This window comes from Halichoerus grypus, chromosome 15, assembly GCF_964656455.1.
Source record: "Halichoerus grypus chromosome 15, mHalGry1.hap1.1, whole genome shotgun sequence".
NCBI classification, from domain to species: domain Eukaryota; kingdom Metazoa; phylum Chordata; class Mammalia; order Carnivora; family Phocidae; genus Halichoerus; species Halichoerus grypus.
The window spans coordinates 1,550,825-1,807,986 of record NC_135726.1 but is presented as its reverse complement, the minus strand read 5'-3'; the positions used below and the strand labels follow the sequence as shown (position 1 = coordinate 1,807,986).

At 55.0% G+C, this 257,162-nt stretch overlaps 3 protein-coding genes and 2 long non-coding RNA genes across 10 annotated transcripts; 3 read left to right on the top strand and 2 right to left on the bottom strand.

Annotated features, from left to right (window-relative positions):
* Positions 1 to 32,417: 32,417 nt before the first annotated feature.
* Positions 32,418 to 66,057, bottom strand: SLC7A5 (solute carrier family 7 member 5). The gene is made up of 10 exons (XM_036100920.2): positions 65,419 to 66,057; positions 51,979 to 52,104; positions 41,759 to 41,864; positions 40,923 to 40,967; positions 40,403 to 40,526; positions 39,402 to 39,505; positions 38,898 to 38,994; positions 38,335 to 38,484; positions 36,504 to 36,681; positions 32,418 to 34,661 (listed from the first exon to the last, which is right to left on the bottom strand). Exons 1-10 carry the CDS (start codon positions 65,960 to 65,962, stop codon positions 34,606 to 34,608), a joined length of 1,530 nt encoding a protein of 509 aa, XP_035956813.1. The 5' UTR covers positions 65,963 to 66,057; the 3' UTR covers positions 32,418 to 34,605.
* A 14,312-nt stretch (positions 66,058 to 80,369) lies between these two features.
* Positions 80,370 to 107,918, bottom strand: CA5A (carbonic anhydrase 5A). The gene is made up of 7 exons (XM_036100921.2): positions 107,392 to 107,918; positions 103,014 to 103,211; positions 90,313 to 90,431; positions 88,048 to 88,143; positions 87,861 to 87,923; positions 83,700 to 83,855; positions 80,370 to 81,327 (listed from the first exon to the last, which is right to left on the bottom strand). Exons 1-7 carry the CDS (start codon positions 107,627 to 107,629, stop codon positions 81,085 to 81,087), a joined length of 1,113 nt encoding a protein of 370 aa, XP_035956814.1. The 5' UTR covers positions 107,630 to 107,918; the 3' UTR covers positions 80,370 to 81,084.
* Positions 92,690 to 97,640, top strand: LOC118541321 (uncharacterized). The gene is made up of 3 exons (XR_004920054.2): positions 92,690 to 93,458; positions 94,289 to 94,617; positions 96,315 to 97,640. It is a non-coding gene; the product is annotated as an uncharacterized LOC118541321 (long non-coding RNA).
* A 12,615-nt stretch (positions 107,919 to 120,533) lies between the features above and the next one.
* BANP (BTG3 associated nuclear protein) lies at positions 120,534 to 253,202 on the top strand. Of its 6 annotated transcripts, none has more exons than XM_078062987.1 (13): positions 120,656 to 120,792; positions 147,482 to 147,620; positions 153,402 to 153,493; positions 154,537 to 154,736; positions 172,050 to 172,166; positions 173,806 to 173,981; positions 187,449 to 187,688; positions 195,975 to 196,142; positions 204,440 to 204,570; positions 206,127 to 206,198; positions 207,583 to 207,621; positions 230,195 to 230,338; positions 252,773 to 253,202. In XM_078062987.1, exons 1-13 carry the CDS (start codon positions 120,667 to 120,669, stop codon positions 252,824 to 252,826), a joined length of 1,698 nt encoding a protein of 565 aa, XP_077919113.1. In that variant the 5' UTR covers positions 120,656 to 120,666; the 3' UTR covers positions 252,827 to 253,202. The 6 variants fall into 6 exon arrangements, with proteins under 6 accessions (XP_077919114.1, XP_077919113.1, XP_077919112.1 ...); XM_078062986.1 differs by lacking the exon at positions 252,773 to 253,202 and adding an exon at positions 234,181 to 234,827 and having other exon boundaries at positions 206,136 to 206,198; XM_078062985.1 differs by lacking the exon at positions 252,773 to 253,202 and adding an exon at positions 234,181 to 234,827.
* Positions 120,805 to 126,792, top strand: LOC144380245 (uncharacterized). The gene is made up of 3 exons (XR_013444219.1): positions 120,805 to 121,385; positions 122,231 to 122,344; positions 124,805 to 126,792. It is a non-coding gene; the product is annotated as an uncharacterized LOC144380245 (long non-coding RNA).
* Positions 253,203 to 257,162: the final 3,960 nt, after the last annotated feature.

Genomic DNA, 257,162 nt, shown 5'->3' with positions numbered 1-257,162 from the left:
GCTTGGCGGGAAGCCTGCTTCTCCCTCTGCCCCCCCCCACCTCATGCGCGAGCGTTTGCGCGTTCTCTCTCAAATAAATAAATATAAAATAATAAAATAAAATAAAATAAAATTACCAGGGATTATGTGAACTGGGCATCCTTCCCCTGCCCCTGACCCCTCCCCATTTCTGCCCCTTGCCCCTGCCTGGTCCCCCCAGCGCCCACAGGGAAGTCACCGGGGTCTGCATTTCTTGTGCCAATGTTTTTGAGAGTAGAAGGTGGGGTGTCTCATTTCCTCTTGGCATTAGACCACTCTGGTCTGCGACCCGGGTGGCCACTGCCCAGAGACAACCTGATCCCGTTCTGGGCCAAGGACGTGGGCAAAAAGGGCCAAGGGAAGGGACGTCAGCGCAGATAGGACAGCAACAGCAGACAGAGCCTCCTTAGAGGTGACGAGCAGGCCGTGGTCCTAGGGGGCCACCAGCTCCCCCAGCCAGGCCCAGGGCTCTGGGACTGTGGACACAGTGCCCACGACAATGACAAAGGAGCTTGGGAAGTGGACATCCCACTACCCACACCCACACCTCACAACCCAGCAGCCTCTAAAGGCACTTGTGGGTGGCGGTGGCCGGGGTCACACGCGACTGGAGCCAGCCGGGCCCCAGTTGTCCCGGGCTCTGGCAGATGATGCAACACCGGTTCAAATTTGCTAATAAGTCCCGAGCATGCAACTCCACGGCTGGCCACCAGAGGGCAGCCCCGCGCCGCCGACTGCCGGCAGGGCCAGGGGCTGCAAACCTTGCATCACCTCCCCACGTGCTGTCCGGCCCAGCGACGGTGTCTAGCCATGGGAAACGCAGCCTTCCTGGGCGCAGATGCGACCTGCCCTGGCGCTCACGCCAGAGGTCCGTGGTGCGGACGGGGACCTCACCTGCAGGCTGGCCGGGAGGGGGCCCCCACCGGACACAGATGGGAAAAGTGGCTTTTCCCAGTTCACTCGGACCTCCCAGATGAACAATGTGTTAGAGACCGCATCTTTGTTTTCCTTTGTGTTTTGGGAGGGGCTTCAGTGCAGACTTAGCAATCATTTCACGGGATTAATTGAGGGAGGAAGTAGAACCTCCAGATCGTAGATGGGGGGGCCTGGCTGCAGCCTTGGGAACCGGGGAGAGTCTGGGGAAAAGGGCTCCAACCAGATCCCAGGATGTTTGCCGTCCCTGGCGTCACCTCACCCAGTGTCTATGGAAACCCGTCGATTACTGTTTGCTCAACCGTTCTCAGACAGTGCAGAGAGGATCCTGACAGGTGAGGAAGTGAAGGCCAAGGGCTCGACGCAGAGGCTGTTGGCGTCCTAGTGATCCTGACCATCAACATCAGCATCTCCTCATCAGAGTGCCCTGCTCGGAAGAGGCAGCTCCCAGCTTCCTGCCGACAACCACACGCCCTTCTCCACCGGCTTGGATCGGGCTTTCTGGCGCCTTCTGCCCTCTGCACACCTGCCTGCCCCCTCCCCTGGCCCCAGCCTCCCAGCACTTTCACCTGTGGCTCAACTGGGTTTTGTTGTTGTTGTTGTTGTTGTTGTTCATTTTTCATCAGATGCATGTGTTTTCTTTTGGAATAATTTTAGATTTCCCGAAAAGTTGCCGAGATAGTTCTGAGAGTTCTTGCGTGTTCATCTTCCATGACCATGGCGAGTTGGTCAACACAGGGAAACGCACACTGGGGCATGACTGTTAGCTGCACTCCAGACTTCATTTGGATTTTGCTGGCCCATCCACGAATGTCCTTTGTCTGGTCTCATTCAGGATCCCGTGCAGGATACGACACTGCATTTAGATACAGCTCACTTCTCAGAGGGCAGACCCTAACCCATCCCACCCAGTGTAGGTCCTGGGCCTGGAGGCTCCATTTGCTACTCTTGGGAGACAACCTACTCATGCGTGGGAATTCCCAGCGTCTCTTAGGTGCAGTTGGGCTACGGGTGAAGGTGGGCTGGGGGCATTCATTTACCGTTCTCCCTCCCCCTTCCCCCACCACGAACCTTCCTCCATCCTTTTAGGGAATCGCTGGCATCCTTATCACTCCAGTTGCCTTGCTCTCAAGATTCTAAGTATCAGTCATTCACTACTTAGTATAAACCACAGGCTGCAGTGCCGCACATTGCTGAGATGTGCAGCTGCAGAGTCCTGTGGGGTGGGAGTCATCTAGAATCTGGGGTAGAAGGAGGGATTAAAGCCTCTTTGAGAGTCTCCCCTCACTCCTTCTGTGACTGGGTCCCTTTCGGCCCCCCAGGATGCCTGCAGTAGCATTTCAAAGCATCTCCCTAGGAACCTATGTGCTAGTTGATGCCCACCCACCAGATGCTTCCCCAAACCTCGCAGCCAACGTGCTGACGCAGGACGTCATTGGAGACTCCCTTCCACGCCCCAGATAGAGACTAGCAGCGTGAGCTCTTCGCTCCAGAAAACGAAGGAGAATCTCTGTGTAAGAATATCTTACTGAGGCCAGACCCTCCTTAAGGCCAGTCTCCTAGCAACCCCAATGCCTTTGTCCAACTACCCCTAAATCATCGGGTTCAGCTCAAAACATCAAAACAAACCCATGGGTAAGAGGCGGAAACCAAAATGTCTCCCAGCGGCGCACCCAGGAGGGCGCCGAGCATTAGTTTCTCCTGCCCAGGGGCCCCTGGGCTCACGGGAGCCAGAACGTCCGCGATCTTGTTCACCAGATCGCTGTAGCTCATGGTGACAGTACAATGGGGCCAGAGCGTTTGGGGCTCTGAGCTGTGCCGGCGACCCGAGGAGACCGCTTCTCCGAATCAGTGACCACAGTAAAACCGACGGCCTGCGGGGCCATCCGTGGGCCACGCCAGAACTGTCCACCCGGCGTCGCCCCACCCTGCCGTCCCCAAGCGGAGAAACAGGACATTCTCCCGACCTGTCCTGTCCTTTCTGCCGTGTCCCCAGAACAGCACTGGGATGGGGAAGCATGGGATTCCTGCACCGGGGGCGCCAGGGTCAAGGGGTCGCCGAAGAGCCTGCGGATCTGAGAGCAGAGCTTGGGGCGGGCGACAAGGGTGAGGCGCTGCCCGGAGAGCCCAGCACAGGGTACGCGCGGCCAGTGTGAGCTCTCGCAGCCCTGACGGGGCACCAGGGTGATGGGGTCTGGCTTCCCCGTCCCTGTCCCCATCCCGGGCCCAGGCTAGGCCGGCTCCCTGCTCGCCTCCGCCGTCCTGTGGAGACACAGTTAATCCTAGACTGAGCTCCTTAGGTCTCCCTCCCCCACCCGCTGGGCTTCCAGAATACCCCCGCTTTATTTTGCAAATCAGGGGACGGAGCACAAAGAAAGGAAGCTCTGGCTTGTGGATGCAGCCAGCCAGCCAGAACCAGCGGTCAGCTGCCTCCTCCCAGCCCCCAGGCCGGACTTGCCGCCCGTGCGTAGGCTGCTGGGTCCCCCATCCGCCCGGGAAGATTCCATACCTGGACCCTGCACCCACTACCCCTCAGGCTCCCCCCGGCTAACCCTCTACATCCATCACAGCTCCATCCGCTCTGCACAAAGAGACCCGAAAAAACCCCGTCCTGCCACAGCAGAGGCATGAGAAGTTCAACACTCAACCGAGAGAGAATAAACCCACCCGTTCTTGGAAGCACACGGGCCCGGGGCGGGGGGGGGCTGCGCGACGGTGACATGTCCGTGTAGGCCCTGGCTGTAGCGGGTACCGGGGTGCGCAGGATCCGTGGGGGGAGGCCGTGGGCTGCGTGGGAAATCTCTGTACCTGCCGGTCCATTTTGCTGGGAACCTAGAACTGCTCCAAAAAAATAAAGTCTATAAAAAAAAACAAAGCATGCTTCTGATGCTATTCCCACTATGGGCTCTGGTTCCTGTGCCCTTGGGGCAAATGCCCCTCTCCCCACCTCCGTCCACCACAAGGCTTCCCTGGGCAGGTGACGTGGCTTATCTGCAGGGCAGACTGGGGTCCTGCAGCCCCCACGTGCAGACAGGGCCTATGCAGCCGTCGTCTGGGCCTTGAGCATCACCCCACGCCCTGCCCAATATTCGCTGCTCAGGCTGCCAAGGCCAAGCACACCCCACGGGCCCGGACCCACGGGCGCTCACTCTCTCCCAGGCCTGGAGGCTGGAAGGCTGAGGCCAAGCTGTGGGCGGGCTAGGGTTCCTCTGACAGGTCTCTCCTTGGCCTGCCCTCTCCCCGTGGCCTCACGGATTGTTCCTCGGTGACACCGTGAGATTTCAGGTTAGGGGCTCAGCTTAATGACATGGTAACCAATCCCCTCTGGAGAGGCCCTAGCTCCGAACACGGTGACTTGCTGAGGAACCGGGGCTTAGGGCTTCCATACATGAATTTTGTGAGAGACAAGTGACTCTGGTGGTCTCTCTCTCTCTCTCTCTCTCTCTCTGTGAGGCTGGGGCCAGTGACACTCAGTGCCTTCATGCACTCTTCACTAATCGTATCACTTTGTTTTCATCAAAAGATTTCCTCAAGCCCTGCGTTTTTGGTTTTTGGCGGGGAGTGAGAGGAGGAGTGGGCTGGGATCAAAAATGTGTCTTCAGACCTCGATCTAGGCTGTAGGGGCACCCAGTGCTCTTGGGGGGGTTTTCCTTGACTTCCTCCATATTACGTCTTCATCACTGGGAATCGTGGGTCTTGAGGACACCTGGGATGACAGAGTTAGACCGTCCGTGGTTGCCCATTAGCTTTGTCCACGCCGTGCACACGGTGGTCTCAGAACAGCGATGTCCATGCTACCAACGCACGTGGGACGGGGTGGCATTACCATCTCGTGCACATGACCCCCCCCCCCACGTCACCTGTATTCATTTGCACAATAGACACTGTGGGATCTCACGGCCACGGCATATTTTAGCACCCCTCCTTTAGCCCTCGGACTTCAAGCCCCTAGACAGCCCACGCTCGCCAGTGTCCTTCTAGCGTCCTTCTAGCCGTCCATCTCTAGAAGGCTCATGAGAACAGTGCATTCTTACATGGCGGCAGCCCTTCGTGTGCTTTGCATGGGAAGATCCATTTTGCTGGGTATAAAATCTCTGGCTCCGGTTTTGAGGCCCTTCAAGGTGTGACTCCACAGTCTTCTGGCATCAAGTGCTGGTGTGGAAACGTTGGATGATAATCTTGATTTCTGTCTCTTCTAAGCCAGTGCTGTTTTTTTACCTAGAGGCCCAAAGGATTTTTTTTTTCTTCTTTTTCTTCAAATACCAGTCATTTTGCTAAAATACGTCTTGGCATTGGTCATTCTGGGCTGGATTTCAGGCAACTTTCCTTGAAAAAATTTCTCAGGATTTGTTCTGCTGTCTTACCTTGGCACCTTCCTCAAAGAGCCTTGTTATTTGGTGTTGGATCTTTTTTGCCAATTTTCACAATTTCAAAGTTTCTTTCAAATCCTTTGAATTTGTTTTCTTTTGAATTTTAAACTGTCTCTCCTTTTGTTCTGCTCGTCCCCTGAAAGCATCGCTTCCTTGTGCGGCCTTCACTCTTGGGCTTCTTCTGTTTAGTCTACATTTATGAAATAATCGTTCCTTTATTTTTAATTCTTTGCTTGAGTGTCTCACCTCACTTCTGAGTTTTAAACATTAACTTGCGGTGCTGGCATTTTCTTCCCCCTATATTTTGTATCATTTTCTCAAACAGTTTTAGTTTACTCTGAAACAGCATGTTACAATTTTGATATTTCCTTTTTTTTGTCCTGTTTTGAGCACATGCTTCTGCAATGCTCTCTTCTCTGTAAGGAAGGTCATCCTGCGGCATATTCTCATTTTTCTTGCAGTAACTTTGTATGGGATTTGCCCTTGATGCTTTTCTGTTGCTTGATGTGAATTTAAGGCTCTTGAGCCTCTTGAAGAAGACCTGTTGCAGCTTTTCTCATTTCCTGGACGGCCCTCTCTTGTTGCTCTCCCAAGCAAACTGTGACTCCCGAGGCTTTAACAAACGTGGTCACTGGCCCTGCTCCCTCCCTGCTGTTGTCCACCGCTCTCCCTCGCTGGTCTCTGTTGTCCCTGTCCTGCTCGGTTTCAACCCAGCAGTATTCCCTCTGTGCGGGGCTCTGTCCTGAAAGGAGGTCCTGGCCACCAGGGGCTGGACCATCCATCCCTGTGAGACATTTCTTATTTTAAACACTTATTTATTAATTCATTTAAAACATTAATAACCATCCTATTACATGTTAACATAAACTACCTACTTTTAATGAAAAGCAACTATATCTCTTTTTAATAAAAAGTGACAACATTTCATGAAAAGATGAGTGTGATTTGATGTTTCTGCAGATGTCTCAAAGGCTGGCTTTACAGACAACAGATAGAATTCTTATATCTGCTTGTGCATTTAATCTGTTGGGCGATAACATGTCCCCTGGCCTCTGGAAAACTCCACTGTACGCTCATGAGAGTCCCTGGAAATTTTACTTTTCTTTTTAGTTGTACTATCTGTTTTTATGTGGGGCTTCGGAATATCTAAAAACCATGAGGCCACGGCCATCTCTCCAGAACCCTTCGTAGGCTTTTTGATGGGGGAAGGAGGTAAGAAATTGGTGAATCAACAGCATCCTCTCTTACCACATAGATTTAACATGGCAAAGGCAAGCTAGCCAGGCAAAAATGCAGGAAAAAACAAATAAAAGGCATAAGGTTTGAGAAAGAGGACTCTAAACTGTCATCACTCACACAGAACATAGTGTAAAAAAATCCAAAGGCATCTACCAATAATCTATTCAAATTAAGAGGTAAACTTAGCTAGGCTGCTGGATACAAGATCAACATACAAAAACTGGTTTTTGTTTTGCTTTGTTTTGTTTTATACCAGCAACAAATAAATGGAAAATAAAAAATCTTTAGAAGTGACCATTTATAAGAGCATCAAAACCATCAAATACCTAGGAATAGAGTGAGCAGGAGATGGACAAGACCTCTACACTGAGGACTACATTGCACCGTTGAGGAGAAACCTAAGCAGACCTACTATGTATGGAGAGAGATGTCTGAGAGATGAGAGGAGACTCACTACTAGAAAGGTTTCAATCTCCCCAAAATGACCTATAGATTCAACACCACTTCACCAAAATCCCGGGGGGCTCTCTGCATACATGTGCGTGTGCGTGCGCACTCACAAACTGACAAGGCGATTCTAAAATTTAAACGGAAATGCCAAGGACTGAGAAGGACAAGGCAACATGCGAAGCCGAATAAGCTATTGTTTGCCACTTTCACTTGAAAAAACAAATGACTGATGAATCTTTGGACCACAGAGCGATGTCAGGAGCTGCTGGTGTTCTTTGCTCAGGGGAGGTACTATTGAAAGGGCCCACAAGTCTGCATTTGGCAGTTGCCCTTCTTTCTGAACCAAGACTCATGCACGGCCTGAAATCTTTGGCAAACTATCGAAAAATGACAGGATGAACGAAAGGCCAGGACGAAAGTCAGGTTGGTGGGAAGCAGCTCCCCGGACTTGTTGGATCGTGTTAGGGACTCCATTAATCTGTTGGAGTAAGAGCCAGCAACTCTTGGGCCCCTCCAGCGGCTTCATTCCTTGGGAATTAACACACAGGATCCTGCAGGTTTCAACAAACAAATCCAGCAAAGGGGGTGGGGGCTGGATACGCCCCGAGCATCCGGGGCCACGGTCCCAGGGATGGCGCAAGGGAATGCTGCTCTGGACACATGAGGCCTGAGCTGCCGTGCCGGGTCCCTCCATCCACGAGATGGTCAGCAGTTGGTTTGGCTGTGCCTGTCACAGACCTGGCTTCACAGGGGTGCAGAAATTTGCCGGGCAGACCATGACACGGCACGGCTGCTGTGAGGGGCGCTGTGGGTGGGGAGGCTTCTGAGAATGTGCTCACCATGGCAGCCCCCATCCCATGGATGTAGTTGTAGAAGCTCCATGGGACCCTGTGGACACCTTGCACCCTTTCCCATAGAAAGCAGGCTGATGCCCCCTGCTTGGGTGTTTGCTTTTGGCCTCTTTGCTTTGCTCTTTGGGGGCCTCCAGGGTCTTCAGAGGTCTCTTCCCTGGGGGAGCAAATGGAAATAAACTCACGTTAGGCTTGCCATTTGTATTAATCCAGAGAAGACTCTTGCTTCATTGGCCTTCTTTCTACTTGGCTAGTGGACACATCTTTCCAGCCTTGGGCAAAATCATGCAACGCTCTAATTCTCCGGAGATAATTGTAGGTCTCTGTAATTAACAACCACACCAGAATGGAGTGAAGGACCCTGCTGCTCGGGGCAGGGACGGTGAATGTGCTGAGACTCGGCTGCGCTTCTTGCCTCCCGGGCTTGGCTGAGCATCAGCACCTTCCTGGTTCCCCCCAGGGCTCTCCTGCCTAGAAGGAACAAGCCATTTCCTGCTGCCAAGATGCAGGGCATCATTTATCTCGTGGTTACAAAGCTCAGTCAAGCGGAGGCACCCTGCCAATGAATACTATTCTTCGCTGCCGACAGCCAAGGCCAAACTCGGATTTGGAAGTGGCGGGTTGCAGAAGCAAGATTCCCAGATCACGCGTGGAGAAGACTGCAGAGGAGCATGGCTCCCTGATTCACTGGTCACTTCCTTACAGTCGGAGGGAAGTTCATCTGCTCAAGGAGCACAACGAGGGCCCAGAGCCCGGACACTCGGGCGTCCCCGCCACACACTGTGCCCTCTGTTTCCTCCAGCCGAGGCCAAGAGCGCTTTGTGCGTCTGAATCATTGGCCGGGAACTGGGTGACAAGCCCGTGCCAAGAAACAGACGACAGGGCTGGCTTTAACTCATGAGCCTCTGCAGGAATGCCTCGTTCATTCGACAAATATTTGTCGAGTGCCTGCCATGTCCTAGGCCTGCTCTGGGCTCCCTGGACCCTCGGCTGGGGAAGTCCGTTTCTGGAGGCCACACGGGTGGGAAACAAGTGAACGGAATCACAGATGGGTTTGGATAATGATCAGTGTGTGAATAAGTTAAACAGGACAGCACCGTATGGAGGAGGGGCTTCCTTCGGGGGAGGGCGGGAAGACTCTTGAGGACAGGCCCGGTGACAGAGTGATGTGGGCGTTGGGGGCTGCTAGGGTGTGGGTGAGGGTGGGTGGAGAGGCAGGGCCCCCTCCTCTGGGGTCGCCAGCATGGGGAGGGGTCTGGATTTTGTTCTAAGCACCACGGGAGCTGCTGGTGGGTAGTAAGCAGGGCAGTGACAGGAAGGGACCCACCCTTTAGAGAAAGAGCACTGTAACCCCTGTGCACTGAGGGGTGGACGGTGAGGGCAGCAGGGTCACCGCGTTCTGATCCCCAGGAGGACGCTGTGGATGTGTGACCTTGTGCGGGCAGGTGCAGAGGGGACTTTGCAGGTGGCAGTCAGCGGGGATCTTGAGCGGGGAGACCATCCCGGGCTGTCAGACTGGTCCCAGTGTCATCACTGGGGTCCTTACAACGGGAGGGGGGAGTCCGAGTCAGAGGGAGGTGGAAAGGCCCCCACGGCTGGCTCTGGACGTGGAGGGAGGCCACAGCTGAGGGTGTGGGTGGAGAGAACAGAGGAACCACCCCGCGGACACCTTGATTCTTGTTGGCCCCTAGAGACCCAGTTTGCACGTCTGACACCCAGAACGATAAGAGAATAAATATGTATGTTTTGAGACGCTAAATTGGTGGTGATTACAACAAAAGGAAACTAATACAGATGGCAAGAGGCCATTGGAGTGGCCCGGGTGAGAAAGGTGAGTGCCCAGGTGCCCAGCTGTGCCGACACGTTCACCTCGCAGCACACAAGAGAAGGGAGGTCGCCGATGGCCACCAGGGCAGGTGGGTGATGTGGCCGACTGGGATGGGAGGGGCTCAGGGTCTCTGCATCGGTGGCCCTTGGCCTCCTGCGCTTCAGGGATGTTCTGGGCTGGAGTCCATGACAGGTGGGGGAGGAGGCTGAGTGAGAGGCCGAGTGAGAGGCCCAGGCAGACAGCTAAGGCCCAGGAGGCGTGTGATGCACTCTCCTCCGCGTCCTCCCTCTGCCTTCACCGGCTCCGCTCTCCACTGATCTGTAGGTGCTTCTGTCCGTGTATGCAAATACTCAGAAAAGGTGATTCTGGTTCTTTTGGTCAAAAAGTCAGATACTTTCCTAATATCCTGATTTCGTGATAAATCAAGACAGAAACCGATGGTAAGGAAAATGTAGAACAAACAAGGTGGGTGCATAGCTTCAGTGTATTAGAAATAGGAACCAACAGGGTGTACAAGGGTCCTGGGGCCACCATAACAAACTGCCACAAAGTGGGAGGGGGTGCTGAAACACAGAAATCTATTGTCTCACAATTCTGGAGGCCAAACGTCCAAAATCAGGGTGCTGGTGGGGCTGTGCTCCCTCCGAAGGCTCTGGGAAGGATCTTCTCTCAACCCTGTGGCAGCCAGTGATCCCTGGTGATCCCTGGTGTTCCTAGGCCTGTGGCAGCTTCAGGCCAGGCTCTGCTTGTCTTCACATGGGTTTCTCTCTCTGTCTTCACATGTCTTCATACAAAGACACCAGTGGTTGGATTTAGGGCCACCTTCATCCAGGGTGAAGCAGTGAGTTGAAAAGCATCCCCCCAAAAGATATGTCCAAGTCCTAACCTCTGCTCCCTGGGGTGTGACCTCATTTGGAAATAGGGTCTTTCCAGATGTGATTAGTTTACAAAATCTTTGCTGAATCTCCTTGAAAGAGACAGGAGAGGGAGATCTGGGACATAGGGACACAGGGAGAGGCCATGTGAGAACAGAGGCAGAGAGTGGAGGGAGGTGGTCCACAAGCCCAGGGATCCCCGGAGCCACCAGACCCTAGAAGAGGCAAGAAGTGTGTGATGGATTTTATGTGTCAACTTGACTGGGTCACAGGGTGCCCTGATATTTGGTCAAACATTATTCTGAGTGTTTCTGTGAAGAGAGTTTTGGACGAGATTAATGGTAAAATCAGTAGACTGAGTAAAGCAAATTGTCCTTTGTCGTGACGGTGGGTCTCGTCTCATCAGCTGAAGGCCTGAGGAGATCCAAAGGCTGACCCTCCTCTGAGTAAGAGAGAATTCTTCCTGCTTGGAAGCCCTTTGTCCTGCCTTTGAATTCGAAGTGGCATGCTGGTTCTTCCCAGATCTCCGATTGCCTGCTCCCTTGCCCTCTTGGCTCTCGGCACCTCCATAACCACGTCAGCCGGTTTTTTACGATAGATCTCTTCCCATCTACGTACATGTCCTCCTACTTCTTGCCTGCAGAGAAGCCTGACTAGTCCAGAAGGATCTAGCCTGCAGCGCTGGGAGGGAGCGCGGCCCTGCCCACACCCGACTTCAGCCTCTGGCCTCCACATTCCTGTTGCTGGAATGCCCCAGGACACGCTCAAGAAACCCAACAAAATGCAGAGAGGCCACGCTCAGTTACTGGGAGACCTCTTTTCCAGAACCTCACTCTTCCTTTGAAACGCAGACTTACCCACGGGCACCGGTGACCCTCAGCGTGGAGGCGTCTCACCCCAGGGCCAGCCCTGCCCCTGCAGAAGGCCGGCTTCTGTGGGCTTGCCTGTCCCTGAGCTGCAGGGGGGATGCCAGGAGGGAGGGAGGGACGCAGTGGGCTCCCCTCCGGAACTCTCGCTTCCATCTCTATACTGTGCGTCTCCAACAGCCTCCAGCGGCCTCCAGGCGGGTTCTCGCACTTGCAGCTTTTAGGCCCAAAGGGAGGGAAGGCTCTGGGCCTGTCTCTTTGGCTTTCAAATGAGAGCTTTGACCGAGGAGCTCCCCCAGACTTCTGGCCCTTTCCATAGGTGTGACCCAGGAGTTCACACCTTAACGGAGTGTCCGGAGTGTCCGGAGTGTCCGGGTGTGGATCCCCCTCTCCTGGGGCCTGCATGGCTCCATGGGCAAGTCCCCAGGCCACCGGGACGAGAGCTGCCCCTGGCTAAGGCGCCGGTGCCCCCACCCCCCGGCGGCCTGGGGTCCCCTCAGGGACACCTGAACATCTAGCAGGACGGAAGTCTATACTCTCCTGGCTGTTTCAGTCTGAGAACGTTCCAGCACACAGAGCGCAACTGCCTGTTTGGGGTCACAGGCAGCGACGGGGGACAGTCCCCGGCGATGAATTGCTTACCCTGGATCTTGGGTCTCCCGCCTCCCCTGCTTGGGTCGGCGTCGATCCTTCGTTCTCCACCGCATCCGCCACTGTCACGTGCTGAGTGGCTCCTCGAGGCTCCAGCCAGGTCTGCTGCAAAGCCTCCCCTCCGTCCTGCACGCTCGGGAGGCGGCTCCTGAGCCGTGCCCTTGACTCGCCGGAAGGTGTGAGGTTCAGTCCCTCCCAGGTGACCACGCAGATGTGGGAAGCCTAGAGATAGGACAGACGCTTCATTTTCCCTGGGGTCCCCTCCCTGGGCCGCCAGGCCCTGCCCACGGTGCACCTCAGCTACCCCTCGGGGGTGACCGTGTCACCCCATGAACACTCACCTGCCCAACAAGGCTGGGGGCTCCCAGAAAGCAGGGGTGGGGTTTTACTCATTTAGGGGTCCCTCCAGCTCCGAGTACGAGGTCCTGCCTTGGGCTGCCCCCTGGTCTATACGGGGAGGTCTTGGACTGAAATTGGCTGGACAGAGGCTTTGGGCCTCCTTGCCTCCAGGGGTGGGGTCCACAACCCCGACGCTCTGCCGGTTCTGGGCTGGGCCTTGGGAGTCTGGCAGCTTCCACTTCTGGTCTCTCGGAACAGTGATTCCTGGGGCCCAGAATTCCCACCAAAGAACCACGGAGAGGCTGGCAGGCTGTGGGGCTCCCCGCACCGGTCCCACGGAGAGGCTGCAGGGAGACACACGTGCCCGACCAGGCCTTGCAGCTCCAGCCATCCCAGCCCAGGGGCCAGACGTGGGGACCAGGAGGCCGTGACCTGACTAGACCTAGCTGTCCTCTGACCCCGGCTGTACGTCAGACCCTGCAGGAGCGGTCCAGTTGGGCCGAACTGCCCGGAGCCATGAGCCTCATAATGAATTGTCTTAAGACACTAACTTTTGGGCTGATTTGTTACATGGCGATTGCTGGAGCAGATGGCTTGGCGAGAGCGGAAAAAAAGTCTTCCCCTCTGGGGTGACACTGTTCAAAAGTACTCCCTCTGGGTGGGCACAGTGGATGGCTTGGCTATTGGGGGGGATTCTGTGCAAAGAAGCAGATGCCCTGTGCTCGAGCTGCAGGAGGCCCAGGCGAGGTCACACAGGGTGCACACGGAGCACTGGCCAGTGCCATGTGCCTTTTGCAGTGTACAAACTGTGCAACTGTACGTGGCGCCCTGCGTAGAGGCCTCACTACCAACAGAGGGAGGTAGGAAGTGTCTGTTTCAGATGGGTGCTCCCTCACTGTTCCTCATCGCAGCTCCCTTGCTGTTCATCTCAGTCACAGCAGGCCCTTCCTTGAGCCGGCCACTTTTGGCGGCTGGGGAGCTCAGCCAAGTAGGGACCTGTAGGAATGCTTGCACAGAAGCAGGTCCAGGTGCCAGGAGGGCACAGAGGCGGTGCCGGGGAGTGCCAGCAAGGCTCTGCAGCTCTAAGATCGGGTCTTGACCCCACCTCCCAGGGCACGGTCTCTAGTCGCCGCTTGTCCAGCCCTGTGTATCCCAAAGAGCTCTTTTGAAGTCCGTTGCTGGGGAAGATCACAGGGGCCCTGATCCGGAACCGAGCACCCACCCCCAGCCCTCTAATCCCTGGCTGCCCCTGCTGGGGTGGATGTGGCTCTCCCACCTCTTCCCTGTGACCCCAGCCTGCCTGGAGCCACCTGGCCTCATAATCAGCCTGCTCTACCAGGGCCTGGAAGGACCTGAGCCGCCCTGCCTGAGGCTCCTCCAAGTCCTCCCTCTGCCTGCCCTCCCTCCGCCGTGTCCTCCCTTCTCCCTGTCCTCCCTCCGCCGTGTCCTCCCTCTGCCCTGCCCTCCCTCGGCCGTGCCCTCCCTCTGCGGTGGCCTCCATCCTGCACCTCGAGGCCTCTCTGGATGGGCAGCTCCCCGCTCTGGTGCCCACTGGCTGCCAGCAGGATTTGCCCAATGAGGATGGTACCGCAGGAGCCTGGAGCTGATGTTGGAGAGGCAGGGAGGCCAGGGAAGGATGTGTTCCAGGCCCTTCCTGCAGGGTGCGGCCGCATGCCCTCGGGGGGCACCTACCAGGCGGCCCCTCCCGCAGCCGCGAGAATCTCTGGGTGCTCCTGACCTGGGCAGTCCTGGCTCCTAGTCTTGCCAGCCCCCTGGCCATCATCTTGGTGACTAGCTCCTTGGCACCCCCATTGGGGGGCTGCCTGTCCCACTGGGACCCCGGCGGCGTGGAATTAAAGGGAAAACAAGCTGGCTTGAACAACCCGTGAGAAGGCCTCCATCCTTCCTCTGACTCAGAAAAACCCCAAAAGAAGGGGCCTCGGGAAGGCACCGCCCCCAAGACAGCTGTCCACTTCACCCCATGTCTTTGGGGTCGGATGGGGGCAGGGGCAGCATGTGCCGCAGAAAGGGAAAACCCGGCCCTCGCCCTCCCTCACCAGACTCCCACGTTTTGGGGTCACACATCCTCCCTGCGCCCCGTTCCTGCTGTGTGTGATAATAAGAGACTAGCAACACAATGTCCCCGGGCTTCGACAAAGACTCCTTGACCTGTGTCTAGTCAGGCTCCTCTGGGCACTTTTTCAGCTAGGCCTCATCAGCGGGCACGTCCTCAAGAGCCCCGTGTTAGCAGGAACCCTGCTACGTCGGTTTACCCAGAACCCTCACGCTGAATATCTGGTCGCCTGTTTAGCCAGAGCCTCCCTCGCCCCGATGTTCCTCTTCGCGATTCACCACTCCTGACCCCAGGGCCCCTTGGCTGTAAATCCCACTCGCCCCCAGCGTGCTGGGAACGTACATCTCTCTCCCCTCCGGCCGGTCCCCGCTGCTCTGGTCCCTACGCCCAGCACAAAGCCTGCCTCCCCGTCCCCCGCTGATGAGTGTGATGTGCGAAAGCCCCAGCATGGCGCCTGCCGGACGCTGCCCCTCTCCTCGGTGGATGAACCCCTCGACTTTTGACCTTCGAGAGGGGACCCTGTTCTGGATGCCTGAGCAGGTGCTTCTCCCCTGGTCTTAGGGCCTCTCAGCAGAACTCTGAAGGGACCAAGATGAAACCTGCAGCTTGGAAATTCTGTCTTCACCTCGGACGAGTGGGGTGGGGGCTTCCCTGCTCCTGTGGACGTGTTAGTGGGAGTCCTTCCCTGGAGCCCAATCCAGCAGAGGGTGACGGAAGTGGAGGCAGGGGTTGGCCAGGCTTCAAAGAGGCCAGGGCCAAGAAGGCCAAGGGACGGGGAGATGTGCCTGTGGTGGGTGGGTGGCAGAGCTGGGGCAGGAGGGACAGGACGTTCCGCTGAGCAGAGGAGGGAAGGACCGTTCCAGGGATTTGCTCAGCTCAGGGCCCCGGGGCTGGCACTCACCCAGGGGACACTTGGGATGTTTGCTGACATCTGTCAATACGGGGAGTGGGTGGGGACCGTGCCATGGCACCTGCTGGATGGGCCCGCCAGGGAAGCCGCTCGACATCCTGGATGCAAGGGACAGCCCCACCACGGAGCACTTCCAGCCCCAAATGTTTGTGGGGTGGGCGTGAAACCCGCGATGAAGGGCACAGCTGCCTGACTCCGGTCTGTCACCGTCCCCTCCTCCCCCCGGGGGTCATGACAGTGAGGAGATTTCCTGTGTCCCAGGCCCCCAGGCGCCTACTCAACAGAGAGCTAGGAGGCGTGGGTGCTGTGCAAACCCAGCTTCCAGGCCACCGTCCCCGCCACGCCGGCCCCTCTGTCAGCCGCCGGGTGCGGCCCGCGCCTCTCCCGGCTCCAGGGGCTCAGCGCCTCCCCGGAGTTCCGGGGCAGGACTCCCGCGGCCGGGTCCCGCTGAAGACTGGCGGGTCCCGCTGAAGACTGGCGACGCTGTTTCCGTCCTTCTCGGGGCCACAGGCCCTACCGCCAGCCCCCACCCCGGGCGCGCGGGCTCTGTGTGGGGAGACGCGTCCGTGGGCGCCCGTTTTCCTTTCCGCCGCCTGTGCCCCGAGCCTCCCGTTCCAGCTCCCCCTCGGCAGGGCCCCAGCAAGGCCCGTCGGACTCTGACTGCGGGCCACTCGCTTGCGGCGGCCCACGCGGCCCACGCGGCCCACGCGGCCGCCTCCCGCCTTCTGAGCGAGCGGCCGGCCGTTTGCGTTCACGCTTCCCCGCCGAGGGCAGTTCCGGGGAACAGAGCAATCCCGGGGCCTCTTGCATCAGCCGCCCTTTTGCATGAGGGGTGGGGTGAGGACAGAGAGGAGGCTGGAGCCGCCACCTGGCTCCTGGGCTCAGGGAGGAGTGGGAACGAGCGTGCCCCGGGGGTTTCTTTCCCAACAGAGCGCGCTCAGCCTTCTCCGTGCAGGCTGGTACTTGCGTCACGGGAGGCGACCGTTGTGGTCGGGCCACATGGTCCTCGCCGTTGCTCTGACACACGCCTGCCCTCACCTGGGTCTGTGAGTCACAGACCCCGCAAGGAAGCACCGGGGGCAGGGGTGCTGGGAGTGAGGGGCGGGGCAGGGGTGCTGGGAGTGAGGGGGCAGGGGTGCTGGGAGTGAGGGGGGCAGGGGTGCTGGGAGTGAGGGGCGGGGCAGGCGTGCTGGGAGTGAGGGGGGGCAGGCGTGCTGGGAGTGGGGGGGGCAGGGGTGCTGGGAGTGAGGGGGCAGGGGTGCTGGGAGTGAGGGGCGGGGCAGGCGTGCTGGGAGTGAGGGGGGGCAGGCGTGCTGGGAGTGAGGGGGGGCAGGCGTGCTGGGAGTGGGGGGGGCAGGGGTGCTGGGAGTGAGGGGCGGGGCAGGCGTGCTGGGAGTGAGGGGGGACAGGCGTGCTGGGAGTGAGGGGGGCAGGGGTGCTGGGAGTGAGGGGCGGGGCAGGCGTGCTGGGAGTGAGGGGCGGGGCAGGGGTGCTGGGAGTGAGGGGGGCAGGGGTGCTGGGAGCGAGGGGCAGCGTCTGCGTGTTGACATGAGGCATGAGTTCTGGAGGGGGTCACTGCTAGAGCAAGGATTCACGCACCAGGACACTCTGCATCTGGCAGGAGGGCAGAGAGGCTCCCCCAGGCCGACCCCGGTTGGCTGGGGCCCTGAGAGGCATGTGGTCTTAGTTCTCAAGCAGGGATGCCCAGTCAGCGGTGACTGGGGACAGCTTGGGGAAGGGGGTACCATGGGCCTCAAGTGCGTCCAGGCCAGAGATGCTGCTCCATGTCCTTCAATGCACAGACGGCCCCCCCCAACACACACATCCACAAAGAATGATCCGGCCCCAAACGTCCAGAGCCCCCAGGGAGAAAGTGGCCTGGAGAGAAAAGGAGCTGTATGGTCCGCTGCTTCTGTCGGCCCCTGGCACTGGGGAGGCGAGCGGTGAGGCTCTGCTGTTCCGTCCTGATCCCAGACCCACCTGGCAAGCTGTCCTGAACGAAGGCGGCTAATCCATTTCACCTCCTCCCCACTTCTCTCTGGGCCTTTCCCTCCCACAGCCTCTGTGCTGCCGGCCCGGGAGGGCCCCGGGGCACGGACAGATGCTCGACCCCGGCCCCTTGTTGCACAACCCAGGGTTTCCACAACCTGGTGGCCTTTTTGGATTGCTGTTTTCTCGGGGATGGCTCTTAGACGGGCGGGAGTTGGAATCTCAAAGGCCTCCAGGGCCCAGACCTGGAAGAGAATGAGTGGAAGGGGCAGGTGGAGGCCATGGTTCAATGCCCAGGCCCGCTGAGAAACTGGGCAGCCGCTGGGCCGCTCCAGGGGACCAGGAGCCCGAAACTGCTGGATTGCTGAAATTTTTTTTAAAGAGAGAAGTTAGAAATTTGTGAATGTGAAATTTTCCCATTTTTAAATTTGAACGCACATTGTTTGAAAATACCGTGTGTGGGGGGGCAGGGAATAGAGTCGGTGGTCCGCATCAGGCCCCCCCGCCCCCCCCGCCCCGTCCCGTGCGCAGCTTCTGTGGCTCGTCAGGCAGGGTCCAGCTCCCTAAGTCACAGTGACGTGCACCTGCCCAGGTGACAGCACCCCGCGAGCTCCGGGCCCACGACCGTGACGTCATTTTCCCCACCTGTCCAAGGACACACACTCAAGGGGCTTGGGCCAGAAGACGACACGGCGTGGGAGCGTGGAGGGACGGGACCCAGGAGCGAGTCCCTGCCTGGGCTTTCAGACCCAGCCCCAACCCAGCACCTTCCAACTGGCTTCCCCACGGCACCCTTCTGGGAACCCCTTAAACTACGGACCCCAGGGCTCTGCCCAAGCCTTGCCAGACCAGAATCCTGCAGGTTTGACCAGGAATCTGTTTTCCAAAAAACTTTTTTTTAAAAAGATGTATTTAGGGACGCCTGGGTGGCTCAGTCGGTTAAGGGTCTGCCTTCAGCTCAGGCCATGATCCCGGGGTCCTGGGATCGAGTCCTACGCCGGGCTCCCTGCTCAGTGGGGAGCCTGCTTCTCCCTCTGCTTGCTGCTCTGCCTACTTGTGCACGCGCTCTCTCTCAAATAAATAGACAAAAAATCTTTAAAAATAAAACAAAATAAAAAGATGTATTTATTTATCTGAGAGAGCGCAGCAGTGGGGGGGGGCGCAGAGGGAGAAGCAGACTCCCCGCTGAGCACGTCATGCGGCTCAATCCCATGTCCCTGAGATCATGACCTGAGCCGAAATCAAGAGTCAGACGCTCAACTGACTGAGCCACCCAGGTGCTCCCCCAAACAACTTTTTAGTAATGTTTTCTATCTTAATGGGGTGTTAGGTTCCCAAGTGTGTGTGTTTCGTTGGCCCAGTCTTCAAGCAGTGAGCTTCGTTGTGTGTAATTTTACAGAAAGAAGGAAATGAAGGAAGACAGAGAAAGGAAGAGAGAACTAAGGCAGTATTTGGATAGAAGTAGGGCCTACGTCCCCACTTCCTGGGGTCCCGGGGTGTCTCAAACCTCAGTCATCCCATGGTCTCCCCATCACTGTTCTCTTACCGTTTTTCTTTAAATGGACTCACTTAACGGGAAAACCAGCCATAAATACAAGGTAGGCCTAAACAAAGACAAGGAACAAAATGCTACGTTGGGGTCTCGCGGGTTTGACCGTTTGCCAAAGGATGGGAACGCTAGGTCTGCAGAAACAGAGAAGAACGATCGCAAGTGTGGAGAGAGGATGGAAGCCGACCAGCAGCTAAGTGGGACTGATGGGGGCAGAAGGTTCTGGAGACACGACTCAGCGCCATTCCACACAGGGTCTTTAGATCCCGAGTCACCTCTGGGGATCACCTCCGAGGCCCCGATCTGCGCTTCGAGGAAGGATGCCCTGCACCCCGCGGCCCGGCTGTGTGTGAGAGACGCCCCCTCCTCTCTAAGGAGGCGGCCAGGTGAGTGGGCCCTGAGAGTGGGGCTCAAACCTTCAGTCAGGGAAGACGGGTGACCCAGCGATTCTACTCCCCGGCATGAACCCCAAAGACAGGAAGCTTGGTGTTTGCATCGGCACCGGTCACAACAGCCAAGAGTGGAAACAGCACACATGTCCAGACAGCGCTGAATGCATGAGCAGCACGCAGTGAGTGGGACGCAGCCACAGGGAGGAGGAATGGGAGCTCTGGTTCGCCTTGCCGCATGGACCCACATCGATCACGTGATGCTCGGTGACAGAAGCTGGTCACAAAAGGCCACACAGGACATGATTCCATGCCTAGGATGTGTCTAGAACCAGTGAATCCATGGAGACAGAAACTCGATTGCTGGGGCGCCTGGGTGGCTCAGTCGTTGAGCGTCTGCCTTCAGCTCAGGTCATGATCCCAGGGTCCTGGGATCGAGTCCCGCATCGGGTTCCCTGCTCTACGGGGAGCCTGCTTCTCCCTCTCCCTCTGCCTACTTGTGTTCTCTATCTCTCTGTCAAATAAATAAATAAAATCAAATAAATAATAAATAAATAAATAAATAAATAAATAAATAAATAAATAAATAAATAAATAAAGTAGATGGCCAGGGGCGCCTGGGTGGCTCAGATGGTTAAGCATCTGCCTTCGGCTCAGGTCATGGTCCCAGGGTCCTGGGATCGAGCCCCGCATCGGGCTCCCTGCTCGGCAGGAGGCCTGCTTCTCCCTCTCCCACTCCCCCTGCTTGTGTTCCCTCTCTCGCTGTGTCTCTCTCTCTGTCAAATAAATAAATAAAATCTTAAAAAAAAAAAAGAAACTCGATTGCTGGTTGCTGAGGCTGGGGGAGGGGAGGGGCGCGGCGTGACTGCTCGCAGCTTCGGGGCTGGCTGTACGGGAGGGAAATGCTCTGGAACCCGGGAGAGTGGTGGGTGCTCACGGCTGTGAATTTACTAAATACCACTGAACTGGACCCTTTAAACTGCTCGACTTCATGGTGTGTGAATTATACTTCAATTTAAAAAACCCTTTAAAAATAGGGGTGCCTGGGTGACTCAGTTGGTTAAGCGACTGCCTTCGGCTCGAGTCATGATCTTGGAGTCCTGGGATCGAGCCCCATGTCGGGCTCCCTGATCAGCGGGGAGTCTGCGTCTCCGAGCTCTGACCCTCCCCTCTCTCGTGCTCTCTGTCTCTCATTCTCTCTCTCAAATACATAAATAAAATCTTAAAAAATAAAAATAAATAAAAAATCCCTTAAAAATAATTTTAAAAAAAGAAACTGGGGAAGAAGGGGCGGGGATGGCTTAGTGCGTGAAGCTGAGACTCTGAGCAGCAGGTGCCCCGACCCCCTCCTCGGACAAGCACAGTCCTTGCTGGGTGAAGGAGGACATGGGCGGTGCACGCCACCAGGAGAGTCCCCGACGCCCAGGGCTCTGCATTCGTGCAGAAGCCCCTCCTCCTCACATTTGCTCAGGTTCCGGGGACGCGGGGGAGGGCCCCCGGGGCCAGGCGATCTTTGCCACTTCCCACGCTTTCCTGCAAGCAGCAGCTCGTACGGAAGAACCGCGGGCAGAGGTCAGCACATCTCCAGCCAAAAGAGAGACATGTCTGAAATCATCCCCTCTCTGCAGACTCACGGACGCCTGCAGGTCACTGATATCCATGAAGTGACCAGCCCTCTGCTCTCTCATGCGTATCACAGGAGCTCGCTTAATCCTCCTGCCGGACAGAAGTATTATCCCCACTGGAAAAAGTCAGCCACATGGAAATGAGGAGAAGGCCAGGCCCCACGAGGTCAGGGGGCTGCCCCACGCCAACGCTGCACCCGGCAGGCTTGGCAGGGCTCACGATTGACTTGGCGCTCCCCAGCGAACAGTCGAGACCACCTACACCAGATATGCCAGGAGCTGGCTACACATGTGACTTGTAGCCCCCCGTTGTGGGTGACAGAGTGACCCCCCCACCTCAAAACGTATGTCCACCGGGAAGCTCAGATGCAATCTCATTTGGAGATAGGGTCTTGGCAGATATAATTAGTTAAGTTTAGATGAGGACATTCTGGATTAAGGCGGCCCTAAATCCAGTGACTGGGTTCATTACATTTGAGACACAGACACAGAGACTAGAGGGATGTGGTCACAGCAGGGGGACGCCTGGGGCCCCCAGGAGCTGGGAGCAGCAGGAAGGACCCTCCCCTGGAGACTTTGGAGGGAGCGCAGCCCTGTGACTCCTCGATTGTGGACTCTGGCCTCCAGAGCTGGGATAGGACAGATTTCTGTGGTTCTGCCCCCGCCTGTGGTCATCTTCTGCAGCAGCCCCGGGACACGGATGCCGCTCCCCCCCACCCTCTGGCCTCACAAGCATGTGGTCTCGGGGAAGGGTGTCCTTCCCAGACCTCTCTGCTGACACGAGGGCAGCTCCAGGCTCACCCAGAGCTTCCTCCAGCCCGGCTCTCACGCCCCCGTGGGAGCACCAGGTGCTGTCCCCACCCCACCCACCGCGGCCACAGCCCCACACCACCCCCGGTCCGCACCGAGCCGTGACTCACAGAGCCCAGCAACTACAAGAAATGTGGTCCTCATCCTCTTTCGTCTTGGAGGCTGCTGGAGCTTGCCCAAGGCCACCGTGTGGTGACCGGGACTGTGACGGGGACTCAGCGTTTGGGAACAGCCAAGACACCTCACAGGACACATGTGTGACGCAGTCAGATGGGCAGACAGGGCTCAGGGGAAGCACCTCCGATCAGCAGAACCTCCAGGACAAGGGGCAACCAGCTTTCCGGAACCTGGTGAGAACCGTCGCAGGAGTGTCCGGGCCACTGCAGCAAAGGACCATGGGAGGGGCAGCTCAGAGCAACAGAGACTTACTCTCTCCCAGTCTGGAGGCCGGAGTCCGAAATCCAGGTGTTGCAAGAAAATATTCACATCCAGCCAGAACCTCAGAATGTGACCTTTATTTGGAAAGAAGGACATCGCAGATGTAATTAAGGTAAGAATCTCAAGAGGAGATCATCCTGGATTCAGATGGACCCTGAATCCAAGGACGGTGTGCTAAGGGAGACAGGAAACACAGAGACACAGAACCACGGGACAGGCCACGTGAGGACGGTGGCCACAGTTGGAGGGATGCTCCACGGGGTGTGGAGCCCACCCAGCTGCCCATGGCAGGAAGGACCGCCCCGGAGCCTCCCAAGGGAGCATGGCGGCCCTGCGGACACCTCGATCTAGACCTCTCCTCCAGGGCCCAGGCAAGCGTGTGTCTGCGGCCGGGCGCTCTGTGTGGTCCTCTGTCACAGCAGCGCACCAGTACAGAGACCAATGGGGCCTCTACGCTTTCCCCACAGAGAGCAAACAAAGCATCTTATGTGGTCTTCGCGATGGGCCTGACCACGTAGGACAATCCTGGATGCAGCTCCTCACGGGAACGATCTCTCCTGTGGTCAAGGCTTCGTCTGCCCAGAGCCCCTCCCTGGAGGGCCCACAGCGTGCAGGGAAACGCGCCACCCCTCTCAGCCTCCCTTTCCAAGCAGAGCGTCTGTTTATACTGAATTCACTGGTCGGCATTTTCCAGCAGGTCACCTTCACCCATGGCTGTGCTGAGGGAGAGCCTGGACATCCTGGTTCAAGATGAGTCCAAGTCCCTGTTCCAGTAAAGAGAGTTATTTACAAGCAGGAGACACTGAATGTTCTCTCTCCGTCACATCAAACATTGCGTATCTTTACATCTTCTCTGAGGAAGTGTTTAAACACTGTGGTGGCTTAAATCCAAACTTACAGCACCATCCATGCCCCATCTCCGGGGGCTAACACTGCCCCTGAGTGTCCCTCTGCCCCACCTGGGGACCCCGCTGGGCAGCCGGCTGAGTGCTGACTCATCCATCCATGGAAGGCCGTCCACAGAAGGTCACGGGGCCAGCCGCTAACGGCTCCGTGGCCATGTTTCCCTGGACCCTGCCCAGAAGGATCACTTTGAGACCCAGTGCCGACCACCGGGAAAACGAGGGGGAAAGAGCTGAAGAATCCAAGAGGACGTTGTTTCCAGTGGGAGAGCTCCGCCCGTGAAGCCCTCGGTGCCCACACGGGCATCTCTCTGCCGAGGATCCTGGTTCTGCTCCTGCTCTGGCCCCTCCTTCCGTACCTGGGGGCGTCCGCCACACATCGTCGGGGTGGGAAACATCGAGTCCCTGATGAAACCCCAGACTTCAGCCATCTTGCTGTGGAAGGCACCAGGGCCAGAGAGTTTTCTGGAACTTGAGATCTTGAACAGCACCCTACCCTACCTACCCTACCCAGTTCAGACATCCACCCAAAACTCCCGGCTGTATCCAACATCTGAATCCGTTCTCTAACAAACCACCAGTCGCCATCCTGCATCCTGCTCTTAGAGCTCCTGGTGGCTCCGCCCTTTCAGTCTCCCACGGGGTGACATAGCCTCATCCCCCAGACCCACCCAGGGGCGGCTCAGGCGCAGCTCACCTGCCCAGACTCCCCTTCTCTCTCAGAGGCCCCAAGGTAGATAAGGGTTCGGCAGAATAACAGCCCCCAGGACGCCCGTGTCCTAATATCCTGAACCTGTGGATCAGCTACAGAGTGAAGGGGACGTTACGGGTGTGATTAAGTGCAGGACCCTGAGATGAGGAGACGGTCCTGGGGTCTCCACGTGGGCCCAGGGTCAGCGCACGTCCTTCTAAGAGACAGGCAGGAAGTCACAGAGGAGCCAAGGGGATAAACGTCAGTTGCTAAAGCCCCTGCTTGTGCTGATGCGTTACAGCAGCCCCAGGACCCTGGCACAATACCCCTACCACCTGCCACGCAGACTCACTGATCCTGCCCCAAGTTTCAGACTTTCTGGGACTAGGATCATGCAGTGGGCAGCTCACGGTGAAGGCTTCTCTCACCGGGCCGTGGTCTGTGGCACTCCTCCACGTGGCCGTGCCTAGCTACAGCCCATCAACCCTCACCAATGCTCATTGTCCCAACGCATGACCACAGTGTCTCCTTTCTGGGATTCACGATCTTGTGGGCAGTTCCCAGTTTGGGTCGCCGGGACCAGAATGGCTGCAAACAGTCTCGCACATGCCCTGGGGTGCAGGCGTACCCAGAAATGGGATTGCTGAGTCACAGGTGCGAACAAACACTGCTTAAACATGTCCGGAAGGCTTGCACTCATTTACACCCCTTCACAAAGCGAAGTAAGAAAATGAGGGACGCTGCTGATACTGGACACCGGCCGTCCTCTTGCCTGAAAGCAAGGACAGAAAGCAGAGTGGGGGAGGGCAGGGGTCAGGAAACACGGGGACTCAGGGGATATTTATCCAAATGGGGTTTTTGCCGCCTGCAGAGTTCTGAAAATTATGTACAGAGCTGGGCTAAAGCAGTCCAGATCGTCGGGATCGGAGAGTTTAGGTCCGCTTAGAAGAGCTAATCATGCCCGCTGTGCCCTGGCCCGCAAGCCATGCAGAAGGAATGTCAGGACGTCCGCAGAAGCGGGCTCTGTCCTCTGTGAGGTTCCCAGGGACGGTCCTGAGCACCCCGTGTTTGGTGAGAGATGCAGATTTTCCTCTGGAGCCAAAGAAAAGAAGCAGGAAGCAGTAGGTGGCAACAAAGCAAGGAAGCTGGACACAGCCTCTGGTGTCCGAGAGGCCAGGACTTCTTGGCGCCCTTGCTGTGCCCTGGGGTGGCATCGGGCACCCCATTTCATCAGCCCCCCGATTCCCTGGCTTTCCTCAGGCTTCTCATGTGCACAGGGTACCAGTGTTCCAGCGAAGACAGAGAGCAGGGTACAAGGTGGATCAGACCAACTTGCCCTTCTCCCGTGGTCGTGACCGTGGCCTGCGTGGCCCCTCTTGCGTGGGTTCCCAGGAGGCAGGCTCTGACACAGGGATGTGAGGTGAGGGCCTGCTGGGGTGGCCCCGCCGGGCAGAGGGAGACGCTGAGCTCTGGTCATGACAGAGGCCTCAGCCGACCCCACAGGACTCGGGGCTGGGAGGGCTGCAGGAATTGTCCCAAATTGGGGCAGAGGGGCCTCGTTACACGTCCAGCCACCAGCAGACGCAGGCTGCCTGCAGAGAGGCGAGCGGACCCTCCGGCCGAGGGCGAGTCCGGGAGGGCTGAGCGTGGCCAGCAGCCGCCCTGGGAAAGGCGAGACCCAGTCCTGACGCGACGTCTGGGCCGCACCAGACAGCGTCCACTCCAGCAGCCCGAACCAAGCTGGGGGCCAGCGCCGTCATCCCTGGGCAGCTCCCGGAGGTGGTGGGGCTTTCCCGGCCGTGGTGAAGGCTCCTACCTCAGGTCCTGGGCATGGCTCTTGTGCTCGAAGCCACACCAGGAGCCCTGGCTTCAGGACCCCGCAGTGTCCAGCAGGGAAGCCGCAGGAGCTCGTCTGGTCTCCACGGTAACCAGCGTCCAGAGGGAGGGGTGCCTCTGCTGACCGCACGCCCCCCCCGCGCCCCTTCTGCCCCTGTGGGCCCTGCCCTGCGTGCAGGTCGGCCTCCTGCTCATGCTGGGCTCGCCATGTCCCGAGGAAGGGGGCCTTCCCCAGAGGCCGCTGCACTTCTCCCTCAGAGTTCTCGCCCAACCACGCACCCTCCGCTCCCGAAGCAGGCCTGGGAAGTGGCCAATCTATCAGTGGCCTCAGGGTCCTGGAGGGGAAGGGGGAGGAAGGACGAGGCCTAGGCCGCTTGTCTTAACCCTTACCACCTAGGAGATCACAGGTGGGGAAACTGAGCCTGGGAAATGGGAGCCACGTGCTCAAAGTTGCATAGCTGGAGAGCGGTGCGCCAGGATCCTCTCAGATCCCGGGAGAACCACCTACTCTCTTCTATAGCTTCCATCTAAGCATCTCAAAGAATCTCCAGTATCCAAAATGTTCTTACACGTGAGCAACAAAAAGAATCCAAAAGGCAATTCACAACATCCCAATAAACCTGGAGGGGTGGAGAGAAGGCTCTGCGTCTAGGGAGCAGCTTGGAGGTGCTCAGGTGGGAGGAGAGCAGCACTTAGTGGGCGAGGCGGTGGGAAGAGCAGCTCAGTGTGGAAACAGCACGTACAAACGCCCTGAGGTGTGTCCCAGGCACAGAACGTTCCGGCAATGGAAGAAGGCCATCACGGCCTGGAATGCAGACGGAGGGTGAGGTGGTTCCACAATTTAGGAAAGTAGGCAGGTGGCCGACGTGTGAGGCCCTGAGCATTTAAGGAGCCGGATCTTTGTGTCAAAGGCAGTAGGCGCCGCATTAGGCACCTTCGTGTTTGCTCCTGACACCTTCCGCGTGTTCGCTGAGGCACGGGTAGAAGCGGGGGACAAACAGGGCTCAGGACAGAAACTGTGGCCTCCCTGCAGGCATCCCACACCCCACATGGCCTGAGAGTAACTCACCAGCTCCTCTGAGGACGGCAGTCCAGCCTGAGAAGTCCAGCCGCTGGTCTTCCTGTCTTTGGGGAACGAGGATCCATGAAACCAGCAGCCTGAATGCCTCCGCCCTACCTCATGGCTCCGGACCTGCCCATCTAGCAAGTCCCACCCCCTAGACCCCCCTGAAAATCCAGGTCTGGCCCTAGTGGTCAGATCGCCTCCTTCTGTAAGAGCTCACACATTGTCCTCCCATGAATCAGCTCTGGATGTTTCCCCAGCCTGAAAGACCCCACGGGGTGGTTTGTGCGCCTCCCCCTTCCCTTCGTAAGAACAGCTGTGGGGAGGGGGGCGGCTCTTCTCCTTCCAGCCTTCCACAGGTGAGCACACTTTCTAGTTCTTTCTGTCTGTACCCTAGGAGGTACCCGTCTAAGCCCACTGCTTAAGCTCATTGCCATCACTTCATTAGTGGCCCCTGTGTGCTCTGCGTCCTTCTGAATAGGCCGTAAGGACCCTGGAAGCCTGGGAAGAGAACCGGGGGGAGGGGGCCGGAAACCTGCTTTCAATACACACCTGAGGACCGTTGAGTTGTGCGCATTTGCATATATCAGCTGTTCAAAAATATGCAATTAGCGAAAGCAGTGAGATCATTGTGTTTGGCGGAGAGGATGAAATCCTAGCAGGGGTTCACACTCTTACCAGACCGAGGGCCTCCCACTCTCATGCTCTCTCGCTCGCTGTCTGCCTCAGTTTCTCCATCTGTAAAATGGTCTTGGTGCAGCCCTTTGACTTTCTGAGTTTGTGATTTTAACTCATGGTAGCCTGGGGATGTGGCCGGTTCCTTGAGCCATCTTCGTCATACTGCCAAGCCTGTCAAGTAGCAACGAGTCAGCCCTACAGAAGCAAGCCCGGTCAGGGCTGAGAGCCGCTCAGGGAGAAGGTGGAGGAGTCCCGGGTGGCTGCCCAGGACAGCGAGGTGGGGCCTCCTGGTGTGGAGCCCTGAAGGTCATCCCAGCCGGGGCTTCATAACCCTCTCCTGGGGCGCCACGAAGGTCCCCGAGAGGTCCTGACCCTCCCGGCCGAAGAAGCCTCATCAAGATAGAAGCAGAGGTATAGAATCAATGAGAGCGGGCTTGCTGATGTCTCAGGCATATCTGGTCCCTGATGGGCTCTCGGAGTCTCTATTGGAGGAGCCAAGCCTCAGAAGGCAGGGAAAGGGCTCAAGGTGGCAGGTGACTCCCAGGACCTGGGAAGGCCTGAATGCTGGCCCCATTTCCCACCAGCCTGGGAATCTGCCAACACAAATGAGCCCCTTGTCACTGCCCGCCCCTCCCCGCACCCATATCACTGGGGCCCCCCAGAGCCTCCTGTCTAGCTCCTGATGAGCGAGGAGTTCATGGCCAGGGCTGGAGAGGAAGGGATGCCAACGCCCCATCCTCACACGTGGGAGGGTGGATACTGCGGTCTGCGGGGCACATGGAGCACGCACAGCGAGATCAAGGCAGAGGCCAGGCAGCAACATGTCCAGTGCACACTTTAAAGACTGTGTAGAAAGGGCACAACCCTTCACAGCACAATTAATTTGCACCACTCAGATCACACACAGAACAGTGCTGGCGTCCCAGAGAGCCTGCTGATTTGTAAAAGCTCATTTAAAAATATTGTTTTCGTGAATGGGTGAATCATCCACGTGATTCCAGACCCACACAAGGCAAAAATCCCTTTTCCTGCCACATCCGCAGGACCTCCAGTTCCCTACCTGGAGGTTCCTGAGGTGGCTGATTTCCACAGACTCTCCCAGGGATCTTCCGACCTCAGAGAAACATATTTGTATACTCTTTCCACCTTTTCTTTTAAGATTTTATTTTATTTATTTGAGAGAGAGCACGAGCAGGGGGTGGAGAGGCAGAGGGAGAGGGAGAAGCAGACTCCCTGTAGAGCAGGGAGCCTGATGTGGGGCTCCATCCCAGGACCCTGGGATCATGACTTGAGCCCGAGGCAGACGCTTTACCGACTGAGCCACCCAGGCGCCCGTTTCCTCCTTTTTAATAAAAATGGTGGCACACTGGCCACCGTTCTGCACCTTGCTGGTTCCACGTGGTGACGTGCTCTGTCCACGGGCCGTGCCATCCAGCCACGAAGTGCACAATTCAGTGGTTTCTGGCACACTCGCCAGGTCGGGGTGAGGACGCGCTCGTCCCCACGGTCAGCTTTCGCAGCTGCGTCATACGCCACTGTGTGCTTGGACCCGTCCCGCACCAGCTTCCTATGGATCCACTGTCCTCGACACCCATTCCTACTTCCCTGTGGGGTGTGCACCTCTAATTTCAACCCCGATCGCTCATGAAGCCGGATGAACGTGTCTCCCCGACCCGATGGGAAGCTTGGCGGTGGCGAGAGCCCACTACGTCCACTCACAGAACCGTGTGCTCTGTGGCCAGCAGGAGCCCCTGAGAAGGGAGGAAAACATGGCTGGGATCGGCACGTGTGCGGCCCCATGAAGGGGGCCAGCAGTGGGGCCCAGTGACAGAGGCGACAGGTGGCCGGGGTGGGGGCAATGTGTCCAGGTGCAGACCACGACAGCCCCGTCCTCCTTTGCAGGCTGCTGAACCTCAGTGCGGTCTCCCACCCTGGAGGACAACTGGGGCTTACAAGCCCTCTCCTTTCGTGTTCTGGAAACAGCTCACCGCCAGGGACCCCCTCCCCCGATGACCAGAGGACACTCTCCGGTGACCAGGTCGGACAAAGGTCCTCAAACTCCCTCTGTGCCTCGGCAGTGATGACCCCACTGATCCACCGGAACAAAATGCTCGTTAACCAGACTGTGCTTTGGCCTCCCTTCCTCCCCAGACCCCTGACCCTGGTCCCCCTCAGGGCGAGCCAGCAGACGGCCTCCGGGTAGGGGGACAGCTGCTCTGCCCCGGCCCCTCCCGGCCACCCTCCAGAAGAGAAACCCTGGCCTGTCCCCCCGGCGCTGGCAAGCTCACAGTCCGAACCGCAACGGCCCAGCCCTTCCAAATAAAGTCTCTCCTTACTCAGTCCAGACAGTCCAGACCGTCCAGACGCAGGTTTTATTTGACAAATCCCTCCCTGTGGGAATCGCTGCTATCCGCAAGGGCCTGAGCCGAGCCCAGAAATCAAACAATAGCAGCTTCAGTGGAAGAAGTCTGGACGCAGCCTCCAAGCCCCAACGTGGCTCCTTGAGAGCGAGGCCGAGCCGTCCACGCGGGCGCCACAACCGGGAGAAAGGTCGCCAGAGCGAGAGGAACAGGACGGGGCAGCCGTCATGTCCAGGGACACCCTCCCACCGCCCTGGCTGCCCAGGAGGACACAGCTGGGCCCTCCAGGAAGGCCAGGCAAGTGCTCCCGGAAGACTGAAGTCAGCCGTGGGTTGTGTAATAGTTGGAGCGGCTCATCAAGACGAGGAGCGGCCCGGCTGACCTCGGGGTCGGGGATTGTCCACACGCTGCTTTCCCCACCTCCAGCCAGGGTCTGTCCAAGGGCTTTGGAGGGCGGCCTCCCCCAGGAGGGACGGGCGGGACCACAGGTGGGCAGGGATGGACCCACGCCTTGACTCTGGGCCCCGAGCCCCCCTTTGGGGGGAGAAGAGCCTCCCCGGGGCCCACGTGCCGCTCTCCAGACAGCTTGCACAGAGGCTGCTGAGCGAGAGGGATCTTCTGGAGCCTTCCACGCCCTCTCTGACCTGGACAGGATTTGCTCTCCAGGGGAACTGGTAGAGACTTGTTCTGTGAGTGATCCGCTCACCCGGACGCTGTGGGTGTGTGTGCTGTAAGCCTCCGACTTTAATCACACGGTGGGGCTCCTGTTGGCAGCATGGAGTCACCCTCCGGCTGGAAGAGAAGGGTCTGGGTCTTGCCTGAACTGGACCCCAAGAAGTACAGAGGGCAGCGCTCAGCGTGTTTGGAATGCAGGAATTTAGAACTTTCTGGCTGCAGAAAGTTCTGGGCCCCCAAGCGATACCTCTGGTGTGGGCACCCCGTGTGCGTGCAGGGGAGAGGGTCTGCCTGCTTTCACGGGAGACCGGACCAAAGGATGTGGGCTCAGGGCCCCTCCCACCCTCACCATCTCTGGAGGCTGTTCAGTGGTTGGGGGGGCAGAGTAAGGGTTTATGGGACTCTGGAGGCCACAGAAGGGTAGTGTATTTGGGATGCTCAGAAAGGGTCTTGTCTGGAAGCAGGCACACTCTCCCTCCCTGGGGTCCTTGTAACACCCCAAGGTTCCCGAGCTCTCCCACCTGGCCCGGGGGTCGCCCCACCCCCTCAGCTCAGAATCCCCGTTCCCCTTGCCGGACCCCTATTCCCACAGCCTGCAGAAACCCTACACTCACTGGGTTCTGGCTAATTCCACGGGCAACGGTCCCTGTCTTGCTGCTGCTGGCCTGACCCCTCTAAACCCCTCACCAGCTCTCCATACAGGCGCCCGGTGAATCTGGGGAGCCTGGCAGGATTTCCTAGGACCCAGGGGACCGCGAGAAGTCTCCCATAGCACCAGCGTTGCTCCCCGCCTCCCCACGGCTCCTCCAAACGCAACAGTCCTCCCCTTGCACACGGAGCAGCGGATGCAGGTTGTGGCATGGACGTGCCTAGTACCCCCGCCTCGTGGACCCCTCTCCCTACTCCCTCCCTTCCTCTCTGGTCTCCCTGCCTCCATGTCCCTCCCCCCGCCCCTCACGGGAAGAGTGGGACCTCGGTCCACTGTGGTTGGTCTGAGCACCGTCCTTTGCAGCGTCGAGACCCTATTTCATCGGCAATAGTGAAAGGACAGCTGTCCCTGGGCCGGGGCCGGGGCCACAGGTTTCCCACCTGCTTCCCTGGGAACGGATGTGGGATTTCTGCACGCAGCACGAGCTGTGAGTTTAGCGGGGCTCCCTGGAGCAGACAGGGGAGCGGCACGGTGCTTGGGCAGGAGTGTGGACCATCGTGGGCCCCTGGCCCCCAGGGGCAGAGTGGGAGGGCGTCCAGCGGGGGCAGCAGCTCCGGGCAGCCCCGCCCATGCAGCCCCCTACGCGCTCGGCTTTGGGGCTCAGTGTGCAGGGGTGCACAGGCGGGGTCAGGAGGCCCTGGTGTTGTCGGGTGGCAGGAGGCAGCACTCCCCCCCCACAAGCCCGTCTGAGGAACGGGACGGAAACCCCCTCACTGAGCACCCAGACCTGCAGACCCAAGGTTCAGGCCGTGGCCGCCCCACAAAGCCCTTCCCACCCTGGCAGACCCTTGCCCGCCCGTCCTTGAGGCCCCGTGCGAACGCTAACACTCAGATGCAGTGTGCCAGAGTTCCGCGTCGTCCGTGGAGGAGTGGTGTGGCCTGCAGCCCTGCTCCACCCCGGGGCTCAACGAGATACTCGGATGTCGTGGGAATGAGGGAAGGGCTTGGCCCTTCCTCCTGACTCCAAGCTGGTATGTGCCTCCCCTGCCCTCGGGGTGCCGGCCCGGCAGCAGTCCCCGCCGCCTGCAGGCCCGAGGCCACGCAACGCTCCCTCCGAGAGGCAGATCCGAACTCTCGCTCAGCCCCCGGCCTCCTTCCGGGCCTTCACCACCCATCCCGAGACGGGGGCTGTGGCCACCGTGGTGGGCTTCCCACGCTGCCGGCCTCTAGGAGGCCACGTCGGTGAATGAATGAGGTGGGCCAAGAGGTGCACAATCAACCCCCTCCATGGGGACAACACCCAGGGTCATTCCTACACCCAGAATCTGGCGCTGAACAAAAGACACAGAAGACCACCAGTAGTACTTAAGATTATTTTTCTTCAAAAACCAACGAAAAACCCCACACACAAAAACCCCAGACTCCCCACCCTGAACCAGCCGAGTCAACAGGTTAGCCATTGACGGGAAAAGAGAAAGAGCGTTAGGCCACCCACACACCATTCTGCAGCGGGCGTCCCGGCTGGGCTGCCGTGGCCGGGACACACGGGGACGCCAGGACAGCGGGAATACCACGCACCAGCAAGGGCGGCCGCCAACCCCGCAAATAAATACACATGGTGCCCACAGCATCCTTTAAGTTAGTGACACGTTAGGACAAGATAAAACAGCAGGCCCACGGGCAAACGCTTGCTGGTTACAACACGGTTTGCTTTAAAAAGAAATAAAATAAACGAAGCCCAACAGATACGCGTGCTCGGGACACCTGTCAGTACAGAGTGGTCAGAAAAAGCGGAGTCTCTGCCTTGCCCAGAACGCCACCATGGAAGTGTGCCTGGTGTCTGGGGCGCCATCGGAGGGGGCCCCTGGGCTGGGGGGGGGCGTGGCTCCAGGAACGGCAGCCTGGGCCGCCAGCAGGCCTGGGACCTGCCTGCGTGAGAGGAGACCCCGGCCCCCATCCATCCCCGCAGGCTGGGGGAGCAGGCCGCCACGGGCAGGCTGCCAGGGCCCCTTGGCTCCCCGCATCCCTCCCAGAGCCAGCACCGTGCCCAGGCACAGAGCAGGCAGGATGGACGACGGGCCGCCTTCCTGGCCTCCCGAGCTGCTTTCAGGTTGTTCTGGGTCCCGGCGGCTGGCTGGCCACGCCAAGCTCACGTGGCCCTGGGGGCTGAAGCAGCTCCTCCGGCCGCAGCCCAGTGCCCGAGGGCCCAGCTCGACCGCCACACTGGCCTCAGCAGCCGGCCCCGAGGAGAGCAGCACGGGCACCGCAAAGAGAAGAGCCCGAGGGGTCAGGACAGCCCCGGGAGCAGGTGCAGCGAGAGCCCAGCATCCCAGCAGCGGAGTCCGGCCTGGCGGGGGGGGGGGGGGGCTCCCCCACCAGGAAATGGAGCCAGCTCCAGGCGGCTCGCTGGGGTCAGTTCTTCAGGCCCAGAGAAGGGTTGTCTCGAGAGACTACCCGGCTGGGAGTCCTTGAGGACTCCCCATCACGGTGTCTGCCGTTCTTGCCCGGTTTGTTCTAGATTTTGAGTGTGAGTCCGCCAGGAACAACTCTCCGTCAGCCCCAGTACCGGATGCGGGACAGCCCGGAGGCCGCGCGACCCACAGCCCACACCCGAGTCATCCTGCCGTTGTGGCTCCGCTCATGCGGGCGTCCGGGGTGGGATGTACGAAGCCAGAAGCCCAGCGCGTCCCAGGTGGTGCACGCGGTTGGGAGCTCGGGGTGGTCTGGGTGCCCGTGACCTCTGCTCGGCCCCCCCCACCAGGCAGCAGACACCAGGTGCAGGAACCCGCCTTCCGCTGAGTCAGGGCCGGCGTCACTCTCTGAAAGCAGACCTTCTCTGCTCTCTTCTGGGGGGTCTGGGAGGGATCTACCCTTGGGTCTTTAAGGCAAAGAGACCTAAGTCCCGAGATTAGTTTTTGCTAAAATCACTACATCTACAACAACAAAAGAAAGCCAAGCGCGTGGTCTGGGCGGCCGTCTGTCAGTGCAACTCGGAGGTCCACACAGCGAGGCCTGAGTCTTGGTGGCTCTGCTCGTGGGACTGGAGTGTCTGGTGCTCAGAACCCCTCCCTTCCAGGGGGCCTGTGTCGGGCCAGGCTGGGCGCTGCGCGCCACAACACGACCTGGTCCCTCGGAGGCACATCGTGCTGCGGGGGCGGAGGGGAAAACTCTCCCCACTCCCCCTCATTGCTTTAGAAAATAATCATCTTGGTGGCGTCAACTTGACCCAAAATTTAAGTTAAAAAAATAATACAAATAAACCAAGGCTGAAAGGAGCACGGCCCAAGGTGGCAAACAGCCTGCGGAGGGTCAGGGGCCCGGCCTCTTCTCGGTGCTGCACTCACGGAGGTTAAGACAGAAGTTCGCTTTCTGGGGCTGAAGTCGTACCAGTTTTCACTGGGGCCCAGCCCCCTGACCCGCTGCAGGAACGGTGCGGGCGCTCAGCTGAGCTGCCTGGATGACAGGACTGGAGTCGTTTTTCAAGGTGATGAGATGTTTCAACACCACCTTTGTGTTTTCTTTCTGGCAGCTTCTTGGTCCTTCTCGCTTACGTCTCCTGGGGCACCACCTGCATGAGCTTCTGGCAGAGGACCGTCGTGGAAACTGGGGGGGGAGGGAACAGCTGGGTCAGCTTGGGGGGGTGGGCATCACCGGGCGGTATGGGCTGCAGCTCACGCCGTCCCCTGCAGCCGCACCTCCCAAAGCTACAAGAGTGGCTAGAAACCCAGCGTTCTCTCTGAAACCTCCCGACGCGTGTACATCTGCCCCGGGCCTGTGGGCCTCCCTGCTGCGGGGACCAGCCCGCAGGTCAGCTTAGAAGTGCCGAACGCTGTGCAAGCCGCCCAGCTGGTGTGGCCAAGGAACCTTAGCCCTCAGCCCGTGTCAGAGCCCGGGCTTCTCAGCAGCCACAGTGGGACGGAGGGTCCGGGCACACCCTCCTCAGGATGACCGCCGCTCGCAGGCGGGTGTCTACCAGGGGCCCGACCGACACCTGTCACCCATGGGTCTGCAAGCACTCATTCTGGGGGCTGATTTCCGCATGGAGGGGCTCCTGCTTCAGGCCCTCGGGTGGTGTGTTCTGAAAGATGACTGACAGGGAGCCTCTGGGCTGGGCTGGAAGCAAAGCTTCACCAAAATGACCGACAGGCGGGCACCAGTGAGAATGCAGATGGCCACCTGGCACACGGTGACTAAGGCGCAGGCCTGTGGACGCCCTGACTCTCCCAGAAGCCGGCCACATTCGACGTGGTTTCAGTCACGGGTCCTAAGCTTGGCTTGTGAACGGAGCCCAGGACGGCGGTCCCGGATCCCGCATTGTCCTTTCTGCCTTTCTAGGTCAGCCGGCTGTGTTTAAGCCGGCGACAGACGGTGGGATTTCATTACTTGGCAAAAGCAGCCTGGTTCTCTGGAATCCCTTGTTCTGAGATTAGCTGGTGCCAAGCTGAGCGTCTTATCCCTGAAATACGTGGGCCGGACGTCACTGCCAAACACGCCACAGCGCCCCAAACCTCGGTCGGCGCCGTGAACGCCTCACTGCCGGCCCCTCGGCCAGGGCCTCGCACACCTGTCGTCACCCCGGCTGACCCTGGAACCTGGGACAGTGGGTGCCCTGCTGCTCCCGGATCAGGGGGGTTAGACTGCAGCTGCAGACGGCCCTGCTCTGGGGTCCGGGGGGCGGCGCGAGGGGCTGGGGGGGTTAGACCAGAGCTGCAGACGGCCCTGCTCTGGGGTCTGGGAAGGGGGGGTCGAGGGGCCGGGGGGGTTAGACCAGAGCTGCAGACGGCCCTGCTCTGGGGTCTGGGAAGGGGGGGGGCACGAGGGGCTGGGGGGGTTAGACCAGAGCTGCAGACGGCTCTGCTCTGGGGTTGGGGGGGTGCCGGCTGAAGGGATGGGGGGGTTAGACCAGAGCTGCAGACGGCCCTGCTCTGGGGTCTGGGGGGGTGCCGGCTGAAGGGCTGGTGGGGTTAGACCAGAGCTGCAGACGGCCCTGCTCTGAGGTCTGGGGGGGTGCCGGCTGAAGGGATGGGGGGGTTAGACCAGAGCTGCAGACGGCCCTGCTCTGGGGTCTGGGGCGGGGCGGGGGCGAAGGGCTGGTGGGGTTAGACCAGAGCTGCAGACGGCCCTGCTCTGGGGCCTGGGGGGGTGCCGGCTGAAGGGATGGGGGGGTTAGACCAGAGCTGCAGACGGCCCTGCTCTGGGGGGGGGGGGCCTGAGGGACTCTGGGGGTTAGATCAGAGCTGCAGACGGCCCCACTCTGGGGTCTGGGGGTGGCCCCGAGGGGCTGGGGGAGGCCCGAGGGGCTGCGGGGGTTAGACCAGAGCTGCAGACGGCCCCCACTCTGGGGTCTGGGGGGATACCGATTGAAAGGATGGGGGGTTAGACCAGAGTTGCAGACGGCCCCGCTCTGGGGTGGGGGGGGCCCAGACTGTGGATAAAGGTACTCACAGATGCCCTGGAGGAGCCACTTGGGCTTGTTTTTCCACCAGACCCCGAAGAAGTAGACGGGCAGGCCGCTGAGGATGATGGTGAAGCCGATGCCACACTCCACAGGGGTCTTCCAGAAGGAGACGGCGATCAGGAAGACGCAGGCCAGGATGAAGAACACTGGGAGGGCCAAGTTCACCTGGGGACGGGGACGGGGATGGGGCTGATGCCCGGCAGCCTGTCGCCCGTCAGTCCCGTCCCACACCTCCCACGGCCTGCTGTCCGGAGTCCCGTCTGCCCTGCTGAACGCAGCGCGTCCCCCGTGCCCTCGGCACACCCTGCGCGCCCCGCTCCGAGCCAGTCCTCCGTCCCGGCCGAGCTCAGAACGGCTCTGACCTCCGGGGCCTGTTCTAGCCTCTACCGGCTCTGGCCTGAGGGGTTTTCTGAGTTGGCCTGGGCGAGGCGGCGGGGCTCCTGGCCACGGAGACCTCTACCGCCCTCAGCACGCCGGGCCGCGCAGCAACTAAGCACAGAGAGCGCTGACAGGCAAATGGAAACCACCAGGTTGGGCCCTTGAGGAGTCCCGAGGTCAGGGAAGGTCAGCCTCCGGCTTCCCTCACAGGGTGGCGACCTTGGCCCAGCACCTGATCCACTGTCTCCCAAAGGAGGGGCCCGGCGCTTCCGGGAAGACCGTGGCCACCCACTAATCACTAACCGCACAGCGGCACCCGCCTCCTCAGAGAGCCCTTTGTGCAGAGGCGGGGCCGCGGGCTGCACCCCACGGGCGCGCTGCCCACCCGCAGCGTTCAAAGTGGAGGAGCCGCGGACATGCCCACAGCCCGGCGCGCGGCTCCCCGCACCCCTGCCCGCTTCTGCCGGGCCGGCTCACCTACACACGGAATCGGCCGTCTGTCTACACACTGGCAGAAACCCCGGGGGGGTGAAGGACGAGCGAGGGTCCCTCTAGGTCAGCCCACACGGCATGCCCGCCCCCGCCGCCGGCCCCACTGGGACAGCACCCCCGACAAGCGAGGGCCGAGATGATCCCAGGCACTGAGGTTGCCTTGGTCCCCCCCCAAGGACCCGTCCCGGACCCCGCTGGCCTCTGCAAGGGTGCTTGGTGGGGAGCCAGGGAGGAGGCCCGCAGACAGGTGCCCACTGTGAGGCCCACATGCCAGCAGGGGCTGCACGAGGGACAGGAGCTGCCGGCCAGCGACTGCCTGCTGGCCAGGACGTGAGGGTGGAGAGATGCCTTCTTGGAGAGACAGGGTCACCTCTGGGAAGCTGGACCCCAGTCCCAGGCTGACAAGGGCCAGCACCCTGCTTTCTCCCGGGCAGGCCGAGGCCAGGGCGGGCGCAGCGGGCCCCTCCACCTACGGCCCAGCTGGTCTCCCCTCCTGCCCTGACACCTGCCCCTCCCCGGCCGTCTGGTTCACTGCTGCCCCGGGCCAGTCAGGGCCTCACCTGCCCACCTGCCCTGCGGCGCTCATCACCCCCCACCTGGCACGCGGGTTTCTTGCTCGCTTCTGCCCTCCTTAGAAGAGAAGCTCTAGGGGACTTAGGGCTCTAATTTGTTCTCTGATGAACCCCAGCACCTGGAATCACGTGGTCAGCACTCAAGAGGTTCCCAATCACGGCCATCACGTGAACTAGTTAACTCTCTGTCTAGTTTGGAAGCACGTTCACACAGATCTGGCTCGAGCCTTACCAGAAGGTTCCGGAGAGGGTACCCTGACCCCTCGCTGGCAGAGGGAAGATGGAGGGACAGGGGCTTGCCCGGCCACATGCCTGAAGGCACAGCGCCCGGGGCGGACCCTCAGGCCCTGTTTCTGAGGCGCGGGGCTCCGCTCACCTTGATGGGCCGCTCCAGCTCGGGCTTCCTGTAGCGGAGCCACAGCATCCCGGCGATGGCCAGGGCCACGCACAGCCAGTTGAAGAAGCTGAAGAAGTTGATGACGGAGAAGATGTCTCCGGAGAAGGCATACAGCAGGGTCATGACGCACTGCGGGCAGACACGGCACCTCGTGACAAAGGCGCACTCTGCGCACGTGCCCGCATGGCTCCCGCACGCGGCCCGCGCCCGGCCGTCTCCCCACAGCTCCCCTGCCCGCGCTTCCCGGTCTTCTGCTTTACGACCACTACGTGTAATTTTTGGAATTAAAAACTTAAAAAAAATCCGTGAAGCACGAGGTGAGGAGGTTACGTGTGTCTCAGTGTCGGCCTCGAGCGTCAGCCGGCGGACAGCAGGCGAGGCCGCGACAGGCTTCGTGTGGAGGACGCGCAGCCTCCCTCCCGCCGCCCGCCTCCGCGGGGAAGCCGCCCAGACGGGCCCGAGGGACACGCCAGTCCCCTGCTTCGGCCCGCCAGCCATCGCCCCAGGGACGGAGGACAGATGCTGCCGCACCGCCCGCTTACCGTAAAGATGAGGGACGGCATGGGTGTCAGGAGCTGGGGGTGGATCATGGACAGGATGGAGGGCAGGTGGCCCTCCCTGGCCCCCACGAAGAACAGCCTGTGGACAGAGCAGTGGGCATTCAGCCTCCTCCCCACGCGCCCCCAGGCAGGGCAGGGAGTGGAGCGGGCCCATCCCAAGGGCCGGGCTCCCTGCGTGGGCTTCCCGGCGTCCCTGAGGGGCTCAGCTGGCAAGGGGAAGACAGCCTTCCTCATCTCCAGTCCCCCTGGGCAGGGTTTCGAAACGAACCCGTGAGAGAGTCCGGAGGGACACAGTTGTCACCTCTGGGCAGGGGGCCGGGGGGCAGAGCAGAGTTCATGGTTCCCTTATTTCTGTATTCCTCAAACACGACAAGGCAAAACTTAGAGCACACGTCGGAAGGCGGTGTGCAGCGGGCCCCCCCCCAGCTGAGCCTCCTGCCTCTCCCCCAGAGCTGGGCGATGCGCGGGTGTCGGGTGCGGGCTCACCGAGAGGACGTGAAGAGGGACCCGTTGACGGAGCCGAAGCAGGACAGGCCCACGAAGACGGGGATGATCCAGGACATGACGCCCAGGTGATAGGTCCCGAAGTCCTAGGCACACAGTGAGCATGAGCCCCTCGGCCCCGGGCACCCCAGCACAGGGCTCCAGCCTCTCAGGCCGGACGACAGGCCGTCCTCACAGCCTGGCCCTGGCACACTTCTGCCTACACGGCTCCCCACATGCTCATCGTGAGTCTGTACTCGGAGTGACCCCCCCCGGGGTCTGGACTTCGGGGGGCAGCCCCAGGGACAGGACCTGGTTCAGCATGGGGCCCTGTGCCTCAGTCCCCTCCAGTCTCGGGCACTTGTCACCCCACATGATGCCAGGGGGGTCCTGTGCACAGTGTCCCCCCGTCAGCACAGCCCATCCGCTCAAGGGAGCGCAGCTGTCTCTGGCTGGGCCCCCAGTGTCCCCCGCACCCCCCCCCCAAGCAGGACTTGGTGTTTATTCAGAAGGTAGAGTGGGTGGGTGTTGCAAGAGCAGAGTCCCCTGGCTCTGGGGCCAGCCTGCTTGGTCTGGGGGTTGACAAGGCACTCAGCCAGCCACCTCGGCGCAGCCCGGACATGTCGCACCCTCCGCTGAACCCAGGGGCCGTGGTGCCCAGTACAGGAGACTCAGGATGCATCCGGGCTGCCGGTGGGGGAAGGACACCCAGCTGCACCACCCCGCGCTCAGGGCTGGAGGCCCCGCTTGCCTGGGACTCGCCCTTTCCCCAAACCCATACTCGGCTCGACAAATCGCTCCACGTGCTGCCCTACAGCTGGCCTGGGGGAGGCTGGGCACCGCTGCCGGAAAGCCCCGCGTCTCCCGTGAGCCCGGGCGAAGAGCCCGTGCCCTACTCCGTCTGGGGGGTGGCAAAGCACAGCTCGACCCCTCCGAGGAGGGTGTGGTTCGCGGCTGAGGGGCCTGGTCTGCTCGGCGTCAGGGGCTCAGAGGTGGCGTCTTACCACGGCCACAGCCTCCGACGTCAGCATCTGCTCCGTGGACAGTGTGGTGAAGTAGGCCAGGTTCGTCAGCACGTACACCAGGGTGACGATGGGGAGGGAGATGATGATGGCCAGGGGCAGGTTTCTGGAAGGAGGGGGAGGGGGACATCATCCAAGGGCAGCTGGGCACGGGGCCAGACTGGATGGTGGGGAGCGGGTGCCCCATCTGACACACAGGGGCCGGGCCGGAGCCCCACTGCGCGGGGAAGGCGGTGAGCGGCAAGGCGGCCACCAGCACGGGTAAGGGGCCGGAAGCTGGCAGGTGGACGGCTGTGCGAACCTGGGCCAGTGACTCAACTCCTCCAGCCCCGGGCCCCAGTCCCGCAGGGCAGCCTTGTTCCAGGTCACACGGCCACCCTGTGGACAGCGTGGGGCCAAAGCCAGCGCCCCGCCCCAGCGCCCCTCCTGCTCTCGTCTGAGACAGAACCAGGCTTCCTCCTCCTCTCACGTTAAAGTAACACGAGTCTGTGCATACTCGTACCTGTAGGGATTGATCATCTCCTCTGTGACAAAATTCAAGTAGTTCCTGGAAATGAGAGAGCAGAACTTAACTACACATCCCTCCCACAACACGGATCCCCCGGGAGCCCCCATCCACCTGCGGGGCCCCCCTTGGTGAGCAGCCGTCCTGAGGGAGGTCCGTGCTGCCACCCCCACGTGGCCTGTGCTCTGGTGCACTCTGTCCCCCCGGGCAGAGGCACAGCCCGGCCCGCAGCGGGGGCACCCTGGGCACCTCCCCCCTGCAAACCCGCTCCGTGTGCAGCTCTTCACGTCACTCGAGCACTCGAGGGCAGGCTCAGAGGCCACGTGGGGAAAGAGACCCGAAGGGCAGCCCTCACGGCTTCCGTGTCCCCGTGGAAGGTCTGCTGCACTAAGCACAAGGCATCCCTGTCTGCTGCCTGACCCTTTCCGGCATCTTCCGTGCCGCCGGCCTGCCCACCCACCGCAGCCACTCTTGTGGCTCGAGAGCAGGGGCCACGGCTGGGGACCCAGGGGACAGAAGGCGTCGGCTGGGGCTGTAGGCAGGCACCTTGCTCCTGGCGGGGAGAGGTCAAGAACCACCAAGCCCAGCACCTTGAGCCTAAAGGCTTTGAGCCCGTCAGCAAAGGTCTGCGTACAGGAACCAGGCTCGCGGCGAGCAGCAGCCACATCTGTGCCCGGGCACGGCTGCACTTTTCTGGGACGCGTGGGGCGAGCAGCAGCCCGAGAGCCCTGCCTGCGTTCCCCAGAACAGCCCGCGGATGGCCAAGAGGCCCGGATTTCTGGACCCTTGAGGGTCCACCCAAGGCCCAGAGACCGCGACATTCTAGAACGTACCATCCCCCATACGCAAAGAGGCCGCTGTACAATGCCAGCACAATGTTCCCCACGTCCAGCTTGGTGCCCTCGAACGAGAACGTAGGATCCAGATTGGACACGTCACCTGGCAAAGGCCAAACACACAGAAAGGAATGCCAGGTTAGAGATCACTGCAAAGAGGTCTCACCACAACTTCTGGAATGTTCCTGGAGCAAAATACAGTCACATTCAGAAATGCTGGGGTGAAGGCTCTCCGCTGCCAGAAATTCAATGCACCTGCTGAGCCACCTGGCCAGCGTCCCCACACTTACCTGGGGCCAGGAGCGAGCAGGCACGGGTGACCCGGGGAACCTGGCCCCAAAGATGCCCCTAGCCCACCCGTGAGGGGGAGGCAGCTCTGCAGACTCTTGGTCACTCTAAGTACCAGCGGACTATGTGCGCTGAAGGATGGGATGCCCAGATAGGTGGAGGCAGGGGCATGTGTGTGTCTACCCGCAATTCATTCCGGTCAGGAGGAGGGGCCGGTCGCCCCGGTCACCTCAGGGGACACCCCTGCAGAACCCCTCACCTGAGCCCTAGATCAGGGGCACCTAGGCTTGAGTCTCGGCTCCCCCTTAGTGCTGGGAATATCTCGGGCTGCTAACCCTAAACCCAGGTTCCTTGCCTGGGGGACAGAGCTCAGAGCATGACCTGTCAGCAAGTGTCAGCAGGAAATTTCTCAAAACAACTCAGATCTGTCCCTGGAACCTAGATGTGCCCGAGAGACTGCAGCGGCATGAGGTGATGGGGCCAGGCAGTGTGAGCACCTCCTAGACAGCCGTCCCTGGGGGCATCTTGGCCTCAGTCCTCCGCATGGACACATGACAGCAAGGCCTGGCAGAGCTGTGTCCACCTCTCTGCTGACCGTTTCCACCGGGAGCGGCCCAGGGGGCCCCAGTGTGCAGTCACACCACCCCAGTGTCTGCCCTTGTCCTCTCGTGGCTTCTCTGCTGTGTCTCCCCTCTGTCTTACCGGGACATGTGTCCCTGGGTTTAGGGCCCACCCTGATCCAGGATGGTCTCGTCTCAATCCTTCCCTCAAACACATCCGTGAAGACCCTTTCTCCACATAAGGGCACACTCTAGGTCCCAGGGGACACGGGTTTGGGTCCACCACCCAACCTGGCACACGTGACTAGAAATGGGGGTCTTGGGGGGACCCTGGCTACCGGGGCTCTTTCTTAGGCTCCGCCCGGTACCCTCGGGCCCAGAGTCACTTGCTCCGTAACGAGGGGCCAGCCTGCCAGCCGGCCCCATGGTTCTCCAGCTCCTGGCTCTGGGGACGGCTGCAACGGGGACATGGGACATGGCCGGTCACTCAGCCCACCCGTGGCGGCGGCCTGCCAGGCACACACAGCTGGAGGAGGGGCTGTACTCTTGGTCAGGTGTGGATTGCTCCTTAGTTTGGGGACATTTCTAACAGAGTCCTTGTGGCTCTGCATGTGAAGGCCTGTGTTGCATCCAGCTGAGAAGCCATGGGCCCAGGCACCGTGGGGCGAGGCAGGGATGTGACCCCGACCCACAGCCGGTGGGTCTTCAGGCCCCTGGGGAGCCCAAGGTTCCCCACACCCTCCCACAAGGGTGATGGCCTCAGTCACCCCAGGAACAGGACACAATGACAGCAGGTCAGGGGACTGCTGAAGGGAGATCCCGTCACACCTTATCTCCCCCAGTAGAAGCCTGCCCTTCAAAAGCAGCTCTGGACCTCCTACATGTTCTAGACTCCACCCTTGAGCTTGTTTGTCCTGACCCCACAGGTGTGCTGAGGCCTTTGATCTCAAACCTGAGCTGGAGGTGGATGTGGCCACGGTCTCGTGACAGACTGTTTGGCCCCGGGGTGGCTGGAACCTCACCCACTGCCCGCATGTGACCTGTCTTAGAGGCCCAGGTCCTGGGACTGCCTGGTCACAGGGTGGTCAGCAGGCTGGGTGGACGGGGGCCGTGCAGAGAGCGGGCTCAGGACAGCGCGCCCTTCATTCAACAGCACCCAGGAGCTCAGGACAGCGCGCCCTTCATTCAACAGCACCCAGGAGCAACAGCACCCCCTGGGCTCCCTCCTGGCGGCTCCCCCATGGAAATGGTCTGCAATGTGCATTCCACGTCTGCAGAGCTCCACCACACCCCATGGCCCTGTCCACGTGTTTCTGCTGTCCAGCAGCTGGGGACATGGAGGCTTGGGCCACCTGCCCTGGGGGTGGGGAACCACCAACACGCAGGGGGATCTAGGACCAGGATTGGGAACCTGTCCACACCACCTACACCACCTACACCTCCCAGAGGGCCCCAGCTGCTCCTAAGAGTCTGGGGGCGCCGCTGAGACCGCCCTCACTCCCCCAGACCTCCCGAGGACGCAGTCCCACAGCCGCTTCTGCAGCACGGAAGGCTCTCCCCAAGAACGGCCCCTCACACGTAGTGCACGCACGTCTGGAACCTACGATTTTCTCACGAACCTGCCCCATCTTCCTACTAGAATACACATCTATGTATCCTGTTTGTTCTTCAAATTTAACAATTTTCCCATTTGCTGTGATATACGTTTGGGGGCAGTTGTTAAAACTGGTCCCCCCTGAATTAGTGACAGCGTGTGTGCACGTGTGGGTTGGAGACATTCCATGCAGAGGTCACTTTTGGGGGCCACCACCCAGCCTGGTACAGGAAAGATGAAGTGTGGGTGCGCAGAAGGATCCTGGCTACTGCAGATAAAGGGCTGGGACAGGGATAAGATTCGAGGCGGGACCTGCCGCCTGCGGTTTCCAGCTAAGAACCAGATGCGTTCAGCCCTGCAAAGGCCCGCGCAGCCTCGATGTCCTCCTCAGGCGCCGCTCTCCCCGTGGCCACCAGCTCCGAGCCAGACACGTACACACAGCCGTCCGAGACGGTCACGCGGGGCGTGGTACTGCCGACGTACGACAGGATTTCCTGGGACTTACAGCCTGATTTCCTCCAAGGAAATACTAGCTGCTCTGACCAAACACAGAGGAAAGAATCTCACTGGGGGCCTCGGCCAGGCCCCTCCCAAACAGACTGCAAAGATTTCTATTCCTAGGACAAGTGTGGTTGGGCCACCTGCTGGGACCTCCCTTGGCCGTCTGCGACCTCACCCCCTGGCTGCAAAGCGCCCAGTCCCTCGGAGGAAAGCAGACATCCGGGCGCACAGAGGGACCGCGCCCCCAGACCCCGCAGCGGCCCCCAGACCCCGCAGCACCACGTGGGCCTGGCAGCCCTCCTGCTTCTCTCGTGGTGTGTGTTGGGGGGGTGGGGAGCAGGCAGAGCTCTCCCAAGGATTTGGCTGCTGCGTCTGGCTGCCGATCAACCCTCTGCCCAGTTCCTCTGGGCCGTCGCCCACCCCATCACCTCCCGGAGACGCAGCGTGCCTCACTGCACACCAGGGACAGAGGGAGGGGTCTGACAGTGACCCGTCCTGAGTGGGCAGCGTGCATGCGCCCCCGGCAGGGCTCCCGGCTTTGTTCAGACACAGACTGTCCTGGATGCCGGCCCAGAAGGGAAACCCGCAGCTTCTCCAGGCTCCTGACCAAATGCTGGCCAAGCACGCTGCCCCTCCTTCTCAACGGGCACCAAGGAGCGGGCACTGGGTCTGCTTGGCCTGTGCGGCCCTCGCTGTCCTGGGGTCCTGCTGGGGCTGGAGCCCTAACAGCAGGTGGTCTCCAGGGAGGTGTGGAGAGCTGGGGGGAGGGCCCGCCTGCCCGTCTCCACCCGCTCCCGCCAGAAGCGGGGGAGGCGGCCACACCTGGGCGTCGTGATGTGCATTAGCAGCTGCGCTGTGTGGCCACGGTGGTGGTGAGCAGGGGCGGGGCGCAGAGGAGACACGAGCCCTCCTGGGAGGAGGGCAGATTCTAGAAGACTCCACGTGCGGTCTCAACCACCCACCTGCCTTCTGCAGCCGGGGGACATATGGCGATATCTGGAGACACGCAGGCTTGACAGGGCGGGGGCGGGGGCCCGTCTGGTGGGTGGAGGCCGGCGGTGCCGCTCAAGAGGCTGGGATGCAGAGGGCGGCTGCCCCGGACGGCAACGACACAGGGCAGGACTCTGCTCGGGCGAGTAGTGGCCGATGCTGGGCCCGCGTGCACCGCTCCCACGGCTGGGGCAGACACGCTGACTGTGCTGGGCCCCAAAACGGGGTGCCTCAGACACGGATGAACGACAACAGCCCCCAGACGGCCACCGTGCTCTAAGCTACTCAGTCGGGCTCTCTCCGAACGGGGCCCCCGCCCCCCCAAGAGCAGGCCAGAGAATGATTGAGACAGACAGACACAGTGCAGGTCCTCCCGCGGGCTCCAAGAGCGGGGGCGTGGGCACCCTGGGACCCCACAGTTTAACGGGGTCCCGTGCCACCACCCCTTCTCTGGGGCTTCTCTGCACACCGCACTGCTGCCCAGAGAGAAGGCAGCATGCCGGCTGAGGCCGGGTCCCGGCCGTCGGCTCACCCGCGGTGCACGCGAGTCCCTGGAGCCCCCAGACCTTCACGTCTGCCTCTACGAGCCCGAACACGCAGCCCTCCCAGAAGGGCTGCTGGGAATGTGAACGCCAGCACACAGCCGGAAGCTGGGCCCGCCTCCCGCCCACGGGGACCCCTTGGGGACCGGGGTAATTGGGGTGGAAAGCTCCAAGGCCCAGGGAGTGCTGTCAGGGAAAGCCAGCCCGAATCCCCACGTCACACAGCCAGCCATAGGAACCAGCAGCTCTGTGCACACGGGGACAGGCGCGGTCCTTCCTCCCACCGGGCGAATGTGGCAGCCCTCCGGCTTCTGACCTGGGAGGACCAGGGCTCCCCCCACACCCGCGTCCCCTGAGACCTGGCCTCCGCGTGGCGGGGGAAGGCTGGGCAGATGCTCACCAGCGCTTCTCCAGGGCCCCGGGAGCCTGTCAACGCCACATGTGGGGCGGGGCCGCAGGGAATCCCAGAACCTTCGGGCTGGCGGGGCCCCACCCCACCCCCACCCCGTGCTTTCCCACAGGCAGAGCAGCCCTGGGGCACCCCTCCTGGGCTGGGGACACTGTGAGAAAGTCAGCCCCAAACTGGGGAACATCCACCAGGCTGGAAGCTTCTGCTTCTCGTCCCACTTTATCCCTCTGGGGTTCCATGGGATGGTCATTTACATCACGAAATGGGAAGAGGGTCCCCCCAGGAACTCCTATTAATCTGGAACCTCTGAATGTGACCTGGTTTGACGACGGAATGGAGGTGAGGATCTCAAGATGAGATCACGGATTAGGGTGGGCCCTGAACCCACGAGGGTCCTTGGAAGACACAGAGACACGGAAAGGGGCCGAGAGCTATAGCTACAAGCCCAGGGACCGCCGGAAGCTGGAACAGATAAGGAGGGACGCCCCACGAATTTCAGAGGGCTACAGCCCTGCGTTTGGACTTCTGTTCCCCAGAACCAGGAGGGGATGACGGGACCCGGTCTGCAGACAGACCAACGGGACTCACTCTGTCTGCACCAGACGCCCTGGTCTCCACTCCGTGCCTCAGGGACGTGGCTGGGACAAGTTGTGGCCTTGGATCCTGCTTAGCAATCAGTGGCCAAGCGAACAGCGTTTGGCCTCAGGCTCCTGCTCTGCAAGATGGGCTGTCACGTGTGGGGCCACCGGGCCTCCGCACTCTTGAGTCCCACCTGGTGAGGGAGCTCCGCGTGACCGGTGCCCTTAACGGGCCTGGGCAGAAAGCACCGCGATGGGTGTCCTGCTTCACCCAGAGACCAGCGTCCTGGGAGGGCATGCATCCTGCAGCTGGCTCATCGGGCTCCTCTTTCGCATTTCCCCGCCCTGGAGGGACGTGCCTGGCACGTGGTGCCTGTCCTGCCTCTGCCTGATGTCTGGGAACGGTGATGGGGCAAAAATCTGGGTGTGGGCAGGCTGACAGGAGGTTGGGGCTTGTTCACCTGGCCAGTGTCTGTCCCTGGGACCCTCTGTCTTTGAGACCCCCGGAGGAGCGGGCCCCTTGGCCTCAAGATCTGCTTTAAACCTCAAATCCCAGTTGCAAAGGGACCTCTCCCCACTGAGCAGGCTGGGAGAGACCCCTGAGAACCAACTGTGCCCAGCACAGGACTCTGTGCTGCCACGGCCCAGGGCCCAGGCGAGCTGAGGGCCTCAGTGGGAGAGAGCCCGACTTCCCCGACTTTGCTTTCATGCCGGAGGGCAGCACCAGCAACGCACGTGATTTCAAAGCTGTTAGGATTCTGGATGCTGCGTTAGCGCAGAGGCGTGCAGGCCCAAGGAAAAGGCCTCAATTAAAAATTATCAAAGAAAAGGAGCGCCTGGGTGGCTCAGCCTGTTGAGTACTGACTCGTGATTTTGGCTCAGGTCATGATCTCAGGGTCGTGGGATGGAGCCCCGTGTCAGGCACTTCGCTCAGTGGGGAGTCTGCTGGGAATTTTCCCTCTGCCCCTCCCCCGCTCACATTTCCTCTTTCTCTCAAATAAATCTTCAAAAAAAATTTATCAAAGAACATCCACAGGAAAAACCACCAAGCCTGCCTCGATGGCACGTTCAGTACAAGTCTTCCCCCAGGGCAGCCCTGCCCTGCCCCGGCCCCTGCCCTGCCCGGCCCCTTCCCTGCTCCTGGGACCCCGGTGACCAGAGGAGAACCACACCCCAGCCCTGCACAGCCCCCCGGTGCAGTGCCCTGCGGTCCCAGCAGGACCCCGAGCCCCTCTGAAATGGGCCCTGAAGTCCTGTCAGGGGAGGCCTGCAAGGGCTCGCCCCTTCCTGTCTGGGCTGTCTCCCACGTGTCCCCCATTCTGAGATACCCCTGTCATGTTGGGACAGCGCCCAGACGTACGAGATAATCAACACCGGGTTCAGGAGCCTCCGCTTGCCGTGCAGACCACACCCATGTCTCCCAGCATTTTGGGGCCAACATCTCGGCAGCGGGGTGAGTTTGTGTGAGCTGCTGCAAGCCTGGGGTGTAGGGGCAGGGGGCTGGGGGGCAGGACTGCTTGGCGCATGGAGACCTAGCCGCCACGACCTCCCTCGGCAGAGGATATCCTGCTCAGACTCGGCGTGGGAGGGAGGAGGCGCTCTATGGGCCCTTTACACCCGGACACCCGGGCAGTCCACGCTGTAACCGCTCTCCCGCCGGCGCTGCAGCGCGAGCAAAACCACACGGGTCCCACTGTGTGTCCTCCGGGACCGACCTGGGCAGAGGAACACGCCTTCTGCACCCCACTCCCATCTCTGGTCTGAGGAACGCCTGCCTGGCTTTGGGGACGGCCTGGCCTTAGGGCCGTGGCCCCCGTGGGGCGTCACACATAAGGGGTCCACAGACCAAAAGGGCAAAAGCAGGTGGCAAGCATGAGCCCCCAAGTGCCCTCCACCCACCCAGTCTGCCTGCTTCTCTGTGGCCTCCCCTGCCTTGTGCCACTGGATCCAAAATGCTGACCTGAGCTCTGTCTCCCCTCCTGAAAATGCTGGGAGCAAATCCAGACACCTCGCATGGCGCCAGGCACCACGGTGCCCTCCCACCCACAGCCACAGGGCAGCTGAGCAGCTCCCACACCAAGATCCCAGCCTGGGGCCGTGCAGAGCCGTCCCTTTGTCCCCTTAACTTTGTGCCTTCATCCAGCTGCCCCCCCGCCGCCCTCAGTCCTGGTCTGCGCTGGCGCCTCGTCTGCCTGTCTACAATTCTCCTGTTCATGCGCTGTCTGGTGTCCCCACCCCACAGCCGAGCCCTGGCCAGCAGGGCCAAGTCCTTGTCGGGGCTCAGCAGCCAGTCACACTCAGGGCCTCAGAAGGTTCCAGTGAAGGATAGTGGGAAGAACAAGGGTGGACTGCTCACGGGTCTCGAGGGAATGAGCCCAGCAGAGGCCTGGTGGCTGACCAATGGCCAGCTGAACTCAAACCCCCTCTGCAGCCCTCGGGCCCCCGTGGGTGCTTGGTGGGCTGGGGAGGAAGACTGACCACTCAGAGCCCGGGGGAGCAGGGCACCCGGGGTCTGTGCCATGATGCAGCCTGGCTGGGGACAGTCTGAGCACAATCGAGCCGAGCCCCGGCCCCAAGGATCCGGGCCCTCCCGCCTGCCATCAGCATGGGGACCCAGGGCGACGGGCAGGCTGCCCGAGGGAAGAGTCAGACCACGGACTCCGTGGGAGGAGAAGGGCGTCAATTTTGCAACCATATGTCCCCCAGAAGGGAAGGCATTCATCTGGGAACAACACAACTGTCTTGAAGAAAACCAGGAGGCAGAATTCTGCAGACGCCACACTGTATCCCGAGTTCAGAAAGGAACTGCTTCAGGGCAAGGGGGATGTGGGGGGGCAAGGGCGGGGGGATGTTTCCTACAGCAACAGCATCACAAACACATTAGGTATTCGAGCCGAACAAACGCTCTTTGCTATCCAACTGAATTTGTTTTTACAAAAGTCAGGTCACCCCCTCCACATTCCTCATCTGTCTGTAGCTAATCAGACCGGCCCAGCGAATACCTTCACCAGCAGATCTTCTATCAAATGACACACTTCCTGGCTGCACAAGGTCTGGTCCGCCAGGTCCCGCCCAGCTGACTGCTCCACGAGGCCGCACAGGGAAGCCCCGACCGGGGTCCTCAAGACTCGAGGACTAAGGCAGATGGTAAAGTCCTGTCTTCAAGGAGGTGCTAGACCCTGGAGCCCCGGGAAGGCTCTCGGAGTGCGGTGGGAGCCCCCGGAGCAGCGGCCCCTCCCAGCCCTGCCTGGTCAGCACACCCGAGGCTGGGTGGGGGGTAAGGATTTCCTGGCTGATCTGACACATGCTCCCAGGATGACGGCCGGCTCCCTTTCTTGCCCCAGAAAGCGGTCTGGAAATCAGGTGGGATTTCCCCCTCGATGCTGCTGATGATCGTAGCTCGTGGGTGCTGGAGTCTCATTAGGTCCCAGAGCCACGCTAGGAACCTTCACACACGTGAACGTACTCAATAAAGACGGTCTGCCCAAATTATCTGGGTTCTCACTTCCACGTTACTAGGCTGGTGTAGACCAGCATGTGGGCTTCTCTCTAGCCCCAGAGAGGGCCCATGTGCACCCAATTCTCCCAAATCATGAACGCCCCCCTGCACGGGCCCACGGCCTGCGGATGCTGAGTTCCTAGGATGCGTGAGGCCCTGTGTGGCCATTAGGGGAGGGGAGCATGAGAGCCCAGGAACCGAAGGAACGGATTTCTGGGTATCACGGGCAGAAGCCCGGAGGACACGGCAGATACGGGGCCATTACGGGCTTTCCACGCAGTCGATTCACAGCTAGGCAGCACGTGAAGAGGGTGGGCTAGGATGAAGACGCCCACAGAGGCCCACGGGTGCCCTGCTGGGGAAGCCTGCACACGCGGGGCATGAGCCCTGCGCTGGCACGCGATCCTGGACGACGCGGATCCAGCCCCAATCCCGGCTCTCCTGCTGCTAAGCCGGGGGACGGGTGCTGCCCTCCCGCACCCCAGGGCTCTGAGAGCACTCGGTCGTGGACAGAGGCCAACACAGAGGCTACGGGGCACCACTGTGCCTCCGCGTGTCGCCCGCACGTGGCTGTGCGCCCTCTTGGTGACCCTCTCTGAAGGGGCCCTCAGAAGCTGCCCTGCGCCAGCCCCTGGGGGATCGCTGGTCTGTGAGAGCCAAGCAGATGCCCACCCCACCAGGAGAAACGCGTACTTCCCTTCCCAGCACTGAGAGGACGCACTGCCACCAAGCGCCACGCCGTGGGTGACCCACATGGATAAGACAAAGTGGGAGACCATGGTGGGAGGGGTTGGCATGGCAAGATGCTGGGGCTGGTGGGGGGCTCCTACATCCTCCCTGGGGGCGGCCACCCTCCATCGAACAGGCACTGAGATGTGGGCCCCCGTGTGCGCGATCTGCCTCGGTAATGGTTCCATCCCACCTCGAGTTCCGTGTGCCGGGCGCAGCCCCGAGGTCCCTCTGCGAACTGCCATGTCCCCATCCTACCCCCGCCCTCACGTGTGGGTAGGAGAGGGGGGTTTGAGGGGACAGGGTTGGTCCATTTCTCCGCATCACTCGGGATTTAACTTTGCTGTTCAGTCTCTGTAACAACGTCAGTGCTTCTTGCCAGCCAGTGGGACCGGCTCAAAGGACACCGTGCGTCCTGGCGCGGCAGACCTTCGGGCCGGGGCATTCAGGGACGGGGACCACTCCCACCACAGGCACAGCAGGGCCTCGAAGGACACCTGGTGGGGGCGCCCGGAGCTTGCACTCACCCTTCCCGATCTGGATGAAGCCGAGCAGAATGATCAAGGCCAGCGCCAGGAGCTTGGCGGCGGCGAAGGCGTCCTGGACCCGGGTGGCGGCCTTCACGCTGTAGCAGTTCACGGCCGTGAGCAGCACTGCGGAGAGAGGGCAGCAGTGAGTCGCGCGGGACAGGCGGCCCCAGCGGACAGGGCAGCCCCAGAGAGGGGAGCCCAGCCCCTCTGGCGGCTCACACCTTCTGGGCCTTGTTCTGACTGACAGCTCTCCAGGCTCAAGGTCAGAGGCTGAGAAGCACACTTCTTGACTCTCAAAAAGCTACAATCCCACACACCCCTAGGCTATCATAAAGATTTTTTTAAAAGATTTTTATTTATTTGAGAGAGAGCGCGAGAGGGAACACGAGCAGGGGGAGTGGCAGGGAGAGGGAAAAGCAGGCTTCCCGCCAAGCAGGGAGCCGGACATGGGACTCGATGCCAGGACCCGGGGATCATGACCTGAGCCGAAGGCTGAGCCACCCAGGTGCCCTGTCATAAAGAACTTTTAATGAATGAATTTCAACCTCCTGCCAGACTCTGACCACAGCCCTGCCCCGCCCTGCCCACGGCCCGCCTGCTGCACGCCTGAGGCCTATCCTCAGAGCGCAGGTTACAAACACAAATGCACCTCTGCCACTGGAAGGAGCCTGTGCTCACCTGTGTGCACCCCTCCCCATTGCAGCCTAACTCAGGTGCCCACACAGCCCACCTAACTTCCCGAAGGTGGGAAACTCTTTTTGCAGAGAACCTTCTGGAATCCCACAGAGGAAACAGGTAAGTGAGGTACTGTTAGCATGAATCCACGTGACAAGCCAAGTGGTGGGACCACGGGGGGCAATTCTGACACATGAGATGGGGACTGAAGGCGAGGCCAAGCCCAAGGAGGGGGCGTCAGCCAGAGGCGACACTCAGCTGGGCCAGCTGGGGGCTTTAATAGTGTACGTTGAAAACTGGAAGTCCCACCAATCATAGCTGGTCCCGACCTGGAAGGCGGGGGGCCGTGGGGCTGGGCGGAGGGGGGCACAGGTGGGCCCCCAGGCCAGGCTCCACAAATGCGCCCGGACGCACACAAGCAGGCCCTGCCTGGCTTCCCGGGAGACCCCTGGCCCTGACCCGAGCTGGAGGCATCCGTGTGGTGACATAGTGGGTGTGCAGGGACCCCGGGAGCTGGCTGTTACCGCACCCACTTACAACGAAGCAAAACTACATTAAAACGAAGGCAACAGATCCTCAGCGCTCAGACCTTCCAGTCCACCGCTCCTCCGTCGTGTGTGCTCTCGGCCGCCGCGAGGGCGAGCTGGCCAGGCTGCGGCTCGGCTCTGCGCACGGTGCCCTCCCGGAGGCTCGCGCGACCAGCTGCCCACCCACAGCAGGGAATCCGCAAGGGCACAGAGCAGGGCCCTCCTTTCTCGGGGGCTGGTCCTCCGACTTTAACCCGCAGGGCCTGGACCTGGGAAGGGCCTCTGCACGAGCCCTCCACACCCGCTGCTTCTCCATGGGCTGCAGTTAAGGTAAGAAACGCTGGAGAGGTCTCACATCTTTTCTCTTTTCGACACAGAACTAACCCAGGACTGGCAGACCCCAAGGGGGGCTTCTTCCCCAGCTAAAGTCAATCAGTGAAATTTTACAATTTGAGCAGTAAGGCCCAAAAAATTAAATCTGCACTAATGAACTGGATAAGACCTGGCAGTTCAGGTAGAAGAAAAACATGAACTCTTCCGGCCCGCTGCACCCTGCCACCTGCTTATGGCTCCAGGAAATTAACTGACACCTTAGTAGCGCCCCTCCCCCACGGCCACGTTCCTCACTGCTCGGAGCCCCGGCTGAGGCAGGCAGGCCAAGACTGTGCTCCGCACTGAAAGTTCAGATTGAAAACTGCTCTCAAAGTCGTGACTTGTAGCTGCCACTCCGGAGTTGGAATACTCAGGAGTTCCCTGCGCTGGGTGGGGCAGCAAAGAGCAGTGGCCTTTGGGCCTGGCATGGGCCCCAGCCCAGTCCCTTGGGGCTCCTAGGCTGTCTGTTCCTGCACCTGCCAGGCCACATAGTAAAATGAGCTGCCGAGAGGAGGCGGGGCTCCAGACACAGTGTCCACACCGCAGGGCTGAAGGAGGAGCTGAGCCTGGCCGGGAAAGGCTCAAATGTGCATGGGGCAGACAGCCCCGGGGACCTTCAGTGTGGTCAGTCCAGGCCCTCAGAGTCAACGGGGAGATGGCTGTCCTTATCAGCCACGTCAGCGCTGTCATTCCCCGCACAGAGTGGCCCCCTGCCCCAAGATGGTAGGGGCAGACCCCAGACTGAGACCCAGGTCTCTGGGGTCTACCTGGCAGCCCCACGGTAATCACAGTGGAGGGCAGGGAGGGGAGAAGTAGCAGGATCCCCTTGTCCTAGGCTTCCAGGGGAATGCTTTCAGTCCGCTGCTCATCGATCCCACCGGCCACATGGCTGGGATCCGGGATGGAAGGGCCTTGGAGGGCAAGCCCACGCTCAGGGCCTGTTCCTTCCTGCCACCGGATCCCAGGGAGCCTGTGCACAGCAAGAGGGCGGCGCCGAGGTTTTCTGGGACAGCCTCACATTTCCTTACGGGGTGAGCGTGACGGTCATGGGGGCACAAATGCCTCTGGCCCCCGTCACCAGGCCCAAGTGGCTAGCATTCTGTAGGCAGATGCACTTCCGGCAGGAGGCCGGCCCACTGCATCACTCCCCCCATCCATGCCCCAGGGAGGCAGGGCGGGTGGGGGAGGTGCGGCCCAGCCGCACTGGGAGGCGGCTCTTCCCCGCCCGCTGGACACCCTGCCCAATGTGGCTTCTGGCAGGCTGGTCTCCTGGCAGAGGCGTGCGGGCACGGCTCCGGACACCCGAACAGCCGAACCGCCGCCTCTGCTCCGCCTGCTCCTCTGGGGTCTTCCCACCCCTCTCCCCACTTCGCAGAGGACAATTCAGGCTCCAGGAAGGGGAGCAGGCTTGCCCGGAGCTCCCAGCTCGTGGTCGGTCCTGCTGCGGTGCCCACTAATGCTGTGCTGGTCTTAGCGGTCACCGGGGCAGGACAGGGGCCCAGAGTCCCTCCTCTTCCACGCCGCTGCCCCTCCGTCGGGAACACGCGGCGCACAGCCCGCCCAGCCCAGGCCTGCCCCGCTGCCCCCGCTGGCGCATCTTGAGCCCTTCAGGGCTCTCTTCACAGCGACGCGGCTCGAGGTCACATGCACGGTAACCAGGTCATGGTCAGGCAAGGCCGGCTGCAGGCGGGAGGGGAAGGGACCTGCTCACAGGACAAAGGGGACCTTGTAACATCCATTTCTTTTATAAAAAGAATTGAAATACTTGATGAAACTTTAATGTTCACTGACTGGCTCACGAGTAAACAAACGCTTTAGCATTCTCCATGGGGTTTTTTAAAAAAGTTTCAAAACAAAATATAATCTTAAGTAAGCACATGCGTTCCTCAGGGACCCCCTGGCTTCTGCCCGTCACGAAAGCAGCTGGTCGTGCATCTCAGGGCCTTGCCGGCAGCTCTGGCACCTTGACCTTCAGAAGGGGGGCTGCCGCCGCGGGTCTGATGGGGACACTGGGGTCCGGGGTGTAAGGAGAGAAGGTGCTGAGGGTTATGGTGTGCTCCCTACGGACTCGCAGCCCTCCAGGGCCTGTGTCACACGAGTGGGCAGCGGGTAGCAGGCCGGCCGACAGGGGCAGAGGTGCCGTCGGGAAGGCTCCCCACACTCGCACCCCAGATAAGCAAGGCTGTGCCAGGAAGGTAAGCCAGCTCTGGGCGGCCGGTCCCGCACACTGGGAGCTTGTCCTTCAGGTCTGTGTCTGTCCCATCCTCGTCCTGCTACGACACGGGCCACATCACACCCAGCTCAACCTCAGCAAAGGAGCCAGGGTCTCGGGGCTCCCTCTGCACCTCGACGGTGGGCAGTGCTGCCCCGTGAGGGAAGGACGACCCCACAGCCTCACGGGACACCTGGTCCCAGGGAGAGCCTGGCTGCGAGCTCCGGCCCCGGCCCCAGGCTGACTGAGTAGGGACTTCCGTTGAGATTCCTGCCTACAGACCCAGGGCTGCACATCCCCAGAGAGCCACTCGGCCCTGGGCGCCGGCGCCGTCCCACCTGTCATTCTCAGGCTCCCCTCAGGGAGCACTCTGGGACGCTCCCCGACCCTGAGCGTGCGGTATCCTTGGGGAATTGCCATCGGTGGTGCTTGACGTGACCCGGGACCCCCCGCATGCTCTCTGCTTCCCCATCCCATGTGGGGCCCATGCTGTTGACGTCACAGAGGCATCGGGGTGGGGAGCACGGAAGGTGTCCCGAGCGGGGGGACGTACTCCCCACCAGCACACAGGTCACCAGCCTCCTCCTGGCAGTGGCCTCTGTCTCTGGGAAGGTGGTTATCTGAGCAGGACTCAAACGCTCCCTCCCCAGCCTGGCCCCACCTGACCTCTCATCCCCCAATGCCGCCAGGGACCCCAATCGCCCACCACAGCCCCGACTTCTCCTACACAGCAGCCTCGTGTTAAATGTACTCATTCGGCTGTTTCACCCAGAGGAGGGGCGTTGAAACTCAAGGGCAGCCTGTTTTCATTTAAAAACACCAAAACAAAAAAAAATTTTAAAGATAAAAGCAAGTAAAAAAATAAACAAACACACCCAAACAAAACACAAAAAACACATCAACTGAGGATAAAATGCTGACGCGCGCAGCCGACGCAGTAACCCGGCTGTGCTCTCTCACGACTGTGTGGACGCCGGTACCAAGGTCAGCAAGGATCTTGCGAAAGTGTGTGAGCACTCGATGCGGGCTCAGACTCACTCTGTCATTCGGTGCCCTCGGCGCACCCCGGTGGCAGGCCGACCCCACCCCCTCCGCTGACTTGGGGTCAAACACACCAGGGGAAGGTCACGAGTAAGCCCAAGAGAACCACCCGAAACCACAGCATCTGGGTCCTGGCTGGCACCTACTGATGAGGAAATCAGTCCAATGCCCCCCCCCCCAGGGGGCCGCAATGACGGAGCCCACCTCGTCCCTGGCCCAAGGCTCTGCAGGGACTGTCCACCCCCAGAGATGGAAGGCCCAGGGTCAGAGCCCCCTCGAACCTCACTGCCTGAGTCCCACCTAGGAGCCACAGGCGGGCTCCTCAAATGTGTCTCTCTAAAGAAAGTGCTTTCTGCATACGGTTTTCAGGCCCTGGACGCCAAGGGCCAACTTCCGACAGGGCGCCAGGCTGCTCCGCAGGCTCCTGTCCTGCCTTCGCCTTACTTATCCCAACCCACCCAGCACACGCAGGGGCCCAGAGCTTCGTGGGGGCTCATTTATCAGCACCTGCCCCCCTGGCCCCCGGAGGTGCACGTCCTCTGGGCTCACCGCGAGCCCCCCTCCCAACAGGCAGCCTGGTGGCCCTGATCACCTGGGCCTCCCCCACCGAGCACTTCTTCGTGTCCTGCCTTAACTTTGTCGGCCCTTCCAGAGACAGATAGGATCTCACACTCCCGGACGCCAGAGGCCCCTGAGGGCCTCTTGGGACAGTTGGTGGGGCCCCATCCCAGAGCTTCTGACTGGCAGGCCTGGGTGGGGCCGAGAGTCTGCATTCCTAACTCTCCCCAGGGACGCCAGGGCTGAGGGCCCAGAGATCCCACTTGGAGAACCGGAGGGCGATTTCACCTTTGCTAGGCTCCAAGAAAAGGAATGAGCATGACCCCAAACCACGTGACAAGGCCGACTCCCCTCTGGAACGTGCTAGAACACAGAGCCACAGTTCAGGTCTAGAGCTCTGCTCCAGACCCACCCAGGGCAGGGAGCTGTTCCGACAGGGCCCAAGGCTCCCTCAGCCAAGAGGCCACTGGCAGCTTGTGGAGAGGCCAATGTGACCTCCCCATGCAAGTGGGACACTGGCTCTCAAGCGGGAGCCCCCCCCCCCCGCCCGCCCCCATCTTGTCCATTCACTGCTTCTCCGTGTAAAGAAATTACCAACAGGCCAGTGTCCCATTTTCAAATTCCCCATGACCACCCCTGGAACATGCATCTCCACATTTCTTCCCATTTTTAACCTGACCCCGGGGTTCACCAGGTGTCAGGAATGGGGCCGGCACGTTCGTGTCAGAACACACCAGCAAGGGGCAGATTTAGTCAGCTCAGAGAGCTGCCAGCCCCCCCGGGGCCTGGGGCGAGCAGGAGACCCCCACAGACGGCGGCATCTCGCTTTACTGGGCTTTCCTGAGGCACAGTCCTGGAGAACAGGCAGGTCCCCAGGGGCCACCTGCCCCAAGAACAGCCAGGACAACCGGGAGGGAAGCCCTCCCTCGGCTCTGAAGTGACCCCCGAGTGCCGACATACTGTGTGACGCTGGGCAGGTTGCTCAGTGTGTCTGGTCTCCGCACGGCTGCTGGGGGTGGGGGTGAAGGAACATGCGAACTCACTGCCCAGCACCCCACCAATCGGTCACTGCCAACTGTGAAGATCTGCTCAGGACAGACCAGGCTGTTGCTCAGGAGGCTCGGTGCCCCGCGGTCTCCCTTGTGGCCTGGAAACCCCCAGTCCATCCCCCCTGCTCCTCCAGTCATTTTACTGAAGAAGAAAATGGAGGGAAACCTGCTGTGGTCACAGGCCGAGAGGACAGGGGGCATCTAGCTTCATCTGATGGTTGGGTAAATGGAGCTCAGAGAGCTTGTCCGGCTGCTGAAAGTCACACAGCCCAGGGAGCAGGGAGAGGACGCTCAGGTCTCCCAAGTCCCACTCCTGTGCTTTGGAGCTTTGGGGCTTCGACCCTGGCTCCCCCACCCCACACTGTGCCCCCACCTTGCTAGTTCTGGGGAGCCTGGGCATCAATCCCCCCAACCAGGTGATTCTAAAGCCTACCGATGGGGCAAATCCCCCAGGGACCCACCCCCCACGTGCACACGTGACGCCCGTGTACTGAGCACTGTCCAAAGGGAGGGGCTGGGTGAGTGGGGGGATGCTGGCCTGTGTGGGTTTAGGCCTGAGTCTGAAGCAGGCTGTCCCTCTGGTGTCTGCCGCTCTCTGGACAGAGGGTTCTCGTGCAGGCCATGCAGGGACCCTGCCCAGGACAGGGCCAGCCAAGGGCATCCTGGGAGGGTGCCCCCACGGCGTGCCCCCCACTAGGCAACAGGGCCTGACCGGAGCTAGAGAACGTGCCCACACACGTCTCCCTCCTCCCAGGTAAGGCTGCCCCAGGATGGGGCCCAGTCTGTGCCCCAGCCCTGACACGTCAGCACGGGGTCTTCACGTGGGCTGCAGGCTGCTGAACCTCAGTGCGGTCCCCCACCCTGGAGGACAACCGGGGCTCACAAGCCCTCTCCCTTCGTGTTCTGGAAACAGCTCATCGCCAGGGACCCCCTTCCCCGATGACCAGAGGACACTCTCCGGTGACCAGGTCGGACAAAGGTCCTCAAACGCCCTCTGTGCCTCGGCAGTGATGACCCCACTGATCCACCGGAACAAAATGCTCGTTAACCAGACTGTGCTTTGGCCTCCCTTCCTCCCCAGACCCCTGACCCTGGTCCCCCTCAGGGCAAGCCAGCAGACGGCCTCCACGTGGGGGGAGACCTGTTCTGCCTGGGACCCACCGGCCATCGCCCCCCCCACATCCATCCCAGGTCCTTGGGTCCTCTCCCTTAGCTCTGGGGGGTCTAAGATGATTGCAGGAGACACCCCCTACCGCGGGCCTGTAACACGAGGGTGCCCAGATTAGACATGGCTCCAGCCAGGCCCCGTCTCCACACATTGCTGCACCCGGGAGGGCCACAGCTCCTGGTCCCCAGCTCATCCGCTGTTCCCCCAACCAGGCACAAGTGCTCTGTCGTGTTCGATTTCCAGACAGTCCCTCTTGTCATCTGTCCCTGCAGTGAGGAGATGACTGACTCATATACCCTCTGCAGGCATGACCTACACACCCCTGCCCTGCTCTGAGACACAGGCCCAGAGAAGCTAAGCACCCAGCCCCAGGTCACACAGCCCAAGGGACTCACAGAAGTTGGGGGAGAGGGACAGGGCCTGGGCCAGTGTCCCCACAGGCCTTCTGCAGCAGCCCTAGATAACTCAGGCAGGACATGAATGTGTCTGGGCTGAGTGCTGAATCCCGTGCCAGCCCTAGGCAGCTCACACGGACACGGGCAAAGCACGAGGCTGGCCACAAGGTCACGGTGGGCTTCAGGCCCACGTTTCCCTGCAGTGGCCTCAGTTCTATATTGGCCACATTCTGAGTAACTCACAGACCATCGCGGACAATCAGTTGGGCCTCAGCAGTGACAGACGTCAGCCAGCAGCCAAGGTCAGGGCAACTGAGAGCAGGATCAGGTTGCGGGTACCGTGCTCCAAGGGCCCGATGGGAAGGTGGTGCCAACTCCTTACAGAGCGGAAGGGGTGCATGTGGCCCCGAAAATGCCCCTGCAGGGAGACAGGTCTGCCTGGACAGGCATGCGGGGGAAAAGATGCCTCCCACCCATGCTCTAAGCCTTCCTATGGCACACGGGTCCTGGAGGGCCTGCTGGGATGGCGCAGCATAGTCCTGTCAGCGGGATAAAGCCCAGCGGTGGGGACAAGTGCGCTCTGGGCAGCGCCCTAGGCCAGCGATCCAGAGAGGGCCCAGGAAGGTCACGCCCACTGGGGGGTGCAGAATCAGGCAGCCCCTGGTTCCCAGCACCCACAGGCTGTGGGTCACAGAAGGTGGACGGGGACTGGAGACGCACGTGGGCACGGGAAGGGGGCACGTGCTGGGGGGCAGCTGGGGGCCTACCCCACCCCAGAAGCTCCTCTGCAAGGTAAAGATCTGGATGGGAAGAAGAAGGAAAGATGAAAGGTTCCCTAGCCAGCTGTGCATATGGGGGGGTCAGGGACCCCAGTCAGGGGGACAAGCACTCCCCAAAGAGTCCGGGATGGGACAAACCTCAGATCCCCACGTCTCCTTACCCTGGCTGACCAGATGCCTGGACCTGGTGACCGACATCACCCCAGGACCCTGACATCTGCCATTCCCTCCCAAGATGCGGCCATGTGTCCCCACACACGCGAGGACAAAAGGTGGTTCAGCACGGGCAGTGAGCTCTCAGCCCACCACTGCCTCAGTTTCCCAACAAGAGGGATGACAACAATGGTTTCAGAGGCTGGGGCAGGAGCATGTGAGGAGAGGCGTGAGTCCAAGCGCATGGCAGCCAGGAGATGCCAGATCCATTTCTGCCCCCCCTTGGGGGGCAGGGGTGTGAGAACCCCATGACTATGCACACTTTGGAGTTAATACGCCTGGAACACATTTCTGGGCAGAGTCTGCACATTCCATTGGATTATCAAAGGGGTCCGTGACCCAGGAAGAAAAGGGTTAGAAATGCCCACCCAGCATCTCCCGCTTCCTTGAGGTCATGCGCTGTTGTGAAGGACCCCACGGGGCTGAGCTCCAGTCCCGTGACTCGGCGTGACTTGCTCCGGTGGCCGGAGCATGTTCGTGTCTGGCTGGGAAAGTCAGACTTCAGTGCTAATGACTGGGCTGTCGTCTGCACTGAGCTCACGGCTTGTGACTCTGGGGTCGCCAGCAACTTGGAAACACCCCGAAGCCTTTGCCTCGTGCAGAGACGGGCCCAGCCCCGGCAGCTGGCAGGTGCTCAGACACCCTGAACAGTGGTGGACACATCGTGTAGGCACCCCACACGCCCAGGAGTGGTCACCGCCTGGAGCTGATGGAGAAGAGCCGGTCAACTAGAAGACTGGGGGGTACAGCCATGGCCTCCCCTCCCCTCCCCCTCTGGTCATTACCCCAACTGACTTAGCCTCACATCGGCTAGCCCTGACCCACAGCCAGCCAAACCCGTTCCTGATCTGTGCCCCTCACCTACGGGACAGCCAATCTCCTGCCCCCAGGGTGGGAAGGGGCTGCTTCCTGTGGGACAGGCATGTCGCGGCTCACACCCCAGCCCGAGAGGGAGACAGCAGCATTCACCTCTGGCTCTTCCTGCCTTCTCGCCATTCTCTCTCCCTCCTGCTCTTTGCTGAACTGGAAAAGAACAAGTTCTAGGGCAGCTCAAGATGTGAAAGGTAACAGCAGACAGAGGGTGGTGTTGAGAATAAATTCCAGCTACCACGTGGCCGGGACCCCGTGCGCCGTGCTCGATGAACACGTCGTGGCCGAGAGTCCTCGCGTTTACCCAGGCAGAGCTGTGACCAGTTCCCACTCCACGGATGTGGGCACTGTGCTGAGAGGCCCAAGCGAATTTCTTGAAGCAGAACCCTGGTCTGTTCCCATGCAGAGCGCATGCTCTACCTGACACCAGGTGGAAAACATCTCAGGTCACAGGACCGCGGAGGAACACTGACCCCCACCTCATACGGATTTGCCCGAACCAGGGGCGTGGTGCGGGACTAACCCACTTGAGGGGAGCCTTGGCAACCCCGTGTGTCTCCCATGAGAAGGCAGAAGCAAGTGCCTTCCAGACCCCACGAAGGGCCACCACCCTGAAGGCGACCCTGAGTTCTGTAAGCACCTGGTGAGTCCAAGCCATGCTGTCCCAGTGGGCCCAGTCTCACCCCCTCCAACAGGGAGCGGGGAGAGGAGGGTGGGCCCCCAGCAGTCTGCAGCCCCTGGCCTGACACCTGTGTCGGGCAGGAGTGACCACGACGCAGCAGAGGGAGAAGCGGCCCTTTCAGACCCTTCTAAGAGCCCCTCCCATGACACAAAGGACCCAAGCAGGTTTCTGGACTTGGGCCAACTCGCACTTTGTTCTCCTAGCTTGGGCCTCTCCAGAGGCCGATGGACCCATTTTACAGAGAAAGCTGGCCCAGGAAGGTGGGGTACACTGCCCGAGGCAAACTGAGGCTGGCGAGAATCTCAACTCCAGTCCGAGTGACTTCCGCCCAAAAGTAAAAGCCAGCGTCATTGTAGTTTCAAGCAAACGCTACCAGGTTTTGGTTTAGCAATAACGTTAAGGCTGGTCTCACGCCAGATCCCACACGGCCATCAGGACTTACAGAGCGAGTTTCTCTCACCTTTACGAGCACGGAGAAACCCCAGAGCCACACTAGACAAGGGCCCCATAGTGGTCGTTTCGGTCAGACCTGTAAGAAAAGGGCTTTATTCCCATATATATTACTGGCAGGACCATACTAAGCACCAAAGGCGACCTGTTTCAGAACAGCCTTTTTTAGGAAGCAGAAACTGTGGTGGATTATGTCCAGGGCACTGAAAAGACCAACCAGCAAAACTGAGAACTTTGCTCAAGCACCCAGGACACACCACTGGAAGGAGCGGGCCACCGGGCCCTCCCAAGGGGCGCTGCGGAGCCGGGGGCTGCAGGGATGGGCTCGAGTCGGAGAGCAGAACAGAGCACCTTTCCTCTTCTTGGGGAGAAATTCTAGAACCCAGCCGTTGTGGGGTACCTGGAGGGCACTCAAACTGTCTGTGGCTCTTCATGGCCTTCTCGGATGCCCCTGCAAGGGCGGGCCTGCCTCCCTGGAAACCCATAACCGTTCTCCATGCTCAGTTCAGAGCAGCCTGCGCTGGGCAGCTCTGACTTCTGGGAGCCTGGGACCAGCCCTTGTCCCTTTCCAGACAGTGAGGCTCTAGACTAGTGCTCCTCCTGGCAGACAGGGAGTCCTTTTCTGTAATTGAAAATCCTCTTCCTCTCAGAGAAAGCCACCCACACCCAGGCACACGTAACACACTCCCAAGGAGGTTCAGGGAAGAAGAGCCACAAAGGCTGATCAGCACATGGAAAACATCACCCCCACTCACAACTCACACTGGCAGGGGCGCCTTCAACAGCACTCCTGGCCAGGCCCAGCAGTGCCACAGGGCCGTGGGGCAGGTGGGTGGGCCCACCGCAGTCCCTCTGCAATCTACTTAAACCTGAAAGTTTAAAAAGGTACTTACTTCTAAAGACTAGAGAGAGAACAGGCCTTTAAAGACATTATCTGGGCGCCTGCGTGGCTCAGTTGGTTGAGCATCTGCCTTCGGCTTGGGTTATGGTCTCAGAGTCCTGGGATCGAGCCCCACATGGACTCTCTGCTCAGCGGGGAGCCTGCTTCTCCCTCTCCCTCTGCCCCTACCCCTGCTTGTGCACGTGCTCTCTCTCACAAATAAATAAAGTCTTAAAAAAAAAAAGACATTATCTGTTTCACTACATAGTGGGCCCAAACGTTAAATCATGCGGTAACACGATTATTATAATTGTATCATAAAAAGTCCTTTTGCCTTTAGAGGGGCTTTTCCTTTCTCAGACCAATGTGTCGTCCCATAAAACCCTCATCTCAAAGCCCCACCAGAAACCACAGGTCTTCCTGTCCTCAAGCAGATCGACCTCCTACATTCAGACAAACGTTTTTTTTTTTAAGCTGAGATCCACATCCTGAGACCGCCCCAAAAAAGGCAAATAATGCTCCTTCACCGGCGTAGCTGCTCTGTTCAGGGTCTCGGGAAAGCGTGTGATGTCAGGCGGCCAAGCAGAGCTGCCCTGGGTTTTGCCTTCTGGACTCACCACTTTATGAAACGTGCCTGTCCCCACACTACAGTGTGGCTCGTGCAGGAAACTTGGTCCACACACTCCATGATCCCCACAGCACCAGCAGGGCACTGCCGATCAGAAGCCACTCCTAGTAACTGCACAGTCCCTGAGTTTCGAGGCCAGGACCCCAACCCTGAACGTAGCCCTGCTGGCTCTGGACCTATATGCACTATTAACATCCAGGCAAATCCTCACATCAGGTGGCAGCTCTGAAAACAGGACGCTTCCATCCTGCGAGGCTCCTTAGAAGTTGGCCAAGGGGTAGGTGTGAAAAGTGCCAACGGTCAAAAAAAGAGAAGAAAATCACATGATGTTTGGTACAAACGATTTTTTTCTGAAATCCCACCAGAAAACTGTTTTGGCAAAGCACTCATAGTTCACCAGGACTGTATCCACCAGCGTAACGCAGACCATGCCCATCGTTAGGAAGATGACCAGGGGCTGTTTTCCGGCACAACTTGGGATCCCCGAAACCCACCCTCCACCCCAACACACACACATTTAATTTGCAGCCAACCACCCCTCGGTAACTACCCTAGACACCGCTGCCCAAAGGGGCACCACAGGATTCTGTTGGTACTGGTTTTGCGTGAGCTAGCCTCTGCCGGTTTCGAGAGCAGAAATGAATGAATTTTTTTCTCTTTAACTACAATTTCTGTCTGAGCAGTCCGTACGGGGAACCTCAGACAGGAAATGCGCTTTTCAGACCCCGTACGGATGCTCAGCTCATGAATGGACGAGGTGAGGAAGTGGGACACACACCCACTCCGCCCTCCCCGAGAGCAGGGCAGGGGCCCTGCTGACTCACCGCCGAATTCCCAAGATGGGTGGCCGCGAATGAATGAGCCCCACGGGGGTTCTCCGGGGACGGGCCCGCCCGCGGCTCGGTGCCCACCCCCCGCCACCCCGGGTCGGTACTCACGCACGCAGAGGCAGGCCACGAGCTTGGCGGCCTCCTCGGGCACCGGGCAGCTGGGGAAGAGCGGCTTGAGCAGGTAGGTGGCGAAGACGAGCGCCACGATGTACTGGGAGGAGGGCCGGATGATGAGCAGCTCGATCCAGAGCTTGAGGAAGGCGGGCAGCGAGCCGTACACCTCGAGCATGTAGGCGTAGTCGCCCCCCGACTTGGTGATGGTGGTCCCCAGCTCCGCGTAGCAGAGCGCGCCCACGATGGAGAAGACCCCGCACACGGCCCACACCACCAGCGCCAGTCCGGGCGAGCCCGCCTCCTTGAGCACGCCGGTGGGCGTCACGAAGATGCCCGAGCCAATGATCGTGCCCACGATGATGGCCACACCGTTGAAGAGCGTGATGCTCCGCTGCAGGGTCACGCCCTCCGCGCCCTCCGCGCCCTCCCCGCCGTCCGCGCGCCGCGTCGCCAGCATGCGCTCCCGCGCCTGCCGCTCCTCCTCCTCGGCCGCCGCGGGGGCCGCGGACACGCGCCGCTTCGGGCCGGAGCCTGCCATGCCGCCGCCGGCCGGACCACACCACGAGGCGCGCGCCGCCGCCAGCCCGCCGCCGCTCCCCGCGCGCCCCGGCTCCGAGCGCGGCTGCCGGCCGCTGCGTCAGGCCGCACCGCGCCGCCGGCTTTATACGCCGCCTCAGGCCCCGCCCCGGCCCCGCCCCGCGACGCCGCTGACCCTCCTTTCGGCGGCGCCGGCTACGCCCCGCCCCGTCCGGCTCCGCGCGGCGCCCGCAAGCACCTGCTCGGCCCCGCGCCCGGGACCCAGGCTGGGAGCTGGGGCGCCTGCCCGCCTGGCCCGTGCCAGGGCGCTCGGGCCCGGTGGGGGCGCTGGGCGGGGGCGATCCCCCACCCCCGACCCGGTCTGCGCCTCCTGCCCACCTGGGAAGTCTCCAGGTTGGGCCTGGGGTACGGAGTCACAGTCTGAGGCCACAAGCTGAGTCCCTGTCTGGGCCGGTTACCATTTTATCCTACGGGGACTCTCCATGGCAGAGAGCAGAGTTCAGGGGCACGGCGCTAGAAGCAGCGACCCAGGCTTGGGGAAACCAGAAGTCTGCATAAGCTCACTTATATTGACTTCATGGGGGATGCCTGGAAGGAGCCCCCCGAGGACCCTGCCCCCAAATCCAGCAGGAGGTGGAAAGAAGGCCATCTCAGGATGGATTACGGTTTCTCAAGGAAGGCGATCACGTGGCAGCGTTCTAAGGCGAGGTCCCAACACCTCACCTGCACTCAGGCAGCAGACACCTGCAAGGGTGTGTCCCCCGGGGCGGGCACTGCCCGGCCTCCAGCACCTGAGCGGGAGGGCGTCCTCCAACAACAAAAGAGAGCAGATCGATAATCACACATGGAACTGTAATGAGCCAACGGGTGCTGCCACGACCTGGAATGCCTGGCGGGAGCAAAGAGACCCGTCTAGTTTAGCCTTCCCGGGGTGAGGATTAAAGAGGGAGGCAGAGGGCCCCGCACGTGCACAGGGCCGTGCACAGGGGACTCGAGCGCAGGGCTCCTGAGAAGATGCGGGAGACCCTCCTGAGCTGGGTGATAACACCCCAGGAGTGCTCTCAAGATGCCCCGGGGTCCCGGGGTCCCACTGTTACGCAACGCCGTCGATTGGTTTTCATCTGATAATGTCCTCAATTTCCTCTTGCAAGTCTGCCCCGGACATATTTGTATCTCAGAGTTCTCTGTGGCAAGCTGAACCCTCTTAAGAAATACCCAATATCCAACTCTCAAGTATCAGCAAAGAGTGCCATCTACTGGTGGCGTCCTCAAGGAGCTGTTTGTCCTACAGATGGAAGGCGGCCGCTCACGGGCAGCTTTTCAGCGCCAACCAGCGCTAGTTTCTAATTTATTAAAAGCTGTGACCTTTATTTTCACGAGGGCTGGTGGGGAGAATATCTTGGACATTTTTGTATAGAGGGAAAGTTCTCCGGAGTTTCTGCCAAAAGCCTTAAAGTGTGATGCCCTCTACCTAGTTATCCCGCTTCTGGGAATTTCTCTAAGGGGGTAAGGAGTGAGCTGTATTTTGGCTACATGGTTGTTTACTATAGCTTTAAAACGTAATGGCCAGTACTGGAAATAAACCAAAGAGCCGACGGACTTGCTTTGGTAAATGTGGCTGTATCCAGACCGTCGGTGGAATACGGGGGAACCGTGAAAAATCAGGATGTGAACGAGTATTTTCCTGGCACAATCTAGTCTTGATTTATTGAAGAGGAGGATGGGATGTAACATTCCAAAGCCCCATTTGGCGGACTCTTGATGTGCTCTGGCTAAACGGGGTCTCCCCTTCTATTTTTCCGAGACCTGGGAACCTGCCATTTTGGAGGAGGAGCGGTTCCTGTTTCTCAGGTAGAGGGTGTAACCAGGCCCCAAGGGCAGTGCCTCTCCTGGGAAGGAACGTTTCCCAGGGCCTCTTGGAACAGGGAGGACTGGCCTTGAAGAAGCGGCACTGCCCTGGAGGAAAGTGTACACTGTGCTTCGCGGCGGGAGAGCCGTATCTGTTGTGGGGCTTGCAATTCACGACCCCTCTTAGGCGGCCTCTCTCTCTCCTGTTTGGAGCCCCAGAGGCTCTGGGGCCAATCTGGGCAGAAGAGAACCCATCGCAAGCCCCCCAGCCGCCGGAAGATGGGCTGGACGTTGGGCCAGTGTCGTATCCACTCTGCACACTCTTCTTGCTTTCTGAGCGCAGTCCTGTAATCTCCAGAGCGGCCTTGGGGTTCAGGTTCCTGGCGGCAAGATGCGGGGTGCAGGAAATGGGAAGTGGGGAAGGGCGAGGGAGGGGCATAGGGAGTCTGAAGACACAGACTCGGAAGTGTCAGTGCTGGCCGTGGTGTGGTCGGCAAGGGACCCGAGTTAACGGGTAACTATGTGAGGTGATGGTGCGAGGTAGACTCGCTGTGGGGTCACTCAGCCGCATATACGAACCACGAGTCCTTACGCGTGGTGCGCCTGAAACTAATACAATGTACTCATCGATCCTATCTCCGTAAACCTGGGGGGGACACGGCGGGGGGGATTTCACGCAGCAGTGTAATCCTCAGGCTTCGACTCAGGCTCCTGCGCCTGCCCCTGGCCCCACGTCCTTGGGGTCACCAGCTCAAGGACCTGGGCAAATCCAGCCCCTCTCTGGGCCTGGGTTTCCCGGGCTCCAAGTGGGGATCATCGCTCCCAGTACAAACGAGTACGGAGAACAGTGTCGTCCCGGAACCACTCCGTCAGTAGTGATCACCAGCAGGGGTGATGGTGTCTATAAAATGGCAAATTTGATGAATTGAACCCCGACGTGCTGAGAGCAGCCACCACCTTGTGTGCGTGCGAGTGTGTGTGCGTGTTACATGCGACGTTTTCTTCTTTCTATTTCCCTGTTGTTTCTAAACTTTCCACAGCGAGCATACACTTCTTCCTTGTTCTCAGTCTCTCTAAAGGTCCCGTGTCCCAGAGCCCCAGGGTTGAAAGGAAACTCCCCAGGGCACACGCATGAGCGAGCTCTGAGTTCTGGCCCCCTTCCCACACGGAGCTGCCCCGAGCCTGGCTTGCGACTCCTCCCTAGGGAAGCCAGGAGTCTACGGGAAGTTGCCCTCCTGCTCCCCTGGCTTCGTGTCCGACTGCCGTTGGGGGCACACTCTGATGTTTTTGGTCTTGGGGAAGAAAAGTGTGGGCCCCTCGCCCGGGGAGAGTTGGATGGCCTGACAAACCCTCGATCACCAGAAGTGGGTTCGGTGTCTTTTACAAATATTCCAGCAAAGTCATCACCCGGCGAGCTTCACTTAAAGCAAGCCTCCTGTCCCTGAAGGTAAAGAGAACTTGCAAACCATGCACGCAGGCTGATTTTCTGCCTCGCTGACAGACCCTTGGCTCCCAAAGTGAGGAGGGGCTCACTTTGTCTCCAGGGTTTAAAAGGCTTCCTTCCCACCCCGGGGGGTATTCCTGGGCGCACACGCTTTGAGCTGCCCCAGGCAACACCTGCCACAATGTTTGCAGCCCGGCCAGTGGCCTGCCTTGGAAAGGAACCTCCAACCGTGTGTCTGGGCGTCACCCTGGGCCTCAGCTTCCACATGGGTAAAAGAGGGGCAGTAATTTGGGGTAGAACGGAGATAAGGCAGCCGCCCGCCCCCACGGGGTAACCTGCATTACGGCAGAGCCCTGCAAGGGGTGGGAATGAGGTGTCCCTTTGTTGGCTCGGGCCGGTGAGTCTGTTTGCCGCTCCAGGGCTGTGCTTTGAATCGCCCCGCCAGCCGGCGAGGGCCTGTGCCTTTACAGCTGTATCAGATCCTTGCTCTCCTTTTGAACTCCTTCTTTTTCCCAGGAAAGGGCAGACCCGAAAATCCCTCACTGATGTGGAAATTTGCCCCCTGTCTGCCTCTTCCCAGTCCCACGAGAAATATTTGTGTCCTTTTCACAAAGGAAGCTTCCTTTCTTTTCCTGGAAATTTGTTTGTAAAAGCCATGCTTTTGTTGCGCTCAGCTGCTTGTTTTTCCTGTCCGCACACTTGAAAAGGCAGGACGGCCCTCAGCAATATCTGAAATGAAGTTCCGTTCAGGAGCAGACCGCACGTGGAGTGGTTCGCCCAGCCAGGACTTGGAGATGCTGTATGTTATCTAAGTCCTACAGCAACATCGTGAGGCCCTGTTCGTGGCTGGAGAAATAAGGCCCAGCGCGTTCACGAGGGGGCCGAGCCCAGCCTCAGCCGCAGGGTGGGCCTCCTACACGGGCAGCCGTGCCAGCCACCCTCTAGCGCCAGACAGACCAGGCTCACGGATCCTTCTAGTTCGTGGAGAGCGTCATTCCCGCTGCTCCTGGAGGCTCCCTGCAGGTCCGTTGCCCTCCGGCAGAATCCTTGCCCACTCTCGGGGAGGAAAGAGCTCCCGACTTCCCTTCACAGAATCCTTTTGGCTCCATTCACATGCTCAGCAAGGCCACCCAACTTTCTCAAGTTCGTAGGCACGGAGATGGTCACAGTCTTCGTGGCTCCGGGTGGGATCCACAGCCCCAGGGAATTTCTGAGTAACAGCAGGGAGGTTAGAGAGATCCTGGGGCTAGGTTTGCATTAAGGGCTCAGCCACGGGAAAAACAGAAAGCAGTCCTACCACCGGCCACTGGGCTCGGGCCTCCCTGCTCAGCGTGGTTCCCAAGCTTGGCCCTGTGGACGCGCTCAGGAAGAGTCCCTGCTCTTGAGGATTACGCAGGAGGCAAGAGCAGGGAACGGGGAGGGAGAGTTCAGGCCCGCCCATCAGCGGAGAGATGGGGAAGAAAAGCGGGGCAGAACCACACGCTGGAATATTAGTCAGCCGCCAACATGTGAACTGTGAGAGCATCACGCTCCGTGATAGAAGCCAGGCACGCGGGATTGCACGGTTCCCCGTACGCGGATGTCCAGGGAAGGCAGCATCTAGAGACAGAAGGTACATTCGCAGTTGCAGGGGGAGAGAGCCGGCGGGAGGGGGGAGGCAGTGACTGCTGATCGCGGGTTCTCTTTGGGGAGACGAAATGTCGTGCAACCAGATAGGGGTGCTGGTTGCACCACAGTGTGAACGTGCTAAATGGCACTGAACTGTCTACTTTGAAACGGCTAACGGTCACTTTTATGTTACGTGAATTTTAACCTCAAGAAAAGAGAAAAGGGCGCCGGCCTGGACTTGGCGGCCCTAGGTTCAAGTGTGGTCTCTACCACTGTGGTTAATGGTGCTCCAGGCAGGGCCCCGCTCAGCTTTGGAGACTCAGTTTCTCTTTTATGAAGCAGGGCAGGTGGGAGGAGCCGAGGGTGAAGCACCTCACCAGAAAGGCGATCTTCCAGGGCCCACGGGGGACTGGCTCGCGGGGTGCGGGCCTCCAGCCCTGGCTTACTTTCCCAGCGTGGGCTGAGCTGGAATGTGCATCCGAGGAAACACGGGCAGAAGTGGTTCTAGCGCTACCCTCACTGCGTCTTCTGCTGTGGTCACTCGTCCGGGCGTGGTCTCAGTGGCAGGAATGTCTGTGTCAGGCAGCTGATGAGCCTCTGAAAGTGCATCTGTCTTGCTGCCGCCATGTGTCTCCCCTCCTGCAATCACTGACCATTCCAGAAGACCCTTTGGACCGGCCAGCGACCGGAGAGCCCTGCAGCCAGGTGGTGTCAACAGCCCCACCCATCTCTGGCACAGTCGATCATCAAACCATTGACCACCCAAGCCAATCGGGTCTTCCCCCCAAGAGGTCTGGGTTTGGGACTAAGGGCTTCTCCTGGGGGTTTATGCCAAAGGCCTGAGGAACAAGTCAGAACACTGGTTGGACATTTTGGTCCTCGTCTGATTTCTTCACGTGGATAATATGCAACCAGTGCTGGGCTCTGTCCTGCACCTCCTTGCACAGGCTTGTTTGGGAGGTGGCCCCCACCTTATTTAATGGATATTAGTTGAATTGTGTCCCCCTAAAACAACAGATAGAAGTCCTACCCCCCAGGACCTCAGAACGTGGCCTCATTTGGAAATAGGTGATTGCAGAGGTAACTAGGGAGGATGAGGTCATCCTGCAGCCTGGTGTCCCCAGCCCAGTGTGACTGGTGTCCCTACAAGAAGATAGCACGTGAAGACCAGACACAGTGACAGTGGAGAATGGCCAAGGACCATGGGTGACACCAGAGGCAGGAAGAGGCAGAACAGGTCCTCTCCAACCGGCTTCGGAGGACACACGGCTCTGATTTTGGACTCCGGGCTCCAGAATGCTGCGAGAATAAACTTCTGGTGTGGAGAGCCCCCAGCGTGTTGTGCTTTGTTGTAATAAGCCCTGAGCCGGTCTTGAGACATTATAGAAAGGGTGGACACCCGTGCCCGGGCCCCTTCTCGGACCTGGCCAGTCGTGTCGGCCTGTCAAGGGCGCAGCTAGAGCTCGCTAACCTGTCTGCGTGACATTCCCCCAGAGTGCCCATCTCGCTGAGCACCCGCGGGTCCCTGTGCGCCCAGCTCCGTGGGGGGCCTGGCTCTCCCTGTGGGCACGTCTGAGCCGAGGGGGCCAAAGGCTCCAGCAGCTGGGAGAGCACGTCTGTGCAGAATCATCTTCTGGTGGAAGGAGGGACAGATGGACAGAGGCAGTGCTGTGCCAGGCAGCCTCCATGAGGGGGACCTGCACACACAGGCGTGAGCTTGCAAGGTCTCCTCCCGCCTCAGACTGGCCACCTCCAGGCCATCTCACACCCTGAATTTGCCTCACCCGTGGAATACAGCAGGGAAGGAGGTAGTTCCCAGTGGCCAGCCTGCCTCCCGCGGCCAGCTCAGGCCCACAAGAAGGAAGTGCAGGGAGAGCCTGTTCCCATCGCTACTCCCATCCCGAGTGGACACGGGCAGTGGCAGGAGGGTCTAGGCTGCCTCTGGCCCCCACCCCGGGCAGCTAGGATGAGTGAGGCAGCCTCAGGATGAGGCCCTGCCCGCTGGGCCCCAACACCACCCCGGCTCCCCGAGGCCCCAGGCGCGGCACCTGCCTGCTGGGGGTCTGACCCCAGACATTTCCACCCTGTCCACGTAGCAGTGTGGCCCACACACGCATCTGTGTCACCGTACTCGGCCCTTTGGAGGTTCTAGAAGTGAGTGGGGTGTGGAAAAAGGAAAACGCCAATCGAAAGTGTAGCTCTCACACCTTGAGGCCACGGAGGAACAGTCGGAGCTGCAAGGGGTTGGGGGGGTCCCTCCACCTTCTCCCCCCGACGTCCGCCCCAGACTTCTAGGCCAGCAGAGCAAACCCTGTCCTCTGAGCCGTGCATCAATGCCTTGACCTTACCCTTGACCCCCCACGTTCTCTGGCTCCCACAGCCAGGGGGGCAGAAATCACAGTGCAAATGTCTCCAGCATCCAATGCTTCCAGCCCCTGCTGCCGGCGTGGTTCACCACTGGGTCTGCGTCTGGAACATGAGCGACACGGAGCCCTGGTCACCTCTAGCATAGTCCACACTTGCTTATTACATCCCGTCTCTGCACCGCCTTCCCCGCCGATGCACGTCCCGCCAGGGCCGGACCCCGTGTGCTTTGCTGTTTTGTTCACGGACATATCCCGACTGCCTTGCACACTAACTGGTACACACTGGCTGGAGGTGTTTGATAAATGGTTGTCGGACGTTAATTGCAGGGAAGCTGTGTGTTTCCTTATGGAATCGCGGATACGGTTGTAAAGCCTGAGCTATACACCTGCTGTTTGATGTCTGTATCTTTGATTTGTGTTTGTATGTTCAGGGACCTGGAACACCTGTAGGGTGGCCCCCTCAGAATTTCCAGAATCTAGTAAAAGGATCAGAAGATTTCACTTTACTTTAAAATAGTTTCCCTATTTCAATGCTACTAAGAAAAAAAAATTCCCAAACTGACACAGGAAATTCTGATACAGTATAATCTTGACATTGAAAAAATACACAGCCTTAATCTTCAGTGCAACAGTCGGGGAACGTATCTTAAGTATGGCGGAAACAGAAGAGCTTTTTTCCTGTTGACATCCATTCTAACATTTCCATGGACTTGGGGCCAGGCATCTCACTGCTTAGCGGCCGACGTGTGAGCCCAGCCTGCGTACTAGACAAAGCACGGACAAGCTGACTCACACACTGAACTTGCTCCCACCTTGCCCTGGATTGTTGGGGGAACTCATCCTACATCCTATAACCCGGCACTAAGCAGTGTCAGAGCTGAGATGTGCCCCTTTCGAGTAGCTCTTAAAACCCTGCAGAGTCTGGGGTGCCTGGGTGGCTCAGTCGTTAAGCGTCTGCCTTCGGCTCAGGTCATGATCTCAGGGTCCTGGGATCGAGCCCCACATCGGGCTGCCTGCTTGGCGGGAGGCCTGCTTCTCCCTCTCCCACTCCCCCTGCTTGTGTTCTCTCTCTCGCTGTGCCTCTCTCTGTCAAATAAATAAATAAAATCTTTAAAAAAAAAAAAAAAAAAAAAAAAAAAAACCCTGCAGAGTCTGGAGACACCTATGCTCTTGGCAGCCAGGGCTTTCAGAGCTGCTCACGCAGACCCCGTGGGCGCAGTGGCCGCTGAGCCAAGGCCACACACACCAGGTCAGGTACAGGACTCAGAGCGGAAAGGTAGATTTGGGGAGGTGAGAATTCAGTTCCATACTTCAGAAATCTCCAGGAGGATACTGTTCACACCCTACACAACGCTTTCTATGGTGAGGGCCAAACACCTAGGCTACTTCATGCTGTCCATGCTGTTCCATGATGCTCTATGGTCCTCCTAGCTGCTCTGTGGTGCTCCATGCTGTTCCATGTCTGTTCCATGCTGTTCCATGCTGCTCCATGATGCTCCTAGCTGCTCTGTGGTGCTCCATGCTGTTTATGCTGTTCTACGCTGTTCCATGTCTATTCCATGCTGCTCCATGTCTGCTCCATGTCTGTTCCATGCTATTCCATGTCTGCTCCATGCTGTTCCGTGGTGCTTCTATCTGCTCCGAGGTGCTCCATGCTGTTTATGCTGTTCTGTACTGCCCCATGTCTATTCCATGCTGCTCCATGTCTGTTCCATGCTGCTCCATGTCTGCCCTATGCTGTTCCATGCTGCTCCGTGTCTATTCTATGCTGCTCCTAGCTGCTCCATGGTGCTCCATGCTGGTTATGCTGTTTCATAGCTGCTCCGTATCTGTTCCATGCTACTCCATGCTGTTCCATGTCTGCTCCATGTCTATTCCATGCTGCTCCTAGCTGCTCCATGGTGCTCCATGCTGGTTATGCTGTTCCATGCTGCTCCGTATCTGTTCCATGCTGCTCCATGCTGTTCCATGTCTGCTCCATGTCTATTCCATGCTGCTCCTAGCTGCTCCATGGTGCTCCATGCTGGTTATGCTGTTCCATGCTGCTCCGTATCTGTTCCATGCTGCTCCATGCTGTTCCATGTCTGCTCCATGTCTATTCCATGCTGCTCCTAGCTGCTCCATGGTGCTCCATGCTGGTTATGCTGTTCCATGCTGCTCCGTATCTGTTCCATGCTGCTCCGTATCTGTTCCATGCTGCTCCATGTCTGTTCCATGCTGCTCCATGTCTGCCCTATGCTGTTCCATGTCTGCTCCGTGTCTATTCTATGCTGCTCCTAGCTGCTCCATGGTGCTCCATGCTGGTTATGCTGTTCCATGCTGCTCCGTATCTGTTCCATGCTGCTCCATGCTGTTCCATGTCTGCTCCATGTCTATTCCATGCTGCTCCTAGCGCTCCATGGTGCTCCATGCTGGTTATGCTGTTCCATGCTGTTTCACATCTTCTCCATGCTGTTCCATGCTGCTTCACGCTCTCCCTCACTTGCTTTCACACACATCAATAGGACATGCAGTAGCACAGAGAGGGTCAGTTCTCTGGGGAGGTGCCGAGGAAAGAATCACTGCGGAGGAGGCACTTGGGCTGAGCCTTGCATGGTAGAAGTTTATGAGCAGAACCAGGAGGGGAAGGGCATTCCCAGGAGAGGGAACAGCATGACCCGCGGCCCAAGGCAAGAGCACGCCTGGCTGACTTGGAGAGGGCAGGTAGTACCTGAGCGTTATGGGTCGGAGTACCTCACTCAGTTTCCACAGACGAGTGTTTATTCTGGGCTGCAAGTCAGCAGGTAGATGAGGACACCACCCTTGCAGGGAAGCAAGCCGTGGACCAGGGACAGGATGAGTGCCCTGTCCAAGCGCAGGGCTGGAGGGCTGCAGGGAGGAGGACGAAGAAGGGGGCTCACTCAAACAGCTGTGGGGCAGCAATGCCGGCAGAGAGGACCCCGCACTCAGAGGCCAACACGGAAGGGAGCTTGACCTGCAGGCGTGGTAGGAGAAGAGTGGGTTAGGCGGGGACAGGGAGAGCTGGAAAGAAGGGGGGGCCTCAAGAGGCTAGCGGCGCAATCCAGCTGGGGTGCGGCACAGACCACGGAGGACAGCGAACAGATCTAGAGCACGTGACGGACTAGGGCTGCCACCAACAGGATCCGCGGCTGTCTGGGATGCGGGGCGTGAGGGCAGGGGCTCTGAGGGGCTCCTCGAGGCTGGCCTTAGCGCTGGGGGTAGAGGTGCCATTCACTGAGATGGAGTGGGTGGGTGCCTTCTGGCAGGAGGCCGAGCGCACAGGACGAGGAACCCCGGTGAAGGCCGAGGGCTCTGGGTGCCTCGTGTTCCCAGTGTTTCTGCGGAGAGGTGGGGGAGCAGAGGGCAGCGGGCGGGAGAGCGGGATGTCCACGCCGAGGAGACACGGGGTGAGAGGGGCCCAGACTCCTGGCTGGTGCAGACTGGGTGGGGGGTGGGGAGGTGGGCAGGGGTGGTCCACGTAAGGATTCGCAGTGGGTCTTGTCCCCAGGGGCAGCGCGGAGGGGATTCAGTCAGCCCTGCGGCCCACCAGGAGAGAGCATCTCTGGTTCTCCAGTTAGGAAGGGAAGGGGAGGGAGGGAGGGACAGCAATTTGCCAGGAACCGGGCACTTCTTACACATTTGTATTTTAAAAAATGAGAAAATAACATAAAAGCACAGGGAGGAGTCTTTGAGCTTTCAAGTTTGGGCCAGAGTTTCCACAATAGGGCCCTCAGCCACGATTGCACCACACTGAGAGCCGGTCCCACAAACCTGCGGACCTTGACCTCCGCATCTGGCGGCCGCTCAGGACAGGGAGTGGGAGCGCCTGTGTTTGTTTTTTGTACCATTGCTTTGAGGGCTGAGAGCCACGTCTTTCCTCTTGGGGTGTTTGTGGTTTCAGTGCAATGCATCCAGGCTCGGTGTGGCTCCCGGGAGGATCTCAGTGTCCCAGGGTTAACACCGGCTTTTAAAAATAACTGACAAAAGAAAACACCTACCAGGAGACTTTCAAAGGCGTCCGTGCCCTCAGAGGAAAGGCTTACATCAGCATGAAACACAAGGATGAAAGTTCTCCCACCTGCTCCTGGAATTCTGGTTGGGACGCGGTGTTACCGCGTGGTGGGTAGAACCAAGCCCAGGCTCTGCTCTTCCTCTTGCAAGGCCCCTCTGCACCCTTGGGCCTTTCTCTGCCCCCAAAGTCCCCGTGGAAAGGGACGGCCCAGAGAGCCCATTCTCCAAGTCCCCACATGCCTTCATAATCTGCAAGTGTGGTTCTCAGAAATTGCGGGACGTCTGAGTGGGCGCCTCTTTGGATGGAAGCGTCCATCCAAATGTGACTGCGGGGTCTGATAGCACGAGATTTTTCACTGAACGGTACAGTTCAGGACTTGATCTTTCCGATGTGAGGCGGCCCTTTTTCTTGTCTTTAACTGCACACATCAGAGGAGAACCGAGCACTGCCCGGGCCCTGGCGGACCACCTCCTGTTAGAGAGCGGCTCTCTCTCCCATCTCCGCCTCTTCCTGGGCGAGTCGCCATCTCTCAAGTGAGCCTCAATTTCCCCATTAAAACCTGGAGGCTGTTTCCCAGAATGCCCATAGAGCTTGTTACAACAGCTAAGTGGGATGGCCAGGGTCTTGTCCCTAGCCACCCAAGCCAGTCACTTGGGGAGCTTTCTCAAACACCGTTCCCCAGAGCAAGGGAACCGCAAGCTTTGGGGGTCAGGGCTGGGCCCATGCAATCGGACATGTGCTCTGCTGTTCAGTAAACTCCTCTTAATTATGAATGAAGTGACTGGGGACATGAGCTTAGACGTGGAACAGAAACGTGTCCATTTTGGTGACTTCCTCCTTCGATATCTCTTCTGACGGCCTCAAGCCAATCCTCTCACCTAGCGTCACCACCGAACTCAGCCCTCTTAAGAGTCAAAACATGTTTATTTTAAGCCATTTCTGTTGCAAACGAATGACCCGTGTCCTGATCAGTACAGAGCCGCCTTCCCTTGGAGGCGCCGGTCACCTGCTGGTAGCAATTTTGTGATGCCCACAGACGTGATGGACTTGACATCCCAGGTGGCCTCACGCCCTGTCGGCAGGGCCTCAGAAACCTCAGCTCTCAAGTGGGCGGTCAAGTCATATACCTGCCCAGGTCCCATTAGAGAGCTGTGCTGTCCAGCATGGCAGCCACTGGCCGGTCATGAGAGGCATCTGAATTCAAGTAATTAAAATTACGTACAGCTACAGTTCCATTCCTCAGTTGCACTTAACCCAGTTTAAGTGCTCAACGGCCATGTGTATCCAAGAGCTGCCATATCGGACAATGCTATTCTGGAACATCCCAGAAAGTGCTATCGGACAGCACAGTTCTGGAACATTCCATCATCCCAGAAAGTGCTATCGGACAGCACAGTTCTGGAACATTCCATCATCCCAGAAAGTGCTATCGGACAGCACAGTTCTAGAACATTCCGCCATTACAGGAAAGGCTATTGGACAGCGCAGCTCTGGAACATTTTTAACATCCCTCCCTCCCACCCCTGCATTTCCCTGGCACCTTTCCCAATCTATCCCCTCCCCCCCACCTCCAGAGGAGACCAGTCTCAGTGCGGTTTTGTGCATACAGCGTGGACGGCTGAATAATGGCCCAAGGCGTCCTCGTCCTAATCCCCGGACCTGTGGCTGTGTGACCTCACATGGCAAAGGGACTTTGCAGATGGGATTAAGGATCTGGAGGTGAGGAGATGAGCCTGGACGATGCGGGTGGGCCCTGTGGACTCACAAGGTCCTTGTAAGAGGGAGGTGGAGGGTCCAAGTCAGAGGGACGCTATGGTGATGGAGGCAGAGGCCGGTGGCAGTGACATGCTTTGAAGGTGGTCTTAGGAGGGGCCCTGAGCCAAGGGACGGGGCACCTCTAGCTGTTGGGGAAGCCTGGAAACAACCAGAAGCCTCCAGCGGGAACCAGCCTGCCCGCACCTTGACTGTCACTCCCTGAGACCCGTGTCTGCCCTCTGCCCTCCAGACTGTAAGGCAACAAATGCATATTGTTGGAAGCCACTGAGTTTGGGGCAACTTGTACGGCCACCTCAGGACACTCTCCCTGTGCACGAAAGCCCACCTCACTCAAGACTCAGGCATCGTGACGTTTCCTCAGAAGACAAGAAGTCTTTTTGGTCTGAACCAGACTTTACACTATCCTCTTCTCCTCGACCGTCCTCCCCCAGCTCCGCACCCAGGCTAACAGCCAGGCCCCCCACCCATCACCGGCGCACCCATACTTGCTGGGACGGAGGGGCCTCCGCGGGCTCTGTGGGTGCCTGGAGGGCCCGTGGGGCTGCATCTGGACGAGGCATTGTAACGGGACAGGCACCGTGAGGGTGAGCTTTCCCAGTGAAGACGGTGTGCAAGGAAGTCGGGCTGCTTTCTCTGCAGTGGAGGCCAGAGCCTCGAATCGCCCAAAGCCAGGCTGCAAATTGTGGAAACACCACGGGAGGCTCTGAGATTGGGGAAAAATAAAAATCTCTGCCAAGACAAGCCACATCCATATCATACGTTCTCTTTGATTCGAGATGCTATTTGTGGACTGTAAGGAGTCTATTTATTCTTTAGCTCCCCAAAATGAAATGGAGGTTTTTTTGCTGCATCTCGGTGGATTCTGTATTTTCTGCGCAGGGATGGGGCCGTGGTGTGTCTGTCCGGACCCGGACTCTGAATGCCCAACACAGGCAGGCCGTCTCCGCATTCTTGACATTTCCAGAGAAAAAGATACTCTAAGTTTTTAAAAATGTAAACAAGTAATACCTACTTACTTTAGGGGGGAAAAGACTATTTAGGAAAGGAAGAGGAAGAAAACATGCAATGCTTATGTGCATGTCTCACTGTGCACCGGGCAGAAAGGTAATGTTGGGAGACAACACGATGGGTTGTTCGTAGCTTTGCATCGCTACCAGAGAGGAATATTTGTGATGCTGTGAGAGTAAAGATGCCATTATCAATCAGGATGTTCCTCAGCCTCACAAAGGAAGAAAGCTCTAACACAAGCTTTAGGACGGGTGAACGTTGGGGATGTTTCACGCTAAGTGAAAGAGGCCAGTCACAAAAGCACAAATATTATAACGGTTCCACTTATGTTTTATTGTAGCGCAGTCAGAATCGCAGAGACAGACCCTCGAATCGGGGCTGCCGGGGGCTGGGGGCGGGCGTGGGCAGGGAGCGCGAACTGGGGGGTGGGGGGGGCAGAGTTCCAGTTCTGCAAGATGCAGAGAGCTCTGGGGCGGGGCGGTAGGGACGGCTGCACACCATTTTGAACGCAATAAATGCCATGGACCCGTTCACTTGGAAATGGGTAAGATGGTAATTTATGCGGTGTGTGTTTCAATACAATTAAAAAAAAAAAAAAAGGCAGAATGACCACAACTAAACGGCACCGGGTCCTGAGCAGCCACATTGGAAACCCCCTCGGCCGTGAAGCCGGAGCAGGGGCTCGAGCCGGGGAACGCAGGCGGCCTCAGGGGCCAGGACAGGCCAGGAAGCCAAGGTTTCCCGCCAGTCCCCCGACACCTTCAAACTGGGCTTCTAGAACTGTGAAGGAACACGTCGCTGTTGGGTTAGCCCCTCCAGTCTGTGGTCATCTGTCACAACAGCCCCAGGACACTGAGATGCCCAGAGTCTGGAGGCGGGGAAGACTCATGTGGGTCCCCGTCCCTCGGGAAGCACGCGGGGGCCATGAGTGTGGAGAGACAGAGGGCGCCTGTCTGATGAGACAAGGAAGCATGGGCGGGTGGCCCGGGTCAGCTGGGGCTCGTTTGGGCATTGCCGTAGGCGCCGAGATACCCCGTGTCCCCACATTTCCGTTCCCTACCCTACTGAGGCTTCTTTGAGGTGGTTTCTTTTCCCCGCAACTGAAACGCACAGTGACTGAAACAATGATCTCTTTCTCTCTTTTTAGTGTCAGAGGTGACATCCGCTCGGATGCCCCCTTCCGCAGCCTGGAAGGATGAACGGACCTTCCGGTTCATCAGGGGTTGAAGCGGACGGTAGTTGTCCACCATTGAATGCTCTTCTTCACCGAGCGCAGAAGACAGGAGCGTGCGAAAGGCAGCCAGCTGCAATGGAGAGCAACCAGAGTGGGCCGGGTGCAGGTACGGAGTGAACCAGCTCCCAGACGGCCCTCCTGCCGTGCGCACTCGCGCTCCGTCCCACCCCGGCCCACACACTGAATCGGGGATGGCCGCGCACGGCCAGCACGAGGTGGCGGAGGGGACGCCCAAGTGCGGTCAGAAGAGGCGTCGAAGCTTCCGCCTTGGTTTCCTGCATCCTTGCTGGAGAAGCCAGCCGCCGTGTAGTGAGGACGGCCAAGCGGCACCCGCGAGGGGAGCCGAGGCCCACGGCCAACAGCCAGCACTGGCTTGCCGGCCACCAAGTGAGCCTCCAGCCCGGCTCAAGCTTCCAGAGCCCACAGGACATCTGACTGCAACGCCGCGAGCGATCCCAAGCCGGAACCACCCCATACTCTGACCCCCACCAACTCCGGGGGATTCTAACGGTGATCGTTTCCTTAAGCCTCTAACGTTGGGAGTCGCCATGCGGAACAGTCAGCGAACACCTATAACATAAAAACTAAGCGAGTACATACAACAGGAAGTAACATTTGACTCGCTTCTCACTGAAGGAGCTCAAAGTCCATTTTTTATCACCTCATTTGTTCTCCGAATATACTGAGGAGCTCTGCGAGGATCACTCGCATGTTCGATGACCTATGGAGCTGGGTTGTGTCTACACAGTGACCACGTGTGGAGCAAGCTGGCGGCTGCCCCCAGAGTCACGGAGGGCACGGAGGACCCAGGCTCCCAGGGCTCAGGCACAGGATGCTCGCTCAGGAAGGCAGCTTCTCTCCCCCCCCACCCCCCCACCACCTCCCCAGTTCCTCTGCTTGGGGTAAGGGGTTTCTGCTCTGCATTGCTGTTTAATACTCACCCCCGTCTTAAAATAATTAGCTCGTGTTTCTATTTCCTCCCAAACAGCAGCGTGCAGAGACTGTTCTCGATGGACCTCATCACTGCATCTGCTGCTACCCATCTCCCACCCTCTTCAGCTGCAATACCCGGCATGCACGGGTGCTCATTACGTGTGTGCTGAGTGACAGAAGGGGTTTTGGTGACCAGGGACCATTCGTCGACCAGGGTCCTCCTTGTGTCACTAATAGTTCTGGTTTGGGAGAAGATTGGATCTCTCTGCCTTCCAAAGCAAACAGCGTCATTCCATGACTTTTGCACGAGAGGATGTTTGCAGAATCACGAGGCCGGAGCCTCAGAAAGAGACTGGCAGGGAAGTCCCACCCTGCGTGGGGACAGGGGCTGCGGCCACGAGCTTGCTGCGTGTCTGTCATCCCCAGACTCTGAATGCCTGACACGGACACGATGTCTCCACATTCTTGAGATTTCCAGAGAAAAAGATACTCTACGTTTTTTAAGTGTTAACAAGTAATATCTACTTACTTTGGGTGATGGTGGGGGGAGACTATTTAGAAAAGGAAGAGGAAGGAAATTAGAACCAGTGCAGAAATCCTGGGACATCCAGGATTAAATTTCTGGTGTAAGTCTGCGTGCCAGATTAGGGCATTACTCTGTGAGCGCTCGCTCACCTCCTCCCCGCCCCGGACCTCAGCCACTGGGACCTGCTGTGGCCAGCAGCATGAGAGCACGTGGGGTCTGCTGGTCTTCTGCATTTCTGTCATGCACCATGGACCCAGCTCTGGGTAGCCACTGGTCCAAGGAGCACGAGACAACCTGGGCCTGACCCAAACCCCAGCCCCCTGCCATCCACAGACAACGCACAGACCCAAAGCAGGAAAAATAGATGCTTGTTAGGAGCCATTGAGTTTTGGGGTGGTTTGTTAACCAGCATTGTTGTAGCAATAGCTGACTGACCTAATCCTTCTGGAATTTTCTCTCAATGTGTCTAACTTAATACAGCCCGTGAGAGAAACCTCAGCAAACTCAATTATTTACTGTTCTATCATCCAAAGAAGGGGGAAAAAAACTCTAAAATCTCCTCCTCTCCTTCAATGATCCTACTTCTTTCACGGCTTTGCAAAATTCATCAATGATACTCCTTTCTCGGTTAATTTGCTCACCTACAAATACCTACAGAGGTCCCATCATGGGGACCCATGTCCCAATTCTAACGTCACTTCTGTTCTTGCTAAAGTAACTTTAGACCGACACACACGACAGAGCAAAGCCCTGACCTCGTTCAGCCATTTGTCATCAGGGAGACTTGCTGCGCCTGAATTCAAAACCGCTGAAGATTAAGACAGAGCCAGAGTGTAACTGTCCGCCTAGCTCCTGTTTAGCTGGAAAATCCAAACCACAGCGGACAATGAAACCCGTGACACACGCACACAGTGTCTCGGTGGCCCCAAACAGGACTTGAGCCCTCAGTCCCTTCCCCCCACGCCGGTTCCGGTGCAGCTCACCTGGCTCTGAGCCACTTCGACAGGCTGCTTCTGGATGATCCAGGTGACGGACTCGCTGAGCGGAGGCGTGGTGAGGGAGCCGGGGTAGGTCCAGTAGTCCCGACAGGCGGGCAGGAGACGGGAGGGCTGGAAGGGGCCCACGGCAGCCCGTGCACCCTGAGAGACCAAGACCGCAGGCGGCGTCGGGTCTCAGGCAGAGACGGTGGTGGCGGGGGGGGGGTGGGGGCTGGCAGGAAGGGGATGGTGCCCCATCTTTATCCCAGCGACCAGGCCTTCACGGGACAGGTTTGCTCCCGGGATAAAGACGGTGAGGCCGCGGTCGTCACATTTGGAAGCAGTAAAGAAAATGTGACCCTCCTGTGCAGAGCAGGGATGCCCACCAAATGCTTACATGTTTCCTTTCTAAGTTATTCTTGTTTGCATACCTCCGCTGTGAAAACATGACATTTTTGAAAACAATGGTAAAATAACACACATAACATGAAATTGACCATCCTAACCATGTTTAAGCATACAGTTCTGTGGCCCTAAGTACGTTCAGGTGGTGTGACCACCGCCACCATCCATCTCCAGGACATTCCCATCTTCCTAAGCAAACTCTGTCCCCATTAGGCACCCCCCCGTCCCACCCCCCGTGCCAGCGCCGCCCCCCATCTACTTCCCGTCCCTGCGGATCTGAGTCCTCCAGGGGCCTCGTGTGAGCAGAACCGCACAGCATTGGTCCCGTTGTGACGGGCCGACCTCACTCCGCACAGTCCCCTCCAAGTCCATCCACACTGTGGCAGGTGTCAGAAAAGCCTTCCTAATATTCCACTGCATGGATCGACTGCATTTTGCTAATCCATTCATCCCAAAACAGACGCTTGCACCTCTGGCCTATCGTGAGGGATGCTCTGGTGAACATGATGCACCCATGTCTCTTCAAGACCTTGCTTTCAGTTACTTGGGGGACATATCCAGAAGGGCACGTACTGGATCCCACGGTAATTCTGTGTTTAAGTTTTGAGGAACCACCGGACTGTTTCCCACAAGGGCTGCCCCAGAAAATATTACTCTTTCTAGACAGTTGGTGTTCTCTTTGAAGCAGGCCGCCCTGACCATTACGCCAGGATTCTCCTTCTCTAGACGCTGTTCTTGACCACCAAGCACCAAGCTCCCCCTGCTGCAGCCGAGGGGGGCTCATGTCAGCGCCTCCCCCATGTGGGGGCCTCTGGTCAGAATCCGTGCCTACTGGCTTTCCAGCCTTCATCAAAGGATCGGGGACAGCTGCCTCTCTGCGTTCCGGGGGTCATGGAGGGGGCACCTCCCTCATTCATTCCCCCACGGCTACGTGGTGTGCACCTGACTCTATGTTGGGCAGGGGAGGGGGGGCAGGAGGGGACAGAGAGGACAAACTACCCACGTCCACGGGACTCACCTTTTACCAGAGAAAAGCAGAGCACACACAAAATAAGTAAGTGAAATATCAAGTCGCTCCCACCACAGTAAGCATGATGGAGGACACTTAAGTAGGGCAGTGGGATCAGAAATGCTGGGGGGGGGGGGTTAGCGATTGGCATGTTAAGAAGGGATGGTCCTCAAGGCCTCATAGAGAAGGACACGTTTGAGTGAAGACTTGGAAGGGGTGAAGGAAGAGGGCTGCAGGTTTCTGGAGGAAGAGCCTTCCAGAGAGTGGGCAGAGCCAGTGCAAAGGCCCTGAGGCAGGGTGTGGCCTGAAGGGCTTGAGGAATAGCACAGAGGCCACCTGGCTGGAAGGAGGGAGTGAGAAACCAAAGCAGTAAAGCGGTGGAGGGCAGGGAGCCTGCAGAAGGGGACCCCCTGCTTCTGCCCAGGACTAGGGAACCCCTGAAGAAATCCACCAGCAGGGGCAGGAGTCCCGGGCCTGCAATCTGGTTGCCACTCAGCACAGTGCGGGTGAGGGAAGGGTGCAGACAAAGGAGGACCTATTGGTTCTCCAGCCGGGGGCCCTCCAGCAGGCTTTTGCTCAGTGACAGAAGGATCTCTTGGGGTCCCTCGGGTTGGCGCTCAGGACCGTGGTCCCTGCTGCTCTGGAAAGCCAGGGAGACCAAGGCCGCGGGCGCAGGCCTGGGAGCAACGCCGCACTAGCCAGCGCCGAGGTACCAGAGCTGTAGGCCCCGGGCGGCACTGCGGGAGGGCGTCCAGGCACGGGGCGGACACGCTCGTCCCCAGACCCTGCGTCTGAAGGCACGGTTCCTCCGTGGGGGGGCGTGTCGGAACTCCCAGGCCCTCTCGAGGCTGATGACATCACCCTGTGTGCTCTGGTGACGTCGTGAAGGAAGCAGGTCACAGGTGCACTTGGGACGAAATGCAAGAAGTGTGGGGGGCGGGGGGGAGCACCGTGGCAAATCCACGTGCCTCCCCCTCCCCCGAACGGGCTTCCGAGGCTGTGACCGCCAAGTTTCAGATCCACCCGCGAGAGGTGTTTCTACTTTATTAAAGAGGAACGTCGGGGTACGTAGACGTGACTTTCTCAAAGCCACGTAATCGGCGGCAGAGCCCAGACGCTGCGGGAGTCTGTCCCACCCCAAAGCTGGCTGTCCCTCGTTCCCTGGGGCTGCAGGGGTGGGGGTAAAGGCGGCGGCCTGTGTGGAGGGCCGGCTGGATGCCCCCACCACCGCTTTCCCGCCAATTAAAGTTTTGGGAGGATCCATGACGACACATTTGTCAGAACCACAGAACGGCAGGCCACAGAGATGGCATCTAACGTTGCCAATGTAAAGAATGGCTCCGGATGTTGGGGGCACCCAGCATGGGGTGCAGAGGGGGGCCACTGAGTCTAATGGGACCCCATCCCCCGACCCGGGAGGCACAGACGCCCACCCTGCAGGCTGGACCTTTTGTGTCCTAGGAGCTCACTCTTATTTCTCAGGTTAGGAAGCTGAGGCCAAAGACGAGCGTCAGGCCCAGGAGCGAGGCCCAGGCACCTTCCCTGTCACCCTCGTTGACACCCAGATGGCCCTGGGGAGCCAGACGCGCTCCAGAGCTTCCGTGGAAGGAAAGCAGCCCCCAGAGTAAACAGCCCATCGCGGCCAGGTCCTTCCCTTCCCACCAAGAGGTGGAGGCCACGCTGTGTGGGAGGTGGACACCCGGGGAAAACATCCTCGGTTTACTCTGGCTGCAGACCAGCGGGGAAGAGGATGCTCCCAGCACCTTGACCTTGGGAAGTTCCTGAGCCTGTGGACGGGGCAGCAGGGGGTGATCTGGTCTTGGTCCCACGGGGCCAGCCCCGAGGTCAACATCAAGAGGAACACACCGCCCACATCAAACAGACCCCGTGAAGCCGCCGAGGAAGGGCTGGCCCCCTGCTTTCATCTGGAGCCGCTCGGGCCATTGTTGCGACAGGTCCGGGCCCATCCGTCCCCGTCCAGGGACCACCAGGACTGCTTGCGTCCCGGAATTCTTTTGTCTGGTACTGAACAAATAAACTGCATTTCTTGGGAATTTCCATGTGTCCATCAAAGTCCTTTCTCAGCTGATGTTGGAGAAAAGCTGCACTGTTGTCCTTGTCTGTTTGAGCTGAGCTTAGTGCAGCGAGGTGCACCAGGGGGGCCGAGCGAAGACGCGCTCGCGGAGGGCGAGCGGCGGGCTGGACTTCCTCCCCTCCCCCGGCCTCCCTGCTCTCCCGGGACGGGGTGACCCTGAGATCCCGCACCGGGAGTGTGGCAGGTGGCATGCGTGTGAGCACTCCTAAATGACACTTAGATATTTACTGCAGTCGGTTTTAAAACAAACATCATCCCCAGGAGATGTTGTTGCCTGGGAGAAGTCTGAAGAGTCTTTCAAGGTGATCGGTGTAAGGAAAAATACCACGTAACGAACAGTACCAGTGACAGGCGGACATGACAAACGCCTTAAGATGCTGCCTGAGCGGCTGAATTTTGGGAAAGTCGGAGGGAGTCCAGCACCCCCGCTGTCCTGAGGAGGGAGGGGTCCTCGGGGAGCAGGGACCCGCGGACGTCCGGGAGTGAGCCCGCTGGGGACGCGCTGGAATCAGCCCCAGGGAGTCCCAGCCCTGGACCGGGGACTCAGACCCCCTCAGCCAGACCCTTCCACCCATTAGATCTTTTGTTGTGGCCCGTGAGTCATTAATCTAAGCAGACGTGCTTCTCGGCTGTGCTGAGCACAAACCACGCAGCTTACCTTATGCTTGATTTCCGGCAAGACTTCCACCAGCTTCTGCAGGGCCTCGTGCCGGGCCCCCAGCTGCACGGCACAGACGGGAAAGGCCGGGGTGTGAAGGCAGCAGGCGGGAGGCCGAGCCCACCCCACGCTCCACGGACGGTGGTTCACCCGCTTCGCTGGGGGAGCCGCGCCCCAGCAAGCTTACCTTTAGAAACACGCCTATCACGGCCACGCCGTTCTCCCCCGTTACGGCTTCTTTGTAATTTCGGTATCTCACCGAATTCCAGTGAACTAAATGCAGCTGAAAGAGAGAAGAAAGGAATCACGTTGATCACGGTGCGGGAAGACGTACAGCATCTGCTCCGGCTTCCGGGCCGGACCCAGCGCCCATTGCCCGGTTTTACCGGATTCAGGTATGCCGCCTGCTTGGGGCTCCCAAACTCGGAGAGAAGCCCAGACGGTAAGGGCCTGGGCACTTCCGGTGGGAGGGAAAGGAGGCTCGGCTTCGCGGTGTGAAATAGGACTTGGCGGCAGGATGGTACGCTCTCGCTCAGCGATCCTTGAGCCAGCTTGCCAGATCGGCACCCGGACGCTCAGTTACATTTGAATTTCAGATAAACGACGCACAGTTTTTAATGTGAGTATGCCGTCCAAATTGCATTTTCCCCCCACGTCTGTCATTCTCCTTTGAACCTCATCTATGTCCCTATTTCGCGTTCTTCCTTGGGTTTTCCCGAGCCCAAACTCGGCATCAGGATTGGCCAGCTGACAAGGATTTAACTAAGGGGCAGAGGACGAGCCGGGGAAACAGGGGAGGCCAGGTGCCGGGGTCTGGCTTGGGTTCTGTGTGATGGGGGCTCGTGGTCCTGCTGAGGCTGAGCTTGGCCCAGACCCAGGAAGGGGCCTGGGTGTCCGCACATCGGTCCTTTTACAGGATGAGCTGTGCTACAGCCTTTCTGAGCGGTGACCCCAGCCTCAAGTCCACACCGACAGTCCAGAAAGCCCTCCAGCCTGTCGTGGTCAACGAGACCCTCCCCGTGCAGCTGCTGGGCTGCAGGGCTGGGGGGCCTCTGCCAAGGGTGCGGGGTCCAGGGGACACCTCACTCCCAACGAGCCCCAGTGCTCCCAGCCACGGGCACTGGGGCCAGCGAGGGTGGCCTGGCCTCTCCCAGCCCGTGCATGACTCACCTGGAAACCCCCCCCCCCCACCGTCCCAGTGCAGTCGTCCAGAAATCAAGACAGCTGGGCCCAATGCCCCAACTGCGGGCTGCTTCCTTCAGGGACCCCACCTTCAAACTGGATTTGCCTTCCAAACCCCCACAGGAAATGGAGGCTCCCGCATGGGCCAGAGGCACGGCCAGAATGGGCCCAGCAGCCCCTGCTCGGCTGACCCAGGGAGAGCCACTGGGGGGCCAAGCTCCAGTCTTGTTTCTATGCAGCCGCCTCTTCTGTTAAAGCATCTGCTCATGGAAGACCACGTGCAGACATACAGTTACCAAGACAGAAGGCATGCTGCCGGATGAGAAAGAGCATATCACAAGCCCCACTCCTTCGCTTTTGTGTTATTTGTAAACATGTCTGCACTTATAACAACAGGTGTAACTTCCTGTTTATACACTGTCCCCAGAGGTCACCTCTGGGTATGAGATTGCAGGTGGTGTTCATGTTTTAGTTTGACTGGATCCCAGCTCTATTTTAACTGTAGCCCTGCTCCCTAACAATGGCAGCGAAAAGTTAAGACAAAAATCGTCCATAACTTGAAATGCATCAGGAGGTCAGGTGTTCGGGGGGTGGACGGAGGGACGGGTGGATGGACAGAGGAGGTGAATGTGGCAAACTGTTAACCATTGCATCTGGGTGGCAGCCTCACGGGGTCTCACGGAACAGTTCTTCCAGGGTTTTGGGTTTTTTTGTATGTTGGAAAAATTTCATAATAAAATATTGGGGGGAAGTCTATAAACACCACTTACTGCACCCCCCCATAGCTGCAAACACCATCTCCTAACATTTATCCCTACCGATTTCCTCTACAGAATCCCATTTTGGAATGATGCAAACGTCTCGTCGTTTCAAGAAGATGATCTCTGTTGTAAGGATTTTCAGATCTCCGTCGAAGGCCCCGAGTGCCTCGAAGGACCGGAAGCTTCTAAGTCCATAATCGACCAGCAGCGGGCACGTGGCTGAGGGAGCGGCTCTTGAATCCCAGCTGCGGACCTTGGCAAGTCCCAGAGCCACTTAGAACCTTGGTCTCTCCTTCTGTTGGACGGAAGCGTGAACGGTACCCTGGTCTTAGGACAGCTGTGTGATTGGATGGGTAGGGCGGCCCACTGCTCCGGTTTGAGCCCCAAGAGTCCAGTGTCCCGGGAATGCTCCCTTCCTGGGCACCCAGGCTGGCCGGTCACCCTCCACGCCAGCCTGGGGCGTAGAAAGCCCCCACGACGTAGCTGCTGCGAGGATGGTGTCTACCAACCTCTGCCGGGTACACGTGGTCGTCCACCGTGTGCTCTGAGCCCCGCTCGTCCGCCGCCCCCCAGTGGAAATGGAACTGCTTTAGTCTGTAGAGGTTTTCCAAGGGGCCACCGCTGATCCCTGGAAAATGAAACCAGAGGAACACGTGCGTTAGTTTGTCTGTCGGACTGCCCTTTGCTGGGACAGCGTCTACCTACACGGAGGCCACGCAAGTTCCCTCCTGAGAGATCGACGTCCTGCACAGAAGACAAAGTGAAAGGCCGGCTCTTGTCTGTTCACCTCTGTCCCCGTGGCCCTCTGGCCCCAGCTGACCCCAGCTGACCAGAGCGGGTGCAGAACTCAGCGCTGCCACCAGGTGGCGGCAGGGACCTCATCCCCTTTGGTGCCCCCGGAAGGCAGAGAAAACCTTTCTGAGATGCATGCCCGTCCTAGAAGGTTTCCAGGCTTTTCTTTAATTAAAAAAAAAAAAAAAAAAAGATGTCTTTTGAATGAAAAAGTGGCAGCTTAAATTCCACCACCAAAGAATTCCACAAACTAATATGTAACGAGCAAGATGTTCACGTAAAGAAATTCCGAGAAACAGCACGCTGCCTTCTCCGTCAGCGCCAACCTGCATGCAGTCCCTGTTCCAGGTAGTCTCACTATACGACCGGGCTTTATTGGTGGACTCTTTTCTAAGTCACCCTCAGTCCCCGGGGCGGCCTCCCCGAGAGCTGTTAGCAGACAGGAGCGTCCATGATGGGGCACTAAAGGGCCCCGTCCCGAGTCCAGGGCGAGGGCTGAGAATCCCATGCACAAGGCTGGCTGAGCTCCGGCTGCGCTTTGCTAACAGATTTCCATCAGTGTTGCTACGGATAGAATGGTAACTGTGGTGCATCTTGCTTTTAACTGAAGTGAGCACATGGCTACTGGGCTGGGGGGCAGGTCAGGAGGCCCCCCTGCAGATGCCAGGGGTCGCCCAGCCCGCATCAGCTCCTCTGGGTGACCGATGCTATTGACAACGTCAGAAGCCCCTGGCTGGTGGTGTTCTCAGTTCTGCTTTCGCCATGAAAAGTACAAGGAGCAGGAGGAGCTGAACGGTAAAGTTGAAAACAGATTGAGTTCACGATTCTGCCCTCGACCAGCTCATAGAGCTCCTCGCTGCCTTTCTTCACTCGTAAATGAGGGTTGTTAGTCTAGAACCTCGTTAAGTTCTCGTCTAGTTGTAGAGTTCTATGGTTTTATGAGGTATTCGACTCTCCTGAGCACACACATGTGAATTATACTTCAATTTTTAAAAATACACAGAGAGAAGCATATAAAAACGTCCTAAGTCCCAAAGCCCGAATCTACCGGTGCCCACAGCACAGGACCGTGGAGGAGTCGCTCTGCAGATGGGAAAGCCTCCCGGTGGGTTCGAATCACAAGGTTTTAATGGACATTTTCTGTGGCTAAAATGACAAAGGGGGTTGGTTTTTTTCCCTGGGGGGGAGGTGAACTTGTAGGTGAACTACAACTGGCCTTTGTAGTTTTGGGTTGCCTTGAAGCTTACCAGCAGAGGGTGGGCAGTTTGCTGGTAATCCCAGCAACAGGAGCTAGGATTTGAGCCCAGGTCTGACACGAAAACCCACACCTTTTCCACTTGATCCTTCCAAGCAGAAAACACAATTTCGGGACATTACAGAACCACGAACCCGGGCAGTGGAAATATCTGTGCTTGCTCCTGCCTGGCAGCCTCTATCCACGGGGCAGAGGGGCTTCGTGGCGCAGGCCAACCAGTGGCCTCGCGTGCCAAAACGCACCCGTTCGTGACCAAGAGGCAAGCCCGAGGGGGCCGTGTGGCACTTAGAGTCTGAGCAACTTCCCTGCAGGAGGCGGCCTGGGCACCGCGGCGGAGACAGTAGCATGCTCACCCACGCAGGCCGACGCCATCCTTTCTAGAAGCAGAGCGCCAGGAGGCAGGAACGGCGGGTAGGCCTGGACTTGCAGCTTACCTCCGCCTCACACTTGCTGCGTGACCCTGAGCGAGCCGCTCGGCCCCTCCGAGCCTCAGCCTCCCCACCCGCGCAGTGAGTGTTGGTGGGATAAACGGACGTGGTGACGGGGAGAGTGCCTGGTGGAGGGTTGTCATGACGATAGTCATGCTGGTGACTCTACGGCATGTAAACTTTCAAGGACTTGACTCCATCTGTTGGAAAACAATTACCAGCTAGAAGGTTCTTGCGGTCCCTTCCCGCTCAGGCGGGAATTAGAATTAGAATTCTATGTAGGCACATACATAAGGTCTCCGAAAGAGTGATAGCAACGGTATGCAGCATAAATCCACCCCTAGCTGGATGTCTGCTAGAAGCCCGCCAAAAATGCCCTTGTAGAAAAATCTCCCATGGTGGCAGGGACGGGCAGCCGCGGGGACGGGAGGGGCTTGTGGGCGCAAGGTCAGAAGCCTTTTCCAAGGTCACCCTCCGCACAGGACTGGAGCCCACGGACGTGGCCCCACGCTCTCCCCGACGTGAAGCTGCCCCTGAAGCTGCCTGCCACCAGCCAGACTCCAGCCCGTCTGCTTCCGCAGGAGAAGGAAGCATGGAAGGCCATCCTTTGGAAGCCTGGGGCCCTGGCCCACCTCAGAAAAGAATGTTCCTGTTCAGCAGGGCCTCCAAGACATGTGTCTCTTTCAGGGTGACGTCTGGGCAGCTGTAAAGGAAGGACTCGATCCTGGGCAAGCTCCAGACACCGCCTCCCCCCGCCCCGGGCCCCCAAGGCTGCAGCACCTCCCTAGCCTTATCACATGCAAACACAAACAAGGAGATAAGCAAAACCTGAGCTTTCTAGGAGGACAGGTGAGGAGGAGGGAGGCTGGTTTATAGCCTGGGCTGGGCTGGAACGGTGCCCTGGGGCGGGTCGGTGGAGACACCGCAAACCTGGACCTTTGGCAGATGCAGGCCTGTGCCCCTTTCAGCCTGAGTGCACCCAGGAAGAGGGAAAAGGCAGGTCAGAAAGCACAGCTTCTACGTTCAAGGATGCCCTCAGTCACCCGGCGGCCCCATCCCAGGCGGGCTTGAAGGTCCAGCCCCTCGGCCGGTGCAGCGGGGTTCCAGCCCACGAGCCTTTCCTGCTGGGAAACTTAGGAACTCAACTTAAGGCTGCAGCCCTGGATCAAATAACCTCAAGGTGACTTTTCATAACCACAGTGCAGGGCCAGGGTATTTCTCTTTCATAAAACTATTTAAAAAGGCAAGCCTGATTCGGGAGAAGGGGGCCTTCCGCTCGCCAGGCCCCAGCCCCCAGACTCGGGCGCCAGGAGGGTGGGTGTGTCACCCAGCAGTCTCCCTGAGCAGGTGCATTGAAACATAATTGTGGAATTGCCGGAGCCATGGCCAGACCCTGCAAACACCCGGAGGAATCGGACTCCACGGGGAAGTTTGCTGTCCCCAGAAACTGTTGTGTCTGTGCTTGCAACAGTTGTGTTAATAGCCGTCCATTTGTCAGCTCAGAGCTTTCAGCAAGAGAAGCAGGCTTTGGGCGGGCACGGTTGTTTTAAGGCTTAAACACAAGAGAAGTTTAAGATGCTCTAATCAGTTAAAACTGCAAATAACGCAACGTCGCCAAGTGTTATCAGCCCATCCTTGGGGCCACCCCAGGAGCTCGCTAAAGTCCCGGAGCTGTGACGGGCAAGGACGAGGGGCCCGCGTGTGTCTCCTGCCCCAGCAAGGCCTCCGTCATTGTCCCAGCAAGCCGGAGCCACAGCTGGGGGCCGGCACACGTCGGGGCTGGAGCGGCGCGAGCCACCCCCCAGCACCCCCGCTCCCTGGGTAGTTACGCTCCAAGATCATCACGTAGTGGCTCCAGTTTTGGAGCCAGGCTGACTTGGGCTCACTGGTACCGCGTCGCTCAGCTTTGCGCGGGCTGTTCTTACCTCTCTGAGTCTCTCCCTGGCGCGGCCCCTGGGACGCAGAAGGGGCTCCGTTAGTGACCGCGCCTTCTGTTATTATTCCTGGTAGTATTGTGCTTCCCAAAACTGTCACCATCATCACCATCAAAGCAGAGGCCCGCAGAAACCCGAAGCCGCCGCGATGACTGCCGGGCCCAGACCTGCGCGTGCAGACCCCGAGGGGCAAACCTTCTGCAGGAAGTGTCCGTGAGGAGGGGCGCGGCCGACCACAGAGGCGCCAAAGAAGGAAAGTCATTCATTCACTCGGCCAATATTCGGGGAGCTCCTATGATGTGCCGCACTGTCTACCGAGCATCGAGATGGAGAGAGAAGGGGACTGATGCAGTCCTGTCCTCTTGGAGCTTGGGCTCCGGGGGACAGGCAGACGGTGCGCTGGGGGTGAGCGCGAGCAGTGACGGCGGGCGCGGTGGGGTGCGCTCTGCGGGACCTACGCTAAGCAGCACAGAGGGCCTCCCTGGGGACGAAGAGAAAGAGGGTGTTAGGCCGAAAGCGACAGGAGGTGGCGAGGGCAGGAGGGAGAGAGGGCGGGCCACCATGGCGGCACAGACCGGAGGTCTGCGGGGTTCCTGCAGGGCGCTAAGGGGCAGCTGCTGCCGCGGCCCAGGCCGGAGCCTTTGCCGACAGACGGAATGTTCCGGTCTTTAAAAATGCCTGCATTACCAAGGTTCAGCCAAGGCCCTCAGCTGTGTGATTGCTCAGCTGCCCTGGCCTGACCCCAGAGTCTGCTCCTGGGTCGGCGTGCAGGGAGGAAACGTGCCGTGTGGGGACCCAGGCCCTCTGCACGCGGAACCCGGGGACGGCTGGGATCGGGGAGACCCAGGAAGTCGCTGCCCACGGAGGCTTTCCCCTTGCAAGGCCCGATGATTAACTGTGTGTGTGGCGGCTCTCCTGAAGGCGTTCGTGCGTCTGTTCAGCATCTCCTTCAGAAGGTCCCAAAATTCATCTTCCCAAGGCCTTGCTGTGGCTCCTGACAGTCTCTCCTCTTCTTCCTCGCTCCCCATGGGTCTCTCCCCCCGTCCCCACCCCAGACAGCCTCCCCTTGTTGTGCTCTATGCGCCATGGTTAGTGGACCCCACTCCCGAGGGCCGTGCGGGGTCATGGGCAGGGGTGCCAGCCGGGCTCCGGGTTGGGAACCGCAGGCACCCCCCGCCTTGATGTCAGTTACCTTTCAATTTCGCTCTTTGTGTGAGTCGCGACGGGAGATCCGCTGGTGAGCAGGGAGTGCGTCTTGGGACTAAGGCTTCCCTTCACACAGGGTGCTTACTAAGACTTTGCCGAGGAAGCGGCAGGAGGGGCTGTCCTGCAGATTCACAATTGTAGCTTCTGGTGTGGAGCAGGAATGATGAATTCCAGGGTGGCCCTCGGAAGGAACTCGAGCAGCCGGTCAGTGACCAGGAGAGGGGGGACAGCTTCCACACTGGGCAGCACTTTCTGAGGGCCCCAAGGGGACCCACCTCCCATTTCTAAGTTGATTCCTGTTAACTGGAGCGTTTCGTCAGACAGCTGCCCACGATCCACAGGGCGAGGCCATGACAGACGCACGGGGGTGGTGGGGGAGTGTTGGACCAGACGGGGCTCAGACTGGCCCCCGGCATGCGGTCTGTTCCCAAGCCTGAGGAACTGGCCATCTGGAGAGATGCAGGAGGGAGCAGGAGCAGAGGAGGGGAGGAAGGAAGCCTGCCTCAGCCTGGTGCAGATGACTCTGGGTCTCTCAGTGGGCAGCACCGTGGGCGGAGGGGGTGCACAATACAGACACTGGCCAGTGGGGACGGCGCGATCCCAGGGTCACCGGCCGGCAGGTGGAAGGGTCCCGGGGGACGTGGGTCCTGAGTGCGATGGTGCAGGGAATGGAAAGATGGCACAGCATTCCTGCTGCCGTGTCCATGACCCGTCCCCTGCACCATCTCCAGCCTGCCTTTCCAGGAGGGAGCCCGTAGATTCGTCCGGGCAGCTCCGTTTGGGCTCCAGTGGCTCAAGTCAGCTTCTCTTACGGGCACCTACAGGCCCCCCGCTGATGGAAGTGACCTCGGCAGACTTTCCCATCACGGTGATCTGCAGGTCTGTCCCTGCTGCAGGAGAAAAATCGACAGAGGCCCCATGGTGTGCGCTGGGTGCTGATCTCCGTGTCGAGGGCTCGCGAACCTCTCTGCTCGCAGGAACCGGCCCAGGTGGGATCTCTTGGCCCCGGGGGTGGTGAGGAACCGTCATTTAGGCGGTAAAAGGCTGTCACTGGCCCCACCTTACAAGTGACTTAAAATCCACTTCGATGTGGCTTTGGTGCCTGATGCCTCATTTGCCCATTACTGTCCCTGCAAGGGAGTGACCCTCCGGGGGCTGCCCACAGGCCAGGAGGGGGCCTTTCTCCCGCAGCCAGCTGAGTGGGGGTCACACAAACAACACTGGAGTCCTGGCCATCAGCCGGGCCGCAGCTGCTTCTCTGCCCTCTCCGTGCTCCCTCCAGTGGAAGCCGTCGGAAGAGCACGTGGCCAAGCCTCCTTGGGATCCTGTCATGGCCCGTGAGGGCAAAAGCGATCATCCGGTCATCCGAGTGTTAATTCAGCTCACAGGGTGCTGGGCGCTTCCCAGGACCCTCTTTCAATCCTCCCGAGCCAGGGTCCGATCTTCCCCTCACAGAGGAGGAGGCTGAGGGTCAGAGAGTTTAGGTGACTTGCTAGAGGACATGCGTCACACGTGTCTCCTCAAGGGGACCTCCCTGCGGCCTCGAGCGCTACGTGCCCATCTGGTGGACCGGGTGGGTGCGGCCACCGCTTACAGGAGGGTCGCCCTGCCGGGCTGGGGCGAGGGGGCTTCCCGGGTGAGGCGCTGTGTGCGTGGGGAGGGGCGTCTGACGGTGGGGGCGGCCTTTCCCTGGTTTCCTCCTTGCTCCCTCCCCTCCTAGGAAGCTCTCTCCCTCCCACCGCCCCTGCGTCATGCCCCCTCCCTGGCCTTCAGCGCCACTCTCTCGAATTCCTTGGAATGCCCCGCGGTCTCCACTTCTGTTACTCATCATTGCTGGCTGGCTGGCGCTCCAATCTCCAAGCACTCATATCCCTCACCCGCTGGAAAAACTGCTGGAACCTTCCACGCTGACGGAAAATGTCTCGGCCTCCTGGTTGTGTTTTGCTCTGAGTTCCTGGCAGTCACCTGTTGGAGTAACCTGACCTGAGCGATCCTAGATTCCGCGCCATTACTTCTCCACAATGTACCTTCCCCGATCACTTCCTCTTTTGCTCAGGAGGCACTTCCTTGCCGTCCATCCAGGGGTTTTTTGGGGTTATGGGCGCGTCTCCTGATTCTCAGTTTCTTACTGCAAACGTGTTTTAGCTCACGCCATCGTTCAGCTGCGTTTTAAATTTCCTTTGCTCCTGGCAGTCCCCAATTTCCAGTGGAGGTGAGCGAAGACAGAAGATGTAGAAACGGGGTGGGGGGGAGAGGCTGGGAATCGAGCTGGGGATGGGGGCGTGGGGCCTGTGAAGTCGGGCAGGAGAGACGGAGAGAGGAAACTGGGTTTTTGGGAGAATGACAAGTAAAGTAAAACCAGATTGGCCTGTGTGGATGTGAGCCACAGGGGGAATTATCTAGTAATTTATATGGCCAGGGAGAGACACCCAGATAATTCTTTCAGTCTGTGGCCGGGCGGGCGGGGTGGCGGGGGGGGGGGGGTTGGATCCCTTTGAACCAGATTAAGAAGGTGGTGGAGAAGCCAAAAAGTGGGGGTCAGGACCAGGTCAACACACGGGCCTGGCTGCATTGGGGCACAAAAGTCTTGAACTCTGAAAGCCACCTGAGTCCGGGGTGGGCCTCGGTCAGCTTGGGGTCAACAGCAAGCTCGTCAGGCCCAGCGGCGAGGGCATGGAGTGTGCCTCCCCGCCCCGACCACCCTCACTTCTGGGCACGGCACCTGGCTCCAGGGCGGGCTCGTCCTCACTCGCCGTGATGGGGTTCAGCAGCCACACTGGGCTCTGAGGGTGAGCTCTGGGGCCCGAGCCGCAATCGTGGGGGACAGAGGCACTGTCTCTCTCTCAGCCATTCAGTCAGGATGGGGAACCAGAGCACCAAGCGCCATTTTGCTCCCCTTTGGGAATCCCCTGCCTGGAATGACTCCACCAGGAAAAGCAGAGCCCACGGGGAGGATTCGGATTCCTCCCACCTTCAGTTCCGTTCCTTCCATTCCTCCAGGGGTCTTCCTGCCACCTGGCCCAGCCACACCCTGGACTTCTCAGGATCTGAGCCAGTGAGTTTCCCTCCTCTTTGCTTCCGCCAGCCTGAGTTGAGTTTCTGCCACATGCAACCCAAGAAGAAGTCTTGCCCAGTACAGAGAATGCCTCACTTGGGATCAGTGACTGTGTCGGGAGCTTGAAGCCGGCTGAGTGGGAGTATTTACACCAGGGAAGGTGGCAAACACTAAAGTGGTTTCCTGTCACTCCCCCAAGTCCTGGAAGGCCAGGGGCCAAACATTTACCAGCCTTCCCCGAGCCAGTCTCCGAAGGGCCAGGCCCACGTGGGAGGACAGACCTGGCGTCTTCAAGCCCCGAGCTCTGACTGCCCGCCTCTGGGGGTCAGCCACGGGGTCCCTCCACCCCGGGCCTCGCAGATCTGCCACTGCATATGGCATTTGGGCAGAAAGCACAAGGACGAGGCTGCCGATCCTCTACGTGTGCATCCCTTCCATTTCTTCTCTCTCAACTCAGCCACTTCTTTTGGTTTTCTGGATTAGGGTTCTTGGAAACAAGGGACAGAATCATCCATCAAACTGACCTAAGCAAAAAAGAGAGATTTATTGGTCCAGGGGCTGGTTTGGCCTCAGGCACAGCTGCATTTAGAAGCTCCAATGATGGCCTCGGGCCTCAGTTTTTCTCCAGCTCTTGGCTTGGCTCTTCCCTGAAGGCCAGGGGCCCCGGCTGGCTGCTGACCGCAGCACAGCGCAGGCGGAAGGGGTTCTTTTCCAACGTCTCCCAGGAGAATTCCGGCGCTCAGTGGTCTGACTTGACTCGCACGCCCACCCCTGGACGGATCCCCGAAGCAGAGGGAGCTGCTTAGACTGGCCATGCCCAATTCTGTGAGTTATGGTCTGGGTAAAAATTCAAGAGGTGGAAATTCTTAACCCAAAGGAGGCTTTGATTTGTGATTCTCAGGGTAATTATGATCTGTAATAGCCTCGTTTGCCAGCCTCAAATCTGACCCCAATCTCCCGCTGGACACAGGATCATCCAGAGTCCAAGACACACATGCTCTAAGCCATCCAGCATACAAACATAACAGCAACAGCTCCACCCTTGACGCACCACAGGTGCGTCCCCGCTCCACCTGTCTGGAGAGTCGGGCGTGGGCTTCTTGCTGCGGGGTGAGGGATGGGTGTCCCAGGCCGACCCCACTGCCCGCCGGCCCTCCCACTGGGGTGCACTCACTGGACATGGGCCTGGCTAGGACCCTGAGCAGGCTGCTGGCTCTCTGGGGACCTGACCACGAGCCCAGAACATTCTCCCCGTGTGCTAACGTTTTCCTCCGTTCACATGGGGTCAGCGTCTGTGGCTTCACGCCTGATCTCTGTGGATGTTGGGTGCAGATTTTCTTCCACAGAGGTTCAGGCTCCTAAAATTCCCTTCTTTGGAGGGTGGAGCATCCTGCTGTGAGGGCTCTGTGGCCTCTGGCCATGAATCTCTGAGACTCATTTTTCTTTAATCTGTGAAAGGGGAGCTAACACCCATCTCACACAGTCATGGCAAGGAGTGCTCAAGCGTAGGCTCGGAGAAGGGGCCGGTAAAGGGCAGATGTGGGGGCGGGATGTGAGCTTTCCACTCGCAGGAACCCGGCTTGAACCTGACTCTTCACGTGCTGCCCTTCCCTCAGCCTCTGTCTCTCCTTGAGGAGAGTGAGGACGCTGAGCCTCTCCACTGTGGTGTCTGTTTGGGGCCATGCTGTTATTCACGGGATGGACGTGCTTCTTGAAGAGGGTGTCCACTTGTCTGTCCCGCAAACCTTCCGCCTTCTAGCAACGGCATCTCCATGTCCCTGGGGACCACCACTTCCCGGAGCATCCTGGCGCTCTGGGTCTCGGTCATGGTGAGGATGTCAGTCAGAGTGCCATGCTCAAGCCACCAGACCCTTTCCCCTGGGGATGTCAATGATTCCGTCAAATGTCTCTTAACAATGCACATACAGAAGTCCAACGTGACCCTCACAGCTTTTTGTATTTTACGACTTAAAGGAAAATAAACCTGTTATATAGATATTAGTAAGACCCATAACTATGCATAATAATCATATGGGAGGAGGTGAACTCTATGGTAACTCATCCCCAACCACATCTGTTTTTCTCAAAATTATTATTCCCGTAACTGTTAACCAAGTAATTAAAAGTTCAGGAGCTATTATTATTCCTTTTTTTTTTTTCTTTTTGAGAGAGAGCAGTGGGGGAGAGGCAGAGGGAGAGAGAATCCCCAGCAGACTCGCCACTGAGCACGGAACCAGAGCGCCTGGAACGCTGAAATCAAGAGTTGGATGCTCAACCGACTGAGCCGCCCAGGCGCCCCAGGAGCTATTATTCTTTATTCAATCTTTTAAAGTTGCTGCATAAAATTTTTAAAAATGCTACAAATGTGCACATTAAACCTGAAAATCCAATTTTAGTTTGCTCCTTGGGAATTTGAACTTGGAACAGACCGACAAGGGCAGAAGAAAAGTTGGCACACTGAGTAAATAGGTTCGTGCATCCCTGTCCCGGGCTGGCTCCCGTGCTTTCCAGGATCTGGGCATGCAGCTCGCCCTCCTCTCTGTTGTTAGCCCGGCTCATCCTTCCAGGAAGTTCGTCTGTGCTAATGTCGGCCAGAGTTGGCATTCTGGTCCCTGGCGCTCAGCGAGCCCTGTGCTGTGAGAAGCATTGCTAAGGGTCACTGTGAGCAGCTCTGGGCACACAGGCAACTACTCAGGGAAGGCAGGCTCCTTCTTACCTGTGGGACGGGGAGAGAGTCACCTGGAAAGGTGAGCCCCGCTGTCTGAGAAGCGCCTCGCAGGGCCTGGCCCAGGGAGAAGCTGGCACCCCGCTGCTGGCCGGTCCATCGGAGGAGGGCCATTGCAGCTGGGCGTCCGCTCACCATCCGGCCCCTCCCCTGGGAAGGCTGGCCGGTGGCCTGCACGTGGTTCAGGGTGCCCGGAGTGGGCGCTGTACCAGCTCAGATGTCTCCCAGGCGGGGTGACCCAGAATCTCGAGGACACTTTGACGGGTGGGAGTCCAAGCCCAGGGCTCGTGACAGAGGTAGGACGCAGGGCGCGGGGCAGACCTTCCCCTCACGGTGGAAGCAGACTGACGGCCCTGGGGCCTGTGTTCGGAAGATTCCGCATCGGCCTGAAGGCAAGTCCCCACTCCACTGTCCTGCCACTGACCACGTAGGAAGCAGCCAGAGCCGGTGACCACAGCCCATCTTGTGTGAGGCTGAGCGCTTCCCCGCGGTGGTCTCACTTTCCCCCACTGGCCGTTGAGGTGGGTGCCCTGTTCTCCACCCCTGGGGGGAGAAATGGAGGCTCATTTGCTTCTCTAACTTTCCATTCATCGTTCGTCCATCAGTCGACTGAGCGCCCATGATGCTCCGTAGGAAGCAGTCATCCTGCCCTTGTGGGGCTTGCATCCTCACGGGGCAGCGGGTGCGAGAGTCCGATAACTGGGTTGCAGAAGGGATGGGCTGAGGGCCGGCCCAGAAAGGACCTGGGACTGGGGACTGGGCCGGGGATCCCCAGGTTCGAAGACTCCCTGGGAGGACTCCCAACACTCCGCACACAGCCGTACGCGTGGCTAAGATTATCACCGTGAAACGACACAAGTGAATCTGCAAAGAGAAATGGGGCAGACAGCGCTGTCCCGAGGACGCCAGGCGCCTGCCTCCGGAGCCCGCTCTGTGGAGTCACATGGGACACGAGGAGCGCCCCTCCCCCCCGGCAACAAGTTGTGACGACACGGGTGAAGTGATGTTCCCCAGGGATGCCCAGAAGACCCTCGGTGCCTAAGGTTTTCATCGGGGGCTGGTCACAGAGGCACCCTCTGCCGCTGTGGACGGCGATCCCCACTCCCGGAAGGAAGACAGAGGCTCGGCATAAACAGGGCTCACGGGGATACCAACAGGTGCCGAAGGAACACCAGACAGAATCCAGCAGCAGCCCGGATGTGAACGCCTTCCCAGACCCGACGGAGCCTCCATCCCAAACCTGGTGAGCGTCCCGGTGAGCCTCTGAGGGCAGGGTCCACACGAAGCTCTTGGGAAGGTGCTGAGACCCAGTCAGGGATGGAGGCTCCAGGGCCGACCTCACAGCCTCGCCACCTGCCCGCCCCAGCCCTCCCCTGCTGTACTCTGTGCTCCTCCCCTCCTCCCCTCCCAGCAGCTGGGTGTCTGTGGGGCAAGAACCAGCGAAGATACCAGGCTCTGGATGCCCTGCCCCGTCGTCAGCACAATTTCCTTCTTCCTCTGCCTTCAGGCCGCACCGCCACCTCCCCTCTCTCCCCCCACCTGCTCTGCTCTTCTCTGTGACGCACCATCTACATACATTGCCATGGGCCTCTCGTTTCTTCCTGACCAGCCCCTGGAATGTCCAGTGAAGCTGTGCATTATAATCCTGAAGATGACCACCACCTCCCCACCCTGCAACACTGAGACGCCTCTGTTCCTTGCCCCGCAAACACCACGCATAAGCAAAGCCCTGGGCCCCTTCCCTGCCCAGTGTGGCCCTGCTCTCGGGCTGTGATGGGAGAAGAGAAAGCCCCCCCATCCCCGGCCCGGGCTCACCTGATCCCTCGGCCGAGTCGTCGAATTCCACCTGGAAGAAGTAGCCGGTGTTCCAGACGTGCAGGCAGCTGGCCGCGGCGTAGGAAACCCTGAGAGGCTTCAGCTGCGGGTCGTAGACACTGTCCCTCCAGCGGATGTTGATGGGCGACTGTCGGGTGCCCCCCGGCGTGGAGGCCGGGCCCTTCCAGAGGGGGTGCACTGGGGCGGAGAGAAGGAAGAGGAGGCCTTCACTGAGATGTCAGAATTATTAGTGCCTCGGGGGAGGGAGCAACCCTCACAGATGAGCCCCCAGAGGAGACAGCCCTCGGGAAACTGGCCCAACACGGAGCCCGGGGGCCACCAGGCTGCCCAGCAGGTCTGCCCGTGTGTGCGGGGCCCTCGCTCCGTCTCCTCTCCGGACCATCCGCCAACCGACACTCCGGCGCTGCATCGATCAGGTTTTGATCTGTGGTCATGGTCACGGTGTGGTCACAGGACGTCCGTGCCCACCCACCGGGGAGAGACGTGGCCACCTGTCCTGCAGGCCGCCTTCAGGGCCTGGAAACAATGCCTCACGATGCTCTGAGCTGTCGCCGGCCTTCTCACCATGGACGGATGGGTGACAACGGCCTCGGGGGCCGGCGTAACTGCCTGGACTTTTGTCCCAGCTTCCTCCCGCTCTAATTCGCTGTCGTACCAGCAGCCTGGGGCCTTCCATGGTCGGCTCTCTCCCCAAAGCCCCCTGAGCTGGCACAGGTCATGACTGTGTCTGATGCGAAGTGACCTTTAACACACGGAACAGCCTCCTGAACCACGCCTGCCCCCGTCCCTCCTTCGGGGAGGCCAGCACGGAGCGGGGCTGCACGCGGAACTCGCCAGTGGCTGGATGTCACGGAGGTTGTCCTTGTCCCACCAGAGACTGAACTTGCCCGACACAGAGGTGCATGGTGGGGAGGAGGGCGTATTCTTAGGTTACATTTGTGGAGTGGCGCGAAGGGGCTGCCAACCCCATGGAACATAGTCTCTGCCCCCAAGTAAAAGGGCGCGGCTCAAGATGTCCATCGACAGATGAATGGATAAAGAAGATGTGATGTATATATATACAATGGAATATTATGCAGCCATCAAAAGGAATGAGATCTTGCCATTTGCAACAACGTGGATGGAACTGGAGGGTATTATGCCAAGCGAAATAAGTCAAACAGAGAAAGACATGTATCATATGACCTCACTGATACGAGGAATTCTTAATCTCAGGAAACAAACTGAGGGTTGCTGGAGTGGGGGGTGGGGTGGGAGGGATGGGGTGGCTGGGTGATAGACACTGGGGAGGGTATGTGCTCTGGTAAGCACTGTGAATTGTGCAAGACTGTTGAATCTCAGATCTGTACCTCTGAAACAAATAATACATTATATGTTAAGAAAAAAAAAAAAGAAGAAGATAGCAGGAGGGGAAGAATGAAGAGGGGGAAATTGGAGGGGGAGACAAATCATGAGAGACGATGGACTCTGAAAAACAAACTGAGGGTTCTAGAGGGGAGGGGGGTGGGAGGATGGGTTAGCCCGGTGATGGGTATTGAGGAGGGCACGTTCTGCATGGAGCACTGGGTGTTATGCACAAACAATGAATCATGGAACACTACATCAAAGACTAATGATGTAATGTATGGTGATTAACATAACAATAAAAAAATTAAAAAAAAAAGAAGGTAAGGGGAGAGGCAAAAAAAAAAAGGGGGGGCAGCTCATCCTTGAGAGCGCCCGGGCGAGGCGGCTGGACCTGAGGAGGCCTCCGCGCTTTCTCGCCGTGGCCGTGTACCCCCAGGGCCACGCTGCTGTGCCCAAGGTCAGTCTTGCCTTAACCGACGCTGGTCTCTGCCAGGAAGTAATAAAAGTAAAATGTTACCCCTTTTGATCTCAACCAGTATTCATGGTGCTCCTTCTGTGGGTCACGCACTGGCCCACAGGCAGGGAAGGACGGGGGCCGCTTGGGACAGATCTGGACAGAGCGACGCCTCCTGGCAGACGCGGGAGCCAGAAACGCCCGCGGGAACGTCGGCCACACGCCACGCGGTAGGAGTGGGATGCCCTCACGTGCGGCATCTGCCCTTTCCGTGGCCGAAAGGCTCCCGCCGTGGCCGGGTGTCAGCTGCCAGTGTGGATGCCGCCAATCCCAGGCTTAGGAAGAGCCGCACGCACGGAAGCAGGGCTGGAGAACGCCCGCCTGGAATGATTCCGGAACCTTCTGTAGCGCTGTCTTTTCTCGCCAGGCCAAGCCACCAGTGATTTTCAGTCATACAGAAGGCCCCCCTCACCCGCAGTGTCGCTCTCCGCCGTTTCGGTGACCCTCCAGCGATCCGCCACGGACCCGAAGCAGAGGACCCTCCTTCTGCTGCGGGGTCGGGTCCTTGTCGGGTCCCTGAGAGCCTAACGCCCGGTCACGGAGCCTACGTCATTCACCCTGCTTCCTCTCGCCATGAGGGCGTTTTATCATCTCATGTCCTTGCCAGAAGGTGAGTGCGGTAGATTCGGCTGTTTTGAGAGAGAGGCCAGCGTTCCATAACTTTACTACAAGTCTACGTTAGAGTTGTTCTATTTTGTTATAGGTTGTGTTGTTTATCTCGTATTGTGCCTAATTAGTACATTAAACTTGCTGTAGATGTGTGCATATAGGAGAGAACAGTCCTATAAAGTCCCGCGCCTGCTGCGGGTCCCGGAGCAGATGCCCCGCGGAGAATGGGGGAACAATGTGTTAGGAACAAACTTTCTTTTTTTCCCCAAGGGAAATGTGCTGCCGAATACCAATACACAAAACACTAGACTGGAGGCATAAATGTCTCAGGAAGCCCCAGTCTCCCCGGTTTGGCAGAATATATTCTGTGCGTTGTGGAACTCGGGAGTAACCACCGAGCCCTCGGTTCTCCTGAACGTAGCTGGGAGACCAGGGCGTGAGCGGATTTAGGCGCTCGGCACAAAATGTCACTCAGTCCTACATACGTGTGTGCAGATATGTGAGAACGTGGTTGGTAATCGTTAAAGACTGGGTACCACCTAATGTCCCCCAACAGGGTAATGGTTAAATACAGGGACATCCACACAACATAGCACTTGGCAAGCGTCGGCAAGGTGCCCGGCGCGGTTCTGAGCCTTTCCATTCCTGACCTCATTTCTGCTTCCAACAGCTCTGTAAGGGAAGTACTGTGATTACCCACCTCTTACAGGCGATGCAACTGGGGCTCAGAGAGGTTAAGAGACTTGCCCAGGGGCACACAGCCAGGATTCCAGTCTAGGTGGTCTGATGCTCTTCACAGTCGTACCAAGTATGAAAGAGGGGACAGGTGCTGAGGGACAATCGTGAAGATGTCTCCAGTGGACACTGGAGAAAGCCATGGTGCCGACCAACATGCACAGTGGGGTCACTTTTTATTTTTTTGAGAAGTCTTGTGAATGTGTAGACACATTCTATGAGCATGGAGGAAAGCGCCAGAAGGCTGAGCTCTCAAGTAGGCATAGCAGTGACCTCCAGGAATTGGGGTTGGAGGAGGCACAGGTGGGAGGGCCTTTGTGTATGGTTTGAAATTTACAGGTGGGTCTAGGGTGGGCACAGGTTTTGCATTCCTAGAAAGCTCCCGGGGGGGATGCTGCTGTCAGTCTGGGACCCACTCTGAGTAAGGGTCCGTAATGTTCACTGAGAGCCCGGGCTGTGGCAGGCTTTCTACGCCTGTTGTTCCATCTTTATGTGACCCCGTGTGACACGTAGTCCTCCCCTCTTACAGGTGTGGAGACTGGGGCTCAGCGAAGCCGCTGGCCCCGCTCTCACCTCTGACAACAGTCACTTGTCCCGAGTGCCCACACTCAGGAGCCACTGGTTGTGAAGCCCACGCTCTTTCAACTGTCCAAACCTGGCAAGTGCAGATACTTCAGAAAAGTGACCTTCAGAAGTGACCTTACTGCCAGCCTTTTTTTTTTTTGACAGAGGGGAAATCTGAGACCCAGAAAGAGAGAGGCATGAGTCCAAGGTCACAGGGCGTTAAGGACAGGCACCTCCAGGGTGCAGCGGACCGGGGGCAGTCTTTGGACAGAGCTGGTTGCATGATCTGTTTATGGCAGGTTTGCTGAAAACGTTCTCTGCCAGACGGGTTTTGGAGCGGGGCTGGATGTTCCTAATAACAGCTCATCTTGGGGAGCACTTGCTACGAGTCTTCTTCTGAGGATCTCACCCTCCTGATGGCCCCATGGAGCTGAGGTTAAGGGAATTGCCCAAGGTCACCCAGAGGAAAAGAGACAGAGTGGGAACCTGAACCCAAGCAGTCCGGTCTGACTGCCTCCCATTTTGGAACACACTACAGAATTAGCCAAATGTCAGACCGCATCTGGGGAAATTCAAGGATCTACTTACAAGTGTCATTCCGATTTCTTTGTGCACAGGGACCCTGCGAGCACCATCGCTCTGGCCTTCGCAGATGACTGCGGAGAGCCCCCCACATCTGCTTGACCAAGACGGAGAAACCAGAGGACTTCTGAAGGCTCCTGCCCAACACTGGGGTCCTTAGCATCTTGGGTCTGTTCCCCGCAGACCCCAACGAAAAGAGGGTGATTTTCCTACTATCTGCTCTCGCTTTGATCGGGACGACCATGAGATGGGGTTGGCCCACCTCTTTTTGTAGAAACTCACCCAACCCCCTGATCCGGATGGTTAAATTTCAACCCATGCCTGCCCCAGCATTCTGGATGATGTTCAGTGTGGCTTAGGGGTGGGTGCTCTGGGACAAGTGGCCTTCGCTGTGGCCAGCCCCTGGGCTCACTGAGCTTTGATCTGGTAAACAGCAGAGCGTGCCAGGGGGTTAAGAGAACATTATGGAGAGCCCAGTGCCAGTACTGGAGAGAAGGTGAGAAGCAAATAGGAGAGAGAAAAGTGCCGTTCTTGGGTGTTGACCCCTCGGCTCTTCGGCCTCAGGCCACCCAAGGCCGGCCCGGCACCAGGCCACACTGTGTGTATGCATAGGGAATGAACAGCAGGTTCAAAAGTGCAGGGACGGGAGTTAGCCAAAGCGCTGCTGGGACGGAGGGGCAGGCAAGCAGGTGACCCCTTTCTGCCCGGGGCTCCTGGAAAAGCAGCCGGTGCCCGCTTGCCACAAATGGACATGATCTGTTCCAGATTCATTCTGCCTGCAGTAAGATGTCCTGGCTGGCGCGCTTGTCTCAGCATAAATATGGATGGTGCCCCTTTCACGCACAAAGTGTCCACACTGGGACGGAGAATCTGGTGGTCACCCTGACCGAACAACTGGTAATATTCTCGGATGCCAGATAACAAAAACACCCTACTCTGCACTAAACTGTAGTTTATTCCTCTGGACACTTTTGCCGTGAAATGGATACTTGAGGGTTCATACAGAATGATTTTAATTTCTGTGTGTGTGTGGGGGGGAGGTTTAAGCTTATAAACGTCAAAGGGTCAGGGACGTCATGACTTATCATAGAATCCTGGAATCTTAGATCTGGAAAGCCCCCTGCCCCCCAGAACAGGGGCTGTGAACCTTGGGTCCACGTGTGGGCTCCCGAGGACCCTGGGGGCCCCACGCTCAGCCTGCTCTGCTGCCGAAGCCAGTTCTCTGCTGGCTCGTGAGTTTGACCGCCTCACTGGCAAGCATCAAAACCCAGCTCCGGAGTCTATGTGCGTTTCTTGCACGGGGTCATGTTAGACAGGTGCCCACCCTGGGGTGGCTTCATCCACTTATTCGTTCGTTCGTTCATTCATTGACTCCTGGCTCAGTCTCCCCATCTGTATGGTAGGGGACAGCAGCGCTGGTTCTGTTGTGATGTCGTCAGGGTTCCACACGCTGATGCCCGCGAAGCACTTAGGATATAGGCATTTCCATCACCGCACTGAGCTCAGCGCTCCAAGCCTGGCTGAGCCCTGGCCGAACGCGGCTCCCCGGCGTCGGTGAGCCCGTCCGCGGCACCCACAGGCCCCCGTGCTCTCAGCGGCATGTCCCTGGCCGTCCTCAGCTGCTCTGCCTTCTTCCTGCCCTACTGGAGGTAGACTGCCCCGCTGGCTGTCCCCGTGGTTCTGGGGTCTCCCTGTCCCCCCTGCAGCCGCACGGCAGGGCTCTGCTTTATTGAGAGGATGTTGTGGGCCCCGGCGGTCCTGCACGTGCCCCACAGCGGACCCAAACATCATTTCAATCACTATTACAGCACAAACTGGAATCTCTGCCACTGAAAGACATACAAAAGCCCTTTATATGCATGTGGTGGAAAATATTTGAAGCAGGTCCAAGGTGAAAAAGTGAGTCTCTGTCTTTCTTGGAGTGAACTGCTGATAGCAGTTTCTTGTGGCTCTTTCTGGAAATTTCCACGACAAAAAAAATCCTACATATATCTCACTATTTTTAATACAGGAGCTAATCATATCCTATATAAAGGGTATAAATCTATAAATGTATAGTGTCACTTAATAATTATCATGAATAAGTTTTTGCACCTGTGTTTTTTAAATTTTTTTATTTTTTAAAAGATTTTATTTATTTATTTGACAGAGAGATACAGTGAGAGACGGAACACAAGCGGGGGGAGTGGGAGAAGGAGAAGCAGGCTCCCCGCGGAGCAGGGAGCCCGATGCGGGGCTCGATCCCAGGACCCTGGGATCATGACCTGAACCAAAGGCAGATGCTTAATGAGTGAGCCACCCAGGTGCCCCAGTGCTTTTTTTTTTTTTTAAAGATTTTATTTATTTATTAGAGAGAGAGAGAAAGCACAAGCAGGGGGAGTGGCACGCAGAGGGAGAGAGAGAAGCAGGCTCCCCGCTGAGCAAGGAGCCCACCTAGGGGGCTTGATCCCAGGACCCTGGGACCATGACCTGAGCCAAAGGCATATGCTTAACCAACTGGGCCACCCAGGAGCCTCTACATCAGCATTTTTTGCTCTGTTTTTGAACTATAGAATATTTCATTACAGGATATACCATAATTTATCAAATCACACCCCTTACAGATAGCCTATTTTTTTTTTAATCTCATAAATAGCACTGCACTGAGCATCACTGAATGGAATTCCCAGGTCTGACATCTATGGGTCAATGGATAAATGTATTGGAACGGATGATACATGTGCCAACTTACTCTCTTGAGAGAGTGTACCATGTTCCATTCTTGCCCACTCTCCTTGTATTTCGAGCCAAAGAGCCTCATGTTTATTGAGCCCAGCACCTTCTAATTCCTAGGTATAGCCTTTGCACATGAAACACCAGTCAGGGGGCTCCCTGTGATCTGTAATTATCTGCCTGTACTGAAGATTTCTCACATGGAGTCATGATGGTTAATTTTGTGTCAATTTGGCTGAGCCACAGTGCCAAGGTATTTGGTTGAACATTATTCTGGATGTTTCAATGTAGGTGTTTTTTGGACGTGATTAACGCTTAAATCAGTGTACTGTCAGTAGAATAGCCTCCCTGTGTGGGTGGGCCTCACCAAATCAGTTGAAGGGCCAGGCTAGAACAAAGACTGACTTCCCCTGAGCAGGAGGGAGTTCTGACAGCACTCTGCCTTTGGGCTCTGCAGGTCTCCCCCAGTTTCCAGCCTGCTGACGCCCCCTACCCTGCCCCATTGGATTTTGGACTTGCTAAGCCTCCCAGGCCATGAGCCAATTCCAGACTGTCCCCCAAGGTAGAGGAAGAGAAGATAGGGATTTCTATATTTATTTCCTCTCACCGGTTATAGTGTCTATTTTGCATGTTTCATAGAGCACACAGTGTCATACCTAATACAAAGGTATGATTTATTTGTGAATACACTTGAGTTCAAGGGCATGCCAAAAGGTTTTTACTGAACTGAGTGTGTAATCAAAGTGCCGAGCTCGCTGTTCTGTGAGACCGCTTGGGTTTCTTGGCATCACTCTTGCCAAATAGGGCTTTATTCTCACATGATAGAAATTCAAACCCACCCTTAAATGCACCCGCATACTCTCCAAAGTACTTTAAGATCCCCAAATGGTACAGACACTGTCCATAAAGAAATTCTATTGCAGTTGAAAAAAAGAGGAAATAGGAGAAACCCTGATTGGACAAAAATCTTGAAAATATGTGCAAGTTTCTATGTGCATTTTGTTCACAGCAATTTCTTTTGTTCCCCATGGATTTTTTATAGTAGAATTTCGGGCACACACTTTTATTGATTTTATGGATTTATAAACCTGTTTCCCTGATCTGAAGAGCTCAAGGGGATGCTTTGTAGTGGAAACCTCTTTTTCATAAGGATGTTAAGACCCAGCAGTGCTTTTGTGATATTCATCACCTGCCCGGCATAATTACACTATGTTCTGAGTCAGATGAAAACCAATGAATCATGGCTACCTGGGAGCCCAAGAGAAACATTTTCTCCTCCTTTGCTGAAACATACTCAGCCTCTCCTTTCGGAAAGCGTGAATCAAGAGCTTCCAGGAACAAAGAAGCACCACTGGACCGACATCAATGTTGACATCACTGCTCACGTGTTCGGGTGTCTCCTCTGGGTCTCGTGGGGGCAAGTCTGTGTGTGCCTGCAGGACACCTGGCCGCTTTCCTCTGATAACACCTTCTGACAATCAGTTTTCCCTGGGACACTAGCCCTCCCCGAATGGCCATCCGAGGTCAAGCTGACCGCTGTCCCTGATGCATCTCAGGTTTGACCAATCAGAGAGAAAGTAATTTACAAGTAAGCCTAGCTGACCAATGAGTGTTAGCCGAGAGTTTTGCTGCAATCATAGGGAAAGAGGCACCATCGGTGATGATTGTTAAACTGGTAAGATATGCACTGTGTGCAGTTGCTGGGAACCCTTCTTCAGCTCTTGCCCAAGAATGGAGAGAAAACTGAACCCAGGGATGGAAAGGCTGGAGAAGGAGAGAGGGAGAGAGAGAGAGAGAGAGAGAGAGAGAGAGAGAATGACATTGTTTTGGCCAAGCGATTCCTATTCCTCTATCCTGAAGTTCTCTTCCAAACTTTTCAGTTACGTGAATCAATGAATTCCTTTAATTTTATTCAGCTAGTGTACACGTCCCCTGTATTCCAAAGGGCCCTAACTTAGTAGGCACTTTGGTCTCCATCTTACAGATGAAGGAACCGAAGTTCAGGGCAGTGATGCATATTGTCTAAGTTCTCCCTTGCTGGAAAGTGGCAGAGGCAGAGCTCATGTATGTGGCTGTGAGCTCATTATCTCATTGAGCCTCGCCTCCTGGCTCTTTGCTTCCATAGGCCCACCCATAAGGTGCATAATCAGTGCATGCTGCACTGCAGAGAAATGGCCATTCACCTATTCCAGATGCTTACCTGGTGCAAGGAGATTTTTGGTTTAGAATAAAAAGTGTGCACGGAAGCCTATGCCCCAATTATCTACTGCTGCCTGACACATCACTCCAAGGGGTGGTGGCTGAAGACAACATTTACTGAGCTTACACATCTGCAATCTGGGCAGGGCTCAGTGGAAAGAGCTCCTCTCTGCCCCTGGAGGCATCTGCTGAGACAGCCCAGCTGGGGCTGGAGGACCCACTTCCCAGGCGGTACACCCACAAGGCTGGCAACGTAAAGCTGGGGTCCTTCTCTCTGTGGGCCTCTCTGAGTCAGGAAGTCAGCATTTGCTCACCCAGAACAATTAGGAGTGTCATTTAGGAAGTCAGGCAGGTTCTTCAATAAAGTCAAATGTGGAGTGAATATGAGACCCAGGAATTCTGTCCCTAGGTACACACCCAAGAGAAATGAAATCTTATGTCCACAAAAACACTTGTACGCAAATGTTCACAGCAGCATTATTCACAATAAGCAAAAAGTAGAAATTACCCAAATGTTCACCAATGGAAGAATGGATTAAAAAAAAAAAAACAATATCACAAAATGCAATTATTCAGTCATAAAAAGGAACGCGGCGACAGTGATCAAGGCCATGTGGTACTGGCCGAAGAATACCCAAATCCATCCATGGGACAGAATAGAGAGCCCAGAAACAGACCCCCATAAATACAGTCAACTCATCAATGACAGAAGAGCAAAGGAGTACGATGAACAAAACCAGTCTTTTCAAAAAACGGCACTGGACAACTGGACATCCCTACGCCAAAAAAGGAATCTTGAACAGACCTCATGCCCATCACAAAAATTACCTCAAAATGGATCACAGACCTACATGTAAAATACAAAACTAAGAACTCCTTGAAGATGACGCGGGGAAAATCTAGGCGACCTTGGGTGTGATGACGACGACTTTTCAGACATGGCACCGAAGGCGCGGTCCAGGAAAGAGATCACGGGTCAGCAGACTTCACTCAAGAGAGAAACGTCTGCTCTATGAAAGACACGGTCAGGAGGAGAAGACAAGCCGTGGACTGGGACAGAATATATGCCAAAGACACAAAGAAGGTACCCCAGCGCAAGTGAACTCTGGGTGAACTCTGGACTCCAGGTAACCACGATGCATCACGGGAGGTTCACGAGTTGTCACAAATATCCCAGTCCGCTGGGGGATGCGTGTGTGTGGAGGCGCAGGGAGTGTACGCCCTGTCTCTGTACTTATTTTGATCAACTTTGGTGTGAACGGAAAACTGCTCTCAAAACTACAGTTTATTATTATTATTATTAATAATAATAATTTATTAATAATAATAATAATAATAATAAAGACGTGCAGCCCTGACCCGTGCTACACCAGGGATCGATGAGCCCTGAGAGCATTACACTGAGTGAAGGGGCTGGGCTCAAGGGGCCACATGTTGTAGAACGCCATGTGTATGAAATGTCCGGAACAGGCAAATCTGTAGACACGGAAAGTAGACGAGGGGTTGCCGAGGCTGGGGCCTGAGGAGTGACTGATAATGGGGATGCGCTGCCTTTGGGGAGGCTGAGAAGGTTCTGGAATGAGTTAGTGGTGGTGGTTGCAGAACATTGGGAACGTACTTAAAGCCACTGAATTGTACATTTAAATGGTTAAAACGGTAAAGTTGATGTGATGTGTATTTATTTATTTATTTATTTATTTATTTTTTTTAAGATTTTATTTATTTATTTCACAGAGAGAGACACAGCGAGAGAGGGAACACAAGCAGGGGGAGTGGGAGAGGGAGAAGCAGGCTTCCCGCCAAGCAGGGAGCCCGATGCGGGGCTCGATCCCAGGACCCTGGGATCATGACCTGAGCCGAAGGCAGACGCTTAACGACTGAGCCACCCAGGCGCCCCTGATGTGATGTGTATTTAAATACAAAAGGGGGGGGGCAGTCAAGCAGGTTTGGCGAAGCGTAGACGGACCAGTGGGTTATTTCGTGACTTAGGCACAGCATTGACACCTACAGGCAGGCAATAGTGGTGGCCGCTCATGCTTCATTCACAGTAGTAGAGGTGCCCAAGTCCTTGGCATAGATACAGAGTTTAAAAAAAAAACAGCCCTCGGGGTAAGCATCCCCTTTGTGCCAAATGCTGTGGTGAGCACTGTCCATGGTCAGTTTCAAAATTTAGACACAATCTGCAAAGTAGGTCCTATTGTCCCACTTTACAGATGAGGACACTGAGGCCAGGAAGGTCATGTTACTGGTCTGGAGCCGCACTGAGAAACATGAGCTGGGAGTGGAATGCACGTCAGGCTGAGTTCAAAAGCACGTGATCTCACAGGTGACTTCCGTGCGGTCTTACCCGCCCCATTTTCCAGGGGTGGTGAGAGTACCTGAGGTCTTAGAAACTTTCAAATACACAATGCGGCACCATTGGCTGTGGTCCCCATGCTGTACATTAGATCCCCAAATGCATTCAACTTAAAACTGGAAGTCTGCACACTGTGACCAAAAGATCCCAATTCCCCCACCCACCGGGCCCAGCTAACCACAGTTCTACTCTCTGCTTCTGTAAGTTTGACTTTTTTAGATTCTACATATAAGTGAGACCATGCAGTATCTATCTATCTGTGTCTGCCTGGCTTACTTCACTCAGCATGGTGCCCTCCAGGTTTGTCCCGTTGTCCCAAATGGCAAGATGTCCTTCTTTCTCGTGGCTGAACAATATTCCATGTTTTTATCTATGCCACAACGTCATCCGTCGATGGACACTTAGCTCATTTCCATGTCTTCCTATTGAGAAGAATGCTGCAGCGTTCAGACATCTGTTTTCATTTCCTTTGGATATTTACCCAGAAGTGGCTGCTAGGTCAGATAGTGGTTCTGTCTTAATTTTTCGAGGACCCTTCCATACTATTTTCCATAATGACTGTACCAGTTTGCATTCCCACCAACAATGCATGAGGCTTCCTTTTCTTCCATCCTCACTGACACTGGTTATCAATTGTGCTTTTGATAACAGCCATTTAAAGAGGTGGGATGTGATACCTCCTTGTGGGTTCGATTTGCATTTTCCTGATGACCAGTGATGTATCACGTACCTGTATGTCTTCTTTGGAAAAATGTCTACTCAGGTCCTCTGCCCATTTTGAAACCTCTCTCTCTCTCTCTTTTTTTGCTTTGAGTTGTATGAATTCCTTATATATTTTGAATATTAACTTCTTATCAGATGTATGGTTTGTAAATATTTTCTCCCATTCTTTAGGATGTCTTTTCAGTGTGCCATACAGAACCTTTTTAGTTGGTTGTAGTCCCACATTTGTCTGGTCATTTTGTTTTGCCTGTGATTTTGGTGTCGTATCCAAAAAATCAACACCAAGATCCATATCAAGGAGCTTTTTTCCTATGGTTTCTTCTAGGAGTTTTATGGTTTCAGGTCTTACATTTAAGTTTTTAATTCATTTCGAGTTGATTTTATGTATGGTGTAAAATGGGTGTCAAATTTCATTCTTTTGCATGCGAATGTTCATTTTCCCCAACACCATTTATTGAAGAGACTGTTCTTTCTTCATTGTGTTTTCTTGATGTTCTCATTCAAGATTAGTTGACCGAATGTGCATGGGTTTACTTCTGGGCTCTCTATTCTGTTCCATTGATCTATCTGTCTGTTTTTATGCCAGTAACATACTGTTTTGATTATGATAGCTTTGTGATAGACAGTAGTTTGAAATCAGAAAGTGTGATGCCTCCAGTTTTGCTCTTTTCTCTTAGGATTGTTCCATCTACTTGGGGTCTTTTGAGGTTCCATACAAATTTTAGAATTGTTTCTTCTATTTTTGTGGAAAATATCATTGGAATTTTGTTAAAGATTGCATGGAATCTGTAGATTGTTTTGGGCAGTATGGACATTTTAACAATATTAATTCTTCTGACCCATAAACATGGGATATCTTTCCATTTTTTTGTGTGCGTCTTCTGTAGTTTCTTTCATCAATGTCTTACAGTTTTCAGTGTACAGATCTTTCACCTCCTTGGTTAAACTTACTCTTTTTTTTTTTTTTTTTTTTTGAGATTTTATTTATTTGACAGAGATAGTGAGAGCAGGAACACAAGCAGGGGGAGTGGGAGAGGGAGAAGCAGGCTTCCCGCTGAGCAGGGAGCCGGATGCGGGGCTCGATCCCAGGACCCTGGGACCATGACCTGAACCAAAGGCAGACGCTTAACGACTGAGCCACCCAGGCGCCCGGTTAAACTTATTCTTAACTATTTTATTATTTTGATGCTATTGTAAATGGGATTGTTTTCTTCATTTCTTTGTCAGATCATTCTTTGTTAGCATATAGATTTTTACATGTTGTTTGTAAGTTCTGACAGTTTTTTTGGTGGAGTCTTCAGGGTTTTCTATGTGTAAGATCATGTTATTTGCAAACTGAGACAATTTACTTCTTCCTTTCTGATTTCTGATTTGGAGGACTTTTGCTTCATTTTCTTGCCTAATTTCCCTGGCTAGGACTTCCGGGACTCTGTGGAATGGGCACCCTTGTCTTGTTTTTGGTCTCAGAGTTAAAGCTTTCAACCTGTCACCATCGAGTGTGATGTCAGCTGTGAGCTTGTCATACATGGCCTTTATTATGTTGAGAGTTTTTATCAAAAAGGATGTTGAATTTTGTCAAATGATTTTTCTGCCTCTATTGAGATGATCATATGGTTTTCATCTTATCAATGTAGTGTATCACATTATGGGTGGGTACGTTTCCCTCTGTGTTCCTGGGTGGGTGGGACTGTTCCTGTACCAGTTACCAGTGGCTAGAGCTGGGTCTCAGGGCTGCTCCAGGAGGGCTTCAGCCATAGACGGCTCTTAAATTATTGTTGCTGAGGGGGGATGGGATGGGAAACCTCCTATTCTACCACATTGCTGACAGACTCCCTGGTCCTCAGATCTCTTGATGGACCAGAACGTGTGGCTGTGGTGGGATCCATGCCCGTGGGAGATGAGGCTACAGTGGAAGCTGAGGGCTACTTCTTTCCATTTCCCCTGAATTATCCTATGGGCTCTATTTCCCAGGACTGCAGTTCATCCCCAAACTTGATCTCTTGCCAGCAGGTGCTTTTGTGTGTCCTGGAGTAGGAGAGGAATTACAGAATGTCTCCCTTAGGTGGACAATTACAAAGAGCACTGTTCAGGGTAGTCTCCAAAGTCATGGGTGGTGGCCAGGGGCTGGTAGTGCCTAGAGTTCCCCATTTCAAGGAATGGTACTTCCATCTGGTTTTCCATATTTGCAGGCCCAGGTGGCATCCCAGATGCCCCTCTCCCTTACCTCTGCCCCCAGTATCGGGTTTATGGTCAAGTCCTGTTGATTTTATCCCATGATATCTCTTGATACTCTCCACTTCTCTGCATCTCAGTCTCCACTGTGCCCACCCTAGTTCAGGCCTTTATCACCTCTTGCCAGGACCCTGCCACAGCCTCCTCAAGTGCTCTCCCCAAATCCACCTAGGAACCTTCCTCCCCACCCCCAATTCATTTTTCAACATTCTAGCTAGAGTGACTTTTGAAAATGCAAATTTGATCATATCTACCCTTGTCACAAACCTTATAAAGGTTTTCCATTATTTTAGGATCAAAACAAAACTCGTCCCTTGGCCAACAAGAACCTGCACGGCCCACATCCTAACTACCTTTCCCGCCATACCTCACAACATTTCTCTTCAAGGCTCTAGCACTGCTTTGGCTGTGTGACCCTGGATGTGCTGCGTAACCTTTCTGAACTTCATGTTCTTCACCAAGACCAGGGATTATAATATGTGCCTAGCTCAAGGCATGGCAACATAACACATGGTAATATGATTATTTCTTGAGTCAGACCTTCTGCTAAACCCTTTATAAAGTCTACTTCATTGAATCCTCCCAATATCCCCATGAGCTGTGAGTTTGAAATGCCAGTTTCCAGAGGAGACGGTCGAGGCTCACAAGGCCTCACCAGTGTAGTTTGCCACAGGAGAGCTTGGATTCCAAGCCCGGGTCAGGCCAACTCAATGTCCCTGCTCTTGTAGACAACAGTACTGTTTTCTAAGCTTTTCTTGGGCAACTGGGAATTTCATGAATAATTGACTTCTCTCTATCCTAGGGACATCTTCAGGAACAGGACCTTTCTGCAGAATTCCAGGATTTGCTTGAAGTGGGCAACACACAGTTTTGAAGAAGGGGCCTTTGAGATCTTTGCAAATGCCCAGTGCACACACATGGAAGGGGTCCCCCATTTCTGGTGCCATTCAGGCCAGAGTGCACCTCCCTCTCTTCTCATAAAGCCTAACATGGCACTAGCCTCATTAACTCCAGAACCTGAACTGGATTATTATTATTATTATTATTATTTTGAGAGAGAGAGACAGACAGAGAGAGAGAAAGAGAGAGAAGGGGCAGAGGGAGTGGGAGAGGAAGAATCCTAAGCAGGCTCCACTCCCTCCATGAAGCCTGATGTGGGACTCAATTGCATGCCCTGAGATCATGATCTGAGCTGAACTCAAGAGTCAGATGCTTAACTGACTGAGCCACCCAGACTCCCCTGGACTGGATTCTTGTATGAATTGACTGGCAAGGAGGATGGCCCTCTGCAATGAAGAAGCAACCCTTCATTGGTAGACAGTTGTCTTTGCCAATTTCCAGCTATTTAATTATTTTTAAAACCATGGTTCATCAGCTAGATATCGATACTGAGTAACACTTTCCTCTATTTGGACTTCCTGGGCAGCAAAATAAAAAATAAATAAATCTGAATCATCAAAAACAAAAAAGAGAAATCCATGACTCTGGCATAAGCACAATTATAATTTTGATTGGCTTAATTTCTGATGATGACTTAGCAGCGGCTTGGAGCCCAGCAGTGTGCAAGTCCTGGCCAGAAAGGAGCCAGCAACCCACACCTGCAACGGAGCTGCAAACAAGGACTTTGCGATATTTTGAAATAATATGAAAAATATCAGTCTACATTTATCTGCTTTGTACTCAGATATTCAGGTGTCCACGGTAAGAATTCTTAGTTAAGTGTTTAGATTGGCTATGGTTGAGGCAGAGGTGGGAATAGAAGACATGGCTCTCTGAAACTGTTTTGCCCCTACTCAGCTCTCAGGATCTGTGTGGTTAGCTTCTGACGCCCCTTTCCCCACTATGAGCAGACTCTAAACCGGAGTGTTTTGGATTCCAAACCCCGCTTTTGTCTTTTTCTAGCAGTGTGACCTTGTTGAGCAATTTTCCCTCATCTCTACGCAGGACAATTCTCATTTCAATGCGAATTATCTTTTCTTTAAGACACCTTTCCTGCAAACCCAATGAATGACCTGCCTCAGTGGATCCCCCAAGTGTTAATTCTGAAAGAAACTCTAACTAGCAAGGTTGCCCAAGGTCACACAGCTCCTTACTGCCCTGAATCAGGTTTTTATCATTGGCAAAAAGGGAAGTGGGCAGGAAACTTACACAAACAGTAAAGCATTTTCTTTTCCAAATGAAAATAGCTCCATAGTCTTGTTTTTGGATGATCGAAGGAATTCTTGCTCGTTGTAAACAGTTCAGAAAAACAGAGGCTAGTATAAAGAAGAAAACTAAAAAGCTGGGGAATTACGTGAAGAACAACAGCGAGACCAGTAAACAGGAGTAACATTTCCGGGAATTGTCCACAGCCGGTGATCTTTTTCCTACGAGTACCAACAAACACGCACCTACGCCACATGCGTGTAACACATCCATACTGTATGTTGGTGCAGAACACAACCTACACATTACGTATGCCCGTACCACATTCGTTCCACATGGAACACGCCACGCCACTAATACACATTTGTTCCCACGCGTGAGCGCTGGGAAGTGTGGACAGACGCCGGGGACCCGAGCACCAGCTACTACTCGGGGGGAACCCCTCTGGAGCCCCAGCGGCGGCCCCTGCCTCCCAACTACAAGTCCCAGCAGCTGCGGGCGCGGGCGCCGACGGGAGACCAGAGTACGGAGAGACTACAAGTACCGGCAGGCCTGGAGCACACGCAAGGACTACGATTCCCGGAAAGCACCGCTCGCAGCTCGCGCAGGGCCCTCCGGGATATGTAGTCGTCGCGGGGAGCTAATTCCTATTCATTCAGCCTCGGAAGAAATGTGCCTTCCTCTCACGGTCCACCGACGCGACTTCTCACTGGGCTAACGAGGAGACGGAGCTCACGCCGGGGAAGTAAGGATCCTGAGAGGCCCCAACGGCGGCGCTGCAGGAAGACGCGTGCGCATGCTCGGCGCTCGCCGGCGCGGGCGAAGGCGCGCGCGAGAGGCCTGGAGCGGCAGGCCCCGCCCCTTCGCTCCGTCCCCGCGCCTGGCGCGCCCCACTTGGGGAGCCTGCGCAGACGATGCAGGGCGGCGGGCCGCGGGGAGGGACTCGCGGCGCCTGCGCAGAGCGGCGGCTTCTCTCGCGAGGACGGACGCCATTATCGCATCTCCCCGACAAACACCACGAGAATTCCGCAGCCCACACGGTAATTGCAGCTCCCGCAGCCGGTCGCGTCTCCACCTCCCCCTTCCCGCGGGGCGAGAGCGAGAGCGAGAGCGAGATCTCCCCTCCTCCCTCCTCCCTGCGCCCTCCTCCGGCCGCCGCGCCCGCGCCCGCCGCCCCCGCCCGGGACGCCCTGCGCGGCCGGCCAACGGCCCGCCGCTCTCGGCCCTGACGCCCCTCGGCGCCCTGCGCGCCGCCCTCGGCCCGGGCGGCGCGCTCAGCTCCCCGGGCCCCCCTTCCCGCTTCCTGCGGCTCCTCCGCCCCGGGCCCGCCGCCCCGTCAGCCTCCCCGCCTTCTCCCCGCGGCCCGTCCCCCCCCCGCCCCCCGGCGGCCCCCCGGCCGCGGCGGCGCTCCGGGTGGCGGGCCGCGCGCCAGCTTCGCTCCCCCCGAGGGGCCGCGCGCCGCGCCGGTGGGACAGGCGGGGGGGACGGGCCGGGCGCCCGCGGCTGCGCGCGGTGGCGGGCCGCCCCTGTCACTTGTCGGGAACACGGGGAGACGACACTGCGAGCAAGGCCCGCGCCGGGGGTCGCTGTCAGGCAGACCTCCGCTCCGGCGTGTGCCCTGGGGCACCTGCAGGCAAGAGTGCACACCCCGACTTGGCCGAGGGCTCACGGAGGAAAGGAGGGGGTCGGTGCGGTCTTAGGGAGAGTCCCGGGCCGCGAGGGAGAGTTCGCGGTCTTGTCCCCCCACCTCTTTGGTTTAGGCCTTCTTAAGTGCGGCCTCAGGGTTCTGCTTTGAGCACCCCCTCGGCCCCCCCAAGTGGATGCCCGTTTCACCTCCGCCGTGTGAGCACACTGGAGATGCTGCCTTAATGGAGGCGGAGTGTTCCCTGAAGACCTGAATGCTCCCTGAAAAGCTGCTCCCACGTGTGGGCGTCCAAGGATCGAGACCGTGCCTGGCCTGTCCGGGCATGGCCCAGCTTAGGGTCTGTTCAAGTGCAACAGCCAATTGCCCTCTCTTTGGACCTACCTGTTCTGCCCCCGAGCGCACCCCAAGGCCTGGTGGCGTTGGTAACACTAGCGCTAAGGGAAGGCGTTGATGGGAGGAGCCTGCCCTTTCTGAGGGTGCACTTGGAACTGAAGTTGGGGAGACAGAAAAATAACTTGGGGGTAGTCGAGTGGTCCTCCGTGAGTGAGGGAAACAGGCAGTCAGGAAGTAGATGGTCCGACCCTTCAGTGTTAAGCTTTTAGGGCCACTCTGGCCACAAATATCTAGGGGTAGAAAAGCACCAAAATAGCCCACAAGATTATAGTTTTCTATGTTTGGCTTCATTTTCCCTTTGTTTTGCAGTTAAACAATATGTGCTTATGATGTTGGATTCTGTCAACATCAGTTGGCTTTAATTTTTAAAAATGGCTGCCATTTATGGGTTTTGTGCTGTGGCTGGGACTGCTAATCATTTCCAGTGTTTCTCATCACAGGGACCCAGTGAGGTGGAGACGGTCACCTTTTATAGATGAGTTGACCGATACCCACAGAGGTTGAGAGGCTTGCCCAAGACACTGAGCCAAGGGTTTGAACCCAATCTGTCTGAGGTCCGTGTTCTAAAAAAAAAAAAACCCCATATATGTAATATTTTAATCAAAGTAATCTGCACCATAAAGCATCAGTGAAAAACTTAGGTTGAGGAGCAGCACTCCCCTGTCTTACTCCTCAAAGACTTAACATCTTTTTGTTGTTTGCTCAGGGAGGTCTCCATAGCCCTGAAGAGTAAGGTCATATTTTATTAGTTTTACACATTGTTGACTTTGTTATTATAGGATGATTTAATTCTTTGTATCATATCCCACTTTTTCTGTTTCCTTAATTCATTATGTTCAGTTAACTCAAATTGTTTAAGACTGAGCAAGTATTGTTTGCTTCATGACTGAGTAATACTTTTTTTTCTCTTCTACAGCTTTTTGTTTTTTTCTGTTGTTTGTATTGGCCTGTCTTTTTCTTTGCATTTTCTGTTCCCATTGACTCTTTACATTGTTTTAAATTCTCAAGGATAATGTCAGATCTCTCTAACTTCCCCTCTTCTCCCTAGTCCTCTTTTTTCTAATCTGGATTGATTACTCCTTAGGCCAGTACAAGTATTCTTATATTTTCCTTTTTTATACATCCGAGTTTGTTCAGGATTCCGTATTTTAATCTTGGCTTTCTTCTTCATTTCAATTTCATTTCTGCCAAGTAGTCTTATTCCTTTTGGGTAACTCTTTAGGATCCTCTTTAATGTTAAGACATTTTCATTTTCAAAGTGCCCTAGGATGTGGAGTCCCACTGCAGATGCTCTGTGCTTCTGGGGGCTTGCCCTGAAGCTCTGGGAAATTCTCTTGTATCAGTTGAGAATTTCTTCTGCATTTATTCTTTCTGTTATTTTGATGATGGACATCTTGTATTGACCCACTGAATCTTGTCTTTATCCTCTTCCTCTGTCACTTTATTCTCATTTTTGGGAGAGGGCTTCAATTTATCTCCCAGTCTGGTTTTAAATTTTTTATTTCCACAATTGAAAATTATCAAGAGCTTATTCTGTTTTTGTTTTCCATGGTAGCTACTTGTATTATGAATGTATTATTTTCTTGATTTTGAGGATACCAATAAGGATTTTTTCAATTCTTTTCTTCCTTGAATTCTTACTTCCTCTAGTGTCATTGTTGTCATCATCTTTTTAAAAATATTGGCATCATACTTCATATGGTAAATACTCCTTAAATATTGGCAATTATTGTTTAAGGCAAGAGGAAATGGGCAGAGAGCGCTGAGTCTGTGGGGCTGGTTTTGAAAACGTGTGGGTCTCCCCTCAAGTGATTGGAAACTTGTTACTGTGTGGGACTTCGAGTGCCAGATTGCAGAGAATTTTCCTCTGGGTCTTACAGCTTAAGAAAGACTCCTTTGATTTGGGGCTAGTCTACTTGGTCTAGGGAGGGTTCTTGTATAGCTTTCCTGTGCAGGGATCCAACTTCTGTGAGCAGGCACAGCCCATGCTCTGCTGAGTGTCCTGGCCTGCCATAGGCTTAGAGCCCTCCTTTGGCTGTACCCACTCCTGTGTGCTCCACATTGTGGTTTCCTTTACCCTCATTAGATCCTTTGAGTCTCCCAGAAGTTTGCAAAGTATCTTGCCTGTGTGTGTCTTTCTTGTGGGTTTATTATATGCAATTAAAAATTATCTTAATGGGATGAACAGAGATCACCTTTGTGGCCAGTTACTCACTGTGAGCAGGAATTCCAGAGCCCGTTCTTGTCATTCTGGTTCTTGTCATTCTGCTCTCCTGCCGCCCTGTGGCCTTGGTAATGAATGCCTTCCGTTGATGGAATGGGTGGCCTGATCATTGTCCCCGTGGCCATCTCTGCGTTGCAGTGTGGGCGGATGTTATGTGTTCCTGCTGGAGGTTCTGGCTCCGCAGCCTTGGAGGAGTGCCAAGCTCAGCTGGAGAAGGCCAACCATAGACAAGTGTAGCAAAGGTTGTGATTTCAGACTCTTAAGGTCGCCTTGTCAACACCAGCTTCTCACACCATGTCATTATACTAGGAGCACTTCGTGTGCCGGATTTAAGGATTGCCTCTAGTTAAGCAGTGATAACTACTTAAAGTGTAGTCCTGATGCATTTTAGTCGATTGTCCTTTGAAAGTTGTGCATAGTGAAATATGTCAGCTGCATCTGTCAGGGCCTAGCAGGGCCCACATGAAGTGGTTCATGGGCCAGTGACCTCACCATCACTTGGTGTTTGAGAGGAAGGCAAACTCTCAGCTCCCCACCAGACATATGGAAGCAGAATCTGCAGCTTTGTAAACTTTTCATTTTGAAGTAATTTTAGATTTACAGAAAAATTGCAGAAATAGTTCAGACAACTTCCCTGTTTCTGTCACCCACTTCCGGTAGTGCTGACTTCTTACATAACCAGATATGCTTATAAAAATCAGAAAATTAACATCGGCACAGTACTACTAACTAAACTACAGACCTAAGTGAATTTCATAAGTTTTCCATTAATACCCTTTTTCTGTTTCAGGATTTAATCCAGGATCTCACTCTGCATTTAGTTGTCATGTCTCCTGAAGTCTCCTCCAATCTGTGATATTTACATAGCCCCAAAGTATCTCTCCCAAGATATTTATAAAGTACAAAGGGAAAAAATGGTCACTTCACAGTGGAAAAACCTGACAGATACCACCTTAACATTACCAGTAATAACATATATGATAATCACGTACCCCAGTGTGGTACACTGAGACAGAAATGCATACCCATGGTCCAGTCATGAGAAAACCCAAATTGAGGGTCATTCACCAAAATCTTAACTGGTGCTCCTCAAAAGTATCCAGGTCTTGAAAGAGAAAGAATTTGCATTTAAAAACATTGCCAAGTTTGGTGTATGCACTTTGATGCTGAAGAAATACTTCCTGTGCTAGATGGTCGCCAAGGAAATACGATAAAGAACCACAGTGTTGTTTTGTGGATTGGCAAATGGGTACTTCAGGCACAGGTTCTGGGTGAGCTTGTGGGAATGGTGTAGCTTAATAGCCGTCATCTCTCCTTAATGATCTTCGTCCACCCTGTATAAATCCTGACGACTTCAGCTGTTCAAGTAAATACATTACATGACCCACAAGATTAACTTGAAAATGTGCATGTAACTTTACCAGTTCAGCTATTTAAATCTGGGAAAAAGAAACGTTTTTCTCATTTTGAAGAAGCTCTTGGAGGAAAATACATGTTAAGGTTTTCAATGAGAATGTCTCAGATAAAAGCTTTAAAAAGTCCTCTGTATAACAGGTAAATAAATATCGTTATTGTGTTCTCTGACTTCATGGATGTGATGGTCATAAAAACAAAATCACATAATGGACTGTTCATTGGAAGTACTCTGAACCATTCCGAAGTGTTCACTTTTCTGGGGTGTGAGGAGGAGTTTTAGGGCATTTGAGAGCAAGTATTGAGTGGGATCACATAATTGCAGTTTGCTTTTAAAAAGCTACACTTGTTTTCTTGTCGGGGCCCAGTACCTAGAGCTCATTTTGCTCATCACCGAGAATTACAATCAGCAGTGACCGCTGCTTTCACTTTTGTCTTGTGTAGGCTGTGAAACCAGTTTAAAATTAGAGCTTTAGCTAATATCTCATGCTATCTTTGCCTTGCCTTTTGGCTCTGTTCATTGTCCAGGACTGTGCCTGGGCTGTCCCCCCCCCCCCCCCGACACCCCCCCCCCAGGAAGTTCTTGACTCCTTACCCCCAGGGCAGCTGTGAGGTGTGGCATCCTCATAGTGCACCAAAGTATCTCTCTTTAAGAGGAAGCGGAGCTTGGGATCAGCCCCTGGAGCCTCCCGATGCTTGAAACGTGTGGATGTTCTTGATTTAAAATGTTATGGGAACATTAGCTTTTTAAGCCCCAAACAGATAGTATGCCCCAAATATTGTGGTATCACATGAAATTGATTCCTATTTTGAATTAATTTTCTGCACCTTTTATTTCTACCCATGGTCAAGAACTGTCCGATTTGATTAAATGTTTTGAAGCATCTACCTCCCTGGTGGGATGGACAGTGAGATTCACTTTATGACTGTAAGGAGCATTACCGTTGGAGGGGGGAGAGATGGTGGTGGTGAATAGTGAATACCCCGTGAGGTCAGATTGATTACGGTGTAGAAGAGATGGAAGAATAATATCCAACAGAAAGGGCCAGAGAAGGCAGAGATGAGAACATGTTTTAATTCAGTCGCTGACAAAGTAGGTAGGTGGAATGGACGTACATGTGGAAATTGACTAGATGACTTTGTATTAGCATTTAAAAGAGTTGAGCACCCCTAGAGCCCTGAAAGTGAAGGTGGGTTGGACGGAAGGCCCCAGTAGGGATGGAGGCCTGGCCACGCGGGTGGGAGTGCTGTCCGGGAAGCGGGACTGCGTTGAGCCAATCAGGCTGGGGCCTCAGCACCTGTGGGCAGAACCCTGTACTGACAAACTGTTTAGTAATAAAGATTTATATTCTGTGCTTCAAAAAATGCTGCTTGTGGTCTGTAGTGATTTTTCTTTTTTTCACAAGGTAGAAATCATGAAATAACTTGAATTAAAGCTGAACCTTTCTGAACTGGATCGGGGTTTGAATGAAACTAGCAGTGAAAACTTGGTATGTGTACTGCCGGCTCTCCCTTGCTGAGGTCCGCTGTGTGTCCCTGGGTGTGGCCAGAGCCCCAGGCGTCTTAGCCTCACAGAGCAGGGACAGACAGACTCAGGCTGCGGTTCCTGCTGTCACCATGGTGCAGCCCTGTGATGCCGTCGGCAGGTAGATGGCCGGGATGCACCTGTCTGCCGCCACACCATCCTGTGAACTCTCGTCGGCAGGAGCTGGGGATTGGCCTCAGGAGCAATGTGCCGCATTAGGCCGCCTTGTATTCCAGAGGCTTCCCTGAAGATGCCATGCAGTTCACTCCCCACATGTTTTTAGACTGAATTGGTCAAAGAAGGCTGAGTGTCCTGTTTACCAGCTAAAAGTTGCTGCAGCTGTTTGCAGGGACTTGGCCTTCTAGTTTTATAATTAAACATTTTGTGGATTTTTAAGATTTGTGACATTCAACTAATTTTCACATTTTTTGCAAAGTGAGGGTTTAATATGTTATTTTAGATTTGTGTAATTCAAACTGATCTAAAATGCAATCATGCTATGTTAGGGAAGAGAAAGGAAATGGAAGGGGCGACCCGTGTAAGATGATAGCAAGTACTACAGCTTGGGGTTCCCTTCAAGCACGGCTGCTAATAAAAAGTGCTCTTAGACTTGCTTCTTGAGTTCTCCTGGGGATCGTTCAAGAACTCAGTAAGCGTGCTTTTACCTCTGGGATTTCTGTGGATCCGCTGTAATACGAATCAGAAGTCCTCCATCCCGTTAACGAGAGGTGGGGCAAGAAGAGCCAGCGGAGACCAGGAGGCAGTTGAACCATCCTGTGACAGTGCAGGCACGTCTTTTCAGGAACTCCAGATGAGTCTTCCACAGTAATGGGTCCGAGTTTCTTGACCCCTCAGCCTCGAGGCAGTTTCAAGATCTAAAGATGCCACAAATGTCACTAAACACTTGGGAGCTCTAGGACAGATGTCAATAAGCCTTATCTGTAAAGGGCCAGATAAGGGACTCTCTTTGGCTTTGGGGTCTCTTGTCTGCCCTTGGAAGGTGGAAGCCAGAATGGGTGTAGCTGTTTTCCAGGAAAATTTATCTACAAAAGTCAGCAGGATTTGGCCCCTCGGCTATCGTTTGTGAATCCGCAAGCTCTAGACCATAAATACTAATGCAAGTTGGAGAATTGAAGCAGTGTTGTGGGTTCAGGAGCAGTGAGATGGTAGGAATAGTTGAGCTGGTGCCAAGGGCTGCTCAGAGTGCTGTCCTCACTTTACAGATGGTGCTGCCGTTCACAGGCACCATCATGCTCTTAACCGCACACTTGGAGACTCTGGGACCATCCGGAAGAAGTCCACTGAGCCATCTCATTCATCTGCTGAAGGCACAGAGAGTGGGGGGCAGAAACTTTTGAGTCCATTTTAGGGAAATCTCCTTGGAAAGGAAGGGTCAGTGGCAGTCTTTCAGAAATAGAACTAGTGATGACAAAGTCACCTTCAAATGAGAATGCTTCCATCCATCCTCACCGCGTTGCTGTGGAGAAAAAGCCTCAACATCTCTTCGTAGGAATTGGGTGTTTTCAGGCTTTGAATTTGCAGGAATGGTACAAAGAATTGTGACAGACTTCTAGATTCTCACATGTTCCTGTTTTATACTTGATTTATTTCCTCTCCTCTCTACAACTCTGTTTATGTGTGTGTGTGTGTGTGTTTTTTTCCTGAACAGTGTTAAGATATGATGTTCCTTTACTTTTAAATCCGTAAGTGGCTGTTTCCTATAAACAGGGATATTCTTTTATATAATTACAACATAATTACTAAATTGGAAATTTATCATTGATACAGCTCTATTATCTCGGCAACAGATCTAACTTGGATTTTACTGATTATCCCAATGATGTCCTTTATAGTAAAAGAAAAAGGCACTCTTACACACTTTGATGAATCTGTTTTTCCCCAAAAATATTTGCCCTGGCCCATATAATCAGAAGTTAGGGCCACACTCCTTACAAATTACACGTTTAGTAAAATCAAATGTGTGAATTTATTGTTGAGAAAAATCACTGAATAACCATTTCCTTCTGCCCTTCTGATTAGAGAGGAATGGGAAGACTGTCAGTAAAGAGGCTGAATGCTAGCTCTTTTAAAGTCTACTCCCATCATTAGTTGCAAGTGTGAATGCAGTGTGATTAGAACGTGCTAGAATTGTGGGTCAGAAATGAATATGACCTTACGTAGTGTCATTGGCTAGATTTTCTTTTAAAAAGGTTAAATTTACTAAGGTTGCCCTCAAGTATACGTAATACTGTTGGGCTAGGTAAGAGTTATTTTCCAAGGGTACCTAATCAGTGCTGGACCTGTTCTTTGTTTCTGTTTTTTGTTATGTTTGTTTTTTAATCAGAGTCTAAATATTTTGGGTTTCTGAATTGAAAATTGTTGCCCTTGAGTCAGGTTGTTATTGGGCTAAGGTGAAAACGTCTCTGAGAGGCAGATAAATTATGTCATGTGTTTTTTGTTTTGTTTTTAGATTTTATTTATTTGAGGGAGAGCGAGAGAGTGAGAGCAAGAGCAGGGGAAGGGGCAGAGGGAGAGGGAGAAGCAGACTCCCCACTGAGCAGGGACCCTGACGTGGGGCTCCATCCCAGGACACCGAGATTATGACCTGAGCCGAAGGCAGACCCTTAACTGACTGAGCCACCCACCTGTCCCTATGTCCTGTGTCTTTAATCAAAGTAAATTTTTTTGGTGTAGCAAATAGATTTTCTTAAAATTTAAGAGTAAGTTTCATTTGGAAATTATCTTAGCTCCTAGCCAACAGTTCCTGGCCCCTATTTTGCTGTCCCTGTCCGAATGTGGGCCTGGAGTTCTGGTGTACTCGGCCCATGTGTTTGTTTCCCCCACTTCAGTATGGGTTAGAGTTCTGTGTTCCAGGTAGCAGATCTTCAGACGTTTCTGTGTCCAGGTGGAGTTGTCTTCTCCGAAGAGGCATTTCAGCCCTGTCGCTAATAGGATTGTCTTACATTGCGTGGCCTGGTTTCGGGCGGGTGGGGGTGGGGTGGGAGGGGTGGAGAGTGTTGGGGTCTGAGACCCAGAGCACCTTGTTCTGGCTGTTTGGCTCAGGGCAGACTCTTCAGTGTCTCCTCCAGGGGAAGGGCAGCCCCAGCCCCACATGCCCAGGCTGTGTGGGGGCAGATGGGAGCATTCGGGAAGCCTGCAGCTCAGCATTCACCAGGCTTCCGTCCTTCGTGCCCTTTGCAGCCTGGACGCCCAAGTCCCCATCCCGTTTCACACAGGCTTCCTGGTGTTCTTGAGCATAAGAGGAAAGCATACTAGTTTGATTAAGACGTTTGATGACTAATGTGGCTTTAAAAAAGTTAAAATGTAGAGGCATGCTTTACATGGACATTTTGATTGCATGGACTTTCTTTCAGTCTTAGACCCTTAATTTTGGGGTTCCACATGCAGTTTCTTCTTTGTATTGTTTTCCATGACTTATTATTGACTACACATCAAGAACTATGACCTTGAGTAAGACAGTGCCAAGATGCTGTATCTGGTATCAAGACCATAAACTTAGATCCCCTGGCCCCCACGATGATAGGGGCATGGGGTGTGTCTGCCCACTACCGAGCCCGTGTGAGGGCTGTGCACGGTCAGCCAGTGTCCCTGACATCACCTTCGTAAGTCTTCTTAGACTTTGTTTTCTGTTCTAGATCATATTAATTAGTTCTCTTTGGTTGTCAGCCCTGCCTCTGAGGGGTTGCACTTGCTTGACATATTGTGTGGATCAGCAACCTCTAGAATTGTCCCTGCATCTGCCACCTGTCATTGTTACTTATTTTAATGACTGCTCAAGTTGGGAGTTAATCTTCTTTTGTTTTTTTGTTGCCTGTTTAGGATCACAAATTCCCTTAACATTTTGGCACATGCTAGTTGTTTTGTTTGGCTTCTGTGAAATTGCGAGGTGGGAAAAGGAGATGAGGACACTGTAGTGTCCTTATCCTTGGACTGATGACCACCCTCCTCAGGCTTTGCAGTACGTGGCATTAAGCAGGAGAAGCAGATGGGTGATAAAAGGATTTCAGTTTCTGGAGGGAGCTAAAAAAGATCGAAGGATGCGCAGGCGCAGAAACCAGCGAGGAAGAGCGAGAACATGTAGGCTCAGTTAGCAGGACACAGAGGGGTTGCCGTGGAGCATGCTCTGCTTCCTGCCCGTCCTACCCCCATGTCTTCAGGGCACTCTGGTCTCATTTCCCTTAGGAAACATTCACGATGCATGTTTCATAAAAGGGGAGTGTTTAGGGCCTGTCTGTAAAGTGGGGCACAGAGGGTCCCAGTCGATGGTTGTGAAGGTTGAATGACGTAATGCCTGATACAGGGCTCAGGGGTCAGCACATGGCAGCTCCTGCAATTACTGTTACCAGCATCCCTTCCAGCTCCTGGATCTTCTTAGGCTTGGCAAGCTCATATGGTGCTGATTTAAGTGATAGAAATTTGTATGTAGCCAGAATTTTGTTTGTGGTAAACTTACATCCCAGAATCTTGGAATTTTAGAACTGGCCAGGACCTTAGAGGTGTTTGAAATTCGTAAACTAATAAGAAAAAGCTTGGCCATACTTGTAAAGTACATATTTATTTTAAGAGCAAGACCCCATGATGACCTTTGTGTTTCCACTATGAGGAGTTGGCCGGCATGCAGACCACTGCCCCAGCGGCCGTCGCTGATGGGCGTTAGGTTTCAGACACCCTCTGTTCTCTCCAGGGAAGTGACTTCCCTCACACTGTGTATTGTAAATTGTGATAGATGCTCTTACTACACAGTGCTGTTACTTGTGTGGTATTTGTTACTCAACGATACTTCATTGAGAATTTTAAATTCTTTTAGATGGTTTTAAACAGTTTGCAGTAGTGAATATGAATTCTTATCATCTTAGGGCCAATATATCTTTTTTTCTTTCAGATTTTTTTACTTATTTGAGACAGTGAGAGAGCAAGAGAGAGAGAGAGAGAGAGAGCGGGGGCAGGGGGAGGGGCAGAGGGAGAAGCCAACCCCTTGCTGAGCAGGGAGCCCGATGCGGGGCTTGATCCCAGGACCCTGAGATCATGACCTGAGCCGAAGGCAGACGCTTAACCAACTGAGCCACCCAGGTGCCCCAGGGCCAGTATTTCTTATATGAACATATGTCAGTGGGGAAAGTGTTTAATTTTGTCTCTAATTCAGTCTCTCAAAATGAGCTATAGCTGGGTTTAGGTATATGATCATCAAAATCAATAAAATGTCTCTTCAAAACATAGCTTTCTTCTCTAGAGGTGCAAAAATTGGCCCATGCCATCTCATGCATTTCCACACCTCTGAATGTTTTCCATCTTAACTGAAAAAACAGAGGTACAAGGACATCAAGGTGTAGGGGAGAGGATGACTTTCCACCACAGTCTCCAAGTATTGAATTTTTTTTTTTTTTTAATGAGATGATTAAAACCAAGATTTCTACTGTCCTGTAGCTGAAGGATTGAAAGAGCTGTCAGGCCGAAGACTTGAGGCCTGAGTTTCAGGATTATCTGTGTTTACAGGAACATTTGAACTACAGGGTCATTCCTTTACTCAGCTAGTATTTGTGGATGGCTCCCATGTGCCCAGCGTGATACTTGGCTGCAGTGGTCACCGAAGGCATACCGCAGTGGTTTTTACATTAAAGGGACACCTTCAGTTACGGGATGAGCGCTTATAGCCCCAGAGCAGTCCTAGACAGCATGCAAACAGCTGGGCGTGGCCGCATTCCAATAAAACTTTGTTCGTAGACTCTGTTTCATATAGTTTCATGTCACAAAATAGTATTCTTTTGATTTGGTTCATGGGCTGTACAAAAGCAGGTGGAGGGCTGCATTTGGCTTAGAATGCATTTGTTGGGTGGATGAATAAAAGGGGGTCATATAGAGGCAGACAGGGCAGAGCCAGATTGGGGAAGGTTTGAAACCTGGATGGAGGAGTTTAGGCATGACACTGTCTGAAGAGCGGGGCCATGGAATTTGCTCAAGCTGGGCTCTGAGAGGGTGAGCCTTCTTTGGAAGAATGTTAACTCTGGAACTTACCTACAGGGTGGATGAGTGGATTGGCTTCCCACCTCAGCCGTGTGTGGCTTTGGGAGGGACCAAGGGGACCCTCATCCTGCCAGATCAGTGGACTCAAGTTCAGAGTGTGTCACGGAGAGATGGCGCTGCACATCAGAGGGGCTGGAGGTGGGGACTCAGTGAGAGACCAGTTCAGGGATGAGGAGGCACCCAGCAGACCAGGTGCAGTGGGAGAGAGGAGGAGGAGGAGGAGGAAGGAAGTCAGGTCAGAATCAGCAAGCATGAAGAAGCCCTAGGGTCTGGTGATGGTTGGATACTTAAGGGTAACAGAGCGAGGGAGTTCAAAAAAGTCTGCAGGTTCTTTGTGGGAGAGGTTGGGAGATGGGTGGTATCTCCTTGAGCAGCTTTCTTGGGGGAAGGTTAGTGCCGTTGTGGGAAGAGTGGGAGTGGATTTTATTGTCAAAGGCCATGGCATGTTTGAAATACGGGCTGAGAGGGCAAGGTGGGAGATGGAGATTTGGGAGGGATGGCGATTACTCCCCATCATTGACTTGTGAGCCTGCTGGCCACCCTGGGAGCCCATGCCTTCCTTCCATCCAGCATCCCAGGTGCTGTTTCCTGGGAGCTGAGAAGGGGCCTCACTAGCGCCCTGCAGCGTGTGGGTCCCTTGGAACCAGATGGATGAATGTGCTCTGCAGGGGAAGCCTGGGGGTGGGGGGAGCTTTCGCAGAAGGGCAGAGGTACTGGGGGAGGGAGGGAGACATGGAAGGGGTGGTGCCCAAAGGCAGTCAGTCATTGATACAGGGCTCTTGTCTGCTCCCTTGGAGAGAAGCTCCAGTCTGACAGTGAGTTTGGAAACCTTATTGTTTGTTTGGGGTTCAAAGGGAGAGGGAAGACAGGTTGTTTGTGGATGGGCTTGGGTGAGAGTTCCAGAACATGCTTTAGCAGTGTGGCACAGGAGGAATGTGATGGTAGCTGGGGGGCAGTGTAGTGGATTGGAGGGTTTTATTATTTTTGTTTTTCTAAACATTTCCGTAGTTTAAGGCCTTTTATCAGATACGTTGCAGAGTAGTATGCGTTGTTCTTGCGTACCTGCACGGTTTCCCCCACTGTCTGCAGCGCACGCCAGCACAATGTGGGGCAGTGGCCGCCGACAGGGAGCGCTCCAGCCACCGCTTGGCCCCTCAGCACGAGCAGGTTCTCCGGGGCCCGTGGTTCTGTGCCACCTCTCCTACCTTTAATCTAGAGAAGAGTTGCTGGAAGAGAGCAGGGAGTTCACAGGTGTGTGTCCTCCATCTAGATTCACAAAGGGCTAGTAATTTGGGGTGTTGCTTCGTCTGTGTGTACGGGCACACCTAGGAGATGCTGTGGGTTTGGTTCCAGACCTCTGCGACAAAGTGCGTATTGGAGGAAAGCGAGGCACACAAGCCTTCGGTCTCCCAGTGCATGTAGATGTTTATACTGTATTGTGGTTGATCAAGTGTGCAATAGCGTTAGGTCTAAAAAAACAATGCACATACCTTATTTAAAAAATACTTCATTGCTAAAAAATGCTAATCATCATCTGTGCTTTTAGTGAATCATAATCACTGATCACAGATCAGCACAAGTAATAATGAAAAAGTTTGAAATATTGCGAGAATTACACATTTTGGTAAATTTTGGTAACATGTACTTTTTTTTCCTGCTTTTGAAAGTTGCAGAGATCAATGTATTTCACTGCTAAATGCTTGAGTACTCATGTCCCCAGAGCAAGAACATTCTTTCACATAACCATACCTAAAAAAAGAATAATATTCAGTGTCACTGAAGATACTCTCCATGTTTAAATGTCCCCCGAAATTCGTTTATGGCTAATGATCTCCCCCCGCCCGCCAAGACCTCACGGCATCGGGCAGGTCTCCTTAGGCTTGCTTCATTGGGAGCAGACCTCTGCTCGTTTTATGCTGTGGCTTTTCAAGCGTCCTGACCGGTAGACCTGCACCTCCCCAGCCGACTCCCCCAGATCTCCATCCCGGCCGGGGTCGCTGCCTCGGTCAGTGTTCCCCTAGCTAGGCCTGTTCTGAGCTCTGGCTAAGCCGTAGATCCAGGTGGATCCCAGTCGTCACTTGTACTCACTGTGTAAGTGTCTTAAGGGCAGGAGGAAGGTAGTGTCTGTTGAGCGAAGTGCCCAGTGGTTATTTTTGAAGAATGTGTGAATGAATGTAAGAAGATCACTTAATATTGGGTGAAAGAGTTCACAGAGACCTATGACAATTGCTCCTGTAACTGAGACAGAAGGCGGAGGTACTCCGGTCTGCGGTCAGGTGCGCATTACCGTACCCCACATCTTTGGCTGAGGGAGTAGCACATGTTGTCGGAGTAAGTACTGAACAGTGTGAACAGTTTGTGGTTCACAAGAGAGAAGTGGAATATGGCTGCTGTAATAGTAAACAGGCTTCTGTAGTGCATTTACATTTATCTTTGGCAGTTGGTAAATCAAGTAAAAGTTTCTTGTAATTGCATTTATGGTTTGTATTTTATAGCAGAAGTTATCTGAAATTCACTCTGCTCATACAGGGTTCTTAGGCTTTCTTTCTGGAGATGTAATACCTGAAAGCAGCAGTTGTCAGAGTGGGGTCCGAGGAACCCCATGGGTGCCCTTGAGAACTTGCCAGGGGGCCTGTGAGGGCAAGCAGTTTTCCTGATGATCTTAAGAGGTCACTTGCCTTTTTTGTGTGTTGGCACTTGCACTGATGGTGTGGGGTTGATGTGGAAAAGCTGCCGCTGCCCAGGCACAGCTGAGGCCAAGGCCCTAGGCTGCAGGTGGGTCCTTGTATTCTTCACTGCCGTGCAATTAAAAAAAGGCTATTTTCACCTAAGAATGTCCCTGACGAAGTGGTGAAAATTAATTGCATTAAGTCTCAATCCCCGAGTACACCTCTCTCTAATACTCAGTGTGACAAACAGGAAGTTTGTGGAAAGCACTCGTGCCGCATTTCAGAGTTGGGGAGTTGCCTCGAGGACAAGCCCTTCTGCACTTAAGTTGTTCCCTGAGCTAGCCACGTTTTTTTCAGGAACCAACACGAGAGAATAATCGACAAACGATGATACTTCTCACTAAATGAACAAAGTTAGCCTTTCACTTCAAGGAAAGCAACCAGCACTATTGGCGGTGATCAAATTTGGGCTTTCAAGTGAAATTGGAATTTCAGAAAGTGTGTCTCTGCCGTTGAGACCCTGACAGCTTCTCGATACTTAAAGATGTTTCTGATGTCAGTGTTAATATTAATGAATGTAGTGTTATTGCTAATACATAATAAACTATGTTTGGAAAACCCGCATAACTCAGTGAACCAGTATTTTCCAAATGATCCATGCATGATGTTACAAAGTTGCACTTTGGGAGAAGATCCATTGAAAGTGCAAGACAGACCAATGGATTTTAAAGTAATAAAGTAAAAAGTTCACTGATAAGGTTTCAGATTCCACATTGCAACAAGACTCTAGGGAAAAATAAGACACCTATTGAGTTTTATTGTATTAACAAAGAACACCCACAGTTATCTGAAAAGGCTGGTAAAATATTTTCCCAATCGCACTTCTGTGTGAGGTTGGGTTTTCTTCGTATGTGTCAACCAACAAGTTCCTAGTGCAAGACTGAAAGCTGATGCAGATCTGGAAGTCCAGTTATTTTCCATTAAGTCTGACATTAAAGAGATTTGTGAAAGTGCCGAACTGTGTCCCTCATCTTGCTAAGATTTTGCTGCTGTTGTTGTTTTGGAAACTGAAGTTATTTTTCATAAAAAATGTTTTGTAATGTTGATTTTTATAATTATGTTGATTTCTATAATTTTTAAATGAATAAAGAGCTATTCAAACATTTTCTGTTCTAGTTTCAAATCTGGTAACTCCTGATAGATACACCCCTACAAGCACGAGCTCTTTGGGGGCCTCGCTAACTTTAAGGTGGTAAAGGGGCTGCTGAGCCCGGTACGTGTGTGAACTAGGGCAGTGGGTGCTGTGGGACCAGCTTAAATCCAGCCACTTCTCTTTCCTGCATTGTGTTTGGTATTTGAGGAGGTGTGTAGTTTTTGGAAAAGATGAGTAAAAGTGGCAAATTTACATATTAACCATAATGGGAGGGACCTGCTCTCTGAAGCTCTTTGGGCCTTCTTTTTCTAATCTTAAATGTAAGCTCATTTAGGGGGGCTGTCTTAACCAAGGAACGGTGTGGCTGGGTTTTCCTAGGAAGAAGTGGAAACCATGGGGAGAAGGATTTCCTGCTTCCCAATTTCCTGGCCCCTGACCAGACATTTATGGTCATATGTTCCCTTTTCTCCTCAGGTTGTCCTTTTTATAACCCCCCTCCCACCCTACACTGATTTTGGAGAAAAAAATAAGCAAGCTCAGTCTTTTTCATATACCTTCGTTTAATGAATATTGATTTCTTTGCTTACTGCATACTGGCTTTTGATTATGTCATTACTACACTTATATCCAAAAGGATTTGCCTAAATGGAATGATCTTTAGTTTCTTGGAGGTTTCCTGCACGTTCCAAGCATCGGTCCCGGGTAGTGGCACCCTGAGGCTCTCTTGGACTCGTGCAGGGGTGCTCCTGACCCTCAGGGCCATACCTTCAGTTTGCGTCTTCGTCGTGTGTAATGCGAAGTCAGACTAGTGCTAGACTTCAAGGCCCTTCCCAGGTAGGGGCATGCCTGGTTTGTCCCCGTGACAGTCTCTTTAGCTGGCTACTCTCTTGTCTATCTGATGGCTGGTAAATAACTGTAGTAGCGTGGAGTCAGGTCACCGTCCTAGGAGGTGATGCGGAAATAACCTCATCCAAGTCAGATTCGACGTCAAGGCTTCGTTCAAGGGTTAATATAAGAAACGGCTCTACCAAGAATTTCTGCCCTAAAAAAACTGCTGGGAAAGAAAGTCCTGTACGTGTGACATCTCTAATGAGACAAACCATGTGATGTTGTTCTTGCAGCGACAGAAGATCCCAGTGTCAACACAGGGAGGCTTTGTTTGGTTATTTTTTCTTGCTGCCTTTTTCATCAGGAGAGCTGATAGTCCATAGCATTTCATTTTTTAGCCTTTACTGCTAAAGCAAAGTCACATGCTCAGTTACAGTAGCTTTTCTTTTATTCCTGTTTTAATGGCCGTGTGGTTTTATTTTATGGGTATCCAAAATATTTAAAAATTAGCAAAATTAAAAATAAATTGGCAGTTGTGTATTTCAGCTGATGCCCAGCTGCTGACAGCTGATGAGCGGCTTGTTATATTTTCATCATTAACAACCGAATGTGTCATTCATGTGAAGTTCGCTGTCATAAACTAAACAGACTCATGACTTATAGTCCAGTCCTTATTGAAATCAAAACATAGACGCAGTACTTTCAAGACTTTACTGCATGGTTCTTAAGTAGGAATGCTGACCGTCCTAGATCTGCATTGGTGTGTAAGCCCACAGTGGGTTCTTCCACTAGACTTACCACACATGTGCTCCTTGTGTCCCAGCATGTGCCAGGCCCGGTGCTGGGCAGGGAGCAAAGTGATGGAAATTCCTGTCCGAGTGGAGCTTGTCTTCCAGTAGGGGAGACAGGTGCTAAACGAAATGAGAAGTTAGCGTATGCAGTGAGTGAGGCTGTCAGTACTTTGTGATAAAGCAGGATAGGGGAGCAGGGAGGCAGGTGGGTGCTGCTGGTGGGTTTTGAGTGGGTGTGATTCAGTGTCTCTGGGATGATGGTGGGTACTGGAGTGCCAGGGCTCTGAGCTGAACATGTGCCTGCCGAGTGGGAGGCCACCTTGGACGGGTCCAGCAAGGAGCAGCGGGGAGAGCCTGAGGGGCACGGGAGGGTGCCGGCTGGTACGCAGCTGGCTTCCCAGCGCCAGGAAGCACATGAGTTAGCAAGAAGCCTTTGGTGGGCTCTGAACAGACGAGGGACACAGTCTGACATGTGTTTTCACGTGATCCAAGTGGCTTTTTAACTAGGTATTGGGAATAATTATGGGGCAAAGACGGAGCAGGGAGACCATGTGGAGGCTAGCGCACAAATCCAGATGTGAGAAGATGAGGCCAGAGTGTGGGAAGTGAGAGATTGGCTCACAGATTGGGTGTAAGAGGAACAAGAACCAGGGACTGAAGGTTTTGACGTGGGAAGTCTGGGGGGAGCAGGGTGGTGGTGGGGTGGGTAGCGAGTGCGGTTTAGGCAGGATGAGATCGAGACTAGACACCCAGGGAGAGTGTCCAGGAGGCTGTTTGCTACATGGGTCTGGAGTTCACGTGAGAGGTCTGAGTTGAAGGGTGAGCCTGTGTCATCAGCACGTAGATGGTATTGGCAGTTCGACTGAGAAGAGGTCCTGCACCGAGCCCGGGCATTCCGCCAAGTCAGGGAGATGACGAGGACCCCCATAGAGGGAAGGGAAGGCAAGAGAGGCAGGTGGAAGAGGTGGGAGTGAGCCTGTGCCGGTGAGCACGGGACCCACCTGGGCGGTCTCATGGGTGGAAGAGTGTCTGATGGGGCTAGGTTCTAGAAGGAGTGGAGGCAGCAGGTCTGGGCAGCTCAGTGGAGATGGAGGGCAGCTGGGGAGATAGCATGACTTCTGTTGGGAATGACCCCAGACCTGGTGTGAGGGGATGGCATGTGTGTGGGTGGGAGTGAGCCCAGGGGCAGCACCCAAAGCAGCCACAGGGGGAGGGTGAGTTCCTGGGAAGCACTGGTGGGGGGCCGGGGAGAGTGAGATGGCCAGCTGAGCCCCAGAGGGAGGGGCTGGGATGTGGACCGCGGAGGAGAAAGGGTGGGTCCAGGGGAATGGCGGAGGATCCAGGGGTACAGAGGGTCCAGGGGAATGGCGCTTCCCGAGCAGGGCAGTGTGGATTTGCGCACAGGCAGGCTGAGGGGGCTTGAAGGCAGGGCTAAGACGGTTGCCTGGTATTTGTCGGGATTTGATGTGGTTGGCCTTGTCTAGATACTTACTGGTTTTAGAGAAACAATTTCACAGTGATGATAATATGTGCTTACAGAAAACTCAACACTCGGGAGGGATAAAGGATGAAAGTTGTCTGTGTTGTCTGTATTCTCCCTCCCTCCTGGGTACCAGGAAGTTCACCTGGATCACTCCAGACCCTCTTGTGTGTGTTTACACACGCACACGGACATGTGACTGCACGTATGTGCCATTATTAGAAAACAGGATTGGGATCTTACACATACTGTTCTACAATTTTCCTTTTACGTTCCTTTCTGTTAGTATTCCAGAGATCTTTCCATCTTGGTTCACATCATTAAACCTGCCTCATTCACGTTAATGAGTGTAGCGTATCGCAGTGTGGCGTGCCGTCATTTACGACCATCCCCCTAAGATCAAGCACTTCGGTTGTTGATGTTGGTGGGTGGGTTTTGGTTTTCCTGTGCGCCGGGGAAGATGCTCTCTTCACAGGCATGCTACGGTCCAACTAGTTGTTGCTGTCAGAGACATTATTGAACATTAATCTCAGCCCAGCTGCTTTATTATATTAAGACTGGATTATCGGGCGCCTGGGTGGCTCAGTTGGTTAGGCGACTGCCTTCAGCTCAGGTCATGATCCTGGAGTCCCTGGATCAAGTCCCGCATCGGGCTCCCTGCTCAGCGGGGAGTCTGCTTCTCCCTCTGACCCTCCCCCTCTCATGTTCTCTCTATCTCATTCTCTCTCTCAAATAAATAAATAAATTTAAAAAAAATCTTAAAAAAAAAAGACTGGATTATCGCCAGGACTTCTGAGAAATGGTAAATTTAATTTGCCAAAATGGCAACCGCATGTACCACTGTGCTCCAGTTTTCTTGGGCTTGTTGCCCTGGTTTTTTCTATTCAAACCTTCACTGTTAGCAGAATTTTAAATGACTCTATCCTGGCAACAGAACCATCTTGAGTAAACAACTTGGAGAGCGTGTGGTGTCCTCATTTGGAAGAGCTCAGGATTGAGGATTTTATGGTGAGCTTGGAGTATTTTCTTAAGCCGCTCGCAGAACTTTGAGAGACCAGGAAAAAGCTTGAACTGGGTGTTTGAAAACTTTCCATTAGCCCTTGATGAGAGACAGCTCTTTAGCCTGGAACTTGTGGACCCGGGGCCATCATGAATGGGCGTCAGGGCGCCACACTTGGGTTAAGCCTGGCAGCATGTGGCAGGTTCCAGAATATGCTGTTGTAGTGCAGGTGGTCTGCTATTTTCCCTTCTGGTAAGGGAAGTCTGAGGCTGGTAGTCCAGGGACATGGGGGAGCTTGTTCTCTGCTCTTCTGATTCTTTCTGTCCCATCCTCATCCCTGGAGTCCGGCAGCCGGAGGGCAAGTAGGAGGGCCGTGGCCACATGTCAGCTGCCATGCACCACGGCCACACTTACACCCCATGGGCGAGAACTGGTCCCTTGGACAGCATGCTGCAGGAGCGGCTGCGGGGGGCAGTCGGCCTGGGGACTGTGTGTCCCTGTAAAGTGGGGCTCTTACACTAAGCGTCAGGAGAACAGCTACTGAGGTAGGCAGCCACTGTTGGTGTTTATGAGGCTCTGAAACTTGGCGGAATTTTGTCTCTCTGTGCTTTTTTCCTGGAAAAGGGTTCATAGGTTTTTTTTTGTTTTTAGATTTTGAAAGCAGTCTGTGACCCGAAAACGTTCTAAATCCACCAGTTCAAAGGTTGATTGGGTGGTGGTACCTCCCTGAGGTCTACCACCTTCACTAAGCAGTTCACTGTATCCTTTAATAATCTTTGCTGGGGTTCTTAATTTGGGCAAAAGAAGACCAAGTTGATGGCATGAGTAGCTGATCTTCAGATAATCTGTACTTAGAGGTCATCTTCAGAGGACACAGAGGTAGCACGACACGTTTCCTCAGACCTGACAGGCCCCCGTACATCTGCCTGAGTCGCTCTGCCTGCTGGATCTCGGAGCAGCTACTGCGGTTGCCCCCCCAGGGATGAGCACCAGCGTTTGGAGAATGCTACTCAGTGACTGAGGCTGGAATGGAGAAGTTCCCCGGCAGTTTATGCCTATATGTTTAGGTGACCAATTTTTTTTTCTTCTTTTTTTTTAAGTAGGCTTCATACCCAGCACGGAGCCCCATGCGGGACTTGAACTCACGACCCTGAGATCAAGACCTGAGCTGAAATCAAAAGTTGGACGCTGAACTGACTGAGCCACCCAGGTGCCCCTAGTTGACCATTTTTTAAAAATGCTTTTTATTTCTGAAAAGGTGATAAAGGCACAGGATAAAAATGCAAATATTATAAAAGGGTAAACGGAAAAATAATTTCCTTTCCTTCTTATGTCCCAGGAATAATCTATGCATATTTAGCATATTCCTTAAAAACAAAAAACCATGCTATACATTTTCTGCCCCATTTATATTCATATAATTCTGCATCTTGGGAGCTGTTTCTTAGAGAGATCCGCCTCATTCTTTCACACGGCTGTTTGGTGTGTCCCATTTTGTGGCTGTGAGTGTCCGGTAGAAACTCCCTGTTGATGTACATGTCGGTCGCATCCATTCTTTTGCTTCCAGAGCAACACCTTAGTAGTTTTGTTTTTGGGGGGCTTGTAGATCTTTGCACATCTATGTGAATCTGGGTGCTGGACAGATTCCCAGAGGGTGTGCGCAGGGTCAGGGCTGTGGCCAGCAGCGTTCTGATCGCTCTCGCCTGCTGCTCTCAAAGGAGTCATACTGGTCTCTGCTCCCACCAGACACCCCGGAGAGCCCTCTACAGACGCTTCCAGCACTCGGAGTGACTGATTGCTGCCAGTCTCATGGGTGCAAGATGGTGTCTCATTTTAAATTTGCAGTTTAAAGATTACATGAAGGGTTAAATTCTTCTCATGTTTAAAAGCCTTGTGACTTCTTTTTTCTGTGAATTCACCCTCATTTTGTATGCTCATTTTTTATCAGGTTTATTGGTCTTACGTCTATCGCTGTGAAAGAAGGAAATTAGCTCTCTGGTGTATGTAGCAAATACTGTTTTCAAGTTTGAGTTTTGCCTTTAAAAATCCTTATTAAATATACTGCAAATTTAGAAAATTGTAGTTCTGTCCACTTTGTTGTTCTCCCCTTTAATTTATAAGGACCCTCTTGGTCCTCCCCAGAGTTGCATCTGCATTCTGCTTTGCTGCGTGCGTTTCTGTGGCACTCTGCGGCGTGTTCCCCGACATCTCCGTGTCCTGGGCGTTGGTAGCAGTAGAATTCTAGAGATAGCTTTGTGTGTTTGGCACTGTTTGGTGGCAGCAAGCCTACCTCCTGGGTGGTGGTGTGATCCTCATTAAACAAGGGGAATCAAGGGGCGCCTGGGTGGCTCAGTCGTTAAGCGTCTGCCTTCAGCTCAGGTCATCATCCCCGGGTCCTGGGATCGAGCCCCACATCAGGCTCCCTGCTCAGCGGGAAGCCTGCTTCTCCCTCTCCCACTCCCCCTGCTTGTGTTCCCTCTCTCGCTGTGTCTCTCTCTGTCAAATAAATAAATAAAATCTTAAAAACAAAAACAAGGAGAATCGTGTTTGGTTTCTTTGTGATGTTCGCAGCTCAAGCACTACATTCTTAATTCATCAGGATTGCAAAGTCATTCCTTCTTCATTTCTTTGAGGTAATACTTCAATCCAGAGATACTTCTTATCATGGGACTGTTTTTTCGGTGGTACATTTTATGTAGAAAGGCAGGATAAGTGTTTGAGTCTTTCTTTTTATTATGATTTTTTAAAAATTAAAGACTTAGTGCCTCCAAAGGTGACCTTTTTTGTTGTTGGTATCACGATGTCTTGAACTTAAAAATATTTTAAGTCCATTGACGTAGTTATTCTTGTTGATGGTCAGTTTTTTTCTGTCTTTGGCCAGGAGGAGCTTCTTCCTGTTGGCCGTGAGTCCATTCGATTCAACCCTGATGTCTGTCACAGTTTCCTTCCCTCTGGAATGGCAAGCTGCTCTCGGATCCTTCTGCATACTCCTTGTCTCAGTTCTGGAGGCGGCCATGTCTCCGGGAAGCCCTGGTTTCTTTTGGTGGAAAGTGTTATTTCAGCATCACAGTGTGGGCTCTAGGGACGCACGTCGCTACTGGATTGACCACTGTTTCTTTGCCTTTCTGGTGGAGAGAGAGTATGTATACAGACACACGGCACACTCGAGTTCACCCTTGCAACCCCATCCACAGCCCGGGTGTTTCTCTGACCTCGGGGTCCTCTTGTCCTGGTTTTCAAGGACACGAATGATAGAATGGGAATATCCTGGAAGTCCTCATAGGCACACAGAACATTCTCAGAAAGGAATTCCAAGCTACCAGTCAACCTGATCACAGACGATTGTTGGCATTTGTTTTGTATACATTCTTCCAATTTTTCTCCCCATTTTAAGGTAAATTCTGTGTCTATCAAAGAACGTATAGCCATTGTGTGCGGTTCTTTTCCTTTATATTCTTCACTTAGTTCTGCTTGTAAATCTAGAATGCTCACCACTAGCCAGTTCTTACGTTGTCTCTTCAAGTGATTTTAGTTTTCTAAAGTTTGTTTTCTAGCAGTTTTTTCAGGAAGGGCTTATGGGAGTATTCTCCTGTGTCCTAGATGTTGATAAATGTTGGCTGCCTTTACACTTGAAAGTCATTTTGTCTGGATATAAAATTCTTGGCTCACGTTTCTTTGAGTGTCTCAGATATGTTAATCTGTTTGTTTCTGTTGTAGTTTGATAATCTATTTCTTCCCCATTTTAAGTCACCTGGTCTTTTTGCCTGGATGTGTAAAGGAATTTCTCTTTTTTCTTTCAATAGTATTTTTATTAGAATGTGTCTTGGGATTAGGTGTCTGTTTTCCGCCCCCCTCTCTAGGTTTGTGGTGTGGTGTCTTTTTCGTAAGTAGTTTCAGACTTTCTCCCTTCCAGAGAGTTGTCTTGGCTCACACTTCTGGGCGCTCCATTTCCTCGGGCTTTGCCGTGGTTTTCCTCTTCGGAGCCTCCCTCTCCACGTCCACGGGGCCGCCTCTGCCCATCTGTGCTCCTGTTTCTTGAACTCTTTTCCTTCATCTCTTTCTCATTCTTAAAATTTTCCTCCTTTTCTCATTTCGTTTCTTAGGTGCAGTTTCCCGTGTTTCCTGCTTCTGGGCTCCTAGTTTCGTTCATCTCTGATCTCTCCTGAGTTCCGTCACTGCACGCCTGCACTTCGTGATGCTGGCTTAGGGTTCCCCCTAAACTGCGTCCTTCGTGGACTTCAGGGTAGGGTTTTCATCTCCTTTAAGGGCATGTCTTCAAGCACACTGTCATGGTCTGTGGTGGCATTATTTTCCTCCTTATTCTCTTTTAAAATATATTATCTTTGCACAAGATTGGATTTCAGTATTTTCTCTTGTTCACTTTCATGTGGAATTAATTTTCCTGAATATTTAGAAGGGAGGCATGATTTAGAATAGTTTTTTCTAATTTCAGTATTCTAGGGCTCTATATTCTATCGATTTTAGAAAGTTTTAAAAGATGCAGCAGTTTATTTTCTGAGCTCTCCTGGCTCTGTTTTTCTCCCCCACTTTTTTTTTTTTTTTAAAAATTAATGTGGGGCTTGAACTCACAACACTGAGATCAAGAGTCTCATGTTCTGCCAACTGAGTCAGCCAGTCGCCCCTTTGTGTCCCACCTTTAATCAGACTTTCCTTTTCCTCTGTCTCTATCTTCCTGTCCTATAAATTGGGTATTGTATTCCCAGTCATTTCTTTTTAGTGTATTTGGCCTAGAAGGGAGCTTTGGGTAGTTAGCTCTGAGAGTTCCTGGGGCCCGGACTGTTCTAGGTCTTCTGGACGCGCCTGCAAGCCCATGTCAGTTCTCTGCCATTGGACGGTGCTCGGTCCTGGTTGCAGCGCTGCTTCTCTCTGCTTCCTGCTTCGGACCTGCTTCCACCATGGTGACCTTGTCGCTGTCAGTGCTTTGTCCCCACGTGCTGGTATTTTGGGGCTCATCAGGAACACCTCATCACTCAGTCTTGTTACGGACGTTGACTTGGATGTTGGTCGTGCTATCCTAGCTGGTCACGTGTTTTTATGGGGCGATAGGCAGAGATCAAAAACCTTTGTCATCACCATCTTTCCCCAGTGGGACTCCTGGCAGGTTCCGTCGTGGTGCCTGCGAGGCCTCCTCCCCGCCCACAGCGTGTCATCAGTTTCCCCTTTGTTAGGGACAGTTGGTGCTTGGGCACCTCATTCGGTGTCGTGTCAGGTGTGTCAATGGGGAGTAAAAATGCCTTTGCGATCTTATATTTGATCATGCATTTATGTAAAAATGTTACCCATACTCTCTGAAGGAAGATTTAAGACAGGAGCTTGGTTCCTCCTTTTACAAATTTGTCTCTAAGAAGTTCTGTAGAATTTAAATCTGGATGAAAGAGAAGAGGAACCACGTTATTTATAGGCTAGAAGGACATGTGTGACATCTGCACATTTAACCTTATGCTGTTGGAACTTACTCATTAAAAGGAGATGTCATTAGACCCCTAGTTGAAACCAGGTGATCTGACAATTTTGATTGGACTCCTCCTGCCACACGGGAGCGGTGACTCGGGACTGTGAGACTTTCTGGTGACAGGAACCGTACCAGAGAGTTGAGGGCTTGCTTCCTGCCCTCAAAGAGCATGTAGTCTAGTTGGGGAAGAGCAAGAAATAATTTATTTTAAAAACATTTATTTGCAAATAACTAAAACATAAAAGTGTGATATGTTAAAACATGATGGTGACACTGATTCCAGAGTTCTCCAGGACATCCCATTTTTAAGTAGTATGGTTTGATCCGGTGTTGATAGACCATACCTGGCATCACATGACCTCATTTTTGTTTTGGAAGAGAAGGTCCTTCTTGGCCTAATCAAAGTGTTTTAGGAGCAAGAAGAAAGGAACTGACTGTTCCAGAGATGGTTTTTGGCTCAGGGATGACAACTCAAACCCCTGCCCCAGAGGGCACATGGGGGACAGGACAGCGCTCCTGGGGCCATGGTAGTGGGGTGGTGCTGTGGTTTGGGTCTGCTCTGGAAGCCAGAGGACAGCAAAACAGAGGCACTTAGCAGGCGGGCGGTTTGTGTGGCAGAAAGGGAATGTGGAAACAGGCTCAGGGCGGAAGGGCCCATTCAGGGAAAATCCAGGAGGTGGGGCAGAATTATCTCCAATAATTCTCCAGGGTGTGGTGCGTTTAGCAGGAGGGCAGGATAGTTCCGCGTGGGGCGTGGGGAGGGGGGAGGTAGGGGACCACTGAGACTCCTGGTTTGGGGACGGCACGGTCAGGCCATCATAGGCCATCATGACTTTGGAGGTGGACCGAGGAAGCGGGAGGCTGTCAGGTAGGGGCTGGTCTGCTGGTTAAGGACGGAGGCCAGGAGCGGTGTTTGTGAACTGCTTCTCACTTCTCAGAGAACACTACCATTCGGTGGTCTGAAGCGAGGAGAACCCTACGTTAAACAGTGCACAGCCGCTGCCGTGCTCTGGGACACACGCGGTTAGTAGTGAGCCTCATGTCACAGGTCACGATTGTGATCTCCCTGTCCCTGTCTGTCTCGGTTTTGTAGGTGGCAGAGACCCAGTCCTGCGTGAGTTTGGCTCCTGCCCACTCCCCGGCCACTCTCCTCTCCCTCTGGATGATGTCAGAACAGGACCTGGCGGATGTGGTGCAGATTGCCGTGGAAGACCTGAGTCCTGGTCACCCAGGTATGGCGCTGTGGGACAGTACGTGGATTCTTAGTCTCTCTTCTTCAGAAATCCAGAAGCACTTGCAGAAATTCTCTTTCCTTTAAAAAGTAAAGCGAGAGAAAAGGTGATGCGTGTGCTAATTGTGGAGAGTGGAAACCTTAGCCCTGCATCCGTCCATCCCAAGGGCAGCCACCCGGCACCCACAGCCTCTGCTCTCCCCTTCCTCCCCTACCCGCGGCGGTCCTGTGACACGTGGGGTTCCACCACTTTCCTCCTCACAACCTCCTCTTTTTAAAGTTCATTACTGCAGTTGCTTGCTTTGTAGGTGTGTACCAGTCTGCCTCGGGTACTCTGACTCAGTGGACCTCTTCCCTGTAGATGGCATTTACTTTGTGTGGCTTTCCTTTTATGTACACCCTGCAGTAAAGAGCCTTGCTTGGATCTCTTGGCAAATATTTCTGTAGGGTAAGTTCCCAGAAGTAGAATTGCTGTGTATGTTCAAAATTTTGATAAGACACTGGCAGATTTCCCAGAAATGTTTATGAAGTTATTTTTTCATTGACTGCGAGAACTTTTTTTTCTGTACTCTTGTTAAGGTGGGTAATTTTTCTTAATGATGCTAAAAGCACATATCTACTCTGAAACTTTATTTGTTTTGGGAAGATTCTTTATAAAAGTAACCCTAAGTTTTAGGAATTTCATTTATGAAAAAGCTTTGTTTACACATTTATTTTAGAAGATTTCTTCATAAATTTCTTTTCCTTTTTTTGTCTTTTGATTTCATAATTTTAATAATAGAATACCTAATATTAAACTGTCCGCAGTTTCCTAAAATCAAATATCTTTTTTTTTTTTAATTTTATTATGTTATGTGAGTCACCATACATCATTGGTTTTTGATGTGGTGATCCACGATCCACTGTTTTCATATAACAGCCAGTGCTCCATGCAGTGCGTGCCCTCCTTAATACCCATCACCGGGCTAACCCATCCCCCCCCCCAAAACCCTGTTTGTTTCTCAGAGTCCATAGTCTCTCATGGTTCATCTCTCCCTCCAATTCCTCCCCCCCCATCATTTTTCCCTTCTCCTAATGTCCTCCATGCTATTCCTTATGTTCCACAAATAAGTGAAACCATATGATAATTGACTTTCTCTGCTTGACTTATTTCGCTTAGCATAATCTCTTCCAGTCCCATCCATGTTGATGTAAAAGTTGGGTATTCATCCTTTCTGATGGCTGAATAATATTCCATTGTATATACGGACCACATCTTCTTTATCCATTCATCTGTTGAAGGGCATCTCAGCTCTTTCCACAGTTTGGCTATTGCAGACATTGCTGCTATGAACATTGGGGTGCATATGGCCCTTCTTTTCACTACATCTGTGTCTTTGGGGTAAATACCCAGGAGTGCAATTGCTGGGTCATAGGGTAGCTCTATTTTTAAATTTTTGAGGAACCTGCACACTGTTCTCCAAAGTGGCTGTACCAACTTGCATTCCCACCAACAGTGTAAGAGGGTTCCCCTTTCTCCACAACCTCTCCAACATTTGTTGTTTCTTTCCCTGTCCATTTTTGCCATTCTAACTGGTGTAAGGTGGTATCTCAATGTGTTTTTTTTTTTTTTTTTTTTAAAGATTTTATTTATTTGACAGAGATAGAGAGAGGGAGAGCACAAGCGGGTGGAGTGGCAGGCAGAGGGAGAGGGAGAAGCAGGCTCCCCGCTGAGGAAGGAGCCCGATGTGGGACTCGATCCTAGGACCCTGGGATCATGACCTGAGCCGAAGGCAGCCGCTTAACCGACTGAGCCACCCAGGCGCCCCTCTCAATGTGGTTTTGATTTGAATTTCCCTGATGGCTAATGATGATGAACATTTTTTCATGTGTCTGTTAGCCATTTGTATGTCTTCCTCAGAGAAGTGTCCTTTCATATCTTCTGCCCACTTTTTGACGTGATTATTTGTTTTTTGGGTGTTGAGTTTGAGAAGTTCTTTATAGATCTTGGATACCAGCCCTTTATCTGTAGTGTCATTTGCAAATATCTTCTCCCATTCTGTGGGTTGCCTTTTTGTTTTGTTGACTGTTTCCTTTGCTGTGCAGAAGCTTTTTATCTTGATGAAGTCCCAAAAGTTCATTTTTGCTTTTGTTTCACTAGCTTTTGGAGATGTATCTTGAAAGAAGTTGCTGTGGGCAATGTCAAAGAGGTGACTGCCTATGTTCTCCTCTAGGATTTTGATGGATTCCTGTCTCACATTGACAAGGTCTTTCATCCACTTTGAGTTTATCTTTGTGAATGGTGTTAGAGAATCATCGAGTTTCATTCTTCTGCATGTGGCTGTCCAATTTTCCCAGCACCATTTATTGAAGAGACTGTCTTTTTTCCATTACATGTTTTTTCCTGCTTTGTCAAAGATTATTTGACCATAGAGTTGAGGGTCCATATCTGGGTTCTCTATTCTTTTTTAAAGTTTGAAGTGAGAACTGCACACGACAAAATCACTGAGTGTTTTAGTTGCCTGGTTATTATTTTTGGGATAGTAGAATTGAAATGCTGACTTTTTTTTTTTCCCCTACAGAAAAGAGAATTTTCAGAAATCTCATAAGAAAGTACAATGATGTCTATCTTTTATGATCTGATATGTTAATTGAAAAAACTTCATTTAGAACTTAGTTATGGTCTGGAAGGGAGAGCAGTATAAATGATTTTAGAATTAAATGACCAGTCACAAAGAAATGGAGGCACTCTTTTTGGGATGCTGTGCTTTTTCTCTTATTTTGCCTCTAATTTGTTTGTAAGAACCACCGTCACCTATTGGCTGGTGAGATCACGAGCCTGTCAAGTCACTGAGCAGAGTTAGGACGTGTGAGTGCAGCTGGGTGACCACAGCCTTCTCTGTGACAGCTGGCCAGCTTGTTTAGAGTGAGAGCTTGGAGCCTTGGCCTCATCAGCACCACACCTTAGATGCCACTGAGCTAAAAAAAAAAAAAAAAAAAAAAAAGCAGAAACACTATCACTGTCCATAAAATTTTTAAAAATAACTTCATATTTTGGTAGGTGAATGACCATTTAGAAAATACACTGCGATGTTATAAAAGAAAAATGTTCCAGTTACATAAATTTTAAACCTTTTTAGAACAATTAAAGTTCTGGATAGTTTACTTCCCAAATAAATTGTTTCTCCGTAGATTATAGTTCAGAGAAGGCTTAGAGAAATCGTTTCTAACCTTGGTTTTGTCCAGTCTCCCCTCCTGAAATAACCGGGAACTCTAGTTTGTGCAGCGCTCTCTGAGGCCTTTGTAGACAGCTTCCGATCTCTGGTCCAGAAGGACCCGCACATGCCCAGCACGTCCCATGGTGCACACACGTGTGTGCCTCCAGAGGGGGCCTGAGACTGAGATGATTTTTCCTTCATCTCTAAGATACGGACTTTGTAAAATTTAGAAGTAGTTAACCAAGTGGAAGAAATGAAAATGTCCCATGGTCCTAGCAGGAGAACTGCTTACTGGCGTGGGCATCCTTCTACTTTTTTCTGCTGTTTAGGTCTGTCTGCATCTGCACATCCTCCCCACATGGCTGTACGCACTTAAGCCGTCTGGCATGGACATAGAGGCCGCCTTCATCAGGCCTGGCCTTCCAGTTGATTGTCATGGCTTTAACATGAACATTGAGTTCTTTTATCTAATTCTAAGAGTAACGTGTGCAAAATTATGCAAAGCAATGCAGGCAACTTGTGCAAATGTAGCAAAGGACAGCTGCCTGGCCCAGAGCCACTCGTTGCTGGAGCGCTGCTGGGTTCACCTCTGTCGTCGGCTGTGGGCGCACCTCCTTCTATGTGGCTGCTTTGCTGCCCTTTGCTTAAAGCCTGGCGGTAGTTCTCGCTGCCGCAGGGCGTCTTCTCCCAGTTACAGGAACGAGCTCTGTGGCCCTGGACAAGTCACTTAACCTCACTGGACTTGCTTCCTGTGCAGCAAATGAAAAGGATTAGAGTAATGATTGCCAGGCTCTCTGTCCCCTGGTCCTGGTACAATTCACCAGTTTCTAGTAGGAGTAGACTAAGGTTTTGAGAACCTATGTTTTGCTAATCACAAACACCTTTAGGCATGGATTTTTCCTTTTTTTACTTAATTAAATGAGAATTCATTCCCACACATTTCTGTGGAGGTGGTTGAGGCAATCGTGCTGCGCAGGATCTACAGGGCACGGTGCGAAGCCCTTTGGTAAGCAGGATGCTTCTTGTGACTGTTGGCCCTTGGCTGGTTTCTGCAAGGTACAGCTTTGGGTAACTTACCTCTAGGAAATCAGTTTACAGCTCTTGCCTAGGACCCACGAAAGGTTTGTGTTTGAGCCCTAGGACTATTTATCATTAAATTTTGGTTTCTTGATGCATCATCTGGTATGTACAGGCTTAAGGCATTGACAACTTAAAAAATCGAGCTGTGATTTGGAACCTCAGTCTATCCTCCTTGTCACAGTGGCTTGCTTTGCTGGAGGTGGGGGCAGGGCTCCTAGCTTCCCCCCAACCCTCCCTTAGCAGATGAGGAATCATAGGCCGGCAGCTGTGCTTTGTCCACACGTGCACAGCTTTGTGTGAAAGGGGCAGGGGAGGTCTCTGCTCTGCATAGGCTGGTGTCACACTGTGAGCTGGTTGGAGTTCCAGCTCTGCGTGGGACTGCAGGGAAGGCGGCTCGGCTTCGCTGAGTGGAGGTGGTTGGGCGGTGGGTGGTTCTGGGAGGGTTGGGGAGAGGATCGGGGACGTGGTCAGACAACACTGTCCGAACAAGGCAGACAGGATGCCTGTCACAGTGAGTCTGTCCTGCTTGACCGGAGTGTGGGGTGCACCTGAAAGGTGGACGGATGATACCCCAAGGTGTGTGTGCACTCACGTCTGTTCTCACCAGGGCTGTGGCAGACGTGCTTCTGTGCGCACACACACACACACCATTGTACTGTTTGTGTTCTACGTGCACACCCGTGTGTTCTCACATCCTAGTACCCCTTCTGTAGAAGAGATTCCCAAACTGCTTTACATTAGAAAGTAAGGTGAAGCCATGGAGCAGGAGGGCATCTCTGTATTACGTCTGCGTCCACGTGTGGCCGTGCAGGAAGGAGGAGGAGAAATACACTGGGCAGGGAATGCTGGTGACTCCGGGCATGGAGAGGACAAGGGAAAATCCTGCAGTGAAATGGAAAGGTCTTCATGGTATGACGTGAAGACAAATGCTGAATCTGAAACTCTGTACCATTGCAAGTTTGTAGATGTTTCGAGGTTGACTAGGCCTGGGGCCAAGGCTCAGGGATGGAGAGAAGTGTGGCTCAGGATTGTGATTGTGGATGGCTCTGGTGTTTGTTTCTCTTCAGTGCTGTGTTTGTAGTGCACTTGGGATGGAGGGAAGGGGCTGGGTGCTGACTGTGGGTGGAGCCGCTGGCCCCCTGCACCGGTGCTGGGCGGCGTGCACTGGGCAGCTGCTGCGTGCAGAAGCACTGTGGGCGGGGAGGCCCTCCATGTGCCGTGTCTCGTCTGCGCGTAGGAAGGCGGCATGGGCACACAGGGCTTTGATTTTCCAAATGAGGTAGCCAACCGACAGGCCTTTAACTTGGAGAGGAGTCCTTACTGGTCTTGGATTTTGTGAAGCTGGAAGTCAGGTGGGGGAGCTGCAGCGAGCCCTCGGGGCGCGGCGTGTGGCTCCAGTGTGCAGGGTCTTGGGTTTGCGAGAGCTACGACGGACGCTGTTCGTGCCGAGGCCGGGCGGCAGCAGGCCCTGCGCTTACGCCCGCTGTGTCTGCGTCGGTTTGCAGTCGTGCTGGAGAACCATGTGGTGGCGGACGACGACGAGCCGGCCCTGAAGCGCCAGCGCCTGGAGATCAACTGCCAGGACCCCTCCATCAAGGTGAGCGCCTCCCTGCGCCTCCTGCCGTTCCTGCCGGGGCTGCCCACACCCCTGCACCGTCCCCGGGGCCCCACGGAGGGCGACCCCCTGCCCGGGAGGGGCTCCCCACGGCTGGATCTCCGCGGTGACCCAGGGCGCATGGCCTCTGCGGGCCCGCTGCATGTGCGCGGACCCGGGAGCCCAGAGCCGGTCCCTCGCGCGCTGCCTTCCAGTCCGGCCCTCGAGGAGGAGGTGGAGGCGGCCTTCCCTGCGCCTGGCAGCTGCGTGGTGAGGAGTCTTGTCGGGGCGGGGCCGCGGTGATCACCGTGTGGCTGCCCCACGCAGTGGGCCCGCTGTTAGACAAGCCTGTCGGTTCTTGAGAAGCTCAGTGGGCTACACGTGCACCGCGCAGCCGCGCTCCCTGTGCCCTGGTCCCTGCGCCCTGTGCCCACTCTGGCCCACCCCCCAACTTGAGGGCGGGAGAGGAGAGGACAAGCAAATTCCCCGTTGCTAAACATTGCCCGGGCCGCGGGCCGGCTGCGGGAACCAGTGCGGGTGCTCATGGGCGCAGGTGCGGGTGTGTGCGGTGGCTCGGGCCCCAGGGGATGGTTGCGGGAAGCAAGGGGCGCTCCTGGCCCAGGGTGGGCTCGTTGCAGGGGAAGGCGGCGGGTGCTGGAGACTGGAGCCTGCACTGTTGCAGCCGGAGGCGCCCTGCTGGCCACTGGGTGGCAGGCTTGCCGTGCACAAGCCCTTGGCCGTGCGTCCCGGGTGTGCGCCTCCCGGCTGGACGGGCTGGCCTGCCTGTGTGTGCCAGACCGGTGCCCAGAGCAGCACCCTGCACGCTGCTGCAGTGTTTTCTCTACGGACCGGGCTCACACGCGGGGACAGCGTGCCGCAGTTGGGTCTCCGCACGTGCTTCCAGCAGAAACAAAGGAGCCCAGGTGCAGGGACTGTTCTGTTGGGAGTAGACACAGTTGGAATTAGGGAATCGTGAGCAGGGTCCTTGCGGCTGTCCCCTGCAGTCACGGCAACCCTTCTGAGCGGTTTCTTTTCTCCACTTGCAGTCGTTCCTGTACTCCATTAACCAGACCATCTGCTTGCGGCTGGATAGCATTGAGGCCAAGCTGCAGGCCCTGGAGGCTACCTGCAAATCGTTAGAAGAAAAACTGGACCTGGTCACCAACAAGCAGCACAGCCCCATCCAAGTCCCCATGGTGGCGGGCTCCCCTCTCGGCGCGACCCAGACGTGCAACAAAGTGCGATGGTAAGAGCCCAGTGGAGGGTGGGCCGCCTGCGCCCCAGGCTCCCGGCCTGGCTGCTCAAGTCGCCTTGCACACAGCTCGGTGGCTCTGGTTTAGTTAGCCGCAGACCTCACACGTGATGACGCCCAGCCCCAGCGCCTGGAAGTCGTCCCCACGGTTTCTGTCGGACAGAAGCCACACTGACACATCTTCTCTCTGGAACAGAGCCATCAGGTCTTTGAAGATGTGCCTTTCTTTCCTTTTTCTCGGTTCTGTCTGGCCTGTGTGCACACATAGGTAGGGTTTCTCCATTTTACTTGAGTGTCCCAGATTTTCCCTTCATATCAGTAGTTTTTATTGTGTCTTTTTTTTTTTTTTAATATTTAGAGTCTAACGTTAGTGATGTGTGTGGTAGTTCATGTACTGTTTGAGTTGAAACTTGATAAAGGATTTACTTAGATGGGACAGGTGTGTCACAGTGTTTGGCCTGTTCATGTGTGTTCGTCCTCGGTGCCCTGTGAGATGCCGGAGCTCCTGAGATGAGCTAAAGCTCAGGCTCGGGGCACCCGTGTCCATCAGTCTTGCCATCTTTATCTTTTCCCACGGCTGGCCCCAAAGACGTCCAGTCTGTGGTGGTGGCGGGATTTGTCTTCGTAGCTGATGAGAGCGTGGAGCGTGTTTGCTGGGGGCCCTGCTGCAGTGTCTGCTGGGCTCTGCCCCGTCCATGTGCCCCGAGACAAGAGCACGGGACGGCTTGGTGGACTCGCCAGGGGGTGTGGGATTGCGGAGGGGCTCCTGGTGTGGTTTGGGGATGCTTCCCTTTGAAGATGGCCCCTGTTCTGGTTTGTGTGGGATGCTGTGGATGACCCCTGCTGTGTGGGTACGATTAATAGAGCCTCCAGTGACTGACTCCACAGTGTCCCCGTGTGTTTGGCATGCTGTGTGGCCTCACACGTGACCTCTGTCCCTGAGTGGGGGGTGGGGGGTAGTCCGTGGTGTTGCTCTGAGACGGGCCTCTGGCCCGTGTTTGTATGTGTCCTGCTAGATCCAGCCTGTCTTTTCTCCCAGCAGACCATGGCTGAGCATGTGCTCTGCAGCAGGGACACTCACCCCATCAGAACCAGCGCCTTTGGTTCAGAATCCTTTTTCTGTGATGCCTACTTACCCTATGATGTAACATTGAGAAAATACAGTTTATCTTGGAAAAATGAGTATAATGTTAGTTGTAATGTGAGGAGAAATAAAAGGGTAGAAGGTACAATAAATGACGTGTGGTTGGGCTTGTAAGTGGTCGGGTGAAATACACAAGGAGGCAATGAGCAGGCCAGATGCCCACCTCGTCCGTCGGGTCCTGGTGCCCGCGAGCGCTGTTGCACTAGTCCACACACACCGGGAACTCGGATGCCAGTTGTCGTGGAGTCTTACCAAATGATGAGCAATTCTTGGTGTAGTTTCAAGTAAAAAGCAAAATGTAATTTTTTCTAGACTTGAACAGTAGTTGAATTCCTGGGAGATTTGTTAGAGTAAAACTATCCAAAAATATTTTGTGTATAAACGTAGAGCAGAGTAAGATTTTAGGCTCAGACAGTTGTTAGAATCATGTTTTTCCTCATACGAGCGGGGGCCTGGGACATTTGAAGTTTGCGCAGCAAGATTTTTGTTAGATGAGACCATCTTGGGTACTGAAGAGGTCTTCGTCTTCTTGGCCCTACGCACTAAATCTCAGTGGTGTCTCGTGAGTATGATGACCCAGTGTACCCCACTGGATTTCAGAGCCCCCCTGCCCACTGCCACCCCCCAGAGTCTCCACTGGGAACTGCTGCTCTGAGGAGTAAGAAGAGAAAGAAGGACATGCCGCTTCCAGCTCATAAGCCAGAAGCTGGCTTGTGCGGAGGATGGTCCTCATTTTGTCACTTTCTTACCTGTGTTTGGAAGAGCTGACCTTTGTGAGTCGGGGGAGTATCCATTCGGATCCTACCGTTGATTACTTGTGACGGTCCCGGTGGGGTCAGCGACAAGTTGGAGGTCTGAAGAGTGCACCTTGTGAGCAGCTTGTTTTGGGATTCCTCCTGTGTCCAGAGCAGGGCGTATTCTTGGGAGCACAGGCCTCTGCATGGCACAGGCTCCCATGGTCTGAAGCCGCGGGCTGACCTGGGCCAGGTCACATAGTTGTATTAACTGTCCTCATCTCGAAAACCAGGACAAGGTGAAGGTGACCTAGGCCTGCCTTAGGGCTCCGTTGGCATCTCCCAAAGTTTTAACAATGAAGCTGGCGGGTGGGGGGAGGGTGGCTCTGCTTCTTCTGGACTTGTGCCCCCAGACCGGTGTGCCATGTTCCTCCGGGTTTTGGGTTGTCTGATGATGGAGGGGCTTCAGCATTTTTGGGATTGCAGGCCTAGTGGGGAGACCCCATCAGCACTTCCCTGGGCAGAAATCCTACCATGCTCCCTGCTGCCAGCTATGATTTAGACCTGCTATGGTTTCCTCCATGTGTATTAACAAGTGGTAGAGTGAAAAGAAAGTTTTCTGATATTGACTCAGATGTATAACCTAGTCCATCCAAATTGGCTAGGTTTTCTGGTTTTAAAGAATTGTACTGGTGATGTAAAAGCAAACCATTACAGAATGCATTTACTGTGTCTCGGCACAAGGTTTGTTAATATTGTTAATAAAACCATTACATACGGAAACCGACGGAAGGGTAGTAAAAGGGACAGTCCTTTCTCTATTCTCTCCTAGGCATGGTTTTAAATAGTATGTATACAAATGATTTTTTCTTTTTAAAGATTTTATTTATTTATCAGAGACAGAGACAGAGCACAGCAGGGGGAGAGGCAGAGGGAGAGGGAGAAGCAGGTTCCCTGCTGAGCGGGGTGCCTGACGTGGGACTCGATCACAGGACCCTGGGAACATGACCTGAGCCGAAGACAGACGCTTAACCAACTGAGCCACCCAGGCGCCCCTATACAATGATTTTTAAAGAAATAAGACAACAGTTGAAAACCACTAACACGAAATTCTAGGGAGAAGTAAAAGATAGGAATTTAATTCCAGTATATCAGTGAAAAAAATACATGGTTTAATTAGAAAGTTACTAATTTGTAAACACATAAGTAATTGAAAATTTTATGTATGTAGTGTGGGCAGTGAGTGGAACATAGAAAAGGGAAAGTCTCCAAAACTAATTAAAAATTGGTTCACATTCTGAGTAACAAAGTACTTTTACCAATTATTTATTTTGGGCCTCAGGTATTTAAGATAAAAGTTAGAAGTATATAAGTTCTGGATTATTTTACATGCAAACCATATGGTTTTGAGAACTTAAGATTCCTTAGGCCCATTTGCATTTGTTGTGGATGATTTTGTGGGGAGGTCTGAGTGTAACTGGGCCAGACAGACGGAGGCACCGTAAAGGTCTTTTCAGTTAACGAGGATTCTGGGTGGTGGGTGAGAAACCATCCCCTGAAACCACTCGCCCTTGCATTTGGAGAGGCTGCCTGTGGCCCAGAGCCAGCCCCGAACCCGCGGAGCAGAGCTCAGTCCCTCTACGCTCTGAGATTCACTCACCTGTTGGTTATTTCTAATAACAGCTAGCCCAGATTAGCCCACGCTCTTAGCTCTGACAGTTCTTTACTCGTTCTCTGTGCTCCCCGGAGTGTGGAAGGCAGCAGAAGGCTGCCAACCTCAGCTGGCATTTAGCACCCAGATTTTTCAGATTCTATACCTGAATGAGATTTTCTAAATAAATTCAAGAAAAAGCAGTGGAGAAAGAAAATCTTTACCTGTGATGCTAACGCCTAATCATTGTGATAAAAATGTTTGCGAGGGTCTTTGGAGGGGTTTCATCCCATGATGGTGTTCTCCTTGGGGAAAAGGAAAACGGACTGGAATTGCTGCAGGTAGGTGATTTTCTTCCTTGAAAGTGCACCGTAAATTTGGATTTTGCTTAATTGTGATTCTGGGTGTAGCAACTTAAGGCTTTACCTCTGAAGCTGCTTTCCCGTGGGTGGTGGAAGTGGCAGGTGGCTGGAGCCCCCCGTGATGAGCCGAGGCAGTCCCTGTACCGTAGGCTCGTCCTCCCAGGGGCCTCCGTTGGATAACTTGGACGGGAGGGATCAGGTGTACGGACAGGGACACTTACATAGATCAGCGTAGAAATTCCTCTTTGGCACTTCTCTGAAGCTAGACACAGAGCTCTTTGAAGAGGGCCCAGTGAGCAGGACACGGCTGAGCACGGCGCTGCCCTCATGGATGGCCGCTGGAAGGCTGGACTGCGCCCGAGCAGAGCAGTGCCCAGATCAGGGGACAGAGGACCTGCTTGTGCGGCGGGGTCTTTTATTTATTTATTTTTTAAGATTTTATTTATTAGAGAGAGACAGAGAGAGAGAGAGAGATGGAGAGCACAGAGGGAGAAGCAGACTCCTCACCGAGCAAGGAGCCTAATTCAGGACTCGATCCTAGGATCCCAAGATCATGACCTGAGCTGAAGGCAGACGCTTAAGCACCCAGGTGCCCCGTGCGGCGGGGGTCTTATAGGGCCGGACTCCTGGGTGAGTCAGAGAGCAACTCAGACCCGGGTGTTCCGTGTTTGTTTTTATTAACAGGATGTACTAATTAAAAAAATGCTTGTGTTTCTTACTTTTAAAAGCAATATGTTTTTATTTTTTTATGCACAAATGGTTTATTTTTATTGAGGTATAATTGCCCTACAACAGATTTTTATTTTTAAAAGCTTAAAAGTTTTTTTTGTTTTTGTTTTTTAGAGTTTTAGTGTGTTTCTACGATTTTAAAACAATTGTGGTAAATCAGTGGCGTCTTTATAATACTCAGACATAAAAAAGTGATTTCTTTTCAAAATCATCTTTTCCTTCAGAGAGCTGTCATACAAGACATACGGAGGAGGAAAATTGTTTTAGTTTCCCGTAAGCTGATTATTTACCCGCAGAGAGCTGAAATATTTGATCAACAAATTATTTAAATTCCCTCTACTACGGTTGCAGAGTCTTTGTTTTATTTCCCACAGGGCCTTTTGTTTTAAAGCTTGATGGATATTTGTGGAAAGGCTGTTCTTTGAGCCCTGTGGCTTCTGGATAGAGAGAGGACCCCTTCTGAGCATCTCTCTTTCCAGCCTTGGAGCGCTGGTGGTGGGCGCTGGTCAGTGTTCAGAGCCGCTCACTCGGGGCCACTGACCTTTTCAGTCAGGAGTGTAGCATTTTGGAGGCTTTGGAATGTGACAAACTCCAGATAGGGCTGTTTGAATCATGAAGAAATGGTTTGGTCTCAGCCATGACAGACTCATGTACAGATTTTGCGTTTTTGATGTTTCCACTTACTTTTGTAGACGTAGGATTTCTCTTCGTGACTGATCTACACTACCTTGCCCAGCTGCCCACTTTTAGTGACCTAATCATGATACCCTGTACATGGCTGAATACTAGCCAAGGAAAAACCTATAGCTTATGCACATACGATTTGGGGAATCATGAACATAATCTGATGACTCAGATATAATCTGATAACCAAAGCAGATAATAAACGTGTAGCCAAATGTTTGCATAGATCATGCCCATTCTTACAATCTGGAGTACTTCTCTAGCGTTGGAGTAACTCTTGTAACTCATTGGTTGGGATGTGTGGATCCATTTGGACAGAGTTACCATCTTAACACCATGGAGTCTTCTCCCTTATGCAGGTCTTTAATTTCTAGTTTTCAGTGTGTAGCTCTTTTTCCTATTTTGTTAAATTTTTCTCTAAGTATGCCGTATTTTTAGATGCTATTATTAATGGTATTGTGTTTTAAATTCTAATTTCCATTTGTTCACTGGTAGTGTGTAGACATAGAGTAGGTTTTTGTTTACTGACCTTTATCCTGCATCATTTCTAAATTCACTTGTTTTAGTAGCTTTTGTGTAGAATTTAAAAGAGAGTGAAGTGTATGTAGTCATATATATATATATAGTTTTTTACATAAAGAGCGTTTTTATTTCTCATCAAATTTCTCTACCATTTCTTACTTTGCCTTGGTGGCTAGGCTTTCCCATTTTAGGGTGACTTTTTGTATTTTTACCTTATTTCTGATCTCTGAGTGAAAGCATCCAGTCTTTCACCATTAAGTGTGGTGTTAGCTCTAAATCTTTTGCTCTTAATTGGGTTGAAGAAATCCTATTCCCGATTTCATGGGATTTTTAAATTATGAGCGGGCATTGAATTTTCATGTGCTCTTTATGTATCTCCTTGAGACTATCATGTGGTTTTTCTTGATTGTGTTACAGTGAGTTACGCTGCATTTCTTTCATAATAAGCCTAATGATCATAGCGTTACTACCCTTTTTAGGTATTTTTGGATTGATTTGCTAATATGTGGTTAAGGGTTTTTGCATCTCTCTTCATAGGGGATGTTAGTCTGTTGTTTTCTTTCTTGAACTGTCTTTGTTGCCATCAGTGGTGGGAGGGGCAGAGGGAGAGGGAAAGAGAGAGAATCCCAAGCAGGCTCACGCCCAGTGAGGAGCCCGACAAGGGGCTCGATCTCATGACCCTGAGATCACAACTGGAGCCAAAACCAAGAGTCAGACGCTCAACCGGCTGAACCACCTGGGTGCTCCTGAAAATGTTTCTATAGGATTAGTTTCATTTTTTCCCCTAAATATTTGATCTGATTTGCCAGTGGATTATGAATTCAATTTCTTTAATAAATGTGGAACTTCTTGAGTCAGTGTTAATTTGTATTCTCGAGGGATTTTTTTTTTTTTATCTAAATTCTGGAATTTACTAGTATGTTACTTTTCATAGTGTCCTCGTGTTGTCCGTAGGCCCACAGGACATTGAGTTGCTATGTTTCCTTGGGCTCCTCCTGTCTGTGACAGTCTCACAGACTTCCCTTGTTTTTATAACTTTTTGAGGAGTGCTGGTCAGGTGTCCCTCAATTGAGATTCATCTGATGCTTTTCTTATGATTAGACTGGGATTGTGGGATTTCAAGAGGCAGACCGCAGAGGTGAAGTGCCACTTTCGTTCCATCTTATCCAGGGTATGTACCGTCGCCGGACTTCTCTCTGTTGGTGTTGCCTTGGGTCACCGGGCTGAGGTTAGATTGTCACATTTCTCCACTGGCGAGTTCCACCCCCTGCCGCCTCCCATCCTGTGCTCTTGGGAAGGACCTCACTGAGCTCAGCCCCGACTCAAAGAGTGGGGAGTCATGCTCCACCTCCTGGATATATTGTTATTCTCCTGCACGGGAAACTTATCTCTTCCCCCTTTATTGATTTAGTCAACCACTTATTTATATCAGTGTGGACTCGTGGATATTTATTTTGTACTTTGGGTTAGAATCCAATACCCCTTTATTTTGTTGCTCAGATGTTCCAGCTTTGGTCACTGGGAGTGCTCTCAGGTGGCTCCTTTGTCCTTAGATACTCAGACACCCCCTCTCTGCAGGATGCCCCCTGCACCAGTGCTAGGGTCCGTCATTGCTCCTTTGTTGGAAGATGGCTGTAGAGACCAGGGTCTGGGTGTCGTGTGTCCCCGCTGTGGAGTCACCTGCAGCCCCATGCTCCGCCCCCATGTCGTTCCGTTTTTCCTTGGTGGTCATTTCTGTAGCTCCTTGTGAAGCAGCAGCAAGAATATGCATTCCCAGCTCACGCACTCTTCTGATTTAGGGGTTAGCGTGCATTCAGAGGGCTTTGTTCTCTTGGGGGGGGTGCAGCGTTAGAACCTGACCCCTCCAGAGCCTGTCCGCTCCAGAATCTTCTCTCTTAAGCAGCTAGTGGTTGAAGCTTGTTGCATTAAATTATCCCCATTTCTCTGTGGCACTTGGTTATTTTGGGGGAGTTGGTTTTATACTGTGTTTTGCTCATCTCATTAGATATTGTAGATAATTTTCTTTTTTTGGAAATAAAATTTTAATGCTAATTTATTCTTATCCCTGAGAGTGTTTTTTTGGATCCTGGTTTTTATGACTCTAACCTATAGGGAATAGAACTAAACCCTGTAAAACAAAATTTCAGTGAGGGTTTCATTTGAATGCTTGGTGTATTTGTTGGGGGCATGAGCCGCTGCGATAAAGAATTCTCTGACCCTGTGGGTTGACATTCGCAGGCTGGTGCATTCTGTTTCTAAAAACACGGCCTCTCTCCTGTTTACATCCCAGCCTGAGCACTTGTCCAGGGCTCTGTTTGCTTCCAAGAGGACCTGGGATTGGAGCCTGGCTGCGTCGTGGTTCCCAGGGCACCCTGTGCGGAGGGGGCAGGGGTTCATGGTGGACACTAGCCCCCTGTGTCTTGGACTGGAGGACCTCGGGTTGTCTGGTTTTACTGTGTAACGAAGGGTTGTTCCCCTGCTACCAGCCCCCCCCCCCCCAACCCTTTGTGCTCTCACTGAAATCTGAGACTGGTGAGCAGTGCGCTGCACTCAGTGTATTTCATGATGCCCCAGGTTCCTGTGTGCTCTTCAGGAGGACAGCCGTGAGAGCTGCTGGAGAATGGACGTGTTCAGGGAACGCATGTCTGTGGGGTTTCAGAAGCATCTGCAAATGTGTTTTCTTACAAGTAGAAAGTGGAATTATTTGAGATTTTTGCTAGCTCTCTTTCGTTGAGATTTTTTTCTTTAGAAAATTTGTATTATATCAGATTTACCCAATTGTACTTTATGATGTTACTTTGAATTTGCAAAAGATCAGCTGTCAGCAGAATAGGGTACAGTGAGACTTCACTGTGGGTGGGACTGAGGCAGAAATGTTTCCAGATATTTTTCAAATGTTCTGGCGAGACTGCTCCTCCCCCAGCCACAAAACACAGAGCTGGGCATCACTGTGTGAATAGAAGCCCTGCCTGGGCTGCCTGCCTCACGCAGGGAGGGACTGTAAATGAGCCAGTGCTGTGTGAAGTTGTGGGCTTGCTTCACCCTTGACAGCAAGGTCCCTGCCAGGCTCGGCTTGGTACAAATGACAGACTGGGAGCACTCTGGCGGGGCGGGGTGGGGGGGGGTGGGCGTTTCTTCGATGCCCAGAGCAGGGCTCTCATCACTGAGCACTTAGGACTTCTTTGGGGAAACAATATTCAGACGAGTTTCCTTTGGGCATTTTAAGTTACTTAAACTTGTCTTTGGAAGGTTCATTTCTCCTAGGATGGTCGTGTTCTTAGCACCTGCCCACGTAAGGGGAGGTTTTAGCACAGAACATGGTTGTGGCCTTTCTTCTACGTCTTGCAGTGGTTTGAGGACAGGTATCTGCGTCACCCCAGCCATGGTTGTTGGTTCAGCGAACATGCATAGGCGTGTCACTGTTGATGATTAATGAGACTTGCTGGCAGTTGGCTTCTTATTTCCTGGGTGAACGTTAGTGTGGCGTGAACGCAGCTGGTGCTGATGGACGTTCTCCTTGGTCACTAGGATCTGGAAACAAGGAAGGACCACTCACGCTGCTCATACAAACCTGGCCTTCCGGGGGCGCCCCATTCTGCAAGGGAGCTTAAGAGGTGTCCTCCTGGGGTAACCCCAGTGCTCTGAAATTCTTGGGGCGGGACGGAGGTCTGCTCCCCGCCCCACCATTTCTGTGGCAGATGGGCGAGCTGATGGCAGCGCGTCCCCTCTGAGCTCGCAACAGCTGCAAACCTGAATCAGCGTGCTGTTTCCGTCGGATGGAGCTGGGCTCCACACATGAAACTCTCTTGCCGTCCTTGTTGAGGGGGTTCTCTTTGTTAGGACACAGCCTGAGTTTTGTGTGTCTCCGTGTGCACGTGTCCATTCAGGATCCAGTTATATGCCCCTGAAATCTGTATGAGGCTTGAGCTAATTCAGAGTTAAGAGTTTCTGTCAAGTTCTCTAAGCTGATGCAAATCTGACGTCAAGCTCTTCTGGATAACTGTTGAAAACTCTGGGTCCAGCTGACTTGATGTAATTTTGTCTTCTCTTTGCCCGAGGTCTGCATGTGTTTCTCGCTGGGCTGTCTGCACGCCACATGCCGCGCTCCTCTCCGGCGTTGGCCTGCCTTTGTCCGGGCGCCCCTGCCCCTCCTCCTCCCGGTGTCCCCACCTGCATCCACCACGGTGTGGGTCCTCAAGCTCTCTGGCCCAAACCAGCTTCCTCTCTGTTTTCCTTTTGTAATAAAAAGCGGAAAACACCAACTTGTGAAAAACAGTTTAAATCCTACATTTTTCAAGAAGACTTTTTTTAGGTCTTGTATTTTTGTGGTTTGTTAATTTTTTTTGCATAGATTTCGACAGAGCCCCTTGGCATACATTCAAATGATAGTCCTGTTTTATGTGACTGAGGAGCAAAGGGGACAGAAATGTAAATGTTTTAAATTCTGGTACAGGTAATTCTAACATGGTCACAAAGCAATTTCCTGAAACTGAAGAGACCTTGAAGGCCACTTTTTAAGTATGGCTTGGAAGATGTTTGCGTGATACCTCTGAAAGCTGAAAGCTGAAGATGTTTTGTTTTAAATCCATCAAAATAAAACAATTAAAACACCCAACACTGAACGGATAAGTGGTAGCAGTAATTGGCATCGGATCATTTCTGGTCTTGACTCACAAGAGGCTAAGAGCATGAAAGGCACTTGGTTTTGAATACGGGCTCTGTCACCCGTGAGTGGGGAGACCTAGGGCACGTTCTTACCCTTTCCAAGCACCAGTCTCCTCCTCGGGACAAGGGGAATGAAGTACTACGTGAGGATTACTGTCCGTGAGGTCATGCATATAAGCACGTGGTGTTCTTTGATCCTCAACAGCCCTGTGAGGTTGAAAAGATTAATCATATTAAGGCTTCTTGTTCACCGAGGGTCTAACAGCAGCCACGCCTCGTGGCTTGTGCTGGGCTCCTCACCCCACAGAATTCCAGGTCACCCTTAGTGGATGACAGTGCCCTGGGCTGTCCTTTGGGTGTCATCTTGTTAGATTTCTGTTCTGGCTCTTGATTCTTGGTCTGTTTTCTTTGAGCGTGTGGACCAGCAGCTTGAGACCAAGGAATCTAGAGGCAAGAGCCAGAGGACCGACCTCAGTCATGAGGCTTACTGTTGAACTCATGCATGTGTTGAACACGCAGGCTTGGGTACTGGGCGTTCACCTGGGTAGTAAGTGCACAAAGAGATGCTGTGCAGGGATTGCCGTGTTACCAGGCTGAGCCGCAGTCAGTGAGCCACGGACTGGATGAGCGCTGTGGGGAGACAGCGAACGGGGCGGACCTGTGCCTCTCACACAGGGTCGAGTGTGTGTGTGATTTTGTTGTTGTTGTTGGAAACCAGGGGCACCCGGCAGAATCCCTGGGAAAATGGTTAAAAAAAACAAAACCCTTGGGCTCTCTGGGGGTGGCCCTAGATTCCCCAGGGAATTCTGATGTTGAAAAAGTAGTGGGTTGTGAACTGTTGCTTCGTTGGTTTTGGTTAGGACGTCATTGGAGGGCTCTGGGCTCCAGTCTCACTTGGCCCTATGGCCTTGGGCAGGTGACTTTATCAGCCAGTCTCCATGGGGAAGGCACTGTGGTGCCCCGTCACGCTTCAGGGAGTGGGGGTGTCCTTCCACAGGGGCCCTGGGGGTGGTGCTGCCTACTGTGACTGCCCCTGGGGGGGTCGCTGGGGGCCTTGGGCTCAGGCACTGTCCACAGGCGCGAGTGGCCCTTGTGCCCCCTGGTCACAGGTCACTGGGCCATGTCACAGGGTATCTTTTATTTCTGAATGATACCATTTTGAGGTAAGCGTATCCAACTTGGGTAATTAGCATAATCTTAGAACTGAAACAGGACAGTCTGTGAGTCTAGTTTTTCCCCTTTTCCTTAATTTTTTTTTTTTTAAGATTTTATTTATTTAGGGGCACCTGGGTGGCTCAGTTGGTCAAGTGTCTGCCTTTGGCTCGGGTCATGATCTCAGGGTCCTGGGATGGAGTCCTACGTCAGGCTCCCTGCTCAGCAGGAAGTTTGCTTCCCTCTCTCTCCTCCCTGCTTGTGCGCTCTCTCACTATCTCTGTCTCTCTCTCTCTCAAACAAATAAAATCTTTTATTTATTTATTTTTTAAGATTTTATTTATTTATTCATGAGAGAGAGAGAGAGGTAGAGGGAGAAGCAGGAGAAAAGACGTTTAGCCGACTGAGCCACCCAGGCGCCCCCGTATTTTGGTTTTTATTTAATAGGAACTTAAAAAGCAAAACGAGAAACGTAGAGGTAAGGGTATAGAAACTGATTTAAGGTTGCTAACGAATTAATCGAGCACATAACTTTTAGAAAACAAAATGAGGGAGGGAGAGAGAAATTGATGAGTGGAACATAACAGAGAGCCTAGAAATAGGCCTGCTGAGCTTTGACAGGAGTGCAAAGACCAGTCAGTGGGGGAAGGACATCCTTTTAACACAGGGAGCCAGGGCACTGGGCCATCTGCAGGCAGAATGAGAGGACGGAGCCTGGGGTCATGTCATCCCTGGAACAGAAATTAATTTCCTGTGGAGGACAGATTTCAGTGTAAAGCTGTGAGACCTGCAGATGAAGCTGTAGGAGAAAATCTTTGAGACCTAAGGTCTGGCTCAGACCTCTTAGACTCGATACCGAAAGCAGCACCTGTGAAAATAGTGATGAGTTGGACATGACGAAAATGATGAACTTAGGCTCCTCGAGAGACCTGTGGGGACGATGGAGGGACAGGCTGCAGGCGGGGTGGGGAGGCTCGCACAGCGCACGCCCGACAGTGACGGAGAGTGCGCTCACCTGCAGAAAAGCAGCCCTGCTAGCAAGTGGGTAGGAAACACGAATAGAGATGTTGCCCAAGGGGAGATACGGATGGTGAATGAGCACAAGATCATTAGTCGTCAGGATAGGGCAAGTCCAGACCACGGCGAGGGCCACTCCACGTCGGTCAGAATGGCAACACAGAAACAGCACCACCACCGGGCGCTGGCGAGGATGTGGAGAAACTGCACCTGTCCTGCGCTGCTGGTGGGGATGGAGGATGGGGCAGCCGCTCTGGAAGAGTCTGGCAGGAGTGTGTAAGGCTACACATGGACGTACCATATGGCCCAGCAGTCCCGTTCTTGGGCATTTAGCCCAGAGAAATGAAAACATATGTTCACAAGCTCCACGTGAATGTCCGTGGCAGCGTTGTTTGTAATTACCCACACCTGCGAGTCCCCTGTGCCGTGGGAATGTCCTCAGCAGCGGCCCAGGGGGGACCGACCTCGGGGATTCCGCCGAGCCCAGAAAGCCAGTCTCCAAGGTCATCACGTCTCTAACGTTGCCCAAGTGTAAGAACCGTATTGGTGGAGAGCAGGTTAGCGGTTGCTGGGGGACAGGGATGAGGCTGGGAGGGCGGGCATGTCTGAAGGGGCAGCGCGAGGCTGCTCCTCAGCAGTGGCGGCGCGGGGACGTGGGTTTGCGCATGGGGTTGATCCGCCTGGCCCCCCCCTCCCCCCACAGACACCGGGGCATGTGGAGCCCGTGAAATCCGAGTAAGGACTGTCGTCTCATTCACGGAAGTGTTCCGCTTTCCATACTGTACCGCAGGCTTTATAGGATGTCACCACCGGGGACATGGGACTGTGTATAGTACTTTCATTACTTCTGTAATTGTCTCAAAGCAGAACCAGTGGTGTGTGTGCGTGGGAGCGCGCGAGGGAGGAGAGGAGGCATGGCAGAGCGCGCGAGGGACAGTAGACCCTCCAAGGATTTGTACTGGAGCCGGCTCGCACAGTTGTGGGCGCAGCCAAGCACATCGGAGTCTAGGGCAGGGCGGCGGGAGGAGGCGGAGATCAGGATCAGCTAGCAGGAGCCCCCTGGCATGTCCAGGACCAGGAAGAAAACCTCCACCCCTCACCTGATCAGGCCAGGCCCACCCAGGATGACCTCCCTTTTGGTTCACTTAAGGTCCGCCAGTTAGGACTTTTAATCACATCTGCAGAATCGCTTCATAGCACGTGCAGATCAGTGTGATTGAATAATTGGAGAGTGTAATTCAGCCCAGGCAAGACACTTATATTATTGCGGCAATTTTCCCATATTAACCCTAGACCATTTCAATCTTATTAGTGTGATATAGATGTTCCTTACTTTTTGAAAAATGAAATATTCTCTTACACAGTTCGAGGTTGATATAAATGCATTGCATTAGTCGAAAGGGTGTGGTTTCTGGCATATTAGAACGTTGATTCATCGCTTTCTCGGGTGTTTGCTTTGTAATCTGAATACATCGTCTGTATGAGCACCCACGAATGAGCTTCCACAGTTGGATTTCACCTTATTCCTCTGCTTTTTGAAAGTTCATCCCCTCCCTGAAGTTTGCCGTGTCCACCGGCTGTGACCTGCTTCTGTGCAGCAGGAACAGAGAGAGAAACTGAAGCTGAAAAATGTATTTCCTGTAGCCATGAGGCCCCAAGTGTTAAAAAGGGCGTTTTGGATTCAGTTCTCGTGACAGTTATTAGTACACAGTTGAACAAAACAGCATATGTGTGTTACTCCTGTAACTAATTCTTAATAATCCAGTATTAGGAATGCATTCTTGAGATGGATGGGGCTTTAGTTTTGGTTAATTCTTGAATCCGCAGATGATTATGAATTAGCACTTAAAGTGAGACAAGGTTCAGCCTTGGTCCTACTTCCAGCGGTAGTTTTTAAAGTTGTAAGTGCTGAGAAACTGGGTTCACATAAATAACTACGTGGGAGGAGAGGCGCCTCTCAGCTCCTCAGGTTGTGTCTAAGGTCTTTGTAAGCTCTCGTCAATGATGGTTTTTGATGATCTCTGGGCTGAAAAGGTACCGAGTTGGTCTGTCGGTTTTGTTGGAAGCAGCACCGGTAAGCTGGTAGCGCCCTGGGGTGTTTCGGTGAGCAGCAGAGGCATGGGCTTTCTCGCATGCAGCCTGCTGTCTCCGAGGGGCCCCGTGCTCTCCTGGGGGGCTTCCGTCCCGGATGGACGGTGCTCGTCTCTGTAGTTGCAGGGACAGCTCGTTTTATTTTAAGGTGGGAAAAGGGCTTTGTGAAAGGGAGTAAACACATTGACCAGGGTGCTCTCTCAAAGTGAAACCTTTTTAGGAAAGAGTACATTCTGCGAGGTGAGGATTTGGACATGGCGTTGCGGAGAGCTGTCCGCGTCCAGGGACCCCCTGGACGCCGTGGGGGACCCCGAGGGCTACTCATTTACCTTGAAGCTGGTTGCTGCAGAACATTATTTCCTTGCCCTTAACAAGAACTGTTAGGGGGAAAAGGTCTATTTAGTCAAACAGCTTTGCCAGATGGTGCCTGAATAAATTTTAATCTGTTCCCTTCAGGACTTCTGAGAACCTTTCATGTGCTGCCGCCCATGGTGGATTCCCCCTCGGGAACTGTTGTTAGCCCCCGAGTCGTCCTAGTTAGTTGCTCATGGAAGGAGAGGGCTGGAGAGGCACGTGTGTGGGATCCTGCGGGAGAGCAGGGCTCCACGGAATATGCTTCAGGGAAAGAGCAAGTGCATAGGAACCATTAATCTCCTGTTTTGGATACGAGAGAAGCTGAAATCTTGAAAGCCTGCGTGTGCCCACGGTCCCAAGTCGAGGGTCACGACCTGGGTTCCTATGATGCCTGCCCTAGGGGTAGGCTGTGAGGATTTGCCAGCTTGCTTTAGGTGTCAACAAAGAACAAGTAGAATCACTGAAAAAAATAATGCTTTTGAATGAAATGCCGTTGATTATGCTTTTATTTTAGAAAAACACCTCGTGGTCCTGTGATTTCCTTGGGCACGTAACGGCGCTGTTTGTGCCCCTGATTTTGGGAGGGGGCATTTTACAGCCATGTGGTGGTGACACTGGGCTACATTTTCCTACGTGCTTTTGGTGACGTGAAGTCTTCTCACATGAAAGCACTGTCCCGTTCCCCCCTACCCGTCCCCCCGAGTTGTGAAACTCAAGAATGACCTCTTTGTGGGTAGTTCTACTGTGCATTTCCGGTGCTCCCCTGCCACCTCCTGACAAAGCGTGCACAGACTTGCCGGGACCACAGCACCAGCGGCCAGACGCTGAGTGACCGTGCAGTCCGGGAGCACGTGCCCTGACATAAGCTGTTGGCTGCTGCTTGTTGAAGCACACGGGCTGCCTCTCGGAGGGTCCCGTTGGAGGGTCCCCTGTCGGAGGGTCCCGTGTTGGAGGGTCCCCTGTCGGAGGGTCGCCGTGTCGGAGGGTCCCTGTGTCGGCGGGTCCCGTGTCGGAGGGTCCCCTGTCGGAGGGTCCCGTGTCGGAGGGTCCCCTGTCGGAGGGTCCCCATGTGAGAGGGTCCCCTCTCGGAGGGTCCCCATGTGAGAGGGTCCCCTGTCGGAGGGTCCCCTGTCGGAGGGTCCCCATGTGAGAGGGTCCCCTGTCAGAGGGTCCCCGTGTCGGAGGGTCCCCTGTCGGAGGGTCCCCGTGTCGGAGGGTCCCCGTGTCGGAGGGTCCCGTCGGAGGGTCCCCGTGTCGGAGGGTCCCCTGTCGGAGGGTCCCCGTGTCGGAGGGTCCCGTGTCGGAGGGTCCCCGTGTCGGAGGGTCCCCTGTCGGAGGGTCCCCGTGTCGGAGGGTCCCCTGTCGGAGGGTCCCCGTGTCGGAGGGTCCCGTGTCGGAGGGTCCCCTGTCGGAGGGTCCCCGTGTCGGAGGGTCCCCTGTCGGAGGGTCCCCGTGTCGGAGGGTCCCCGTGTCGGAGGGTCCCGTGTCGGAGGGTCCCCGTGTCGGAGGGTCCCGTGTCGGAGGGTCCCCGTGTCGGAGGGTCCCCATGTGAGAGGGTCCCCTGTCGGAGGGTCCCCGGGCAGGGTGCCACCTGTCCAGGGCGGGTAGGGACTCTGTCTGTTGTATAATCCTTTTCCTTCAAAGCGAAGAGCCGAGGCCCTTTCTCGTGGTTCCTGCGTTCCCCTGGTAGAAGCTGCAGGTGATGCACGTTGTGTGGTTTTGCCCCTTTCCTTCCAGAGCTCACCTTGTGGAATGATGTTGACAAGTACGGTGCTTATGAAAGCCTCGATTTGCCATGTAGGAATTCTTTGGGATGGAATGAGTACAAATATGAAGCTGTGTTTCATGCAGACATAGGACTTCAGAAACCTTACTAACTGTGTAACACCCCATGACCTCTCGCTCCTTTCTGTGTAAAGGTGTAAATATTCCTGCCTCAGCTCAGCTGAGAATACCAGCAGTGAGGAAACGTAAACTCTCTCCTAAAAAGAAAAAAAGAAAGAAAGAAAAACACCTCCGGTTTATTCTTTGCCCAGTGTAAACCGTCAATTAACTTTACACGTGACTTCTGCTTGGGGCCACCTCCCCTCCCTTAGTGCGGGTCATGGGGAGTGGACTGTATTGAATTACTCTTATGTACTCTTAAAATGAATGTTGTTGTTTTAAGGTCTTCTTTTTCTTTGTGATTCTTTTGTTCCCTAGCGTCGTCCCCCAGACTACAGTAATACTCAACAATGATCGGCAGAACGCCATTGTAGCCAAGATGGACGACCCCTTGAGCAGCAGGGCACCGGATTCCCTGGAAAATATCATTAGCAAGTCAGTAGCCACAACACCAACCCCACCTTTCACCACCACTGCCACCGTGATGAGTCCCCTCGAGGACCAGTCAACGTTGCCCGCAGTTGTTTGTGGTAGGGGAGGGCCGAGCGGCGCTGCAGGCCCGCGTCCCGACGTGCTAACTGGAGAAGGTGACACGTCAAGGGGAGAGGCACTTGGACCTTCCGGTGCCCACGTGCTTTAGCGGGAGACGGCTGGAGCTTGTCACAGTAGCCCCTGGGGCTCGTGTCCTCCTCCCTGACCACCCCGTGCTCACGTCTGTCTGTCTCCGTAGCAGCGTGTCAAGTCAACAGACAGGCGTTTTTAACTTTGCTGAGTGATGAGGGCATTTCAAGGTGGTGGTGTTTTTCTCCCACCTTTTTCTTTGGAGACATGGTAAATGTAACCTTGGTCAGAAATAGGAGAGCATAAAGGCAGCGTGTGATGGTGAGGTCCGCTGCGGGCGGCCCTGCCCGGCGGTCTGGGCTCAGCTTTTCCTGGGAACGTGCCGGAGCGGGCTCTTTGGCCTCTTGTTTCCTTCAGTGTGTCCACAGAGTAGTTCTGTTTTGCCTTTTCTCTCAGTCCTTTCTGCAGAGTGTTCCTCCCCCAGCTGTGTCCTGTCTCCTTTATTGTCCTAGCCCGGTCTTGAGGGGGCCCGCTGTGCCTCGTGCACGGCCCGCTGCGTCAGGTGTGGGGGGAGAGGCTGTCCGAGGAGATCTGGCCCGTGGAGGCGAGGCAGGGCTCGGCTGGAGGTCAGTGTCAGACTCTGAGCGTTCAGGAGCGAGGTCAGCTTGGGCAGGCTGCTGTGGAATCAAGTTCAGAAGGTGGAGCCCCCTCCCGCGGCACGGCCGGGGTTGGAAGCGCGTTTTGTCTCTGTAAACAGGGAAAGTGCGTTTCTTCCCCTTTCCCCGTGCCTACCAGGCCCCGTGCAGGGGTGTTGAGAGGGCCGTGGAAGTCCCAGGTAGCATGTCTCCAGGTAATACACACAGATGTTTGAGCCCTTTTTGGAGCTGCTGGCTTGTGTGTTGTTTCTCTGGCAGGGTCTTAATGCTCCACGTCAGGATCCCTTAGAGTGTGAGAACATCCCCCAGGAAATTCTTGGCTGGCTTTTTAGACCCACTTCAGTGTTTTTTGTCGGCGGGAAGAGTTAGGAGTGATAACTGCCATTGACAAAGCTGACTCGCTTCCCGAAGGTCTAACAGTGTGGACTGGATGGGGTCAGTGGGAGTCTCCAGGCTCGCTTCCCACTTCCTCTTAATCCGGTCTTTCCTGTGACATAGCCTCGGAAGTTACTCAAATGGCCACAAGTTTGCAGGATCACCTCTGTGATCCGAGAGCTGCATTCTAGGCCTTGAGTCCCAGTGGGTTGTGATTTTACTTCTTTTGCGATATAAACGTGTTTGTAAACTTCTCAATTTCATACGGTTTCTTTCAACCCCAGACTTTCGGGCTGTTCAGTTGCTGTCAATCTTAGTAGAGAGAGCTGTGTGGGCAGCCTGGTGAGCTGCCGCTCCGGGCACAGTTAGCTTCTCTGATAAACGAAGGCGCGAGAAGAACGCGGCAGTACCTCAGTGCTAGTCTCTGCGTGTCCGTCGTGGTGCTCTCACAACATTGGCTGGTGTTTTTGTCTCCCGCTCAGCGCGGTGCCCGGGCGACGGCAGAACACCATTGTGGTGAAGGTGCCGGGTCAAGAGGACAGCCACAACGAGGACGGGGAGAGCGGGTCCGAGGCCAGCGACTCCGTTTCCAACTGTGGACAGTCAGGAAGTCAGAACATTGGCAACAACGTCACCCTCATCACCCTCAACTCGGAAGGTGCGCCTGCAAAGCTTCTTTCCTTTGCCTGAATGGCAGTAGGTACCGTTTTGTGTTTTGTCTTGTTTTTCTACTTCTTAGGAAAGCGAGACGGTCCCCACCTTCTGATGGTTCAACTTCATGGTTTGTCAACTTCCGCAGTGGTGCCAAAGTGATCCATGCTCGGTCGAAACGTGCTTCGAATTTTGAATTTGGATCTTGTCCGGGGCTGGTGGTGTGCAGTCTGATCCTCACGATGGGGAGCAGGGCTCCCAGCAGCCGCCACCCCAGCCACCATGCTGCAGCCCATGCACAGCCGTCCTGTTTGTTGCTTTCAGCGCAGGATTCAGTACGTTCCGTGAGCTATCTCACACGGTGTTTTTTGTGTGAGGTGATTTTGCCCAACTGTAGGCTAACGTGGATGTTCTGAGCACGTCTAGGGTGGGCCGGGCTCATGTGAGATGCTTGGTAGGTTAGGGGTATTAAATGAATTTTTGACTGAACATTTTTCAAGCTATGATAGGTTTCTTGGGACATAACCCCATCCTAAGTTGAGGAAGATCTGCAGATGTTTACTGTTCTTATTTTTATTTTATTTTTTAAAGACTTTTTTTTTTTCCCCAAGATTTTATTTATTTATTTGACAGAGAGACACAGCGAGAGAAGGAACACAAGCAGGGGGAGTGGGAGAGGGAGAAGCAGGCTTCCCGCCGAGCAGGGAGCCCGATGCCGGGGCTCGATCCCAGGACCCGGGGATCATGACCTGAGCCGAAGGCAGACGCTTAACAACTGAGCCACCCAGGCGCCCCCGTTTACTGTTTTTAAAAAGTGATAGAAGAAAGTGAGAACAACATGGCATTTCATGTCCAGAGATCTCTGTCAATCCTGCAGGCTTTTTCTGTGTGAACATAGGCACTGTGTGATTTCCGGAGCTTTCCTCCCCTGCGGCACGGGGACCTTCCACGTCCATGCCTGTCAGTCATAATCCGGAGGCCTTCTGACGACAGACTGTTGTGCTTTCATAGCCGGTAGCTGGTCACCGCCTTCAGCCAGAGGTGTCTCCATGTCTCTGCCGAGGGCCAGACGTAGGTGCTCAGGGGGGATCGTTTCGCCTCCCCCGAGAGGCAGAGGGAGCCACTTGGCCGTGCCTGGACGTGAGGCTGTTTCACCCACACCTGGCTTCCCGTCCCCCTGCGTCTCCTGCCAGGGTCTGGTGTCTGCTCTCGACTGGCCCTGCTCCGCACAGCCGGCCTCACGTGCCTGGCACCTTTGTCCCGCCTTTACGGGCCAACTTAGGCTTCCCACGTGGCTTTCTACAGCGTCGGGAGGAGGGGGCACAGAGGTGTTCAGTGCTGTGGTACCGACTTCGAAAGCCTGGGTTTCGTTTTCTAGTAGACTTCTAAGGTTTTCTGGTTTTGGGTCTGAGTTGTTGATTTTTATTAAAAGAGCTGTTTAAATTCCTAAAGACAATGATGTAGATTTACTGAGCAAAGATTTTCCTGTTAGACCAGTTACCATATCTGAAACATTGAAAACTGTTTTTCTCAAAGTTTTGCTCACGTCTGACGTAATTTGCTAGAATGGGGACAGCAGAGCAGGAGCGGGGAGAGAAACAGAGCTTAGGCACAGCCTTTCTTTAAAACTGAGATCTAATTTAAATACCCTAAGGTTGACCATTGTAAAGCGTACCATTCAGTGGTGTTCAGTACGTTCGCACAGTTGTGTAGACATCATCCAGTCTGATTCCAGAACATTCTGTCACCCTGGAAAGAAGCCCCACCAGAGTCACTGCCCATTGTCTCTGGGAACCACCGGTCCACTTTCCGTCTCTGGAATGACCTGTTGCAGGCACTTCCCACATGGGGGGGCGTGGCGAGAGCGCCAGCCCTTCACCCCTTCCATCGCCGGGTCCTGCTCCATCGTGTGGATGGACCATGTTCCTCTGTCGGTGGACACTTGGGGTGCTTCCAGTTTCTCACTGTGATGACCGTGCCTGTCCAGGGGTTGGCGAGAACCTGTGTTTTCGTTTCTCTTGGTAGGCACCCGGGAGTGGAATCGCTTCATTTTTTTACACATTAAATTTGAGGACGAGAGGGATGCCCCGATCCCAGCTATTGGGTATTTAACGTCCATGGTAGAGATGGTGCTTGCAGCGATTGCAGAGAACTGATTGCTCTGTCTGTCCACGTGGATTCTGGGTCGATACCCATGCGGGTCTGGCCAGCCACTTAAGGCCTGATGTTTGTTTGGTTTAAACTGCACCCGCTGAGGAGCGCAGTACTGGATGATTCTGGGAGTTTCTCGGGTTATCTTAAAAACAAAATATTTCATCTTTTTAAGTGTCTTTGATGTGATTAATGTGAAAAATATTTCATTTGGGGAAACTGCAGAATGCTGCTAAATGAACACAGAAAAAGAGATCAAACTTCGAGCTTATAATATCTGGGAGAAAAAATACAGATTTTCTTTTTATCTGAGTTTGAGTTCTTGACGAGCCGACACACTTTGTGGGAAGCATTACTCTCTAGGGGATTGTGTCCGTTGACATGACTGATGGACAGTACCTGTTGTTAGGATTGGGACAAACGTGGAGAACATGGGTGGCTTAGGTCATGGTCCCGGGGTCCTGGGATTGAGCCCCACGTCGGGCTCCCTGCTCAGTGGGGAGCCTGCTTCTCCCTCTCCCTCTGGCCCTGCTCATGTGCTCTCTCTCTCTCTCAAATAAATAAATAAAACCTTAAAAAAAAGGATTGGGGCAAACTAGAGAAATTTTTCTGATACTGAATTTTACTTTGAAGAAGAGATCATAATTGAGGACCATTCTGCTTGACCATTGCGTTAGGAGAAAGCATGCTGTGATGTGTGCTTTCTGCTGACTCTGCCCCGGGAGGGGCTCCCCCAGCAGTCTGACTTCTGACCATGGTTGGCGCCCGAGGGCACGGAGGCGGATGGGGTCCTCGTGAAGTGGCTGCCACGTAGGGACATGCTGGGGAGAAAGCTCACCATCAGTGTGTCTATCAGATTTACCATCGACCTGTAGCGGCGTCTCGTGTTAAAACCTCCTCTGAGATGGGTGAGCACCTTCCCTGCCACGGCCTCCCCATGACGGGCTCAGCTGGAGAGACTGTCTGGTCAGCTAGTTCATATTAGAGAGGCTCTGTTAACACGCAGACCTCTAAAGGGCTGTTGGCTCGGCGCTGCGTGGAGTTGCTGAATTCCTGATAATGGCCCAGAGCTGTGAGGAGACAGATTGCTCTTAGAAAAGTATTTAAGTGCCTGCAGTTTTAAAAACCACAGGATTCAAAGTGGTTATTTCTTAAGAATTCCAAATGGTTTGCATGAATTGATGTGTTGGTGTATATCAGTTTGGAGTCCCATTATTTACTGCAAGGCACCATATCTTTATTTTTTAATTTTTTTATTTTTTTAAGAGAGAGCAAGTGGGCACATGGTGGGGGGAGGGGAGGGGCAGAGGGAGAGAGAATCTCAAGCACGCTCCCCGCTGAGCAGGGAGCCCGACGCAGGGCTCCATCCCAGGACCCTGGGATCACGACCTGAGCTGAAGGCAGACGCTTCACTGACTGAGCCACCCAGGCGTCCCTAACATAAATTCTTTATGTTGTCATATCATTAAAAAACATTTTATTGGTGATCATAAATGGGCTCCTGAAAAGAGTGGGGTTACAGACAGGTTCGTGCCCAGTGAAAGCCAAGTTGATGAAGACAGGCTGGTGGAAGAACACGACAGGTCAGGGGAGACGGTCTGCGAGGTGATGCCGGGTATGGGGTCCTGGAAGGGGCAGCATGTGACACGGATGACGGACACCCTGTCTGTGCCCCGTGCTTCCCAAGGAGGATGTCCTTGGCCTCTTGCTGTAGTCACGTTTGAGGTCGTGATGACTCGCGCTAAGGAGGGCGGCCCGGCCTGAGTCAGTGGCCTTGCCCCCGGTCGGTGGTGGGCTCACGTGGTTTCTGTGGAATGTGCTTAGAGTTGCGGGGAAAAGACTTGGCTCCAGTACCAGAGACCGTTTGTTTTTTTCCCTTTTCCTTATGATCCTATATGTAACTCAACCCTCTTGAATTGCCCTTTTAAAAACCCCAAATTATCAATCTGTTCATAGCTTACAGATGTCACATCACTCCCAAATAAGCATGGTTCTTCGGGCTGCGGTACACAGCTAACTGTGTCTAATCCCAGAAAGGTGGGCCATCTGGTTTTTTAGGTCGGTCTGAGGGTCGAGTGTTGTCCACACTCATTTCAGGCGACACGCGTGAATAAGGGGCACAGTCAGAATGTGCCAGGTTGTAAGAGTCCTGTGTGATCCGGGGCTGGGGGTGGCCAGCCTGGCAGGGCCTGTTTTGGAAAGTCGTGGTCAGCTCATTCCAAGGGCTGCCCTCCGTGGGCACAGTCAGAGCCCCTCGTTCCCCTGGCCCATGGGCCCCCGTGTCCTCGCCACCCCCTCTCCGCAGGCCATGGAGAAGAAGTTCACAACTTCTTCCTGGCCTTACCCTTTGACTCGAGAAGCTAGTGATGTTTGCTCCCGGAATGTTCTGGTTTAGGAGGGGGACGCAGGGAGCTGGATGCCCCGCGGAGTGAGGGCCAGAGGAGAGGCGTGAGCACTGGGCTCCTGGAGCCTCTGGAGGGGGTGGTTGGCACTCAGGTTATAAAAGTCTCCGGGGGCGCCTGGGTGGCTCAGTCTTTAAGCGTCTGCCTTCGGCTCAGGTCATGATCCCAGGGTCCTGGGTTCGAGCCCCACGTCGGGCTCCCTGCTCGGCGGGAAGCCTGCTTCTCCCTCTCCCACTCCCCCTGCTTGTGTTCCCTCTCTCGCTGTGTCTCTCTGTCAAATAAATAAATAAAATCTTTTTAATAAATAAATAAATAAAAGTCTCCGGGCGACGTCAGAGCTGGGCAGCGCAGTGCAGCGATGGGCCTGGACACGGATCTAATGCCATTTTGGAAGAAACTCCCATGTATTCCTGCTGATCCCACACATTTCCTAAGGTAACTTCTGTGACTGTGACCAGGCCCCAGAGCCTCTGAAAGCAAGAGTGGACAGCATGGTCCTGGAGCTTCAGAGCCCAGGGTGCATTGGGGCAAACGCCCAGAGGCTTCCCGGCAACTTTTTCTACTTGGTCCTTTTTAAGGCTTCAGCTTGGGTGCCGTGCCGGGCTGTGTGTTGGGACACGTGAGGGGCACGGCCCCGTCTGTGGCATCAGCCCCGAGGGCACAGGCTGCTGCCCAGGGTCTCACAGAGCCCACGTCAGGGTGTTGCCTGTGCCGGGCTTTCATCTGGAGGCTCTGGGGACGTCCCGGGCCTGCTGCTGAGCTTGGATAGCAGAGGAACGTAGAAGCAGAAGAATTGTGCACCCAAGTTAAACTGCAGCCCCCACTGCTGTCAGACGTGCAGAGGGTAGGGGGTGACTGGGGCAGGATGGGATCGTGGGGTCCAGACACGGGGAGACTGTGGTGTCCGTCTTCCAGCTCTCACGGGGAACTCGGGCTCATGGCCGACACACAGACTGCTTCAGGGATGTGCGAGTGGAATCTTTTTTTCACTTTAAGAAAGGTTTGAGTGTCTGTGGTAAAAATTTTCATAGTAGAATTGTTGACTTCCCACTCAACAACAAAAAAACCCCAAAAATCGTCCATTCCAAAAAAGCATTTTGAAAGAAAATGGTAGAATGTACCATTTCTAAATTGAAATCTCTGTAATTTGTAGTTTGTGGAATGTCAATTTCACAGATTTGAAATTCTCCAGTTCTGTTTCACATGATCATAGAACCCCTGGTTTTGCAGGAAGGATGACCTGTTGGGGCCGCCTGGCACCCACTGCCGTCCTCTGTGTGTGTGGCCGTTTGCACTGTTTGGGGCCTGCTGTGGCTATCCCTTCTCTTTAGATCTTTCTGGCCCCTCTTCTCACGCCAAGTGTTTGTTAAATATCCACTGACTCGTGGTGGGGATGAAGACTCTTTTGAAACATCTGTATGTGCTGTTCATAGAAGTTTAGCAGATGGCCACAGCTGACAAGTTGTGACAAGTGTTGCTTTCTTTTTATGTCAGAATAGGCTCCAGGATCCTGGAGTATCCTGGCACACGATTCTTTTATGGGACAGATAATTCTAGGTAGCACAACGGTCAACTGTTCCATATATAGGGGCGCCTGGGTGGCTCTATCGGTGAAGCGTCTTCCTTCGGCTCAGGTCACGGTCCCAGGGTCCTGGGATCGAGCCCCGCGTCGGGCTCCCTGCTCAGCGGGGAGCCTGCTTCTCCCTCTGCCTCTGCTGCTCCGCCTGCTTGTGCGCGTGCACGCGCTCTCTCTCTCTCTAATAAATAAATAAAATCTTAAAAAAAAACTGTTCCATGTGTTACACACAGAATTCTTTTTTTTTTTTTTAAGATTTTATTTATTTAAGAGAGAGAGAGTGCACGCGTGTGTGGGCATACACAGACACATGCGGGGGGGGTGGGGCAGGGAAAAGGGAAGGGGCAGAGGCAGAGGGAGAAAGAAACTCAAGCAGATTCTTTGCTGAGCGCGGAGCCCGATGCGGGGCTCGATCTCACAATCCTGAGATCATGTCCTGAGCCAAAACCGAGTTGGATGCTCGACCGACTGAGCCACCCAGGCGCTCCTATACACAGAATTCTTATTCTTTGCTTCAGGTGGAAGAAATTCCTTATCTGCGGGTGTAGTCAGTCCTTGTCCCGGGCCTAGAGACACTGAGTCACGATGCACGTGTAAGGTAATGAGGCCTGAAGGCTGCCAGGGGCTGGCCCACGTTTGCCCGCTCTGTGAATTCTGTAGGGATTTACCCTGCAGTACCGTTCCTGTTGGGAGCCATTTCTCCCATTCTATGCAGTATATTGCTTTTGAAATTGATCAACAGTTTGGGCAGCTTTTATGGAAGCCAGATGAAAGTTAATTTTTGGTATAGTTGGAAAATACAGCCTGACACCGGTCATGCCCGTGAATCTGTTCTCTGAAGACTTGCCCGGAGATGGCGGAAGCTGCCCTTGAACGAGCTTGACCGTGAAGTTTGCTGTGTTGTGGACCTGGCACCGTGTTCCGAGTCTTTGAACCAGCCTGGAGCCCTAGTGGGTCAGAGAGTGTTGGCTTCTTTCGGTTTGTTCCCTGCTCACCTCTCACGACTGTGGAGAGCTGAGTACGTGGAACGTCAGCACCAGCCAGCAGAGACATGCTGTGATGGGCGGCGCAGTGGGCGTGTGGGGCCCCTGGGAGCAGAGTGGGACCCACACGCCTGTCTGAGCAGCACGTTCCAGGGAGCCCTTCCCTCCCTCGGAGCTACGGACACAGGGGATGCCGTGACTGAGACGTTTCCGGTGGCTGTCGGGTAGGACCCCATGGGCAAAGCCTTGTCATCCTTTGGAAAGAGGCGAGACGGTGAGCTAGGCTTGGTTGGAGTGACATGGCGTCTGGAGTAGCTGCTAACCTGCTAGACCGTCCCCCTTGCCACTCCGAGGTCACGCACAGGTATGTGCGGCAGCGGTGTGAGTCGTGACGCCCCTGGACGGAGGCGGCTGAGCAGGGAGCCCCCGAGCTGTAGTTCGGCCTGTGAAGTTGTGGCGCACGGTTGGTGCTGAGTCCGTGCTGTCTGGGAAGAGAGATTTGTGCGAGCCTGGGCCCCGGGCCTGCCGCTGTCCGAGGGATTGCGCGTTGTGGTCTCGGGCACATTTGCCTCCGTGTGCGCCAGCGAGTGCTGAGGGGGCGTAGGACGCCGGTGGCCCTTCTCCGTTTACTGTCGCCTGCCTGCCGCTGCCGTCTTGCTGCTCTCCCCTGCTCCTGTCATCTTCCCGGCGCTGAAATAGACCCTCAGAACGGATAGTTGTACGAAAGGGTTTCCAGGGTAAGAAAACTCAAGTTACTGCTGAAGGGTCTTTCTTAAGGTTTTCAGAAGTGCTAGTTAATTTCATTGAAGGTTTAAATAATTGGAGTAGAAGGTAAGTTTATTTTTCTTACAATCTGGTAGTTTTTAAATAAGGCCAGTAGAGTCTGGCTGTTGTGTCAGATGCCCAAACTGACCAAGCTATTTTAGTAAAATAAATACATGCTTTCTGAATGGTCAAAAGGTGAATTTCTCAAATATCTATGTGAGAAGGTGTTTCAACTTGTTTCCCACTTAAAAGACATGATTCATTGTTGCTGGTGAGAAGCTGGAGGCCAGCCTGGGTTCTTGCTCCCAGGTTGGAAGTGAGTTAGGGCTGAGTCCGTCCAAGGGGCGCAGGCCTGAACCGGCAGGTCAGCCCCACGAGCCCGTGCGGGACAGGCGCCTGAGTGTCTCTGGCGGTCCTGTCCTCTTGCCTCGGGGTCGTGGAGGCACTGCCCGTCCGTCTCCCGCCAGACCGCAGATGGCGATGGCGGGAGCCCTGGTCCCCTCTCCCTCTGGGACGGGTCCCCCACTTCCACGGCAAGGATTTTTCATCTCTCTGTTGGTCACCATTACTCAGGCTGTGGTTCTTGTCCTTGCTTGACTTCTTGCTCTGGAGATGAGCACGCACCTGTCACTCACAGGGCATCTAGGGATGAATCAGTTGTAAACAGGTCAGAAAATGCCTTGTAAAATTTTGAAGTGCTTCATTGGAGTAAAATTTCTGGATAATTTCCCACATTACCAGAGAAATTTAAACCATGATTTTCAGGAGTGATAAGGAGATGGAGGCTAAGGAAAGTTAATTTTTAGACTAATGTACTTTTTGGGGGGAGCAGCATCTCCTGAAATAATACTATAGGAGTTTGAACTGATGGGCGCCTGGGTGGCTCAGTTGGTTAAGCGACTGCCTTCGGCTCAGGTCATGATCCTGGAGTCCCTGGATCGAGTCCCGCATCGGGCTCCCTGCTCGGCAGAGAGTCTGCTTCTCCCTCTGACCCGCCCCTCTCTCATGTGCTCTCTCTCTCTCATTCTCTCTCTCTCAAATAAATAAATAAAATCTTTAAAAAAAAAAAAAAAAGAGTTTGAACTGACATCTTTCATCCTCCAGAGGATTCTGGTAACATTTCCAGAAGCCCGTGTGCTTGGCACGGGGGACAGGCTCTTTCTGTCTATAGGCCGGCGTCAGCACGGAGCAGGGCCCTAGCTGGACGTGGAAGCCAGCTTGCTTGGTTGGCGTGGTGAGGGGATGGCCCGGCAGCGTCCACGGACGCTGTTTCCCGTTTCCCCTGCTCCTGCTGGGGCGTCGTCAGCGGAGGGAGGACACCGTCTTGGCTCACATAGTGCTTCCGTGTTCTGCAGCACCTTGGCAGGGACCCGGCTCACTGATGATTATTTTTGACGTGAAGACAATGAGGTTTAACGGTCACTTGTCAGTTTGTTCACTGACACTTTGCCTTCACATAGATGAAATCACTTTATCCTTCCTGGGGAATCAGGTTGAAAGCACTTGCATTTGCACATTTGGCTTCTGCGTCCACATGAATGGAATGTCTCAGTGTCCGTTTGCTGGCGTTTCCTTTGTTCCTGGAACTGTGAGGCTCTCCAGCGGGTGACGTTTGGAAGAATGGCCTTTTCCCTGGTGTGTCACTGTGTCAGCTCCAGGGGTAGCGTACGGGGTTTGACAAGGTGAGGTGCTCCTGGCAGAGGCACGTGGCTGTCAGAAGCCCCCATGCTGAAGGGTCTGGTTCGTGGGGCAGTGGAGCCGGCAGGAGACCTCATGGCCTGGACAGCTGGGCTTTGGTGGAGGAAGACACTTCCCTGAGGCAGGGGGCCGGGGCAGCCTGGGTGGCAAGCTGGTTCTCAGGGCTAGGGGCCGTCATCCATCCTTGTCCTGCGCACTCCAGGTACACCATCTCAGAATGGGTTTGACAAAATGTGGACTCACTGTTTGGAATTAATTTTTAGACTAATGTACTTTTTGGGGGGAGCAGCATCTCCTGAAATAATACTGAGCCCCTGTCCAGTAGTTTACACTGCTTTAACAATACCGTGTAGGGGCGCCTGGGTGGCTCAGATGGTTAAGCGTCTGCCTTTGGCTCAGGTCATGATCCCAGGGTCCTGGGATCGAGTCCTGCATCAGGCTCCCTGCTAGGTGGGGAGCCTGCTTCTCCCTCTGCCTCTCTCTCTCTCTCTGTGACTCTCATGAATAAATAAATAAAACATTAAAAAAAAAATACCGTGTAAACGGGGAGCTTGTCCAGCACAGTTACGTTACTTCTTATTCCCGAGAAAGGCTGCGGCGATCTTTGGCAGTTAAGTCCTCGCGCTGGCCCACGTGCCATGTCCGTGGTGGTCGGGGAAGCAGGTGCCGCGCTGGCCCGAGCCCCTCCTGGCTCAGGTGCTGCCACCCTTCCCCGCGGGCTCACAGGGATCCTCCTGTTCAAATACTTAGGTCCGGAGATGCTGCTTGGTGTCGGTGACACCACCTTCGGTCTGATTGTACGTATTCACAGTGAAACCAGCAGCGAGTGGTAAGGGAATGGGGGAAGGTTCAGCGCCGTAAGTCCTGGTTCTTCTTGGACTGCTGAGTAGCCACATCAGTGGCCTTGTGTGTCCTCTGTCACCCCCCCAACACACATGTCCCCTACCCGTCAGTTCTCAGCACAGATGGGGTCACTCCTCTGTCCTTCCTTCCTCCTTCCCCTACTTGCTTTGTGGCTCTACTGCGGCAGGTGGAGGGAAGTCTTCCCACCCTGTGTGGTGTACTGAAGACGGGGTTCACGGAGGGTTCACATCCTGAGCATTAGACCCAGTGCCTGGCCTAGAATTGCCCAGTAAGTATTTGTAGATAAATCAGTAAATACCCTGGAAGTTGGAGCTGTTTTGACATTCCAGATAGGACCTGGAGACAGCCCCCGCAAGTCCCCCCACATCTGCATTTAGATCACTCGTCCATTTTGTTTTTCTTTACGTAGGCTAAACGTAGTAGTAGCTGATTGACGTTCAGAAACATGCGTCTACAGAGCCATGTGCTCATGGCACCATCTCTTCACTCGTAAAGCCCTGATGTTTCTCAGAAACGATAGTGCTTCCTCGTGGCTTATTCTCAGTCGCAAAAATCAGATTGGTGATTTGTTTTCTGTCCTTCGCTAAAGCTGGGGGCGTAGCCTCAAACCCCCTAAGCAGTACTCCCACCCGCCAGTCGGCCCCCAGTGGGCAACGTGGCCATCTTGGCGGGGCTGCTGAGCCTCGCCTGATGTTCATGCCGATCTCATGATTCGGGAAGCTCAGCCGGGAGAGGCTCCCCGTGAAGGGGGCAGGGTGTGTGAGTCACAGATGGGCTAGCTACTTGCTCTGCTCCAGGCCTTTGGCAAGCAGGGCAGGGCTGGCCGCCCCTTTGTGGGGACCTCTTCCTGTGCGCGGAGATCGGAATGTAAACATCTCGACATTTCAAAATAAAGCTCGTGCTCTCACGATCTTGAAGCCGGGATGGCCCGGCCATGGCGTGACCTAGCAGCGCACTTGACAGAAAGCTGGTGTCCCTCTCACACCCCAGCCACGCAGGGGGAGGTCTCGTCTCTCCGTGTTAGCACCCCTGCTCTCCCGCGGTGGCCTCTTCACGCAGCGGCGCTCTCACACCTTCCCTGGCTGCAGTGTCAGAAGAGATGGGCGGGGAAGCGGCCAAGTTTCCTAGCGGAACTGATGGTTCTCTTGGTTTGTGATCCTAAGTGGGGTTTCCTTCTGCCAGAGGTTGAGGCTCCTTTGAGTTGGTGTTTGTTTGTTTGACGACCACGGAGCCCTTTCACATGCAGACTGGCCACTCCGACGGCTGGAGGCTGTTACACGGAGATGGAATCCGTGGTCCTCCGTGGTCAAGCAAAGCCAAGCCCCTCGCTACGGGCCTTGCTTGGAAGCCAGGGGCTGGCTGCGAGCATGGTCTCCACCTCACGGTGTCCTCCCCGTCTCCCACGGGGAGCTGGCGAGGTGCCCGTGGATCTGTGGCCGGCACGCCCCGGGTAGAGAGGTTTCTTCCGCGCCACTGCCCGCCCCCTTCTCTCTGCACGTCAGCGTTGTGCCTGTCTCACGATCATCGCTGTGGCCCTGCTGAAGGCAGAGAGTGTGGGGATCCTTCCCCACCCGAACGCTGAGCTCTGGGTGTTTGCGTTTGATGTCACCCTTGAGAAAGCCAGAGTTTGGGGCATGTCGTGATTTTCAGTTTGCAGAGGCAGAGCCTGGAGTTGCTTGCACAGGAGGCCCTCCTCCCAGAATGTTCTCCTTTGGGAAAGGGCCAGAGATTAGACTAGGCAGCTAGACAAAGGAGACCTGGAAGACTGACTCTAAAAGTGGCCGGTGTGTGTGGCACCCTGTGGACCAGCGCCTGTTTCCAGACAAGTTCTAGGATGGCGGGTCTGTGCCCACAGAGCACGCAGCCTCTTGGCGACCCTGCTGCTTGCTCCTGGGTACCCTGCTCCTGCAGTCAAGCAAGGCTGGGGGGTTTTCATTCTGTAAGTAGTACGTTCGAGACTTTAGAAGCACAGATGGTGCATTTCTCACGGTTAGGGAAAGCACGTGTGCAGGGAGCGAAGGGTCACAAGACCAGCAAAGAGATGACAGTGCTCTGAGCTGGAAGTCAGAAGGTGCTTTCAACTGAGACTTCCCAGTTCCTCTGAGAGGTCAAAGGAGGGAGGGGAGCAGGGCGGGGAGGGGTCCACAGAGCAGGGCAGGGGAGACTCCTGTCCTCAGGGAAGGACTCTGCAGCGAGAAGGAGAGCATGGGCCCATCAGCACACCCCTGGAGCCCTCTGTCCGTGAGGGGCCACGCCACCGAAATCCCGTCTCCCTCAGGACGTGCCTGGCTTCCAAGTGCTTTTCTCAGAGCGGTCCCGAGGGGAGGCTTGAGTGACAGAGCTGTGTGTGGGTTCTCGTGGTCCCAGAGGCAGATGCTGTCCGTGTGGCCGTCCTGCTGCTGAGGGCCTCCAGATTCAGGGTCAGGACCTGAAGGAGCCTCCCCAGTCCCTGACTCTAGTACTCCGAGACCACCCTTGTTTGCTGCCCGTCCAGATGCCGGCAAACTGGAAACAAACCCAGTTTTCATAAGTTGTGAAGAGAATCTGTTGTTTGAGGCTAGCGCTCGTTTGGTGTCGCCTCCTTGGACACACAGGCCCGTGTGGGGGGTGGGCAGCATCCTCGCTGGCCCTGCAGGGCCTTCTGTTACCAGACCTGTGAGGGCCGTGGACAGGCCTGTCTCCCTGGCCGCAGACTGGCCAGCAGGGCAGGGCGCTCTGCCTTCCATTTACTTTTCCCCGAGTTAGCGAGGCAAGCCTCGCCCGTGGAAGCCAGTCTGGAAAGCAGAGAGTGTTTCCAGGCTCCGTGCATCCCTCTGAGATGGGTCGGTGGAAGCCAAGGCGGCCCTTGTGGGAACGACGCGCTGGTTTCTGTTCATCACATGTCTTTTGTGACCCTGGGGGTCGCCCCCGTGCTCCCGGCCACGTCTTGGGAGTTGGGGAGCGGTTCGCCGGCGGCCTCCGTGGCGCGTATTTGAGCCGCGCACCGGGCACTCGGGTCCGTGAGCTTAGCTGAGACGGCCTCTTGTCTCTCGCAGAGGACTACCCCAACGGCACGTGGCTGGGCGACGAGAACAACCCCGAGATGCGGGTGCGCTGCGCCATCATCCCGTCCGACATGCTGCACATCACTACCAACTGCCGCACCGCCGAGAAGATGGCGCTGACGCTGCTGGACTACCTCTTCCACCGGGAGGTGCAGGCCGTGTCCAACCTCTCGGGCCAGGGCAAGCACGGCAAGAAGCAGCTCGACCCCCTCACCATCTACGGCATCCGGTGTAAGTGTGGCGCTCCTCCTGCCCCCCCGGTGCCTGGTCGTAGGTCGGGGTCCTACAAGGTGGCGATTCGGGGCTGCAGCACCTCCCGTAGTAAGTGCCGCTGGTCCTGCTGTGGGAAAGACACGGGGGGCGCGGCCCTCTCAGACCCTGGCCTCACCGGTCCTCAGGCCGCTCTGGAGGCCGGGGAGGGGCACAGCCACAGCCGACCTCTGCCCTCCGCTGACCGCGGCCTTTCCTGGGCTTCCCGGTGGCACGAGCAGGGTGCCGCCCGCCTCCTCCCTTTCAGACAGGGCTGCCTGTTTGTGGGCCGACCTCCCCGACCGGGGCCAGCAGGTCTCATGGTCCTGGTCCTGATGTCCCCACAGCCTTTTGGCTTTCCTCCTCTTTGCACAGTGCCCCACGGTCAAATCAGTCATCCCTGTATCCTGTTGGTGACATTTCAGGGGTGCAGGTGGCCCACGACCTTCGCAGTAGCACCCGCGTGCCTCTCACCCCTGGGCTTGTCCACTCCACAGAGCCGGTCTGCCTCCGGGAGTGACACGAAGCAGACAGACTCTAACACGAGGGCCGGGTAGCACTGTGTGAGACCCACGTTCAGGAGACCCACTGTGGTTGAATATCAAGGTTAAGTCTGATCTAGCAAAAGGGGGAAAGTGAGTCACCCCGAGGTCACCGTCTCAGAGCAGAGAAGGGTGCTGTCCCGTCGGAAAGAGCCTTGTTTTTTTTATTTTTATTTTTATTTTATTTTTATTTATTTATTTGACAGAGAGAGACACAGCGAGAGAGGGAACACAAGCAGGGGGAGCGGGAGAGGGAGAAGCAGGCTTCCCGCCGAGCAGGGAGCCCGATGCGGGGCTCAATCCCAGGACCCTGAGATTATGACCCGAGCCGAAGGCAGACGCTTAACGACTGAGCCACCCAGGCGCCCCAAAAAGAGCCTTGTTTGTCACAGGAAACTCTCTGACATTGGTCCGTGAGCCTTCAGTCAGGAACAGAGAGAGAGAGAGGCTGGCTTTTCCCGTAATTATTGTAAACTAGCAGGAATATTTTTTTATGTGGCCACTTACACTGAGTTTTGATTAAAACTGAGGGTTTCCTACTGACTGCAGAGGTTTCTGGCAGTTGCTGAGGCACGAACCCAGCTCCCTGCTCACACTACAGTGGCTCGTCATCCTGGTGTCCCCATTTCGTGGCCCCGGGCGTTCTGCCGCGCCCATCTGCTGCCGGGGGGGTCTATCCCAGATGCTGAGGTTCCTCTCGGGTCTCTTCTGAGGGACTGTTCGTGTGAGCAGCTGACAGGAGCCCCTTGGCGGGGACAGTGGTTCAGGGATGAACGTTGTTGTGGGGAGGCCACAGCAGTAGACATGTCTGATTCCGTGGGCCGCCGCGTCTCTTGTGACCGCTCGGCTCTGGAAGCAGCCAGAGACAAGACAGACAGGCCTGGCTGTGTTCCAACAGAACGTGATTTTTAAACGCAGGCGGTGGGCTGCCGCCATCTGCCAGCCCTGCTCTGGGGCGTGAGGCCGGCTGGGACGCGCCGCTCGGGCCTGTGGAGGAGGCACGTGCTGTGCACGCAGCCTGAGAGCACGCGGTTGTGTGTTGACAGGACGCCCCGTGCGGGAGGCGTGTGGAGATGAGCGAGAGTCTCCGTGTGCGGTCAGGTGTTTGTGAATGGCCACGGCCCTGACAGCGTGGGCGCGATGGGCTCTGGGGGGCGGGCGCCTCTTCCCGTGGAGAGTTGGGGGCTCCTAGAACCGGAAGCTGGAGGGTGGTTGCCTCTCATTTGGAGACATAGCTCAGAGCATCAGTCCAAGGAGTAGGGGCTCCCTGCGCTTGGGCTGGGACACGGGCTCAGTAGGCAGCGGCTTGGAGAAGGTTCTGGAGAGGGGGTGGGGCAGCCAGGCAGGGCGGTGCTCTGAGCAGAAGCACACGGTGCTGGGGCCGACGTACTGCAGCCCAGGGAGTCCGTGTGGGGGAACAGGCTGCATTGAGCAGACAGCCCAGTCCTGTCTCTGTGTGCGGACCGGTCGGCCCACCTGCGAGCCCTCCTCCATCGGGGAAGCGTGAGCTGAGCACCTCTCCTAGTGGCTCAGCAAGGGAGCATCGGTTTCCGCGGGCTCTGCGGGCTCAGGGCGTGGCCCCCGGCCCCGGAGCAGTTGGGGTTGCTGGTGTACTCACTAGCCATGGCACCCCGTGCACCCGTGCCACCTGGGCCGAACCCCCGGCAGGTAACGCCCCGCAGGTGCTGCAGCCCCGCTAGGAGGCCTCTGGCCGTGCGCTCCTGTGGGGTGGAGGAGCGCCGGTGTCTGCCCCCACCGAGACCGGTCCCCCCGAGATGCGTGCGTAGCGCCGGCTTTGAAACCGAGCTCTGGGGAGGGAAGGTCTTGGGCAGTCTTCAGGGAGACTGAAGGACGGGCGGTGTCTTAGCGGGGCTGTGTTGGGAGACGAAAGTGGGGGTACAGCCCAGGTCTGCAGAGTGGAAGCAGGGGATTCTGGACACATGAGCAAGGCGTGGCTGAACAGAAACTCAGAAGGTCAGCATTATCACTGCGCTGTGGAAGACCGTCCGCTTTCTGCGTAGCAGATGACTCATTCACTTGCATGCTCGGCGGAGCTACGAGCTGAACGGCTGTATTTGCATTGCAGCCAAGTGCCGGGGCCCTGTGAGTGTGTTGGCGGGAGACCGGGCCGCCCACGTATTCTCGTGGGGGCCCAGGGACGCCACAAGGGTTCTGGGTGGCGGGCTGTCCGGGGGCTGGTGGAGAGCTGCTCTGGACAACTGCTTTGTGTGAGCAGCCAAACTTGGCCCTGTTTCTTTCCCACGCGGGGCAAGGCCTGTGGGTCCTTGAAGTGGCGGGGTTCCTGACCCAGAGTGCGCACATTTGCTCTCTCAGGCGCAGTTTGCAAAGAACGAAGACGTATCTTTTAGAAAGGAGATCACGGGAATTGAGAGGGACTGTCCACAGGGAGCGCTCCCCAGGAAGTGGGGCCTGCCCTCCCCGAGCTTCCGTCCCTCCAGTCAGGCCGCGGCTGAGAGGGCAGGCGAGCAGTCGCGGCCGCGGGTAGCAGCCGGTGCCCTGGCACGGGCTGTCTGACGGGGGCTCCGAGCTTGCGGCCTACCTGCCCCTTCGCCGTGTGCGCCCTGTGCCCGCAGTCTCCCGGCAAAAGGAGCAGAAGGGTGCTGGGTCGGGGCCTGCTGCGCTGGTGAGAGTCGTGCCTGTGGGTGGCGCTCGGCGGCTTTACCGTGGACAGGCTGCTGTGTCCTCGACAGCAGGGGCCGTCAGGACGTGACATTCACAGTAGGTGGCGTCCGGCGTCTCCGTCTGGAAGCAGGGAGCGGCTGTCGGTGGCCCGGGCAGGAGAGCGCAGCCCCCGGTCCGGTCGCACACACCCTTGCCTGCAGCTTCCCCGAAGCCCCGAGTAGCGGGGTCATGGGCCCCGGGGCTCGGTCCTGGGGTGAGGAAGCGCAGGCAGGAGCGGGTTTGAGTCACGACTTAGGAGTGCGCACCGTGGGACTCTGGGCCAGTGCCCTTGCCCCTCGCTCCTACGCGCGTAGCGGCCTCCCAGGGCTGCCGGGTAGCACCTGCGGCCTGCTGCCCGCACCCAGTGGGCGCCTGCTGTGTCGTCTCCCCCACTCCTGTCCCAGTCTCACTGGGGAAAACATTAGCATTTGGAAACGTACCGTAGGCTGTGTGTCTAAGAACTGCCTTTTTCATGAGGAAGCAGCGTCTTCTGAGAGGGAGAAGTGGGGCGTAAGCTACTCCACGAGGAGCGCGTTTGCTTTTCCGGGTGCGCGCTTCCTTCCGGCTCCCGAGGAGTGACGGCTTCCCCCAGATTTGGGTAACTTGACCACATAGTTTGTGTGCTCGATGCGTAGGCCGCGCATGACCGTAACTTTACAAATTGGTAACATTTTCCTGAGGGATGTCACCCAAGAATGCAAGCAGTTGATTTTCTCCCCTCGAGTTGAGAATATGGCCGTTCTTGGGTTCATGGTCGCGGGTCCCAGCAGCCTGTGCTTAGAGCTGGACAGGCTGTTAACCCGTGGCAGCTGCTAGGAAGGGGATGAAAGCACCTTCGGTTGGACGGCCCCGGCCCTCGGAAGGCATCTGGGAAGCCCGCAGACGTGGAGGGAGATCCCGTGAGGCCCCGAGCCCTTGGCCCAGACTCGAGTCCTGCTCTCACGGAGGACCGCAGTCAGCCCGTTGTGTGCCCTCAGCCGCCCCGAGAGACGGCGCTGCTCTGTGAGGGCGCGGCGGTGACACAGAGGCCGGTCGGCTCCTACCTGTGAGCGCAGGCCGCGTCCTGGTGCCGCTGTGGGCTGCGGGCTGCGGGCTGCAGGAACGTCCCGGGCGGCTGCAACAAGCACGGCCCCCGGGGGGGCTTCCTGCAGCAGGAGCTGGGCCTGTCAGCCCCGGAGGCCGGAAGTCTGCCCCCACGGTGTGGGCAGGGCCGCGCTCCCTCCGGAGGGCCGGGGTGACTCTCTGCCCCTCCCAGCTTCTGCTGGTGCCTGGGAGTCTGTGCCGGCGCCGCTCCCCTCGCTGCCTGTGTTGGCACTCGCCTGTCCCCTCCCTGGGGGATGTTTCTCTTCCGTCCTTATAAGGACACCAGTCATGTTGGATTGAGAGCCCACTGTGCTCCTCGTGTGACCTCATCTTAATCACATCTGCAGAGACCCTGTCTCCAGGGCAGGTCACATTCTGAGGTCCTGGGAAGGACATGCATTTTGGGGGACAGTTCCCAGTGCCTAGGGCCGGGGTCCTTTGGGACTTGCTAATCAAATGTAGTGGTGCCTTACACAGCTTCTCTGGGGGTACCCAGCACGTGGGTTTGGGAACGCTGCGGTGACGGTGTCCGTGCGGGGCTGGGAGGCAGGCTGGGAGGCACAGCTGAGAGACGGTTGGTGCCCTTGCTCACAGGTCACCCGGACACAGGGCCGCGGGGAGGCCCTCAGGCTCTTCTCCCTTCGTGCTTCTCCGCTGTCGGGGAGCTTCTCCTGCTTGGGGGGTGGGGGCTCCCCGGCTCTGAGGTCAGGACACCAGATACACTCAGTGCATGGAGACACTCCGGCTGGTCCCCCTCACTCGGGGGCTGAAGATCCTGCTGTTTTTCTGGGTCAGTCACTATCAAGACTCGGTTTAGGAAATAAATTACTGGCACTCAGTTTTCTGCTTTTCTTTGTCCTTGAACTTGAGATTACGTTAACAGTGATAGTGTTTTTCATTCCTCTGTGTATGATAAGCCCCATGCCACCCACCAAGGACGTGAGATTACCAGGTCTGTTCCTTGTTCCCCCAGTGAGTCTCAGCCCTCCGCGGGGCTCACTGTTGCAGAGCTGGGAGTCTGGTCTTACGGTTCGAACCACTAGTGTCAGGATGGGCGTTCCGGGAAGTGGGAAGGCGGTGAACGGTGATGGAGCTTCGGATCTTTGGCGGGTGGCCAGACAGCTTGCCCGGGACGCAGTGGGAGCAGGCTCGGAGGGGCAGTCTTTTGGGGGGCGGCTGAGGGGCTTGCCTGCTGAACACTGTCCTCCAAGATGGTGAGGGGACAAGTGGCTCGCCTTGCAGATGACCCGAACCCCACGGCTGCCTGAGGACCCCGTGTGCTGGGGCAGCGCCCTGGGAGCGGCCTTCCGGTTGCTGTGTGTCCTGCCTGGGGCAGCTGCGGTGGCAGCTTCGTGGAGGGAGGCCAGGAGAGCAGAGGCGCCGGGTCTCCTGCGCGTGCCCGGGCCGGCGGGTGCCGTGCGGGGCAGAGCCGGGAGGGAGGTGCCCTGGGGTCTGTGTGGCCACTTCTACTCTGCTTGGTTGGGTGCCGGGAGGCCTGGATTTCAGGACCGTTTCTCACTCCTAACTGATAATCGGACAGGAACTGAAGCTCGGGGATTGGCATTCTTACTTCATGAGGTTTTCTTGGAAGCATCAGCTAACGTAAGAGAGAAGTGAAAAAACAGTGTGAAAAAACAGTTAAATTCAAAGTAAGTTTTCTAGGCCTCATTATTAAGGTTTCTCCTCCACCGCCCATTAAGCTGAGGTTGCTTGGTGCTGTTAGAAAAGACGAGTTTTTGGGAAAGTCAGAGGAAGCAGCAGTTTCAGGGGCCTGTAGGATCTCAGGTCCCCAGGCCGCCTCCTCACAAGCTCAGGAGGGCAGAGCTGAGGCCTGGGCGGCCTTCCTCCCGTGCCCCCAAGCCCGCTGGGCTCCTTCCGCGTGGCGGGGGTGGGGATGGTGGCTGTGCCGCGGACTCTTCAGGTGTCCTGGCGGCTGGCTGTTGGAAGGAGTATGTAACATGAGGTTTTAGGAGGATTAGAAGTGGATAACGTGTAACTGTAGGAATGTGTTTTTTCTTCAAAGGCTGTAAGCCACATTTGGACTGGCAAATTGGTTTTTACGCAGTTGAATGTAAATATTAACATTTTTGCTTATTTCTTAGATTTATACACCTGTGTGTGTTGTAGATACTCATTTCTGTTCCTAACAGGTTTTTAAAATTTCAGACCATGTCATTAATCCCTGGGGGCCTTGGGAAGGTTTCTCCCTGAGTGTGACGGTGTGAGGACAGGGGGACGGGGGAGAATATTCCTCCTCGCTGAAGCGCGTCCCTGGAGGGCCTTCTGAGGCCCGTGGCTGCCGTTTTCCCTCGTCCTGGAGAGCACCACCATGTGACTGCAGCCGGGCGCTGGGCTCCTGTCACCAGAGTTGGTAGCTAGCCCAGAACACTGTGAGTCGGCCCCACACTCAAGGTCACACGGGGCACGTGGCAACCGCTCAGTAATTATTGATTACTGATCTGTGGTTACTTTAGAGAGGACCTGAAAATCAGAAAGCAAAGAATTGGCCACTTCATATGTGTATTTCCTTTTCTGCATGAGGATTACAAAGTGCTGCTGAAATGACCTTGGATTATTTTTCTTTCTGATTCTGTAAATCCTGCTCCCCAGCCCAATTCCTTTTGATCTGGGTTACAGAAATTTTGGTCATTATATTTAGAGTCGGATTGGTCTTAAGCACACGCAAAGCCAAGAAGTGTCTTTCCAAGAGAAAAGAAACTTGAGACTTCTATAGAATTTAGGAAAACAAGCACTCCGTCTGGTGATTATCTCTGCGTGGGGGTCTCGGTGGGAGGAGGTTTTAGGGATCAGGCGTCAATTAAACTCTCAGCGGACAGTGTAAACACGGCCCTTCTAGCAGTCAAAACAGGTTGTTGTTCACCTCCATTTCTTTATTATTAAAATTCTGAATTCCATCCATTCATTTTCCCGTTGATCAGTGAAGTTTCACGAGCCGGCTTGAGAAGAGGTCCCCACGTTGACGAGTGTTTCTTGCCGTGCCGGTGCTCGTGGTCATGACTTTCTGTTGACTTGGCCCAGAGAAGAGGTGAAGTGTCTAGTGAGGGTCTCTATCTGCCAGCCACTCTTCGGTGACCTCCCTGATCCTCGATTTCCTCGTTGATGGGGGGGGGTCTCTGGATGCCGAGCGGCATGTCCTGAGAGGGCTCTGTCGTGGAAGTGGTGAACACACGTGGGCGTCAGTAAGGTGCTCCGCGGCAAGGCTGTGTGCACCTCTGGCCAGCAGCGGAGCGGAGGAGATGCCCTCCCACGGGGTGTGCAGGGCTCTCGGGAATGAAGAATTATGTGCCTTTTGGGAGTTTTCCTCCGGACCGAGTCACAGAAGCCAGCCTCAGACTCGGGCGGTGACGGCAGAATATCATCACGTGAGTTGTGACCAGCATTTAGTCCGCTGGTGCTGGGGCATCTGCCGTGTGCCCGGGTGTCGGGGCTCTTGGCACACCAAACACAGTAACTATGTCGGTTCTCTGAGATGCTGGAGAGGTGGCTGGCAGTGCAGGTCGGGGGACTCGGGGTCCGATGGGCTGGTTAAGGGCAGGGTCGCTGAGGTCGTGTCTCAGCAAAGGCTTAGGAGAGTGGGGGACAGCTGCAGGCACGGAGGCCCAGGAGGAGGCAAGCTGGGGCTTGGAAACAGGGCTCCGACAGAGTCGTGGGCCCCAGTTCTGTTCTCCGCATTCGGGACATAACGTGCCCCGTGTGCAGTGCGAGCAGAGTTGAGTGTGGGCGTCCTGGAGGCTTGTGGGGGCCCAGCACCCAGCTCGTCGCCGTGTGGACCGGTCAGCAGCGTAACAGTTAAGCAAGTGGAAAGAGTTTAGAAGGTCGCAGGTGTGTCTACGGGAGGCGCTCAGGCCCGTCCCGTTTCTGTGTTCAGGCGGCTCCCACACAGCCAGGATGCCAGGGGAGGCCTGCGGCTCACGGTCCTTTAATTCGGCTGTGCTTTCAGGTCACCTCTTCTACAAGTTTGGAATCACGGAGTCTGACTGGTATCGAATCAAGCAGAGCATCGACTCCAAGTGTCGGACAGCCTGGCGGCGGAAACAGCGAGGCCAGAGCCTGGCCGTCAAGAGCTTCTCGAGGAGAACACCGTCGTCGTCTTCGTACAGCGCTTCAGGTATGCTTTGTCTGGCGGCCCAGAGTTCACACCGGGGGACTCGGGGGGAGCCGTCCAGAGTGAGCCAGCCGGTGAGAGCGCCGTGACCGGGAGCCCCGTTCTGTGCGTCCCCTGCGGGGTGAGTTACCTCAGGACCGCCGCTGGGGGCCCTCCTCTGCCGCCCTGGGAGTGTTCTGGACGGAGGGCTTGGAGAGCAGGGCCTCGGCGTTGTCCTGATGCTGCTTGCGTTTCAAAGCAGGAGGAGGAGCTCGGTCAGGATGGTGGCGGCTGCGGCAGTGAGCAGCTGTGTTGTGTCCTCGAGCCGAGCTCGTTGAGCCGAGTGCTGGGGTTTGTGTGGGGACGGCAGATGGACGGGGGGCCCGTGCGGACTCGCGGTGCTCGTTACTACTGTTGTGAGTGTAGCACGTTAGTTACACTTACCCGCAAGAGAATGGGGACCTTCTAGACTCACCTTTGAGGCATTGTTGGAGGACTGCTTTTTCCCGAGGAAAATGTTCGCTAGGAACGACAGTGTGATTTTAGTATTGCTTTCCACCCAGCACATCTGAAAATATCTTAACAAAAACGTTAAAAACAAAGTCTCCACAGCGGCGCCCTTGGCGACGGCTGCTAGAACCTGAGGCCCTGACTGCGGCTGGGGTCTGGGTCCCAGGGCAGCTCGGTCAGGGCTGCCAGGAACACCTGTTCCGAAGCACGGTGGTGATCGGGTTGCCAGAAATCCTTGTAGGGTTTTGTCTTTGCGAGGCGACCTCAGGAAGCAGCTTTACTCCGGTCGTTTTGGGAGTAACTTGCCAGTAGTTCCCGAAGATGTTAGGTGGCCACACACGTTGTGCCCCAAAGCCATGCTTCTGTGAGCGGCTGCCCTGAAGAATCTCCTAGTGAGGAATCTAGGCCTTTCTGTTAGGATGAACCGTTCTGTCTCGGGAACTTAGGGAGGTAGCCGCTGGGGGACACGCAGGAGCGGCCACTGCTTGAAGAAGTAGGCTGCCTCTGTGGGTCCTGGGACGGCAGGCGTCGGCACCTGGGCTCATGGAGGTGGCTTCAGGCAGGACGGGCTTTATCATCCTCACCCTGGGGTCCAGGTGGCCGAGCACAGAGCTGGACCCACGGTTGGCTCTCCCTGCGTGTCCCGAATGCACGAGGAGGAATGGCAGAATGGAGCTTTCTCCGTGGACACAGCACGTGCCCGTCTCCGGAGCTGCTCACGAGGCCTCGTGGCCCTGGGGAATTGTGTTTAGTTCTGATTCAGATTTAGTACGTCCAGACCTGCAAGTCCGTGTTTCCAAGTAGCAAGTGATGCCCTCAAGCTGGACCACACTGGGCTGTGGGAGCGGTTGCGTCTGGTCGGTGGTTGGGTTGTGGGGCCGGCCAACCCTGACCCTGCTTCTCACTCCGATTGGAGACCTGGGTGGTCTTTACCACCCACTCAGGTTTGAGCTCTGTTGTGTGGTTGGTGAATTTATGACGTTTTATGCTTATTTATTAGAAATTGTTCATTTCTCTTCCAGTTATTAGTGTTTCTTTCAACTGAATGACAGTAATTCCGTTTAACGAGAGTTGAGTTTCTTCAGTTGTTTCTTTGTTTACACATATGTCAGTATTTCTTCTAAGATGCTCTGGGTTTGAGTAACTCTCTGGTGCAGTTGTCCTCTTGGGGATGGTGAGTAGCCACCATGTGAGCGCCTGTTCAGTGCCCGTGTGTCCTGGGCAGGCTTGGCATGTGGGGACGTGAGCCCGGGGTCCCAGGACGTGCTGTTTGGAATAGACCATGTCCACTGACGCACAACGGGACGCGGCGGCACATCTCGTGGGCCCGCCCGAGTCCCGGCTCCTTCCTCAGGAGCACACCACACCTGTGCCCAGGTGGCAGGGCTGTCCCTGTCCCACAGAGCCTTGCCGCCTCCGCCGAGGTCTCTCTGCCCCGGTGTGTGTCTAGGGAGGCCCGAGACTGCGTTTCTGCGTTGCTACCCCGGTCTCACCCCTGCTCCCCAGTCCCAACAGGGCCGCTTCCTGCACAGTCCGCTCTCGGCCACAGGCTTCCTGCTGAGCGCTGGAATTGAATTTCTGAGACAAACACAAAACGTGTTTTTTTCTTTTATCAAACTTTTAAAAAAATACGTGGCTTTTTTTTTTTAATGATTTATTTACTTATTTGAGTGTGAGAGCGTGGGTGGGGGGAGAGAAGATGGAGAGAGAGAACCTTAAGCGAGAGCGTGGGTGGGGGGAGAGAAGATGGAGAGAGAGAACCTTAAGCGAGAGCGTGGGTGGGGGGAGAGAAGATGGAGAGAGAGAACCTTAAGCGAGAGCGTGGGTGGGGGGGAGAGAAGATGGAGAGAGAGAACCTTAAGCGAGAGCGTGGGTGGGGGGAGAGAAGATGGAGAGAGAGAACCTTAAGCGAGAGCGTGGGTGGGGGGGAGAGAAGATGGAGAGGGAGAACCTTAAGCGAGAGCGTGGGTGGGGGGGAGAGAAGATGGAGAGGGAGACCCTTAAGCGAGAGCGTGGGTGGGGGGGAGAGAAGATGGAGAGGGAGACCCTTAAGCGAGAGCGTGGGTGGGGGGGAGAGAAGATGGAGAGGGAGACCCTTAAGCGAGAGCGTGGGTGGGGGGGAGAGAAGATGGAGAGGGAGACCCTTAAGCGAGAGCGTGGGTGGGGGGAGAGAAGATGGAGAGGGAGACCCTTAAGCGAGAGCGTGGGTGGGGGGAGAGAAGATGGAGAGGGAGAACCTTAAGCGAGAGCGTGGGTGGGGGGAGAGAAGATGGAGAGGGAGAACCTTAAGCGAGAGCGTGGGTGGGGGGAGAGAAGATGGAGAGGGAGAACCTTAAGCGAGAGCGTGGGTGGGGGGGAGAGAAGATGGAGAGGGAGAACCTTAAGCGAGAGCGTGGGTGGGGGGAGAGAAGATGGAGAGGGAGAACCTTAAGCGAGAGCGTGGGTGGGGGGAGAGAAGATGGAGAGGGAGAACCTTAAGCGAGAGCGTGGGTGGGGGGAGAGAAGATGGAGAGGGAGAACCTTAAGCGAGAGCGTGGGTGGGGGGGAGAGAAGATGGAGAGGGAGAACCTTAAGCGAGAGCGTGGGTGGGGGGGAGAGAAGATGGAGAGGGAGAACCTTAAGCGAGAGCGTGGGTGGGGGGAGAGAAGATGGAGAGGGAGAACCTTAAGCGAGAGCGTGGGTGGGGGGAGAGAAGATGGAGAGGGAGAACCTTAAGCGAGAGCGTGGGTGGGGGGAGAGAAGATGGAGAGGGAGAACCTTAAGCGAGAGCGTGGGTGGGGGGAGAGAAGATGGAGAGGGAGAACCTTAAGCGAGAGCGTGGGTGGGGGGAGAGAAGATGGAGAGGGAGAACCTTAAGCGAGAGCGTGGGTGGGGGGAGAGAAGATGGAGAGGGAGAACCTTAAGCGAGAGCGTGGGTGGGGGGGAGAGAAGATGGAGAGGGAGAACCTTAAGCGAGAGCGTGGGTGGGGGGAGAGAAGATGGAGAGGGAGAACCTTAAGCGAGAGCGTGGGTGGGGGGGAGAGAAGATGGAGAGGGAGAACCTTAAGCGAGAGCGTGGGTGGGGGGGAGAGAAGATGGAGAGGGAGAACCTTAAGCGAGAGCGTGGGTGGGGGGAGAGAAGATGGAGAGGGAGAACCTTAAGCGAGAGCGTGGGTGGGGGGGAGAGAAGATGGAGAGGGAGAACCTTAAGCGAGAGCGTGGGTGGGGGGAGAGAAGATGGAGAGGGAGAACCTTAAGCGAGAGCGTGGGTGGGGGGAGAGAAGATGGAGAGGGAGAACCTTAAGCGAGAGCGTGGGTGGGGGGAGAGAAGATGGAGAGGGAGAACCTTAAGCGAGAGCGTGGGTGGGGGGAGAGAAGATGGAGAGGGAGAACCTTAAGCGAGAGCGTGGGTGGGGGGGAGAGAAGATGGAGAGGGAGAACCTTAAGCGAGAGCGTGGGTGGGGGGAGAGAAGATGGAGAGGGAGAACCTTAAGCGAGAGCGTGGGTGGGGGGAGAGAAGATGGAGAGGGAGAACCTTAAGCGAGAGCGTGGGTGGGGGGGAGAGAAGATGGAGAGGGAGAACCTTAAGCGAGAGCGTGGGTGGGGGGAGAGAAGATGGAGAGGGAGAACCTTAAGCGAGAGCGTGGGTGGGGGGAGAGAAGATGGAGAGGGAGAACCTTAAGCGAGAGCGTGGGTGGGGGGGAGAGAAGATGGAGAGGGAGAACCTTAAGCGAGAGCGTGGGTGGGGGGAGAGAAGATGGAGAGGGAGAACCTTAAGCGAGAGCGTGGGTGGGGGGAGAGAAGATGGAGAGGGAGAACCTTAAGCGAGAGCGTGGGTGGGGGGGAGAGAAGATGGAGAGAGAGAACCTTAAGCGAGAGCGTGGGTGGGGGGAGAGAAGATGGAGAGGGAGAACCTTAAGCGAGAGCGTGGGTGGGGGGTAGAGAAGATGGAGAGGGAGAACCTTAAGCGAGAGCGTGGGTGGGGGGAGAGAAGATGGAGAGGGAGAACCTTAAGCGAGAGCGTGGGTGGGGGGAGAGAAGATGGAGAGGGAGAACCTTAAGCGAGAGCGTGGGTGGGGGGAGAGAAGATGGAGAGGGAGAACCTTAAGCGAGAGCGTGGGTGGGGGGAGAGAAGATGGAGAGGGAGAACCTTAAGCGAGAGCGTGGGTGGGGGGAGAGAAGATGGAGAGGGAGAACCTTAAGCGAGAGCGTGGGTGGGGGGAGAGAAGATGGAGGGGGAGAACCTTAAGCGAGAGCGTGGGTGGGGGGAGAGAAGATGGAGGGGGAGAACCTTAAGCGAGAGCGTGGGTGGGGGGAGAGAAGATGGAGGGGGAGAACCTTAAGCGAGAGCGTGGGTGGGGGGAGAGAAGATGGAGGGGGAGAACCTTAAGCGAGAGCGTGGGTGGGGGGAGAGAAGATGGAGGGGGAGAACCTTAAGCGAGAGCGTGGGTGGGGGGAGAGAAGATGGAGGGGGAGAACCTTAAGCGAGAGCGTGGGTGGGGGGAGAGAAGATGGAGAGGGAGAACCTTAAGCGAGAGCGTGGGTGGGGGGAGAGAAGATGGAGGGGGAGAACCTTAAGCGAGAGCGTGGGTGGGGGGAGAGAAGATGGAGGGGGAGAACCTTAAGCGAGAGCGTGGGTGGGGGGAGAGAAGATGGAGGGGGAGAACCTTAAGCGAGAGCGTGGGTGGGGGGAGAGAAGATGGAGGGGGAGAACCTTAAGCGAGAGCGTGGGTGGGGGGAGAGAAGATGGAGGGGGAGAACCTTAAGCGAGAGCGTGGGTGGGGGGAGAGAAGATGGAGGGGGAGAACCTTAAGCGAGAGCGTGGGTGGGGGGAGAGAAGATGGAGAGGGAGAACCTTAAGCGAGAGCGTGGGTGGGGGGAGAGAAGATGGAGGGGGAGAACCTTAAGCGAGAGCGTGGGTGGGGGGGAGAGAAGATGGAGGGGGAGAACCTTAAGCGAGAGCGTGGGTGGGGGGAGAGAAGATGGAGGGGGAGAACCTTAAGCGAGAGCGTGGGTGGGGGGAGAGAAGATGGAGGGGGAGAACCTTAAGCGAGAGCGTGGGTGGGGGGAGAGAAGATGGAGGGGGAGAACCTTAAGCGAGAGCGTGGGTGGGGGGAGAGAAGATGGAGGGGGAGAACCTTAAGCGAGAGCGTGGGTGGGGGGAGAGAAGATGGAGGGGGAGAACCTTAAGCGAGAGCGTGGGTGGGGGGAGAGAAGATGGAGGGGGAGAACCTTAAGCGAGAGCGTGGGTGGGGGGAGAGAAGATGGAGGGGGAGAACCTTAAGCGAGAGCGTGGGTGGGGGGAGAGAAGATGGAGGGGGAGAACCTTAAGCGAGAGCGTGGGTGGGGGGAGAGAAGATGGAGGGGGAGAACCTTAAGCGAGAGCGTGGGTGGGGGGAGAGAAGATGGAGGGGGAGAACCTTAAGCGAGAGCGTGGGTGGGGGGAGAGAAGATGGAGGGGGAGAACCTTAAGCGGACTCCATGCTGAGTGCAGGGCCTGGTGTGCGGCTCGACCCCTTGACCCTGAGATTGGGACCCTGAGCTCACGACCTGAGCCAAAACCGAGAGTTGGACACTTAACTGACTGCGCCACCCAGGTGCCCCTAAAAAGTCCACGGCTTTGTAAATTTCTGTTGCTGTCATTGTTTCTGTTTTTATTGTGCCGCGTACTTGACTAAAATCGGATAAAGCAAAGGAGGTGGTTAGCTAGAGGGCCTCCGGTTTCTGTCCTTGCCCTGAACGCGTACTCCCAGTCTCCCAAGGCAAATCTGAGATGGTGACAGAAATAACCCAGGACAATTCCTGGGTTCTCGGCTCAATTTGGAATGGGTAGTGATTCCAGCTGGGTCTGCCTTGTTTACTTTTGAATTAGCAGACAAAAAAAAAAAGAACTTGCAAATACGTGCTATTAAGGAAATTCTGAGCCCAGGCTCCTCTGTTTAAAGGTGAATTAGTGCTGTCGCTGTGAGCAAAGACTGGATGTTCACAGAGTCAGTTTGTTAAAACATTGGTATTACACTCCCCTCTGGCCACAGCATGTGAACTTCTGCATGTGCTTGAGTGGAACACGGCTGCATGTCCTACCGGGGATGCTGCGCACGCCCCGCAGGCCTCATCAGTGAGCTGAGGGCCTCTCGCGGCTGTCTGCGCAGTGCCCAGTCATTTGGACTTCAGAGAACCAGCCCTCTGTGTGCAGCCACCCCTCCTCTGGATGCGGAGACGAGGGGGGCCCTCGGAGCGGCCTGCCTTTCTGATGCGCGCTCTGGCCGCGGGTGCTGCGGTCTGGAACCTTGGCCAGTCTCAGCACTGCCGGCTCCCGAGCGTCCTTGATCACGGACAAGGAACCAGCACGGTGTTCCGCACCGGACTTTGATATCAGCACGGATTATGAGACGTGGATTTAAACTGGTCTTTCCACTGAGTGACTGTAGGGAGCCACGGATTCATTGGTAGATTCAGTAATTTGAATCTCATACCCACACGTCCTGTCTTCTGCGGTTTCTTTAGAGCCTTGGGGACTGCCGTTCTTCCTGTATTTTTGAACCATTTGAGAATGGCAAGATCAGTTGATTTTTATTAGCACTAGAGCAGAAATATTGGGGAACCTATTTGATTATGTAATTCTTACTGACTAGCAGAGTGGACTTTAGATGTTTTGGTCGCATACCCTCTTTAAGAGGTTAGAAAATGTGTATTCTTTTTTTTTTTTTTAAAGATTTTATTTATTTGACAGAGAGAGACACAGCGAGAGAGGGAACACAAGCAGGGGGAGTGGGAGAGGGAGAAGCAGGCTTCCCGCTGAGCAGGGAGCCCGATGTGGGGCTCGATCCCAGGACCCTGGGATCATGACCTGAGCCGAAGGCAGACTTAACGACTGAGCCACCCAGGCGCCCCAAAAATGTGTATTCTTCCATGCATATTTTTAAGTTGACATTTTAAAATGTTGACAGCTAAAATTTTTCATTATACTTTGAAATAGAAAAAGATGTAACTTCTGACATAATGCAGGTGTTAACATTTTCACATACGGTGTTACTTTTTCAAACCTATTCAGTGGAATGTGTATTTCATGTCAATTTAATGCCCACCATTAAGCTGTTAAAAAATACACAAAGAGCTTTTGTTGGGTAAGCAGACATTTTACATCTTTCTTTCTTCTCCTTCCATCCACTTCTCACTGAATCTCATCCTACTGTGATGTGTGTTTACATTTTCTTACTATCAGTCCACCATAATTGCAGAAAATTGTACACACAAAATCAGAATGTTTTTCGGAGGCCTTAATGTTCTACGTGTTTAAGAAAATTCTATTAAGATATCCTTAGAACTGAAATTAATATGCAACACGTCAACACGGTGTCTATTTTGAATTAAACAAAGGAAGTAAAGTTTTATTGGAAACGTATCTTTAAAGAAGTGGATGGGGATTTTCTTTCTCCGTTTAGGTGAGTTTAATTGTCCCTGAACGCGTATTACTTGCAGCTGGTGTAAAGCAGACTGTTATCAGCTTTATTCCTATTTTCATTTTTGCTGATAAATCCGGAGCCACTTCATTTAACAAATGGATGAGAATGCGCTGTATCTGAATAGCCAGTCCTCAGGTCTTTCTGTCCGCAGGTCAGAAGTCCCCATTCCCTAGCACTCAGAACTAATGATGCGCACAGAACGCGTGGCTCCTCCGTCCGGGCTTGTCGACTAGAGTCTAGGAAGGAGCGGTTTCCTTCCCTCTCTGTGGGGATGTGGGGCTGGCGGGGAGGGAACCCAGAGGCGGGCACGTGGCTGGTCTGGTCTGCCTCTGGCTGGTTGCTAAGGCCTTCTGTGCTTCCCCGCAGAGACCGTGATGAGCACACCGCCCCCCGCCAGTGAGATGCCGCAGCCCCCGCCACAGGCCCTGCACTACGCCCTGGCCAACGCCCAGCAGGTCCAGATCCACCAGATCGGAGAGGACGGACAGGTCCAAGTAGTATGTACCCTTCTCGTTAGTCCGCCTCCATGAGGGCGGGGGGCGGGGCGGGCTGGGGCAGGGGCATGGCCAGTGGGGAGGGTCCCGCCCAGCGTCCCCTGCGTTTCCGGGTCATGCCGTGGTTGCTTGGGGTCGGCGTGCCATTCTGAAGTGGAAGTAGTCGGGTGCCAGCTTGCATTTCACAAACGCGGGCAGTTCCCGCAGGGCTGTGCCTGTCAGGGACCCCTCGTGGCTCCCCTGTCGTGCTGCCCTGGGGGCCGCTGTCTGTCCTGAGGGTCAGGCCGTTCTGCCGTCCCTGCTTCTGCCTGTCCTCCTTCCTCCTGCGAGGCATTGTAGGTGCCCCGCAGATAATTTCTCAGTCCAGAGGCCACGGGCACCCTCCCACCGAGGGAAGAAAAAGCCGTTTCCTTCTGGGGTCAGTAGAGAGCGAGCGGCCTTGGGGAGTGTGTGGCACCTCCTTGGCTGATGCCGTGTGCACTGAGCTCGTTTAGGCCGTTAGCTCAGCAGTCCGCCTTGCACGGCCTGGCCCAGGTAGAAATTCCTCCAGACCCTTCCTGGGCCCTCCGGCCGAGGAGAGCGGGAGGGCAGGAGTGCCGCCAGGGAGCTGCACGTGTTCCGCACGCCCCTGGGCTCCTGTGGGCGTTCTCGTCCCACCCAGCCTCAGTCTCCTGCCAGTCTCGGGGCCCCGGTCTGACATTGCACTCGGGGTGCTGCCTGGGAAAGGCCCGGCTCCCAGAAAGTCGCTGATGAGTGCTTTTTGAGGGCTTTTCTTATCTTCCAGAGGAGGGAAAGCTCTTACGAATGGTGAGTTCTCTGTGTAACTGACAGTCACAAAGGCAGTTACTCTTGTCTTAGTGGTAAGAAAGGCTTTGAAGGAATTCCGGGATAGGTCACTGTGACGCAGTCTGGGCAGAGTAAAGCGAAAGCCGCAGCAAGTTTTGCCCGGGGTTGAGCCGTGTTCACATTTGTAGCACTGGTCTGCCTTCCCCCACAGCCCTAAGTGCATTCTAGCGGGGTTCTTAATTGGTGTCGAGCCACCTATTTAATCGTTTTGTGTTTCTTTGATTTAAAACACATTGCCTGACCCACGTTCAGTGTAGACACCCACGTGCAGCCCCTCCCACTGATCACGCACTGCTGCGTGGCCTTCCAGCACCCCCGGACCGCGAGGAGAACGCCTGCTGCTTCCTGGAGGTTTCTGGTCCCTCCAAGTCGATAGTATGGTGAAAAAAAAGTGTTTCCAATTTTCTGGGAAATTTCTGTGTCCCACATTATAAAATTTGCCTGTTTAGTAACATTTGAAGATTTAACAGATTTTTTCTAGGCCCCATTGTCTCTTTAGGAACTATTGCGAAGTGTTCTGTGTTACAAACCAAAAGTTTGATTTCAAGAGGCTATTTAATAGGCTTACAGCATCCACGTGTTCTCTTGTACCGTGTAGGATTTAGTTGTCTGGAATTGTCAGCAGGTAGTCAAGAGCAGTTCCAGAAAGCGTTTCTTGTTTGCTGTGGCTTTGAGTTTCTTCTGATGCTTCTTGGTGTCTTCTCTTGCTGCGGATCCCACAGGGCCACCTCCACATCGCACAGGTGCCTCAGGGCGAGCAGGTGCAGATCACTCAGGACAGCGAGGTGAGTCCCTCCACGGCCCTGGGCCCCTGCACTCTGCTCGCTGTCAGACGCCGCGGAGGGCCGGGAGTGCCCACGTGACCCGGGCGTCCGGCCGGGACCCCCGACTCCTGTTTGCTCGGGGGTCACTGTGTTGGGGGGGGACCGTGGGGAGGGGCCGCGGGACGCGCTGATAGGATGGAGATGCCTTCACCCGGCGGCCAGAGGCTGCGCACGTCCAGCCCTCGTCAGCAGGCCGCGGCCAAAGGGAAGAGGCGCAGAGGTTCTGAGGGGCCGGTGAGGATAAGCTGCTGAATGAGTGCTGGCTGGCCACGTGAGCGGGGGGCTCACGCAGGAGAACAGTCAGCTCGCGGGCGGGCGGAGGAAGCTCGTGGAGCGGCAGCAGCACTGGGTGGGGAAGGAGGGCCGACAGTGGGGTTGGAGGAGGTCGTGGGCGCGGTGTTCCCTTGAGGGGTGGGGAGGCTCCCTTTTAGGGGCGCAGAGAAGTGCGAGGCCCAGCCAGCGGTCCCCGACGTCCGTCAGGATCCTTCACTGCGCAGGGCGCATAATTTGCTGGTGACCTCCTGAAGGAAATTCAATATAGATTTGCTTTCACTAAAAAATCACCTGAATATTTTTTGGATTTCGTGAATTTGCCTCGTTTTTCAGATTTCATAAGCGCGTCCCTCTTGTCTGTGTAATCCAGCATATGTTTCCATTAAGAATTGAATGCAATGAAGTAGAAGAAATTGCTGATGCCATTAATGATTACTTTGTAATAAGTTACAATATGGGATTGGTCTTCTTAACACAGTAAAACTCTACCTTGTTCATTTAAAAATTAAATATTTTGTCAAAATGAAGGTATGTGCAAAGACAGTTTTAGCAGAGCCTACTAGACCCCTAAAACAGTCGTTTTTCCTAAACAAATGAAAATGCATTTCCAGCTGGCAAGACCCCGATGGGCCTGTGATCTGGTTGATTGTGTTGTGTCCTTTCTGCTTCGCGGTTGGGACGCTGCGCGCTGAGTGTGTAAGGCGTCCCCGTCAGGGCGCGGGGTGATGAGTACACGGGACCTCTCCGGGTGACTTTTGGTTCTTCTCATCAGTCTAAAGTTGTTTCAAAATTAAAGTTGGGGGGAAAATGACATTTTCATTTGGGGTCAGGGTTGGGGGGGTGGGTACAATGTTTTCTTCGGTTTGTTTTTATAAGAAAAAATACTGTCTGTAAACTCAGTTTTTATTTTGTTTTGGGTGTTTTATTGCTACAGGGGCTTGAATTTTTGTAGAACTGATATGAATGGCTTTGCTGGCTATTCACAGATGGCACGGGCTGCTCCTGCCTCTGTCTCATTGTGTCTGGAAGTTGTTCTGGTCCCTGATCTCTCCTTTTTTCACCCATTCTGCAGGGCAATCTGCAGATCCACCACGTGGGCCAGGACGGGCAGGTAAGTGCTCGCGTGCTCTCACTTAATGCTTGCTGGCTGTGTGATCAGGGCAGGAGCGGGGAGCAGGAGGGTGATGCGGCGTCAGCCTTGGGGACATGCCAGCGTTGCCCCTGCTGGCCACCGATGTCCTGAAGGATGTGGACACGTGCACGGTGGGGCTCTGGGCTACGTTTGTTTCTTTGTGGGGTGTTACGTTGCTTTTTGCCTTGTAGATGAAACTCCACTATCTCCTTAGCATTGTTGTCTGTGAATTTACATGAGTGCTGTGGATGGTCATGTTTGTGCAGTAGCTACATATTAGGAGAAGGTGGGTTTTTTTTTTGTGGAGGTTACTGCAAAATGCCAGTCACTGGCATTTTTAAAAACGTCTGACAAAAAACTTAGCTGAAACAGTCACTTAACACACTGGGTGTGAATTGTCTTTTCAAGGCCGGTGCTCCAGCTGTGAGGGGTCCTAGGGAGGGGTCTGCTTCCTAAGAGCCAGTGAAATTGCTGGTGACTTTGAGGATTGACGTTTCCAGGCCCTTTCAAAGAGTTTCTGTCAAAGAGATGTTTATAATCTTTGAAAAATTATGAAAGAGTCTGGAGAATCTTCCTTATACAACCTGACCTGTTGCCACAAACACAGAGCTCGTTTACTGTCAAGATAATAATACTTGTTATTCTGGAGCCCAGCCGTCTCCCCGCTTTGAAACGGCCGTGTGCGTCCCCGCGTCATTGGTGGGGGCCTGGCGTCTGCCGTGTGCGGGGCATGGAGACTGTGTGTCCCTGGTCTCAGAAATGAGAGGAGAGTGGCACCCCGTGGGTTGTATCTGGAACCCTCCAAATGCCTTGGGAGAAGTGTAGCAGACCTCAGATTTAAATCACTTGTTTAGATTGGAGTTTCTCCGTTTTCAGTTTCATCTTGAAACATACAAATGAGGTTTTAATCAGAGCCCTGAAGCACTGAAGAGCCAAAGCCACGCCGAGTTAACCAGCAGTCCTCAGTCGTGTCCTCCGAGCCCTGTCTTGGAGAGAAGGTCGTGGGGCCAGGCCCATGGAGGTCAGTTCTCAGCAGGTCTTTGTTGCGTGTTTCTCTTGGTCGGGCACGAGCTGTCCCGTCTAGGGTAGGAGAGGGCGGGTCATCGTCTGTAGTTGATCTCTGGTTTTGACCACTTAGTGGTTTGTGTTTATCCTCGTTAAAATGTCGCTGAACTTTCTAATTCATGAGAAGAGAAAGTATGTCATGTTGGATATTCTTGTCGTTTCTGTCTCTATTCCTGAGCGGAATTCCACTTGGGATTTTTGGAAGGTAAAACAACCAGGTGTTTATGTTTTGTTAGTACTGTGTGTGACTAGCGACAGCGTGCCCCAAATCAGCCATGAAAGCGGAGAGCCCAGCTCTGGCCGAGACGGCGGCACGGCTTTCAACCCCGGAGGGGCTCCTGGAGTGTCGGTCAGAGAACGATGCGAACCGGAGCGCCCTGTGCACACTTAGCCGGTGCCGCGTCCCGCACGTTGGCTGCAGGCCGGGGCCTGTGCTGCGTGAGCAGCCGTGCTCGGCCCGGTGCTCGGCTCTGCCGGCGCCCGGGTCTCCCTCGGCCTCCGTCCCGATTGCCGTCTCTGCTGCAGTGTCTTCATCCTCCGCTTTCTTAGCCTGTAGCTCGTGCTGCTTCCTCGCTCTGCCCGACGCTCGCTGTCCATCCTGTGTGGGGGATGGAGCTCGAAACAGGCGGGGCGACGCTGATGGCGGCTGGAGGCATTTCCGTACCTGCCACCTTTTGCTTTCCTAAAGGAGGCCCGGCTGTCTGACTTAAGTAAACTGTACGTGTTTATGTAAAGCTGCCTTTTTCTGGTCAAACTGTTTAGCTAATCCTTTCTTGTTTTCCCTGTGTGGAAATTCCTTGTTGTTCTATCACTTGGCTGACTCTTGTTCCTATTGAGTTACTCTGCTTGTGACAGCTTCATTTTTTAAGTTAACCGAAAATTTGCAAAACAGAATGATGTTTCGCAAGATACGGAAGACGCCGCTGAACGCGATGTCACCGATGGGCTGAGTGAGAAGCGCAGCTGTGCTGGAGGCAGGGGCGCCGTGGTTCCTTCCCCTGCCCTCACATGCCCCCGCCCCCGGCTCCCTCGGTTCGCCCCGGCCTCCCTCCCCCGGCCTCGCACACCCGCAGGAGGACGGTGCCAGGCACTGCGGCCTCGCTCACACGGGGCCCCACAATTCCACAGCCGCTCCCCAGCTTCTGCGCGGTGGGGCCTGGGGTCGGTATGGTGTTTGATTTCCTGAAGACGACCCCACGAGGCTTGTTCTGGTTTTAGGGAGCAAAGGTACTGAATGGGGAGGACGCTAGTCAGAAGCCCGTGAAGAAACTCATGTGCTGCTCTTCTTTTGGGGTTTACAGACCCACTGACTGATTAGCGTCCTACTAAATCCTTCCCTGACAGGTTTAACCGTCACTGAGAATGATGATGCGACAGCGCTCCAGACCCATGCAGAACAGCTCAGTCACGCAGGGCCGGTGACCACACACAGCCCCGTGACCCTGGGACCCGCCGCGGCCCTTCCCGCTTCTCCTGGCTCTGGTCCCGTGTGTCGCGGGTTTTCTCATGTTCTGCTGTTCTCGCTCATGGGCATGACTTTCTCCATCAGCGCCTGGTGTCTGTGAAAGCACCGCGTCTTCGTGGCAGGGCGGCAGAGGGGCAGGAACTGCGTGCTTGTTCACTGCTGCTGCAGACTTTGTTTTCGGGAGAGGGAGAGCCGCTGTCTTGACGTGCTGTTGAGTTCCGTCCCGCCATGGACGCGCTTCTGCACTGCGGCTCCCCCACGTGCTTCCCCTCCCTGGGCCGTGGCCCCTGCCGGTGGCCAGTCTGTTGTGGGGGCGAGTGAGCGTGGGCCTGGTGCGGTAGACATGCAGCAGTGTCCATTGCTCCCCAGGTGTGGAAAGGAAGGATCAGGAGTGGGAGCCAACGCACAGCCCGGCAGAGAGCCCGGGGTTTAGTTGGAAGCCTCCTTTCAAGGGATGGTCCTGGTGGCACATTCACACATTTCCTGTTCTCTTCTTTCTGTTTCTGGCCACATGCATCTTCTTGCAGTGACCCCCTTCCTCGTCCTTCCTGATCTGTTTTGGGGGGAAGCTAGATGGTCAGATTTGTTAGGGTGGAAGTTCAAATGCAGTCGTTAATTGTGGTCCTGGGCTCTGGGCGAGGGCACCTCCTGGGAGTGAGATGCGTGGGCCGGCGGGTCTGCGGCCCTGTTCCCGATGGTTCAGAGTCACTTTACTAAGCCCGGTCATGCTGTGCTGATTTCTCTGTCCACAGTCTGAGCGCAGGTGCTAGGGACACAGGCGATTTCTTCTACTGCCTCGTGCCACGTCTTCTTTCTTACGCAGTGAGTATTTCAGGATTGATCGTTTACTGCCGTGTGAACGCAGAGCCAACAAGCATGTAAAGAACATGGGAACTCGGAATGTGTAGCGGTGTTATTGTCTATGTGGTGACTTAAGGAATCTGGGCAGATGGGCTTTGTATAGTGAATGAGATCAGAAGCAGAGAAACCTGGAGTTCTCAGAAGACTGAAGCTAATCCTGCGTGGTGGTGATGCACCGAGCACAGTGGATGCGTAGACACATTGTGTATTAAAGGTGCTAGGCCTGGGAAGTGATGGTTTAAGGGAGCTCAGCTTTCTGAGTTAGTGGTTGGTATAAGAGAATTTTCTTTCTTTCTTTTTTTTTCTTAGAGCGAGAGCGCAGGGGGCAGGGGTGAGAGGAGAGAGAGAATCTTAAGCAGGCTCCACACCAGCACAGAGCCTGACCTGGGGCTCGATCTCAGGACTCTGAGGTCATGACCTGAGCCGAAATCAGGAGTCAGATGCTTCACTCACGGAGCCCACCACGTGCCCCAGTACAATAGAATTTTTAATTCAGTATGGATTTCAGAAGATTCTGAAAAATGAAAACAAAAAGGTCTCAAATGTCAAGAGCCATGGGGATTGCAAGTTGCAGTGAGGTGGGTTAAATGGTTTTGAGATGGATTTTAAATGAGAGATGATGAGGTCATGGGAACTTTCACGTGCAGTAATACGGCACTTATGCAGGCCAGGGGGCTACCTTGGGGAGGGTGGGCGGACTGGGGAGCCGCCGCGGGGAGCCCCCAGCTGCAGTCGCTCTGCTTACCAGCTGGGCTTCGGCTCCAAGTCATGCTTGCTTCTCAGGTTGTCCTCGCTCACTGCGGCCGGTGGATGGTGGGCCACCCTGGCCCCTGGACGGGCCCCCACTAAAGGTCTGGTTACGCTGCCTGGCAGATGCCAGGCTGCCCTTCAGATGACGGGTTTGTGCTGTGTGGCTGGATTGCATCAGTGTCCAGTGTGTGAAAGTAGGCGGGCGTCGGGACTCTCGCACCCTCTCGTGCAGGTGCACACACACGGTCGGAGCAGGTTCACAGAAGGATAGTTAACCTCACTGCTGGCTAGTTCTCTAATACTTTTTACTCTGTTCTGTTTTTCTTCTTCTTCTTTTTCAGTCTCTTTTGGGTACTAGTTGTGACACATTAAATCGATTTCATGGCCCACAGTTTGAAAAGTACTAGAATAGGTGACCAGTGGTGCCTCTTTGTTTTCTTAGGATCCTGTAGCTCTAAGATGTTGTAATTAAGTAGTTTTAAAGCATTTACAACTATGTGGAGTTTACACTGTGAACATTAATACATATTTCTTTTCATATTTTGGTAAATCAAAAGATAATCAGATGAATCAGTAGCATAGAATGCTTCTTTTAGAAAAAGTCACAGTCAAGCTTAAGAAAATGATTATGAACACCTTAATTCAAAACTTTTTCAGCGTACTTCTGAAGGCATTTAATCTAGATCGGGGAAATCGGGTTACTTGTGTTACTTGAGTATTAGAATCAACCTTCCCTGAGAACTCTGGAGTCAGGCTCTGCGTGAATAACCTTGTCGCCCCTGTTCCTGGTATTTCTCGTCGTCTTGTTGCTCATGTGGCAAGTGCTGTGGCCTAAAGGTCACTTGGTGCTCCTAGGGAGGGGCGGAACTTGGTGTTGCCTACCAAGTTTCTGGACCACTGAGTTCGTGTGCGCCTGTACGTCCCGCCATGGGGCGTGCAGTTTGCAGCGAGGCGAATGAGATGCTCCTGCAGGGGAAGCAGGGGAGGGCCCGGGAGAGGAGCAGCCCTGTCCTGGAGGGCCAGTTGCAGCCGGTCTTTGCTGTCAGGAGCAGCTGTGGGGTCAGGCCAGCCTCTGCCAGCCACGGGGGGCCTTTCTCGCTGGGCTCCCGCAGCTCCTTTTGGATGTAATGTGCCTGAATCTCCCACGAGCTCTCTGTCAGAGAAAACTAGTGGTTGTAGGGCACCCCTTCCCCCCAAGTCAGCCGTGTGCCGCTAGGCACCCCAGCTCAGGATCGGCAGGGGAGAGCAGAGGGGAGGCTGAGCTGGAGGTGCAGCTCCCCATGGGCTCACCCCACTGGTCTCCCCGCTGTGCCGCTGTGTGCTGCCTCCCAAGAGACTGATTTTGGCAAGGGGGGCAGGGCCTGGCTTTGGAGTGGAGCACTGCTGGGTGGGGGCAGGGGGCGCCGGGAGAGTCGCAGCCCGGGCCCAAGCCTCGGGCTGCCGCTCCGTCAGCGGGTTGCGTTGGGGAAGTGACTGCACTTCTTTGGCCTCATTGCCAGGGTGGGAACGGCAGGAGCACCTGCTTTGGGAGAGCCGTGTCCTCACCAGGAGCAGTCGGCCCAGTGCTCAGCGCTGGTGTCTGTGTGGCCTGTGACAGATGCCTGTTGATCCCACTGCTGGGAGAGTGGGCGCGTTTGCCAAACCCGACCCTGACCACACAGGCATGGTGTTGGAGTGGTGGGTCGGGGCTGAGCAGGGAAGCGTGGACCCTCCGTACCTAGGACACAGTGCGTCTTCTGTGTCCCGTGCTCCCTGCCTGCAGTCCCGGGAAGATCTTCCTGTGGGGTCTGGCAGAGGACGGCCTTCAGTTCTACTGTGTGTGCCTGTGAGTGTGCGAGACTCACAGGCATCAGTGGGAAAGCTTTTACTTAAAGCATTAATTAATTAGGATAGATTCCATTTCTCGTTAAAATTAACACCATGAATGAACCTTTTAAAGAAGGGAGGTCATCTGAGCCTAATCAATGTAGAGTAACCCAGCTTAGAAATTCAGCTTTTAAAAATGACTTAGTGTTTTGTTAGAGAAGTGCTGGACACACACACGTTTCAGTCATCTCAGGGAGCTGTTAACACAGCGGGGGCTGGAAGGCCCGAGGCGTCATGTGCGTGTTCCTGGGCGTCCCAGCTCGGGCACAGACACCAGTCACCGAGGCCGCGGCATGAAGTCTGGCTGGGGCTGAGCTCCGCGCTTGCTCAGCCCTGCCCCTTCATACGCGGGAGAGGCTCATAAAGTTGTGTAGACGTTTTAACCTTGACCAGGCATTTTCAAAAAAACATGTTTGATGAATAATACAGGATTAGAATTTGGCCCAGTTGTGTGCATTAATTAGGAATGATGCAGTTGAAAGCGCTTTGGGAGTAACTCTTAAATCCCGGTAGACTGCGCCTTGTGTTTCTGTAACGCAATGTCTGTTCTTCCACTGAAGCTTCTCCTGGTACAGGCCCTACGTTCTGGCCTCTGCCGTCCCAGAGCTGCTTGTGTTTCACCGTCCAGCAGCCTCTTTGCCTTCAGGGCTATGTCAGCCTGACGGTTCTGCGGCCCATGAGCCCCGTGAGGCTGGCTGTTCCGTGGGGCAGAGGGACGATGTGCGGGCTCTGGATTCGGGAGAGAAGATGCTGTTCTGACGTTGGCTTTCGACAGCAGCGCCCTTCCCGTGAGCAGGTGTGCGGGCGGCAGAGGGGCCCAGGTTTCCTGACTTGGAGGTGGGCGTCCCGAGGTGCTTTGTGGATGTGGACTTCACACTCTTCTTTGGGAAGACAGGATCATTGGAACAAGAGGTCCTACTTTTAAGATTTGAATATGAGCCTCAAAAGGGGGGCCTGCCACATACAGTCCCCACAAAGTACACTAGGTCAGGACTCAGCCTTGGACTCCAGGGACCCTAGCCTCCTTGGGGGAACTCACCTGCAGTTTGCCCGAAGTGCTTTCTCAGGTAGGAAGGGCAGAAATAGGCTGCATTCCTCTCAGAGGAGGGGTGGGGCTGCTCTGTCCCGTGCAGCCCTCCTGCCACTCACCTGTGGGCCAGGTAGACCTGGCGCTGTGCATTGTGGAGTCTGGTAAAGGGAAGCCCGGGGCATCCCTGTGCTCTCTGAACCCTTGTTAGAGCCCAAAGATAAGCACCCTGTGGTGTGAGTCAGAGTCCGGCCCTCGTGAGATGCCCGAGCACGTGCGTGTGGCGCTCTGGGCCGATACCCCAAGTGGGGACAGTGATGGTACATTCCAGCCCAGGCTCCCAGCTTCCCGGAGACGCGCCCTCAGGTCAGTGTTATGTCCCCCAGAGGACTTCTGCTTCGGTCAGAGCCGTCAGGCCCCGGTGCCCGGATGCTGGTGCGCTTCTTGGACGGACCGCCGCTGTGTGGTGCCTTCATGGTCATCCGCTCACGTGTCGGGCTGAGCCATGCCTGCTCTGTATGTGGCTACGACTCTGTACGGTAGTGACATGATTTTAAGGCTACTGTCTAGATTTGACCCCAGTCCGCAGTGTCCCCAGGTGCTTTCAGAAGCAAACACTGGGCTCAAGGGGGTGACCCTTAGGACGGCGGGGAGAGCTGTGGGCGAGCTCAGTGATCATGGCCCCAGCCTCTCAGAAATCACATGCTACACCAGTTGACCGAGTTTGTTTACAATTTGAGTGGTGAATTTTGAATAAAAACCTTGCCAAGTCTTTGTAGGGACTATGTGGACACGCAGGGTTTAGATAGCAAGGGGCACGGTATGGTTCTGATTAATTTTATGTGATTGAAGGCTTGCCAGCTCACAATAATTTTTCACATTTATCTAATCAGTTGGAAGAACAACTACATAATTAGCCTCAGTTTAAGAGATGGTGGTGCAGTCGTAGAATTAAACGTGAAGGTACAGACTTTACGCGGAGAGGTTCAGTGTGAGTAGTGGGGGAAGGAAGTGGCCAGAGAGGAAGGGCGTTTATTCTGAACATATTCTGTCAAATTGGCTTCCACAAAACAAGGTGTGATGTGGAAGCGTAAGGTATTAGATTTGCATCCTTGTGACATGCGGGGCTGACGGCGGTGTGACGCCCACGGCGTGCCCTGCTCTGCGGCAGGGCTGCTGGGGTCCGCAGGGAGACGGGCCCGGCTTTGGCACCACCGTGGAAGCAAGGGTGCTCTGAGGTCACGCGCTCGAGACACGGAGCTCCCAGTCATGAGACTTCACATCAAGACCAGACGTCTCCTGTAACTCATTACGTGGCTAAAACGAAAATGCTTTATTTGTTTCCTCTTCCTTCTCTAAAGATAGTTGTTTTCTGGGGAGTTTAGATTGCATAAGGCCTAGGAAGTGTGTTGTTTTAATTAGAGCATTCTGTAATGCTGCTCAGCCCAAGAACTCTGCGTAGGAGAGAACGGGGTCTTTGCCGCAACACGGTTCAGTCCCGTTAACAAGAACGCAAATCTTGTCTAGTCGGTTTGTGCAGATATTTAAGGCATGAGCAACAGGGATAAAGGTAGTTAAATATAGGCATTTAGTGTACCTACTGCTCTTGAGACAACCACTCCTTGAGGGTCGCTTGAGCATTTGAGTGACCAGGGGAACTGGTCATGTAAGTGGGAGTGATGGTTGGACAGGAAGGGACTGGATCCCTAAAAATTGCAGACATTAATTGGTGTTGGCAGTCTAGGAGAGTCTAGTTCTCATTCTGCCTGAATTAGAACCAGTCACTAGTGAGTCGTGGTTCAGTTGTATGGAAGTACAAATAAGCAGAAATCCACAAGTTTGGGTAAGAGCGTGTGTGTGTCTGTTGTATTTTGAACTATTTGACGCTAAGTTGCAGGCACCGAAAACCTTACGGTAGAGCTGTAGGTAGGGGGACGGGGACGCTGGTAGAGGTAGGCAGGGGGACACTTCTTTGTGCGAGGAGTTGAAGCGTCACTCTTGCTTTGCCACACGCCGCCCCAAAACTTAGGGCTGATGACCACCACTGGTCATTATCTCTCATGACTCTGTGGTTTTATTGGGTGCGGCGGGTGGGGGTTCGGCACTAAGTGGCTTCACTGGGGTCATCTGGAGTCCGAGCAGGCTGCCCTGTTGGGGGGCTGCTCCCGGGCTGGAGCTAGGCTGGCCCGTGGCCAGGGGCTCAGTGAGGCTGTCCACCCAGGCCCTCTGGTCCTCCTCTGTGCAGGGTCCCCTTGTGGCCCCGGGCCTCACAGCACGGTGGCAGGGCTCCAAGAGGGGATGTAAGCAGCGTTTGAGAACCGAGGCTGTAGGCCTGCCAACTCCTGTGATGACCCTGCTTTCTCTGAAGGCTGGTGTGGAATGTCTGTGCCGCAGTCCGGAGCTGGGAAGGAGGAGGTAGAGGTTGTCTGCACGGAGGGTCACAGCATCCCGTGGCGTCCACTCTACGCCCAGTGTGGCTTGACTGTGAGCTCCTTCAAGGCAGGGCCCGTGCTGTGTACACGGAGGGGCTCTGCCCACGCGCACCGCGGGCCTTCAGGGAGCGTGGCATGCAGGGACTTTGGTCGCTCTAAGGCGGGGGCAGCACTGCGTGGAGAGCACCTGAGTGTTTTTATGGAGACGCTGCCTGACTGCATGACTCACACAACGTGCTGCAAGCCCCAGCAGTGACCCTCCCTGTTGGGCCAGGTGGGCTGGGGGTGGTCCTGTCAACACCAGGGTCGTGACCTCAGGCAGACAGCAGCCCACCCATGTGGCAAAAATCCACGTTGAGAAACTCCATGCGATTTGTGAACGGTGTGCTCTGTTGGGGCGGCTTGGCTGATGATGAAAGTCGGATGCATTTTTGTAATTATACATCGTGAGATAATTATTGAACTGCTGGAAGACCTAAATCTTTCTTTTCTGCATTTAAAAAGTCTAGATTTTTAAAATTTACATTTATACAATTTCTGAGATATCTTTTCATTCCATTCATGTCAATTCTTTGGGAGTTTAAGAAAACAAAGCAAAGACCTAAACATGTATTCACGTGACTAGAAATAATGCTCCAAAAGCAGTCTGTTTCTGGATAGCTGGCCGCCGCCGCTGGCTCACCGCCAGTCCCCCTGGAGCACGGTGGCCACGGCTCCCCTCTGCTTACGGGGCTCTTCAGCACCCAAGGACGGGCACCTGGTTTCTTACAGTTAATACCATGTTGTTGTTAAAGATCAAGACACAACCAAGAACAAGAAGTTAGGGGTCGCTTTAACCTTGAACGTCATGTGGCAGGGTTCCCATCACGCAGAGATGACCTAATCTTTGAGAGCCAACTGCGCCGTGCCCTCCAAGGCACCCTGAGGAGCCCGCCTCTGCCTGCAGGGCTCAGGCCCCCCACCTGGAGCTGGACCCGTGCTTCCTCCTAGATCGTGACCTCTCCCGTGGCATTCCTGGGGAGGAGATGAGAGAGGTTCAGGAACGAGGGGGTGTTGGTATCTGTACATGTGGGGATAGGGGCCAGTAGCTTTTCCTGGATTGTGCTGGGAGGTAAAGCCCGGGATGGACCCCGTGACTCCGGGAGCCACACACGGACTCCGGCTCTCTAGATCACCCTCTCCACTACTGCTGCACCACCCCGGGACCGAGAGGGCTTTGACTGTCTTGAGCTGTGTTCTCATCTGTCCCCTCGGCTCAGCGGCTTCTTTCTGGTGCCCCCGAAACGGCAGCCACAAGGCTCCCCCGGTTTCTGTCGGGGGCAGGGGGACTTACGGAAGCTCTGAGGGAAGGAAGGGGCGATCGTGGGAGCCGTTTCCAGTTACGGTGTGCATTCGGTGGGTGCAGGGGCACGGGGCTGCTTCCTGACCCTGGCTGTATGCGCAGCATAGGACTTGGATCCAGCGGATTCAGATTTAGGAAGATAAAACACTCACTTTGTACCAAACTCTGTTGCTAGGCAATCTCCTATCTACTGAAACATTCAAATCTGAGTCCATTATTTCTCTCTGTGTGGGAGATTTTTGGCCACGTGGGAAATCTTTAAAGACTTGGGCTTTAGTTATGATGCTTAGAGCATGAATCACAGGGTGGTTTAGTGCTGTTTCAACGAGATGTGTGTTGTGACTCTTGTTTTTAGTAGCCGTAGCTGATGTTCTGAGATGTGCGTGAGAAGAGTTTACGTGGGTCTGTCAGCTAAACATCATCCGTTCGCATGAGCCCCTGGAGAACTGTGTGTGTTCTGGTAAGCCCGCCTCTGTCATGACGGATGCACCGTGCACACCCTTCATTTGTGTTAAACAAAGATGGTGACACGCGGGAAATCCAGGCTGCTCTCATTGTGTGTCTGTGAGGTGACTTTACCGAGAGCCAGCTAACAACAGCCTGGCGTTCTCTAAACTCTTAAACCTCTCCTGACTTCTTTGGCATTTGTCTTTCTCCTTATAATGGAAAGTAAATTTCAGTAGCTTTCAGAATTTTTTCTGTGAAGTGGGGCCTTCTAAACCCAGCTGGGGAAGAGATTAGAAGAGAGGAGTATCCGACATTTTATGTGCACAACTTTTTTTGGAGTGGGTGAGAAGGAAGAGGGTGTACGTGTAGAGAGTGTGGTGTGTGTGCGTCGGGGGCCTCTATCTGTGGCGGTAAAGGGGTTGTGTTCCTGGGCAGCCGCAGTCCACTGTGGATGGTTCGTCTCAGAGCAGCAGACAGGACAGTCTCCGCCTCACAGACAGCGCACTGTGTCGCTTCACTTCTAATAAAAACGTTCCGTTCAGGAAAATATGGTTCTGTGTTGCGTGCCAAACACAAACAGAAATCTTGGAGGACCTAGGTAGTTCAGGGAATTAATCCCTTATGGAAAAGCCTTCCCTAACTAGAAACGATGGAAAATAGAATTTCAGCCATAAAGGCCAGAGCAGAATGAGCTTGGTGTTAATGAGTTCCAAAAACATCCTAGAAAAGTCACAAAAACCAGTGTGCATCTCCTGTCGCCGGACTGAGTTAGCCTGGCCGCCTCGTCAGCCCCAACCTAGCGCCGTGCTGCAGGTCCGTGAGCCTGTGTGCGGCGGCTGGCCTGGACGGGACCGAGGGGGCCGCTGTGCTCCCTGCTGCTGGCTGCGGTTCTTCTGGAATCGTTTTGGTCCCCAGCAGAAGCTTGTTCTATGAAGCCACACGGGCTGGTGCTGGTGGGCACGGAACGCCCAGGGACGTGTTCTGGAGCGTCTGCGTCTCTGAGCTTGCCGACAGCAAGTTGGTGCTGCGGGCATTACCGTAGGCCTGTCGTGTTTCCCCGTGGTGGCCACGGACCGGGCTGTTCCATGCCGGGCACTGCTTTGGGCCGGGGGCCAGGATATTACGACTTGTCCTCGAGAGAAGTGGCATGAACTGGTGACTCACATGTATGTTTCCAGAATTTTGCGGAGCTGAAATGGTGTCGTCTTTGACAGGGCTCCCGAGTAGTCGAGGCTGAAGGAGCTTTGTGGTACCCCAAAGGTGCTCCCCGCTGTCTGGACACACTGTGTGCTGGTCGTGAGCCCCTTTGGGTGGATCTCACATCCGAGTCTCCTGACTGCAGACAGTCAAGGGGAGGGGTCTTCAAATCTAGGGCAAGCCTTGAAATCGTTTTCAAGTATGTTGTAAAAGGTTAAATCGTTTCTAATACCATTAGGTCCACAAATTTTATTCATTTCTGTTCCTTACAGAAGCCAGTGTAGGATCACATTATGATGATGATAAATGAATACAGTAATAATTATTCCAAATTAGCTCTTAGTTGTAAGAGGCACAAGTACAAGCCATTTTGAAAACATTCTTCCGTTTTTAAGGCATTTAGAAATGGAGCCATATATTCGCTGATAACTTTAATCATGAGTAACTGCCTGGAAATATACTGAAAACTTACAGCTCAGTAAGCTGAAAAGTTGTGACTTCTGAGTAATTCCAAAATTTCTTTTTGGTGGGATCCACGTTGAAATTTTTCTGTGTCAGGGAGGTCTGGTGATTTCCTTGGGCTTCTCTGTCGCGATCTTTTAACTGTGTCTGCGTCTCTGGCAAGCAGGCCTGCGGCGTCGTGGGCGCAGACGTCCCCGTGACCGGGTGGGCAGCCAGAGCCCGTGGCCCATGCCAGTGTGTCGGGCGGTTGGGCTGAGGAGGCAGAGCAGCTAAGCAGCGCGTAAAGCGTTCTTGACACCCGAGAACTCTCTTCCAGGAGCCATCCCGGTAGGTGGTGTCTGCTGCCCCAGGAACGGGATTTCGGAATTTCTAGCTTGTGGAGAATTTCTAGCTTGTCATTGCACAGAGGTTTCACTACTTCCTCGTCAAAGGGGTGGGGGGTTACGAAAGAGGGACACCTGTTAGGACATTTCATCCCTATTCTGATCACACCCAGCACTTCTCTGTGCAGACTCAGGCACTCTGACGGGCCCCCCTTGCCTAAAACCCCAGCCTGTTCCCCTGCCCTCCCCGTGGACTCTGGGCTTACCCTGCGAAGGGGAGAGTAGCCAGGGGCTCGGGGCCGAGAGGGCTGCCATCGGGCTGTGTGGGTCTTCAGGGCCTGGAGGCCTTGGAAACACATGGTCGTGCCTCGGGACGCTGAGCAGGGAGGAAGCAGGGCCACTGAGGACCCACCCGCTGGCCAGTGAGGTGGTGAGAGGTGCGCCGTGTGCCCAGTCCTGATGGATAAGATGCAGGAGCCCAAGTGAAGTACATGGAGCCCTTGAGCCATCACAGGACAGAATTACCGCAGAAGAACAAGTTCTCAAGCACAGTGCGACTTCCACTTTTTTTACCTGCTTCAGGGGTGCACCACCGAGTATTCATTCATTTGTGATCTCATGAGGAATCTTTAGAAATCCTAGGTCCATTCTGACCGGGAAGCCTGGTTAACAAAGTAAACTGCTGTTTAATGGTGTGGTGAGTGACTTAGAGCATCCTGCGTGGTTTAACTCATCTGCTGATCTTGGGAACCTGAAGGACAGTGGGAATGAGGTCCCTCTCCCATGTCGGGAGCCTGTGATGGTACGGTTTTCCCACCGGCAGAGGGCACGGCAGACGGGACCCCACAGTGCTGTGTCTGCGTGTGCGCCTCCGGGAATGAAGCTCCGTTCTGGACCCTGTAAGGGTTGAAGTCTAGAAATTTGCGACAGTCCATAGCAGAACCGTGTGAATGCCAACGTGAAGACAATGCAAGAGCAGAGGTCAGTCTCTGACCCAGTAACAGATCGCAGAATCTGGATGGTTTCCACCCTGTTCTGAGCAGCCAGAAAGGTTCCTTGTTTCCTGTCTCACAGCTGATAAGGGAAACACTTGGAAATATTGGGTGAAATACCCTGCCTTCTTTTCTTGCCTCAAAGGCTTTGTGGTCCACAGATGAAGACGTGGGAATGCCACGGGGTTTGGGCTGGAAAGAGCGTAGAGTATCTGAGACCGTCCGGTGTGCGTGCGCATGCAGGAGGGAGGCCGAGGGGGGATGAGCACACTGGACCGATCGCTGCTTTGTGCACCACACACGTGACAGGTAGAAAAATAATCTAGAGATTATCTCCACATGTGAACAAATACAGTCACTTATTTTTAAAAATTCGGGCCATTGTTTCATGTTGACTCCCAAAGTAAAACAAACAAAAAGCTTGTAAAGTGACCCAGACTGATTTTTAATGTTCTGCTTCTTCATCTCCTCTGAGCTAGTGCGTTTGCCTTCCGCAGCGCTTCTCTCTTGAGGTTTGTGTCATCAGATGTCCGCAAAGCACTCGATGCTGTGCGCTTGGAATTAGGGACAGTCCTGTGTTTGGTGCTGCCGGTTGGCCTGAGCTCCGAGTTTGGCGTTGTAGTTGGAGCGTGGTGAGGGTGCCCACACACACGTGATTTTACGATGGGAGCCTTTAGGAGAGTGACGACGTGGCCAGCAGTCCAGCGATAGGCGCCCCGCCTGTCAGCGCCTGCGTGCCCTCCCAGGAGTGGCGCTGGCAGAGGGACGCCTCCTAGGCTGCACGCCCAGACGCAGGCGGCCAGCAGCTGGCCACTGGTGGGCCTGTCGCATGCAGGTGTCTCGATGAGGTTCTGCGAGGGGCCCGGGTAGCGGGAGGTTTGCGGAAGGAGGACGGGGAGCCTTGCCTCCTTAGAACTAGGCCTTCGTGGTGTCAGCAGCGGGCGACTTTTTGAGAGGATTCTTTTCTGTCCGGTATGGTGCTTTGTTGGCACCCGAGGGGGAAGCCGTCGGTGATCAGCGGGAGTTCTGCCAGGAGACGATCGGCCCAAGAGACACCGGAGGCCTGAGGCTGTCTCCTCACCGTGAAGGCCCAGGTGGCAGGGGCGTCGCCTACACAGGCTCCCTCGCTGTTGGGAGCCTGGTGGCCGGTGCGTGGTCATCCTCCTCGCTGTCCCCGACCCCTCACTCGCACGTGATCGGCTCCGGCCCGTGCTGGGAGGTAGGCAGGCCGGAGTTGGCAAGCCGTGCTGAGCTGCGTCTGTCCGCTTGTATTTTTACTGGCCTGTGGTCCCCGCTCAGAAGTTAGCCTCTGAAGCTCCCTTCCCTCCCTGGCAGCGTGGACCTAATGATAACAAGATGACATCTCTGCCAGGTGCCCAGCGCTGCAGCCTTGGGCTGAGGCCCCAGGACCCGGCCAGTCCTGCTGCTCCCTGCAGGCTCCCTGCTCTGACGGTCCTGCTCCCATGTCGGCAGAACGATGACCGCGGGGCTCTTGGGGTGACCGAAATACCACATGTGATCCCGATCCTTGTGGCCGCCGGCAGCACTCTGGAGAGGACGTGCCTGTCCGTGGGCTGCTCCCTCCAGCTCCCTGTGGGTTTGGCCAGGGCAGGGGTGCGGGGGGGGGAGCCTGAGCTCCACGTCTTCCTGCTGCGGATCCGCCCCGCGCCCTGGCCCAGCTCAGCTGCGTGGACTCGCCTTCAGGAGGAAATTTGCCCTCCCGCCACCTGGTCATTTGTGCGGGTGGCTTCCCGTTGTCGGGGCCCGGTGGTAGCACGACCAGGCCGTGTGCGGTATTGGGGCAGCGTCCAGGCACCGGTGGACTCTTCTCCAGCGGCCCTCAGCTGCTGCCCAGAGGCAGCCCACCCCTGGCCGGGGAGGTGTCGCTCTGCGAGTGGTGTTTGACTTGGAGAAAGTTGGCAGACGTTCTCTACACCCAAGCGACACGTTTGCCCCGTGTCTGATGCCCGAGTCCATCAGTCTCGCCTTGGGCGCCCCGTGCCGTCGAGACCAGCAGTGTCCCCCTCGGCCGAGCGGGTCTGTGTCCCTGTGACTGGGCCTTCACCGTGCACGGGATGGCTGCTCCTGTGGGAGGGAGGGCGCGGAAAGGGATGTTGGTCCGCCGTGCGCCTCTGTGTGCGCGGGCGGCCTAAACTCCCTGGTTTCTCGCAGTCCTGGAGGCTGTCGGCCTGATGTCGCGAGCCGGGTTCTCATGAGGACCGCCTTGCTGGGGATGTGCTCCCACGGCCTTCCCTGGTGCACACGGGTGGAGGCCCCACGGACCCCCTGCCCCGACCTTACCTCCAAACCCTTACCCTGGAAGTTAGGGCTTCAACACAGGGATTTGGGGGGACACAGTCCTCCCCTAGCACCCAGTCTGTCCCTGGAAAGGATTTGGGTGTTGTGACTGATCTCTGCTATGGGTGCTGAAGGGGGTTCGGGCCTGAAAGTGTTTGTGGCCACTTGCGCCCCACTCCTTTGGAGCAGACGGTAACCCTACTGTTTCTCAGCCCTCAGTGTGGGATTTTCAGAGACGCTAGCTCAGATGGGCAGGCTCCCGGGAGGGCTCAGCCCCGGGGGCAGTTGGGTCCAGTCAGCGTTTACCCCTGCTGACTCAGGGGAGGACGCGCCCCTTCTCCTGCACATGAACTGGAAGTTGGTCCAGAAGACGCCGGTTCTTCACAGAAAATTGGAATTTGGGTTTTGAGGGGACCGTCACTGTTTTGTCTCCATTTTGGCAGCTTTCTCAGGATGGTCTTTAAGCAGCGGGAGCAGCTCCTGCCAGGGTCCCGCTGCTCTCGGCAGCCCGGGCCTGCCGTGTTCTTCCCTGTGTGCCTCATCGGCAGCCTCTCCTTTGTGCGGGCTGTGTTCAGGGCCTGCCTGGACCCGACGGGACCCAGCCCCACACCTGTCAGGGCGTCCGGGGGCGCACGGCCCTGTGGTGGAGGAACGGGCAGGGGAGAAGGCCGCCCTCAGAGCACGCCTGGAGGACCTGCCTGTGAGCAGCCGACAGGGGTGACGGAGAAGGGAGGATCCGGCAGGATGTTCTCTGGGAGCAAAAGGCCTGAGCTCTGTCAAGGAGAGAGTTGACCAGGTGGCCTGGGTGTGGGGTTACGGCAGACCACCCAAAATCGGTGACCCCCACTGCATGGCTTCAACAGAAATGTGCTGTCTTACAGTCGGGAGGCCAGAAGTCCAAAATCCGGGTTCTCGGGCTGCGTTCCTTCTGGAGGCTCTGGGGGGCATCTGCCTGCCTCCCTGGCTCCTGGGGAGCTCCAGGCATCCCTGGGCTGTGGGGGCATCCCTCCACCCTCTCCTCTGTGGTCACGTGTCACCCTCCCCTTCCCATGTCTTATCCAAATGTCTGTCTTCTTATCTTAGGAAGACTGTTGCCATTGGATTAGGGCCCATCCTACTCCTGTGTGACCTCTGCGTAACTTAATCTCATCCTCCCAGATCTTAGTTCCACATTTATAGGTACTGGAGGTTAGGACGTGGACATCTGGGGGGACACAGTTGGGCGCATAGCTCCGTACTACAGAGCAAGCTGCTGTGAGGTGACGTGTGGGGCCTCGGGCAGACGCCTGCGCCCACCCCCCATCGCGGCATCGCTCTGCCCCGTGAGCTCACCGCTGTCCTTTGTGCGGGACATGAAGGGCCACGTGGGGAGGGCCTCCTGATGCCTGCAGTCGGTGTGCTCTGAGCCTGGGCCGTGGGGATGGAGTCGCGTCTGGCACGATGTCTGGAGACGGAAGACCGTATGGCCAAGAGGGGGGACGCTGTCACTCACGAGGCCTCCTCCGGCGTGTGGCTCATCTTGCTCAGCAGAAAACTCCATTTCTGGACCTTTCTTCTCACAGTAGAAGAAAAACGCTGTGCTGATCGAGGCCACGGCCCCCGTGTGCAGAACGCGCAGACGCCGTCGGCTGGCAGCTCGCCGCGAGTATCTGGCCGCGGGAACAGCGGGCCGTGCGTGTTTACAGCCTGAGGAGCCGTTCGCGTTTACGTGCGGACTCAGGTGTTGCCCTTGGGTGCGCCCGGCGGCCGCTCTCCCGGCCTTTCCCCCGAGGCCTGAGGGCTGCTTATCGTGCTTACCAGGTGCGGGGCCGCCGTAGGGGAGAGCGTGAAGCCCGCACCCTCTCGGTGCAGCGTCCGGCGTCCCTGACACCTGAGCTCCGTAAAACAGAGGCCCTTACGAATGCTTCCTGCTCAAGTGACCTCGGGGAGGAGGGCCTCGCCCCTTTCGGAAGTTCTTTCTTTCGCCCACGCAGGGCAGACGCCACGGGGAGTTTTCTCGTTCGGTGCAGGGAGTTTTCTAGTTAAAGCAGCGACCAGAGCTGTGGGAGCACGGTCACAGGACAGGGAGCCGAAGTGTGCAGTTGGCAGGCTGGGTGCCCCTGGGCCACCCCTCCCTGCCCCAAGTGGGTGTGACCCACTCACGCGTAATCAATACAGACCTTTCATTTTCCTCCTGTTCTGTCTCACCCGCTCCCCGCCCACTCCATGCGCCGCTTCTAGAAGCCAGAGGCCTGGAACCCATGGCAAAAACTGGAGGTCTCCGGATTTGATTTTGGCTGATTTATTAATCCCGCCCCAGTCTACTGGAAGGTTTTAAAACACATGGTTAAGATTTGTACCCAGGAATGCTGCCTTATCTGGAGTGATGGGGGATGAATACCAAGTATCTCCAGACTTCCGTTCCTGCTTTATTGTACTTTTTAGGTTTTGTGTGTGAGGTTTGTGCTCGATGCTGGAACGAGCTCCAGAGCAGACAGCAGAAACCACTTTTATTGCCGCTCGCCACATAGCATCTTGACAGGAGCAGGGTCTGGACGGTGGCTCGAGGGGCATTTTCCCTGCGGGTCTGAGGAACGGCCCCAGAGGAGTGGCGTCTGTGTCTACCCGTGATTTCTCTTTGTGCTCATTTCTGACCGTGTACTCCGGTGACTTGGTTTATGAAAGCACTCAAAATGGAAACTAGGAAACACGTGAGTGTTGCTGTCAGAGGGTTGAGAGGCTTCAGAATGATAATTTGTGTTTGGCACTTGCTGTGAAAATGTAGGAGGAAGATTTGGGGCTGGTAGGCCTCCTGGCCAGGGGTGATTTGGGGCGTCCCTGGGACGGGCTTCCCTCTCTCAAGTCCTCATTTTTCTGTTATGAAGAAGCTCCTCCTTGAATTCACATCTAGATTTGAGAAGATTGACCTCATTGAGTGCCTTCCCTTAACAAGCTGGATGCACAGGGAGACGGACGACACAAACAAGCGAGTGACCTTCTGGAGGTCGTGGTCTCGTCTCTCTTTCTGGCCACACAGGATCTTAAAATTAGAGGAGGGTTTAGGTTGGCTGTTTTGTTTTCATCTGCGCAGATTCTTGGTTGGATTCAGAGTTTTATATCTAAACCTTAACTGAAAAGTCCTTGGACTTCTTGCATTTATTTTAGGTTTTGCACCAGTTTTGCATTATTTCAGTTGGGTATTAAATAGTTTCAAAATTGGCAGTATATCGAGGAAAACCAGATGCGTGCACTCAAGAAAACAGTGCTTTTAGAGCCGGGTTGCCCTCAGTAGGCTGCTTCAAATGCACACCCTCCACCCTTTTCCCTCGTCTGACAGTCATTGCAGGGAAGCCCTGTGAGTGAAGGTGGGGATGCTGCAGGCGCCTCTCGTGTGGCCTCTGGGTCTGGGTGGGGGGAGGGGGCGCACGCCCCGGTCGCCCGCAGGCTGGTGGCTTCGGGAGGCGATGCTGCTGGCTGATGGCCTGGGAGCCCGCTGCGTTCCTGTTAGATTTTTCTATGTTCCAGAGCCTGTTGGGAAGAGCTGCACACGTCAAGTGAGGGGGAGGGAGCTGGAAGCTCATCATCGAGACTTCCTGCTGGTTCTAGAGCAGGGGAGGGGATGTGCTGGCCTCTCGTCCTCCCAACAGAGCGAGGGTGGATCGTGCTCTTCCTGTGGGTTCTTCTGGGGTGCCACACTGATCCATGTGACAGTGGCTTGTGGCCTCATTTTTGCTGCTCTGCATTTCAGATTTGACGTAAATAGGTTTTATTCTTCACCAGTTTAAAATTAAGTCCAAATCTACACATTGTGTCTCAGCCTCCTGCATATTGCAGGAGGCCGCTTAGAGCTTTGGGGAGCTTTCACCCGTCTCACCTTCCAGAACTCCTCCTCCATTGGTCATCCCGTCCGCGGGGTGAGCACGGACTCCGCTGTGTGGGTCCAGCACAGAGACAGCTGGGCCACGCGACCCAGGGTCCGCCTCAGCCGGGTGGTTGATGTTGTTCCGTGGATCCAGGTGGGAGACAGCATCCCCACCCGCGTCCCCTCCCTCGTGAAGAAACTCCCCAGCGGCAGAGCGGTCTGTTTGATCTCTTCTTTGATTCTTCCCATCGAGAAGCTCGTCTCCCTGGGGGACTCTCGCTCTCCCCACCTGAAGAACGGCGCCCCCGTCCGGTCACGCTCCCAGCTCCTCGCGTGGAGGCCCCCGGGGGAGGGTTTTCTCTGCAGGGTCTGGGGTGTGAAGAAGGGCGAGGGCGCTGAGGGGCTGGAAGGCCTCTCCCGCCAGCCCCGCGCGCACGTTGACTTTTTGACTTGTTCCCGAATCAGTTGCCAAAAGCAAACCAGTGTGGACACACTGAGGAAGTGTGGTGTTTGGGTTGAAATCTCAGGTGAAAACATTTTCCCGTTTTTATTTTCGTTTGCCAGCCAGGCTGGTGAAGTGCCTGCCCTCGTCCTAACACAGCACGTTCAGATTCCGAGCTTCCTGACGTTCCCGTTGGTGAGAGGGAAGCAGCTGTGCGGGCCGCGTGCGGAGTCAGCGTACGGCGGTGCCGACAGGAAGCAGCTCACCCCCAGGAAGCCGTAACATGCCCCGTTCCTCGGGCGGTCGTGGCGCACTGCCAAAACCAGAGGAAGGCAGAGGCTTCTCAGAAGACAGGTCCGCGATGGCGTGGCTTTCATTAAGGATAGTCGATGATTTGACCTTACATCAGCGCATTAAGGGATCTTGTACGGCGCGCCGTGGTGACAGAACCGTGACCACATTACCTAACGTTTTTGCTCCCGTGTTTCCAAACACTGCACGGTTTTTACATTTGAGCCAGGATCGAGCAAAAGCGTGCTCAGTGAGGGCGTCCGTTCCAGCCTCTCCTTCCCTTCACCCACCGAAAGGCAAACTCATGTGCCGTTTTGAGCACCCCTTCCCTTCCCGTCTTTTCCCCATCCGGATCTTTCCTCGCTGTCGTGGGGCCGAGTTGCTGCCGTGAGCACGCTCTCCCCCGCACCGCAAACCTGTGCCCAGTGGGAGCGCCCGCACTTGATCCCGCCAGGTAGAGGAGACACTCTGCCCCTGGGGAGTGGGGCCGGCCCCTGCCCGCGGCTGCCGTCCCGGCACGTGGGGGCTGGCTGCCTTCCCGTGGCCGCACTGGGTCTTACCGTATGGCCGGGAGAGGTCTGGTGCAGAGGAGGTCCGGGGAGTAATACAGGAGACCTGGGTTTTCGCCAGTTTTTCCAAACCTCTCTTGGGAGCACTCACTGGTACAAATGGCTGATGATGGACAAGGAGCTGCTGTTGTCGGGTCAGCCCTTGGGGAGCGAGAAGCCGGCTCCTTGGAGGGAGGCAGCTGAGGGAAGGCCAGCGTGCTGCGTGCATGCGTGCGGCTGCAGCGCCGGGGGGCCACGTCCTCATGCGCTCACGGTCTGGAGGGCCACGTCCAGCGTCGTCACCGGGCCGCTCCTCCCGGAGGCTCCAGGGGAGGGTTGTCCCCCGGCTGCCCCAGCCTCCAGACCTGCCCCGTCCTTGGCTTTGCTTCGTAACTGCGTTTGTCCGCTATCAGAGGGCTCCGTCTCCCTGGCTCTTGAGCACTCGGGGGGCTGCCCGGAAGAGCCGGCGGAGGCGTCTGGCACGTGGGTTGGGGATGTGACGCCATCTCCTGTCCCTCCGGGCTGCCCTCCCACGAGCCTCAAACTGCAGAGATTTCCAGGAGGTCTTCGGTGCTTTGGTCTCTCTGTCCCACATCCACTGTCTCCTTGCCATCCTCCTCAGACACCCCTCGCCGCGCCCCTGAGCTTTACTCCTTGAAAACTGGAGCTGGTTGGTCTTTTTCTTACGTGGCTTGAAAACCCATCGTTCTGTCCCGTGCGTGGCAGTTTGAGGGAGGTCACTTGGGGATGCAGCAGAACAGCTCGGTCATGCTGTGCACATTCGCACGGTGGACCCCGCAGTGTGGAGGGTGGGCCTCGGCCGCCTCCCTGGGTTCGTGCGGCCGCAGTCGAATAGCGCTTGCCCTGGCCCCGTGCTCACCGTGGTCTGCTTTGTCTCTCCAGGTGCTGCAGGGCGCCCAGCTGATCGCCGTGGCCTCTTCGGACCCCACTGCTGGGGGCGTGGACGGCTCGCCTCTCCAGGGCAGCGACATCCAGGTCCAGTACGTCCAGCTGGCCCCGGTGACTGACCACACCACCGCGGCTCAGGTGGGTCCCCCTTCCGGAAGTGGACGCCCCGTCTGTGTGAGCGCAGCTTGGGTGATTCTGCTGCCGCTGTTCTCCCACGAGGAGGGCAAACTGTCATTGAAGGGCACATGATGCGGAGGGAGGCTGATTTTTGTGATGCCCGACGACGTGAAGCTGGGAGTTAGGTCCCAGCACAGAGGCCAGTGTTAAGCAGTTCTTGAGATACACTGTGTCTTGTCTTCTCTATAAATTCAGAGGCAAGAATTAATCGTGTCTGCCTCCCCCACACAGCCAGCTCCTGGGGGCTGCAGACGAGAGGGTCCCCGTGTACCTGAGACCTCACTGCCCCCTGAGAGCGGCAGGGCCCAGCCCGGGGTTCCTCACGCCTGCAGACCGCGTAGCCCCAGCGCTCGGCCCTGACCCTGTTCCCAGGGGCAGGTTGTGGTGCTCAGCTCTCTGGTGGAGATGCAGGATAGCCCTGGGCCGCTGTGGCGCTTCCCTGGGTCCTGAGGGCCCCGTCTGGCTGGTTTGCAGCCTCCCGCGTGGCAGCCCGGGGGCCTTGCCGGGGACGGCTCGTGTTCCCTCCGCTCGATGTGTTCCCTCCGCTCGATGTGTGCTTCCTCAGGGGGCAGTCTGGTGGCTGAGCCCCGGCTGCCCCCACCCCTGCTGCCCTTGTCACCTGGCTTTGCTGGACTGAGGGTCTCGTCCCCGCTGCCCGTCCTCCATGCCTTCCCAGGAGCGGGGAGGTGCTCCTGGCGCGTCAGATGAGGGGCCTGCTGCTTCGGGCGTCTGACGTTTGTGGAGCTGCCCCTCGGCGAGGGCACTTGGCCAAGCATGGCCTCCCCTCAGGGTCCCCCGGGCCCCCCAGCTAGTGCGAAGGGCCAGCCGGCCGCCCCGGTTTAGGGGACAGCGTGCTTTCGGTGTAGTCGGCTGATCAGAGAACAGCGGGGCCTGTTTTTCTGGCAGTAACATAGGACGGGTCCTGAGAGCGTGGGGGTCCATCCCTGGCGAAAAGCGCAGGCTGCGGGTGGCGGGAGCGGCAGGTGCACCCTCTCCCTGTGTCCTCGAAGCTTGTGGGTGGTGCTTGGAGTCGCTGGCCTTCGTGCTGAGACCGGGCTGAGACCGGGCTGACGCAGGGGCTCTCGGCTGCTCCGAGCACGGCTGGTCGGCTCCTGCCTGCGTCCTCGCACGCTCTGGGCCCCCCTGGGCCCACCCCTCTCCCCTCTGCATCTGGTACTGAGGAGCCACGTGCATCGCCACGCCACCGGCTTCTGATGCGCGAGCCGAAGCCCCAGACTCCCACGCTCCCCTCCGTCCCTGCTCAGGACCGGCAGGGTGTGGTGTGTGCTCTTAGCCGCAGGGGGAGAGGGCATTCTCCTTTGCTTGCTCGTGAGGTGGCTGCTGGGGAGTGGAGCTCGGTGTGGCCAGAGAGGGTGCCCCAGGGGACTGTGACCAGGTGGCCAGAGCTCGGCGGACCTGTGAGGACTTAAATTCTTAATCTCCTAATTCATAGCGAGGCCCCTTGAGCGAGCGTGTTTCCTGGAGAAGGCGCCGCCTCTCTGTCCCCCTCAGACTCCTCCTGCCCCTCGCACGTGAGTGGCCACGGCAGCCTGGGCCCTTGTGGGTCCACGTCCTGTGTGGCTTTTGTGCGGTAGTGACCACAGAGGCCCAGTCCACCTGGAGATGAACCAAGAAGGGTTGAGTGTGACCAGGAGCCAACGGTGTTGTGGGGACGAGGTGGACTTCTCTCTGGTTTGAGCATGAGCCTGTCCTGGAAGTCAGGGCCCCTGCAGGCCCCCCTCTAACCATGCTGGGTCGCTCGCGTCTGATGCCCTGCATGGTCCTAGGTGGGGTCATTGCACTCAGGCAGTTTTCTTCCCTGCTGCCCAGCAGGCGTGGAAGGGTCCCACGGCGCGCTTCAGACCTGGGCTGCTGTGTGGCAGGCCGTCTTCCTGGACCATGAGTTCGTGGTCATTCTACAGATTGCAGAATTGAGGAAGGCCGTGTCCGTTTAGCTGTTGGTCTCCTTGGCTTCCTGTCTGCATTCTTTGTCTCAATTCCTGCCTGGCAAGTTCTTGGGACCCACTTAATGAGTATGTGTAGGAACGGGCCAGAGAACGAGATGTGCACCCGCGGGGGTGTTTTCCCTGTAGGAGACCTCGCTTGGCCTGGACTCAGCAGGTGATAAGTATCAGGGCAGCCCCGGACGTGGCCCGCCGTGTGTGGCCCCCCATGCGTGGCCCTGGGGCCCGCTCCCCCGTCTCATCCTCAGGGGCTCGCTCTCCCGTGGCCCCCCCGGTGCCTCCCGTAGACGGGGCCATGTCTGCAGAAGGAAGGGGTTCCTGACTGTTTACGAGCAGGAAGGCCGTCTGCTCTTGGTGAGCTCTTGCTGGATTTACTTTGAGTCTGCTGGTCAGAACAGGGTCAGGTACGTAAACTCCTTGGAGAAGACCGCGCTTGGCCGACAAGAATGTCCTAGGAGCCCCTGTGGGGCTGGAGGAGGAGTCTGGCTTCTCTTGGGCGGGACGCCCGGGAGCTGGCCCCGTGTGATGGGCACTGCCCGGTGACGACCTGCACAGGCCCATGCCGGAGTTGGCTGCCCAGGGCTGCCGGCCGTCTTCGGTTCCCTCAAACGTCTGGAACTTTCTGAGTCGTGTGGTTGGAGCCCTTTCTCTACATTTCCTGCCTGAGACACAGGTCTGGCTGCTGCGTTTTGAGGACAAAGGTGAGGGGAGGGGCGTCCTTGTCAGGGTGTGAGTCTCCCCGAGTCCCCCGTGTAGGCGCCCCCCTCGTCTGCGTTCCACTTTCTGTGTGCCTGAGTCCGAAGCTGCCTTTCCAGGTGACCAAGGGGAGGCACTCTGCGTCCCAGAGGGTCCTCTCTGCCCAGCCTGTGACCCCCCCACTCCCTCTGCCTGAATCCGCTTTCCCGTGCCCGGAAGTGTGTGGAGAGCCTCCTGTGTGTGTGTCCCGGGTTCGTCCTCCCTCCTGACCCCTGCCTGGGCCGCCGTCCAGGGCTCTGCAGGCGGTGGGTGATGCCCGTGCTGAGTCCGTAACCCCAGGGCCCTCCCTTCTCTCAGGAAGCCCTCCGTGCGGCGTCCCGTGCTGCCTGAATTCCAGAAGCACGGCCGCACACCTCGGGGCTCCTGCCTGCCGTGTCCCTGGCTCTCTGCCTCTTCAGCCTCCACGTGCTCACGCCTGGCCTCTCCGGCCACGTCTCCAGGGCTGGACGCCCGCCTCTGAGGGTCTCCTCTTGGTGATATTGCCCGGGGCTGACAGCTGGGGGAGCCTAGGGAAAAACGCCCGTTAATCTCTATCTGGGGGTTCATTCTGGTCGTTGAGGTGGATGGTCGGTGGCTTATTCTACATTGTATTTTCTCCTTCATCTTCAACCTGTAAATATACCTTTAAAGTCCTTTTAATGTCTGTAGTTCATTGATTAGAACTTCTTTCGTTAAGGAGAAAAAGGTTACTGCCCCTAAAATGGTGTTTTGGGGGGACAGTGGAGCAGTTTTTATAAGAAGGCGAAGTGGTGACTGAACTTCTAGGTGCACAGGACGGTTTAACCCCTCGAAGGCATTCCCCAGTGAGGAGCAGGGGTGGGACTGGGAACAGGCTTCGGCGAGCCCCACAGCATGTGCGGGAGGGTCGCTGGGTGACGTGGCCAAACAGAAGGTTCTGAAAAGACGGACCGTGGCCCCGGGGAGAGTCCTCTTCCAAAGCAGGGGCGAACCTTGGCCCCTTCCAGCTCTGCTGTGTATGTTTCTTTCAACCACAAAAGCCATTGGTGTTTAATGACCTGCCAGTGGCCTGGACTTGCGTGGTGGGTACTTTTATAGAAAGCCCTCCTCTCTCCCCTCTTGCAGACGGCTGAGACCCTGCAGCCCACCCTGCAGCCTGAAATGCAGCTCGAGCATGGAGCCATCCAGATCCAGTAGGCGGGACGGGCCACCCACCCACGACAGGACCTAAGACGGAGCCGTGGCCGTGCTCAGCGCCGGCCCCAGCCAACCGCCCCGTTCTGCGCGCGCCCTGGCCCCATGGCTCTGCACGGAGGTGACTGCACGTGTTCCGTTCAAGTGCGTCTGAAAGCCTCCCCCGCGGGGGGAGTGTCCCGCTCAACAGAAAGGTGCCAGTAACAGCCACCACCCCTCCAGAAGACCCTTCCTTTTGAGTCCCACTGTCGGCGTCCAGAGAAAGAGTGGGGAAGCACAGTGTGGATTGCATTAAGTACGTGCGGAAAATCAAGAACTACAATATTTTTCTCTGTTCAAACAGCTTTTTTTAATTTGCTATGGTGTTTATAACAAAAAAGAAAATTGAAAAAAAAAAAAAAAGTGGAGTAGCAGAAGCCTTTTGCTGTGTGCTCTGTTCCGTGTAATGAAAATAGGTATTTGCAAAAGACAACTAATGATTTTGATGGAAATATTGCTTACCTACTTTTCTAAGGGGAAATGCTCACAACACTGTTAATTATGCATTTCTAATGAAATAAAATGTATTTATGACCACAGCAGCTTTGTGTCATTTCCCTGAAGAGATGGTTTGCCCCGAGGCCGGCCTCCTTCCTGGTGGCTACTTGGGCCTCACCCCATGGGCCCTTTCAGCCATGTTGACAGGAGTTGTGGGGTGTTTTCCAAAGGAAGGCTGTGGCTGTTTCTCCCGGTTCCATGGACTAGGCCGTGGGAACGGCTCCCTGGGTCACCGAGCGCTGTACCACGGCGTGCCCTCAGACGTGGGCACCCCTTGAGATAGCGTGAGCCTGGCTCGGTGTTGCAGGAGCTCCCACAGGCAGACCCTGAATGACATGGGCCTCTCCCAGGGCCACAGTCACAGCTTGGGGGTCCCCGGGGGAAGTCACATCCATAGACATACGCCGCATCCTGTAAAATTTGGAAAGAAAGGTAGTTCCACACCAGCGTCCCGGAGGTGGTTTGCATGACGAGCGCCCAGCAGGGTCTGGTCTCCCTGTCCGCTCTGTCGTGGCAGTTACGTTGGTGGGGTCTGGGGGATTCCCGCCACAAAGTTGCATTCACTGACTTAGACTGTGAGCTCAGTGCTTTTCCTGGAAAGGATTCGAAGTTACTATCGCAAACAGTCGCAGCTCTCCCATGCCACGCCATTGGGGGTCGCTGGGCTGGGTGGTTTACACCGGGGCACGCTGACGGGGGACGGCGGGCTGGGGGAGCAGCTCCTGAGAGTGGGATGGCACCTCTGCGTCCCATGCCTCCATCTACCCTCCGTGGGTAGGGGCTGTTCTCCCGTAGATGGAAATGGCTGGAATCCCAGAAGGAGAGAAGAGAAGAAAGACCACGTTTAAGGGATTCCAGAAACAGATCTCAAGTAGAAAGAAAAAAAATCACGCCTGAACCCCCACACCGCATTGAAGGCAAGGCTAATTCTGAAAGCAGCCAGAGAGAAAAGACAGCCCCCGCGCAGGGGAGAGACTGCAGCAGAAACACAGCCGAATGCTCTTCGGCCTCAGAAGTCAGAAGCACAGGCTTGTGCCAACGAGGCCCCGAGAGAAGGACGTTTTCAGCTCTTGCTTGAATGCTCAGGAAAGCTGAAGGTCGTTCGGGAACATTTGGGACAGTTACCATTGAACCCAGCGTTTCCACTCCTGCGTGTAAGGTACACACCCACGGACGTTGAAAGCACGTGCCCACGCACAAACTTGTACACAAGTGGGCATTGTGGCATTATTCATATTAGCCCGAAAGTGGAAACAACCAAGTGTCTGACCGAAGATGAATGGGTAAACCAAATGTGATCTTCCCGTCCATACATGGAATATTATTCAGCCATAAAAAGGAGTGAAGCTCCAACACAGGCTGCCGCACCAATGGACCTCACAAGCCTCACGCGGAGTGAGAGAGGCTGTGTACTCCACAGTCCTGTTGCCGGGAAATGCTCGGAACAGGCCAGTCCGCAGAGGCAGCGAGCAGAAGCAGATCGGGGGCGCAGGGGCGAGGCAAGAAGTGGGGAGTGACTGCTCACAGGGCAGGGTTTCCCGTGAGGTGGCCAGCATTAAATGATGGAATTTTGGCCCAACCAAAATTTTCGAATTTTGGAATAAAATGGTGACGTTGGTCCAGCTCTGTAAATACACTAAAAGTCGTTGAAATAAACACTTCTTAAAAGGGTGACTTTTTTGGCATAAGAATCCTATCTCAAGGTTATTAAAAATAAAGGATGACACTTCAAAAACATTTTATAGACAAAATGAGAGTGTCACCTGCAGATGATCCCTCCTGTAAAGGAAATTGCAAGGAATTATCTTCAAGAACAGGAGTGTGGATCCAGGAGGAGGTTTTAAAGGAAGAAGGATGGGTGAAACAAATAGAACAAACGGGTATGTCTAAGGGCTGTGCCTAAAACTGTCTCACGTTGAAATTTTCAAATACAATAAGAGATTGGAAAAAATTACTTTGTCAGTTGGGACCGGCAGGAAGGAGCTAAATTGTTTTAAAGCCCCTTTTTATTGCCCTGGAGAAAAGGGATCAAGATACTGTACAATTTCAAGACATCACATTTAATATCCTTGACAAGCATTTAAGAAATGCAGTACGTAGAAATCATTAGGGTGGCGGACATGTGAACGGCGTGATAAGGAGTTGGGCCTAACCGACATGCGGAAGGCCGCGTCCAGCAGCCCCAGAGCGTGCAGTCTTCCTGTGGGCTCTTTGGAACGTTATCAAAGTTGGCCTCGTGCCAGATCATAAAGATGGTCTCCCACAGACATCAAAGAACTGAGACCCTGAAGACCGCACTCTTCGACCAAGTGGGATTAAGTTAAAAATTAATGAAAAAAAAATGAGTATATTTGCAAATGTTTGCAGATTAACGGACTTTTAAAATAACCCATGGGCCAAATAAAATATAAAAATGGAAAGGTATCTTTAATTACCAATTAAATATGATGGATCAGGGGCGCCTGGGTGGCTCAGTCGTTAAGCGTCTGCCTTCGGCTCAGGTCACGATCCCAGAGTCCTGGGATCGAGTCCCACATCGGGCTCGCTGCTCCGCGGGAAGCCTGCTTCTCCCTCTGCCGCTCCCTGCCACTCTGCCTGCTTGTGATTCCTCTCTCTCTCTCTGTGTCAAATAAATAAATAAAATCTTAAAAAAAAAAAAAAAAAAATGATGGATCAACATATCAAAACTTGTGGAATACGTCGAAAGTTGTGCTTAGAAAAAATTTGTTTCCTTCGGATATATTCCCAGAAGTGGGACTGGTGGGTCATTTGATAGTTTTGTTTTTCATGTTTTGAGGATCCTCCGTATTGTTTTCCTTGGTGGCTGCACCAGTTTACGATCCCACCAGCAGGGCACAGGGGTTCCCTTTTCTCCACATCTTCAAACCAAGAGTCAGACGCTTAACTGACTGAGTCACCCAGACGCCCCTCATCATGGTTTTGATTTGATTTCTCTAATGATTAGTGATGTCAAGCACCTTTCCTGGTCCCCGTTGGCCTTTCATAGAACTTCTTTGGAGATATGTTTAATCAGTCCTTTGCCCATTTTTTAATTGGATTTTTTTGCTATTGAGTTGTAGGAGTTCTTTCTGTATTTTGGATATTAATCTCTCATCAGATAGATGGCTTGCAAGTATTTTTTTCCCATTGCGTAGGTTGTCTTTTCACTTTGTTGATGATTTCTTTAGCTGTGCAGAAGCTTTTTAGTTGGAATGTGGTCCCATTGTGTATTTTTGATCTCGTTGCCTGTGCTGCAGGTGTCCTGTGCACACAGCCATTACCGTGTCAAGGAGTTTTGTTCCTATGTTTTCTTCTAGGAGTTTCATGGTTTCAGGTCTTACATTTAAGTCTTTAATCAGTTTCAAGTTAATTTTTGTGAGTGGTTTAAGATGTGGATCCATTTTCGTTCTTTTGCAGGTGAATACCCAATTATCCCAGTACTATTTATTGAAGAGGTGGTCTTTTCTCCGTTGAGTATCCTTGAAGGGTACCCACTCTTGCCACCTCTATTCAACACATTACTGTGAGTCCTAGCCAGAGCAATTAGAAAAATTGAACTAACATATGACTCAGCAATTCCATTTATGGGAATATATCCAAAGGAAACAAAAACACTAACTCAAAAAGATAACTGCATCCCCATGTTAATAGCAGCATTATTTACAATGGTCAAGACATGGAGACTACTTAAGTGTCCATGGTTGGATGGATGGGTAGAGAAGATGTGGTATATATATATACACAGTGGAAATTACTTACTCTGCCATAGAATAAAGGGAATCCTACCATTTGCAACAACATGGGTGGACCTTGAAGGCATTTGGCTAAGTAAAATAAGTCAGAGAAAGACAAATATTGTATGGTATCACTTATGTGTGGAATCTAAAACAAAAGACCAAACTCCCAGAAAAAGAGATCAGACTTGTGGTTAGCAGATGTGGAGATTAGGAGGAGGGGAAACTGGAGGAAGGCTGTCAAAAGGTACAGACTTCAGGTATAAGGCAAATAAGTACTAGGGATGTGATGTACGACACGATGACCTTAGTGAACGCTGCCATATGATACACAGGATAGGTAAGAGAGTAAATCCTAAGAGTTCTCATCACAAGGAGAAATTTTCTCCCTTTTTTCTTTCTTTTCTTTCTTTCTTTCTTTTTTTTTTTTTTGTATTTATATGAGAAGGTGGATGCTAGCTGAACCTACTGTGGTAATTCTTTCACGATATATGTGAATCAGGCCATCCTGCTGTATGCCTTACACAGTGATGTATGTCGGTTACTTTTCAGTAAAACTGGAAAAAAGAAGAGTGGGCATCTTTGTCTTGTTCCTGATCTTAGAGGATAAGCTTTTTCACCATTGAGGTGATATTAGCTATGGGCTTGTCACATGAAGCCTTTATTAAGTTGAAGTATGTCCCTTCTATAACCTATTTGTTGAGACTTTTTTATCATGAAAGGACGTTGTATTTTGCCAAATGCTTTTTTGGCATCTATTGAGGTGATCATATGATTTTTATTCTACATTTTATTAACATGGTATATCATGCTTATTGATTTGAATCATCCTCGTGTCCTCACACTTGGTCATGGTGTATGGTTTGCTGGTATTTTGTCAAGAATTTTCACATCTACAGTCATCTGGGATATCAGCTTGCAGTTTCCCTTTCCTGTGGTGTCTTCATCTGGCCTTGATATCAGGGTAATACTGGCCTTGTAAAATGAGTTTGGGAGTTTTCTCAAGTTTTTTGGAAGAGCTTGAGAAGGATTGGCACTAATTCTTCTTCAAACGTTTGGAAGAATTCATCAGTGAAGCCATCTGGCTTGGGCTTCTCTGCGTTGGAAGTTCTGATGACTGTTTAATGTCCTTGTTAGTGGTCTGTTCACATTTTATTTCTTCGTGATTTAGTGTGGGAGGTTGTATTTTCTAGGAACTTGTCCCTTACTTCGAGGTTGTCTAGTTGGTTGGCACATAAATGCTCCTAGTAATCTCGTAGGATCCTCTGCATTTCTGTGGTATCAGTAGTCAGTCTCCTCTTTCATTTCCGATTATATTTGAATCTCTCCTTTCTTCTCAGTCTGGCTAAAGTTTTGTCAATTTTGTTTATCTTTTCAAAAAAACAGCACCACCCACTGTATACACATTTATAGTTGCTATGTCCCTTCAGTGTATTGAATTAACCCCTTTATCGTTACATGGTGACCTTCTTTGTCTCATTACGGTTTTTGACTTAAAGTCTATTTTTTAAAATACAAGTGTAGCTGCACCTGCTGTGTTTTGTTTTCCATTGGTTTGGAATATCTTTTCTATCCGTTCACTTCGAGCCTCTGTGTGTCCTTAAAGCGAAATGGGTCTCTTTTTAGCATGGTAGTTGAGTCTTCCATTCAGCTACTCTGTGCCTTTTGATTGGATAATTTAATCCATTCATATTTAAAGTAATTAAGAGAATTACTGATGCATTTATCAATTGTTTCCTTACTATTCTGTAGTTCCCTTGTTTCTGGTTCCTCTGTGGAGTGATGGTTCTCTGCGGTGGAGCACTTTGATGCCCTTTCCTTTCTAGGGTTTTGTTTGCCTTCACTGTGAAGCTAACTTAACATCTTTTTCAAGTTGATAACAACTTTAATCACATGGAAAACTGCTCTTTACCCTTACCCCATTTTATGCTTTTGATGTCACAATTTATACCTTCTTATATTGTGTATTTATTGGCAAATTATTGTAGCTAGTTCTTTTTTTTTTTTAATTTTTATCTGAAGTAGGCTTCACACCCAGCGTGGGGCTTAAAGTCATGACCCTGAGATCTAGAGTCACATGCTCTTCCGCCTGAGCCAGCCGGGCGCCCCCAGATGGTTATTTTTAATACTTCTGTCCTTTAATGTTTGTGCAAGAGTCAGTGATGAGCACGTGCACACGTGTTAGAGTGTTGGGACTTTGCGTGTGTCCTCACCTGCATCAGTGTGTCCTGTATGTTCGTGTCTTGTGTTACGAATTAGTGTCCACCCATTACACCTGCAGAGCTCCCTTCAGCACCTCTCGGAAGGCAGGCTCGTGCTAACGACCTCCCTCCGCTTGTGTCTGTCCCGGGATGGCTTTCTGTCCTTCGTTGCCAGAGGACACCTCTGTGGCTGTCCTGGTTGGCAGCCTTTTTCTTTCCGCGCTCTGCCTGCGTCACCTCGCTGGCCCCCGGCCTCCATTGCTTCTGTGGAGAACTCTGCTGGGAGCCTGTGGGTTCCCTGGTGGTTCCCAGTTATTCTGTGGCCGCTTTCAAACCTTTTCTTCCCTGCGATTTTGGAGAGTTTCATTATAAGTGTCCCAGAGGAGCTAGTTTGGGGTTGGAATCTGGGGGGTGTTGGAGCTTTGTGAACTTGTATTTCTTGAACTCAGCTCTCAGCACCCCTCCGCCTCTCTCCTCCTGGGACTCCAGTCACGCGCACATGGCTTCTCTGGAAGTTCTCCCGGAGCTCCCGTTGGGTTCTCCTCCCCTTTGCAGTTTGCTCCCCTTGCTGGGTGAGTCCAGGGGCAGGTCTCCTGGCCTGCCGCTGCCTCTCCTGCCGGACCCGTCTTCACTGAAGCTCTCCATTCATCTCATTGTTTTCTTCAAGGTCAGGGTTTCTGGTTTTAGAAAAATACTTTCTATTTCTTTGCTGAACTTCTTTCTTCTGTCCATGCATTGTTTCCCTGATTTTGTTTAATTGTGTGTGTTTTCTTGTTTACTGAATTTCTTTGGAAAGGTTATTCTGCATTCTCTCCAGACACTTCATGACCCTCCCTTTCTTTAGGGTCATTGTCGTTCTCTTGGTTTCCTTTTGAGGTGTCATGTTTCCGTGATTTTCTTTGGTCCTTGTGGTCTTGTGTTGGCGTCTGGACATTTGAAGAAGTAGGCACCCATTCCGGTCTGCCTGGATGGGCTCTGGCAGGGAAGCCTTTCACAGCCCGTCTGGGAACCTGGGTGAGCTGGCTGGCCGTGTTCCAGTGGGCTTGCTGCTGGAGTCCTCGGGTAGGCGGCCTGGTGCCCGGGTCTGCAGGGTCGGGTCTGGACCCCGGGTTCACTGCGGGCCAGCGCCGGAGTCTCTGGGGCATTCAGGCGCGTACCTGGCCCCCCACCCCCGCCCCTGCGGAGCGTGTCTATCTCGGTGCAAAACTGTCTTTTCTTAGCTGTGCACCACTGGGGTGCGGTAATCCCCACCCGCACTCTGGAGCTCTTGCAAAAGCATTCTCCTGCGGGGAGAGTTGTTCAAACTGATTTTTCCAGGAGGGGACGAGCACCAGAAAGCCCTGTGCCCCCATCTTGCTGATGCGACTCTTAGTAGCTCCCATCTTTATGAAGTCTCACCTGTAACCTAAACGGTTGTCACAAGGAAAATTCCAGGCACAGATGACTTCACTGTTAAGTGTTTAGATATGTTTCAGAAAGAACACAGTCTGTTAGAAACTCTTCCACAGAAGAACAACAACAACGAAAAAGGCTCATGTCCCGTCTTGTTTTATGAGGCAGCATAACCTTGACGCCCGAACCTGACAAGGACGTTGCAAAGAAAAGGCAGGAAAGGAAGGAGAGAGGGAGAGAAAGAAGGATGGTTACAGGGCGGTGTTTCTTTTGAAAATCCCAAACAGTCCTAAACAAAGGATGAACAAGCTGGATTTCATAATATTGAGTCCCATTAGATTATGAGCAAATTGGGTTGGGTTCAGGAATGCAGGTTTGTATATTTAAAAAATCAATCAGTATAATTCACCACATTAATGAAGAGACAAACCATATGATCTTGATAAACAGAAAAATCATTTGTACAGTTCAACACCCATTCATGATTAAGAGAGCTTTTAGCAAACTAGGGGTAGAAAGGAACTTCCTTCATTTAATCAACTGAGAACTCTATGGCAAATATCCTGCTTCATTAGGAGGTATCGGCCGCTCTGTCCCCGAGGTGAGGTTGAAACAAGACTGGCTGCTCACCACGTCAGTTGTCCCTGCACCACAGAGCCTGGCCAGAAAAGGAGATTTAAAGATGTAAGTCTTGAAAATCCAGAAATAAAACTGTCATCATTTGCAGAGATACGGTTATATATGAAGAAAATCCAGAGAAATCCGTAAGCAAGCTATCAAAAGTCGTGAGTAAAGTTAGCAAGGTTGCTGGCCACATGCTCAACGTACAAGACTTGATTCTATTTCTAATTACCAGGAAAAGTCAATAATGATCCCTTACCTTATATATTATAGCCTTTCAGACACTGAAATTATGTAGAAATTGACAAAAGATACCTGAGACAGACAGCTGTAAAGTACTGAAGAAAACCTGGCGGTGTCTGGCACGTTTGTGGATTGGAAGCTTCAAGGTATCCGTTCTTACCTAAATGGTGGATTCGGTGCAATTCCAGCTGAAATCCAAGCAGGGAGTTTTTGTGGAAGTTGACAAGCTTGGTCTGGAATGTATTTGAAAGTGCAAAGGGCCAGGAATAGCAGAGACCGTCTTGAAGACTTTGAACAACTTTGGAGGACAGTGTGGACGCAGGGCATCGGGGCGGGATGAGGTGCCTACAGGCAGACCCACTCGTGCAGGGTTTCTCGTCGAGCGATGAACGACGCGGCGCAGCACAGAGAGGAAGGGCGCTGTGGTCCACGGTGGTTCTGGGTCAGCTAGATACGCACAGGGGAGCAATCGTGAACCCTCATCCACAACGTGTCCTGAAATCTGAGACAGCACGCATGGGAAACCCCACGAAACTCCTAGGAGGTAATGAAGGAGGACAGCCACCGGTGTTAGAAGCCCCCCGGGGGGGAGAGACCGTAGTGACCTGGGGAGCCTGGCATCATGGGCACATCACTGCATGCTTTTCTCTGTCACTCTTCAATTTAAAAGGTTTTTTTTTTTTAAGATTTTATTCATTTATTAGAGAGAGCATGAGTAGGGAGTAGGGGCAGAGAAAGAGGGAGAAGCAGACTCCCCGCTGAGCAGGGAGCAGGATGTGGGGCTCGATCCCAGGACCCTGGGATCATGAGCTGAGCTGAAGGCAGACATTTAACGACTGAGCCACCCAGGCGCCCCTAAAAGGTTGCTTTTTAAATAAAACAAAAGACAAAAGTTTGCCACCAGCAGACCCACACTGAAAGGAGTTTTACAGACTGTCCTTTTGGCAAAGGGAGAGTGATCCTAGACGGGAGATCCTGAGGTGCAGGGAAAGTGCAAATACAGTAGTAGTCTGAGAAACTGACTGTATTGAAGAAAATAACGTCTGTAGGGCTTAAAAAGAAACAGAACTAGCGTATCACGGAGGAGGATTCAGAAGGAACGCAGGAGACTGCTACGTTTGGATTTGGGTCTAGCGAGCTGCGGTTCCTTATCCAGGCCCGTGTATAGCGTCCAACAAATGGCGGGGCGCGGGGTTGGAGGGGGGAGTTAGGATTCAGAAGAGCCCCCGGTCAGTGCAGAAGGAGGCAAGGAAGTAGGGGGACGGTGGAGGGCTCTGCGTGGAGGGCAGACAGCGGGGAAGCGGGCTGAAATGAGCGCACACAGGCAGTGTTCAGGCGCTCACGGGAGGGCAGGCGTCCCCGCCGGCAGTCTGGCCGAGGCAGGACAGCGGTTGGGGCCCCGTCGCTCCTGGGGCGGCCGTGATCCAGCACGGGCAACCGAGCGGCTATGCCGTGTTTTTGCTGCCTTGCAGCGCACGGGAGGAGGGCCCTGCGGACCCCTCGCTGGGGTGGGGACCCTGAGGGGTGTTGAGCTCATGAGCGCAGCCGGGTTTAACCTTAGAATATCGCCCAGTGTAACTCGGCGCTTAAGAGAAAATAGGAGCGTCTCAGCAGAAGCAGCTCTTGATAAACATCACCGATTCAGAATGTTAAAAAAGGAGACGACAAGGACGGTTAGCATTCTAGAAACACAAGGGAACCTCCGCAGCTTGGTCAGGGGCTTCCACCAACACTGGTCTGCTGATGGCGTGCTGCACACGTCACTGGGACTCGGGAGCACCTGGTGATGGGTAGTGGGAGGGGAGAGACCCATCACGATGACGTGACTGTGTTCTAGAACATTCCAAATAATTTCCAAAGATGAATTATCGGAACTGTTAAGAGAGCTCAGCATGTTTGGGGGATCAAAGTCGACGCACGAAATACTGCATCTCTACAGACCAGCAGCAAGCTCTGAAAATGAAATGTTAACAAGCCGTCATCAGCGTAGGCTTACAGTATGTGAAATACCAACTTCTAAATCCCATTCCGGAGGCACTGTTTTGGGGGGAGGCCTGCCCCGCGTCGGTGGGGTGGAGCGCCGTTTGCCCTGGGCCTGGCCTGTCCCCTGTACCATGGCCACTCCCTCAAATCCCGGCGCGGGGGGGACCCGTGCCCCCACGTCAGGACCACCTGCCCAGCCCGGACTCCAGGCCCAGCCCTGCCTGTGTGCCCTCCTGCCTGCAGCCACTTCGTCTGTCACTCACCTTGGCCAAACCCCAAGCTTGGAAAACCTGCCCTTTTGCTGGCCTGCACCCGCAGCTGCCCCTGGTGGGCTGGGGAGAAGTCACTGGCCGGCGGGTTGCACGTCAGCTGGGAGGCCCCGCACTCCCCGGCGGACACTTAATGCTGCGGTGGTCTCATCCTTCCTCCCGCTTGCGCTCAGCCAGCCTGCTGCGTCTCCCCGTCTCACTCACCTGGGGATGCTCCCTGACGTCACCCACCGAAGCAGAAGAGAGGTTCTGCCTCGTTGCCCATTGACTGTCTCCTGCCGTTCCCATGAAGGAGCCACCGTGCGCCCCTGTAAGGCCGGCCCACCTGCCCCCCCCCCCCCCCCCCCCCGCCGCCCTGGGCCCCGTGCACAGACAGGCCCTGGGGAGATGGATGGGGGTGAGCTCTGGGCGCTTAGTGGCTGCGGGCGGTGGAAACAGGAATGCATGGAAGCCGTGCGTCCGGTGTGGGCAGGGGCGGGCGGCAGCCGGCAGCGGGGTGAGGGCAGCAGGGCTGGGGCCGTGACAGGCTTCCCGCTCTGGCCCCTGGGATTGAGCCAGGCCTTCCCGGAATCTGGCACACACATCGTCAGACAGATGATGGGTTTGATCTGAGGCCATCAGAGTCCAACGGCCATGCCCCTGTGGGTGCTCACGACTTGGCCACCAGTGCCAACTGAGGCCAGTGTTCCCCAATGAGGAAAATGACACATCTGTAGAAGGCCAAGCTTGCCTCCATGATGGCAAGAGCCCTGTCCCGGTCTCGTGCCTCAGCCCAGCAGGAAGACGGAGGGCGACAAGCCCTGTGTAAGGAGCAGCCTCTTCCTTACAGGCGGCCCTGGAGAATGGGGGTCTGAGGTCAAAGGGGCGCTCATGGTGCACTTGCCCTTTGGACAGAGTGGGCGGTGCTCACCGTCGGCTCCCGGGTGGTCTCCCCCGGGGCTCGGCTTCCTGCTTGACTTGGCACGAGAGGCTGGAGAAGGCAGAGGCCAGGGTGCATCTTTCCTCTTTCCCACACCCCATCCCAACAGCGGTCCCGTTGGAGGCCCTGGGTTCTGCTCCCACCCTCTGCCCTCGCTGGCACTGGTCTTGGGGACTATCCACACCTCCTGATTTAAGAGACGTGCTTGACCTTGAATTCAAGTCCAACCCCAAGCTGCTGGAGACGCTCCATTGTGCTCCTCCCCCGTGACCCCCTCGTGGACCTCCGGTGACCCCAGTCTGTCTCTTCTGCCCAGAGATAAATGGGCTTCTCCTGAGCTCCAGACCCAGCAGTTGAAGCATGGGGTGCAGGTCACAGTCAGGCACAGATCAGAGCAAAGCCAGAAACCCACGCTTGCTTGGGGACGGCGTGGGGCGTGGGCCTTTGCCCTGAAGTTGTCATCTGCTGCTGTTTATCAAGCCTCAGAGCCGTGAGTGGTGCGAGGTGCTCGCCCTGTGTAGTCTCCCCGAATCCCGGCTGTGACCTGTGAGCCAGGTTTGCATTCACATCGGCTCCGTGTGCCCAGAGAGGGGAGGCAGCTCCGGCAGCATCTCAGCATCTCGGCCTCCTGCCCGCTCCGCGCCTTCCCAGCGTGATCCCGCCGGTGGGTCTCCGCGCCCCCAGTGGCGTGGAGTGGTTTGTGCGCGCTCTGGGCTCAGCGTGTCCGGTGGGCGTGTGGCTCGGCGGGAACACTGCTGGCACGGTCTCCCTGAGAGCGGTTTCCCTCTCCCACTCTCCCCCACGTGGATGATGCTGGGAACTTCTGAGGCTGCCGCTCACGCCAGGCGGGGTGGGCTCAGAGCTCAGACCCCCCCCCCCGGCCCCCCACATTCTCACTTTCAGAAGGGCTTGTCCCCACGTCCCCGAGGCACAGCCGTTTAAAGTCACTGGTCTGGATTCCGTTTTCCAGACTGTGCCAGGCAGAGGGTAGAAAGGCCCCAGCACAAGACAGGAGCTGGAGGGAACTTTCTTCCTCTGTGTCCTTGGTGGCTACCCCATGACCGTTGGTCATGCTCCCTGGTCGTGCTCCCACCATGACCGTGCTCCCATGCTCCCACCATGACCGTGCTCCCACCATGACCATGCTCCCATGACCGTGCTTCTCCCATGACCATGCTCCTCCCATGGCCGTGCTCCTCCCATGACCGTGCTTCTCCCATGACCGTGCTCCTCCCATGGCCGTGCTCCCATGGCCGTGCTCCCATGGTGGTCATGCCCCCATGGCTGCAAACTTCCATGAGGTCGGCATCGTGAGGTGTCCTAAGTGCATTGAGTCGTGGCCGCCGTCACTGCACACCCCGCCCTTCCCCTACTGAGGCTGGCACTGCGGTGGCGCCCGCGGGTCTGGGGCCTGGCCGAGGGGCAGCGTTTGGGCCTGGGGGATGTGTGTGTGGGCTTGCTCTCTCTCCTTATAGAATCAAGCCGCTGCTTGCTGTCCTGGGTGCAGCACAAGCCCGGGAGGCTCTGAGCGTCAGGGCCCATGCCCCCGGGGGTACAGTGGTGACACCAGCTGGCACTGTGGTGCCCAGCACAGGAGTGATACGCATTCACCACTGGGCCCGGTCTGGGATCTGTGATGTGGGTATTGCTTTTCTTGAAGAGGCCCCACAAAACCTGGAATTGCCCTTCACCTCGTCACCAGCTCCCACATGTCTCAGAACCAGTGGCTGAGTGACAGCGGGAAGGGGTCCAGTCATGGGACCAGAATGTGGGCAGTGGGTCTGGTTTTCAGCTCGTTTCCTATGCACTGTGCCTGGGACCCTTCTGGTTCCTGACCCTCCCAAATAAGCCGTACTTTTTATAAGGCTAAGCTGAAACCCCCAGAGCTGGGGGATGCTTCCTTGTGGGGGACAGACACCGGCCTCCGTCCCGGGCAGGCCCCTGCTTCCCTCCGGGCCCTGCCTGTCACAAGAAATGGACCCTCTCGAGACCCCTGCCCAGCTCTTGCTGGCCCACATGATACGGTTTAAACACCCCTTCAGGTCACTCTGTCTGACCGTGTCCTGCCCGGCCCTGCTCGGGCCATCCAGGCTGTCTGGAGGAGGTGAGCTGCGGGTCCAGCCCTCACCCCTGGCTGCTGGCCCTGTTCCCTAGCAAGGACCTCCGGGTGTAACCACGGAGGGGCCCTGACCGGCCGCCAGGCCGAGTGGGTGTGGGTCAGGCCTCTCCACGGATCCCAGGCTCTCTGCGCCTGCCCCAGGCCGAGGCATGCCTCAGTGAGGACTTCATGCTGGCCGGCGGGCCTGGGGCAGCTCCAGGAATCCCCCTGAGCCAGACCCGGCTTATCACAGCGAAGCAGCTCCATCCTTGCTGGCCTCCTCCAGCCCTTTGCTGCGTCTGTGATTGGTGGGTTTTCAAGAATGATCTCAGTGCCGTGGGTGTAGTGGACTTCGGGCCCATGGCTGCTGATGACAGGGAAAGCCTGTGTTTGCTCCCTTTGCAGTTTGTCACAAACCTTGCAGATGGATCTCGAGAGTAAAATTCGCTTTCCTCTCGTGCTTCTCTCTCGAGCCAGGACCAGGCCCCCAGAGGCCCAGGGGACTGCCCAAGTGCTCCCCGCCCTGCCTCAGCCCTCTCTCCTCCCGCTCAGCGGCGAGGCCGGGGCATCATTTCGCCAGAGCCTTGCAGCTTAACAGGGTACAAAGGTGGGTCATAGAGGACCCTGTGGTTCTCAGCCAGGGGTGATTCTGACCCCCCGTGGGACATGGGCCAACATCTGAAGATCTTTTTGGTTGTTACAACTGGGGAAGGGGGTGCTACTGGCATCTAGTGGGGGGAGGCAGGACCCAGGACCTGTGGGGACAGGAGTTGGAGTGAGGAAGGAGGGAAGAGGGAGGGTGTGGGGAGCAGTGGGGGGAGGAAGAAAATCCCGAAGGCCCTCACTTCTCCAGTAAGGCCAGGTGTCTCTCAGAGCACGGTTGGCTTCCCATCTGCATGGCATCCGTTCTTTGCCTTGGCCAGGAGTTGGGGGGGGGCAGATGGGAGAAGGGATGCCCTGGCCTAAGGGGTCTCCCACCCTGATGTCTGCATGCAGTGGCCACTGGAGGAGTGGGCACTGGATGGGCTTTCTGTGGATGCTCAGGGTACAAGAGACATGCCTGTCCCTCGGGGCCTTGCTCAAGCCCATGCCCTGGGCACCTCCTCACTGACCACCCCTCTGGGACGGCCTGGCCATCCTACAGCCTGGGCCCTCCTCTGGGCCGAGGCCCCAGGAAGCAGAGCATGTGGTGGATGGTGGGGGGTTCAGCTTGGATCAGGAGAGGCTGGGGGACAGCCTGGCAGAGCTGAGGATGTGGATGGGTCAGCCCCACACGCAGGGCTAACACTGGTCCAGGAGATGGAGGAAGACGTGTGGACATGACGTGGACGACGCAGCAGGGCCACACAAAAGCAGGGGAGTGCCCGCGGACAGCAGCTACCCGCCGGGCAGGGGTGTGGCGTCGGGGGCCGACGGGCCGTGACCTGCACTGCCCAGCACCTTGGTGTGTGGGCTCGGCTCCTGCACACTCAGCCCTTCTCCCGCAAGGCTCAGTGTGCTAGCAGAGTGGGAAGCAACATCCTGATAGTCCATGTGAACCCCATCCCCGTTCGGCCAGAGAGCAGAGAGGGTCTGTCTGTCCGTCTGTGCTCTGCCTCAGCGTGGCTTGCCCACTCTACCTCCTTCAGTGCGTGCAAGTTCCTTGTCTCCTCTTGGCCTCGGTGCTCGTCTGTGTTGTAGGGTGTCCGGCGTCTCCTGGAGATGAGACTCCCATGGGGCAGGAACAGCAGGGACTGAGGCTGTATCTCTTCGCTGGCCCATCAGGGGAGGGGGCAGAACTGCGCTTCGTCCCTTTACTGGTCATGGGAATATTGACTATTTAATGTGGTGTTTCCCAGGTCCCCTCTGCTGCAAGTTATTCTTTTCTTTTTCATTATAAAAAAGGACTCTCTAGAAAAGTACTTTAAAACTGTGTAAACATTTCATGCTTCCTCGAACTTCCACTTTTTCATTCATTTATCTGCGTTTGAACTCAGGAACTAGTTCTTTTTTTTTTTAACAGAGTGTGATGTGTCACTCTCCGTGAGCCATCAAGCTGGCTCCCAAGCGTGTTGACAGCCCCTGGGCTCCTGGTTGGCTTCCTGGCCGCCTGGTGTGTCGGAGTCTTCCAGAAGCACCTGATGCTTCCCTGCCAGACTGGAATCTTCCATCTCTGCAGGGAGTCCTGCTCACTTTTAGTGGAAGATGGTATTCAGAAACCAAGATGTGAATGCTGCGGGTGCTCAGGACCCTTGCACAGCCATGTGCGTGCGTGTGCATGTGTACGTGTCCACGCCGACACACGCGCTCGCTCACCTGCCTTTATGTACTTTTATCTGCTGCTGAGTTTCCCAGGCCAGCGAGTTGTCAGCCTCCTCCCTCATCGAGTGGTCCCCATTTTCAGTTCTTCGATGCACAGAACTCCTCACTTGATCCCTGCCAGGATTCCGTGGCCCTTAGGAACCATCCTCCCTGGGCCTGTCATTGGGTGGATGGCGCTGCCAGGGGCCCACCAGGGAATCTGGGCTGATGGCAAAAGTCAGAACAGAATTTGTCACTGAGGCGCTCTGAACAGATTTCTGAAAGAGTTGCTGGCGTTTGCTGTGTTCTTTATAAGAGCAAAAAGCTGAAAAGCCCTCTCTGTGTCCAAAATGATTCCGTGAACCCTGGCTTGGGCATCTGCTGCAGCCTTCTAGACTCCCGACTGAGGGTCCAGGGGCAGAGGGGGATGGCAGGAATTCTCCAGCCTGAAGTGCGTGGAGGTGAGAGGAGTGAGTGTTTTAGTGAACGCGCTGGGATTTGGCTCCAGGGCTACGCCGCAGAGGAGAGTGCACTCCAGACTCTGGGGTGGCTGGGACTTCCTGCCTTCTGGAGTTATGAGGAGCCCCCAACTCTTCACTCCACAAGACAGCCTCATCCCGTGCCCTCGCTCCTGGGCCAGCAGGGCCTTCTTGGACTTGCCGTGGAGCAGGGAAAGAGGCAGGGAGAAGCAAGTCCTATCTGAACACCCAGCAATCCAGGGTTCACGTGCCCTTTCTCCCTGTGCTGCCGGAGAGGCGCCCTATCTTCCTCTACCTGGACGTGGTTAGTCAGAAGGAAAACCATGCCCACTGTGGCCCATTTCCTTTGTCAAGGCACTTGCCCGACCCCAGGGCCAAGCCTGCCCCTGCGAATGTGCGGCCACCATTTGCTCATCTGACTGCTGGTGCTCTAACCTTTAGAGCCCCGGCCCTTTCTTTGTTCCTGGATTCAGCTGTGGAACAGCCTGGCTAGAGCCACAAGCACAGAAGGAAAGTCTCCCGGGAGGGCCAGATAGAGGGGCAGCATTAAATCCCCAAACTCATGGCTGACCAAGGCTTTGTCGCATCCTGCAGGGCTGAGGAGGCCCCAGGGGCTGAGCTGCAGGGGCTGGGCAGTCTCTGCAGGAGGCCAGGGGCAGAATTATGCCACCGGCCACAGGGGTTCTCACCACTAAACCACTTGCCTTGAAAGAAAAGGTGCCCTCTGCTCTAGGAGCAAGAGAACATGGGAGGGCATGCTGGGCAATGAAGCAAGGGTGCTTGGGGTTCAGGAAGGGGGTTCTCACTGGGCATCAAGGCCCCTCAGGCCAGGCCGTCAGCCTTCATTCGCTCCAACCTCGAGGTTGCTGGCTGATTCTCCCCATCTTCCTGCACAGGTGGTTCAGCCCTCATGTGCCCGGACATCTCTTCCCACTGATGTCCTTTCTCAACCTGAACTTCCTGGTTCCTCATGCTTCCTGGGTTAAGGAGCCCCCTAGTTAATTTCTGCCTCATTGACTGGTATTTCTTTTTGTGGTCTGCAAATACCCTCTCAAGGGTCAAAAGGGCCTTGTATTCTGTGGTGGTGATGGTAGACTAAAATCCAGTGAAATGTACAGTATGTGAATTATATCACAGATAAAACTGTGGTTTTTTTTTTTTTTTTTTTTTTAAGTGGGCTCCACGCCCAGTGTGGAGCCCAACACGGGGCCTGAACTCATGACCCTGAGATCAAGACCTGAGCTCATATCAAGAGTCAGATGCCCAACCTACTGAGCCACCCAGGCGCCCCAAGCTGTAAATTTTTTTTAAAAGGCCTTATCATTTCTAATTACAATAAATAAGTTAATGATAACAGCATAACTTTTTGGCACTTTACTGTTCTTTCTGTTACTCCTTTGGTCTTCAGATAAATGAGTGTAGAAGAGAGCTCAGACACCATCATCATCTCTTCGCTGATAAGGAAGTGGTGTGACAGTCACGGCCCTGGGTAGGGGGTGCTAGGGCTAAGACGGCCCATAGATTTTGACTTTGGCTCTTCCTGTGTACTCACCATCAGCTGACCTTTGATGATTTCACACTGGTCACCATCCTGGTCTAACTTGGTCATTTTCAGATTGATTAGTCTGCGTCCCTTGACCTTTTCATTGCTTTTCTCTGACCCTCTTTCATGGACCTCTCTTTAGGACAGCACTGTGGTGGTCAACCTCTCAGATGACCCCATTGACCCATGCATCTTGGTTTTGTCATCTTCCCACCTTGCATCAGGTCCAGTTCAAGTGGCCAGTGGAATATGGCAGAGCTGGTGGAGTTGACTTCTGAGGCTGAGCTCTAAAAGGTGCTGCAGCTTCATCTTGGTCTCTTGGGTCGCTCACTCTGAAGGATGTCTGTCATCGCTGGGACACTCAGGAAGCCCCATGGAGAGGCCACTTGGAGAGACGCTGAGTTCTGTGGCCAAGAGCACCAACCTGCCAGCTCACTGATGGAGCCACCTTGGAAGGAATCCTGCTGCCCCAGCCACACCTTCAGACGAGACTGCAGCCCCAGCCGACGTGAGCCCACAGCTGCACAAGAGGGCCCAAGCAAGGATGCCCCGTCAAGTCCTTTCCGAGAAAGGGGGTCTGGGTCCCACTTATACAGTTGAGCAGTGCTGTTACCTGCAGCAATATGGAAAATAAACCTGCACTAATGGGCTGAGTGACGGAGCGAGATTTGTGGGGGGAGCTCTGAGGGCGGTTCTGCCCGTGTCTCGTAAGGAAAGGCATGAGGGGAGACAGAAGCTCACCACAGAGGGCTGTTAGAGATCAGGGAGACACCTTCTGTGTTTGAAAATATCTTTCTGATTCGTGATGGCAAACAGTGCTAAAAATAAGAAATGGGAGGGATGTGGACCATTTGGGGAATCAGGACAGACTGTGGGGCCAGCCTCCAAGGTGGCGTCAGTGATGGTGTTCATGCCCTCGTGGTGTTCATGCCCTGTGCATGCCCCTTGCACACTGGGCCGGGCCTGCACGCGCACTGTCATATGGTGGAAGCGACAGCATGGGGCTTCTCCTTGATGTAAGATTATAGAAGCCCTGCAGCTCCTCCCCACTCGGTCTGTTGGGGAAGCCAGCCGCCATGCTCTGAGGACCCTCAAGTAGGCATGTGGGGACAAGCTGAGGCCCCAGCTGAACCCAACCAGCTTGCCAGCCGGCGAGGAACCCCAGTCTGGCCTTCAGATGAGACCGCAGGGCAGAGCCCAGGTGAAAACTGCACAGCCAACAGAAAGGGTGAGAGATAGTAAGTGACATTTGCTGTTTTAAGCCAGGAAACTTTGGGGTGATTTGTTACCCGGCAATAGATTACTGTAACAAGCACCCACCTGCACAGAATACAGATGAGGGGATGCCCCACAGTTTTGGACCAGGGACAGACAGAATCATCCATTCTTTCCTCCCTAAGACACTTCTTAAGCTCCTGGAGTAACTGCACGCTGAGCCGCATCAGTTACCTGCTCCGAGCTTCACCTTCACCTGGTTCTGGAGTGTCCACTCCAGCCTGCAGCGCCCTGAGGAGCGCAGTTAGACAGGCCGCCCGCCACCTTCACTTGACGGCAACCAGTCCAGCAAGTTCACCCCTCGGGAGGCCAGTGCTTGCTTCTCGACTCCTCCCGAGAGTCGGGCCACGCCATCTGCAGGAGGCATGCCCTGTGTCTGCCCCACAAAAGAAAATGCCTTGTCTGAAAGGCCTGAATCAAAGTTTTGTAGGTAAAGTAGCTGCGCTCGTCCTCGGCCGAGTGTTGGAGCAGCTGGGAGCTTGAAGCCCGCGGTCCTGCCACAGCCCCGAGACTGGCTGGGGCGTCCGGAGCCCACCAGGCCCCCGCGGGTCCGAGCCCCGCCCGGGCTGCTGATGTGCAGCCAGAGGTGAAACCACTGTTTGTGATCTGCCAGGTTTCTGCTAATAAAGCGTTCTCAGGCCTTGTTTGCACACTAGAGCTGTTGGTTAAAATGTAGAACCCAACAAATCCACGGTCTTGGGAGATTGTTGTTCTGGAAACGGTGGCCGGGCCTGAAATGGTTTACGCGTAATCGCATTTGCTACAGGAAAATCTGTCACGGGGCTGTGCAGGGCAGGACGCCCAGTGGGGCTTTTGAGGTAGAGACGGCCACAAAGCCCGTGGTCAACCGGTGATGTGAACCAGCCCACAGCAGGCACGCAGTGCGGGTGCGGTCGACTCGCGAGGTTCCTCAGGCCTGTGGCCAGAGCCCGCAGGACGTGTTAGGCGCCTGAGACACGGACTTCAAGGCTTGGGCTCCCACGGGGTCAGCAGGGCACAGCCAGGGCTGACCCGCAGTCCGGAGGCGCATTTCTTCTTCCTTGAGGAAACTGCTCTCCTCTCAGTGTCCTTCAGCAGAGGGGGGGAGGCCCACCCACCGCTCGGAGGGTGATCTCCTTCACCCAGAGCTCGGCCACGCCCGCCAGGTCCCTTCCCTGCAACACGTGTGTTATTAAACAATGGGGTGGGGGGACCACCCGGCGACATGTAGCCCTGACCTCCTACTCCCAAACTCGGCCTGGTTCCTCCTCCTGGCCCGGCCCTGCCCCTGAAGGAGCCGCCTGTTGGGACTCCGTCCCCAACCCCTTTGAGGCGGTTCCTGCCTGGGCTGTGTGCCCATCGTGCCCGTTGATGCGCGTGCTGTATTTGCCCGCCAGCTGCCGCTGATGGGGATGCTCAGGCAGCTGCGATGGGGACCGTGGGGCCCTTGCACCGAAGGGCAACATCCAGACAAGGCCTAGAAGGGGCTTCTTTCCCGCAGGCCCCACAGGGTGGGATTTCTCACCTCTCAGGATGGCTCCGGGCTCGGGGGTAAGATGGGTTCAAGTCCCAGCTGGGTGACTTGGGCAAGTCACTTAGCCCTCTGAGCCTCGCGGTTCCCACCTGGAAGATGGGCACAGTAGTGCCGGCACCGCCAGGTTTGCCGCGGGCTGGTGGCTCCAGGCACACGCACAGGCAGGGGCCGGCTCTGGGAGGTGGGAGGTGGCTGGTGGCTGGACCAGGAGAGAAGAGTGGAAACAGAAAGGACGACCTGAGGGCTGAAAAGGAGCCAGAAGTCAGGATTGGCTTTCTTACTTTTAGATGCCTGTTTCCTGTTTGTAAAGGCGTCCACGCTCATTGTAGGAGACTACACGCATATGGACCTGGTGGGGTGTCTTAGTTTCGGGGTATTCCTGTTCATTTCGCAACGCCTCAGACCTCAGGGGAGGACGCGCTGGAAGGTCTCACCTCTGTCCCGACGCGCTGGCCCTGTTCCTGGGTCTCCTCCTGCCTGTTTCAGACAGAATCACTTGCACCTAACTGTGTTTGGAAAAAACCCTGCAAAGGTGGCGGGCCTTGAGCACCCCAGGAGCCCCTGGCGAACCCATCTCATGACCTGTACTAGTTTACTGCCCCCCATTTGGGGGCATTGAGCTTCCGATTAGTTAGCATCTTTGAGACATGTTTTCTGGATCTTGGATCTCCTCTGGAGAGGAGGCGATGCTGTGGGGTGACAGCTACGGATGTGAACGGCATTTTCAAGGCCAAAGACGCTCAGCAGCAAGCTGGCTGTAGCCACACCCATGTGCGTGCGCGAGCCCCCGGCCGCGGGATCAGGCGCTGGTGATGGAGTCTGTCTGGGTCCCCAGTGACAGCGCCTCCAAGAACGTTGCACCTGCTAGTAGTCATTTAATCCTGAACCTTACCCCCGCCGGAGCGGTGCTCTCAGTATCCGAACTTTGCCGAGCTCAGAGACACTAAGCAATTTGCTTTAACCGGCCCAGCCAGGAAGTGGTCAAGTCAGGGTCCAACCCCTACACACTGCTCCCACCGGGCCACGTGGTGTGGATGCTGAGCGGCCCCACCCCATTCCTCCATGTGGGGGCCACGGGCTGCAACTCTGGGGTGTCAGCTAAGTTCGGGAATCAGAAACCAGAACGAAGATTGGGGATGTATCTTTTCAGTCTCCCGATCCAGTGGCTACTGAGGGTCCTTCCTGGTGGCATTGTAGTCAGGAAGGACCCCGGAGACCCCAGGGATGCTTTGGAGGGTTGGGTGGCAGCCTCGCTTGGTCCCCGTGGCTGGACAGGATTACGATGTGAGCATATGTGTGAGCGTGCATGTCACGCGTGTCATGTGTGAGCATGTTTGTGCGAGTGTGCCGGGGGCCTCTCGGGGGCCGGGGGTCCTCTGCAGGGCTGCTGTCCCCCGAGAGGGGTCCCTCCTGCCATCTCTTCACATCCACGGTGAATCCCCGTCTGGCGCACGGTAGGAGCTCATGCCTACTTAAGGAAGCGATACATTATGGCCATGTTAAGCTCTCATGACTCAGTTTCCCTGGTAGCTGGTGAGAGCCAAGGATGCCTTGGTAAGCAGACAGAATGGGCAAGTCTGGAGCCGCGGGATGTGTGGGCTCAGAGCAGAGACGGGCTTTCATGTTTGGTGACCCTTGCCTCCACCGGGCACGTAAATAGCTTCCCCCAAGTTTATTGGTCAGTGGGTGCTACTTACCTGCCGCAGACGTGGACTCGGGGGCTCACAAAGGACCGTGACTGAGTGTCCACAGAGAATTCAGAGGGGCGGGAATTCATCCGTCTCGCTTCTCCCCCCAGTGCTCACCCCCCTCCCTGAGCTTGGGGG

Excerpts from the sequence above, each read along its gene's own strand:
- CA5A (XM_036100921.2), bottom strand. The coding sequence starts at position 107,629 with ATGGTCGTCCCGATCAAAGCGAGAGCAGATAGTAGGAAAATCACCCTC. Across the intron at positions 103,212-107,391 it reads AAGAAATCGGAATGACACTT|TGCACCCCCTCTGGAAGGGC; the intron begins GTAAGTAGATCC and ends TCTCCGCCCCAG. Across the intron at positions 83,856-87,860 it reads TGCCGGAAATCAAGCATAAG|GGTGCACGGGCTGCCGTGGG; the intron begins GTAAGCTGCGTG and ends TTGGTCTCTCAG.
- BANP (XM_078062985.1), top strand. The coding sequence starts at position 120,667 with ATGCAGGGCGGCGGGCCGCGGGGAGGGACTCGCGGCGCCTGCGCAGAG. Across the intron at positions 147,621-153,401 it reads CCTGAGTCCTGGTCACCCAG|TCGTGCTGGAGAACCATGTG; the intron begins GTATGGCGCTGT and ends GTCGGTTTGCAG. Across the intron at positions 154,737-172,049 it reads ACGTGCAACAAAGTGCGATG|CGTCGTCCCCCAGACTACAG; the intron begins GTAAGAGCCCAG and ends TTTGTTCCCTAG.
- SLC7A5 (XM_036100920.2), bottom strand. The coding sequence starts at position 65,962 with ATGGCAGGCTCCGGCCCGAAGCGGCGCGTGTCCGCGGCCCCCGCGGCG. Across the intron at positions 40,968-41,758 it reads CTCTTTGCGTATGGGGGATG|GAACTACTTGAATTTTGTCA; the intron begins GTACGTTCTAGA and ends TCTCATTTCCAG. Across the intron at positions 34,662-36,503 it reads GTGGCTCCTCCAGGGCATCT|TTTCCACGACGGTCCTCTGC; the intron begins GTGAGTACCTTT and ends CTCCCCCCCCAG.